At 41.8% G+C, this 288358-nt stretch overlaps 2 protein-coding genes and 1 non-coding gene across 6 annotated transcripts; 2 read left to right on the plus strand and 1 right to left on the minus strand.

Annotated features, from left to right (window-relative positions):
• Positions 1–13228: 13228 nt before the first annotated feature.
• USP6NL (USP6 N-terminal like) lies at positions 13229–194564 on the minus strand. Of its 4 annotated transcripts, XM_032593820.1 has the most exons (16): positions 194398–194564; positions 176189–176275; positions 92425–92492; positions 90356–90438; positions 79920–79959; positions 66809–66889; positions 59313–59420; positions 53834–53943; positions 51378–51426; positions 49733–49853; positions 46497–46591; positions 45540–45605; positions 45346–45445; positions 42254–42406; positions 14491–15868; positions 13229–13894 (listed from the first exon to the last, which is right to left on the minus strand). In XM_032593820.1, exons 2-16 carry the CDS (start codon positions 176190–176192, stop codon positions 13888–13890), a joined length of 2463 nt encoding a protein of 820 aa, XP_032449711.1. In that variant the 5' UTR covers positions 176193–176275; positions 194398–194564; the 3' UTR covers positions 13229–13887. The 4 variants fall into 4 exon arrangements, with proteins under 4 accessions (XP_032449711.1, XP_032449712.1, XP_032449713.1 ...); XM_030321082.1 differs by lacking the exon at positions 13229–13894 and having other exon boundaries at positions 14433–15868; XM_032593821.1 differs by lacking the exons at positions 79920–79959; positions 90356–90438; positions 92425–92492; positions 176189–176275; positions 194398–194564 and adding an exon at positions 67916–67995.
• LOC115519570 lies at positions 103425–103531 on the plus strand. Its single transcript, XR_003970572.1, has one exon. It is a non-coding gene; the product is annotated as a U6 spliceosomal RNA (small nuclear RNA).
• On the plus strand, positions 188612–194944 carry LOC115518613 (basic proline-rich protein-like). Its single transcript, XM_030322202.1, has 3 exons — positions 188612–188740; positions 191445–191572; positions 194065–194944. Exons 1-3 carry the CDS (start codon positions 188612–188614, stop codon positions 194942–194944), a joined length of 1137 nt encoding a protein of 378 aa, XP_030178062.1.
• Positions 194945–288358: the final 93414 nt, after the last annotated feature.

Consider the following 288358-nt stretch of genomic DNA (forward strand, 5'->3'; position numbering starts at 1 on the left):
AGGAGTTCTGGGTTCTGTAGGGATGGGTCTGTCGGAGTTGGCATCCACCACATGGCACGAGGCCCAGGCATAGCAGGTGGCATAGACACAGATTTAATTGATAGCTTAATTAAGGAATTAGGTAGGTTAGAACTTGCAACCATAGCTCAGTTTAGCTAAATTTTATCATCTTCCTTTTCCATAGAAACACAAGTATAGAAGTGAGGGGTGGCTGCCACATACCCAAGAACTTGTGCTCAAATGGTCTGGCCTATCTGTATGTATGAAAGGAAGAAAATGTATGTGGGAGGGAGGAAATGTCAACAGGCACTTCCTCCACTTGCTGGAAGCTCCCCCAGGAAACCCCAAGAGGCAACGGTTTCCCCCTTCTCCTCAAGACCTTGCCGAGTTGCCTTCTATTGATGAGAAGCAACATCTCCAACAGCCAGACCAGAACCTCCAAGGGGGTTGCTCTGTAAAATGAATGAAGTTTGCAAAGACGTGCACAGAGAAGACATAAAGTCATCTTGTTTACGTCCATTAGCTCTTCAGAGGCAAACGACTACGTACTTTAAGAGCCACACTGGCCAGCTGCCTCTGGTCCCGGGAAAATGCTGGGCCCTCCAGGGTGGGTGTGTTGGGGCTCAGGAACTTGAACGTCTTCCTGACTGCTTTTCAAGCCTTGATCCTTACAGTGTGGTCCCCAGTCTAGCTGCATCAACATCCGGGAGTTCATTGGGGACAGAGAACCTCGGAGCAAATTGCAGAAGTGTAGAACCAAGTCTGCATTTGGCAAGATTCCTACGTGATTTCTACGCACGTGAAAATTAAAAATTTAAGAAGCAGTGGCTTGGGCAATAGATGGTGCGGTCCGACTTCCAGTCAAAACTAATTCTTTCCTAAAAAGTTTCTAACTTGAAACTGTAAGAAAAGCAAGGTCTATGAAAAATCTAAGCCACCGGATAGATACCCATGACTGAGAGATGTGACACGCTTATTTGAACATAAATACGATAAAGTTTGCAGGAGAAGTGATACCAGGTGGTGAGAGTCTTTGACGTGGGAAGGGGGTACAAAGCACTAGAAAATAGACAGGAAGTGTGCGGAGGACATGAAAGGCAGACCATGCTTTGTAATTTCGCCAATAGCCTGGTGGGTGATGGGCACCGTGGAAGGTGGCCTTCCCACTACAGGGTGCTGTGGAGTTTGGGGCATTGACCAACCAGCAATCCACGAAGCTAAGAGCCCGGCTGTGCACCTCCTCGCTGATCTTATGCCAACCAGGCCCCTTGCTTCTTCTCACACAAACATCCAACTTTGCTTTCCCCAAACCCACCACTGTGTGAGTCCTGTCCAGGAAGGTCTGGGGCTCCAGAAGGCACAGACAGGAAAACCCTGCTGAAAGGAAGCTGACAGCACGTCATGGACCACCGTGAAGGCCAGGCTGAGGGATGCATATTCAGGGCGATGGTCACGGGGAGCCTCTTAAAGCAGGAGGACATAATCCAAGTGGGCTTGAAAGATACCATTTGAGATCGTGCGGCTGAGTAGACAGTTATTACAATAATCCAGGCAAATGTACTGAAGACTTCAAATAGGGTGTTACTGTTTTTGTTTTTTTTAATTGGAAGTGCAGTAAACAAAATGTAACTTTATTCTAATGGACACTCATTTATTCCAAGGGACACACAGCAGCATCCAATAACATTGTATTGAATGAATGTAGAGTGACTTAGGACATGATTACACAGACCAATCTACATAGTAATGCAGTTAAGCTTTAAATGTTGTTAAGATCTTTTCACCCAGATTCAATGGGCCAAAATACCGTCCCTTGAATATTTGTGCCCGGACTTGTTGGTTGGTTTTACACACGACTGGGGTTCCTTCCTCTTCGTGGTCGGCCTGAGGCCTCTCTGGCAGCAGGCAAGGCACGCACAGCCCACCTTTGAGTGGTGCCGGCTTCCCTCTGCTGTGGGATGGAGCTGGAGTGGGGAAAGGCGAGTTCCGGTCTTTTGCCCAAGGTCAAACCACTGGACGATTCTGGGCTCATTTCTTCAGCTGTAAACTGCCCAACGCAAAATAGGAAGAGCTTTAGGGGTTGCCTGGCTTGAGCCTGCTGGGGATAAACAGGCCTCCCGGGCACTGGGGTGGCCCGTCATCCTGAGAGGTGCCCTGACAGGCACAGGGGTTCAGCCTTGTCACTCAAAATGGGGGACATCTGCTTGCTGAGGCCAGGTTCCTGTTGGCCTCTTGTGCTCAGGTGAAGCTGCCAGGTGACCAGATTCTAGGTACCTTGTCCCCGCTTGTCACCAACATACTTCATTGTAAAAGAACACCTGCTTTTCTTTGCATGAGTTATAATTTCAGGTATCAGCTTCAATTAAGTTCTACTTTTCTATGCTTCTCTCAGCATATCTCAGACTTAACTCCTAGATCACAGTGGATTTTTAAAACATACTGCGCAGACCCCTTTTCAGGACTCTGATTAGACTTGCATACTCCATCTGGTGTTCCCAACGCTGTTTCAAGCCTGGATTCCTTCTCTGAGGTTATTTGCCAACAACCTATCCATAAATTAATAGTTATGGTATGTTTATTAGTTTCCGGGACTTCTAATAGCATATTGATTCTGGGCAGAAGCTTAGCATCTGGTTTGGCTAAAGAATTTAATTTTCTACCAACCACACAATCTAATCATATCATCTGGGACTGAAACAAACACTAATTCAGTGGCCTTTAAATGCTGATGTGTGCACCAGAGCTGAGCCACTGAGTTTTCACCCGCCTGCAATGAGGTGTTAAAAAAAAAAAAAAAAAAAAAAAAAAAGTCAATATATTAAAAGGGTAAGTATATTCAACGTGAAGAACTGTCGTTTTTTTCTGAGTTTACACTTTCTTATCATGTGCGTTACGATATTAACATGTTTTTAATAAACGCATTTGAAAAATACAATGGACAACTCTATGGCAGTGCCTCAAATCATGGGGAAGATTTGACTGATCCCCTGGAAGCCAAAGGAATAGGCTACCCTGGACTAATGCAGCATCCAGTGATATTTTAAAATATGGGACACATCCAGGCTGAAAACCCTCTCCACATCCTCCTGAGACACCTGCCATGGTTTCCATCAGGGATGAAAAGACGGGCTTTTAAATAGAAGCCTTTACATCCAACATTGGCTTATGCAGCAGGAAGAGGAGAGGAGACATCTGACTCTCTCCCTATTTCCAGGTCTTCTTACTTCTAAGATTTCTGCCTCTTGCTCACTGGGCATCACTTCAGCTTTGAAGGTAGAAACAAGAGGGCGCCCTTTCATCCCCAGGCCATACCAGCCTCAGCCAGTCAGGGTGCGGCTTCTACTTAGTGTTCTGGTTGCAGGCTTCCTGGCCTGGGACCACCTGTGCCTTTCAGGGCTACCCCCAGGGACCTGTTTTCTCCCCCCTCCTTCTCCCCTTCCTCACCCCTCCCCCAGTGAAAGACCAGTACGGAAGCGAACAGTGTTCAAAGGGAAGGATCGGCAGTCTGAGAGCCTCTCTGTTGAGGACAGGCACTTAGTATATTCCACCCAAAGCCCTGTCATGTTCATTTTTGGTAAAGGCCGAAACGGTGACCCCAGCTGGGAGCGTACGTTCTGCTTTGCTCCCACCTCCTGTTCCCACCTACCTGGGATGAACCCCTCCCCCTCTCAGGGGTGTCTGCCCTCCTCACCTCCCTGTCTTGCTTCCACGTGGCTGATTTCTTACACCCGAGTTCTTCCCTCTTTGTCCTAAAAGTCCCCGGAGGCTTCATGCAAACCAAACCTCCGTGGCCTTCCCAGAGAGCCCACCGCCCTAGACTGACAGGGAGCAGCCCCCACTGCCAACGCACCCACGACCTTCAACACTGCCAGGCTGATGTGAGGCGAAGCCAGAAGCTGGAAAGCCAACCAAAGTACGTGAACACTGTCTGTAGCTTTTTTCAATGAGCAATAAACACGTGTCCATGTCGGTGCATGTAAAGCTGCAGCAGAGATGTCTGTCTACGTCCGTAGATGGGTGAACAGCATTCTTTCATATGGTTACACCACAATTTAACCTCTCCCTTATTAATGGACATTCAAGTTATTTCCAATTTTTCTCTATTGCAAATACTGTGAAATCCTTTCACATAATATGTTTTCCACTTGTATTTCTGCTCATAGAAGTAGTATTGCTGGACCAAAGAATACAACATAGAAATGCAGGTACTGGAAAGCGGCCTATTTGGGGGCTGCAATTTTCCTGTCACTAGCAGGGCACGGGCATTCTTCCTGCTGTCCTTGCCAATCACTCTTTCAGGTTCGATTTCCCTAATTAATGGGGATACAGAACACGTTTAAAAGCTCTGGACTTCTTTACCTGTACATGTTCTTTTAATACTCTTTGCCCATATTCCATTTGGGGCTACTTTACAAGCCTAAAAGGAAAGAAAAGCTCGTTATAAATAAGAGTATCAGCCCTTTCCCTATACTAACGCTTACAGTCATCACAGAGTGTTATAAAGCATCTACGTTCCAGGCACTGTGTGACGTGTGCCTTATCGGAATGACTCCTCGGAACAACCTTGTAGGGAACGCCTCATTTTTCCTATTTTGCTCATGAGACGGGTCCAGCAAGGCTGGTGGAAACACTGAAACGGCTCCACGTGTGTTGTTGAGCCATCACACCATTCAAAGCCTCTAAATAAAAATGCCTCAATGTAATTTTCAGGGGGGTTTTCTGGTGGTAGTAGTAGTAGTAGTAGTAGTAGAATGACATGCGAGCTAGAAGAATGAAGAAGCACGGGGCGAGGGAGTGGGCTCTCCTTTCTCTGTGGTCAAACTTCACACGTCTTGTTGTGTATCCTCGGCAGTCGTGTTGTGGAGCTGGAGGCGTTCAACCCTGAGCCCTGGGCCCCGCCCGGAAACTGCTCTGGGGCTGGGACGCAATGGCTCTGGGCCGGAGGGCCTGGGCACCATTTTCTTGCAGCTTCCCTGTCATTCTTACGTGCGGCCATGGCTGGGCTCCACCGTCTCGGGCCACCTCCACTCACCTTTCTAGCGTTCCTGCCCCCATTTTCTAGCTGAGGGAAGCGAGGCCCAGAAAGGGAACAGGACCCACCTAAGATCACGCTGCTGATGAGCAGCAAGCTCAGACTGCGGTGCAGACTTGGTGGCCTCCGGTCGTTTCTGCCACACTGCGAACGTACAGGGTCCCCGTCGTCCCTCCTTCTCAAAGGTAACTCCACAGAGGGTGTTATTCGTGGGTGCAGACATGGCTGATAAAACTGTCCTCACGTTAGTGGCTGTTTCAGTATGTGCTGCTCCACTTTCCCTACTCCCAGGCTGCACCGCGAGAACAGGGGCACGGTCCACGGCAGTATGCCGGCGTTCCTCCACGTGTCCAACTCAAGCCACGGTTCCTTGTGGCCATCATCTTTATGCCTTCGTGATCACAGGCCCTCAGTGCACTGGGGTCTCCTTCCTGGTCGTTGCCACACAGGGGGTCGTCACCACATAATGAACGTGGGTCCTCCCCCCAAGACCATGGGCTCCGTGAGTAGTGGTCTCTGGGCCTTGATCACTGTCACTGTGCCCAGCATGAAGCAGGAAGGTGGGCCTTGGGTCGGGCACTCTCCCCTTAGAGTTCGGGGCAGAACCTTTTTCAAACTCCCCTTCCCTACCTCCAGGGTCTACAGATCAGAAAACCGAGTCCCAGAGAGGACACGTGACCTTCCCAAATTTCCCACACCGTGAATTTACGGCAGAGCTTATGAGCCCGTTCAACAGTGACGTGGTTTTGAAGAAGCCACGTTCACTGCTGACTCACACTGAGCTTACAAGGAGGCGAACCTCTCCATCTTCGGCAGGCGCCCACCCCTGCATCACGTCTCCTATTACGACACAGCGCAACATACACATGAGCTCTACCAAGTCACCGATCTTCATGGGCAGTGCTCGAGCTTTCTCGATACAGCCTGCCTCATATCGAGTATGCTGATTTTCCTCCAAATTCAAGTGACAACTCCGAGTTACAGGAAGTTTAAGGGCTGGGATTCTAATACGCATGAACACATTACGTAGCAAGCTGGAATAAAACCAAGGGCCACCTTGGAGAAGTACTGGAGTGAGTCTGAGTGGTCAGAACTGATTTCCAATTAGCTTATTTTTTCCCTGTAAAGACATTTCCCCCTGCCCCCCAGCCCCTACCTTTCCCACCAGTCCCTCTGGCTCCGACTCAGCAACCACCCTTCCCTTACGTGAGCTCCGCCGAGAGCCGCATCGCCTCTCATTCCCGCTCCAGGAGTGACAGCAGGGGGACAGCAAGGAACTCCTCGGTGTCAGATCCAAGTTCTCTTCACTCCCGATATCACGGGGCCGTCCTGCAGATGGTTTCCTTCTGGGAACCCCGCTCCCAGCTGTGGCCGTTCCTCACACCTCCCTTTGTGCGTTCCCCCTTCTATGTCACCTGTAACCTCTGAGCTCCTCACCGAACTCTCAACTCCGGGACCTCAAAGCCCACGCTCTCCTGTCACTAAACCTTGCACAGTGGTGGCACGTGAGTCCAGGGGACATTTGAAATTATTACTGTGTGACGAGGCCGTGCTGATCGATCACTTTACACAAAGCAACCCATTCAACTCACAGCTCCATGAAATAAATACCAGTCTTCATTTACAGAGGAGGGACTGGATCGGAACAGCGGCTCCACGACATCAAGGACTCGGTTGCTTCATTACGTCAGAATTTCTGATGCAAAGTCCAAACTCGAGCCAGTCCGGCTCCAAAGCTCCACAGCCAGTCCCTGGGCATTCAGCTCCCGCAGAGCCAGACCACGGCTGCTCGGAGTCCTTCGCGCACTCCTGTCTTGCTGGCAACCCTTAAATGTCAGCGACCCCCCGGGTCTCCCCATCCTTTGCTTGCTCATCTTCTCCCTAGACAAGTACTCTCTCACAGCTTTACCTCCTACGTGCTGGCAAGCAAGCCCCAAGTCTCTCTGGAACGGTCAGCTGTCTGTCAGACAACACCATCTGTCAACCCCCTATTCCTCCCATTCTACATGTCAAAACATGTCATTTTCTCACTCAGCCTAAGCCTGCTCCAGCTTCTGAATTCTATCAGATGGCGGCCCCACTAGCCACCCTACCACCCATTTCTGCACTGCAGAATCAACCTTCTCACTTGCTCTCCCCTCAACAGTACAGAATGAGGTGAAAACACACAGGGTCTGAAGAAACCCATTCACAAGGGCAAGAAAAATAAAACATGTAGGAAAAATTTTAACAAAAATAGTGCAAAATGTCACCAAAGAGAAATTAAAGAAGATCAAAATAAATGTAGAGACGATCTAGGTTTATGGACTGGTGACTCAACATTGTTAAGAGGGCATTTCTTCCCAAACTGATCTGTAGATTCAAAGTAACACCTATCAAAAATCCTAGGTCTTGTTTTTTTTTTTTTCTTCTGCAGACACTGACAAGCTGATCTTAAAATATATATAGAAATGCAAAGGACCCAGGATAGCCAAAACCATTTGAAAAAGAACAAAGTTGAAGGATGTATACTTTCTGATTTCAAAACTTACACACACACACACACACACACACACACACACACACACACACACATATAGTCAGTTGAGTTCTAACAGAGGTGCCAAGGTCCCCTATTCAGCTGGAGAAAGCAGTCTTTTTAACACGTGGTGCTAAGACCACTGGATAGCCACGTGAATTTAGCTCCTTACCTCACACCATACTCAAAACTTAATTCAAAATGGCTCATACACTCATATGCAAAAGCTGAAACTATAAAACTTCTAGAATAAAACAAAGGAGAAAATCCTTTGTGACCTTGGGTTAGGCAGACAGATAAAATTCTAAAAGCATGATTCATAAAGAAAAAAAAAACAGAAAAAATGGAACTTCATTCAAATTAAAATCATTTGTAACACAATAGACACCATAAGACAGACTGGGAAAAAATACTGCAAATCATGTCTTATAAAGGACTTGTATCCAGAATATATTAAGAATTCCTACTATTCAATAATATGAAAATAACCCAATCAAAAAGTGAGCAAAAGATCTGGACAGACATTCCACCCAGGAAGATATTATGAATGGCCCAGAAGCACAAGAAAAGGTGTTCACCATCATTGGCTATTATAGAAATGCAAATCAAGGCCACAATGAGATATCACTAGAATGGCTACAATAAAAAAAAAAAAAAATACAAAACAACAAGTGTTGGTGAGGATGTGGAGAAATTTGAACCCTCACACAATGCTGATGCTAATCTAAAATGGTGTAAACACTTTGGAAAAGAGTCTGGCACTTTCTTAAAAAGTTAAACATAAATTTGCCACAAAGGTCAGCAATAGCACTCCCAAGGGAAATGGAAACTTATTCACACAAAGATTTGCACACAAATGCTCATAGCAGCATATGAAAACAATGCAAACGTCTACACCTGGTGAGTAAACAAAATGTGATAGAGTCACACAATGGGCTACTGTTCAGCAATAAAAAGGAATCACTAATACATGCTATGACGTGGGTGAAACTCCACATCATTATGCAAAAAGCCACATATTGTCTGATCCCATTTATATGACAAACCGGAAAGTGGATTAGTGGTTGCCTGAGGCGGGGGGAGGGGGGGTGGGCAGGAATGGAGACTGACTGCAAATGGGTACAAGAGATCTTTTTGAGGTAATGGAAATGTTCTAAAATTGTGTTTGTTTCAGTGGTTATATAACTGTGTAAATTTACTGAAAAAAACCCCTTTGATGTGTACATATATGGGTGAATTCTATGGCAGGTAAATTACACCTTCTTGGGGTACCTGGGTGGCTCGGTCAGTTGAGTGGCCAACTCTTGATTTCTGCTCACGTCATGATGCCAACACTTCTTGAGTTTGAACCCCACATTTGGGATTCTTTCTCTCTGCTCCTCCCCCATTCATGTGCGCACATGCTTGCGCTCTCTCTCTCTCTCTCTCAAAATAAATACACTTAAAAAAAAAAGTTACACCTTCTTAAAACTGTTCAGTTGGGGTACGCACAGGCTCTAGATTCAGTCTGCGTGGATTCATGTCCTGGCTCTGTGACTTGAACCGGCTGTCACTTGGAGCAAAGTTATGTCAACTCCCTGTGCCTTCATTTTCCCATCTGTAAACAGGGACTTAGAGGGAACACACTTCAGAGTTATTTTGAGAAGTATATAGGTTAATACAGGTTAAATGCGTAAGCACAGGGCCAGACACACAGCAAGCGTTCAGGAAAGTGCGCTAGTTTTCTTACGATTATTATTACATTCAGACAATTACTAAGTCTGGCCAACTTTACTGGGTAATTAGCTCTCAATCACCTTTTCTTTGAAAGTGCTTCCCTGGTCTTACACTGTACTACTTTTAGACTGACCATTTGGGGCAGTCTTCCTAACCTTCTCCAGGCTCGCTTGCTCACTGCCACGTAGCCTCTAGAGACCACACAGGAAATATGAATATGCCCAAGGATCCAGTTCAATGGCATAGAAGGCCCCCATCATCTGGTCTCTCTGTGGAACACTCCACCCCACCCCCCACATCATCAAGGTGTCAGACGTCCCCCATGTAACCCTCATGTCATATCCCCTCTGCAAAGTCTACTCTACTAATCCTCAGGTTCAGCAGTGGAGGCAACCCCGCCCCCACTGGCCTCCCCGACCCTCCTGAGCCATGCGTGGCCTTTCTACGTCTGTATTAATCACCTGTGCACATCTCCCACACTGAATGGAGGCACACAGATTAAAAACCATGTCTCCTACCTTGCAGCGTGAGCCTAGCATGGTCCCGAGGACAATAGTACACTGTAGGCGCTCAATAAAACATTGACTGGCCAAGCGAATGACCAGACTGTGCACGTTTTCTCAGCTCCTCGCATAGGGAAAATGCACTTAGGTTTGCAAATGCAGCTTAGGCCTATTTTTAGCAAGTCCGCTTAAGGAAAATGACAGAGGTTGTCCAGGAAAATGGAAACCTTACTATGACTCTACCTATTTTGAAGAACTACTGTAAAGTATAATGAGAGAAGGTCCAGGGTCATGCCGCCTTCCATTTGAAGCCATTTATACTTTCCACAACTGCCAGTAGTTCATCAAAATTTACAGAGATGGCTGGAAAGTTAATCCTTCCAGTAGAATTTTTCCTAACTTACCTGAAATCAGAGTTTCTAAACCCTAAAACCGATCTGTTGAGAACTTTTGAGACAGTTCATGGTGAGAATATAAGACAATCAAACTTAGAGAGATTTTTATTTATTTTTAGTATTAGTGTTTATTTATTTATTTATTTATTTATTTATTTAGAGCTTAGATGAGGAGTGCCTGGGTTGCTCAGTCGGTTAAGCATCCGACTTCGGCTCAGGTCACGATCTCAAGGTTCACGGGTTCGAGCCCCACATTGGGCTCTGTGCTGACAGCTCAGAGCCTGGAGCCTGTTTCCGATTCTGTGTCTCCCTCTCTCTCGGCCCCTCCCCCATTCGTGCTCTGTCTCTCTCTGTCCCAAAAAATAATAAATAAACGTTGAAAAAAAAAAAAATTAAAAAAAAAAAAAAAACCGCCTGATCAATAAGCATTAATATCCATATTACAGAGGGACATATAAAATCCATTAAAGGACAATCAAAGATCCCCAAACTGCAATTATAATTAATCCACAATCAAATGCATACTAAAAGGTGTGAATCAAAAGACAACTGAGAATGATAACATTCCCAGAAGACGGAGCTGTAGGTCCTCTGTGAATAAATCCCTATTTGTGGGCAGAGCATGTGTTTCTCCAGAAAGCAATCCCAGCAAAGTACTGAAAAGACACTGTTTCTGTGCTCGCACCTCAATGGGCCCTGAGGGAGAGACCCGAAATGACACAACGGAAACCTCGCTGTTAAGATTACACTGAGTATGACATAAACTTTAGTATTAGAATCTCCTTAAAGTGAAAAAGGCGAAAGCAATCACACCACCATCTATTTTTCTTCTCCAGAAACGTCCCGTTCTATCTCTTTTCGTTCTTTCAGGAGACACTCTATCACTGCCACTGAGGGGGATCAGGACACGTCACCCCAAAAGACACCACTCTCGCAAAAGAACGACTCTGAGCCAGAGGCATCTCAGTTCCTGCAGTCGCTTATCTGCCCGAGAGTCTCCCCAAAAGTCTCAGCTGTCACAACTCCCATCTCCAGGCCACTCTGCTCTCTCCAGCACCACACCCCGACACCACCACGCACTTCCCATTGCCCATCACTTCTCTCAGGGCCACTTGTCTTCCCGGGAGTATCTTTCTTCCCTCCCTCTCCCTGCTAGGTTAGCTGCACACACCCCAAGTCCAGCCCTCCGTTGAGTTACTCAGGACTGGGCACCGTGTGAATGCACGATGCACCTGTGAGAACGCTTCTGTTTTTCTCCTGTTGATCTGCTTCTGTCAGACCAAGGTACAGGCTGTGGCTGGAGAACCCAGCAGGGTGGAAGGAAAAATAATTTTTCTTCCCCTTTAGTACTTTGAAATCTGACTTTACATTTACGTATACACATCTCTCTCAGCTTTAAAAAGCTGTCCATTTTTTAAAAATCCAATAAAAAGTGTAAGTAACTGAAAGCGTCAAAGTTTTAAAACCCTTTGAGACTCCGGGTCCAGTCTCTTTAACTTTTCAAACTAGATACTGAAACAATATACCAAAGTGCTTATTGTGTGAGGCAAGACATAAGGAAAAGAGTGGATAATGGCAAGATATTTACAGCGTGTGCAGCTGTAAGGATCAGCCTCTGCTCTGTGAGGACCCTCACCAAATACAGTTTCACGATTATATTTAACCCACTTTACTAATATTACTTCATCTTTTATCATTATTCCATTATTTATCTTTTATTACAAGATAAATGTGAAAGACTAAAATGCTACGGTAGCAAAATAACTTCAAATTAAAGTTTCCTACTTGAAAAACTAATGGACAGAGAGCTGCATTTTATAGTGGGGAAGACTGGAAATACCTTATTGCTACTAATAATGGCAGATAAAATAAAGCAAAGGTGATGTAGTTCTAAACACAGCACTCCTGGAAATTAATAAAGTATTTAACATACGACTGTGATATACATATATATATATAGTCATGTAGGCAAACACTGAGTAGTATATCTCCTCAATGAGAAGAAAATTAGCTTCAGAAGCATCAGAGACGCAGCACTTTTACCATATGAAAAAAGCACGTGAAAGACACAAAACAAAATATACTTATTACTTTTAGCATGTTAAAAACAATCACATCAAAAAAAGTATACAGATAAAAATGTCATAGATGACATAAGAAAATAGTGTATATATATATTCTGCATATATATATATGTATATATATATATATATATAAATCTACAGTATTTACCACTGTTGACATATATATTTTGGAACAGCTCAGATGCTGCCATCATACCCTAAATTGTACAGCTTGGTTTATTACAAGTCACAGAATCATGGTTTAAAAATTCGAACTAATATCCTTAGCTGCATTTCGTTATATACGTGTCTTTCTAAGCCTCCACATGATCCGAATCAAGAGCCCAGGGACAGCAGGGTTTTGTCTGTGCTCCAGCGTCGTGCTTAGCTGCTAACACACTGCATTTGTTTTGCCATTTAATAACATCATTACTGAGTTGATTAAAATTACATTAGACTCATTATATACATAAAAAATATTGTCACATTCACTAGCTAAACACATGTTACTCTCGTCTGAAAAGATATACTTCGGTACCTTGAAAGTTTAAAGCTCCAACTTGTGACAAGAAGAGCCATGGACGTTAGGTTTATCCTACTCTCTTCATTATTCAAACACCAGGCAAGTATGCTGAAAACGAGCCCTCCCGTTAAACACAAAGTCATACTTTCTGGGAGTGCCCAAAACTTTGCCAGCGTTCTGGTAATTGTAGTGTAATAGAGTGTTTTAAAAGACATTGCTCATGGGGCGCCTGGGTGGCGCAGTCGGCTAAGCGTCCGACTTCAGCCAGGTCACGATCTCGCGGTCCGGGAGTTCGAGCCCCGCGTCGGGCTCCGGGCGCTGACGGCTCGGAGCCTGGAGCCTGTTTCCGATGCTGTGTCTCCCTCTCTCTCTGCCCCTCGCCCGTTCATGCTCTGTCCCTCTCTGTCCCCAAAATAAATAAACGTTGAAAAAAAAAAATCTTAAAAAGACATTGCTCATTTTTAAACCATGAACCTGAATTTTTTTCACTGAGAAAGAAAAAAAGGGGATTTTTGAAAGCATGAAAGTCACGCTCGTTTTTACAAAAGACTAAAATCTTAAGACTCCTATCAATAATTAGGATCATTGTTTACAATTTTACACAGTGCTAATTTAGCGGCCCAAGGGCAGCGATACCCACTAGGGCCTTCAAAGAAAGAGTGCCAGGGAAAGACCGTGTAAATGAACGCCCTGGGCCTGCGGGAATCGAAAGGGCAGGAGTGAGAAGTCACCATACTGCTGATCCAGCTCTCGAATGAACTTCACAGGAGCCGCTCTGCCGCCCCGCGTGAGCGCGCACTCATCGGTAACTCCTCCTGCTGGCATCCACTGGAGAGCAGGACCTCGGCGCTTCCTTTGCATCTGGCAAGGAGCGTTCTGCTCTGAGCTCTGCAAGAGTCAGACCAGAACAAAGGGCGCCGAACGCACTAAAGCTGCTCTGACACTGATCTCAGGGTGCGTGGATGCAACGGGCAGCGCGGCCGCGCCTTTGGCCATAAACTTACTTTGAGTGCCCCGATGTTTAAGCACCATTAAGTGGTGAGCCTTGCTCTCCAGTGTCTTTAATTTTCAGATGGAAAGAAAATGGCTGCAAAGGCAGAGAAGCTGAATCAAGTCGGGGCAGACCCTTACATCACTTTAGGACCTGGGTGAAAAACAGATTGGGGGGGGAGGGGGGAGGAACTTGAGTGAAAGATAAGTTAAGGAAAGGAAGAACAGTAAATCATCCCACGGATATATATTAAACTTAGTTTTTTTAACGTCTCTTTAGTTTTGTGTTCAAATGTGTGTGCACGGAGGCCTTTTGGTATCTATTAAAAGATACGTACACTACATCTAGCCTTAAAAATGTCTATTCTATGCAGTTTTTCAGTGCTTTATAACGTTTCTCAAAATAGCATAGGCTAATGGAGTAAAAATGCTCAGGTTTTGGAGAAAGATATAAATGAAACTGAGTGATGAATTATCATCATGTGGGCATCCCTCAACACCACTGCTATGTTTCCATGTTAAATTCTTTTGAGCAGATTCAGTGATGATGCAATTTAAAAACTGCTCATCTTAAGCAGCATCTACGTGGGGATGAAACGCTTCTACATATTCTTATTACTAGCATACACTGGAATTGTGCAAGATGTTTACAGTAGTAGGAAATACTGCTTTGGCAATTATAAACATAGCAATGTAGGTTTCAAATGGTTTCTATTCTCTTGTCTTTACCAAGTATAGATAAATTCTCACAGCAATACTGATTCTTGAATAGAAAGTCCATCCCGATTTCTGTAGTGATATCCTGGAGGCGAGGGCCCTGAATATTGATACCCAGAGGAACCGGCATCTTCTAAACCTGGTGAAGTTCTGTATCGCACTGGACTATCTACTGAGACTGCTGGGAGGCTATGGTCCTGAAAGGGAACATGCTGAAAGGCGGAATATTTTGGTAACTTGCTCAAGTGGCTACGGTTAGCATCTTGAGTCCACAGCTGTCCGTGAGTCTCAGGTCTGTATGTGTAACTAACTTCTGACCATTTTCTGTTATCCGGCAGATAATCCACTGGAGGAATGAGGAATTTCCCGTTCTTTGGTGACTCCGAATTGCCTGAATACCCCCCGGCACCGGTCTCCACAGGAAGAACTTCTATTCGGCTGGATGGCAGGACAAGAGGAAGAGGGCGGCTGTAAGATTTCTCTGGAGAAGTATCGACTGAAAGAGTAGAGCCATAAGGTCTCCTGGAAGGATTCCCTGGAGTCCCATGGGTCAACTGCGGAGATGCAAAGCTGCTGTCGGCAGCAGGGATGTGTTTGGGAGAATTTCCGTGGTACACAGGGGGGTTACTGTAGGAGGGTGGGTGCACTGTCCTGCGATCTTCCCCGTCCAACGGAGACGGGTATTTTGTGAAACCTGCAGGCTGCACTTTAAAAGTAAACTTGTTTGAGGCTCTTGACGGACTAGACCCTGGCTCCACGTGCTTCCTGGGACTGTGACAGTAAGCTCTTTCTAGCGCCTCTTCAATAGACGCGCTGTTATCATTCTCGGGCACGTTATCGTACTGGGATGCATTGGAGCCCCGTTTCCCTTCATCGACATCCCAAACCTTCATCTTTTGCCTCACATTCGACATCCGAGTATCAGCAGAACTCGGGACGGTGGCTGTGAGCGAGGGGTGTGCTGACCTACTTTTGCCTTCGATGGCATATTTGGCAGTTTTTTCAACAGCTGAAGTATCTGACGGTTTATTCCACTTGGGCACAAATTCCTTCCTGACAGTTGAAGTGGCATTGCTGTTCTGGTTAGCAGCTGCGTGATTATATTGCCTCGAACTGTCTTGTGGGCCCGATGGAAGTTTTCTTTGCAAATCTGCTTCGTCTTTAAGCTTTTTACTGTCTTCGTCCACGGATTTCCTTCTCAGCGCCCTTACTCTTTCTGGTGTGCCAACTCGACCTTGATGGTGAGGGGAATGCTCATGCTTTTTGTGGGGTGAAGAGTTGCTCTCTCTTCTGCTGTTCAGAGGGGGACTTGACCTGCCCATGCTTCTTTGTCCGTTGCTCAGGTGACTGATGCCAGCAGATTCGGGTGGAAGCTGTCCCAAAGGTTTCCGTGGGTATTCATCCTCTTTACCTAAAGGGAAAGACAGATCCATAAATAACATAAATACAGCAGTAAATAATATCAAATATAAAACCACATGATGAACAACGGTATACTTTTCATCTGAGCACTCATACACATAAACCACAGAATCTGGGGGGTTTAGGAGAAGCAGTTTTTAGGGAGACTGATACTACAACATACCCCAAGTCAAAATCTTATTAGACAATGTGCAGGTGGGAATATCTTATGAACTTATGAGGAAGGTTGATACAATTATGTAATAGGTGATTCTTATGTTTTCTTAAGCTATACTGTTATGTGTCTTCAAGGACACACAGCTGATACTCTCATTCTCATTATTACAACCTTTATGCAGGTCAGCAGTTCAAGGTCCTACTGGTACTTTCGCTTTAGTTGGCCTCAACTAAACTGGTTTCAAAATCTCAGTCAAACTTCTATCAACTTTCAGCAGGTCTACCAAATTGAGAAGGCAGGTGACGACCAAGCGTGGTCTCAAAGTTGTTCCCAAACAGCTTACTATTATTATCTTAAGTACTTGCCATAGTATAACTTCATGATAGAAAGAAATAGTATTCTATCTCAAAGTTAACACCTCTAAAAGGATCCTACTTCAAATGCAAAAGAGAAAAAAAAATTTAAAAAGAAAGAAAATTATATTGGATACTTTCAGTTTTTTATTTTACATAATTAACACCAAAAAATTAATCAAGAATTAAAAGAAGGTGCAATAAATTGGGCATTCAGTAAACAGTTTAGTACATCCACTCTCACCACCGTTATTCACCAGTTATTCAACATAGTGCTGGAAGTCCCAGCCACAGCAGCCAGACAACAAAAGGAAATAAAAGGCGGAAGAAGTAAAACCTTCACTATTTGCAGATGACATGATACTATAAAGAGAAAATCAGAAAGACCCCACCCGTAAGCTACTAGGACTGATACATGAGTTAAGTCACAGGATATAAAACCAATGTACAGATATCTGTTGCATTCCCATATACTACTGATGAAGCAGCAGAAAGAGAAATTATGAAAACAATCTCATTTACAATTGTACCCAAAATAATAAAATACTTACAAGTAAACTTAACCAAGGGAGTGAAACACCTGGAACTCTGAAAACTCTAAAACACTAATGAAAGAAATTGACAATGACAGAAAGAATTGGAGAGACATTCCATGCTCATGGAAGAACAAATATTGTTAAAATGTCTATACTGCCCAATCTACACATTTCATGCAATCCCTATTAAGATACCAACAGCATTTTTCACAGAACTAGAATAATCCTAAAATTTGTAATGGAACCACGAAAGACGCCGAGTAGCCAAAGCAATCTAGAAAGAGAAAAACAAAACTGGAGGCACCACAATTCCAGACTTCAAGCTACACCACAAAGGTGCAGTGATCAAAACAGTCTTGGTACTGGCACAAAAATGGACACAGAGCCCAGAAATAAACCCATGATTAATTAGTCTCTGACAAAGCAGGAAAGTACATGCAATGGGAAAAAGACAGCCTCTTCAGCCAACGGTGCTGGGGAAAACTGGACAGCAACATGCAAAAGAATCAAACTGGGCCATGTTCTCACACTATACACGAAAATAATCTCAAAATGGATAAAATACCTAAATGTGAGATCTGAAGCCATAAAAATCCTAGATGAGAGCATAGGAAGTTATGTCTCTGATACTGGCTGTAGCAACATTTTTCTAGATGTCTGTTCAGGCATGGGAAACAAAAGCAAAAATAACTGTTGGGACTACATCAAAACAAAAAGCTTCTGCACAGTGAAGGAAAAAAATCAACAGAACTAAAAGGCAATGTACTGAATGACAAAAAATATTTGCAAATAACATATCAGATAAAGGGTTAGTACCCAAAAATATATAAAGAACTTCTACAACTCAACACTCAAAAAAAAACAAATAATCTCATTAAAAATGGACAGAAGACATGAACAGACATTTCTCCAAAGAAGATATACAGATGGCCAACAGACACATGAAAAAATGCTCAACATCACTCATCGTCAGGGAAATGCAAATCACAACACAATGAGATATCACCTCACGCCTGTCAGAATGGTGAAAATGAAACACAACAAGCAATAAGTGTTGGCTAGAATTTGGGGAAAAAAGGAACCCTCATAGACCATTGGTGGGAATGCAAACTGGTGCAGCCACTGTGGAAAACAGTATGGAGGTTCCTCAAAAAGTTAAAGTGGAACTACCCTAAGATCCAGTAACTGCACTACTGGGTATTTACCCAAACAATATAAAAATACTAATTCAAAGGGATACATGGACTCATATGTTTGTTTATAGCAGCATTATTTAAAATAGCCAAACTATGGAAGCAGCCCAAGTGTCCACTGATATATAGAGAAGATGTGCTGTACATATACAATGGGATATCATTCAGCCATAAAAGAGGATGATATCTTGCCATTTGCTACAACACGGATGGGGCCAAATAGTACAATGGTAAGTGAAATAAGTCAGAGAAAGACAAATACTACATGATTTCACTCCTATGTGGAATTTAAGAAAACAAAAGACCACAGGAAAAAAAAAAAAAAAAAGGAGAGACAAACCAAAACAAACTGTTGGTAACCAGAGGGGATGTGGGTTGGGGGCTGCGTGAAGGGGATCAACTGTACACTTATCCTGATGAGCACGGAGTAATGTATATACTCGACACCTGAAACCAATCTAACACTATGTTAACTCTACTGGAATTAAAATACAAAACTTAAATATAAAACATTAAAAAAAATGAAAAACCGAAAATGATTATAATGTAGATATCCAATAAATATCATCTTGAAAAAAAGACAACAGACTTCTCTTGTACAAATTCCATGGTTTAAAATGTGACTTTCATGGGGCGCCTGTTTGGCTCAGTTGGCGGAACATGGGGTTCCTGATCTGGGGGTTGTAACTTTGAGCCCCTATGTTGGGTGTAGAGATTACTTAAAAAAAAATCTTTAAAATAAAATGTTCACAGATTGGAAAATAATACTCTCACTTACAAATATGTGGTTGCTGTTCAGGTATCTTCCTGCCCATCCATCTACGAGAGTTACTGAGTGAGCTCTGCTCTGGACCAAGCAATGTGTCACCAGAGGCGAGCGCACAGACCCTGTTTTCACGTAGCTCACACTCCGGGTGATGATAACTTTGTTCTTCACCCACATATGGGACTTTTGAGATATTAAAAAAATATATTCAGTGAGCTTTTCTTTGGAGGGGGAGGTAGCAGAGAGTGACAGAGAAACAAGATCCTTTAAAGAGTTAAGCTATGCCGCAATCGGAATTAAGCCAAAAATAACCTTTGTGATCTTGGAATCCAGGAGTTTTTAAACTTTTTAAGACCAGGCTCTTTTTCTTCAAACCAAATTTCATATGAGGCCCCAATATATAAGGAAAATATAAACACAGCTGCTCTGATAAAAGTGGAAAGTCACCCCTTTTCCTCTTCCCTCAACTGGGCAGCTGCTCAGAGCCCGAGGGTTCAAGGTCTAGTTCTGCCTGCACTGGAAAGATGGGAACAGAGCTTCAGAGAAGCCATGTGATCAATCTCTCAAGGCAGACACGGAATGGGATCCAGGACCCCGTGTTTTCACGCCCAGCTCACTGCTTTCTGCCACTGTGGCACATTCATTAAACTCCAGAGACACTGCGGATGGTTTTAGCGGACTCTACTGTGACAATCCTTTTTTTTTTTTTCCAACGTTTATTTATTTTTGGGACAGAGAGAGATAGAGCACGAACGGGGGAGGGTCAGAGAGAGAGGGAGACACAGAATCGGAAACAGGCTCCAGGCTCTGAGCCATCAGCCCAGAGCCCGACGCGGGGCTCGAACTCACGGACCGTGAGATCGTGACCTGGCTGAAGTCGGACGCTTAACCGACTGCGCCACCCAGGCGCCCCTACTGTGACAATCCTTGTGCAAGCTCTTCACTTTGCACATTTGAAAGCACACAAATCACTAGAATTGGCAATCAGGGTTTGTTCCATTCATTTATCCATTCAACAAATACATACGTATCAAGCAAATACTATGGCCCAGGCACTGCCCAGGGAGCTGGCAATCCAGGAAGGACACCAAGGAAGAAGTTCCCACCCTCACGGAGCACACACGCTAGTTGTGCAGAGCCAGGAAGACAGCACCAGAGAAGGCAGTGGAAGCGAGTGGGGGTGGGGCAGGACCGCGCAGGGCAGAGCTCTGGCGAGGACAGAGGCGCTCTGTGCCTGGAGCAGGAGACAAGCAGAGACCAGCTGGGGACGAGGCCTGAGGAAGAGCAGTCACATCACGCAGGGCCTTGAAGATTATAGTAATGGCTCTGAACTTCTTTCTGCGTTAACTGCCAACTCCTGGGGCCTTTTCAGTAGGAGGATAACATCACCTGATACTATCTTACCAAGTTCACGTTGGTGGGTTAGACAGTATGTAATACTTCATGATGGTAACAGTAATAGCTAACATTCATTAAGCACTTAACGTGCACCAGATACTACTCAAAAAATACATACGGCATTTAGGAACAGGCGTATAACTAAGGTCACTACTCTGACCTCTCACTGTAGAGGAGGAAACCCAGGCAGAAATGACATTGTTCTCATATCTTTTTACCATAATAATGACATTTTACGGTACATGGACACAGTATTTTAAGTGATAACCCAAACGGTGAAATGCTTGTCGATGACAAAAGTTGTCCTTGTCTTTGAATGCTGTATGTAAAAGCATCCGAGGCAATTCCAGTGCAGCATCTGACTAGTCTCACAGGAAAGAGCTGGAATCAAGGTAAGAGAGGGGACTCACATGCAGCCCGAGTCAAGAATATTCACAAGTAGTTAGTTACTTAGCCTACTGAGTTAAAAACTAACCATACAAATAAAACTAAAATCAATCCGAGTCGCCCAAAAGCTTTCACCCACTCTACAAATAGTTATCCATTTAGTCCCAGATAAATGTAGGAATTCCTTCTTCCCTGTAGACAGATAACACCAACAAGCAAATTATTAAGAAGATATATAGACCTATGTAATTGAAAAACTGAACTTAAGACTCTTCTTTGACAATTTTCTGAGGGCACAGCATAGGAACCTGAATGGCTAATTCGGTGGCTGGCTGATATGCCATCAGAAAAAAATATCGGCCAATCATCACAACACCCTTTGCAGGCTGGTGAGTAGGAACCTGATGAAAAACATAACCACTAAAAGGAACAGGAAAACGCACACCCAGAGAATGGTGAATTCATGCCTGCAAAATGTGCTGTCACAGGGACAAAAGCAGATTAGTTGTAGAGACTCTTACACTGAGCCCTTTAAGCTGCCCCCTTCTCCACCACTTGAGTGGCTTCCGGCAGCCTGCAGAGAGAGAGCCACCAACATTTCAGTTCATATGAAATCATGTAAAATGTTTAAAAAATTCTCCATGGCAGTGTTAAACACCACCACCACCACCACATTTCAAAATGAACCGTGGCTGCAACGTGCACGTAGGTGGATGCCCTAGAACATCAATCTAGGGGTGAAAGCTTCAAACGCTTCTCTTTGCCTGGACTGGGAATGCTCACATCCTGCTTTCTGCGTTTCAATCTGTATCAATTCACAACCTAGGAAAACTTAATTCACTTGTAATTAGGTCTTTCCAAGGTTAGGGTTAGGACTGAATGCTTGTGTCCCCCCAGAATTCATATGCTGGAATCCCCTAGTGTAACGGTACTTGGAGATGGGGTTTGGGAGGAAATTAGGTCATGAGGGTGACCTGATGGGATTAGTGCCCCCACTGTCTTCAGAGCAGAGCAGTGGACGGGGCCACAAAGGGAGGTGTGATCTGCCCTGTTTTTAGCCCCACCTCCCTCTGTAAAGGCTTCTAAAAGGAAAGGAACCACATCGCACCACAAAGAGTGCAGCTCATGGGTTCCTCCCAGTTGTGGTCAACAGTGAAGAGTGGCCCCTGGCAGAGCGGGGAGGTACACCCTATTAGAGGAGCAGCGGTCAGGCGGGGAGCTCTGGACCAGGTAGGGGACAGCACTTCTCCCTCTGTCATCACACCCTCCCAACACAACCAGACTGGTGCCCCTTAGAGGGAGGGAAAGGCCGACCCTGGTTCCCGTGTGAAGCGCTGGGCAGTGCCTGGCACACGGCAGCCCCGGTGAGGAGTTGCACACTCCACGTCCCCTGAGGTGGACCGGGTACTCGAGCCAGGTTTCACTGACCACAGGACAGGCCTGTGCTTGTTCTTGCCTTCAGCAAAGTCTGTGCCTAGAAGCTACCTCACTGCTATGGGCTGAATTGTGTCCCCTCAAGATTCATGCGTTGAACTAACCCCTAAATCCCTCAGAATGTGACATTTGGATAGAAGGACTTTATAGAGGTAATTAAGGTTAAATGAGGTCACTGGAGTGGGCCTCTCAAACAATATGACTGACCTCCTTATAAGAAGAGACGTATGGACACAGACAGGGAGACTGTGTAGGGAAGACCATGCAGGAAGACGCCCAGCGAAAGCCAAGGAGAGAAGAAACCAACTTTGCCAACGCTTTAACCTTGGACTTCCCAGCCTCCAGAATTATGAGAAAACATTTCTCTGTTGTTAAAGCCACTTTGTCTGTGGTATTTCTATTTTAGCGGCCTGAGCTAAGATACTACCCTTAAGTCTACATCCTCAATCTCCAAACTGACTTGCTGTACTAAACACAAATTGTATGGATTGCCTTTTTCTGCTAGTTAAAAATCACATATTTCATGATAATGAAATTATAATTTATAATTATGCTTTTATGGTCCCAGCATATTTTCAATGTCGACAAAATGTAATGAAACCAATGATAGTAATTAAAATTTATTTTACATAACCACGTCAAAAAGACAACTGAACAAATGTGGAAGGCAGACACCGGCAATAACAGACCCATTAAGGGTAATGAGAGTTCCATTACTTTGCAGACTCTCATATGCCATTCTCTATGTCTTGTGGTCACCAATGTATTGACCAGGGATGGTCAATGTAGGGGTGGCTTCCATAGCATTTTCCATAGACGTTTAGCTATATTGACTTATGGACAATCATGGACACGAAAGGGCATCTTTGTAAATGTGCTAACCAGAATTTAAGCAAGATTCCAGATTTGGACTAACTGAACCGGAGTAGAAAGGCGTTAATAAGGGACCAGTTCAGTGGAAAGATTTAAAAACAAACAAAAAACCAAAACAAGACAAAACAAAACAAAACAAACAAACAAACAAAACTTGGGGAGGTGGAAGGAAGAAAGTGGGGAGAAAAGACTATGAGAGAAAATGGAACACCTGTGGGGAAATAAGGCAGTGTCACACAGCGGTCCGCTATTCTACTATCTACAGACTTTCATTCTGAAATCCTTTAGATACATAAAAGGCACATATTGGTAAAGACTAACAGGACACACAGTAAAAATGTAGGATCATGGATATAAGGCATGTTTTTCTCAGGAGAAGGAATAAGAAGATTGAGACAAAAGTAAGGGGGAGACCAAGGTGGTAATTCCTGCATGAAACAAAATGGAAAGGTATGTGTCTTACATACATACATCGGAGATTTAACTTTTCAATATAAAGGGTAAGAAAAGTATTCACCTTACATTTAACACTACTTTATATTCAAGTCAGTACAGAAAGTTTTCTAAGGAAGGGACATTAATATTCTGCATATCTACACATCATAGTAGAAGTAAAAGAAAACTTTAACATGTTCCATTTCCTGAATGGGCAAGAGACCCAGTGGAGAAAAAATTCTGCAACTGTTCTAAAATGTCAAAAAACTAGCATCTCTAAGTTCTTTCATGGTAGCCCATGACACATTTCCCTTTCCCCTAGTAGGCAACAACCTAATTAAAGTAACTTCTCCTTTTGTATTCATACCTCTAGTATCTAAGATAGTAAGGGAATCACAAGTAAGGTGCTGACAAAATGTCCATTCATTCATATGTAAGAAATATGAATTAGAGTAATAACATACTGTTCATATAAACAGTACAGACACATAATGGTTAATTCATTCATACATTCATTCATTCATTCATTCATGGCTTAAAACATCAGAACCTTATTCTCTCACAGTTCTGGAGGCCAGAAGAGCTTAGCCAGTATCACTGGGCCAAAATCCAAGTGTTGACAGAGCCACATTCCCTTCAGAGGCTCTAGAGTAGAACCAGTTCTTCGACTCTCCCAACTTCTGGTGGTTACTGGCATTCATTGCCTTGTGGCCACATCAATCTTCAAGGCCAGCATCTTCCCCCAGCTCTCTGCCATCTCTTCACATCATCTTCTCCTCTATGTGTGTCAGACCTTCTAATGCCTCCTTCTCACAAGGATACATGTAATTGCATTTAAGGTACACTTGGATAATTCAGAATGTCCCCATCTCAAGGTCAAAATTTAACCTCTTATAGACATTGACTTCCAGGCTTTAGTTTACCCACTTGTACTTTCAAGTTAAGGCTTCTTTAGAGACACTTTTTTTTTTTGTCTTCCAATAAAACTTTATTTAAAAGATAGGTGATGGGGGGTGGGAGGGAGGGGAAAGTGGATGATGGGCATTGAGGAGGGTACCTGTTAGGATGAACACTGGGTGTTGTATGGAAACCATTATGACAATAAATTTCATGTAAAAAAAAAAAAACAGGGTATGGACCAACTATGTCAATAAAAAGTAAAAATTAAATAAATAAATAAATAAATAAATAAATAAATAAATAAATAAATAAATAAAAAGACAGGTGGCCGGCCAGATTTGTCCTTTGGGCTAGAGTTATTCAACCTCCAATCTAAAGAGTAGGACTCATTCTAAATTTATCAGTTGAGCTTGGTAAGTTCTTTGTAGACTTTGGGTGCTCTGTATCAGCTATGTCATTTGCAAATATCTTCTCCGAGTCCATCAGTTGCCTTCTAGTTTTGCTGATTATTTCCTTTGCCGTGCAGAAGACTTTTTATCTTGACGAGGTCCCAATACTTCATTTTTGCTTTTGTTTCCCTTGCCTCTGGAGACGTGTTGAGTAAGAAGTTGCTACAGCCGAGGTCAAAGAAGTCTTTGCCTGCTTTCTCCTCTAGGATTTTCATGGTTTCGTGTCTTATGTTTAGGTCTTTCATCCACTTTGAGTTTATTTTTGTGTATGGTGTAAGAAAGTGGTCCATGTTCATTTTTCTGCATGTCATTGTCCAGTTTTCCCAGCATCACTTGCTGAAGAGACTCTTTATTCCATTGGATATTCTTTCCTGCTTTGTTCAAGATTAGTTGGCCGTATGTTTGTGGGTCCATTTCTGGGCTTTCTATTCTGTTCCACTGATCTGAGTGTCTGTTTTTGTGCCGGTACCATACTGTCTTGATGATTACAGCTTTGTAATACATCTTGAAGTCCGGGATTGTGATACCTCCAGCTTTGGTTTTCTTTCTCAGGATTGCTTTGGCTATTCAGGGTCTCTTCTGGTTCCATACAAATGTTAGGATTGTTTGTTCTAGCTCTGTGAAGAATGGTAGTGTTATTTTGATAGGGATTGCACTGAATATGTAGATTGCTTTGGGTAGTATCGACATTTTAGCAATATTTGTTCTTCCTATCCAGGAGCATGGAGCATTCTTCCATTTTTTTGTGTCTTCTTCAATTTCTTTCATGAGCTTTCTATAGTTTTCAGAGTATAGATTTTTCACCTCTTTGGTTAGGTTTATTCCTAGGTATTTTACGGTTTTTGGTGCACATAATGGTTATTAATACCCAAGATCTACCAGCTAAGAAATTAGACGTAGCAGGGTTTAGAGAGAAAAAAAATCTGGTGCAGACAAAATGACACTGTATCTAATTAATTCCTAAGTGGTAATTTCTCAATAGGTACTAGGGCCTTGTAGCAGGTAGAGGGTGAATGCTTCAAATGTACAAAGACATTTATTTTTTTTTTTAATTTTTTTTTTCAACGTTTATTTATTTTTGGGACAGAGAGAGACAGAGCATGAACGGGGGAGGGGCAGAGAGAGAGGGAGACACAGAATCGGAAACAGGCTCCAGGCTCCGAGCCATCAGCCCGGAGCCCGACGCGGGGCTCGAACTCACGGACCGCGAGATCGTGACCTGGCTGAAGTCGGACGCTTAACCGACTGCGCCACCCAGGCGCCCCTCTGTACAAAGACATTTAGAGGACAGAGCCTCTTTGCCCCCTGCAGAGATTTCCAGTAAGCATGGAAGAAGGTACAACATTGCAAAGAGGCAGTAGACGATATAAGAAGGAGCCTTCCAAAGTGTAGGCACTTGAAAAACCCAATTCCTTCCAATTTTAACACATGCAAGACTAGGGAAGATAAGGATATTCACAGGTGCCGGGCTCAACAGCAGGCTAGGATATGTTTAATTGAAAACAGTGTCCGGTCACACCTCCTTTCTGTAGTGATCTGTGACCTGGGGCAGGAAAGACTAACAGGTGGAGGTAATACACGGCTCCTGATCCTGGCATCAACATCTACCTTCCATAATAAATACCTGCTGACTGACCACACTGTGGGACTGGGCCACGTTCAAGCTGTTCCCATAACTGACCAAACACTCTGACCAGTGTATAATTCTCAGTAACCCAATGATGCTCAAATGTACACACGCCGTCTGCATTTCAGGGCAGGTCCTTGGCCCTCAGGGCGACACTGGCTGTGGAGGAGGGCTGTGTCTCAAGAGAGGAGAGGGAATGAGAAGGGGCAGGAAGAAGTGACTGAAAAGAAAAGAGGGAAAGAAAGCAGGAGAGAGGGGGGAGGTGGGGTGCCGCGAGGCAGAATAACGGAGAGGGCCACAAAGAGAAGGAAGCGGAGCAGAGGGGCAGAAGGTGGAGACGGTTCCACAGGGAACCGAGGCGCCGAGCAGCGGCTCCCTTCCTGGGGCTGCTCAAGTCTGGGCGGGGATTCGCTCGTGTGTCACAAAAAGTGGGCAGGGCAGAGGCCTCTCCATTCCAACGGCAATGCCAAAACTCAAGGACTTTGTGCCAGGGCGACCCGACCTCGGTAATTATGGAGTCTGGAAGAAAACTCTACTGAACACTGCTGTAAAGGCAATTCTTTTCTGAAGATGAACTGTTCCACTTTCACTGAGCTGAAGATATCTCTGTAGACCCGTCAAGAAGGACAAATGCCATCACCCAGAATATTTTCATATCCTAATAAATACGCTTTGCCCTTTTCCCACAAAAGTCGATTCAAATAAGCATTAAACATTCTTGCACAATCTCTCCTTAGATCCATCTGAACCGACTTGAACCCTGCCACACACACACACACTAACACTGCTGTACTTGGCTTTGCTTGGTTTACCTGTCTCCTTTCACCCCTACCCAATGGAGTGTAACTACAAGATTCAAGCATAACTGATGTCAACGCAGATGGCTATACACAGGCAATATGTATTAATATTTATTATCCGTACTTTCGTTCTGAACTTCTTTTCAGTAGCCACAATACTGTGTGTGCTCATCCCACTATAGCTGCCTGCCTAGAATTTAAATTCTTCTCTTCTTAAAAACATAGGTGTTTAAAAGATTTACTGCCCTATTCTTAAAGGGTAGGAAAGCACCACAGTTCCTATCATATATAACAGTGAGACAGCTTTATGAAAATACCACATTAATAACATTTTTCACCAGCATTTCATCAAAAATGGTATTTTCATGCCAGTACCAACTTGATATATTTCAGAGTAAAGGCAAAAAATTTTATTAGTTGCTTTTTTTTTTAATTTTTCTTTAAAAAAAAAAGTAAGTAAAAAGAATACTCTAGCCATCCCTAAAAAAAAAAAAAAAAAAAAAATACAGAAGAGTCCCTCAAATACCCTCAAGTTTGTTCACTGTTGATTTTACTCAGGTCTGTGCCGCCACCCAGTGGACACCACACTCAACTACAAGCCTTACAGATTAATTGTCTAAGAGGCATTACAGGCTCCTATGCACCCAAGTGCTCTCTCTCTTGTAAACAATATCCTACTTACAAATTTCAACAACAGAATATATGTACTCTGATTGTTCTAACAGTTTTCAGTAAGAAATGGTAGGGGCTGTTGTCAGGAAAATTGTTCTGGGGAAGAGTCATCTTACTCCTCTCCAGATCAAATATTAAGTCCAACCGAGTTTGAAAATATGGTCACAAAATCAGTGATTTCAAAATATACCGGAAAATTCAAATGGCTTTATATCTGTCTAATGTACCCTTAGCAAGAAAAATATGCAATTCAAGCGTTATTTATTACAGCCTTCAACCCTTCTATACCCCCTTCTATAAGTGACCAAAGAAATACAGGAAAACCTTGGATTGCGAGTAATTTGTTCTGTGAGTGTTTTGCAAGACAAGCAAACATTTCTAATAAATTTTAACTTGATAAGTAAGCTATGTCTTACAATACAAGTAGTACATGACCCTGAATGTCACATGATCACAGCTGAGCCAATAGTTCCCTCTCTCTCTCTCTCTCTCTCTCTCTCTCTCTCTCTCTCTGGGATTGTAGGTGATTGTCTCCTATGCTTGGATGATTGGCCTCAGGCTGCAGCATTTGGCAGAAATCAGTGATTTTTCAGAATGTTGGAAGGTGCCCACAATTGGCACTAGCATATTTTTTGTCACTTCCAAGTACCTATGGACAGTCTTTTGCTTTTCCAGACAAGAGTGAGCTCAGGAATGCTTTGCTCCATTCCAGGTTAGGCTGCCTGCCTCTGCTGCCTTATTACCGGTTCCACTCATTACAGTGTATGACAAGTTTGTTACTACTGTGCAGTGGGGAGCATCTGTGCAAGTGCACACAATGGCTCCCGTGCAGAAGAAGGTTCCACTGAGGCAACGAGAGCAGGGACTCCATTGGTGACAGTGGAAGTCATCCCCCTCCTCTCTTGCCCCCCTCACACTGGCCACGAAGGTTTTCCAAGTGCAGGTTCATTTATTTTTCTTTAGAGTTTGTATTTTCTATATTATTTTGTATTATATGACAGTATTGTAATCATTTTCATATGAGGATTTTGGGGTGGTGGAACGAATCCTCTGAGTTTCCATTATTTCTTATGGGGAAATTTGCTTTGATACCCAAGTGCTTTGGATTACAAACATGTTTCCCAAATTATGCTTGCAAACCAAGGTTTTACTGTATTTTGCTTTCTAATTTATAGCTGAGAATTTTTTTAAAAATATTTTTTTAATTATAGTAATTAGGTTCATAGGCTTGACTTTTTTTCTCATCAGACAAAATTTGAAAGAGAGGTGAGGCAGAGAATTACTTAAACACATTTGTCATTATAAATGTATTTAATGCCACACACATTCAATAGATCTTTGTGAAATAATTTTTGTTTCCTAGTGTTTCAATTCATATATACACAGTAAAAAATGGCGTAATATCAGTTTCTATCATATAAACAAAAGTGAAAACCCATCTAAACACTCAAAAAAGCGGGAGTTTCTTACTTTTTTCATTGACAAACGATACAGTTGGACCTGTTTGTGTATGTCTATGTAATGAGAATACGAAATAGTTCCAGGACGTCAAAAAACTGCCTCATGCTAGCCTTTTGTAGATGACAGGCTTTTATTATCTAAAAAAAAAGATTGAAGCTTCATTTGTTCATTAAAAATTATTGGCCAAATGCCTATTATATATATGCCGGGCACTGAAATGTGTGCCGGTGACACAAAGACGTGGTCACTGTCCTTAGAACTCACTGTCCAACACACGTCAGAGGAACAGGAGAAGCACAGCTCTGCAAGCATACGCAGGGGGGTGGAGTGCGGGGCGGGGAGGTGCTACTGGCACAAAATCCCGCTGATCCGGCTGTGCGGTTTGGGAGGCTGGGGGTGGCTGGGAAGGCCTCTGGAGGAGACGATGCTTAAGCCAAGTCGTGAAAACTGAACGGAATGGATGTGGGCACAGAGACCTGGGGAAGCGTGCCGGGCGTTCTTGGGGAGTAGCACGTCCTAAGGCACAGAACTGTGGGCACACAACACAGCGGCATGACTATCAGCCGCAGCGTCTGCTGTGATGTCTGGTGCTGGCTTTGGAGTCAGGCTGGTCACCAGCTATATGACCCTGGGCAATACTTCGCCCCGTAGCCCATTTCCTCATCTCTAGGTTACTACTACTGACACTGATGGCAGAATGACCATGAAAGCTTTTCAAAATTAAAACAAGTGCCACTTAATGTAAGACTTATGGCCCTTCCAGATAAAAACCAAAAGAACACAGGGGGGGTTCTCTCACATTCAGAGACCCTTTAAAGGTACAAGGTGAAAGTAAAAGACCAAAAAAACGCAAAGTCCAATCCTCCTGGGTGGAAAGGCAGACTTCCTCAGGGAGAAGAAAGAACGAGGTTGTGCGCAAGGGGCACCCACGGTGTCTGGACTACGTGGCCAAGGACCTGATGGGTGTGGACCCAGCAATAAGAAAAAGTGGTTCGGCCTGCGAGTTCGGTCACTGACCAGAATTCAGTTGGAGTCCTGGCTTACATTCCAACTAACAAAGTACCTTCCAAATTTATCTGACATACATTTTTTAATTCCCAAATATCTAGAACTAACTATAGAAAAACTGAAGAGAATTAAACACAGGATTAATTCTGTATTTTTGCATTAAGGAATCTGTTCATATTTAATATTGCCTTTTCATGCCAATTGAAAGTCACTGATTCGAACTTACGATTTGAAATGTATAAACAGGAGTGTAACAAATTTTTAAGGGACTCAAGGTTCAGCAAATTCTTAAATTTATCAGATGTAGAAGTTATTTAACAACTAGGGAAGATTTTGTTTTTAATTTAAAAGTTGACATGTTTAAGGGATTGTATATATTAAATTTATAAATGCAATTTTTTTTTTTTTTTCATTTTTGGGACAGAGAGAGACAGAGCATGAACGGGGGAGGGGCAGAGAGAGAGGGAGACACAGAATTGGAAACAGGCTCCAGGCTCTGAGCCATCAGCCCAGAGCCTGACGCGGGGCTCGAACTCACGGACCGCGAGATCGTGACCTGGCTGAAGTCGGACGCTTAACCGACTGCGCCACCCAGGCGCCCTATAAATGCAATTTAAAACGTTTGTAGAAGTTTATTTGTACCAAACATTAACATTAACCAAACATTAACATTCCCTTTAAAAGAGAATGGTAATTTGGGGTGCCTGGGTGGCTCAGTCAGTTAAGCGTCCGACATCGGCTCAGGTCACAATCTCACAGTTCGTGGGTTCAAGCTCCGTGTCGGGCTCTGTGCTGACAGTCCTGGAGCCTGCTTCAGATTCTGTATCCCCCTCTCTCTCTTCCCCTCCCCTGCTCACACTGTCTCTCTCTCTCTCAAAAATAAATAAACATAAAAAAATTAAAAAAAAAAAAAAAAAGAGAGCATGGTAATTTTTCCCACGTCTACTAACTTTTGTAAGCTGAATTAACAAACTAAAGAAGAACTAGGTTTCTGGATTTGTAACTGTAAGAAATTAAATACTAATTTTAGGAACCTAAATAATTCTGTGCACCAACAGTTATCCTGAAGGATACTGATAAATTTGCATCAGTAAGTACCTTATCGCAACGGGCTGTTGAAAAAAAATTGACATGTGTACGTAGAAAAAGCATACTGCAAGGCGTCTATCATGTGGGACTCCAAAGTCTGCTCTTGTTGTTACTATGTCAGAAGTGTCTGGGGGTATGAGGGGGGAACAAGGATAGAAGTAGGAAAAACAAGCAGACTGGGAGAGTATCTTGGGTCAAACTAAGGAGTCTGGATCTTCTTCCTTCAGCACGGAAGTGTCCCCTGAACAGCTGGCCATTTCACAAAGTCACTCTGGCAAGACAAGGAGGTGAGCAACACGGGAGTCAGGGCTTCCAGGGCGGGCGACACAGCCCTGCTAGTGAGGCTGGAGAGGAGGGGGATGCTAGAGAGAGACGAGGAATCAAAAGAAACACAGAACTTGGGTGTCTGAACGGACAGTGAATGGACTGCTAGTAAGCTGGGGTAATGCGGAGAAGATTTTGGAAGAGGGGTAAAGGGCACCCAGGTGGCTCAGTCAGTTAAGCGTCAGACTTCGGCTCAGGCCATGATCTCACAGCTCGTGGGTTCAAGTCTCATGCTGGGCTCTGTGCTGACAGCTCAGAGCCTGGAGCCTGCTTCAGATTCAGTGTCTCCCTCTCTCTCTGCCCTCCCCCCGCTCGCACTCTGTCTCTCTCTCTCTCTCTCTCTCTCTCTCTCTCTCAAAAATAAATAAACATTAAAATAAATAAGTTAAAAAAAAAAAAAGAAGATGGGGTAAAGTTGAATGTTTTACCATGGTCATAAATACACAGGAGAAATGAGAAAAATAAACATCTCCTTCCTACATTCCAGCCCAAAATTTTGATTACCATTACAAAATAACATACAAAAGAGAAATGGCAATTCTGAAACTGGCAAAGTTTTGCTATAAACAAAATAAAGAATCCGAATTGCCCTAGGACAGAAAAGGACATGTACCACAGCTAAAAGCAACAAAATGCTTTCCTTTCTTAAAAAGGTTCCTTAAGTTTCACGTTTTCTGATACCTAAAATAGAAGTGGTTCTCTCAATTATTCTAAGAAAAATGTGCTCTTGATTCTTCTAGATCGTATGGTCATAAGCTATAGCCGGGCCACACGGGCAGTCACAGTGGATCAACACAGGCTTTACACCCAGAGCAACCTCCCTAAATGAGAGAATCCTAGCCAATGCGAACAGAAGACAGGTAGCTGAGGAGATCCAAGGGATAATTCCACCTCAAGATGGCAAGCCAATGAGGTATGCCAGAAGCGATGCATGTCATTTCAGTACTGTGTCAACTAAATGTACTTTTATTTAAATTGGGTCTTCAGAGTTGATTCACATGAAGAGATGGAGAGCTGCAACTTTCCAACTACTTTATACACGTTTACTACTAGCAGTGGTCAACAAGAAAGGCATGATAGAATTAACAACATAAGATAGGACACAAATGGCCGGAAAGCAGATGAGCGACGTAAAAAGCTTGAAATACTCATAACAAATGAAGACTAACAGCACCAACAAGGACACACGATAAACGGTGTCCGCAAATTAGGAAGAGAAAGAAATGTCTGACGATAAAAGACAGCTACAAAAAAGCTGTGCACGTTTATGTAAATATATGCGCTTTAAACACAAGTTTTATATGTAAAAGCAAAGGAAAAGGACTTGAATATTCCCCAAACTGAAGTAATGGAAAGTCTTCATACTTCACTCAATATACCGCAAAGATTACCTAGAGTTCTTATGAGGATACATTTGTAAATCGGGTAATAAAACTGAGGAATAAGGGATTTTTTAGGGTAAGATAGAAATATCTTGTTGCACATAAAAGCAAAGAAGTATTCAAAGACTAAAAGTGTTGAGTCAGAAGAACACAGGATCAGTTTAAGGGAGATCCCGCTGGCCAAACTGAGAACAATGTGAACATTAAAACAATAATAATTATATCTCATTGAAACATTAAGAATATATCAAATTCCATGGATTCACAATGAGAAAACCAAAACAAAAGCTCATTTTCTGCCACTGGAGATAATCAAGAACATCAACTCCTAACTGAAAACTGGTAAAAGAAAACAGCTAAGCATTTATTCTGTTTTTTCAGTAGAAAATGTATCTTAAGGTAACTAAAGAGCCCCAGCTGATAAAGGAGAAAAAATGCTTTGTTACAGAAGAAAATCTGCTGATACGTATAAAAGAAAGAATGGAATTTGAAAATTCCTACTTTACGACGTGTAATAAAATATTTGTTTTCGGCAAGGATTATTAATGGAAGCTGAAACCACCGGGGAAAGATCAAAAGGAACGTGGATATCTGTATAATTGCAAAACATTATGCCACAGATCACTTGCTAATTAAAAAGTTTTTGCAATTAAAAAAAATTCTTTTTTTTTAAGTTTATTTATTTATTTTGAGAGGGAGCAGCATGAGCAGAGGAGACAGAGAAAGAGAGGGAGAGAGAATCCCAAAGAGACTCCGTGTTCTCAGCACAAGGACACTTAACTGACTGAGCCACCCATGTACCCTACAACTAAAAACTTTTTTTTAATGTTTTTATTTATTTTTGAGAGAGAGAAAGAGAGAGACAGAGAGAGCAGGGGAGGAGCAGAGAGAGAGGGAGACACAGAATCCGAAGCAGGCTCCAGGCTCCGAGCTGACAGCACAGAGCTCAACGTGGGGCTCAAACTCATGAACCATGAGATCATGACCTGAGCCAAAGTCTGACACTTAACTGACTAAGCCCCCAACTGGAAACTTTTAATATGGAATTGATATTAGATGATATTTGAGAATTATATTGTTAATTTAATTAGATTTGATAATGGCACTATGCTTAGACAGGAGAAAGTCCTTGTTTCTGAGACACGGAGACTAAACTATTTAGGGTGAAATACCATGAGGTCTTTATTTTCACTAAAAAATTATTCAGAGGTGACTGAGTGGCTCAGTTGGTTTAAGCGTCCCAACTCTTGACTTTAGCTCAGGTCATGATCTCATGGTTCGGAAGTTTGAGACCCGTGTCAGCCTCTGCACTGACAATGCGGAGCCTGTCCGGGATTCTCTCTCTGCCCTTCTCCTGCTCATGCTCTCTCTCAAAATAAATAATAAACTTTAAAATAAAATTATTCAATAAGCTTGTGTGATAGATACACGGGGGTGGGAAGGGTCTTCAGCTCTTTTTCTTTTGTACATGTTTGAAAAGCTTTTGTGAAACTTTACACAAATACATTTAGAAACTGAAGTGAACGATTTTCTAAGAAAATATAAAGGATGCACACTGGCCTGAGAAGACAAAATGAGTAACAAAACAATAACCAATAACCAGGCAAACATAAAGTTATCAAAGAGTGATTCCCACAAAACAAGCATATCAGACTAAAATGGTTCCATAAGTATATTTTGAGCTCTTAAGGAACAATTTTAATACTACATAAAATTTTCCAAAACACAGAGGAAGAAGGAAACTTTCCATACTATGATACTAGCATAACCTGGTAACGCAACAAAGTTTCAGTTCATTGCTATGCAATCCCACATAGGAATAACAACAAAAAAGTTAAGTAAAATATTAGCAAGTATAAAACATCAGAGCTTTAACAGGTAATTTATTACAACCAAGTGAAATTTATCCAAGGAGTGTAATGATGGTTCACAATTAGAAAATACATTAATAAAATTCACCATATAAGAAGGTCTTAAAAAGAGAAAAACACAGAGATTTGTTCATTTGTGCCTAAAAAGCATTAAGAAAAAAAAAAAAAAAACCCTCAACATCTACTTTTTTTCTTAATTTGGAAAAACAGTAATAGTTTGATACCCTCTGGGGTGAAAAATAAATAAAAAGCATTTAAGAGGAAGAAAAATACTATTATCGGATGATAACTGTGTATCTAGAATCTTGGAAAATGTGAGGGAATCAATTTTGCTCTACAACATTAGAAATACAGAGACAGGGAAAAGCTGCTGCGAGGGTGACAGAATAAGCACCAGGAATCTGTCCCCCCACCTGGACGACAACCGCACCAGCAGAACGTGTCTGACAGAACTGCCTCGGAACTCTGGTGCCCACTGCAGGCCTGCAACTGCCAGGAGAAGGCTGGGAAGGTAACGGCAGTGAATGTGGTTCACTTTCAGTTCTGGGCACTGCAGAAATACCCCATACTCTACCCCGCCCCGGCCACAGGGCAGGCAGCTTTACCTTGTTCCTAGAGCAGTTTGCACCAGGCTCAGGGAGCCAGGGTGGGCAAGAAAACGTGTCCTCCAGATACTGGAGGTCTGGCTCTGACTGCTGATAGCTGCCTCCATCAGAGAGGTGCAGAAAAGAGGGAGAGGCCACTTTCCTTGCACCTCCCCCTCGCCCCCGCTATTGCAAGCACCCTGAGGTGATTTTCAGGGGCTTTAAAGGGCCAGTCCCTTTTTTCTCCCCTTATTTATATATTTTTTCCTTTCTACGAGGCCAGACATTGAAGACTAGGATATTCAAAAACTGCAACATATTAAGGGCAAAATTAGAAAGTCCAGAGAAAGGCTCAGAAAAGACCTGAAAAGACCTGAAGTTTACTCTTCTGGCTGACCCTCAGCAGAGAGATAGCTTACACAATAAAACAAACAACCAACCAAAACAACAACAACAGCAAACCCTGGGGGAAGGGAAGAAAGCTCCAGAGTTACCACATTATTAGATTCAAATGCCCAGTTTTCAACAAAAAAATCACAAGAGACACAAAGAAACAGGAAAATATGGCTCATTCAAAGGAAACAACTAAACCAACAGAAAATGTCCCTGAAAAAGACCAACGGCAAATAAACTGGACAAAGACTTTGTCTTAAAGAAACTCGAAGAACTAAAGGAAGATGTGAAGAAAGTCAAGAAAATCATGTATGAACAAAATGGAAATATAAATAAAGAGAACACATAAAAAGAAATCAGAAAGAAATTCTGAAGCTGAAAAGTACAATAAATGAAATGATCACCAGAGATATTTAAAGGCAGATTTAAGCAGGTAGAAGAAAGTATCAGCAAACTTGAAGACAGGATGATGATGATGATGATGATGGTAATAATAATAATAATAATATAAAAAGGGGAGCCTGGGTAATAATAATAATAATAATAATAATAATAATAATAATATAAAAAGGGGAGCCTGGGTGGCTCAGTCGGTTGAGCATCTGACTTTGGTTCAGGTCATGATCTCACGGTTTGTGAGTTCGAGCCCCATGTCGGGCTCTGTGCTGACAGCTCAGAGCCTGGAGCCTGCTTCGGATTCTGTGTCTCCCTCTCTCTCTGCCCCTCCCCCACTTGCACTCTGTCTCTCTCTTGCTCTCTCTCAACAATAAATAAATATTTAAAAAAAACAAACTTGAAGACAGGGCAATGGAAATTATGAAGTCTAAGGAACAGAAGTCCAAGCGACTGTGGAGACCATCAAGCAGACAAACATGCACTGTGGGAGAAAGAGAGGGAGACAAGGGTAAAGACATGAAAATAAACAAGCAAGAAGCTTAAAGGACTCCAAATAAAATGAACTCTAAGAAACCCACACCGAGACACGTTACAATCAAACTTTCAAAAGACAAAGAGAGAATCTTGAAGGAGTAACAGAGAAGCAACTTGTCACATACAAGTTATCCCCATAAGGTTATAAGCAGGTGTTTTATCAGAAACTTTGGAGGCCAGAAGGCAGGAGGCCGATATATTCAAAGCATTAAAGGAAAACAAAAAACAAACAAAAAACTATCAACCAGGAGTCCTGTATCTGGCAAAACTGTCCTTCAAAAGTGAGGGAAAAATTAAGACATTCCCAGATAAGCAAAAGTGGAGAGAACGCTTTCTGGGACTTGCCCAGAAAGAAATGCTCAAGGGCACGTGGTGAAACGAAAGGGCACTACACAGAAATTCCAAGCCATGAAAGAAAATCAAGATCTCAATACAGGCAAATACAGGGGCAAGTGTAAAAACTACTATCATTGTAAAAATCATTTGTAACTCCACATTCTGTTTTTCTACATAATTTAAGAGCATAATACTTAAAAAAAACACATTTGTTTGTCTAAAAGCTAGTATTGTTTAACTTCGGTTTATAACTCCACATTTTGTTTTCTCCATGACTGAAGAGACTAATGCACTTAAAAGAATTACTACTTTACGTTTTGCGGCACAGAGCGTACACAGATGCAATGTGGAAAAGGTCAACTGGAAGGGCTGGGGATGGACCGGAAGGGCTGGGGGTGGACCGAATGGGCTAGGGATGGACCAGAGGGCTGGGGGTGGGGCTGCAAAGGAGCAGAGCTTTTGTAGGTTATTAAAGTTGCCCCAAGTCCAAATTAAGGCATTATAACTTCAGGATGGTAAATGTAATCCCTTTGCCCCCCCCCCCCCCCAAAACACACACGCACGCACACACGAGCTATAGAACATACACAAAAGAAAGTAAGTAATTTAAACATTTCACAATTTAAAAAATCCATCAAATGGGCAGTAAGACAGTAATCCAAGAAATGAGGTACAAAATTCTATAAGGTATACAGAAAACAAATGGCAAAATGGCAGAAGTCCTTCCTTATCAGTAATTAAATGGTTTAAACTCCTAAATCAAAAGACAGAGACTTCAGAATGGATAAAGACACAGGATCCAGGTATATGTTACCCTCAGGAGACTTCACTTTAGATCAAAAGACACCAACAGATTGAACGTGAAAGGATGCAAAAAGATACTCCATGCAAACAGTAACGAAAGGGAGTAGGGGTAGATATACTCAATCGGACAAAATAGACTATAAATCTAAAAAAGGTTACAACAGACAAAAAAGGACACTGCATGTGAATAACAGGTTCAATACAGCAAGCAGATCCAATAATTGCAAATACGTATGCACCTAATAATGGACCATCAAAATATATGATACACAAACGGACAGAACAGAAGGGAGGAAGAGTTGCACAGTAACAGCTGGAGATTTCAATACGTGGCCCACAATAATAGACAGAACAACCAGAGAGAAGGTAAGCACACAGGGGACGAAAACAACACAGTAAACCAACTAGATCTAACAGATATTTACGGAACACTCCACCCAACAACTACAGCATCCACATTCTTCTCAAGTGTGTGAGTCCTTCTCTAGGACACAGGGTATGCTACATCACAAATTAAGTCTCAACGGATTTTAAAAGACAGATTCTGTACAGAGTATCTTATCTGACCACAACAGCATGAAGAAAGAATTCAATTAACAGAAGCAAAACTGGAAAATTCATAAATCTGTGGAAATTAAAAACACACCTTAAAACTCTTCCCTTAAACCACAAGTAATTCTAGATGGGCTAAAGATTTAATCATAAAAAAAATAAAGCATAAAAGTCATAGGAGAAAATACAGGTAACAAAAACCTTTTCATTCAGCATGTGGAACACAGAAGTGGGATGCCATAAAGAAAAGGGCTGATGGGGCACCTGGTGGCTCCGCTGGTGAAGCATCCGGGCTTCATCCATGACCTGGGCCCAGGTTGTGATCTCGCGGTTTGTGGGTTCGAGCCCCACATCAGGCTCTGTGCTGACAGCTCAGAACCTGGAACCCACTTCGGATTCTGCCTCTCTTTCTCTCTTGGCCCCTTCCCTGCTCTCTCTCTCTCTCTCAAAAATAAATAAACATTAAAAAAATTGTTAAAAGAAAAAGACTGATTAAATTTTTAAAAATTGTATATGAAAAGTATCCACAATAACAATAAACTGGCCCATTTCCTTTACTTACGAAGAATTTGCACAAACACACCAATAGAAAAGGGAGCAGAAGATAAGCAGGAAGTTTACAGAAAAAGAAATTAAAATGTCCAATAAAAATAAAAGACACTCAATCAAAATTAAAGAAATGCAAGTCAAAACAATGGAAAACTCTATTCAGCTAGAAAGATAAACTAACAATTTAAAATGCCGCATGTTGTGTGGGTCTGGGAAAACAACTTACAAATGGAGGCAGCACAAAAGGAGCCACAAAGAAATAACACGCTCATGTGTCCTTTTAAGATGACAGAGAGGAGATTAAAATTTCCTGCCAGAGTGATCACTGAACCATCTTCATGCTCCATATAGAGCTTGAAGTAATTTCAAGAGGGTAACACTGGGCAGGCTGCAGGGCACAAATTCCAGGAAGTCGATGCTGCAGCAGTAGAAATACAGGTGAAAACCAGATTCTTGATGGAGAAAGTGGGGAGCCACCTCACCACGTTCTACTTCAAGTGCCAGTAGGATCAGAGCGAACGTTAGCTAGTGTTTCTGGGATTATTTCTCTCTCCCTTTCCCTTTCTCTGCATCTCCCCCTCCATCCACATTCTACCATTTCCCAGTAAAAAGATCTTACAAACTACAGCTACTAATTTTATTCCTGTGTACAATGCAGACGAGTACTTTTTCAGAGTTATTTTTAGGGATTAAATGACATAATGAGTGTAGTATGTGGCACATACTAAACACTCAGTAAATGATACCCGCTAGTTAGATGCTTAGTCATCCTCTTCTATAATATTTTATTCTCATGGTTAAATAGTTCTACTATGTATTTTTTCTTTCTGTATGTCTTTTACTAAAACTTGTCTTAACTCTTTTTAAAAGAATGCAAGATATTTTATTGTAAAAAATTTTTTGATGTTTATTTTTGAGAGAGAGAGAGAGAGAGAGAGAGAGCGCGGGCGGGCATGAGCAGGGGCGGGGCAGAGACAGAGAAGGAGACATAGAATCTGAAGCAGGCTCCAGGCTCCAAGCTGTCAGCTCAGGGCCCGACAAGGGCTCATACCCATGAACCGCAAGATCATGACCTGGGCCCAAGTTGGACGCTTAACCGACTGAACCACCCAGGCACCCCTAATGCAAGATATTTTAAAATCAATGTTAGGGGCTCCTGGGTGGCTCAGTCGGTTAAGCGTCTGACTCTTGGACCTGGTTCAGGTCATGATCTCACAATTAACGAGTTGTGAGCTGATCTCTGTGCTGATAGCGCAGAGCCTGCTTGGGATTCTCTCTCTTCCTCTCCCTCCCTCTCTCTCTCTCTCTCTCTCTCTCTCTCTGCCCCTCTCCTGCTCACTCTCTCACTCTCAAAATAAATAAACATTAAAAAACTAACAAAATAAAATAAATGTTAAAGTGGCAAGAATACAGTTAGTCATTGCCGTTCCAGGTAAAGAATTAGTGGGGAATGGACATTATTGCACTGAACACAAGGTAACCTCACTTAGCAAAGGTGATCGTTTCACAAGGCTGCTGACCACAATCAATCATTGCTGTGACGTTTTGTTTTCTAGAGAATCTGGATGACCCAGAACGAACCTTGGAGAAATGCTGACAGGACCCCTCAAAATTAAGTAACTAAAAGCAGAGCATCTTGGTTTTCACCAAATGGAGAAAGATGCGCCTTCCATGAATGTACGTCTGCCTGATCCGCACAGACATATCCAGAAGACGCCAAAATATGTGCCCCAGAGACTGGGAAATGTTCCATCGGACTCTACCTGAGGGCATAACCCCTGACCCCAATTAACTCCTCAACCTCTCACACAGGCTCTTCGGCTTCCCTCCTCCCTTACCACACCCTCCAGTGCAACAAAGGCAAGAAAGGAAACGGGCGAAAAATGCCTTTTTCTCAGCAAATCATTCGCTGTAAGTAATAACTCTGAGTTACTCTTGCTGCCATCCTATTTCCACATTCTCTTTTCTCTTGCCTCCCATCCTATCCTTCCTTTGATCTCTCCCCAATTATCCTATTTATTTACACTCCATTTGTTATCAGTTATATAAATTCTGTCTCTCCTGTGTGCACCTTGACACAAGGACCACGTCTTTCTCTTCAGTTGTTGGGTCTCTGCCCCAGCACCGGGCAGATAATCTAATAGGAGGTGCTGAAAGCTGTACTGAAATAAGCAAATAAGGGGAGCCTGGGTGGCTCGGTCGGTTGTGCATCTGACTTTGGCTCAGGTCATAATCTCATGGCATGGGTTTGAGCCCTGCATTGGGCTCTGTGCCGACAGCTTGGAGCCTGGAGCCTGCTTCGGATTCTGTGTCTACCTCTCCCTCCCCCTCTGCCCCTCCCCCACTTGTGCTCAGTCTCTCTCACTCTCAAAAATAAATAAATAAAGGGGCATTTCAGTCGGCGAAGCGTCTGACTCTTGATTTCGGCTCAGGTCATGATCTCACTGTTCCTGAGTCTGAGCCCCGCATGGGACTCTGCACTGACAGGGCCGAGTCTGCTTGGGATTCTGCCTCCCCCTCTCTCTGTCCCTCCCCTGCTTGCTGTCTCTCTCTCTGTCAAAATAAATAAAAATAAACTTTTAAAAAAATTAAAAAAGAAAGAAGCAAATAAAATATATTATCCACACAGCGATGCACTGCAAGGAATCCTGGGATCAGCAGTCAGAAAACGTGGACTCCAGAGTCAACGATGCCATCTGCTGGTTCTGTAGCTCTGTACAGAAGCATTTCAGTTCCAATTTCCTCTTCTACAACATGGATCTTTTACTTTCTCTGCTATTACTTATGGTTTTACAACATGACGTGATGAAAGTAAAGGTCATTGTTTATGTTCAGTTAAAGCACCACGATTACTACTCTTGATCAGTATTATTTGCCACCCAAACCTTCTGAATTTGACTAGGGACAGCACAGTTATTTTATTAGGAGGGGCGGATTTCATTAATGCGTTTATTTGCTTTTTCTTAAAATAAGCATAATGCCATAAGCAGCTTGCCATCCACAAGTACGCATAATGCTTATGTTCGGAAACAGAAACGGCTTGTGTTCATTGCGCCGTGTTTCCCAACTTTAATTATGATTTAGATATAAAGTGTTTTGAGTATTTCTTACCAGGTTCTGGGAGGTCTAATTTTGCGCGCTTCAGTTCTACCATAGAAATCTGAAGTTGCTCTATTACAAAGTCATCTTCAAAGAAAAAATCCTTTGCCAGGGTCTCCTGAAGAAATTCTACAAGTTCTTCCATGGACAGTTTCATTAGGTGTTCTAAGAAAGAATGAGAGAAACACGAATGCTGCATCAACAGCTGTTTCAGGTTGAGAAGATAATGCATTCTATTCTGGGGTTGTAGTTTTCAAAAAGGGCACAGCATACAGCTTATACATAGCGTTGTAAGAATCACTGAAACTCTGTAAGATAAAAATATTTTCTGGGGCACCTGGGTGGCTCAGTAAGTTAAGCATTTGGCTCCTGATTTTGGCTCAGGTAATGATCTCATGGTTCATGAGATCAAGCCCTGCATCTGGCTCTGTGCTGACAGTGCAGTACCTGTTTGGGATTCTCTCTCTCCCTCCCTCTGTCCCTCCCCTTACTCACAGGCTCCCACACATGCTCTCTTTCTCTATAAACAAACAAACAAACAAACAAACAAACAAACAAACATTTTTCTTTTTCTGACATTAAAGCAGTCACAGAGAAAAAAGCAGGTACTCTGGGGAGACAGCAGAAGGTAAATTCTGCCAAATAGCTTTTCGTTGGTTTATTTAAGGCTACCCATACCTTAGACGTTAATATTAACCCAGAGCAAGTACTTGTTAGAGACACAGGCCAACTAGGATGCCACGAGGGCTTTCTGTTTTATTGTTATGGAGCTCTACCTACCATACACAAACCCATTTCAAGTCTCTATTTTTACTATATCAGAATTTCCAAAAAATCTAGATGATTACTCTTATTTGTATTTCTACGGTAAGAAACCAGTTTTGTTAAAAAAAATTCAAATTTCAGATACAAAGTAGAAAGCAAAAATCAGCTAGGATCCCAAGAGCCACTGCCCTACAAGCAGATGTGTATACACATGTATCAATTTAAAAAACTGATTATACTTTTGAGTCCATTGGATATAAGTACTATATAATTAGTGTTCTAACACTGGACAGTTAGGTTATTACATTTTTTTTTTACTATTTAAAACCACTGTGTGATAAACCTCCCATAATCCCATAACAATGTCTCTAAATATTATTAAGGAAATCAAGAAAAAAACAAGAACAAAATCTCAGGGGAGCTGTCACTGAATTCAGGTGCCCAGACACAGTTTTTGAAGTTTTCTGGTGAAGCAACTTCACATGAATCCTGGAGCTTCTGTCTTCCTAACTAATAAAAAACTATAAAGCAGCAGACACGTTTTTTCCAATAGCTTATTTAGCCCAATGATAGGATAGGATATAAAGTAATTATTATGCTTCCAGTTTACTTGCCAAGGGTGAAGACACTTCTCACTTGCCAAAATGAAGCAAGAGTCAAATAAATAAGAGGCGCCTGGGTGGCTCAGTCGGTTAAGTGTCTGACATCGGCTCAGGTCATGATTTCACAGTTCGTGAATTCAAGCCCCGCGTCGGGCTCTACACTGACAGCGTGGAGCCTGGAGCCTGGAGCCTGCTTCGGATTCTCTATCTCCTTTTCTCTTTCTACCCCTCACCTGCTTGTGCTCTCTCTCTCTCTCTCTCTCTCAAAAACACACACACATTTTTAAAAAAAAAAAGTCATACAAATAAAACATAATTTAAGGTGTGAACAGAGCTATGGAGAAATATAACATCATGTTTCTATTTTCTTGCTGTTTAATGAACATTAAACTAATACATATAAATTTTAATAAAAAGTATACTTTTGTTCCACATCTTAGTTCATGATCCAGAGAGAGAGAAAGGACACAGAGAGGAGAGGAGGGGAGGGAATGAGATGGGGAGGGGGTGGATGGGGTAGGAGAGACTGATTTCCTGTGGCTTTCTGACAGACCCTGAGTCTCGGGACACAGTTATCTCAGTGCAGCAGTGTGTGAGCTGGAGGAGTGAGGACTGGGTTTAAGGGAAAGGAACCACAGCACTTCTGAATCCCTATCTTTCAGAGTAAACAATACAAACTTGATTTCATTGGGACTTCTCATTTGTATCTAAACTTTGGATAATCCGAAGTCATGTTTTTCAAGTAAGCAATCAAACAATTTTATATTAAAATACTAACATGTACTTAGAACAATGCCAAGCACAACAGGGGGAAAAAAACTTACAAAACGTGACCCCAAGTACTCAATTAGCTTATAGTTTAGGTGGGAGGCTGAACAGATGAATCTTTCAAAAATAACCTAAGAGGGTAGAAGGACCAAAACAGGTGAAACCATGTATGTTTAGGACCTAGGCTTGAGGCACTCTAGGAAGTTCTAAAGCTTCCAGTGACTCTCTTCTCTGCAGTTACAAGAGAAGTTACTACGAGGAGTTATAACTATAAAGGTTGAACAGAGGCTTAAAGATGAATAAGGTTCTTTATATCCATGAAGAAAACTCTCATTTCTCGATTTCTAAAGTAAGGCATAGCATGCCAAATTTATACAGCCCTTGAAATACTGCAACTGAAGACTTTTTAAAGCCTTGTTGCATGTGTGCAACTAGAGACAGTGACTGTACTTGCCCCAGAGACAATGCGGTCAAGCAGAGAGATAAGCAGAAGGTTCCCCATCTTTGGTCTACAGCTTAGAGTTGGAGGCTTTTTTCCTGGATGAAAGAAACAATGATGGAAAATGTCCTCTCTCTAGACCTTTGAACTAAGGGCCTGGTTTCTTTGGTCTCTCTCGTCTCTGATTACAAACCTGAGATTCAGACTGATGAAAGGAATAAGGAAACAAAACTTGGTGGGAATAATATTAATAGTGAAATCGGGACACTGTGTTCCACTGCTTCAGTGTGAAAATGAAACTGAAACAGAAAAACAAATCAAAGACCTTTGTAATGTAATCAGCTTCTAGTCATGTGACAGAACCAAGGAAAGCCAATTACCAACCAAACATGACTTCTTCATGAACTTTCAAGAAATGTTTTAATCCACCACAAAAAGAAAAGGAATTTGAAACTGGGTGGGGAATGAGAAATCAGAGTTAAATCAAGCCTTGATTTTCGTGAAATCCTTATACTTAAACATTTTCTTACTTTTGTGTAATTTTAAGATTGTATAAGACATAGCGGTAAGAACTCGTTCTCCTTCAAAGATGTAGATATCCCATATTCTGAGGTTTAGTGTAAAGGGAGTCTATAATTAAAAACAAAACAGAGATAAGATTAACAGCTCACCCCTCATCTGGTATTTATAATTTTACGACTGGGTTTTGTAAACAAATACTCACACGATCAAGGAAACATTGAAAAAACCATTTCATTGTGTAAAAACTTGTGTAGATTTCTTGAGAATCCTGAAAAAAACAAAGACTTCAAATTTCTGGATTGCAGCAAATGAAATATGACAATCTAATACTAAAAGTCAGGAAGGTTGTTGGGAGGTAGCTGTCAAAACTAAACATAAAACCGTTTCATTCCAAATCTTTTTCATGCTAGAGTATTTCTAGTTTTTTTCTCTTCGTGCTTCCTCTCTTTCTCCCTCAATTTCACTTTTGGAAATCACCTTAAGAATAAATCCTTCGCATACAGGATTGTAATACATTTTGATTCTCTAGAACACATTTTACCGTGAACTATCTCTGCTTCACTAACTCATCGTGTTTTATAGTAGAGTATATATATGGTTCACTAAGGATGTCTGTATGAGCCTTAAAGTACTTTTGCTGCCATAAAAAAGCCTCCAAAGTTACAGAGAAATCATATATCTTTAAAAACTATATTATTTGTATATATCATCTGCAAAGAAGTGGTTTGATTCTATGAGTTAGGGCTGTGATGGTTCATCAGTACTCGATTTCACAAATATTGGGCGTTTGGGTGGCTCAAGTCAGTTGAGTGTCTGACTTTGGCTCAGGTCATGATCTCGCAGCTCGTGAGTTCAAGGCCCGTGTCGGGCTCTGTGCTGAAAGCTTGGAGCCTGGAGCCTGCTTCAGATTCTGGGTCTCCCTCTCTTTCTGCCCCTCCCCTACTCACACTCTGTCTCTCTCTCCTTCAAAAATAAACATAAACAACAATTAAATTTCACAAATCTCGTGCTCTTCAAACACCTGGCAATGACAAGTGCATAGGAAAGGAACTGGACAACACTGCAAATCAATCAAGTAATTGGGACCAAAGGCTGCACTCAATTCCTCTAGCTTCATTCCTGGTATAAGTGGGTGTAAGTCAAACTCATATCTACCTACCAAGTGTTGCTTAAGCTTGGACAGAAATTTATTCAGTATTTTTTCATGATGTTCTTGAAATCTCAAGAGTTTAGGAAAACCTTGAACAAAAAAGCCTAGAATACAAACATAAAAACAGTTTTTCATAAACAGTAACAACAAAAACCCCTCTTTTAAAATACAACACATTGTTTTCATTTTTAACTGTCAGCAACAACAAAAACCCAGGAGTTAGTGAGATATTTGTCCTCCCCACCAAGGAAATAATCGTGTATGAGCTCTGGGTAATGAAACTTGTGGTCTAGTAGTTGTTTGCCAGAGATCTCTTATAACCTTGTAAAAATATAAAAGAGGACAATATTTCTGAATTAAAAGGGAAACTTAGAAATTAAGAAAAGATGAAAAATGAACTGAAGCCATTTATCAGGATTATCTGTTCTCTTGAAGTATCTTAAAGCATATCTTAAATGTGCAAATTTTTTAAAATTTCTTTTTTTTAAATTTTACGTAAAATCAAGTTAGTTAACATATGGTGTAACAACGGTTTCAGGAGTAGAATTTAGTGATTCATCACTTACATACAACACCCAGTGCTCATCCCAACAAGGGCCCTCATTACAGCCCCTCACCCACATAGCCCATCAACCACCCGATACCCCTCGAGGAACCCTTAGTTTGCTCTCTGGATTTAAGAGTCCCTTGTGGTTTAAATGTACAAATTTTTTATAGGTTATTCTAGTCTTAAGGACTTACCATTTTATTTTACTGTCAATATCCTACATAACAAACATTACTTTTTTCAGTCTTACTCTAACAACTTCATTAATATTGTGCTTCCAAAGTTTTTATCACTTTTAATCCTTTCTGTAAGCGATATTTGACATCATCTAAGACATTCTGGCACTATATGATCAACATTCTATCTAACGTTGTAGTTTATCCCATCTGATTACACAATATAATCTGTAAGATTTCTAGGAAGTAACAAATCGTAAATGGTGAATTAGTACTGATTTTGTGTATTTATCTCATGGAACCCTACATGTATGTTTATTTATAAGTTTCCTTTCAGATATTCTACACAATGCATTAGAAAGGAAGTATCCTTAACAGATGCATCATTTCTCCCATTAGTTATTTCCAGTCTGGGCTTTCTGTAACTTTGAAGGATGTTAATAGCTGTGCTCTGTTTTTAAAAAAGAATCCAGAGGAAGGACCTTGTGTTATAGGAACCCTTGTTGCATATTCATGATACATAAGAGCTTCCTAATGCTACTAACATGTTTTATAAACTAAAGAAACTTTGTTTAGCTCTCTCTGCCAGACTTAGTTGATCGTAGAGTCCACCTTTTTTTTTCCCCCACAGAACATCTGTTTCCAAAAATTAAAACTGTGTTTCTCCAAGAACGCAAGAGACATGCTTTTGGGAAACACTGCTTTATAATCTTTGGGGAAGGCCTATTTGTTAACTAATTTTCAGTTTTCTAAGGTATTTGTAAAAATTTCCAGAGATAGAGATTCTATGCCTCCCATAGTAACATTTTCCAGGGAAATTAGGTCATAAAAAAAAAAAAAATCTATATCTGTGCCACTTTCCTGGTCAATTTGATAAGAATGGGAATTGGAAGAATTTCAAGAAAAGGTCTCATTTTGAAAAAGGCAATGCCCCTCAGTAATAAACACTAGCTCAAGGATGCTAAGATAGCTAACATTTCTTCACTTGTTAGTGATATCCCGGACTTGGTGTTTTAAAATCTCATTTTCTTCAGCCCTCACTTTATTCTATACATTTCTAAGTGACATCACTATCATACAGGATTTGCAAAGAACCGAGGCAACCTTTAGTTATAAAATTCCATCTGCAGACCTAGAAGCAAATATCTCTAAGTATAAACTTACCCACGATAATGACCTAAGCTGCACAATAAATGCAAACGTTAGGATAGTAAGAATGTTACTTTACAGATTAGACTGGTGACAACTGCTGAAAGTAAGCTATCGGGTATGTTTGAAAGAAAGGACTTCCCTGAACTTGGGCAATCTTCCACGTGATTACATACTCCTGAGTATGCCTCTGCACATGCCTCTGCACTTCAGCACAGAGGAGCAACGCCAGTCAAAATAAAGATGGATAAGGGACAGTCGTTTTTCTTCAAGATGCCTTTTCAAATGACTGTGTGTTGGATGGCAGTTCAAAATGCTGTATCTTACCTCTTACTTTTGGAGTCTACTGATGGGATACAAAGGGTCCAGAAACAGTTATCAGCGGTAGAAGTAGTAATAGTAGTAGTCATTAAAAAAAAAAAAAAAAAAGATTCCCTAGGAAAACTGAGGGAGATGACCACATGCACATGCACACGGGCGCGCGCGCACACACACACACACACACACACACACACCACAAAATACCTCCATAGAAACCACATGGTAAGAACGTGAGATTTAATAAGCTATAGTCATAATTCTGAAAATGTTAAAATATCACTTTCAACATGTGGCAGGTTCCTCACCACATCAAGCTTACTCACAAATGGAACTTAGATGATCCATTTCTTAGAGGGATTCATGTCAAAAATGTTTTTAATTTGGTATTATCATGGATGGCACTGGGAACATAATTTTGCATTATATGGGCAAATGGCACTTTTACTTCCAAGAGAAGTTGCAATACAAACTCTCCAAAATCTCTTGTATATGCTTGGCAGATTTAGGAAAAAGGTTATTAAAAACAATCTTCTAACCTGAGAACCAAAAACTCATGCAAGTTTTGAGATATTAAATAACAAAGTACCCGCAGCATGTCATCAGCAGCCTTTTATTGTAAAATGGAATCAATTTTATGGCTACAAGAAGCAAAGCACACATCTCACTGAAATGAGAACTGCATGACAGTCTGAAAGTTCTGGTCAAAAGGCATCTTTTATTTCTCCCGGTAACACAGCTCTTCCTAAATTCCTCCAAACCTAAATTAGCTTCTTCTGACTGGGGGCAAGTGAGGAGAGAATTTCAGAATGCCAACAGTATACCTTGAGGCAAACACAACAGAGATAAACGTGAACAGAAATGTTTAGCAAAGTTCAATAAAGAAGGAGGAAATAAGAAATGACTCACAAACACTAATTAACTGAACAAACTCCCAGACATTAATTTTTTGTCCTTAACCCTAACAAGCATCTCCCAAAGTTTGACTTTGTTTTAATTTACCTTTTTCTCCCTTCCCTGTTTATTGTTTTGTGTAAACTCTGGGGTTTTCTTACCATGCATGGCATGTTTGGGGCCTGAGAATAGTTTGACCAGGGCCCAGAAGGCATCTTCTTCATTCATATACATAAGGAGCAAAGCTGTGATCTGGCTCATCCCCTGACAGTATCCAACTTCCTGAAGACAAATGAGAACAAAGAAACTGGGGGTTTTAAGATCAAATCACATGGATATACACATATAAAAAACTGCCCTACAAAATAATCAGAAAATGCTTAAACACATTAAAGAATGGGCAATTCTACAGATAAAGACTACAATTTTTACAACACTGAACTATATGCTATAAAAGAATAAATTTGTATTCAAGAATGAATGTAGAAGTGTGGACAAAGTCTAAAGCTGCATGTATTTTTATTATCTCCTATTCAATACCATTATACCTTCTGTAAAGAGTGCTAGGTTTATTTTTCCTTTGTATGTATGATTCTCAGTTCAATACTCCCCCTCTTTGTTCAAATGCTGGCAAATTTCTCTCCTCCTACAGTTTCCACGTTGCTGTCTCTTTTCCTCTGGATTTCCAGGCCTTTATATAGACACATTTTGGGATACCCAACCAGTCTCTGTCCCTTCTCTGAGAATTGCCTACTCTCCCCATACTCCCTGCTTACGATGGGGCCTTAGGGCTTCATGTTTGTGCCACATGAACCAAAGCTGCTGGAGTAGAAGAGGTCACCTGACCCCAGGGGAACAGTTAATCGGCTGCACTGACTAATCCCATACTCTCTCCAGGAGATCTGTAATCAGATGGTGGAATGCAATTTCAAAGAATGGTCATGTCGACCATTCTGTGGGTGCTATTTTAGCCATGGGAAAAGTGAAAAGTAGGCAAAGAAAGGAATCTGGACAGAGATAGTGGGACAAACAGTTTACAGAGATAATCAGAGTTACCACATGGCCTCAGAGTGGAAAAGACAGAGTATAGCTCTCTTTCTCAGTGAAGTCTTCTCACTCTCACTGTCCAGCTCCAAATTCCATGAGGCCCAACCATTGCTTCATTTCTATGAAATGGCCTTTAATAAACTCTTTAACTTGTCCTAGCTTGAACTTTCTCATAACTGAAATGCTTTACTATAATAGAAATCACACACCCAAGGTTCAAGGTTGTCCTCCTTAGAACCCAGTCAACAAGCATTTATTTAACATCCACATTAGGTTCAACACTAATTTATCTTTCCCCAAATTATTATGTTCCCCTGAGTTATAAGTACGTTAAGAACAACATGTTCCATTACCAACAAGTTTACTTTTAGCCTGCTCCTGGGCTTGGCAAGTAGGTCCATACCCTGAAAGGCAACCTCGGTCCCAGTGGTGGTGAGGAATGTTCAAGGGTCAAGCAAAAATTAATCTGCCCACTGACTCCCTAAACTTCTAGCCCTGCTCATTCTCAGCGCTACTGTGTAAAATAAAAACAAGACAAACAACATCACAAAACAACAAAACAATCCAGAGAAAGAGGGGAAAACGAGAGATTCACTGGCATGCGGTGGTTTTTCCCACTTCAAAGTGGCTCTGTTCTAAGACCCCAGGGTCACCAGAGGAGCCTTGAAAAGACCCACAGAGGCAGGGAGAGCCCCAAGAGTTCTTCCAGTTCCTCAGAATACAACCCAAAGAGCTGTGGGTGGGTGTGCTCCAACTCACCGTGTTATAAATAGAATATGCAGCAAGAACATGGAATAGGGATTGTTGCCTAGAGAAAAGAGAATTTATATTAAACACAATTTACTTGTTTCACCTATTTTTAAAAACACAAACTTAAATAAACAGTTTGCCTCAAAACAGATAATCCAGACAAAATCACTGTTGTAATAAAGAAATGACCCCCAGCTCAAACGTGAACGATAATCTATACGGTCTAAATTCAAGGTTAGATGACATTCGTTCTGATAAAATTTACACCAAAAAACACAAAGGGCTTCACAACCTCTCAAACTCGCTGCCATCCTTCACTGAACTATTCTCACTACAAAATCAACCACATGGGGGGCGCCTGGGTGGCGCAGTCGGTTAAGCGTCCGACTTCAGCCAGGTCACGATCTCGCGGTCCGTGAGTTCGAGCCCCGCGTCGGGCTCTGGGCTGATAGCTCGGAGCCTGGAGCCTGTTTCCGATTCTGTGTCTCCCTCTCTCTCTGCCCCTCCCCCATTCATGCTCTGTCTCTCTCTGTCCCAAAAATAAATAAACGTTGAAAAAAAAAAAAAAATTCAAAATCGACCACATGGGAGCAGCCAGCTTCACAGAACTATGGAGGCCTGGCGAAGCCTATTACAGTGCCAGCTCAGTACGATACCGTGCAGGGCTGGGGCCACGTGCCGTGGGAAGCTGCATGTGCTCTCGATAAGCCCCCACGACATGGCGCTATCTGTCCCACAGCCAGGAACTGGGTTCCAAGATTCAAGCGGCAGAAATGGGGACGGCTCAACCCACTATGATCCCTAGGAGTCCACTAGCAAAACGTTTGCTTCCCATCCCATCAGCCTTAAGCGCTGCTGGTCTAGGAGCAATCCCACTGAACTGGTAGTTGAGATTGCCACCCAGCCACTTTGGGCTCCTCAAGCCTCTGAATCACCAGGCGAAGGAGGCTGACTGTACTGGTTGGAGGGGTTGATCCTGGCTACTAAGGAGAAACTGAGTTGCTACTACATAATGGATGCGAGGAAGACTATGTCCAGAACACAGGAGAATACTTAGGGGGTCTCTTAGTATAACCAAACCTTGCGACTGAAGTCAATGGAAAAATACAGCAATCTAATTCAGGCAGGACTGCTAATGGTCCCGAATTAAAATTTAGGTCATCCCACCAGGTAGAGAACCACTACCAGCTGAGGTACTTGCAGAGGACAAAGGGAATATGAAATGTGTAGTGGAACCCAGCCACCACCACGTGCCCAGCCACAGAAATGACCGTTATCACTGTTCTGAGCATTTCTTATTTTGGCGTGTGTGTGTGTGTGTGTGTGTGTGTGTGTGTATACATAAATATATATATTTTAAAAATATTTTTGTCTTCCTCCTTCCTTTTCCCTTTTCATCTAATGTATTAGCTATATTAGATATATTAATAATAATTAACTTTATATCGCAGTATTTAGGTTTCAGAATATCAAAGCAAAAGAGTAACCATCACCAAAGACTTTGCATCCTCTTGCGGGGTAAGGACTAGCATAGTTTCAGTCCTAGGCAAAATCGCGTTAGGCAAAAGTATGGCCTTGTATTTATCTGTATTCGGAAACTGAGTCGACAAGGATACACGGTCACAGTCAGGTTTATGTGTCACCTTGGTTAGGCTACAACTCCCAGTTATTCAAAAGCTAACCTAGGTGTTACTGAAAGAAGGTATATTTGGTAGATGCGATTACAATCTATAATCTGCTGACTTTAAGTAGGGGCAATTGTCCTAGATAGTCTGGCTGGGCCTGATTCAATCGGTTGAAAGGTTTTAAGAGAGATGTGAGGCTTCCCTGGAGCAGCTCTTTCTGTGGAAAGCAGCCCGGCTTGTGCTCACGAGTGCCAGCCTGTCCTTTCTGATGGCCTGCCTCCCCATCAGGGGACGTGCCTCGCCAGCCCCCGCTAGTGTATAAACCAACTCCTCTCAATAAATCTCTGAATACACACCTCTCACCGGGTTTCTGTTTCTTTTGTTGAACTCTACCTGATCCTGAGGTCATCAAAACTATCCCTCTCATTCGTAAACGGTAGTACTCATTCATTCATCCATTCCTCTTTTTTTGTTTCAGCTATGCTTTGGGGTCAAATTTATAGGGATCTATTTGTCACTGACATGGTTCTCAAAAAGTAACACAATCTCAAATTTCTTTACTAAGATTGTAATAAAAGTAGCTACTGTATTTTTAACCATTCTTGGATCATAAAATGATTCCTTACCAACTGTATGGCATCTACTATGTCAAAGGTTAAAAAATTTCAGTTAACCTAGATCCTAAGTTTCATACAACACAGACCAAATGAGCTTAAACTTTTAGGACATACATCAAAATTATAGTTCATATAAGACATTCTACTTACTCATGTTTTAAGTTAATGAAGACTTTAATAAACACTACTTATAAATGCCATTTATATTTCAAACTTTACTTACTTAACACCATATCGGTCTCTAAACATAATATGGTCCCTAAATGTGCGGTTGACGTCAAGGTCTATTTGTCTGATGTCAGGTGAACAGCCCCGTGCTCTGTGCTTTAATTTCTGAAGAGAAAAAAGAGGGGAAGAAAGCATGTTTTTATGGAAATCAGTCGTTGAAAATAATTCTCATTAAAATAATAAATCAAAACATAATTCTCATTTAAAAGCTGTTTTCATTTAGGAAGACCACGCCCATGGCTCACCAACGAATATGACAAGGCACACCATGAAGAGCGTCCCTCCCACCCATCCCCCCCACCCTCTCCCGACTCGGGTCTCCCTCACACCCATCCTCTCCTCTTCCCACCACCTTCTCTCATTCATCTTAACCATACAGATTTTAATTTTGAAGGAAGAACTTCTCCGAGTTTGCACTGCTCAGACTACGTAAAAGCACTTCACAGCTGGGCCACGCAGTCCATTATGAGTTCTTGTTGCTTTCCGGCACAGTGTTTTTGTTTTCCTTCAAGCTAATCATTGCCTTCTTTCTTGATTTGCTTCATTTTCTGTTTGCTTGCTGCTAATCCAATCCCAAACTCACTTGAAGCCGCACTGATCTCCTCCGGTGCTGTTGCAGGGGAAAAGGTACTCTCCCATTTCCACTTCTTGCGGGTGTTCTGCCACAGCCTCCTGTCCAGCTCCAGCCTTGGGCTCCCGGACCTCAGGATGTGCTGCACAGCTGGGGTGTGGGGGTGTCCCTTTCACCCTCAGCTGGGCCATCCTTCGCTTGGGTCCCCTGTTTCCTGGGTCTCACATCTTCTTCTTTCTTGGTTTATTCCCTTGTCCTGGAGGGGCACATCTTCTAGTAACTCCTGTGGAGGGTGTACGGAAGGTAAATTTTTTTGAAACTCTGAATGTCTGGTAATTCTACCTCCTTACTTAACTGTCTGGCTGTTTTAGAATTCTAAGCTGGAAACTACTTCTGCTCAAAAGGCACTGCCTTTACTGTCTTCTAGAGCTTCCGGTGTTGCAACTCTAATTCTGGTTTCTTTGTATGAAATCTTTTTCTCTCTAGAAGCTTGTAAGCAGTTTTCTCTCCACATTCTGAAACTTTACATTTCTGTGCTTGATTTGTATCTATTTTTATCCACAGGGTTGGGCACTTGACAGATCTTTTCAATCTTAACAACTCGGACTCCCATCTCTCAGTTCTGAGTAATTTCTTCAGTAACTCCTGTGTCGATTTCCTCAAACCTTCCTGCCGCATTCCCATTTTCTCTTTCTGGAACTCTTGCTATCACAGTGTGGGATCTCCTGGGCTGTCATTTAATTTTCTTATATTTTCTCTATTACTTTCCATCTCTTTGACTTTATCATCTTTCTGGAAAACTCCTTCAATTGTTATTCTCAAACTTCTCTAAAATCTTTCAGTTCTATTTTGATTTTTTGTAATTAATAACTCTCTGTTGTTCTCAAAGGTTCCTTTTAATAGCATCCTGTACTTGCTTTATGGATGTAACATCTATTTCAATCCCTCTGAAGATATCTGTGATGGGTTTTTTTTTTTTAAAGTTTTCTTCTTGCTGTATAGTCTGTTTCTTACAAGTTTTTTTTTTCCATTTGTTCTCGTTTGTCTTTCATGTTAGCTCCTTTCCTCAAATGAACAGAGGTATTTCGTTGTCTGCTTCTATTTAAAAGTACAACACTAGAAGCTGATGGAAAGCTCTGTGTGCGGAGGTGGGGCTTCACCACCGTGTCCTCACTGTAGAGTGACGTGGCTGGGCAGCTCCACTGGGGGGTCCCCCTGAAGCCAGTACGTCTGGGTGTATTTTCTGGGGCTGGGCAGGTCCCCCAGAGAAGTGTCTTCTGGGCTCCTGTCGGGAAGCCAAGCACGTGGCTGCCAACGTTCAGGGAGTACAGGGGGAGAGGCTGGGACGCTCCCAGTGCAGGACATGTACTCTTCCGTGCCCTCGTCACAGTGGCCCCACCCTCTGCAACGTGTGTGTCCTCTCCAGTCCAGAGGCCTCTGGTTCACTCTCTCCAAACAGTAGACCTCAGCCTCGAGCCAGGGCTGCAGAGGGACCTCGGGGGTCTCACTGCTTCTGCCACCGGACTCTGAACCGCTTCCACTGTTTTCAGCTTCCCTTCCACTCCCAGAGGTACCTGGAGTTGGCAACTACCAAGCCTTCTGGAGACTCAGATATAAATCAGGTTGCGTCTCCCATCTCCCACAGCCAGCCTAGGATTTCATTTTCCCGGGTCTGCTAAGTTTATTAAATGTTTGTCTGAATTCTGGTTTCCAAAAATTGGCAGCATTCTCTCTTCCATTTTCATATTCCTTGCGGGCTTGCTTTTTCAAAAACTGCTGTCAATTTAGTGGCATTTCAGGGAGGAAGGGAGCTAAGTGAATATATTTAATCTCCCAAGTTTAACTAGATAAGAGATTAAAATTTATACTAATCTATACTTAACCATGCTTAAGTATAATTAAGCATCTACATACGCTATTATAACTGACTCATTTACCATGTACTGGTGTATATATCTCTATCTATCTATATCTGTCTTAACTCCAACGAACACATATAAAAACACAACTGCTAATTCTCGACTTCAGCTAAAAGTAGAAAGAAGTAGGCTATCCGGAATATGAGTGTATGTGTTAAGTGTTTCATGACTATGTGTACTCTTGGGTTCTGAGGCAGGAGCTCGGAGAACGGCAGTTTCTGTAGCTTTTAAAATCATGATGAGTAACCATGGTCTACTTCAAAGTCCTAAATACAGAGGAAGATATTTACAGTACTGTATTAGAATCACATGACCACTAAAATGTTATTGTATACTATCAGTGATAAAAGTTGATACCAAAATTTAGTTCAAAAATGATAATCTGTTCATATTTGTTCTTTAATTTTTTTTAAGGTAATGGGCAAGTAAAGAGGTTTCAATTATCATTCTACAGGCCTCCTGGCAAAAACTGAGAAGTCTAAAGACAGAAAGAAATGTTTGATAGGACATGATAAAATAGTTCAAAGGCAGAAAAAAACGCAAATATGTCTATAGTATTACTTTCTCTATAGGACAAGGAAATCCAACATAAAAAGGCCTCAAGACAGAAGCAAATCCCAGTTAAGTAGTAAAAAAAAGTAACGGGTCAGAAAGATGATGTCATTGCCTGTTTACACACAAGAGTACAGAATACAGGGAATCAAGCATATTTCTTACCTCAGTGCAAGGAGGGAAAGCAGCTTCTTGGTTATCTCTGGAACTGGGTGGCTGAGACCCAGGAGTGTCAACAATAATACAAAACACACATTTCATTTCAAAGAAATCGGATCTAATGACCCTATAAACCTGAAGGTGGAAGAACGGCGGAAAGCATTTACGTGCAAACTCGGGATATCCCTGTGTGTTGGGCCAACAAGATTATGACGCCTGTAGGTGAGGCTGAGAAGGCCGTAGGTGAGGCAGTTAACCGCGACGGACTGAACCGCCGGCCGTGAGAACGATCAGGGACACAAGAGAGGCAGATGACACTGAGGTGCAACTAAAAGAATAGGAGGAGGTGGTAGACAAGAGCGCCAGCTCAGGAGCCAGGGACCATCTCACCCACCTGAGAAAAATCTCAGCAGTTCGACTCCTAGTGAAGTTCCAACCTGAAGAGGGCAGTTCATACCATCTTTGGAGAAGGGAGAGTAGGAAGGAATGGGAAAGGAAGAAGATCAAATAATGATGCCGGGAAAACTCAGAGAGTCAAAAGAGGAACTGATGGCAGTGTTCGAAAGGGATGGAAGTACTGACGGGCCAGTCATTTCCTTTGTGGTTGCTATCGTACAACTGGCACTTACTGAATGGATCTCTCGTGTGAACCAGTGCCCGGATCATTTTATGCCACAGAGAAAAGGTCTAAAAGGAACTGAAAGCACAGTGCTGCTACCAGTACCTGTGCTGGGTCGAACAAGGCCCCCTCCCCAAATTCACATCTATCCAGAACCTGGAAATGTGACCTGATTTGGGGATTAGGGTCTTTGCAAATGTCATCAAGTTAAGATGAGACCATCCTGGATTGGGATGGACCCCAATTCCAGTACCTGGCGTCCTTATCAGGTGGGACACACAGATGCGCACAGGGAGAAGGCCACGTGAAGACAAGGCGGAGACGAGGGATGTGGCTGTGGGCCCAGGCGTGCCCGGGGGGCACCGGCAATCCCCGCAGCGAGGAGGGGGCAGGAAGGAGTGTCCCCGAGCCTGAAGAGAAACCCTGGGCCCACCAACACCCTGACGCCAGACTTCTCTCCTCCAGAAGTGAGACAGAAGACACTGCCGCTGTGCTGAGCCACTCAGTTTGTGGCACTCTGCGGCAGCCCAAGGAAACGAATGGAGCAGGCGAAGGAAGAGGAACTGTGTTCTCTCATTAACTCAACCAAAATTTAATGAGCACTACTACGTAGCCAGGCACACTGTTCTAGGGGCTGGGGTTACATTCTGTATGTTTTCTCAGACATCACTTTCAATACTGGCTCTAAAACTACGGTACTAAAAGCAAATTATCTTATCAACAGGCTAAAATAATGTGAAACTCTAAAATCCTAAGACATAAACCCATAGTCTGGGTAGGGCCCAAATAGCGAATTTAAAAAATGTTTCAGACACACAAAATAAGTAACTCTTTAAAATTAACCATTTTTTTATCTTTCATCTTGGTAAAATTTTACACATACACACACACACACACACACACACACACACACACACACACATTATATGAAAAAGAAAAGAAAGTATCAAGAGTATTCCAAAGCTCCCTTTATGATTGGTACTGGGTTTAAATTATAAATAATTTTTCTGTTAGCCATTGTATTCTACTTTAATTTATTCCATTTATTTACATTTTCTGAGGAATATATTTCAGAATGATTTTTAGATATGTTTCCTATTCCTTTCAAACACTGATATAAAAGGTAGGTTTAGAAAGGGTATTGGAGGAATGACTAGACAAATTTAACACATTAGCTAGTTTAAGGAAAGTGTTACTCATCACGGAGTCAAAAGTTGGACTTTTTATTAATAAATAACAAAACTGGGAAATACCTACTAATCTTGGAGGCAAACTTTTTTTCTCATGCCCAGAAGCAAACAATCAAGCACACACAGGCAGCTGTTGAGTAACGGTAGTTCCGCAGCCGTCTTCCCACAATGTCCATGAGGGGGAACCATAGATCTCTTTAGTGACACCACACTGCCAAAGGGCAGCTACGATGAGGGGTTAGTCCATTTTCCTCACGAATATGCCCCAACACCGATCATTTCAAGTACACGAAAAGCACTTGATACTGACCGACTGATATAGAAAATAACATTTTCTTAGAAAACTCAATGTACTGTAATTTTAATATAACTTCAAATGACATGAATATCTTACATCACCTTGAAAGCGAAAGGAAATGGGTTTTACTTTTCAATTTCAAAACAAGTTAGCTGTACATACTCACACTATAAAGGTCTCTTGTTTCTTCTTTCATTTTAGGGATCTCCAGAAGTAGAGCCCAGACTTCACCTCTGAGCTGGAGTGGGATTCCTTTGTAAATTCTCCTATGAAACTTATTAAAAGAAACATAAATTGAAGGTTACAAATGACCAAATCTTAGACTGATCCCTCAAATCAAACTAATTAATATCTGTCAGTCCTTTGTTTTCAAAGTATCCATGACAAATGATACATTTTGACATGGCACACTTGGATCCTATCATCTCTCCTCTTTTGATAGTGATGGAGACATACACAGAAAGAAGTCACAAGTAAGAAGGTGGTAATATGACTAGTACATTTCAGTATTTTCATACCATTACAAAGGCACCCCTCATACAAAATGAAAGCATAATCAGTGCTCTTTTTTAAGGTGTGAACATGATTTACACATTCCCTGTTGATATAATTAACTAGTTATGTACTTTCTTCCTTTTCCCCCATTCGTCTAAAAGGCTCCAAATAACAAAAAGGTCGCCTTGTCCCAGAAGTGTTTTCATGGCGTGTAAATACTGGAACCCCTAATGTCTTTTCCTGCAGCAACCCCTCTCTGGGGCTCTCCAGAATGTGTCAACACAACATATCCTGTTATCCTCGGCTAACTCCACCCTCAATCTTCAGTTCTCTCCCTGACTCCTGGCCTCCCTGTCTCTCCCCTCCAACCCACCCCACCCCCCCCCCCGTCTCTCCCTTTTCCCTCTCCTCTTTTCAATTTTGGTAGTTCTTCAGGAATACCTTGCCATCACCTTTGAACGAAATGAAGAATAAATCATCAGCTTCATCAACTCTTTGGGTCCTTGTACACTTCTATCACCCTACGAATCTTAAGACTGTATACACTTCTCCATCTTCTTGAGATTGTCTCTTTTTTTTCCTCAAGGCTAATTATTCAAAATAACATACAAATCTATTGTGGTCATTACAAAGTTGTGCATAATAAAACCTGAAACTTTAAAGTAAATGTCCAAGCAAGGAAATGATTAAACAAATTGTGGCAGAAATCTTAAGGAGTAAGGTAAGAATAGGTACATAATTACCTTTACGATCAAAATAATCTATGTTAATAGTATGGCTAAGAAAATAAGATGTAAGTTGTAATTGAAATGCTGACAAGTTATGAACTAATAATAAGCAGAGTTTCAACTCCTACTACATACTACCTAGTTTTGGGAAACTAATGCTTTAGTAACAAAGTCATGATGTAGCTTTATGAAACCGATTGCATGGTTTAAAATGAGTAACACTGTAGAACTTCTATTGTGAAACAGAGAATGTTATGAAGTTGATTCATTAGGCAAATTCCGTATGTAATTTCAGCTTTGTTCTCCTGGTATGAACACACTACGCCTCAAATGTGAAATTTCAGCAGATAGTGACTAGAATCATCCATGTGTTAACTCACACAGTCACTCTAACTGCAAGAATATATATAGGGAAAGATTTTGTGAAAACTAGACTCTGCTACTTGGAGCTTTCCCAGGTACTGAACACTAACCACCATTAATTGTAAACTGGGTGTGGTTTAAAAAAAACAGTGAATTTAAGATTTACTTTCCTAAAGAAAGTGTGCCATCTACATTCATTCCAAAGCTGTAATACGTATTATTACACTTTTTAAAGGAGTACCACCCACTAAAAGTATTTTCAAATTATCTGCTACATTTGTAAAGATGCTGTACTGTAAGCATCAGGTATGAATATCAGAAGGTGTGGAAATTACTGCAAATGTGAAAAGGAAAATTTCAATAGTCAAGTGGAAGATGATGGCAGGTAAACAGTAACTTCGGTGGACTCGAATCTCCATTAGGCTGATGTTTTCAATGAATAAAAAAATAAGAGTTCCGACATGTATTTCTCAAACTATATGACCTGAAAAGACTTTAGACATTATTTTACTGTTTTCATTCAATTCTGTATTCAACAACTATATATAAATGTCCATTTTTCATCTTACAGTAAATCTAAAATTAAAACAAAAAAGACAGCTTTATTTCTTCAAGACAGATGGCTTTTCTCTCTTACTGTACTGATCACATTCTCCAGTATAATGCTAAACAGCAAGGGATGAGAGTAAATATCATGTCTTGTTACTGATCTTGGGGAAAAAAAATTTACTCTTTCACCATGACAGTCCGATGCCAGCAACAGTTTTGTAGACGCCCTTGATCGTGTCAGAGAAGTTTCCTTGCATTCTGACTTAACTGAGAGTTTTTATCAGGAATGGATGTTTGATTTGTTAAATGCCTTTTCTACACCTATTCAGATGAAGTGTTTTTTCTTTTTTTTTAGTTTTTTAATATATGTTGAATTACTTGAACTGATGTTCAGATGCTAAACTAACTTTGTATTCCTCAGATAAACCCCATTTGGTCATGATTTGATGTGCTAAAAAAAAAAAAATCTAGGGATGATTATATCAAGAAGAAATAAGAGAGAAACTTCAGGTTAGGAAGAAAAAATTAATGATCCCAATGCTACTCCAGAATTAAAATGAAAAATGAGGCATAACTTTTACTGAGCATTTACTATGTCCAGGAAACTATTTTAAGTTATTTATAGATGTGTCTCCCATTTAATCACATCAACAACTGTTATTATCCCAATTTTCTAGGTGGTGATAGTGAATCACAAAGAAGATAAATAATATGCCTAAGACACACACAAGATATCACCATCTTTTAGCAAAAGATAATGATTTTACATTTTATAAAAAACAAAGACCATCCTTCCAAGACCACAATGCATGTAGCTAGTAGCCACCGTTCCGCTCAAGTGAATTTACTAAGATACATGGATCAGAAAATATTAAAGAAATCCAAGAGCAGAAAGCATTAAAATGATGATAGTGAAACTGTACTTAAAAGGTAAGCACAGCATACAGAGTTCTGACCTCACCATGTCATACACCTGAAACTAACCTAACATTGTAGGTCAACTACACTTCAATTAAAAGGCTCAAAAGAAATATAAAAAGGGATGCATCTGGAATTCAAGCTCTAGGAGGTAATGAAATAAAGCATGTAAACAAAGTCACATATATCAGGAAAAATTACATTATGAGACCCTAAAATAAATAAACTGTGCTTATGGTTTTTCAAATACTTGCAGTGTTACATCACAGACTGACATTATGGCAACATATTTTTCTCATCACAAATTTTCAACTATCATAGAAATTTTGGAAATTTTGTAAAACAAAGTAGGAATTATATCAAGTACAATAGTTGCTAATAAAATTTGCTTCTTCTCCAGAACGGTAGCCCAGTTTACATTTGTTGAGAATCTTTTAACTGGCAAAGTAGTATCTCGTACTGGCTCTAACAGTCTGTAAAGGAGGCAAAGCAAGTGCATCTCCCCTTTAAATGCTGGGAGACCAGGGCCCAGAGAAATGGGTGCTGAGGTCAAAGAACTTCATCTTCTTACTCCTACTTCAGGCCACTTCCGCCAAATCACACTGCCTCGTAAGAGATCACAGCTTTCAGTTAAGTAGTAGACTTCAGCACAGGATGATAGCTGTGTGTTCCAATTCATAAATGAGTATCATTCATTCTAAAAAGAAACTTTGTAGTGACTGCCTGCTTTGTGGCCAACACTCACTAGGTACTATGGCTATGAACATGAAAAAGTTCCTCGGAACTCAGTGTGTAGCAGTGAAAATAATTATGTAAACAGATAATTATAGCATCAGCTGGCACTCCTTTATTATCAAATAAAGTCACATCTAGTACTTGCTACAGAGCTGTCACACCCTGATGGGAGATGTTGTGACAGACACAGACTCAGAGGGGGCCAGGGTGGGAAAAGGAGAATGGTAGGCATGCAGGGGTGGTTAGTCCTCATGTCAAAGGGAAAAACAGAAAAAGTTTAGGAATAAAGGTGTTGAGGTGAGGGCAGTGAATCTGCTGTGGTGGTCACTTCTTATCGGTCCCGCAACAGTGGCTCTCATCTTGAGACTGTATCAGAGATACTGTAATGGAGGAAGGGAGGCATGAACTGTACATGACAGAGTTAGGGAAGATCAATACTGAAGGACACACAGAGATGTGCCAGGAAGGGGAAATGTGGGTGGAGATGACGGGGAGGAATATAATCAATCAAATAACAATAACAACTTTAATAATAAAAGTTACGCTACCATTTTCAGATTATTTATTAGGAGGCAGCATATGTGTTTCTATATCAATTTATTTCTTGCAATATTATCACGTTCTTAAAGAGGGAGATACTATTATCATCCCCGTTTCATGGATGAGAAAATTAAGGTGCAGAAAAGTAAGTAAGTAAGTAAGTCCTAAAACTAATAAACTAATCAACTAAAGAACTGAAATTCAGTTAGTCCAACTTCAGAAACCACAGTTTTAACAACCACGATTTAGAGTGTCTATATGTTGGATTTAAACAACATTTTAATATTCCAATTTGAAAAGTACTACCTTTAAAATTCTGTTAGAAATTTATTTAATGGATATGATACATCAAACCTTAAAGAAAAAAATAAAGTAAGGTTCCCTGAAATCTACTTTTGCTTCCAGTATCTTTGTTTCCTTGCCAACACAATCAAGTAGGCTATTTCAGTCACACAAATCCTTTTAAAAATCCATCAACTGAAAAACAACCCATCAACTGACTTAACATGTTCAATACTTCTTTCTAACCTTAGTGGTTTGAAAATAGTGATGAATGTGCCAATCCACATCATCATGGCGGCCAGTGAGTCAACTTTTCAGCCCACCAAATATGGCCCAGTTTGGGGGACGTGCAAAACCGCAAGTGTATACCATGAAACCGAAGCTCACTCTGCTTGTCTCTTTACTGCCTCTCCATTTTCTCTCAGCTTCCCTGCTCCATTAGCTCCTTCATCTCTGCCTCCAGAGAGGCAGGAGTCCCTCAAGTCCGGATCTAAAAAAGTTATTTTTTTTTTTTTAAGTTTATTCATTGATTTTGAGAGGGACAGAGGGAGGGGTAGATAGAGGGAGAGAGAGAATCCGAAGCAGGCTCTACGCTATCAGTGCAGCGCGATCCGTGGTATCACGACCTGAGCTGAAATCAAGAGTCAAGCGCTTACACGACTGAGTCACCCAGGAGCCCCTGGATCTAAAACAGCTTTAAACCATACACAAGGCCCTACTGCATCTTATAACTGTGTTCTACTTCCTCTGACCTTTTGCTGACAAACACCAATAGGGAAAGCCAAATAGAAGATGATACAACGAATGAACCATTGAGTCTGGACGTGGGATCTCCTGCTTGCGACTAACAAGCTGTGTGACCTTGAGGAATTGATTTATAAACTTTGTGCCTCCATTTTCCCATTGTAAAATAAAATGCTAATGTAAGGTCCATTCAGTTATTTGACTTTAAAAAAATAACAAGTGTATCTTTCGTAGGTACTCAGCTGTGACACAACTTAGACACAATTACATCACAACTGATTACATCGTAATGTCTCCACTTAACAGAGATAACTTTGGGGCACCTGGGTAGCTCAGTCGGCGTCCGACTCTTGATACGGGCTCAGGTCTGATCTTGCGGTTGTGGGATTGAGCCCCACGTCAGACTCCCTGCTCAGCTTGGGATTCTCTCTCTCTCTCTCTCTCACTCTGTCCCTCCCCTGCTCATGCTCACTTGCTCTCTCTCAAAATAAATAAACTTAAAAAAAAAACAAACCAGAGATAACTGCATTTAGTAGACTATATTTTTAAAACCCGACACTACTTAACACTGGCGCAGTGAAAACGGAGAGACAGTGTTCACGGTGAGAACACACAAGCAACACAAACAACCTGAATGGAAAGTCTTCCATTAAAGCTTGGATTCTTAACAACTCCATCCAATATTCTCTATCACAGCTGTATTTTTACTTCAAGATATTTTTAGAAATTTCTTCGTGTTACCATTACATAAGCAAGGAATCTGTGGAGAGAAAACGTATACCTCCTCTTGGAAGAGAAGAAAAATACGTGTTTTTTTGTTTTGTTTTGTTTTTGCCTCAGTACAATTTAAAACTAGGTATGAACTGAAAGCAGCGATTCTTTTAGAAGGTACATTTTGTTTCACATCAAATTGGACCATATATATCATCAAATAATTCCAGCATTATAGCTGTGGGAAAGGGCTTTAAAATTACACATCAAAGAAAACAGTTCTGTTAAAATCTCTCTTCCTGGGAACTACATTAGCCAGAGTTGCTGTCAGAATAATAGCCTAGTAGAATTGCTTATTTTTACACAGGCTTACATACTTTCATAGATATATGTATACTAAAGAAGAACATTAAGCCGTATAATTCTACAAATACTTTGCTGGACTGAATGGGGGATGAAAGGTAGGTGCCGTGCGTCAACATTTACCCTGTCATCACCACTTGAGCAATCTTTCCACAAGGACATGAGGTAAAGTAGGTGCCAACTTTGGGCCAGTATGGGCGACAGCATGATAAGGAACAAGGGCACAGATGTTATACCTCACATTCTACTCTAAACCGATTCCTCTCAGAAAACATCTTTGAGTTCCAACCTAATACTAAAGCAACAGTTAATAAAATCGACAATCCCAAAATGAACTTACACCTGATGAAAATAAAATAATAAAAGAGTCTAAGAGACTTTAAATAAGGGTATTTAGGATGCTCAAAAAGAAAAGGGACATTAGTCCTGTGAGATGCCCTATGACAAAAAGATTTCCACCATCTAATAAGTTTCACTCAATTTAAGATCCCTCAAGGTGTGGTCCCCCTACCACAAGTTATAATAAAGACTCTGAGGAGTCCTGTAATAAAGGACTTAACTTTGCTTAACTTTGGCTCGTTCTGATATTCCCAACTTTATTTAACCAGAGAGCCCTTTTCTCATTAAAAAACCAGAAAGCCCTTTTCTCTACCACCATGAATTTCACAGCTTCCCAATGTATAAAGACTTTTGTGAGGAGACTGGGGGTGATACTAAATAGATGTGTGTGTTGTTTTAATTGGTTTAAAACTTAGCACCAACCGTACAGGGCAAAAAGATTTAAGGGGAGATTTGCTAGAAGCTTTTGAAAAGGAGATTGCTCCTGCTTCAGGGAAAGCTTTGAGAGGCCAGCCCTCTTCCTGACCAGTGTGACATGTGGATATGAAGCCTGGAACTACTGCAATGATTTTGATCACACAGGGGAGCCAACCTCAAGATAAAGATGACAGTGCAGAAGTCAGAGAAGAGAGAGGGAAAGAAACTAAGTCATAGGCAACACAGTGGAGAGTCTGAAGCAAATCACTCCTGAAACCATCCTACCTCTACACTGTCCAGTACATTCTCTTAACTAGACATTCTGTTACAACAGAAATACTCCTAATTTACTAAATTAAGTTATAGTGAAATTTTTAACAAGAATATGAATACTCCTATCATTTAAGAAAAGCTTTTATTAGGAAAATCCACATTCAATTTGTACAGTATCAGATAGAAATAACATTATTTTAATTACCTTTTCAGTGTTCTTATATTTTTCCCATCCTTTTAGCATTTTCAACCACTTAGTCGTTCTTTCAATTTCCAGTTGTTTTTGCTAAAACGAAATTGAAATTCAATGTCACTGTTTAAGGCTTCTGTACTTAGAAATTACCAAAAAAATTACAAAATAAAAAAAAATGCTGCTTCACAACGACAAAAACTACTAAAAAAGTTAAACTCTTAGATAGCAAATATACTTTCTAACTCTAAGAAGTTAGATAATTGATTATAGTTGTAGCAATAGTATTCCATAGCTAAAGACAGGTAAAGAGAAAGGAATCGTTTAAATTTTTCAATGCTTTTAAATTAATTGATGAAAATACTATGTATTCTACAAAACTAAACCAAAAGGACATTTTTAGTTACTTTGCAATATGTTTTATGCAGCCACAACAACAACTCCAACAAAAAGACCTTCAAAATTCAATTCTCCTCTGTTACGTTTTACTGAATTCTAACTAAAGTTTTCAGTGACCAAGATGATTCTTTAAAGGAGAACCGGGTATTTATGTGTGGAGAGATTAACATACAACTAGCAATATGCTAGTGAAAAATTTATCCAAAAGTAAGTAAAGTTGCTCCCCTGAAGGTCAACGTCTGCTCGGGGCAACTGTCATGGACATGGTAGAATGCTGTGACTTGTGTGACAACATAAGGTCAGAAAAGGTGACAGCAAGGTCACAATGGAAGGGGCAGTCAAATCCACCTAGGGATGTTAAAGAAGATAAGCCCTAAATGAAGAACTGAAACATTATTAGGATTTTTATCAAGCACAACGTGGGAATGAATATGCTAAGAAGCATGGATAGATGTAGCTCTAGGTAATTCAGCCCGTGGTGCCTGACAGTAGTTCTAAAGAGCTAAAGAAAGAAGCATCAGGGGATGAGGCCGAAAACGTAGACAGGGGTCTTAGACGTCACACCAAATTGAGATTTGGAGCAAAGCTGGAGGATGGGGAGGGTGGTACAGAAAATGCTTCTTCCTTCCTTCTCTGGTCTCCAGGAGAAGGGACGTTTCTTCCTAATTATTTGGGCCTGTGGTCCAACCTCTTATCAACTCCTAAGGTGGTAAAGTGACTTACCTGATTAGTAAATTTAGACAAAGAACTATGCATGTACAGCTCATCCGTCCCTTTTCTTCAGAAGCCCGACACAAATGTGGAAGGCGCTTTTGTACCCCATCCTTTCAGACAGAGGAAAATACCCTCCTCAGCCAAAAAGTCTGTGGGGACCTCTTTGTGTAACCGGGTCAGACCGTCTCCTGCCGGGCTTCAGAGTCAGGGAGCCCACTGCTGCTGCGCACCTAACGTGCATTCTCCCCTAACGACTCCGCACCCCATGAAGGCAGATGTGTTTGCAGTCTCCCCAGTCCCCAGAACAGTGCCGGACACAGAGTAGGTCCCAAACTATTTCATTCTCACGGAAGGAATCCAAAGTAATCCTTTCTGGTGAGTGAGCTGAGATTCCGCCATTTTGTCAATTCTCCTCAATCCCCACATTTTCTTTTCTGGAGGCCTCTGTCAGTGTCATAGGTGGATGAAGCAAAAGCAAAGGCAAGGAAAGCCCATACGGGAAAGAAAACGGTTCCGAAGACATACTTTATGCTCTAAACGGTAAGCTTATGACAACCCTGTGAGGTAAGTATAATCGTCCCTGTTTTACAAATAAGGTACGGGGGTTAAAGGACTTTCAAATCCCCCCATCTGGTAAAGTCAGGTTTGAAGAGAGGTCCAAAGCCGGGCAGCTTGGCTTCAGGACCTACACGCTTAGCCACCACATCTATGTCTCTTGCTTCCCACGTGTCCTCGGTTCAGGTAATTATAGTTTAGATGAAAGCAATGGCTCTTACTGACGGTCTTCACTGCAGTCTCACAGGCAGATGGCATATGCCCACCATCAATATTTTTAGATTTAAAAGAAGCATAAAATCCCAAAGAAAATCCTGATTTTGGGAAAAGATTCTCAATTTCTAAAAACGCAAATATTTTTAGAGAATTTTATTTTTAGGCATATTTTTAAAACCCTTTAATTACTTAACTCTTACTAGAAATTGTGATGGGTTGTTCATAATAAAAGATGATCACTCGTGAGCAAAACGTACTGTTATAATTCCCATTTTTCAAAAGACTGAGCATATTCTTCATTATATTATTAGTGATAAAATGTTACAGATGGTTCCAGAAATATGTTTAATTTTAAAGCTCAGTGGGGCACTGAAATCTAATTAATGTTTCTGCTAAATGTGACTTTAGAGAAGGCCAAGCTGTGAAAAATTAAGATTGATCGAAGTTTAGTATTTTTTTGTTCTTCGGCACTTCGTCCCCTGACTTCTTCAAACACAACCCCTTTCTCCACCAACAGGAAAACACCAAATAATTCAAGCCAACCCTAGAGTATAATAACATACACTCTGCCAGGAACAACCCTGCTGAGACCTAGCAGGTCTCTTGCTATGTTTCATTTTTATGACTATGAATTATCAATGAATCACTTTAAGAAGTAGTTATTCTTTTTTTAAGGCATACCTTGTATTCTCATATTTATCATATATGTAATTTTAAATGCTACACACTAACACAGAAGGACAAAACACACAAACACAATTTTAAAAACCATTAAGTATGCTTTTCTTTCCCCTACAGGGGGGAAAAAAGACACACTTGGGAAAAGCTCCCATGCTGCAGGATTTAAAAAGTATGTATTAGTAGTTCCATCTCGTTTAAATGTTAACTCCGTGATGCCATCAATTCAGCTACACCTGAGCTGAACGCAGTGAATGTCTTCCCCCCACTCATGAATCTACAACTCGTGGATAAAATATACTCTATCGCCAAACATGCTACAACTAACTATTCCAGAACTTATTCTGAAATAAGAAGTAACTGAAACCACAGGTGACAGATGTGAACCTGAATGCTCCAGAAAAACAGGCTAACGAACACCATCTTGTCGTGGACTCAGTAACACCAAGACAAACTAGACAGAATATAACATCAAGTGAGAATCTTGACCTATAAGCTCAGCAGATACTCACTCTCAACATATCCCAAACTATTCCCTGACCATGCTATTCCCCTTCTCTTCTCCAACATGAATCCACAGCATCACTACCTACTAAGCCTATCAAACTAAAACCGTTCCCTTCCTTCCCACTCCCCAATCCACATTCTGCTGGTCCATCCATGTCTCTTGCTTCCATCATGTCTCCTGTCCTGGTTCAGCAATCCTAACTCCTAGATGAAGGCACTAACTCCTCACTGGTAGCTGGGGTGGTCTTCAACTCCACCTCCACCGCTACCACATCTTTTTAAATGCATCACAGTTAAGGGGCGCCTGGGTGGCGCAGTCGGTTAAGCGTCCGACTTCAGCCAGGTCACGATCTCACGGTCCGTGAGTTCGAGCCCCGCATCAGGCTCTGGGCTGATGGCCTGGAGCCTGGAGCCTGTTTCCGATTCTGTGTCTCCCTCTCTCTCTGCCCCTCCCCCGTTCATGCTCTGTCTCTCTCTGTCCCAAAAATAAATAAAAAAACGTTGAAAAAAAAAACCTTAAATGCATCACAGTTAAAAACCCCTCAATGGCTACCCACTATCTACAAATAAAGTTCAAACTTCTACATGGCTGGCTCTTCACCACATGGCCCCATTCACCTTCCAGTTTCACTCCCTGCTACTTGTGTGATCTGGCCACTCTGAACTATTCGTCATTCCCAGCACATAAGAGATTTTCATGACTCTTTAAGCAAAGTTTGCTATTTGTCTGCCTATGATGCTCTTCCCCAACATCATCTGGTAAAATATATCCGTTCCGTTAAATGTCAAAGGTCTGGAACCTTTCTCAAATGCCTTCACGGTCCAAGCAAAATTAACTGTTTCCTCAGCATTTTATGCCACGGACTGAGGACCCAGCTGGCCTGGGTTTAAATTTGAATTTTGCCCCTTCCTACCTGTTTCATTTGGGGCAAGTTTCTTAATCTCTCTGTATCTTAGTTGCTCTGTCTACAAAGTAAGAATTATTAGGATTATTATAATACCAAACAGCTGTGTTTTAGTTGCCCTAAATGGCCAAGTCATATCATTATTATTATTATTACCATAGAAACTCCTTGACAATAGGAACCGTATCATATATTCCTGTTCTAATTTCAACACCTAAAAGAGGGGTTGTTATATTTAAAGAGTTAAAATTTTTTTTTTTTAATTTTTTTTTTTCAACGTTTACTTATTTTTGGGACAGAGAGAGACAGAGCATGAACGGGCGAGGGGCAGAGAGAGAGGGAGACACAGAATCGGAAACAGGCTCCAGGCTCTGAGCCATCAGCTCAGAGCCCGACGCGGGGCTCGAACTCACGGACCGTGAGATCGTGACCTGGCTGAAGTCGGACGCTTAACCGACTGCGCCACCCAGGCGCCCCTAAGAGTTAAATATTTTTAAGTTAAACACAATTTATATACAGAAAAATGAGTGAACAGCACTGTGAAACAATTAATAGCATTCTACCAGAGGTAGAGGAGTATGAAAGAGAAAAAATATGAATGGATGAACCAAGATCATAAATACTTTTGGAAGTAATTCAATCATTGTAATACAGAAATAACCAGAAATAAATTATAATAGTATCTCTTACATAATGGTAAAAATGGTTATCATTCCATCATGTTGGCAACACCTTTCAAAGTATCGCCAAAAGGCAGAACTACTGATATTAGAAGTCTACACAAAATTGCTACCAGAAGCTCTGTTGACTTCATACACAGACATCTGACTTCTCCCAACTTTTGTTCTGAAATATTTTGAGCACGCAAAAAGTTAGAACACTGCACCATGTATTTATACAGCTCACCCTTAAATGATATATGGGTTTGAACTGTGCGAGTCCACTTATATGTGGATTTTTTTCTGATATAGCATAGTACTCTAAATGTATTTTCTCTTTCTTACAATTTTCTTAACATCATTTTCTTTTCTCCAGCTTACTTCATTGTAAGAATACAGTTATCTAATACATATAGCATTCAAAATATGTTAATTGACTGTTCACGTTATCTGTAAGGCTTTTAGTCAATAGCAGGCTATTAGTAATTAAGATTAGGGGAACTCAAAAGTTCTATGTGGATTTTCGACTGCACGAGGGGTCAGCACCCCTGCCCCCACTGTATGGTCAATGGTCAACTATAGTCTGTGTGGTAGGCTTTGAGGGAGTGTGGACATCCTGTTCCTTCACAATTCTATCCAGTGGTCTTATTACCCTCAAATAACCCCTGTCTGAACAGATTCTGATTCTGGTGGTTCTACAATGATGTGGTGGGTTTTTTTCTAGGACTCCTTCTATATTATTGACACTTTTCTATTTAAAAATCTTTCTCTTCTAGCCCCTCTTCCCTTTGAAGTAACACTATGGTATAAAAAACTATTTTTTTTTCAAATGTTTATATATTTGAGAGAGAGAATAAGAGTGTGGGGGAGGCAGAGAGAGAGAGAGAGAGAGAGAGAGAGAGAGAGAGAGAGAGAATCCCAAGCAGGCTCTACACTGTCAGGGTAGAACCTGATATGGGGCTCAAACTCATGAACTGTGAGGTCATGACCTGAGCCGAATATGGAGTCGGAGGTTTAACTGACTAAGACACTCAGGCACCCCAAAGAAATATTTTATTCTATGTGTTATAATCCACTCTCATCATTATTCTTTTGAAGCTCAAACTGTCCCAAATTTGGCAGGACTGCCTCTTAAGTGGTTGGAGATCTGCCCCTTCAAATGGATCCTTGAGACATGCCCTATCTGGCACAAGATAATCAGGTTCACTTTACTGTATACTTTTTCTACCCCAAACCTAGATCAGCCACTTTTTTAAGAAACAGTGGTTCGGGGCACCTGGGTGGCGCAGTCGGTTGAGCGTCCGACTTCAGCCAGGTCACGATCTCGCGGTCCGGGAGTTCGAGCCCCGCATCAGGCTCTGGGCTGATGGCTCAGAGCCTGGAGCCTGTTTCCGATTCTGTGTCTCCCTCTCTCTCTGCCCCTCCCCCGTTCATGCTCTGTCTCTCTCTGTCTTAAAAATAAATAAACGTTGGAAAAAAAAAATTAAAAAAAAAAAAAAAAAAGAAACAGTGATTCTTTTTAATGGGGAATGGTTTTCAAAAGCTAAAAATCGGGTACTAGGTGAGCTCAACGTTGTAACTGCTAAAATCATATAGGAGACCCTAGTATAAGAAAATTATATTCCCCTGGGAACTTCAAAACAACATCTATCCAAAGGAAAATAACGCCGAGATCTTTAAGTCTACTACTAGCTCTCTATTACCTCACTGACTATGAAAACCAACCATGTTGTGCACTTTTCTTCCCATGAGCTGTTTTCAGAAAAGGACTAAACCTTTCATTTGAAGTTTGCAATCTGATGCCCAGTTGTCTTAAGGTGATTAACATGATTAATAATCCTGACAGTAATGGCCCTACATATACATAATGCATGGACAGATATTAAATGGACTTCTCTCCTAGAATAAGAAATCTTGGAACTCTACTGAAGTTCAAATCTTCAGATGCTTTTCTGTCTCTCCTATTTGAGTATTGGAATGGGTGACTGAGGATAGTGGACTGGAGTCCCACACACCTAGACCTCACCAGCAGAGGTCAGGAGAGGACAAGAAGTACAGGGAGGAAAGAGCCCTGTTTAGACAGAATAATGACACTGAAAAGTCTATTGGTCATGTATTTTGAGTAAGATTTCACACCACATAAAATTAAGATACAGTTTTTAAAGATACGAATAGATTCCAATATTCCATAAGCTATTCAAAATGTTGCATTACATAAAGAAACAGCTGAATTCGTGAAAATTCATAGCTTTACATATCCTTTCCTCCTTATTAAAAACATCAATAAGCTCGAAGAAACAATATAATCCATTATTAAGATTGTTCTCTGCCAAATAAATATAATAAGTGTGATTGTTTATTTGTTTAAATGCCTGTTCAGGGAAATCCAAAGCACTCTGCAAATATCAACACTAATTCTCTTAAGAGAGACTGCCTACTACTACCCCTGTTTTAAGCAGAGAACTGCTTTCTGTACAATAACACATGGGCAAAGCTGGAACTAAAACCATGATTACACGACTATGCATTAGTGTACGAGTCTCCCAAAGGGCAGTAAGTGCACACTTTGAGTGTGTGCTTTGTAAAGATTAACACACACATGCAGAATTCAGCATGGTACTGTTTCCACTGAGGTTGTTCGATGAAGCCATATGTGCACTATTGTTTACTAGTTTCCTGGAAACTGCAGGGCTTGGCCATTAGGACTAGGTAGTCACTAAGAATACCTGAACTGAACTGAAACCAGAAAAACTGCGGGAAATTCTGATAAACTGAAAAGGTTACAGTCCCCGACTGCTCATCTGCATGTGTCTGAAGTTCTCATTCCACGATAAAGAAACCAAAAGTATAAAGGGCAGGTCATACAATACACTTGCCGTTTTATAGAAAACTCATACAAAAGGCAGAAGTGGAATCTCAATGAGCAGCCTCAGTATCCTGCCTCTCGCTTCATAAAAGATTGGCAGATGAATATAAAATTATGTCTTACGTTAAATTATTAAGGTATGCATAGATTTTTTGAGTGACTTCCTATTAAACACTTTAAAGTAAATAACCAATTAATTATAAGTATAATTGCACTGGGTAGGTCTTTTATTGCATAGGCAAGACTCTGAAAAAATAAAAATGTAAAAACAACCTCCCTCAAGCATGCATCTTCCACTAGTTTCTGTCTTGTATTTCTTCTTTCGTTCGCTGCCACCTTTCTTGAATCATCTATATCACCAGTTCCCAGACTTGTGGACTTTCTGGACCAGAAAATTATAACAAAGAAAAAGAGAGGTGGGGGCACTGAAGGCAGAAGTCTATACCGAGTTACCGGATTTTATTCTGCCAATTATGGGTATCTTTTGTTAAACGATACCTTCCAATTCTTCTCTCCCTAATTTCTTAAATAAAGGCCACTGTAACATTCAAGTGTTTAAGTCACCGTATTTAGTGTTATAAAGCAGCCATTACATTCATTTGATTATCCATTCAGCCACCATTTGCTCAGCCTAGACTATGTGCAATGCTCTGTGTTCTGGGGATACAGGACAAAGTAGATCCCCCCCCCACCCCCGCCAAATTACATCCTGGAGAGCAAACACACACACACACACACACACACACACACACACACACACACACAGAAGTGAGTAACATATTTATAGAATGTGTAATAGTGTTAAGTGTTAAGGAAAAAAATAAAGGAAGGAGGGGGATAATTAGGATGTGGTGGGGGGAGGGAGTTTGCAATTTTAGGTATCATGCCAGGGAAGGTCTTATTCTGAAGGTGAAGGTGACATTTGAGTAAATAGGAAAGGAAATGGAATGGGTCCTATAGCTACAGGGACGAAGGGGGGAAAGCACCCCAGGAGAGGAAGCAGCCAAAGAAGGAATATGGCAGGTGCGCTCTGGAACCACGAAGGAGCACAGTGAGTAAAGAAGAGAAGGCACTGAAAATGAAACAAGAAACTTAACGGAAACAAGGTCATAAAGGGCAATGAAGGTCACTCTGAGGACTTATCCTTTTACTGTGGATACAACTGAAAGCCAAAACGATGTTCCAATCAGAGTGTCACAATCTTACGTGACAGGCTCAATCTATCTCTTTCGGTGAACAGAAAGACTGTGGGGAGAGAGGGGTACAACAGCAGAAGCAGGAAGACAGAAAGCTCCAGAAGAGACATTAACAGTGGACGGGGGGCAAAAGTGGTGATGATAAGTCATCAGATTCTGAATCCATTCTGAAGGCAGAGCTCATAGGATTGCTGACAGACGAAACGTGGGGTATGAACGAAAGTCAAAGATAACTTACAAGTTTAGACTGAACAACTAGAAGAGTAGAGTTCCCATTTACTGACAAGGGGAAGTCTGTTGACAGAATGGATTTAAAGAGAATAACAGAAGCTCCAGTTTGGACATTCATTAGACACCTAAGTGTAGACATTTAAATGAATGTACCAGGGTACACAAGCCTGGGATTTGGGGAGCCAAGTCATCAACACACAGTTGGCATTTAGAGCCAGAGACAAGATGAGATGACCAAGGAAAAAATACGGATAGGAAAGAGAAGTTCAAGGCCTCGCTCTGGGGCGCATCAAAGTACAGAGATCAAGGAGATGAGAAGGTACAAGCAGAGAAACTGAGAAAGAGCAGCCAGTGAGGAAAGAACACGCGGAACGCACGAGGGTTTGAGGGCCAGGAAGAGAGAACGTGTGGGAAGGAGACAGCAGCCTACCGCTTCAAACACACACTGCAGGCAGACCAAGAGTCAGACTGGGAGCTGACGGCTGCATCACAGCATAAAGGGAATTAGGGAACTTAATACAGGCCAGAAGGAGGTGGGGATAAGGGGGAAAGCGAAAAATCTGATTGGAATGGAAATGCAGGAAAGAAATGGAGAAGAAAGAGTAGAGACACCTCTTTCAAGAAGCGTTGCTCTAAGAGCAAAAGAGAATCAGGGCAGTTCTGGAGGTTCTGAGGAGGAAATGGGGCAAAAGAAGATTGGTGGTCTTCAAATGTATGGCCAACTAATCTTTGACAAAGCAGGAAAGAATATCCAGTGGAAAAAAGTCAGTCTCTTTAACAAATGGTGCTGAGAGAACAGGACAGCAACATGCAGAAGGATGAAACTAGACCACTTTCTTACTCCCAGTCACAAAGATAAACTCAAAATGGATGAAGGACCTGAATGTGAGACAGGAAACCATCAAAACCCTAGAGGAGAAAGCAGGAAAAAACCTCTCTGACCTCAGCCACAGCAATTTCTTACTTGACACATCTCCAAAGGCAAGGGAATTAAAAGCAAAAATGAACTATTGAACCCTCATCAAGATAAAAAGCTTCTGCACTGCAAAGGAAACAATCAACAAAACTAAAAGGCAACCAACAGAATTGGAAAAGATATTTGCAAATGACATATCGGACAAAGGGCTAGTATCCAAAATCTATAAAGAGCTCACCAAACTCCACACCCAAAAAACAAATAACCCAGTGAAGAAATGGGCAGAAAACATGAATAGACACTTCTCTAAAGAAGACATCCAGATGGCCAACACGCACATGAAAAGATGCTCAATGTCGCTCCTCATCAGGGAAACACAAATCAAAACCACACTCAGATACCACCTCACGTCAGTCAGAGTGGCCATAATGAACAAATCAGGAGACTATAGATGCTGGAGAGGATGTGGAGAAACAGGAATCCTCTTGCACTGTTGGTGGGAATGCAAACTGGTGCGGCTGCTCTGGAAAACAGTGTGGAGGTTCCTCAAAAAATTAAAAATAGACCTACCCTATGACCCAGCAATAGCACTGCTAGGAATTTACCCAAGGGATACAGGAGTGCTGATGCATAGGAGCACTTGTACCCCAATGTTGATAGCAGCACTTTCAACAATAGCCAAATTATGGAAAGAGCCTAAATGTCCATCAACTGATGAATGGATAAAGAAATTGTGGTTTATATATACAACGGAATACTACTTGGCAATGAGAAAGAATGAAATCTGGCCATTTGTAGCAACGTGGATGGAAATGGAGAGTATTATGCTAAGTGAAATAAGTCAGGCAGAGAAAGACAGATACCATGTTTTCACTCATATGTGGATCCTGAGAAACTCAAACAGAAGACCATGGGGGGGGGGGGGAAGTTACAGAGAGGGAAGGAGGCAAACCATAAAAGACTCTTAAATACTGAGAATAAACTGAGGGTTGCTGAGGGTTGGGGGGAGGGGAAAGTGGGTGATGGGTACTGAGGAGGGCACCTGTTGGGATGAGCACTGGGTGTTGTATGGAAACCAATTTGACAATAAATTTCATATAAAAAAAAAAAGAAAGAAAAAGAAGATTGGTGGGCTTGTTGTTGTTTTCTGAGAGAGATAATACATTTTACATTGATGGGAAACATCAAGCAGAAAGAGAATGAATTCAGGTGGGAGAGGGAAGAAGAGACTGAGTGATGTCCCTGAACAAGCAACAGTGATCAGAGCCCATAAGCACAGATGAAAACAGGTATGGTTATGGGCGTTTGTGGAAGTTCTCCTCTGATTGCTTCTATTTCCTTGTAAGAAGTAAGAACATGAACTGAGAGCATGGACGAGGTACTGGAAATCTAAGCAGGAAAGAATGTTCCAGTGGCTGAAATGGAGCAAAAATTCACTAGGAACAGCATGATCGCTAGGCAGCATTAACGTTCGACTGAAGTTTGTGATCATGACTTTAAAGTGAAACCAGTCAGCATGGTTGTGAGTCTTTTCCCAGTTACACTGAGCCAGACAGGAGCAGGCACTGCAGAGGCAGAAAGCTGGCCTCAACGTGGCCTGGAGTTTACTCCAGAGGAAGCAAGAGAGGCAAGGAGGAGAAAGGTATGTGCGAGCAACTGTAGTGACCTAGAGTAGGATTTCAGCTGGGAAGAGAGGGGAATGAAGACAAGAGTATGGTGAGAGATAATGTCACAGTGGTTCTAGCAGTGGAGTCCAAGGATCTGTGAAGTCAGGACACTAGACAAGAGAGTGGGAACAAGCCCTCAGGTTCCCTTTTCAAGGTGGACTGATAGAAGTCATCAATAATCTCCTATCTATTGTCTCACTTGACCTTCTTCTAGTCATTGGATGGACAGTGAGTGTCTCAAAGCAGAAACTATGTCTTATCTGACCCTAGTATTCTAGGCAGTACCTACCCCAGGGCTTGATACACAGTTGCTACTCAATAACGTATCTACTAAGAAACTCATTTGCTAAAACATCAAGGTTATGGTACTGGGAGAGAATGAGGCAGTCACATGACAATTCAACTGCAGGAAGTACCTCTAATGATCTTCATATATATCAATGGCAATTTTGTCTACATCTTAAAGGTATGCTTCATTTTTTTTCAGAAATTTTTGATTTTAGGGAGATTTTCTAAAGTATTTTTCAAATTCTCATTACAATATTTTTACCTCTATTATCTGAAACCCAGCCTCCTTCCCACATCAAACATACACAAACTGAAGATAATCCCAATAAATAGCCTGCCTTTCATTCTGCAATTCACTTTTTGGTACAGAAAAAAAACAGAGATGGGGAGGGAACATCTGATGAACCTTAAAACACTGAATCTTGGGGCACCTGGATGGCTCAGTCGGTTAAGCGACCGACTTTGGCTCAGGTCATGATCTCGAGGTTCGTGAGTTCGAGACCTGCATCGGGCTCCGTGCTGACAGCTCAGAGCCTGGAGCCTGCTTTGGATTCTGTGCCTCCCCCCCCCCACCCCTCCCCCTGCTCGCACTCTTTCTCTCTCTCTCTCTCTCAAAAATAAATAGTAAAAAAATTAAAAAGAAAAAAACCACTCAATCTCTAGTTCTCATGCACATGCACCTATGGAACCAACTCCCTAGCCAACCAAGTATAATGAAGAAAGGTGGAAACACTAAGCTTAAAAACAGTGACAGGTTTACTATACGTAAGATTTCCCTAAGTCCTTAAAAGCTAAAAGACTTACTTGAATAAGGCAAAGTTTTGTTGTTGTTTGTAGGAAATTTGATACAGCCTCATGGAACAGTTCTGAAACAAAAAACTATGGGTCTAGAATGGTGCTTTATTAGCCAAAGAGTGCCTGAGAATCGCTTCAGAAGCTTTCCGCAGATGTCCTGAGTTCCTGCCCAGAGAGTCTGACCTAACAGACGGAAGAAGGTCCCAGCAACCGTGCTCTGAAAGGGCTCTGCATTCAAAGCATGAATGAGAAGTGGACTGGGTCCTAGACTGAGAGCTAACTGTCTAGCATACAAGTCTCTGATGACTGCTACCTTTCTTTTTTTCTCAACTATCTATCAGAAGTTCCAAAAACCTCCTAAAATTATTTCACCATTAATTACTTCCTTACTGTGGTATACTCTGGGTCAAACTCGAACAATGCCTGTACCATTTACATATAAGCCGGCACTCAAAATCACAGAGGTGGTGGATTTTATCCCTCTGATAAACATAACTCACTAGAAACGAAAAATAAATGTGGAGCTGGACTCACCCGTTCCACAGCCGCATTATGATATGGGAGCTCCTCCTCGCTGCAAAGGAAGAACAGTATATGTGAAATAGTGGAGATCACAGTAGCTTTTTATTTTTATTTATTTTTTAAGCTTATTTGAGAGAGAGAGAGAGCGAGCAAGAGAGAGAGTGCTTGCACGGGTGAGCAGGGACGGGGCAGAGAGAGAGGCAAAGAGAGAATTCCAAGCAGTTTCCATGCTGTTAGTGCAGAGCCTGATGTGGGGCTTGAACCCATGAACTGTGAGATCGTGACCTAAGGTGAAATCAAATTGGACACTTACCCAACTGAGCCACCCAGGACCCTCCACAGTGAACTTTTTAAAAATTATATACCTACAGGTACCTATGATATACGACCATTTATCTGTCATCACAAGAATGGATCAAACTACATAAGCTTCCACTCTACCAAATTCGATATAAAACAACTGGCTATTTTGTAACCACAATGGCCCCTCTCTTTAAATCTCTAGACATACACTGTCCAAGACAGTCATTTCTAGCCACATGTAGCTATTTAATCTTAAATGTTAAATTCAGCCACAGTACAAGTGCAAGACAGTCATGTTGACAGAGGCTACTGTTTTCAATAGTGTGTATATAGGAAGAATGGTCTTAAAATTGCCAAAAAGTCCTACTGGACAACACTGCTGTAGACAGGAGGGCAGGAACCTTCTTCTGTGAAGGTAACCATTTAAACAGTAAATATATTAGGCTTTGCAGACCATACAGTCTTTTTCATGACTATTAAACTCTGATGCTGTAATGTGCGAGCAGACATAGACAATATGAAGACGGCATGCAGTTTTAGTCCCGCAAAATGTTTACAGAAACAGGTAGTGAGCTGAAGGTGACCCCCTACTCTACACCATCTCCTCAACTCTCTGGTTCAAACCATGGCCTATAACAAATGATTGGCTAAAAAAAAATGTATAAGGAAACAAAATTACCTCCAATAGATTGATGAATTAAAAAGAAAAATCTAGGGGCACCTGGGCGGCTCAGTCGGTGAAGTGTCCGACTTCAGCTCAGGTCACGATCTCACAGTTTGAGGGTTCCAGCCCTGCGTTGGGCTCTGTGCTGATAGCTCAGAGCCTGGAGCCTGCTTCGGATTCTGTGTCTCCCTTTCTCTGACTCGCACTTTGTCTGACTCCCCCACTCGCACTTTGTCTCCCTCTACCAAAATAAAGACGCATTAAAAAAAAAAAAAAATTAAATGAAAAGAAAAATCTAACTCTATAAATCAGGAAAGCTTCATTTGCCAAAACTTCAATGGGGATGAGATTTTTAAATGTACAACAAAAGATCAAATTCATTTTTCTGATACTGTAATTCTGTGATACCACCCCTAACCTAAAACATGCTAAGACTCTTGTATTAACTGCCCAAAGTATAAAGACAATGCACTGTCTATAACAAAGTTATGTGCTTTCAATTGCTACCTCAGCAGTATTGATGTCTTGGCAATGATACATAGATTCTTGTCTTCATTTCTCTTGAACCACAAAATCCCATTTTTAAGAGTGCAACACATTAGTATTCAAGAGTCTAGTATTTCCAAAGGCATGCTTGCTACTCTGAAGAGTCCTTAGGTGAACCACAAACCAATATATAGCAATGGAACTGACAAAAAGTGTAATAGCTGAAGCAGGTGGTAGAGAGAGAGTCCAAACCCCTCATTTTGAGATAAGAAAACCAGCATTTTCACTAAGTCACAGTCACTCAGCCTAATACAGAGATGCTCAAAACTATCGAACCCTGTGGTTCAAACGAAGATGGACAAGACCTTCAGATTATGCAGGAGAAGATGAGGAAGAGGCTGAGAAACCAACTCTCGAGAAAAGAAAAAACACCTCTGAGGATTTAATAGAAAAGTCTTTTTTTAAAAAAATGTCAAGTGTCCACACCTTGGGTTTTTTATGTCTTCCATTGTGCTCACAGTCTACATGTCCCTGATCCCTGCAGCCATTGAGGTATGAATGGCACAGCACGTAACTTCTGGTTTAAAAGCGAATCCATCCATTCCTCAACTGTTGGCAGAAAAGGGCTTATCAACGCCGCTGGAATCTATTTCTTAGGTGAAGGGGTCAGCAGAGATGTCCCGAAAGCACAGGAACGTCTGGCACCCTTTCTGCACACCACGACAGGTGTTTCTGGAGCGAGCGGGCTGCCCTGGGCAACAGCAGTTTCTCGTGCAGCTGATGTGAGCAGATCCTGGTAACTGCCTATTTGAACCTTCCTGACTGCAAATGAAGCGCCAACTCCGGCTGCCTACCAAAGGACGAGTTCTCTGAAGGTGCCGGGTACATTTCTGTGGCGTTCTTCTATCTACTAAACAAGACCCACACATTTTGCTGTGCCTATTCTAAACGCTGAATCAGAACCAAGTTTTGTATTTGTCTGTAGAATGGTGTGGACCATGTATCGGCTCAGGCTACGTGGCCTATGTTGGGCAGGTCCTACAGGATGCACTGGTGAAATTCAAGATGAGACAGGACTGCCCTCAGCATCCCACTCCATCTTAACATCAAACCATACTACTGAAACCCCTGGGACAGAGACATGCAGGAATGTGTGTGTGTGTGTGTGTAAGTATATGTATATATACACATGTATATACACACACATATATATAATCCAAATATACACACACACACATATATATATGCAGATATATACACATATATATATTTGGATATATACATATATATATTTGGATTATATATATATGTGGATATAAATACATATATATATATATATATATATATATATATATATATATATATATATATATATGGATATATGTATATGTGTATATATATACATTTGGATATATATACATATATCCAAAGTAAGTCTTAGGCAAACTCCAAAAGTAGACACACTTGGTCTAGGATCTCCCTCCACCTCAATGTTTTACATTGTTTCCTTTTGCCCTGTCACAACCCCACCAGGATCTGATTGTCTATGCAGCACCTCCATCATATCCCCAAATAGTTATTGAACTCCTACTAACCAAGCCTTTATTTATATGCATTTTTAAAATTTATTCCTTAAATTTTTTGTTTGAGATATAACTGACCATAACATTACACTAGTTTTAGGTGTACAACATAGTGATTTTTTTTTTAATTTTCTTTTTTTAATGTTTATTTTTGAGAACGAGAGAGACAGACATAAGTAGGAAAAGGGCAGAAGAGAGCGGGAGACACAGAATCTGAAGCCAGCTCCAGGGTCTGAGTTGTAAGCACAGAGCCCGATGCGGGGCTCGAACTCATGCACAACAATTTGACATATGTATATATTACAAAATGATTACTATATTAAGTTAACATCCATCACCACACACGGTTACAAGTTTTTGGCTTTTTTCCTTGTGATGAAAACTTTTAAGATCTACTCCCTTAGCAACTCTAAAATATACAAATAATTAACTATCATCACCATGCTGTGCACTACATTCCCAGGACTTACCTACCTTATAACTGGAAATTTGTACCTTTTGATCACATTCACTCATTTGCCTACCTCCCACAGCCACCATCCCCCATCTGGCCTCTGGCAACCACCAACCTGTTCTCTGTATTTGTAAGTTCGTTTGTTTGTTGCTTGTTTGTTTCAAATTCCACATATAAATGATAACATACAGTATTTGTCTTTCTCTATCTGATTTATTTCACTTAATGTCCTCAAGGTCCATCCATGTCATCATAAATGGTAAAATTCCATTCTTTTTTGTGGCTGAATAATATGCCTCTGTGTGTGTGTGTGTGTGTGTGTGTGTGTGTGTGTACACATTTTCTTTATCCATTCATCTATCAATGAACACTAATGTTGTTTCCATGTTTTGGCTATTGCAAATAATGTTGCAGTGAACACAGGAAACAAAAATCCTTTTGAGACTGTGATTTCCCTTTGGATAAATACCCAGAAGTAGAATTGGTGGATCACACTGTAGTTCTATTTTTAATTTTTTGAGGAACCTCCCTACTGTTTTCCACAGTAGCCGCACCAATTTACGTTCCTACCAGCAGTACACAAGGGTCCCTTTTTTTCCACATCCTTGCCAACACTTGTTACTTCTTGTCTTTTTGATAATAGCTATTCTAACTGGTGTGAGGTGATATCTCATTATCTCATTGTGATTTTAATTTGCATTTCCTTGATGACTGGTGATGTTAACCATCTTTTCATGCACCTGTTAGCCATCTGTATGTCTTCTTTGGGAAGATGTCTATTCAGGGTCTTTGACCATTATTTAATTTGACTGTGTTTTGCTACTTAGTTGTAGGAGTTCTTTACATATTTTGGATATTAACCCCTTATCAGATACCTAATTTGAAAATACTTTCTCCCATTTGGTGCATTGCCTTTTTTTAAATTTTTTTTTAATGTTTATTTATTTTTGACAGAGAGAGAGAGACAGACCATGAGCGGTGGAGGGGCAGACAGAGAGGGAGACACAGAATCCGAAGCAGGCGCCAGGCTCCGAGCTGTCAGCACAGAGCCCAACGCGGGGCTTGAACTCACCAACCGCGAGATCATGACCTGAGCCAAAGTCGGACGCTCAACCGACTGAGCTTCCCAGGCGTCCCAGGTGCGCTGCCTTTTTATAGGCTGTACAAAAGCTTTTTGGTGTGATGTAGTCCCATTTGTTTATTTTTGCTTTTGTTGCCTCTGCTATTTGTATCAGATCCACAAAATCACAGCCAAAACCAATGTCAAGGAGCTTTGTGCCTATGTTTTCTTCTAGAAGTTTTATGGTTTCAGGTCTTACATTCAAGCCTTTAATCCACTCATTCTGCTGCCTGTGCCTGCCCAGTGCCCCCACTGCCACTTATTAAAGAAATTGTCCTTTCCCTACTGTAGTAAATTAAATGACCATACATGCGTAGGTTTCTTTCTGGACTCTCATGTCTGTTCCAATGCTCTATGTCTCTATTTTTGTGGCTATACCATAATGTTTTGACTACTAGAGCTTTGTAATATACTTTGAAATCATGAAGTGTGATGCCTCCAGCTTTGCTCTTCTTTCTCAAGACTGCTTTAGCTATTTCGGTCTTTTGTGGCTCCATACACGTTTTAGGATTGTCCATGTACTATTTCTGTGAAACATGCCACTGGAATTTTGATAGACAGTATACTGAATCTGTAGATAGCTTTGATTAGTATGGATATTTCAACAAAATTAATTCTTCCAATCCATGAGTACGGAATTTCTTTCCATTTAGTTGTGTCATCTTCCATTTCTTTCATCAACATCTTAGAGTTTTCAGAGCGTAATCTTTTTCTCCTTGGCTAAACTGATTCCTAGATCTTCTATCTTATTTTTTTATGCAGTTATAAACAGGATTATTTTCTTCTCTTTTTGATAGTTTTTACTAGCATATAAAAACTAGTTGCATTTGCATTCATCTGGCACTCATATATAAAAATGCAACTAGGGGTGCCTGGGTGGCTCAGTCGGTTAAGCGGCCGACTTCGACTTCAGGTCATGATCTCTCGGTCCGTGAGTTCGAGCCCCGCATCGGGCTCTGTGCTGACAGCTCAGAGCCTGGAGCCTGTTTCAGATTCTGTGTCTCCCTCTCTCTGACCCTCCCCTGTTCATGCTCTGTCTCTCCCTGTCTCAAAAATAAGTAAAACGTTAAAAAAATTTTTTTAAATAAAAATAAAAATGCAACTAATTTATATATTGATTTTGTATCCTGCAACTTTGCTGAATTCACTTATCAGTTTCAACAATTCTTTGGTGGAGTCTCAGGTTTTCTATATATAAGATCCTATCATCTGCAAAAAGAGATAGCTTTACTTCTTCTGTTCCAGTTTGGATGCCTTTTATTTCTTTTTCTTGTCTAACTGTGCTGACTAGAACTTCCAGTACTATGTGAATAAAAGTGGCAAAAGTGGGCATCTCTGTCTTGTTTCTGCAGGAAAAGCCTCAGCTTCTAACCACCGGGTATGATGTTAGCTGTGGGTTTGTCATATGTGGCTTTATTTATGATGAGGTCCATTCCCCCCATACCTGCTGTATGTTGAATTGTGAAAACAGTCTTGAAACTCCTTAGATGGACGAAAGAGCAAGAATGTGGTCAAGTTTTCCTACAATGGATTTTCTTGCACTATTACTCCACACCTGACACTTTTTATACGAAATCTGCTGTGTGCACAGCACTGATCTCCACAGAACTTTTCCTCTTCAAATCTCTGTGACGGCAAGCATTAATTTTCACAGCCTTCCAAGGAGGGGATTGCTGCCGAACCGAAAGCTACACACAATGTCTAGGATACAGATGTGAGTCACAGCACCAGCCTCAGGCACAGCAGCTGGCAGGTGTGAGGAAGGAGTACACTACACGTTGCCGAGTCAGTGTACGAAAAAACGGTGACCCCATGCTGCATGCATCTGTGCATCTTTATCTGGCACCTAAATATCCATCAAGTAGAAGAAAGACCAAAATCTGCATGAGTGCAGAGTATTCCTTCAGTCAGCAAACTACAGCCCCAGGATCAAATCTGGTCCACGGCCTGCTCTTGTGAGTAAAGAAAGGTTCAACGGAACACCGCCACGCTCATTCATGTATTGTCTGTGGTTGTTTTCATGCCACGACAGTAGAGTTGAATAGTTATGACAAAGATCATGCGGTCCACAAAGCCAAAAATATTTACTATCTGGCTCCTCACAGAAAATGTTTGCCTACCCCTACTTTAAAAAACAAAGGTTTGGGGGCACCTAGTTGGCTCAGTCAGTTGAGCGTCTGACTCTTGATATCAGCTCAGGTCATGATCTCACAGCTGTGGGACTGAACTCCGCATCTCGGTGGGCGCAGAGGGTGTAACCTGCTTGGAATTCTCTCCCTTTCCGTCTGCCCCTCCCCTGCTCGCCTGTGCTCTCTCTCCCCCTCTCTCAAAATAAGTAGACAAACTTAAAAACAAAGCAAAACAAAGGTTTGTCCCCTATGAATGAGACACACAGAAGTTGCTTAAAGAAAACACCAAGCTGACAGCAAGAAGCTATGCCTCATAGAAACACAGCAAATAAAAACAACACAGTCATCCCTGGAAAGAGAGGGGCCTTAACTGCATCTATTTTCATCTGTTTTAAACTTAAAAGAATTATTAACTAGAGTGTATGTGACTGTAATTTTTGGCATATTTCTGTGAGATAAACTTTCATTTGGCAACTTAACACTTGTTAAAATCTGTAAGTTAAATATATTGACTAAATTTTGTTTTGAAGTAAATTTTGTCTAAATTTAGATTTAACTCTAATCAAAAGGATCGGTTGGGTAGAAAAGTTCTCAAGCTCTTGTCATCAAAACAGATGTCCTATGAAAACAAAAACACCTTTATTTTGGTTTCCAAATATTTATGTAGTCATAGTAAACTACAGACAATCTGCTAAACTTTATATACACATTTTGATTAGTTAAAAATCTAAAGCTTCACATTAATTTTATCTTTATTTTTGATACGATTTCCTTCTAATTCTATTAATAACTTATGACCTAAAAGCTCGATCTATCATGTCCAAATTCCAAGCATTCTTCACTAAACAGACGAGTGGTGACTACTTTGGATACAAATGTTGCAAGTTCTCTAACTCTTCACTAAGCTTGATTTCTCCATTCTCCGGACGTAACCCTGTCGCAGGGACGCGGACCGGGGCTAACCCCCATCTCTGAATACTAAACAAAGACCTTCCTGTTGCAGCATCGAGCCAGGCTGGTTTGGCAACAGTTTTTATATTTATTGTGAAATCTATTATAAAACCACGTTAGTCCTATACTGTATTTGTGAATACAAATACATGCCTTCTTCACATATCATAGCAAGTAATTTAAGTCACTAAAACTGTAATTAGATATGAAGTCAGCAGCCTTCAAAGAAGATTACAAAGTGACTTCTGGCTATTGTACTGTATTGACACTGACACTTACAACCTGAATTCACCGCAGAACCAATCAAAATTGCAAAGAACTAAAACAGCAGAAAGAAATGCTCTTTGATCAAGGTGTGACAGAACGCAGTGTCTCAATGCCTAGACCAAGGGACTTTATTCAATAGTGCAAAAACACTTCTTCAGGCTACAGTGATAAGCAATGAAAGGCACCAGCAGCAACCTCTAGAGAAAGCGTCTTACTTAAATTAGGCGTTGTAACAAAAAATCTATGACTTTGGTGAAATTTAATAAAGCCTAACATTACACTAAAATCCATTTCTATGCTTCATTATTTTCATCTGCGCTGGATGCTTCAAAACTGCATCACAGTATAAATTTAAAAAGTGAGCGTGATCGTATGAGAACCGGTACCAGTTGGCTTCATTTTCCGAGGAGCGGTGAACTGAGCTATCCAACTATACCTTCACACAAGCGGTCGCTTTCAACGGTGTCCTCTTTAGGCCCTCCTTTTCCCCTTTCGATTTTCTTTCTAGGCATCTCAAGGCACTTCTGAGTTTCTCTTACTGAACACACAGGAGGGTGGTGATGCACAATCCGGAAGACAGGCCCTGCTGCAAAACTACATCCCTCATCGGACACCTACTGTCAACACAACGTGGGCCAGTTGGCCGACTTCTTTCTGCTTCAGTTTCATCTAAAAAAAGGATAAATAAGAGCGCCTATCCCAAGGAGTTTTTGAGAGGAATCAAAGAGTTATCCATGTAAAAGGCTTAGAACAGTGCCTGGCACACAGTAAGTGCTCGATGAATACTGGCTAATATTATTAAGATAAATTATTGATTGACTAAACATGTTGTTTCAAGCAATGAGAAATGAGGTTTTAGGTAATTATTAGATCCTTTTGGAATGCAGTTTCTTTCATATGTAGTTAGTATTACATTAGACCATTTTATGACACAAACATCTCTTCTAGTGGTTCACTTCCAATATATTGTATATACAATATACCAAATATACAAAGGAGGTCAAAATCAGCTGAGTTATATTTCACCTTCTGAATCAAAATCTGGGATAGAGCCCAGAAATTTATTTATTTTTAATTCCCAGCTGATTCTAACGTGCAGGCAATTTTGGGACCTACTGATCCTGACAGGGCTAAATGTGCAAATTACCCTTCAGTCACATACCTCGGTTCTGCACACTAACCCACACAAACATGCAATCATTTCCTGACACATTTGTGGCTAAGTTTGATTTATTAAAAAAAAAAAAAAAAAGTGGAAGCGGGGGTTTAATTTGAGAACAGTATTTCATCATAGTTAAACATTGCTCTGTCGGTCTGTTGAAGTTCAGAGTCTTCTAATTATAACTACTCAGGAGAACACTCTGGTTATGCTAATGTCATTAGGTATAATAATAACACCTTAAATTTGTCCACACCTTTATATAGTACTCTATCATTTCACTTCTTCAAAGCTTCAACTATACTCTAGGTACGCAGAGTAGTTACTGATTCTGCTTTATAGATGAGGCACTAAAGTGTTATCTGAGAGCAGCAAAGCCACAAGAAAGGGCACATTCTCCAACTCCCAGAACTGTTTCTGTTAATTTGTTTGCTTGTTCAACCCAAAGAAAAACATGATACAAAAAAATACTTCCTAAATGCAAGAAAACTCAACAGAAGGAGAAAACAAAGTCTGAGTACTACAAGTTGCTGCTATGAACTATCAAGAAATTACATTTTTTCTCCAAAATGTAATCATGTATCATAAATTGAAAAACCCTGGCTTCTTCCTCTTTATAATAAATCAAGAGTGGGAAAAAAATAAATTTGAACGAGAAATTAATCACTAAATTGGATGGAACCAAACAAACTGTAGAGATGATGAGGAGTCTCCAGCCTGTAGGAATCTGCCTAAACAATGCCAGAACCAGAACGGGCAGATTCTCATCATGAGCGAGATGTTTCCAAGAGTCAAAACCACTTCAGCCACTTTACTTTATAGTAGTCTAGACCTCCCTCAACTCTTTACATAACATACTCAGGATAAATGGAATTAATTTTGAGAAGCAATAACATGGAGACATTTATAACTATAGGAAAGATCAACAGCATTTCTTTTCATTGCTCATATTTAGGCTGCATAACACTAAAGTTCTAATTGCTAATTATTTTTAAAACGCATTTACATAAAATGAAATGTTTTGTAATTATTTCTGAAATACAAAGTGTTATTCATTTCCATTTAATTCTGCTAAATTATTGATACAACTCATTTATTGCACTTTATGTCCCTACTAAAATACAACAAATATTAAAAATTGTATTCTTAACTGTAGTTCAATTTTAATCATAGAGGTTAAAAATGCTAGGAATTTAATAACAAAAAGCACACTGCAGGACCAGTCCGGGCATCTCCTTCATAGCAGGGCTATTAAAAATAAAGAAAATCAATATAATGGGTCACCATAGAAACATCATAGTAAAAAGTTAACTTTCAATCGATACAACTTACTGTAAAAAGCCAAATCTGTCCGTGACTTTGTAAACAAGGTAATCAGCATCCTCCCAAGGTTCAATCTCTGCACCTTCTCGTCCCTGTAATAGGGAACAAAGAAGGGTATAACTGGGAATTTATAAAACTGAATAATTATTCAGAATAAAAAGGCCACAAGAGTTATTTTTTATAAAGAGCTAGAAATCAGGCATTATCACCCTAAATTAACTTTAAAAAAAAAACGACTTTTGGTAATAGAATCACCATTTCCTAGGTACAGGTTTCAGAAGGTCCCATATGTCAGCAAGAACGGACATGCAGCTAAGCCCTGACTTATCAGACCTGGGTTCCTGTGAGAAGCCAACTGGGGACGTGGGAGCAACGAAGGGCAAGAAAGCCACTCGGGAAGGAACTGCCAAACTTCAATGTTTTTGAATCAACCTATCTTGGAAAAAAACTCTTTCATGCCTTCTCATCCAAACTTCTCAGAACAGTAAGCTATCCACCTTGTCTCTCTACTTCTTTACTTCATAGCTACATCAGCCTGGACATGATTCTTGCCAAGGTCAAAAATGATTTCCTTTGTCCAATCCAGTGGACACTGCTCGGTTCTTATCTAGAGGACTCTGCTCGGTGTGCCCGTCAGTGTTGCACATTCCCCATGCCTCAACCTCCATGACACCAGCCTCTCTTGGCTCTCCCCATACCATCCAACTCTTCTTTTGATGGGTCTTCACAGATCCCTCTCAGTGTGCCCAGAGCCCTGCCCTCAGACCACTGCTCTTCTCATTGTACTTCTGAGGCCGTGAACTAGCACTGATTAGTAGGAACCCCAAATGTCTACACCAAGCCATCACATTTCAGACTCAATACCCAACTGTCTTGTGGACCCCTCCATCTGCATATATTTTATCAATGACTGTACAACGGCTAGCCCAGTCACTAAGTGTTAGCTGCATGGAAAAAAAATTCATACAAACATGAATGAATGACAGTTCTACTGATTTTAAGTTAGTTAAGCAGTTAAATAAATTAATTAGGTTTTTCATAGATCACACTAAAATCTATTCACAATAATGGGAATTTGTGTCAGGTTGTTCCAAACAACCAATTTGAAAACGAACTCCGGGAACATAGCTGTTAAGTTGAGCACCGCCTGTATGCCTCCCTGGGGGCAGGGCACAGTCCAGATGACTTTCTATAATTTGATGCTCCTGTTATTCTCACAAATAATCAAAAGCAACAGATATGAAACTACATGCAAGTGATATAAATATAAAACATGACATTTATAAATCACTGCCTACAACCCATTACAGACCTCAAGAGGTAAAGTAATAATGAGAAGACATGTGAACTGTCAACAACTGTAATTTTCTAAAGCATCAAAAACCAGATTTCATAACTAACAAAGAGATAAAATGCTAATGGAGATTATATATAATGTATAAGTTCAAATTTTCAGATCCGTGTTAAAATTTTAATACCACATATAAATTATAAATAAAATGGGTATTTAATTTTATATACTAACATATTCAAATATTTATTGAATACCTAGCATGAGTCTGAAACTATTCTAGATATTTAGAATATAAGAGTAAATCAAACAAAAGGTATTCTTACCCTCCATTTACATTCTAGGAGTGAGAGTAGACGAAAAACAAAGTAAGCGTAATATAAAGTATGCTGACATAAGTGCTGTGGTGAAAGAGAAAGGAGAGAACAGGGACCCAGATAGCTGGGGAAGGGGGGGGGGGGCGGTATTTGCTATTACACAGTGTGGTCAGAGAAGATCTCACTAAGAAGGTAGCATCTGGGTAAAGATCGGAAAAAGGTGAGACAATGAGGTCTGAGACTATCTAGGATACAACGTTCTGGGCAGCGCAAAGCTCAGTGTGTAGAGAGAACAGCAAGAGACCAGGGTGGTTGGAGCAGAGGGAAGAAGAGAGAAGAAAGATGACTTCAAAGGTCACATGAAATAAATAAACTGCTTGTGTAATTCAAGCTCTCCAAAAAACAAATCCATTTCTATTTATATGTTTTTTCTGATAAAACAGACTCAAAGAGTAAATCTGAATACTTACTCTGTCATATTTAGCAACTATTTCGGCTCGCTCCTGGGCAAGTTTGAGGGCTACATCCTGGTCCGAATCTGCGGAGAGAACGAGTTTAGATGAACTGTTATTTAAAAAACCATAAAGTTAATTAATTATAAACCTAAGGTAAAACAAAAAATAAACAATCAATATTGCCTAAAAGGACAAACTAGCAAAATCAAATAAACTTAAAAGGCTGAGTTAATTATCTATAACTACGGCTTTGAAATATCAACATATCTACCATTTCAGTAGTATATATGATATTCAAAAGAAAGTAAATTTATTAACATGGCATTAACTTAGAGGAGATGATAAGTCTTATCCCTCAAGAATCAATTTTGGATCTAATTTCGGAGAAACAAGTGTTGAAGTTGAAACAAACCGAAAGCTCAAAGTTTTCAGATGAAACCCATCTGGGTATATGATGAGAAGAACATTCAAGAATGCTTTTACAAATTGAGGTAATCTGTCCACAAAATAAACAGTGTTAAGATACACTTCAGGAGTTAGAAAAATTATTTCTCCTACATGATGAAAATAATCACTCTTCATTTGGCCCCTGAGGTCCTCCCTCACCAAATGCCCCAATTACTATGCTAATCTCCAATTCTGCTGCACACATACCCTTCTTTCTTACCACCACCAGGTATCCCTGAAAAATACAAATCTGATGAGTGGTAGAGATCACGACATGAAATAGCATGCATATGATGACACATCCCAAGTACCATAAAGAAAAACAAAAGACTAGGGACAGGCTATATCAAAGGTACCTCTTATCACGAAGAAAAAGACAAGCACTCCACTGGAAATGTGGGCAATGGCCATGAGCAAGAAATTCCCAAGAGTAACAATAACAGCCACAACCACATCTGTGTTCTCACTAACTCCCTGGCAGACAGGACGATATTGCCTGGCAGCAGGTACTGTGAAAAGCTCTTTACATCCCTCATCCCGTTTATGTCTCACCACGACACCCTACCACAGGTAGCATATGAGGCCTGGAGATTTAGCCCACTGTCTAAGGTCACAAAACTACTAAAGAGCAAAACTGGGACTCAAATCCAGACAGTCATGACTCCATAGCCCGTAATTTTAAGGATAATTTTATAAAAATGACCGCTAAAGACACAAGAAAGAAAAATAATAATAAAGACACAGGAAAGGACTTGCAGTGAAAGATGGCAGACACAACACACTTTCATATTCATTCCTCTGGAAACACTAAAGTGACTCTACAGGGATTCTTCAAACCCCCTCCCTCAAAGGCCCAGCAAATGGTGGCTCCTGAGGAGAGGGAAGGATGGGGTTAGACCCAAGAAAGGTGATGAAAGGAGTCAACTCCCCGAGACCGAGACCGAAGGGGATGTGCATGCGTACAGAAGAGGTTAGGGGTGGGGAAGAAAAGCACATCTTCGCCCTCCACAGCAGGAAACCAACAAATACTGCCTGCGACTGTGGAAGCGGGAAGTGGCAATCCAGGCTTGCTCTCTAGCACTATGGAAGAAAACAGAAAACGAATCAGCCTGGGAGAGAAAGGTGGTTACTTCTGTGAGGTGGGCTGTGGGGAGAGAGGAGTATGGAAGTCAGCTATTTTTCAAAATAAGTCATACAGACTGCTGAATCTTTAAACCAAGTATAGCTCTGATAAAAATAAAATCTAAATTTAAAAGCCAAGGAATGGAAAAAAAATCAAACTTATTAGAAACTCAAGAAATACAAGTTTTAAAATATCTTTGTACTTAGACTGACAAAAAATGCACTGATGTTACTCAATGTTGACAAAGAGTGTGGGGAAATCTGCAGTAGCTTACTCTGGGGGAGACTTATCTTTCTGGAAAGCAATTTGATAATATGTCCCCAGAATCTTAAAAACAGGCATGTCCCTTACCTAACAATTTCACCTCTGGGGATTTAGGCCAATGAGATCATCAATATAATAGGAAAAATTGGAAAAAAATGGGAATTTGTCAATTTTTAAAAGTTTATTTGGGAAAAAATGTTTATGTCACTGCTTTTCTCAGACTGTCAATACGCTCTCCTCTGGGGGAAATGTGAATAAATAATAGAATGGTTCAATAAAATAACAAAAATGCAGACTAGATCTTCACAGTGAACTAATGCAGTCAAAAGTCTGTGATAATCAATTCAATTATATATTCATTACCCTAGTCTAGACTTAGGGACCTCTGTCAATTCCTTTTCCCTCTTCTGTTGCCCAGTTTTACAACATTACACTCACATTTCTCCAAAAGGGTAGGGAAAGCAAATTTAAAAAAATTAAACTCAAACTAGGAAAGTTGACCACTTATTAAATTCCACTTCCATTATCAGAACAACGAAGCATGAATATCTATGGTGATCAGGCCAAATTCAATGGACGAGTGCTTTCTTTGAATGTATTCTATATCAGACCTTCATTGCTGCTACAGTCATAGGAGTCTCAACCATCTCTCCTACTTAACAATGAAAGGCTTAAAAGTATAAAGGCAAGAACTGAAAACAGTACAGAGTTGAGAAGATGCAAAGTATCCCAAGAAAGCATCATTGTGGCAAATTATAAAATATTAAGCTTTCCAGGGATCATCTCCAGTCTAGAGATTTCCAAAAAGGAAAAAACCTAACCACGTAATAGAGGTCATATTGAAATTGGATGAAATTGTATCCTAATTTCAGGAGAGAAAAATCATGTACTTTAAACATGGTTAGAGTAGTTGGCTTGGCTCTAAATCAAATAAAGTAAGTTCTAAATCTTTAAATTCCTTTAGAACTTTCTTGTCCTTGTATTTCCTTGTGGAGAGAAAATTCTGTAATGCTGACAAATGTGTTCTAAAAAAAGCGTGAATTTAAAGGCATACTAATTTTATAAAATATAGCCAAACCTGCTTCCTAGAAGAGACTAAATGTAAATGCCAATTGTTCCCAACATGGACATTATTTAATAATCCACATTGTGAGGTAACCATCTTTAGAGTAGGAAGTTAATATCCCTCTGCAGAATTCACTGTAGTTAAATTATGTACCATAGTGTCTGATCAATAGTTGAGAAGTTTATGAAGAACTGCACTAGAATCCTCCCTTGATTTCATTCTGAAAGCTTATTTAGAAATTCCATTGCAAGAACAAAGAATTTGCCCTAAAACACTGAAGACAAAGGGTTATCAACAGCTGCCTTGTGTCTGTGTGCAAGTATACACAAAGTTCCAGGCACCTATCAAACAATGACAGTTGTGTTATTCGGCACCTACATCACATGTCATTACTTAATTTAAAAAACCTCTATTACATTATTCAAGCCAGATGAAATAAAATTATTTTTATTGACTTCACATCTAAGGCAACAATGTTTCAAAGAAAAAAGGCATGTTTTAAGCAGTAAAAATAGAGAGCCACTGGGATCAAACACGCAAGTATACAGTAAAACCTATTTGGGCACAAATTTATGGAAGATAGTGACAGCTATCGCCTCTTATGAAGCATTTCAAAAAGTGACAACTCTAACATTTCCAGAAGCCTTCTAATTCCCTTCAAACACAAGAACTTTTAAGAATCAAGCATCCTCCTGAAAGACATTTTTAAAAAGCAGGCAATGTAGCTGAGTATCTCTCACTCAATTAACCCCACACTGTAATGAACAAGTCACTCACAGTCATTAAATTTCAAATTCAGTCCAATAGAACAAACCTCAAAGCGGACATTCTTCCTAGTGTACATTCTGACAGGACTACTATATACAAATCACCTATTCCAACTTAAGAAGTACTTTACCATTTGTTAGACAGTTAGTCCGGCCCTGGGAATTAACGGCGGCTTCAGTCCTCATAGATTAAACTTATCTACTCCAAGATTTCATTATTATTTTACAGTTCTCAAGCACACCAGGCGAGTTAGGTGGTGCCTCATACATTCTTGCAACAAACTGAAACAGAAAAGTGGAAGGCAGCTCTGCTTTAAACTATTTGTGAAACAAGCACAAGAAAGAAAACGTTTCTAAGGGAGAAGAAAAGACCTTTCTGTGGCTACACGGACTCCAGATATTCTAACAAAGATGATGTTTGTTGAGGGTAAAAACATGTCTTTCAGGCCAGATCCCAAGTATGAGCCACAGCAGCCTACACCCGGCATTTCCATCTGACAACAAACAGGGGCTTGAGACAAGCCGCTTTAGAACACGCCTTCACCTCCTGCTGCAAAGTTAACCACATGCTTACTACTTGCCCTAAATTTTGTCATAAAGCAACAAAGAAAATTGTTATTGAAAACATTAAACTAAAACTAGGTAGGAATGTTCCCCTCAAACACATTTCATTCTTAACATAATTTTTAATGTGAGAACGTCAGCCTCTATTTCAGACACTAAATGAATACAAGCTAAATTTTGGAAGGTTTTGGAAAGTTTTAACACACCACACATATACAAGTGAAACACGTTTTGGGGAACAATGTGTATAACTACTGTAGGACGGCTCTGTGAAATTTTCTGTTCTATTCTATTTATTCCTTCTTACTCCTCTTCAGGGACCTACAATTTGGAAACCACTTTGCAAACGTTAACAGTCATGTTGGAGGCATGCTTGCGGACACTAATCACACTTAACTGGACACTTCACACATTAAGTTTACACTCACTTTAAGCCATTTGTAGTATTTAATATAAGCGAAAGATCTCAGAAGCTTAGAGAGAGGGAAAATTTCAAGTCATACACTGAGGAATAAGAACCAGACTGGTATCAAACTTCTTTCCAGCTAAAAGATAATGAAACTCTATTTCCAAAGTTCTGAGAAAAAAAAATGATCATGAACTTAGAATTTGATACCAAGCCCGACTATCAATGAAGCATGGAGAAAAAAATAAAAACATGTTTAGCTATTATCAGGTCTGCTAAAGCTCAAGAAATGACACTCACCCCTAAAAGATGCCCACATCCTCATCTCTGGAGCCTGGGAGTGTACCTTATATGGCAAAGGTATCTGCAGATGTAGTAAGTTAGGATCCTGAGATGGGGAGATTATCCTGCATCGTGCAGATGGGCCCAACGGAATCATAAAGCACCTTATAAAATTGTTTAATGTTTATTTATTTTTGAGACAAATGGAGTGGGAGTTGGGAAGGGGCAGAGAGAGAAAGAGAGAGACAGACAGACAGAATCTGAAGCAGTCCCTAAGCTCTGAGCTGTCAGCACAGAGCCCAATGTGGGGCTAGAACTCACGAATCGTGAGTTCATGACCTGAGCTGAAGTCTGACGCTTATTAACCAACTGAGCCACCCAGGCGCCCCATAAGAGACCTTATAGAAGGGAAACAAGAAAGTATGACGATGGAAGAGGTTGGAGCGCTTGTGAGGAAGGAAGGGGTTGGCAGGCAAAGAACAAAGGTGGTCTCCAGAAGTCAGAACTGGCTAAGAAACGGCTCCAGAAGGAACCAACTAAGCTGACACGTTGACTATGGTCCAGTGAAACTGAGCTCAGACTCTGGCCTCCAGAAATATAAAAGAATAAATCTATGTTGTTTTAAGCCACTAAGTTTGTGGAATTCGTTACAGCAGGGACAGAAAACCAATACATGATTCAAAGTTCACTGCCTACCCAATGTTTCTTTTAAAAAGAATATGAGAATACACTACAGAAAAACGAAACAACAATAAAAAGAACTGACAAAGACTCTCTCCTTTTCCAAACTTCAGTCAGGCTCCTCCTAGCCTTGTCCTATCTTCGGCCTGCCTAGCCTGGCCTGGCCCAGCCGCAGCAAGAATCCTGCTAAGTCAGTTTAGCAAGAGTGCCCCCACACCCTGCTAGCTAGTCACCCTGGCGTGCCTTTATCCAGAATCCTGTTCAGTCAGCGTAGCAAGGACCACCCCCTCCCCGCCATGCACTGAAACCTTCAGTCTGCCTGGTGGCTATGAACTCCACCTGTCCTTCCTGTGTTTGGAGTGGAGCCTGATCTCTCTCCCCTACTGCCGACAGTCTTGACCCCAACTGCAATTCTCGTGTACAACGTCTTTGCTGTTTTAACAAGAGCCAGAATGATTTTTCTGTAACAGAATAAAAAAGAAGGCAGACACGGGATCCATGAAATCTCAGAAGGCTAAAATTAGACATTTCCAGATGCCAAATGTGTAGTTGCCTAGAGAGCAGCCAGCCTACGTTAGAATAGGGAATACAAGGTGTCTTCAGGAAGAAAATAGATTTTATCAGTGACACAGTAAAAGCTTACACATAAAAGACTCAAAAAGAGGCCGAGAGGACTGTTTGAAATCTCAGAACTAGCAAAGCAGAAAGTGATAAAGCCACAGGCAAACGTGAAGAAATGTACAAAGGCCATTGTACACATATGGCATGTAGGAGAAATGAATCCATGTGATCTTGACACTTTCAACATTAGGATTATTATACTTATTTTTACATACCTCATAATATTCGAGATTTAGATAAATGACACTGACACTATTTTGATTATATGATACTGACATTATTCTGATTATATGAGAATTTTATTGGCTTTTGGTGTTCAAAATCAACTACAAAGTGTCCAAAACTGAACTCTGATCTGCACACACACACACACCACACTCCAAACCTAAATGCCCTTCCTAAAAGCAGCCACCAATACCTGCAAAAAACATTCTCCACACTATACGAGAATCTACATGCATGCATGCACACACAGATTTCAGTCTCCCTTTTCTAGTGAGAAACTAGAATTGTTCTATAAATAGCTCTACACCTCACCCTTTTTCATTTAACAGTGCATCTTGGAGCTTGTGCATATCCACATCTGCAGACCTACCCAGTGGTGTGCCAATAAAGGCTTAGCGACCCATTCTTATAGGGAGGAAGCAGGGGCTCCAAGCCCCGGTTGTGGCACCTCCGAACCTCCATGCCACTTCTTCTCCCACCACGGCGGCTAATCGCCAAACTACAACATGCCGCCATGGAACAGACAGTTCAGTCTGGCTCCAATACATCAACAGATCTACCTTAACCTTTTCCGTAGCTGGAAAGCTTCCTACCTAATACATTAATATCATTTATTCAACCAGTCTTCTCTAAGGAATGTGAACTAGGATAAAAACGAGAGTCCATTTTTAATGGGAGTTAAAGAGAAAACATCCTAAGGTAAAGAGCTTACTAGGCAGTGGTGACCAAAGGCAACAGAACAACAGAGGAAGCAGAAACGACCAGTAAGCTGAGAAAAAGCAGCTGTTGCAAAGAGGAACGCAGGACCTGAGAGAGCAGAGTGAGTCACCATCGTAGAGACCTTTCAGCCTAAAAGAACAGACAGAAACTGCTTCATGCTTCAGCTCCTGGTGGCTTACACTTCCTGCTCAATACAAATAATGCTCTTTTTTTTTCCTTGAAATAATTTGAATAAGTTATTCTGGTCTATAATCAGAGTTCCTTCATTCAACCTCATCTTTCAACCAAAAGAGGCCCCAAGTACCAGTGGTGCCTAAGCAATGGTTTCAGCTACTTGTGATCACTTTCTTAGTGCACTATGGGCTAAGATATATCAAAAATAAGAGTTCTTTTAATGGTAAAATCTTAATTAGGCACCACTGCTGAAAACTTCAGCATTTATTTTCTCATGTTCTAGATTCAAGGCTGGAAGAAATGCTCAGAGGAGAAATACACAGAGTTAAGCAGATCAACATTAAAACACAACTAAAAACAAACGAATAAAATAAAGGCAGGTGCACCAGTCACAAAAGAGCCTGAAATACCATGGATTTTAACTGGGTGTTTCGTATGAGATGATGTTAAATGCAGGCACCTACAAGGTACATATCCCTGCCTGCCTCCCCCTACTGGCCCCTATAAAGCTGATTCTGAAACAGCATGCCAGGATCCCGGGGGAGTCTAGGCCAAAAGCACCACCTGGTGGTCCTGGGAGAAGACTAACCCAGGGTCTCTTCCCTCCACAGGGAGGTCATCTATCATCCTATATTCCCTCGCACCCCAGCCCGGTCCTATTTCCCCCTCTCCTAACTCACTCAATTCCATGTTAAACAATGTCCTCAAAAACTGCACAACCCCCAACACCTACTAATCTCCTTCTTCCTCCCCCAACTGAGTAATAATCTTAGAAAAATCATTGGTTTCCTTCTCTCTTTCCCATGTTCACTGGGAAAACTATGACACATAATGGTGATCAAGGAAGCCAAAGGCTAAAAGCAAACTACATGAAAGAACCCAAAAGTCCCCAGAAACGCCCAGATTTCCTCTCAAAACAGTCACACGAGTATCCACATAATAGCTTCATATTTCTCTGGCTTAATCCACATGGTCTGATACCATAAAAACATTCAAAATAAGTAAGCTTAAATGCTCTTCAGGATTTACAAACAGGATTTGTATCTTTTCATTCAAAATATTTATATTCTATCACGATCAGCATGACATTGATATTTCCTATTATATATCATACTTTAAATGAATAGTTTTTAAATTTGCCATTCAAGGTGCAGAACACATTTCTTCCCACAAATCCTTATACAGAAGCCCAACTGCCAAGCCAGGCAGGCAGGTCGGGTAGAGGAGAGAGGGAGCAAAGTTCCCCTGGCCTGCTCTCCCTCTTTCCTCCAAGTGACCCACATGACCCACGCAGACCTGCAAGGCTATCCCGGCCAAGCAAGCAAGAACAGGGCACATCTCTAATATTTTAAACACGGAGCACCCAGTATCAGCTAGGTATTTAATGTTTCCATAACTAAGAAAATGCTTAAAATTATAGTCATAGCAATAATTCCTGGGCAGCCTTCTATTACTTGCTTCCTATTTTCTAGAAAGAGGAGAAACAAAATAATATTTAAAGTCCTAAAGCCAATGACTGGCAAAGATTTATTGTAATTGAGAAGGTAAGTTTTTCTCAAATGCAATCAGGAATGAGAGTCTGCTTCCAGATGAACCACCCATACCTGCTGGCATAAAGGGAGAACCAGCCACTGCTTCTTTTGTTTGAGTTCTCTTCGAAACAGGAACCCATAACATTTTATTGACATATGATTTACTGACGTGTTATTTAATTGTAAGCTCCATGAACGAAACACAGTTCTCTCATTCACCCTGCGGTCACTGTATCTAATCGTAGGGTCTAGCACACGGTCGCTGCTCACCAAGTATTTCTTAACAGGATGAAACTAATTCCTCAGAATTATTACTATTGTGAACTATTCAACCAGCTCAACACTTAACATATCAGTTTATTTTTAACAATTAGATTTTAAGCTATTTTTCAGAAATACTTTCCCTGCAAAAAGTACACCTTTACAAAAGATTCTAAGTTTTTTTTAATTCTATTTCAAGGTAGCATTTAAAAATTTATTAAGATTCTAAAATTCAGAAATGAGAAGTCGCCATCTATTTCTGATTAGCACTTCTGCATATTTACAAGTACTTCATATCCAGGAAGGAAGGGAGGGAGGGAGGGAGGAAAGGAGGGAAGGAGAGGAGGGAAGGAATTAAAAAAAAAAAAAAAGGCAGGAGCCTCCTGAAAGACGAAGAAAACCAGAGACATGTCTGTGATGTCTGTGCCCAGCCCACTCCTCTCCCCACGTCTTCCTGATTTAGCTACCTGTCTACTCCCAGAAACTACTCCCAAAATCGTAGTCTCACATTCTTGACAGGAAGGTCCTGCCCACTTGGCTGAATGTACTACCATCATGCTTTTAAATCCATGTATGAACACTCCAGAACTCTCCCCATACTCTTCCCCTCTTATAGGGGCAGAAGGACTTTTGAGGTTGGCTTGGCTCATCTCCTTGCGTGCTCGCACGCTCTCTCTCTCTCTCTCTCTCTCTCTCTCTCTCTCTCTCTCTCAGCCACCCTGGGGGGCAAGCCATCTGGTCTGTTCTCCATGCATGAAGGCACCTGTCCTGAGGGGAGGTCTGTGGTTGCTCAGCTATGCTAGTCACCCAGTGGGGAAGTCTAAGTCAAGATGGGCTAATAAGGCCCATTGGACCTAATGGATCTAATGTCACATCCTTAGACCAACCAATACAGAAGCCATTTTGATCTCCATCTGTCAGTCTCTTGTGTCTTACTTCTCAAGGAGAAGAAACAGTATCACTATTGGTTCCCTAGAACTCCCCAAATCACACTAGTAACTCCTACGTTTATGTGTAAGGTGATTCATAGAGAAAAAGGATATGGAGTGATGTAACAGTATTTAAATACCATTACTACTGATGAGAAGCATAATTACTAGTTGTTGAGTATGAGTGTAACTCCCACATTTGGGGGCAGGGTTGAGTGACAAAATTGCCAACAACACATACTTAGAACCAAGACAAGCCTATGAGTCACTTCACTCATTTAAATCCGCCTACAGTGGCTGGCAAATTCAGGATTATACCTTAGCTGCTTTACCAGCAATATGATTGTTTGAACAGATGACACAGACTCATTGGTAATGACTCCCTGTTTGTGGATACTTTATAACCTGTCTAGTGAGCGTTTACTATGTGCCAGACCTGTGTTGAGCATTCACTATGTGTAATCTCATATAATCCTCACGACAACCTACTCTGATAGTTGTGTGTCTATTCTCAGTTTACATAAGGAGAGCCTGATGTGTGGAGAGGTTAAGTCATTCTGGTCCTATGGGAAGTAAGTGGCAGAGCAGGACTTCAAAGTCAGGGCTGTCTGACTTCAAAGCCTTGTTTCTAATACCAAGCTATTTTGCTAAAGCACAATGGATCATCTTTATATTTCTTCTCATTTCTGCTAGTCCTTATATTTATTTTCTTAGAAACAAATCTATTTGTGATTCCTGTGGATTCTTAACAGTTGCTTTCTGCTTTCTAGTAGCCTTCTAAACTTACGAAACTGACTTTGTCTACTATTTGTGCAAAATGGAGTCCAATGACATAGAGAATCCAAGAACCACTTATACAAACAGTCTTTGTGACCCCTCTAAGCAACTGTACTCCTCTATTATATTTTAAGCTGTATGTTCTAGGATAATAGGAAACGATCAAGAAACATGCAGTGTTCGCTTTGGCAGCATGTAGACTAAAAGTTGGAACAATACAGAGAAGATTTAGCATGGCCCCTGCACAAGGATGCATGAAACTCATGAAGCGTTCCAAAAGAGACAAGAAAAAACCTGCAAAAATATTTGACAGACAAATCACCAAATGGATACTAAAGTTAACTCTGCTAAAATACTTCAGGTGTTTTGTAGATACTAACTCAAAGGCCCTCACAATTAATTTCCATGTTTATGGGAAGAATTCTGTTGAATCTAATGCATTTACTTGACCTTCACAACTCTTCCGGCTCATTCAGAACTGTAAGCATGCAGTTATGTTCACTGCAAGTTCATGCTGAATTCAGCCCAATGGGAGCTAACAAGAAATGATGCAATTACAGCAGATTCTCGTAGATCACATACCCAACAAAGGGGACGGAAGAGGGTTCAGAGAATGCCCACCCTAATAGTACATAACTAATTCCACAGATAATTTGGCAAACTCTCTTCTCGACCCAATGGTAACTTTTCTACTATTTAAATCAAAAATGACGTGCAAAAAACAAACTGAACCCAGCATGGCATACAAAAACAAGAACTCAGTATCACCTAGAACAACAGAGTAACACACAGAAAGAATTACCTTAATACATGTTTTAAAAGTATTAACAATGCAAGTATTATTTGGTCCCTGAATGGCCCTTAGGTCCAAATCAGAATATAAGGCCACTGAAAGCCAGCAACTTGGAAAATAATAAATATAAGTGTTCATATCATGCTGAAGCTGTCATTCATTCAATTATTTAACAAAAAAAAAAAAAAAAAAAAAAAAAAGAGTGCCATAATCTCCAAGCCCAGCACCATGGAATTCTCATCATATAGCTGCACTCACCACATCTCACCTGACAACTCCTGAGAACATCATGTAAGAGTATCTCACATGTGCACGTATGTTTAATGAAGCACACATTCTTCACGTGGTTACCATTATTGTGCCAATAATTTTGTGTTGGGGAGCCTTGTGTAAGACTTATTTTACATAACAAATATCAAAAGTGCTATCTATACACATATGAAAGTCACTGATGATGAGGAGACTAAATAACCTAAGTACCAACGGAGAGCCTGGCTCATAACAACAGCTAGCATTTATTCTGTACAATCTAAACACCTCCTGTATGTTATTTTGTCGAATGACCTCACATCAAAACTATAAGGTAGGTATCATTATTGTTCGTTTAGCAGAAAGAAAATTGTTAGGTTAATTAACTTGAAAAGATCACACAGCACTGAAGTTACAGAAGTGGCATTCAGACCAAGGCAAGAAGGCTCCAGGGCACTCTTAATCACTCCACATAATCTTTGGATACGTCAAATGGCAAGTGAATGAACAAAGGTTTGTCAAGTGACTCTGTTAACAGGGATCCTCAAAGTAGCATTAAATCAGGGCAAGAGACCAAGGAAGTGCCCTTCAGTCAACAGGAAGCCACGGAGGTGTTTTTGAAGAGAAAACTGGCCAGAAGCTGTGGAGAAAACCAAGGCTGCTGGGGAAGGAAGAAGAATTTGCTTATTAAGACCTCACACTGTTGAGCTCTCATTACCCATCGGGCACTGTGCTAGGCACACACAATATCTCACTGAATGTTCAAATAGCCCTATTACCGTTCAGTTTATAGGTGAGAAAAATGAAACTTGTCCAAGGCTACGTTAAGTGTCAAAGCCACATCTGGAAGGCTCCAAAGCCTGTCCTCTTGCCCATTATGTTACAAAAGAGAAGAGAGAGAGAGAATATATCTGTGTATCTGTAAATTAATAAGGTATAAGCTACCAAGAAACTAACGCACCATAACGAGGAAGTGGGTTACCGGAGTCAGTGTGATCAGCCCGCCGTGTGTTGGCTGTGTTTCCACAAGTGAATCTCCTCCTCCAATAAAGACAAAACTCTTCCAAGATCCGAAAATGATGACTTCCCAAAATTACTTATTTCCGTGCACTTTCACATACCCAAGTTTCCAAAGTTTCAATCCACTGATACTACAAAGCTGCCAAAATGTAATTACCTAGGAACTGATTTATACTTATAAGCAAGCAAATAAAAATTTCCAAATGTTACATTGGAGCAGCTAAAATACTGATGAAATTAAACCTATTTTTTTAATGCTTTACTAGGTAACAATCACCAGACCCGAGCAGGGAACAGGGAAACATGGGCTCCCCACCAATGTTTGTTAGTTGCCTTTGATCCATACCCTCTATTCAACATAACCCGGTCCTACATTTATTATTTTTCAAACCCTTTTGACCATATCTTTTTTTCTCCTACATATAACTCATAAGTTCTTCAGAGTGAAGATTCATTAATTCTAAAGTAATCAAACTTTAAAAAACAGTATTTTCAACACATCTACTACAGGCAACTTGTAGTATATAATGTTGTACAAACACTCCAGCTCTCACCCTTGGCATCTGAAAAATTTTAATGTTTCATCAGTTTCAACATGCCCAAGGGCCATCACATGTAACAATTGGCAGTTTTCCTCAGGCATGAATCTGAGTCATGGACTATGTGCACGAAAGTGAGTTACCTGGTCAATGAGGGCACCTAGATGCCTCCCTAGTGCCTTTCAAAGTAGCTTTGTTTTTCTCTAGTCATTTCACAAACACCAAATCCCTATGTGGGAGTGAAATAAAACCAAAGCAGAACACAAAATTTAATGGCCTCAAAAAGAAAGCGAGTAGTATTTTGGAAGCATTTCTGATTTGCTAAGGTAACACAATATCAACCCCTTAGATGTGATCTACAGAGGTCTTAAATGATACGTTTCACCAGAAGTGTGTCACGTGAAGACTAAAGTTACTTCAATGCCAAACAAGAAAACAATAAATCATCAACTGCCGTGAAAAACTAAACAAACAAAAAAATCCATGAACAGAAAAAATTTTGACAACAATGAGGGGCACCTGGCTGGCTCGGTTGATGGAGCATGCAATTACTGACCTTGGGGTTGTGTCTACATTGGGTGTGGAGATCAGCTGAAACTAAAATCTTAAAAAAAAAGAAAAGATAAGAACGAAATGCACCAAATGTTAACAAATGTTTTAATTTCTGAGAGTGACAGGAGGAACTGCATATAATTATATTTTCTTCTTACACTTTTACATTTTTTTCTGAATGGTCATTAACTAAAGCTTAAGTCACTTTTATTACAAAATATATATGTATTTTTTAAATGTTCATTTATTCTGAGAGAGTGCATGCATGTGTATGTGCATGAGAGTGGGAGAGGGGCAGAAAGAGAGGGAGGGAGAGAGCAGGCTCCATGCTCAGCACAGAGCCCAATGCAGGGCTCGATCCCACAACCATGAGACCATGACTGTGAGAACATGACCCAAGCTGAAATCAAGAGTCAGACGCTCAAACAACTGAGCCACCCAAGCAACCCTAAAATATTTTTTTAACATAAGAACTCTTTTTTAATGTAAAGAGGACATTAATAAGTTAGAAAGTTAAAAAAAAACATTTTTCCCAAACACATCTTAAGCTTTTTAATAAAATAGTACAATGCCTGGAAAACAAACTTGCTCCCCAGTTCTCTTATGAGGTTTTAGATGGAAAGCTATAAAACAATTTTTGAAGAAAGTTATCTAGCCATCAAAATAATCCTCCCCTATCTCTATGAACACCTAAAACTTCCACTTGGAATACCAAATAGTAAGTCATGTAAGTGAGTAAAGGTCAGAGTAAGAATATAAAGACCAGCTTTCCCTCAGAAAAAATGAGATGGATTAAGTTTTCTTATATTCATTAATTCAAAAATTAGTGAACGCCATTTACTGCCACTGTGAATATAAATAGGGACAAAATGTAATTCTTCATACAGATCACAGTCCCCTAAGGGGATCAGACACATAAAGAATCCACTGTAAATATGTAATAAACTCCCCTTAATAGATGTCTTTTTAAAATCCACAGAGACGTTAATGGGAAAAAAGCAAAGTCAGAAAAAGACTTCACCTACAAAGCAACATTTTAGCCAGGCCTCAAAAGAACGGTAGAAACTTACCATTTGGACAAGGACAGAAAGCCACGGAATGTTAATAAAAAGCCATAGTCCACAGCACCAGGTACACCTATTTCAAGAGCACATACCTCAACAGTCACATTCACTGTTGGGGTAAAAAAGACAGGTCTTCCAACTTGTATCATTTCTCCTCCTCCTTCTTCTTTTTCATAATATCCCACCCACACAACTGGAGCAGAAGGCAATCTCCGTGGGCAAAAGTCAGGTGTGTGCAGGAAAATAACAAAAGGAGACATTAGTTTGAGGCCATAAGAAAGCGAAATAAACATAGTACAAATTAGTATCTTCCGTTCTGATACTACTAACATAACATCATTACTTGGGTATTCATTCATCAAGACCTGAGTCATTCAGAATTAAGTGACTAAGATAACGGCGACTGTAAACCTTTTTTTAATGATGCAAATTCTGCTCAAAAAGCCAATTTTAAAAACAAATCTAAGCACATCCGAATACACATCCCTTCAATATGTATATATTCCACCATCTACGTTATTTTCCCAGAACGGAATATATTTAAGAAAAATAGCCGTGGAATGTAGATCTCCAAAGAAAACAGCACCATTATAGTCAGAATTTAAAAAAAAAAAAAAACAAAAAACAAAAAACCAATAACTTAGATGCAACTGACCCAAGAAAGAAAGGGATGGGCTGCCACTGAGCTGCAGATAATACCTTGTCTGGATATCTTGAAAATTCCTACCCAGGTTTTTACTGTAACCTAAACATCCCACCCCCATCCCAACGTCACTCGATTGCCTGGCCCAAAACTTATAGACAGGTTCAATCAGACTCTATATGAATTTTTGTTTTTAATTTTTTTTTCAACGTTTTTTATTTATTTTTGGGACAGAGAGAGACAGAGCATGAACGGGGGAGGGGCAGAGAGAGAGGGAGACACAGACTCGGAAACAGGCTCCAGGCTCCGAGCCATCGGCCCAGAGCCCGACGCGGGGCTCGAACTCACGGACCGCGAGATCGTGACCTGGCTGATGTCGGACGCTTAACCGACTGCGCCACCCAGGCGCCCCTATGAATTTTTTATATACAGCAGTTAAAGAGTAAAACTCAAAGACACGAGTAAGGGGGCGGGGGGAGCCTCTTCGAGAATACTGTACTTGATGAGTTATACCAATCTCCACATGAAATATCACCATTCTCCAAGGAGACTGATTATAAAGGACCTGCCACCCTTCTCATTGAGGAAAACATTTCTTAGAGAGCACTGTCTCCTTCATACTCATTGAGTATACCATCTGAAGTTACAGAATACATTTATAACAGCAACCCAAATTCCTCTTTTACAAGTAAATAAGCATGACCAACTTCATAATCTACCGAAAAACACTGGAAACAATATAAATGTCCATCAATTTGGCTATTAAAAATCACATGGCAAGGGGCGCCTGGGTGGCGCAGTCGGTGGAGCGTCCGACTTCAGCCAGGTCACGATCTCGCGGTCCGTGGGTTCGAGCCCCGCGTCAGGCTCTGGGCTGATGGCTCGGAGCCTGGAGCCTGTTTCCGATTCTGTGTCTCTCTCTCTCTCTCGGCCCCTCCCCCATTCATGCTCTGTCTCTCTCTGTCCCAAAAATAAATAAAAAACGTTGAAAAAAAAAATTAAAAAAAAAAAATCACATGGCAAAATTACACACTGATTTGGATTCATTTCCAAGATACATTGTAAGTAGGGGAAAAAAAAGCAAGGTTCAGAATAGTGAATATAACACCCTGTCGGGGGTTAGGGATACATAGAAATACACAAAATTAACAGTGGCTGCCCTGGGAACTTAAAACTAGGTAGGTGAATGGAAAGGACACTTATTTTTCAATGCATAACCTTTAGTGCATCTTGAATTGTTTACTATGTACATGTACCACCTTATCAAAACATAAAAGTAAAAATCTGGGGGGTACCTGGGTGGCTTAGTCAATTAAGTGCACAACTCTTGATTTCAGCTAGGGTCTTGATCTCAGGGTCGTGAGTTCAAGCCCCATATTGGGCTCCATACCCAACTTTAAATACATACATGCATACAGACAGACAGACAGGCATAAAATTCTTAACAACTGTAAAGATAATTAATGTTAGGAGAAAAACCCCTCCTCAGGAGATTGAAGATTAAATTCTACTCCAGCACAGCTCCCTTGACAGCAAAAGTTCCCTTCTCTACCACACCCTCATTCTAGCCTGCAGGGACCTGAAACAGGAAGAGAGTCAAGTACAAGGTCACCTCAGCTTTTACGATGAAATGAATGCCTTCATCTCTTCCAGTTTTCTTTACTGCTCTAAAGGAAGGAAAGGAAGAATGTAAATTCAAAGAGATGAAAACTGTGCCAAGTGCATAACTATTTCTTTCCCATCATCACAAGAAAACCAATTAGCACTTTCTCCTCTAGCAGGCCATCCAGGCAGAGGGGCTGTGATGGTGCAGAAAGGGGAAATTAAGAATATATATCCCACCTTCTCAATATATGAATAGAAAACCAGGTCCAGAGAAACATGTCTTTAACCATCACAATGATTTGGAAAGGAGTCAGTATTTTACTGAGAAATGTAAAAATTAAAGGATAATATAAATGCTAAAGGCATTAAATTTTAGGCTGTTATAGACTAGTTCAAACACTTTAAAATAAATACAAGAGGGGGTGGGCTGCCCAAGTTGGTCGAGTGTGCAACTCTTGATTTCAGGATCGTGAGTTCAAGCCCCATGTTGGGCAGAAAGCTTACTTTAAAAAAAAAAAAAAAAAAAAAAAAAACAACAGGAAGAAAGAAAGAAAAGAAAAGCATACAAGCCAAATAAAATTTACAGGAAAATCTGCCTCAGCAGATCACACTACAACTTTTCTAATCAATTGACTTACTTACTCAATGTGATTTTTACTGCTGACAAATCTAGGTTGTTTTTGAAATAGATGTCTCATAGAACTCTCATTTACAGTGTTCTTGAAATGCCTTTAAAGCCTTTTAGAGAGTATTTTTTCCCTTTAAACTCTTATTTTCCATATGACACTGATTTGTCAAATGCAGTTTTGCCTACAGCAGTTCTTTTCAAGAACATAACTTTAATAAACTTGCTGACAAATGGCTTATATTACTTTAACTGACTATTTGTAATACAGCCAATCTAATGAGTTCTTAGGTTTCCAATAAAACCATCAATGCTTTGACAATTTCACAAACTCACTATAGACAAAGGCTCTTCGCAAGTACTGAGAAACATAGATTATTAAGACACAATATCTGCCCTCAAGATGTTTACAACCTTGTAAATGAATAAAAGAATCATTACCATAAGAGATGTGTTCCCCACAGGACCTTGCCAGCCAAGGAGAGAAAGGCAAAAGTGATAATCTTTCTTAAAGCACATCACACAATCTGCAGAGGACAACTATGTTACTATACCATGTAAACTGTCTCTCACATGACTAGAAAACTACAGAGCATTTAATAAATTAATTATTATAAGAGGTGATTAAAGGTAGAACAGAGTTTTAGTGAGATCATTTTTGTTTATTTCAACCCTATAAATAAGAGCCAATTTGGACTTTTCTTCTAGGAGATGCCTTCAGTTTGATTTATATCCTTCTAGAAATCTTAACAGCACATCTAGAAATAAGAAGCTCAAATTGCTTAGCAAGTATACTGGAATGCCAACACAAACCAAAGCTAACTATTTCCTTTTAAATGCTATCAAGCACCATAAATCTTTTGGAAAGTGTAGTTTTCTTTATTTACGATATGCTTTAGAAAGCATTTTCTTACTGAATCATGTCTGGAATGTGTGTATGTATGTAAACATATGCAAACCAGAGCTTTCCCCAAAATCTATAGTAATAGATTCACAACAGCCTGATGATTCATTTAACAAATTAAAATGAAATCAATACTGTTATACAAATTAGTACAAAATTAGTCCATATATCGGTAATTTCACTCCATTTCTGATTTTGTTTTTGTTCAGTTCAACAGAATTATTTCCTTTAAATGTTTATTTATTTTTGAGAGAAAGGGAAAGAGTGCAAGTGGAGGAGGGGCAGAGAGAGAGAGAGGGAGACACAGAATCCAGAGCAGGTTCCAGGCTCCGAGCTATCAGCACAGAGCCTGATGTGGGGCTCAAACCCACAAACCGTATAAGATCATGACCTGGGCCGAAGTCAAACGCTTCAGTCAGTTAAGCACCTAGGTGCCCCCCAACAGAATTCTTAATAATTCTACCACTTATTATTGACGTAAACTTGGGCAAGTTACAACCTGCGTGAGCGTCAGTTTCCTCACCTGTAAAATAGAAAAAATGACAAGAGGACTAGCTAACATTTACTAAATGTCTTCTGCATGTCAGATACTGTTCCAAGCATATCATAATGTTCTAAGCATATATTCTCAAGCATATGATCATATGATCATAAACTCAAACAACCCTATGGTGTAGGCACCATATATATAGAATAATGCATCACCAAACCCCAGATGAGGAAAGAGGGGCACATATTTCCAAAGGTCTTACGGCAGGTGGCAGAGCCCAGATGCTCGGGGATCCAGAAGCCACACACTCAATCACTAAGATATAGCTGCTTAAAAACTGTAAGACATCTCCTGCCCAACTCATAGAATTCTTGTGAACCTCACATTTAACTGGGTTCATAAAAGCATTACTTTAAGGGCCATGTAAAATACGGTATTTATTATTAATAACGTTTTAAGGACAAGATTGATAAAAACTGACTGTGGAGGTATCAAAGCAAAATTTTATGTAAAAAAAACACACACACACATTAAAGGAATTGTAAAGGATCTTCAAGGGTATCTAGCTCAGCTTCCCACAAATGTTAACATCCCCTTGATAACGTTCTTAATAAGTTGTCACAGAATTTCTCCTTTAATGCCTCCAGAGACGAAAATCTTCCAAGCTCACAAGTCAGCCCATTCCATCTTGAAATGTTCTAATTATTATTAGAAATGTCTTCCTTTCAGCTCTAAAAAAAATTAGACTTTTCCACATGATAAGCCTATAAATACAAACCACTGAGATATTCACACTGTTCAACACATGACATTTTATTAAAGTCCCCCTTGAAATGTGACACCCAAATATCCAAGACAGGTCTGATGTGAGGAAAATAACAGCTCTGTTACCCTTCTTGATCTGCAACTAAATCATTCACTTTTCTTTCCTGGCTGGGAGTCCATTTAATGGACTCGTATTTAGCACACACTTCATTGAAATCCCTCAGTCCTCTCTTAGGGGCTATCTTGATCGCAGTGTAGAACATGACATTTTATCATTTTTAATCTAGTCTTCACTTTGGTCTATCATTCTAGCCTCAAAAGATCTTGACAAAACTTAATTTCATAACCTTACTTTTGCTATCTCTATCAACATTGTACCCTCTTTCTTCCTTCACAAACCCAATGATTACAATGAAATTTCACCCTGGCCACTGAAAAACTGCTGAATAAGTTAAGATCCTAGGACATATTAGCAAAGACCTTGACTCTGACATAAATGAATTAATTAAATATGATCCATCAATCAAATATAAATCCTTACAAAACCTATTTTTTTCTTGTAGTCTGTGGGGACATCAAGTAAGACTTTATCAAATACATTTCTAACACCCAAATAAAAGCTATCTTCTGGTAGGCTGGCTCACGACAGCAGCATATTAAGATCCTGAACTCCCTCCCTTCCATGGATACAGCAAATATATAACTACTTATGGAATAATTTCCTCTGAGAAAGACCAGAAAACTAGACGAAAAGAGCCTTCACAACAAAGAACAAAAATGACAGCATCAAGAACTGGAAAGGCAGGAGAGGAGAAGAGGGGGGGGGAGGGGGGAGGAGGGAGGGGGGAGGGGAGGGGGCAAAGCAAAGAAAAACCACACTCAGAAGGGATTTCAAGAATACAGAACTTTTCCCTGACAAGTGAGGGATTTGTACTCCACATCAGGCACTCAACCCTTAGATCCTGAATGAAAGAAGATACACTAATCACTGGGCTTTGAAAACCAACAGGGATTATATCCAGGAAAGCAATAAAACTATAGGGAATGGAGAACCCACTCTTAAGGAGCTCTTATAGAGACTCATTCACCGCAGGACCCAGTGCAAACACACCAGTTTGAAAAGTGCCTAAATCATATGTGGAGACCCACTTCTCAATTTTAAAGCACCTGCCAGACAGGCAGGAAACCACTGCGATTTTCTCCAGGGATGGAGACACTAGTGGGTGCCATATTTGCAACCCCATCCTACCTTGCTAATGTCAGCACCAGCAGGCTCCATCTTGGAGCTATCTCTCTAACCTGTTAGAGCCGGTGAGGCACCCAATTGAAAACCCATCCACCCGTACAGCACATCCAGCAAATCACAGCTGGGCCAGGTGCCAGCCCTGCCCACCCCTATGCCACATGAGATGAGTGCATGCAGCCCACACAGGGAACACCCCTTGGGTGTCCAGCTCGGCTGGTGAGACAGGGTTGCGCTTCTGGGTTCCACCATCAAATCTCCTACACAAGGTCATTCCTTCAAGACTGGGAAAAGCAGTTGATTTGTCTAATACATAAAAACAAGCACAAAGAAGCAAAATGAAAAGACAGAGGAATATATCCCAAAGAAAGAACAAGAAAAAAACATCAGGCAAAGACATTAATGAAATGGAGATAAGCAATCTACCCAAAAGGAGTTCAAAGTAATGGTCATAAAGATGCTTACCGTACTCAGGAGAAGAATGGATGAACACAGTGAGATCCTCAACAAAGAGATAAAAAATATAATAAAGTTCCAAACAGAAGTTACAGAGCTGAAGAATACAATAACTGAACTGAAAAAAACTAGAGGAATTCAAGAGCAGACTGGATGGAGCAAAGATCAAGTCAGTGAGCCAGAAAACAAAGCAACAGAACTCATCCAGAAAGAACAGCAAGAAAAAAAAGAATTTCTATAAAACAAAGATAACTTATGGGACTTTTGTGACAAGATCAAGTAGACTAACAATCACATTATAGAGATCCCAGAAGGAGAGGAGCAAGAAAAAGGGCCAGAAAACGTATTTCAAGAAATAGCTGAAAACTTTCCTAATCTGAAGAATGAAACAGACATACAGACATACAGGTCCAGGAAGCCCAGAGAGTTCCAAAAAAGATGAACACAAAGTGATCTACATTAAGACACATTATAATTAAAATGGTAAAAATTAGGGACGCCTGGGTGGCTCAGTAGGTTAAGTGTCCAACTTCAGCTCAGGTCATGATCTCACAGTTTGTGGGTTTCAAGCCGGTGTTGGGCTCTGTGCTGACAGCATTGGATTCTGTATCTCCCTCTCTCTCTACTCCTCCCCTGTTCACACTCTGTCTCTCTCTCTCAATAATAATAATAATAATAATAATAATTTAAAAAAATAATAAAGGGGCACCTTGGTGGCTCAGTCAGTTGAGCATCCGACTTTGGCTCAGGTCATGATCTCATAGTCTGTGGGTTCGAGCCCCATGTCGGGCTCTGTGCTGACAGCTCGGAGCCTGCTTGGGATTCTGTGTCTCCCTCTCTCTCTGCCCCTCCCCCACTCGTACTCTGTCTCTCTGTCAAAAATAAATAAACATTAAAAAAAAATTTTAAATAAAAAATAATAAATAAATAAAATGGTAAAAGTTAAAAGATAAAGAGAGAATCTTAATTACACACAAAGGAAATCCCATGAGGCTAAAGGAGATTTTTCAGCAGAAATTCAGAAGGCCAGAAGAGAGTGGCATGACATATTCAAAGGCTAAAATGAAAAAACTTCCAACTTCCAAGAATTCTCTACCTGGCAAGACTTATCCTTCAGAATTGAAGGAGAGATCACGCATTTTCCACATAAACAAAAACTAAAGGAGTATTACCACTAAACTGGTCTTACAAGAAATATTAAAGAGGGTTCCCTAAACCAAAAAGAAATGGCACTAATAACAAGAAAACATCCAAAAGTAAAAACCTTACTAGAATAGAATAGGTAAATATATAGTAAAGGTAGTAGACCAGTAACTTATAGAGGAAATATGGAGGTTAAAAGACAAAAATAGCAAAAGTAACTAAAACTACAGTAATTAGTTAAGAGATACATAAAAAGATGTAAAATAGGACAAAAAATAGAAGATGTGCAGGGCATGGAGAAAACCATGTAAAGTTTTGGAATGTACTCAAATTTAACTAAAATCAGATCATATATACAGAAGAAGATATATGTGAACCTCACAGTAACCACAAAGCAAAAACTTACGGTAAATACACAAGAGAAAGTAACAAAAGAATCTAAACATAACACTAAAGAAAGCCATCAAACCACAGGTCAAGAGAGAAAGAGAAAAAGAAAGGAACAGACAAGAGGTATGAAAACAGCCAAAACACAGTGAACAAAATGGCAAGAAGTATATCTCTATCAATAATTACTTTAAATTATCAATAATTACTTTGAATATAAATAGATTAAATTCTCCAATAAAAAGACATGGAATGGCTGAGTGAATTAAAAAAATATCTATATGCTATCTACAAGAGACTCACATCAGAAGAACACACACAGACTGAAAAAGAAGGATATTCCATGCGAATAGAAATGAAAAGAAAGCTGGAGTAGCTATATTCATAGCAGAAAAAATAGACTTTAAAACAAAGACTGTAATAGTAAAGAAGGCCATTACAAAATGATAAAGGAATCAACCCAACAAGAAGGCATACCATATATAAGTATGTAGGCATGCAACACATATACATGCAACCAAGATATATAAAGCAAATTTAACAGACCTAAAAGGAGAAATTGACATCAATCTGATAAAGTAGCAAACTTTAACACCTCACTCACATTAATAGATAAATCAAAACAAAAAATTAAGAGAGAAACATCAGTCTTAAGTGACACATTAGACCAGATGGACTTTATAGACATATACAGAACATTCCTTCCCAAAGCAACAGAATACACATTCTTCTCAAGTGCCATGGGACATTCTCCAAAACAGATCAATATGTAGGGCTACAAAACAAGTCTCCAAAAATTCAAGGAGACTCAAATCATATCAAGCATCTTCTTCAACCACAGTGGTATAAAATTAGAAATCAATTGCAAAAATAAAACTGGAAAAAACACAAAAATGTAGAAATTAAACATGTTATGAACAACCAATGGGTCATCAAAGAAATAAAAAATACACCTAGAGACAAATTAAAACAGAAATATGACACACTAAAATATATGGAATGCAACAAAAGTTATTCTAAGAAGGAAGATTGTAGTGATACAGACCTACCTCAAGAAACAAGAAAAATCTCAAATAAACAACCTAACTTAACACGTAAAGGAGCTAGTAGGGGGGAAAAGCCCAAAGTCAGTAAAAGGAAGAAAATGATAAGGATTAAAGCAGAAATAAATACAAGAGAAACTTAAAAAAAAAAAATCAATGAATCAATGAAACTAATTAATTAATTAGAGCCCTCTCTAACAAATGTTTGTTTGAAAGAGAACTTACAAGTGACTCCACAAAAACTCAAAGGATCAATAAGAGATTATTGGAACAATTATACAGACAAACTGGGCACTATAGAAGAAATGGATAAATTCCTAGAAACATAATCTTTCAAGACTGAATCCTGAAGAAAGAGAAAACCTAAACAGACCAATTACTAGTAAGGAGATTGCATCAGTAATCAAAAACCTCCCACCAAACAAAAGTCCAAGACCAGATGGCCTCACTGGTAAATTCTACCAAACATTCAAAGAAGATTTAATACTTATCCTTCTCAAACTCTTCCAAAAAAAAAAACCGAAGAAAAGGGAATACTTTCTCATTGTATGAGGCAACCATTACCCTGATACCCAAACTAGATAAGGACACAACAAAACAAAATTACAGGCCAAGAGCATTGATGAACATTGATGCAAAAATCCACAACAAAAAGAGCAAATCAAATTCAACAATACATTAAAAGGATCATACACCATGATCAAGCAGAATTTATTCCAAGGGTGCAAGGATGGTTTAACATCTACAAATCAATCAGCAGAATACACACCACCTTCACAAAATGAAGTATAACAACCATATAATCACTTCAGTGATTTCACAGGGGCGCCTGGGTGGTTCAGTCACTTGAACATCTGATTCTTGATTTTGCCTCAGGTCATGAGTCAGGGTTGTGGGGTAGAGCTCTGCTTCAGGCTCCACCCGGTGGAGCCTGCTTGGGATTCTCTCCCTCTCCCTCTGCCTCTGCCTCTGCCCCTCCCCTGCTCATGCACTCTCTCCTACAAAACAAATGAATAAAGCTAAACAAAAACAAAAACAAAAACACCTCTCAACAAAATGGATGTAGAGGGAATGGACCTCAATAAAATAAAGGATATATGACAAACCCACAGCTAACATCATACTCAATGGTGAAAAGCTAAAAGCTTTTCCCCTACAGTCAAAAACAAGACAAGGAGGTCCACTCTCACCACTTTTACTCAAAAGAGTACTGGAAGTCCTACCCACAACAATCAGGCAAGAAAAAGAAATAAAATGCATCCAAGTAGGAACAGAAGAAGCACAACTATCACTATGTTCAGATGACCTAAGACTATATACAGAAAACCCTAAAGATGACATCAAAAAACTCACGGAATTAATAAATAAATTCAGTAAAGTAACAGGATACAAAATAAACATACAGAAATCTATGGCATTCCTATACACTAATAATAAATTATCAGAAAGTGATATTAAGAAAACAATCCCATTTATAACTGCATCAAAAAGAATAAAATACCTAGGAATAAATTTAACCAAGGTGGTGAAAATTTTTTTAATGTTTATTTACTTTACACACACACACACACACACACACACAGTCAAGCAGGGGAGGGGCAGAGAGATGGAGACACAGAATCCGAAGCAGGCTCCTGGCAGGCTCGAGGCTCTGAGCTGTCAGCACAGAGCTCGACGCGGGGCTCAAACCCACAAACTGTGAGATCATGACCTGAAGTCAGGCGCTTAACCGACTGAGGTAAAATCAGTCCCAGGAGGTAAAATCTAGCCTGTACATTGAAAACAATGAGCACTGATGAAAGTAACTGAAGAAGACACAAATAATTGAAAAGATATTCTTGCTCATGGATTAGAAGAGTTAATATTGTTTAAATATCCACACTACCCAATGCAATCTACAGGTTCAATGCAACACCTCTCAAAATTCCAATGTCATCTTTCATGGAATTAGATCAAATAATTCTAAAATTTGTGTGCAGCCACCTGAAGCCAAACAATCTTGACGTAGAAGAACAAAGCTAGAGGTATGCTCCCTGATTTCAAACTACACTACAAAGTTACAGTTATCAAAACAGTATGGTATTTGTATAAAAGCAGATACACAGATCAATGGAACATAATCGAGAGCCCAAAATTAAACCTGCATATACATGGACAATTAATTTACGACAAAGGACCCAAGAACATACAGTGAATAAAGGACAGTCTCTTCGAGAAATGGTGTTGAGAATACTGGACAACCACATGCAAAAGAATGATAAACTAGACCACTATCTTATACTACACACAAAAATTCTGTCAAAATGAATTAAAAACTTGAATGCAAGACCTGTAACCATAAAATTCCTAGAAGAAAACTAACAGTAAGCTCCTTGGCACTGGTCTTAGCAATATTTTTGTGGAGGTGACTCCAAAGGCAAGGGAAACAAAAGCAATAATAAACAAATGGAATTACCTCAAACTAAAAAGCTTCTGCACAGTAAAAGAAAACAATCATCAAAATGAAAAGGAACCTACTGAATGGGAGAAAATTTTTGCAAATCAGATATCCAATAAGGGATTAATATCCAAAATATATTAAGAACTCATATAACAGGGGCGCCTGGGTGGCGCAGTCGGTTAAGCGTCCGACTTCAGCCAGGTCACGATCTCACGGTCCGTGAGTTCGAGCCCCGCGTCAGGCTCTGGGCTGATGGCTCGGAGCCTGGAGCCTGTTTCCGATTCTGTGTCTCCCTCTCTCTGCCCCTCCCCCGTTCATGCTCTGTCTCTCTCTGTCCCAAAAAAAAAAAAAAAAAAAAAAAAAAAAAAAACGTTGAAGAAAAAAAAAGAACTCATATAACTGAATAGCTTAAACACAAATAATCCAATTTAAAAATGGGAAGAAGGTCTGAACAGACATTTTTCCAAAGAAGACATACAAATGGCCAATACATTCATGTGATGATGATCAACATCACTAATTATTAGGAAAATACAAACCAAAACCTCAATGAGATATTAGATCACACTGGATAGAATGCTATTATCAAAAAGACAAGAAATAACAAGTGACAGAGAAGATGTGTAGAAAAGGGAACCCTTATCCACTGTTGATGGCAATGTAAACTGGTGCAGCCACTATGGAAAACAGTAGGGAGTTTGCTCAAAAAATTAAGAAAAGAACTACCATACGATCCAGCTATTCATCCAGCTATTCCACTTCTGGGAGATTATCTGAAGAATACAAAAACAGTGATTCAGACAGATATATGCACCACTGATTTCAATGCATTATTTACAATAGCTGAGAAATGAGAACAGGCTAAGCATCCTTCAATGGACAAACAGATAAAGAAGATGTGGCATACAGACACAATGCACTACTACTCAGCCCTCAAAAAGAATAAAATCCTGCCATTTGCAACAACATAGGGATGACTCTTGAAGGTATTATGCTAAGTGAAATAAGTCAGATAAAGAAAAATACATATATTTGCACTCATATGTGAAATCTATTAACAAACAAAACAAAACACAAATTCATAGAGAACAGATTGACAGATTGATAGCCACCAGAGAAGGAGGAGGGTGGAGGGGTGGTGAGTGAAATGGGGGAGAGGGGTCATATGTATGGTGAGAGATGGTAACTAGAGTTTTAGTGCTGATCACTGTGCAGGGCATAAAGATGTCAAATTACAATGTTGTACACCTGAAATTTACATAACGTTACATATCAATTTTTCCCCCAAAATAATTTTAAAAAAGAAGAAATGTAAAACCAAAAACAAAAACCTATTTGCAACATTTCCTTGGGATGTCTATTCAGTGACAGCAAGGAATTTACATTAATTTGCTCTTCTTACACCCAGAAAAGCTCCTAGAGATCATCATTTCCTTTTAAATCTATTCATGAGCCATTATTAATAAAACCATGCTAGCATTCTGATTACAATTATCATGAAATTCAATAGTTTCTAGTTACCAGAATATACCATTGCTCCTTTGAGTCCAGTCTTCAGATATCTTCTCTGTATTTTACTACTCTTACTATTCACAATTATTCCAAAAAAGTCTGAGTCTGTAACTCATTTAATCCCAAAGACCTGAATTTAAAGGGTGTTATCCCCTAACCTACGCTGGGCTTCAAATACCTCTCATTTCTGACTAATTCTCTTTTCTGTTTGAAGATAACTCTGATTTGACAAAAACAAAACAAAAAACCAAAAAACCAACCAAGCAAAAAGCAGGTAGAAGTGAAAGTCTGGAACGCAGTCTTTCTCTTTCATGTTTGCATTACATGATCTGCTCTGAATGGCAGGCCTATGGTCATTACTGATTTCCAGGAATCAAGCTATGCCTTTTAAAGTGTTTTTACTATACTGTTCACAGATGTCAATTCATTTACACTTGATTCTTCCTGACACTATTTTTAAAAGTACTTACTACTCTTTTTCATTCATTATAGGTTACAAGTCTTTTCTTCCACCTCTCATTCAAACCCTCAAACTCAAAAGACATCTTAAACAGCTTTTATGTGAATATGTATATGTACATGTGTATACATATAAATGTTCATTTATTTATTTTGAGAGAGTGACAGAGGTCCCATGCAGGGGAGGGGCAGATGGAGAAGGAGAGAATCTGTGCTCCGTCAGCACAGAGCCCAATGTAGGACTGGAACCCATGAACAACGAGATCACAGCCTGAGCCAAAAACAAGACTGAGCCACCCAGGCGCTAATTTTATATATTTTTTTATTTATTTAATTTAAATTCCTTTATCTTTTCTTTCTTCTTAGAATCAGTGGCCACTGTAGAATTCTTTTTCTCCCCCTTGTTTTTTTAATTGATCCAGGTCTCCTTTAAATGTCTCCAAATGTAAGGAAGTCCCCCTTTAATATTCTTCTAATTCACTTTCTTAAAGAAATCTCATAATCATGTATCACTAACTAGGCACAGAATTTCATCCCTTAGAATTTTACAAATTCTCAGAAGTTACCAGCACTTGAAACTTACCAACAAGCACTTTCTTATTAGCTTGAATTAGCCCTAAAAAGCAGTTCCTTTCATCATTCCCACAGCCTCCTAAAATATATACTTACATATACAAGATGGATTTCTTTATATTTGAATAAGCTCTATTGTCAGGCTTAAGTTCTTATTGAAAGAAAATGGTTACAAATGACAGCAAGATCTCAGAGTTTCAAGGTTTCAAAATAATTCATGGAAAAAACGTCTTTTCAATAAATGATGCTGGAATAACTAGATAGCTAGCTACACGGGGGGGGGGGGGGGGGGAGGACTTTGACCCTTACCTAACACAGTACACAAAACTTAGCTTGAGGGGCTCCTGGATGGCTTAGTCAGTTAAGTGTCTGACTCTTGATTTCGGCCCAGGTCTGATCTCACAGCAGTGAGATGGGGCCCTCCATCAAGCTGTGCACTGACAGCACAGAGTCTGCTTGGGATTCTCTGTCTCTCCCTGCCCCTTCCCAGCTCATGCTCACTTGCATGGGCTCCCTCCCCCCCCCCTCTCTCTCTCTCTCTCTCTCTCAAAGTAAATAAATAAACTTAAAAAAATTAATTTGAAATAAGTCATAGTGTTGGCAGGTGAACTGGGCGAGACCCTGGGCCCTAGGGTCTTGACTGGGTTCATCCTGAAGGCGTCACTAAAGGCACTTGGTCTTGTCATGAGAAAGAATTCAAGGATAGACAAGCAACGCAAAAGACAAGGGACACAAGCAGGAAGGTTTATTAAAGTGAAAAGTATACCCTTGTGATGTGAGAATGGGCAAGGGATGGGGGAGGATGGATGGGAGGAGAAAGAGAAAGAGAGCTGCACACGCTGGGGGCTGGGTTTCTATCTTTTATTGACAGTTGTTAACTAGGGAGTAGAATATGCATTACAGGGGAGGGGGGGCAGGATGGGTTTCCAATCATTTTCTTCCTTATTTGGCCAGGGGTTTCTGGTCATGGCACCCGCCATCTTGGGCCTGTCTGGTGCAAGCAGGCTTCTTTTGGAGTGCTACCAGGACAGGCCTCTGACTTTCCCTATAGCTGGCCAAGACTTCCTCTATGTGGCCTCCAGGTAGCCTGTTAGAAACTAAGTGCCTACTCTAACAAAAGATTTGTATGTATGAGCAAAAACTATAGAACTTTTCTAAAAGAAAATACAGGAGAAAATCTTTATTACATTGGGTGCCCAAAATGAAAACATGTTCATAAAGATTTTTATGTGAATGTTAATGTAAGTATTGTTCATAATAGATAAGACAAAACCTAAATGGCCATAAACTGGCAAATAAACAAGTATTTAATCTCTACATTGAATGCCATTCAATAACACAAACAAACAAATTTACTAATACATGAAGCAACATAAATAAAACACAAAAAGCCTCACAATGCCTAACTCCATTTATATCAAATTGTAGAAAACACAAAATTATAGTGACAGAAAACAGGTTAGGGGCTGCCTGAGGCCAGTGACCAGGGTAAAGAGATACAAGAAAACAAGAATTTTTAGGATTCTTGATGGAACTTTTCTACATCAAGATGTGGTAGTGATGATGTGACTTTATAAAACTATCAAAATTCATCAAGCTCAGTGCTTCAAATGTATGAATTTCACTGTGTGCAAATTATACCTCAATAAATGTTTTTGGTTTTTTGGATTTTTGTTTTGTTTTTTTGTTTTTTTTTGAGAAAGAGAGAGGGAGGGAGGAAGAGGCAGACAGAGAGGGAGAGCATCCCAAGCAGGCTTCATGCTGTCAGTGTAGATAGAGTCCAATGCGGTGCTTGAAATCACAAACCGTGAGATCATGACCTGAGCCAACTCCAAGAGTTGGACGCTTAGCCAAGTGAACCACACAGGCACCCCTTCAATAAATCTTTTTTAAAAAATATTTCATAATCTCGTGTTTTTAACAATCACTAACCACTTTAAGTTTTATTTTTATTATTGAAATGTTTCGCTGTTTTTGGAGAATCTCAATTTGCCACTTCTAGGCTGTTATAAAAATCAAATAACCAAATTTACGTGAACAATATGAAAAATAATCACCAATGGGCTCTGAGTGCGGGCCTAATGGTCTCTCTAAACAGCAAACACAAGTTTCAATGCACTGACTTTGTTGCATCTACTTTGGAAACGATTTGCTTCAAGTTTTTAAATGACCTCTAAATAAAGAAAGAAATCATTCAGCGTAAGAATGGTCACAACTAACATCAAGTACCAGGTCTAGGCACCACACAGATCACAAATAACTATTCATTCTACTCTTCCCCATTTGCAAATAATACTTGAACCACACAAGCCTTATTTATATTTCTAAACAGCACTGCATCCCGTTTTCCTTTTCTTTCAGGCCATCCCACATTCTATTCCTTCTGTCTGGAATTCTCTCCACTCTTTATATGGCTGACTCCCACCACTCTTCTCATCTCGACCTGAGAGCTACCTCTTCAGGGAGGTCTTCTCCAGTTGTTCTCTTCAGGGTACCTTGATATCTTCTTCACAGAAAATACCACAATTTGTAATATTTTCTTTGTTTACTTGTTTGCCTTCTGCCTTCTCTACTGGACCCACAAATCAGTCTGGATCATATTGTTTACCACTCTACACCAGGGTCTGGCACAGTGCCTGACCCGTAACAGTGGTTCAGTAAACTTACTGTATGATTACATGAACGGATAAGAATTTTCTAATTTAATCCCAATCACAACTCTAGTGACACAAGTACCTTTGTAGAGATGAGAAAACTAAGACTTGGAGAGGTTAATATCAGAGGATAACTGTATAGCCATTAAGCAGTGGTACCGCAACAGGCATCTATGTCTCCAAATCTCATGCATGTAACCAAGTGGTAATGTGTATATGCAGTGTAGCAGAATTCACTGAATTTCTACAGTGGACTATTTAGGTCTGTCCACCTAGCATCAAGTTATTGGTTGGATCCTATCATAAACTCTAAGGACTATTCAAATTATTTGCCTGGAATTTTGTTTGATCACATCTTCTTTGAAACAATTGGGCCAGCTCAATTATGAAACAGAAATATTTACTGAGCTTGATGATACTTTCTGGACTAGGCTTTAATTGGGTACAACTGAATTTATAAACATTCCTAAACGAGAGATGCATACTTTCAGTAAATTATGTAGTATTTATACATTTGTTCTATTAACGAGTGAGCTTGCTGTCTCCCTATTCTTACACACTACTAGCTCTCATTATTTACACTTCCTGCCAAGACCCAACAGCAAAATGCCAGCTGTCATAAGTAAAAGCTTTGAATATGCCTAGAGGCGCGGCACATACGCACCAATTAAGAAAAAACAAAGGTTATATTCAGCAATGTGAGACTTACTACAATAATTCTATTCACTGGGAGAGAAAGAAAAGCCAGAAAAAGAAAAGCAGAATGAAAGAGCTTTTGAATGACAGTGAACTTCAACAAGTGAGTCAGGGTAGTGAGTCATTCTTAAGCGTATACCTCAAAAATGCAAACAGATACTACCATAAGTCCTAAGATGCTAATTATAATCTCTGTCATAAGAGGGAAATAATGCTGCTCTATGCTGAATTCCTGTTTTCAAGGGAGTCATAGTTCTTCCCCTTACATTAGTTAGACGGTAAATGGTTGGAAGACTAGTTCCTGAAATACTGTCTGTGGATAGAAGCAGCTTTGGAATATATGAGGGTAAAGCTGCAACTTGAGGTTTAGGTAAAGTCCTGCAATGTCCTTTAGGGTGGGAATAAGATAAAGAAAATTCTTTTATGTTGGTGTAATACAATCCACATCATGCAAAGAATTCACATATACCAAGAGGAAGAACTGTTTCTTAAATTAAACATATTCTTAACTTTAAGTAATGAAACATTTATTTCCTTCCAAGGAACCCTCCCTTAATTTGCTTATTTCTACCAATGGCATTACTATGCCAGACTTTAAGTTCAAAAGCTTAGCATCATTTTTAACATATTTTTCTTTGACCCTCTACATGTAATTTCTTGCTAATTTCTGAGTATTTTTTCAATCACCCCTTGCTTCATTTCCCCCACTGTCACACTAGTCTACAACCATATTGTAGAAAACAGTTTTATGATAGTATACTGTACTGTAATCCCTGTGTGTGGTCTACTGGGATAATGTGGTAGGTGTGTCATAAGTAACCTGCCAATAACAATAACTAACAAAACTTGAATTTGTCAAGTCTTTCTCTATAGTAACATTCCTCGCACGAACTTGAATTTTCATGTTTCCAGCTATGGGAATTAAAGTGACAGACAGCATTTGGGCAAGTACGCCAGACATATTGAAGAATGTGTCCGTAAGAGTATTCACTCAGGTACATGTCACTTGTTATATATGTCACAACTAAATAAAAGGCTGAAAATTGGTGACCCTTAGTACGTTATGTGAATATATACTTATAGTGATTCAAGAAACCCTCGCTCTGTTAATTGGTATTAGATTTGCCCGGATATAACACAAAACTTAAAATCACAAGGCTAAGACAAGAGATGTTGATTTCTCTCCTGATGTCTAGGAACTTTAGAACTAAGTCATTAGGTCTGATACGAGGATGCTACATAGAGTCAACAGGAATTCAGGCTCCTCAATCTTTCTTCTCCATATCCTCTTTAAGGCTTATATCCTCAAAGTCACCTCATAATGCAAAGATAGTTGCCAGATCTCCAGACATCATATTTGTCTTACAGAGAGCAAGAATGAAGGAAGACAGGGGACTGGGTGTGTAGCAGGAGGAGGGTGCACCAGAGGAAGGGAGTAAAAATACTGCCTGCCCCAAATAAAAACTAATAATAGACAGAAAATCACCATTTCTCAGTCTCACACTGGAGTTCAGGGTACCTAGGACAGTCAGGGCCTGAGGGCCAAGATCCTACAAAAAAAACATAGGGAAGTCAACCTAAAATTTCAGCTGCTTAATTCCTCAATGCATTTGTCCATTCATAAGCAGCACAGACTGTGAGAAGCCAAGCAGAGAGTAGCAACAGCAGTTAAAAAGCTAAACAGCTGTTGTCAGTCTCAAAATCTTAAGAAGACAAAGACTGGAGTTCAGGACTCATTGATGAGGCAGGAACCTGGTAGGCACCCCAGACTTCCAAACGAAGTCACTGAATGACCATACCCTAGGATTCATGAAGAACTAGAAACAGACAAGGCCTTCTAACTCCTAAAATTCAGACTTACAACACCTCAAATATGATGGACTAAGTTGCTCTGCCTCTTCTCTAATTGCCTGTCAGGAGCTACAAGTTTATCCAAAATCTCTACAGATTTTTCATATATAATAACTACCACTTAATAAAAACTTTGCAGGCATCTGAATGGTAGCCCCTCTAAAAAGGGGGGGGGGGCTAAAAGATAAGACAGATACTGCTGTATCAGACATATTTTTTTTTAATTCTATAACTAATATGTTCAGTAAGACTGGTAACAAGATGGAGAATTTCGCCAAAGATTTGGAATCTTTTCCTTTTTTTAAGAATCATGAGAATTCTAGGCCTGAAAAATACAATCACTGAAATTAAAAACTCAACAGACAGGCTTGACAGTAGATTAGACATAGCTAAAGAGAGGATTGATCATCTAGAAGACAAATCAGTAGAAAATATATCATCTGAAACAAAAAGAGAAAAAAAAATGGAAAATACATGAAAGAGCAGGGGAAACACTGGAGACGTAAGGAAATGTTCTAACATACATGTAATCGGAGTCCCAAAAGGGAAGATATAGATAATGGAGCAGAAACAGTTTTAAAGAGCTAATAAGCAAGAATGGTAACCCACATATTCAAAAGGCAACATGAACTCCAAGCAAAATGCATACAAAGGAAAAAACACCTGGACATACCAGAGTAAAACCTGTGAAATCTAAAGACAAAATGAAATCTTCAAAGAAGCAAGAGACAAAAAGAAACAGACAACCTTCAAAGAAAGGAGCAGCAATAATTTAAAATTTAGCAAATTTCTAAATTGAAACTCTGAAAGAAAATAACCAGCAACTTAGAATTTCAAGCAGTTTTTAAAACATCCTTCAAAACTGAATCCAAAAATAAAGACATTTACAAACAAACAACAGACATACTTAATGATCAGCATACATATACTAAAATAATAAAGGGAGTTTTTCAAGTGGAAGAATATGAGTCCTGGTGGAAGAACAGACATCAAGGAAAAAATAAAGAGCAACAGGAAAGGTAAATACATGGATATTAAGAATACAGGGCTTAAATATATAGAGAGAATTAAAATATACATGAATAATGCCTAAAGGCAGATGAGATATAAATGAAGCTAAAGTATTCTAAAGTTGTTAGATTTTTCTGGGAATTGGGGAACAGCTGTAACTTATTATATATTCTAGTAAGTCAAGGATGAATAATGCAATCTAGAATAACACCAAAGAGCAGCAAAAGAATTTATAACTAACAAATTAATAGGTGTCAGACTCGATAATAAAATTTATTTGAATAATGTAAAATATGGTAAGAAATGACAGAAAAATAATTTAAAATAGGTGGAAAAATAGAAAGTCAGATTTGGACCCAAACATGACAGTAATATATGTAAAGAGACTGAGCCATTCCAATTAAAAGATTTAAATAATCAGATATTTTTTTAAAAAACATATAGATATATACTACTTAGGAGAAACACATCTTAAATGTAGAGGCAGAAGTTTGAAAGTAAAAAGAGGGGCGCCTGGGTGGCGCAGTCGGTTAAGCGTCCGACTTCAGCCAGGTCACAATCTCGCGGTCCATGAGTTCGAGCCCCGCGTCAGGCTCTGGGCTGATGGCTCGGAGCCTGGAGCCTGTTTCCGATTCTGTGTCTCCCTCTCTCTCTGCCCCTCCCCCGTTCATGCTCTGTCTCTCTCTGTCCCAAAAATAAATAAATAAATAGAAAGAAAGAAAGAAAGAAAGAAAGAAAGAAAGAAAGAAAGAAAGAAAGAAAGAAAAAAGAATGGGGAGAGAAATATCATGCAAACACAAATCAAAAGAAAGTATCACTGTATGCATACTTGACGAAGCAGACTTAGGAAGAATCATTACTACAGATAAAAAGGAACATTTCACAGCAACAGAAGAACCGATCTATGAGGAAGACATAAGGATGAACCTAACAACAGAAGCTCAAAATATATACAGCAAAAATTGGCAGAATTAATAAGAAAAACAGACCAATTCACAGAGTGGGGAATTTTACTGTCCAGAAAGGTCAGGAAGAGTCTTAGACCTCTCTAGATCTCTCCTTAACAACAAATCAACTACACTCAATATTTTCGGTCAATTACTCTTGCTCTCAACTTCAGGGGTACCACCACCAACTGATAACCTGGATATTTTATATTCCTTTTGTGAAAGAAAAAAAGCCCATTGACTACTTCCTTTCAAGTCATAACCAGAGGATTTTAGAAGAATTCTAAACCAACTCCATATCCTCAAAAGAGTTTTAACAGATGACTAAGAGCCAAATAGGCAACTCATTATCAGTTATGGATATCATTAATTATACATCAGACTAACTTTGCTGAATATTTTGCTTTCTGTACTAAACCTCCTTCATGTTAATTATTTTCATGCTCACTCAGCTCAGTTATTCATTTAACTTCATTCAACATTATTAAAGAGAAACCTGAAACCATCTGCTTGGTCAAAGCTAGACAACTTCTCAGTAGTAGGAAGATTTAAAGAATAGTCACAAGAAGAGACATATGGATTCCAATATCACAAAGCCAACAGTATGATCCCAATACAATACAACAGCAATGAAAATTAGTTTCCACTTTCCCTCTTTATGATATAACCATAGCAACTATACATGGATGGTAAAGTCTACACATTCCCCTAAATTTATTCTCCTTAACACAGGAATTTAAACTGGTGTGAATACTCTAGTTCAAAGAAGACTTGTGATTTTAAAAGCAAATTTTAAATTGGATTATCACCAAGGTGAAATTGGAGTCATGGGGCTGAAAGTCTGGCTAAAGTGGATTAAAAGAAAATGGAAGTTGGGGCGCCTGGGTGGCTTAGTCGGTTGAACATCCAACTTCAGCTCAGGTCATGATCTCACGGTTCATGGGTTCGAGCCCCGCCTCAGGCTCTGTGCTCACAGCTTAGAGTCTGGAGCCTGCTTCGGATTCTGTCTGTCTGTCTGTCTGTCTGTCTCTCTCTCTCTCTGTCCCTCCCATGCTCATTCTCTGTCTCTGTCTCTCAAAAATAAATAAACATTTAAAAAATAAATAAATAAATAAAAAGAAAATGGAAGAGGAGAAACTGAGTACAAACAACTCCTTGGAGGAGCTTTACTGCAAAGGGAAACAAAGAAATGGAATAGCTGCTGGCAAGGGAGCAAAGTCAAATGAAGTCATTTTTCATTGGCCAAGAGAAGTAACACATGGCACAACGATGGCAAGGACCCGTCAGAGGAGGGACACTGATGACACAGAGAAAGAACAGACAGCTGAGTGAGCTTCGTTTCCGGGCGGATGACAGGGCAGAGAATTCAGCGCACTAGGAGAGGGGCCCCATTACAAAGGAGCTAGAGTTCACCTAGAGTAGGAACAGGCACAGTACAGGGGTCCAGCGGATGGGATGTGGGTAACTCTGACCATGTTAGTTAGTCCTCTGAAACAATAAGCTTCAACTTTCTCAGTAAAGAAGAACAATAACCAGCTGAGAACTGGGTACAGGGAAGAGATGTTGAAGGTCTGAGAAAAGGGAAAAGCCCACCTAAAGTTCATGATAATGAATTTAAATTACAACTAGTCAGAATGTTGTGATGTGTTCTCCAGCCACAACCAGCTGCACAGGTACAAAGTGGAGGCAAAGTTGACCAGAGCCTATTGTAAAGCACCCAGTCCGTTTCACTACCAAAAAGACTCCGAAGCCTTGCCCTCTTCTTCCCCACGTCCCCCTGCCCCCTGACTCAATCCCCTTGACTCAATCCTTCTACAAGAATACTCACTAAGGTCCCTGCACAGGAGAACATCGTCATGTCCAGGATCTGTCTCCTCAGGTTCTCTCACCTTGTTTCTTCCCCATGAGTGAGTCCCAAGATGATGAATCCTGTATCTGTGTCCCTCTACCCTATACCACCTGAGTGCTAGACGCATCCTGCTGCTTACAGGATGTCTACACCTGGATATCTATAGGATAAATCCCAGGGTGTCAAAAATAACCCCTGACAGTCTGCTTCCAGTTTGTGGTTGTGGAATTCCCAACACACATCACACACCCCCATCCACGGAACCCACCATCAAGACACACTACACCTCCCCAAACACACCCGTCCTTTTACAACCTCACAGCTCTACAGATTATTATATCTAACTCACTTCATTAACTTTATATAAACTATACCCACTTAATCCTAGTCATATTGAAAGTCACGTCAAACTGAAGTTCCTAAAGAACTCAAACAGATCCAGCCCTCCTCTGCTACACACATAAAACAAATAAATACAGCATTTTTTTCTGGAGTTTTCGTGACAGTATCTAAGTTCAAAGTATAATTTCTTTTTTTTTTTTTTCAACGTTTATTTATTTTTGGGACAGAGAGAGACAGAGCATGAACGGGGCAGGGGCAGAGAGAGAGGGACACACAGAATCGGAAACAGGCTCCAGGCTCTGAGCCATCAGCCCAGAGCCCGACGCGGGGCTCGAACTCACGGACCATGAGATCATGACCTGGCTGAAGTCGGACGCTTAACCGACTGCGCCACCCAGGCGCCCCTCAAAGTATAATTTCTACAACTAACCATAGCTTATTTTGTTTAATATTAGTTCATGTTTTGTAATTGCCTAGATGAACACATTCCAATCAACAACATTATTTAAAAACAAAACAAAACAAAAAAACCTACTTCTGAATTTAAAAAATCATAAAAAACCAATGCAAGCCATCAAGCCAAGCTTGGTTACATACTTCTATAATAATGACAGTACAATCTTCAAACTACTGGAAATAAGAGACTGCCAAATTCTCTAAGCTAAAGGTCCAAGCACAGCAATGAAGGGAAGTCCCCAGTGAAGGAAGCAGATTTGTGTGTGTATGAGTGTGTGCACCTCAAGCACCATGCAGGCAGTACATACAACATAGTATACTAACTAGCGGGGTTTCTGAATATTATAAATGTGTGCAAATGCTTTAGGCTGTTTAAATTAAAGGCAATATTTACTAGTCCAAATAATAATTTCTACTTCTTACCTTGAAGACACATGAACAGGAAAATCAGAAATTCAAAACAACATAAAAATAAGAATATGGCTTAGTCATTTTTTGAGTACAATAAAACATCAATTTTAAAATCATTTTTGAGGGGCACCTGGGTGGCTCAGTTGGTTAAGTGTCCAACTCTTGATTTCAGCTCAGGTCATGATCTCATGGTTCATGAGATTGAGCCCCGAATTGGGTTCCAATGTGACAGCATGGAGGATTCTTTCTCCTTCTCCCTCTCTCTCTCTCTCTCTCTCTGCTCCTCCTCCACGCTCACGTGCTCTCTCACAAAATAAACTTTAAAAAAATAAATCAGAAAAAGATCATTTTCCAAACCATTCAGTAATTCAACATCTAAAAGTGTATACATAGTGCATCCCAAGCACGTAGTATAAGACTTTCTACAGCCTAGAGAGTTATAATCACTTTGCGGTAGTACAAAGTCTCATTTTTATCTCCATTACTACAACTTAACATTTATGGAGCTCCAAATATGCATATCCTCTAAGCAACATTACAATAATATATGGAAAAATAATGCATTAAGCTCAAAGCTACTTTGATTTCTTGAGCAATCATAAAGTACATCCTAAACATCTTATAAACACAAACCTATGTAAACTGATTACAGAGAGAGACGATGGCTTTCAGTTAGGTGGGGAGGAGAGCCCCGCGTCGCTCCCGTAACAAATTCTTGATTGTGAACAGCAGCTCTACCACTTATCAGCAATTTGATCTTAACCTCCCTCAGCTTCATTTCCCTTATTTGTAAAACTGAGATACCACCATACCATGCAAGGTTGTTTTAAGGATTTCGGATCTAGTCTATAAAGCCAGTAGCAGTTGCACATGGGAAAAGACCGGAATTGGTAGACAATAAATTTTAACAGAGATCTTTCCTAAGGAAATTAGAGGATGTCCAAAAAAATCTTTCCGAGTGTTCTGTGTTGTCCAAGTTTTCTTGGACACGAAGGATAATAATTCTATAAAAATGAAATGAAAAAAATAAAAAGTCTTGTTTTGTTCCCCAAAAGCAAAATGTATTATGCAAATCTCAAATTTCCTATTATCCCACAGAAGAACAGTCACTATTTGAGTTCTCACTGTGTGCCAGATACATCCCATAAACTATCTCCACTTGATGTTCACAGCTACCTATGAGTATGTCATCTAGGCAACTGTAAAATATGTACTAATATTAAGCAAAATAGGCTTTTAAATGTAAGAAAACTGAGGATCAGAAAAGTCACTCAGCTAGTACATGACAGTGCCGGGATTCAAACCCCAGTCCCACTTATCCGCTCTAGACACATTACAATGGTTAATCATGAATTTGGCAACAAAGGCAAGAACTATCTTATCATCAAAGAACAAAAAGCAAAAATTTTTTTTTCTTCTTATACAACCCTGCCCTGAAACATCCTGTGTCCTTTCTTTACTACTGTAATAAATTTCTCTAAAAGAAAGAGGACACTATCGGCTTATCTAGATCTCTAGAGATTTAGCAAACTTCACACATCAAGCCCCAGCAAATAACTGAAATACAGCTAACCAAAGAAGAAGAAAAGACCTCTAAAAAAAATCAGTGTGCCAACAATAATAAAGTTCATGTACATTCTTAAAACATCTCTTACAACTTTCATTCAGAACTAATTTATCCCATCTTTATTCAGAACTACTTTTAGATGTAGTTTAAAAAGCAGGTTGATAGTTGCTTCACTCCCAAGTCAAAGAATATTAAAGCAAAAAATGAGACTAAGAGAGACTATTAGAGGCAGATGCACTGATAACGTACAAGTAACTGCCCGCCCAAAGAATCAGAAAGTTAAAAAATTTATAAGGAAGATTTAAATAGCATTTAATCTAAATCTACCTGGAGTATATTCAGCAGCGCTAAGTATCTCCCTAGGCCCTGAGTTACTCAGAAAAAAGTATCTAGTATAGTCTACGGCATAAAATGACAAAATAAAATTCTAAGTAGTTTCATCCAGAAAGTTGATATATCAAAGTCTGTGCTTCAAGCATTCAAAAAAATTACACTATAGAATACTTCATTTCCTAACTGAACAGTTATCACACACTTGTAAACTATTCAAACAATACAGATGTGTATAAAGGAAGTGAAATCTCTTTCCCCCATACTGCCTTCCCAAACCCATTTCCCAGTGTTAACTGTTCTTCAGGGTGTTTCCATCCAGTCTTTTTCATCTGCATATTCCAAAACAGATAAAATCACACCAAATACACACACACACGCACTCATCACACGTACATACGTACGTACGAGAGGGCAGCAAAGAGAACCGTACTATGCATACTGTTCTGCAATTTTCTCCTCACATATATTTCATGGCTGTTTTCCAGATCTGTTCGTATCAATCAAGCTTATTATCTTTAATGGCCGGCTGTACTGTGCTCCACTGAATGGACAGATCACTGTGTACTAATCTTTCTCCTACTGAGTTATCCAAGTAATTTCAGGTGGTTTCATATTATGTGAATAACGCTGCACACAGACCTTTATGCACATAAGCAGGAACAGTGTGTTCTACAAAACAGAATCACAGCTTTGAAATGATGGGCCAGATAAAACATGACTTTTAATTCTGATAAAGAATACGAAACTGCCCACCAAAAAACATACCAAACAACGTGTTAGTACCTCTTTCATTGCACTGAATATTATCCATATTTTTGAATTTTAGCTAGTCTTAGGCACACATGATATTTCATTACCATTTATATCTGCATTCTCCAACAAACACTGCTAGTTGTGTATCCCATATTCCGACATCTCCCGTACTGCTAGAACCCCAGTTTTTCAGCAAGAATGTTTCAAGTTAAAAAATACTTGCTTCTCAGGCCACCTTGCAGCCATGTGATACAGTTCTGGCTAGTGGTTTAAGGAAGTGTTTATGCTTTCTTTATCCAGGTGACACCCATTCAGGAGTTCCCCTTCTCCTTTTCCTCCTGGCTCTTGGACCTAAAGATGGAGACAAAGCAGCTCTCTTGCAAACGTCAGGACAAAGACTGAATGTGACTGAGAAGAATGCAAAGCACTGGCTTACTTAAGGCCCTTACTCCACCACTGTAACTGCCCTACAGAGTGTGCCCACCCTGGACTTCCAGGCACTCTGCCTGATTTTAAGCACAGTGGTTACACAAATCTATGCATGTGCTAACTGCATAAACTACACACACACACACACACACACACACACACACACACACACACACAGCATATAAAACTGGTGAAATTTGAATAAAGTCTGTAAGTTGCCATAATGTCAATATCCTGGTTTTCATATTTAACTACAGTTCTGTAACACGTTGCCATAGGGGGAACTGGTGAAGGGTACCTGGGACCTCCCAGTACTATGTTTTGCAACCCGCTGTGACTCTGAAATTATTTCAAAATTTTAAAAATACTTGGTCCTATTTGAAAACCCATAATCAATATACTCTTTCTCACTCTTCAAATTTCTCCCAGCAGAATCTGAATGAACTTTTCCTTTCCTTTCAACTCTACTCCAAACCCCACATCTCCAATCAAGGTTTCAGAGGATAATCAATGCATAAGAAAGTCACTGCTTCCCCCCACCCAATTCTGCACAGACAATTAATTCCTAGACACCAAGAAATCAGCCCACAGGATGCCAAGATTATCAAGTATAACCATTCCAAAGGTTTTCATTCACATGTGTGATTGTTTACAGCAAGATAAGGGCTTTCCCACAATTACTTAAAATTTAAAGGAATATTAAAATGTTCTTAAATAGCAATTTAGATGAGCCCAAGTCAGATTTCCAAAGTACCGCATCTATATTGTGTTGAATGTTTTTGGTAACCATAGTGATGTAACTAGCAGGTGTTCAGGTAACAGTCATTAAAAGCTCACATGACTAGGTAGCAAAATGACCTTTATTAACTACTCCATCTGTGTCTGCCAAATAGAAGAGAAACAATACTCAAGTAGCCTGTTTTTTAAAGGGCAGCAAGTTCTGTGACCACAGACACTGCAGTACTTTTAAATTGCGCTCCGATTATATCAAGATAGAGGGCACAAATAAACATTTAATTCCAAGTGGCATTCTAAGTAAAACAACTCACTGCAAACCTAATTGTTCTCTAGAGAATGTTTATAAAATCTACTGGGCAGTCTGTTTCAGTAATAAAATAATATAGAGTGAGAATCAAATCCTCTCAGTCATTAGGTAACTGATTAAATATACCAATTATCTATTATCCAGGTGCATTCATCTCTTTGCTGATAAAGAGATTTGTCTGGAGAAACAAATACCGGGCAAGCTCATGAACCACTGCATTCTTCAGAATTAACTTTTCTTCAAAATAAAAAATTAAAAAAAAGAATTAACTTTTCTTCAAAATAATGAATGAGCGAATGAGGTCCTTGCCCTCAAGAAGGTCACAGCTTAATAAAGGCACAACCCTTTTAAAAAGTAAGCATAAGGACATGTGTTATAGGAGAATAAGCAGAGATCGATGCAAAGCGTTACTCTAAATCACTGTCAGGTAGAACTCAGTACACCTCTGTCCTACCAGTTCCCAACTATCCCCCCACGCCATCTCTAAGAAAACTAAGAAAGCAAGAAAGGATGTTGGTCAATGTCTTAGAGAGGCTGTCTGAGGATCCCTACTTACACTGCAAGCCCATGTATAAATCTGACTCACATTACCGGTTTTATAATACCCACTCTTTTCTCCATCATATAACAAATACAAGGTAACTGGCACCACATATATTTGTGACAGGACACGTAACCCAAAATGCAGCTGTCCACAGATAATTATGGATCTGTCACTGCTATTCTTTTCCATTAAGCAAAATGTAGTAACAGAGATTCCGTAAGATCTTATACCACAGGCACACACCATCTACAGAAGTCTACACTCAAGTTTTTACAGGTTTTTCCTCATATTGAGACAGTAACTTGTTTAAAGTGAAAAATAACCTAAATTACACCCAGATGTCATTACTATAAAAAAATAAAAACTACATTTTGCTTGTTTTTTTTAATGTTTATTCATTTTTGAGAGGAGACAGAATGCGAGTGGGGGAGGGGCAGAGAGAGAGGGAGACACAGAATCTGAAGTAGGCTCCAGGCTCTGAGCTGTCAGCACAGAGCCCAATGTGGGGCTCGAACCCATGAACCACAAGATCATGACCCGAGCAGAAGTTGAACGGTTAACCAACTAAGCCACCCAGGTGCCCTACTTGTTCTGTTAGATGGTACTTTTTTTCCTTTTGACTTGACTTTTTTTCCCCTTTGTTATATCCATGTGATAAATCCTTGAGTATAATCAGGAAAAACACAGAAAGAAGCAACAAACGACAGACCAAAGAGTATGCAAGACAATTTAAAGAAGTGAGGAAACCAAGATAAAATCAGCATCCTTTAAGAATGTATCATCCAGGAGCCCCTGAGTGACTCAGTTAGTTAAGTGTCTGACTCTTGATTTTGGCTCAGGTCATGATCTCAGGGTCGTGAGACAGAGTCTCACTCTCAGGGTCAGGAAATGGAGCCTGCTTGGGATTCCCTCTTTCTTCTCTCTCTCTTTCCTCCTCCCCCACCACACACTCACTCAGTCTCAATCTCCTCACTCTCTCACGCTGTCTCGAAGGAAGGAAGGAAGGAAGGAAGGAAGGAAGGAAGGAAGGAAAGAAGGAAAGAAGGAAAGAAAAAAAAAAAAGAAAAGAAAAGAAAAGAAAAGAAAAGAAAAGAAAAGAAAAGAAAAGAAAAGAAGAGAAGAGAAAAGAAAAGAAAAAGAGAAGAATGCACCATTCAGAAAATCAACAAATGTGTCACCAAAGAGTGCTCCACATGTCACCATGTTGTAGGGTTGTGAGCTCCAGTGACAAGAACTATTACCCAGATCCTCCCCACTGAGACAAATATAGACAAGTAGAGTCTTGAGACATGGGGCACATTTCTGATACTGACATCACAGATGGCAGAATGGGTTTTGAATTCCCTTTACTTCAGAAATTACTTGAACAAATGTGTTTTGATATTAATAGAAATACTGATTGCATTTCAAACTCTGAAGATTTTTTTATTCATCGAGCATACTCTGAGCATTTATTAAATGCACACATCCTAACACTACACATTCTGGGAGAGCTCCTACACCATTTCAAGAGGGAAACCATCAGCATTAAATATTTTTAACAACTAAGTCAGTGATTTAAAAAAAATGGAACAAAGGGCTAGAAGTGACGGTAGTGGAAAGTGAGTTGGGATGGGTAGGACGGAACTCCAAAAATGCCCATCAGAGGAGACCATGCTTCACCCTGAGAGCAGTGAGGACTCACAATGAATTTTTAAGCTCAAATGTATGACCGAAACATTGTTCTAAATGGTGATCCAATATAAAAATGAAAAATGCATCCAAACAGGTTGGTATACATAAATTTTTTTCTCAAATGGGCAATGAAAAATACATTAAAGGCAAAAATATCATCATTACACATTACTAACTATAAAGTGTAATAAATCTGAACACACAACACACATTTGTTTACTTAACAAACACATAGATACTATGTGCCAGGTGCTGTTCTAAGCACTTTACAAATGTTGATTCATTTAATCCCCATTAACAACCTTGAGAATGTGTGCTGTTATTAATCCAAATGTACATAGGAGGAGAATGAGGCACAGAGAAATTAAATAACTTGCCCAAGTTCACATGACTAGATGGTTGTGGATTCAAGATATGAATCCAGGCAGTCTGGCTAGACAGTCTGCCCAGCAGGGTCCAACAGAACTTTCTGCAACGTGGCTACTGGGCACTTACCATGTGGCTAGTATGACTAAGAAACTGAATTTTTTATTTTTTATTTAATGGTTATTTATTTTTAAGAGAGAGAGAGAGAGCACGAGCGGGGCAGAGAGAAAGGGAGACACAATCTGGAGCAGGCTTCAGGCTCTGAGCTGTCAGCACAGAGCCCGATGCGGGGCTCGAACCCACAAACCATGAGATGGTGACCTGAGCCAAAGTCAGACGCTTAACCAACTGAGCCATCCAGGCGCTCTGGAACTGAATTGTTTCATTTTCCTTAATATTAATTATTTAAGTTATTAAGTTACTTAAGTTTATTTTCTTTAAGTTGTTTAAGTTTAAATAACCATGCATTAGTGGCTAGTGTACCATGAGGGACAGAGTTCAGACGATGCTCTTAATTACCATGGAGTACGACCTTACTGACAAGCAAGAAAGGAAGGTTACTCAGGATGTCCACTGCATTCAATTTTAGTTTATACAATCCAAAGAAAACTTTTCAAAGAATTTAGACTTTCAAGCAATAACTGATTGCAAAATTTACTGCCTTACTTCCATAATTCTTTATCATAGTTGAGACAATGACACACTGGACCAATGAGCTAAATAACATGGACCCATTTTTCTTTAAAATAATGTATTTTAAAACAGCTTGCTAATTAAAATCTATACACAGAAATATACTTCCCTAACACAATGTTCTGATAAAACTGTTATCAATTATCTGTGCCCATAACACATACACAATTTCAAATATCACATTTCTCAATTTAAAGAATAAATGCACTGCTTAAAGTTTTCCAAGTGTAAGTGAAATGAAACTGTTCAAAAGACTACCCATCACTATACTGAGTCTGACCACTGTGCACAGAGAGCACTGTCTTCTCTCCTGGACACAAACGCTTATCAGCAAGTTTAGTAGCCATCGAACCTATCAGGAGTGCAATATCAGTGGCAATAACAACAAAAATAACAGAACCAAGGAAAACATTAACAGCAGCTAACGCTGAGCTCTGACTACATGCCAGCCACCGTGCAGGCCCTTTATATGCCTGATCTCAATCCTCACGACACTCTTGCAAAGTACGTCCCATGATCATCCCTACTCCAGGAAAAGAATCTGATGCACAGGGACGTAAGTAACTCGCCAAAGGTCACACAGCTAATAAGTGAGAAACAGATACAGGGTTGAGACCCCAGTCTGCCTGAATATAGTCCATAATCTCAATTAGCCTCGTTTGTGCTGCCTTTCTCTTGATTAAGTCACATTACTGTATATCGACATAGCAGTAAACTGTAAAAACTCTCTGAAAGTTTTTAGACTTAAGCTTATACTTTCTAAGACTTCTGCAACCCAATTTACTATGTGTGTGTGTAGAAAACAGTGAAGACAGACAGGTGAGCATTATGAATCTGATATTTTAATCTAAGAGGTCATCACAAAAAAACAAAAATGGCTTTAAGAAAAATAACAGAATATGAATGTCAGTGCTGAGATCTTAGAGAACACCTCATCATAGAACAAATGGAAAACACCATGACACGCAGAGATTTACTGACTTGCCACATGATGGTAGAACTAGATCATAGGTCTTCTGATTCCCTAACCATCAATGTCCCTCCCATCCTATTGTAACAGCCACATCTGTGTTTTAACTCAGGATAAAGACTATTCCTCATTAAGACTACCCAACCCCAACAATAACAAAATATACTGTAATAGGGCTTGAGTTGCATGCTAAGAGATTCTGCTATTTAAAAGATATACTTTTGGATACACACTAGTGAGGATTGCTTTGACTATAAGTAATAAACCAAGAAGTGTAGAGGGAAGTGAGGTGGTGCAAATGCTCACTGGTCCCAGTGCTTTCACCAAAGACCAGACTTCTACATTTCTCTTCCACCATATCGCTTCTGTCCTCACGGTCACATCATGGCTGCTACAACTTCAGGAATTACATTCACGTTCCAGATAAGAAAAAAAGATGTAACAAGGAAGCAGAGATGACCAACTATCTCAGAAAGCAAAACTTTGCCAGAAATCTCTAGCTGACTTTTACTTCCATCGCAGAAAAATACCGTTTAATTGGTTTGTTTTTTAACAAACAGTATCACTCCAAACAAAATCAAAATCCTGTTATTAGTAAAGATTTGAAGGAGGTAGGATACTGGGTGGGCAATGAACAGTATACGCCACAAGTAGTCATTTCTCAACTTCTCATTAGTTCTTTTTTGGTCAAAAGCTTGAAACTTTTTGGGGCGCCTGGGTGGCTCAGTCAGCTGAGCGTCCGACTTCAGCTCAGGTCATGATCTCACACTCCATGAGTACGAGCCCCGCGTCAGGCTCTGTACTGACAGCTCAGAGTCTGGAGCCTGCTTCAGATTCTGCGTCTCCCTCTCTCTCTCTCTCTCTGCCCCTCCCCTGCTCATGCTCTGTCTCTCTCTGTCTCAAAAATAAACAGAAACATTAAAAAAAAAAAAAGCTCGAAACTTTTTGTAAATCATAAAAAAAACTTCAAACAACTAAATCAAGAATACTACCTGCTGTAACTTCAGTTTCTCAAACTTAGTCAATGTGTGCAGCAAAATACATCCACTTTAAATATAAGCTGAAAACCATGATCTTTCAGCTGCAAACCATGATCTATCAGACACTACAAAATACCTCAAAAGGAATCCCACCTTTCTCTGTCCACTGTTACGTTATTAGCTACAATATTTCATTTAACTTAAGATCAGTTTCTGACAATCTTAACTCTTTCCCAAAGCACAGCTAAAAAACAGAATGGAAGCAAAATTGTTCAGAGCCAAAACATTTACCGTTGACCCTTGAACGACATGGGTTTGAGCTGTACAGGTCCTACACAGATGTTTTTCAGTAAACACAGTGGAAAACTTTTTGGAGATTTGAGACAATCTGGAAAAACTCACAGACAAATCACATAGCCTAGAAATATCAAAAAAATTAAGTGAAAGGTCTGTCATGAATGTGTAAAATATATGTAGACATTAGTCTATTTTATCACCTGTTACCATAAAATATATACACATCTATTATAGAAAGTTAAAATGTATCAAAACTTATGTACACACTTACAGACCATGCATGCCACCACTCACAGTCAAACGTAAACAAATGTAGAGATTAAATCACAACTGTATAAAATTAACCAGAAGGGGAAAGGCAATCTGTGAAGCCATCGCCACAGCATGCCAGCAGATGTGAAAACCTTACACTTTTCATGAAATACCTTTTATCTCATGTTGAAAATGCTGTACTTATGTGGGTACAGGATTGCTGTGAGAAAGGAATACCTACAGAATCTAGTATGATTGGAGAAAAAGCGAAGTCATGATGTGACAACTTAAAGCAAAAAGAGGATGAAGGATCTAAAGCCAGAGAATTTAATGTCAGCACAGGATGGTTTGATAATTCTAGAAAGAGGTTTGGCTTAAAAAACATCAAGATAACAGGAGAAGCAGCCTCTGCCAGCCAAGAGGCAGCAGACGAGTTCCCAGATGCCATTAAGAAAATCACTAAGACAAGGTATCTGCCTGACCAGGTTTTTAATGCAGATGAAGTGCCCTATTCTGGAGGAAAAAAAAAAAAAAAAAAAAAAGAATGCCACAAAGGACATTAGTAAGGAAGAGAAATAAGCATGAGGATTTAAGGCAAGAAGGGACAGGCTAACTTTACCGTTTTGTGCAAATGCAGTCAGGTTTATGACCAGACTGTCCTTATCTAGAAAGCCTGGGCTTTGAAGGGAAAAGATAAACACCAGCTGTCAGCCTTTTGGTTGTACAACAAGAAGGCCTGGACAACCAGGACCCTTTTCTTGGATCAGCTCCATCAATGTTTTGTCCCTGAAGTCAAGAAGTATCTTGCCAGTATGAGACTACTTTTCAAAGTTGTTTTGATATTGGACAGTGTCCCTGGCCACCCAGAGCCCCAGGAGTTCAACACTGAAGGCGTCAAAGTGGCCCACATGCCCCAAAATACAACGTCTCTAATTCAGCCTTCGGATTGGGGACATAAAGACCTTTAAGGCTCATTACTTGGCACTCTACAGAAAGGACTGTTAACGTTATGGAAGAGAACTCTGACAGTGAGAACATTATGAAAGTCTGAAAATATTACACTACTAAAGATGCCATGTTGTTACGGAAAAAGTCATGAAAGCCATCAAGGCCAAAACAATAAACTCCTGCTGGGGAAAAGTGTGTCCAGATGTTATGCCTGACTTCATAGGATTTACAACACAGCCAACCAAGGAAACCAGGAAAGAGATTGTGGACATGGCAAAGAAAAGATCGGGGCGGGGGGGGGGGGGGGGGGGGGCTTGAAGGGTTTCAAGATATGGATCTTCGAGAAATTCAAGAGATAACAGATACCACACGAGAGGAGTTAACAGATGACCTGATGGAAATGAATGCTTCCGAACCAGTGCCGGACGATGAGGAAGACACAGAAGCAGCAGAGCCCGAAAACAAATTGAAATCAGATAATCTGGCGGAAAGGGTCCCATCATTCAAAACTGCTTTTGACTTCTTTAACAACATGGACCCTTCTACGGTACAGGCACTGAAACTGAAGCAAATGGTGGAAGAAGGATTGGTAAAGTATGGGAATATTTTTGGAAAAATGAAAAAGCAAAAGAGTCAGACAGAAATCATGATGTATTTCCATAGTTTCACCTACTGTGCCCTCCTCACCTGCCTCTCTCCTTCCTCCTCCACGTCCGCTGCCCCTGAGAAGGCGCCACCACCCCCACTTCCTCCTCCTCTGCAGCCTAGGCAACGTGAAGACAACAAGGATGAGGATCCTATTTCCACTTAATAAACAGTAAACAATCATCATGCCACACAGTTCATACATGTTGGTTGCGTACATGTGTGTCTTTGTGCAAACATCTAATAACTGTAGGCATGAACTGTAGGAGATGCTTTTGCATCATCAGTGTCACTTAAGTATTCGTCATGGGGAACGTCCTGTGCAAGACCTACATAAGCAGATAGCCTATCCTCAGATAAGCATAAGGTGAGTGGCATTTAATATAAAATCAATAATGTGTTAAGTTTTCTTACTGTTTATAACTTCGCTTTCAAAGAATTACACCACCGTACATTATGCTTGGAGGAGCTTTGTATCAGCCTATCATCAAAAGTAAGTGTCTTTTCTAAAACAAAACAAACAAAAAAAAGTGTAACAGTGTTTCCTATACGCTATCATGAATATGACTGTGACACTGTATAGCATAAAAATTTTATATGATTTATTCATTAGTATACAGGCTAGGCTCCCGTGAAGCAATCGAATTGATTACACTAGGCTACCGTAAGGCAATCTTACTGCTGCTTTCTCATTATCAATGCCTGAATCATGAGACCTGGTATGAATTTCTTTTTCACATTATCTTTTCATTTTTGATGTCTAGTGTTAGTAAGAAATTTGACAGCTACAATGTTTTGTATCATGTAAGACAATACTGATAATGGTACTGACAGACTATTCATCTTGTAAACTGATGACATACACTTACAGTGTCGATACAGTGCTATCCTGTAAATGTATTTTCTCTCCCTTATGATTTTCTTAACATTTTCTTTTCTCTAGCTTTAGTGTAAGAACACAGTGTATAATACACACGACACACAAAATAAAATATGTCTCTATCGACAGTTTATATTATCAGTAAGGCTTCCACTCAACAGTAGGTTGTTAGTAAAGTTTGGGGGAGTCAAGTTATACATGGATTTTAAACTGTGTGGGGATTGGCACCCTTAACCCCCACATTATTCAAGAGCCAACTATTACAGTTAACATTTATTGACCAATTTAACAAATATAACCATAATATACAGAATATTAAAGGCATAGTAACAGGCAAAAGTAAACTGCTAAGGACATACAAAGGAATGCCTAATTCTGCCCTCGAAGGCTGAGGGGAGAAAGTTAGGGAATGCTCCCTGGAGGGCTGGCACTGCTCCCTGGAGACTGACCTGATGAGAGGAAGGACCTGCCATCCTGATGGGGCAGCACGTCTGAGACACAGCAAGCACTCTGCTGAGCCTCCACAGACAGCACACAGAGAGATCTAGTAATGCCACTAGAAACACAGGTTAAATCCCAATCCAGGTTGCATGACAGACTGTTTCACAAAGTGATCTCAGAGAGCAACGGAAGGATGGAATACAGTTAAATGACAGAATGTCACATGACTAGTCTTCTCACCTTCTCCCACTATCATCTAAAGGTTTCTAAACTTCTTCTCATGGTATGTAGGTCTCTTCATGTTTGGCTACCTGGCTCCCGTCCACTGTTTATTTGGCTTAGGATGCTTTTACACACTCTCCCCCCACACCCCCAGCCAGCTAGGTTTTTATACATCCTCTGACACCTAGCTCAAATGAAAGCATCTGTCACTTCGCCAACGAGTCTAATTCCTTTGCTCTCCTAATTACCACACTGGGGCCAGTTCCCCATGGGGTTCCCATGACACCTTGTCTACTACAACACCTATCATACTATTGTAATTATTAGCTTTTGTCTCTTACCACCTGCATATGTGTTCCCTGAGAAACTCTGCATCTAAGAAGTCACAAATGTTCAGTGAGTGTTTATCAAATAAAATAAATGAGGAAGCTACTTTAATGATCTAGGGGAGAGATGTTAAGGCTTAAAAGTGGGAATAAAACGGTTAGGACAGATACCAAAGCTCATAGGCTTTATTAACAGGAGGGATTTTCAAGGTCTCACTCTAAATCTACTCTTACTTTAAGAATAATTTTAATAAACATGGTCATCAGGTTTTGCAACCTACAAAAAATATTTTGAATAAAGAACCTGAATCATATTTATATTTATCAGACTTCTGTTTAACAAGATAGGGAAACATGTACTATTTTTTAAATATTGTTATCCAAATAAACATGAAGCTTTTAAAGAAGAAAACCAGGCTGCTCAGTGACACACAGCCACAGTGGTTACACGTGTGCCTTCTGTACATGTGAACAGATTGTACAGTTTTACTTCCAGTCTGTTCGGCAGTGTGGAGCCTCCCCAACCTCCTCCATCGATTTGGCCCTAGAGACAGAGGCTTACCAGGATATTCAAGAGGAAAACTGTGACAGTTTGTGTTTCCATTTAGCATAAATCACTCATTCCATCCCTTTCCTTGGCCTACAAGATCACATTGCTCTAACTCTTAGACTAGTTTATCTTGACAAATGTATATTTTCTTTCTTTTCTTTCTTTCTTTCTTTCTTTCATTCATTCATTCATTCATTCAACAAATAGCTGATTGCCTACTATATTCATTCATTCATTCATTCATTCATTCATTCATTCATTCAACAAATAGCTGATTGCCTACTATATCCCAGACACTGGCAAGGATCTTATCTTTGTACCCTCAGTGACTAACACAGTGACTGGCATATAGTGGGCACTTGACAAGGGCTTTATGTATAAATAAATGGGAGAATGATGAATGGACAAATGAACATATACATGTGTATCTGACCCTCTTTCCCAGAAGACAAGGATACTTTTCCAAAGACCAATTATCCTTTGCTTAATCTTCCTTTATTTTGCCCAAGGGTGTATTACAAAACATCTATGCCTATTCATTTTGACCATCTTACAAATGTCAATCATTTCTATCAGCTCCCCACTGCATTATTAAAATATAAAATACAGATCCACTAAAATCATACTTCAAATAACACTAGTTCTCTCCCTTTCTTACAATGCTAACCGCTGCAAAATTCTAAGTTCCGCGAAAAGCATTAACATGAACTCTTAGTAATTTCACCAAGTGCTAGGTAGGTTGGGATACTTGATTAATACTTCAACTAAATGACAAAGCAGTGATTTGGCAGATATTTTGAAAATTTTAAAGAAAATATTTATGAATATTGCACAATTTCCCTCCTTCCTCAAAATAATCCTTCACCATACCCTTGAGTCCTACCTATAACAAGATATATTGTTTGCTTACTGCTTCATACCGAGGAAAACTAAGTTATGACAATTTCTCAAACCACTTATCATAATGGTTTCATCTCCAACTCTGATACTTCCCTTCACAAATCAATTATTCCATACAATTTACTAAAATTAATGTGAATATAATACTTTGGAATGTGGCTCTCTCTACATTCATCCAAATTCATGTTATATTTTAAAGAACGGAGTTTTAAAATTCTTTTTATAGGTCATTGTTTTATATTTATCTATAAAACTTTTTCTCAGTTTATCAATATTATAAATTGGTAAAATGTAATAATATTTTAAGAAAGGATAAAACTAATAATAAACATATTAGCTACATGATTAAAAACACTATTAGATTAGGTATGAAAAAAAGAAGTGTCTGTGAAAAACAATGTGCCTACAAGATGCCTCTGTTTTTCCTGGTCATAGAAAATTCTGCCTGAAAATCATAAGAATCGAAGAAGAAAAGCTGTTCTACTACTTTAGTATACAGAATCTCTTAGTACTATATTTTCTATATTCATATGGCATTTCCTGTCATATATGATTAGGCTGTGGACATGTATGCATTTTTAAAAACAAAAATATTACTACTCTTCTCCCTGGGTATATTCCAAGTAATTATGATTGTGACTGAAAACATATAAAGTAGCAGAAACATTCCAATAAAAAAATTCCATCTGTAAAGGTTAAACTGTATGAATCTGACATTTTCAAACAGATTGAGATTAAATTAACTAATTTATATTCTCCTGAAATAGTAAAAGCAGTAAGCTTTTTATTTTTTTCTTAGTGCCTAATTGTTAGAATCCTGCTATTCAGAGATAGGAATTCAGTCCTTCTCATTACAGAAGAAAAAGAAGAGGAAATAAAGTAGCAAAAAGGAGGTAAGTAAAGTGTCCTAAATACTATCACATATTCAAAGGTAAGTGACAATAGTTTCTCTGCTTTTTGACATGCATTTTTGCCCATTTAAATACCATGTTATTCCATAAAATGAGAACAGACAAGATAATCTAAGGTTTCTTTCAGCTGTACTATTTTATATGTGGCTGAATATACTATGTGTCACAATACTATTTCATATCACCACTCTAGATAATTTTGCACAGGACTTAAGGAATCTTATAAGCTTTACTTAAATAGAGATCAGAACAAGTTTTTTAAAAATCCATAATAATCTATATTTTATATCATCTGAAATATATTTATGCTATTCAAATCATACAAAAATGAATGCTGTATGATATCTTACATGTGAAAAGCTGATATACAAATTTTATCAACTGACTGATTTTAAACCACAGATTAAATTAATGACATTGCCAGCATTACAAACTAAGTTTATAAACTTACATGTTTTTAACCAATTCCTTAATGTCATTTTGGAGATTTGTGATTTCAAATGTTTAAAAAAGCAAAAAACACGAATATTTCTTCAAAGGTGTATCTGCATTAGTTCATTTTAAGATCTGCAAGTCAGGCATGCGATTTAGAAAAATTCTGAAAATGTATTTCAACATATTTGAAATTGACACAGACTATAAAGGACTATTTTAAATATAAACAGCATTAATTAAGCATATAATCACAAATAGAAACAAGTAATCGCTGAAAAAGGACAGAAAACTACCATTCAGTTGCTGAATTCACCTTTGTAACTATTAATTGATCAGCTGGCCATACAAATAGGAGCCATCCAGTTATTCTGCCCTGGTACAGGCAGAATCCTAGCTTGTTCCTTTCTGATTTCTGCCATGAGCATTTGTATTTTAAAACTAAAAGAGGATTATATAAAGTATTCTGCTATCTCCAAAATACATGATACAAGAGGATCTTTCCAGTGTGAAAAAAACTGTTGCAATAGCTATGTCATAACCTCTCCTTACTCTTCATACCTTTTCGTAAGATGATATGCTTCTAATTTGTCATTTAAAAACAGTAACAATAAGATGTGTTAACAATTATGCCATTACCTGATCCTTCTCAGTTACCACAATCTATCAGAAGAGCAAAAGCATACGTGATAACTCAAAACTCCTTTTTTATAGCTGTTCTTTTAGGTCGATATTTGTAAAAACCTCTACGTGCTCCGATTGTTCATTCTGACGATGTTCCTACCTTCCTTGACTTTGGCTGCTTTTTGCCTCGATGGTGTCACCAGATCCTTTACAATCTGCAAGACCTGAATCATTGCTAGTTAACAAGCCAGAGACTACGCTGCTTCCTCCAGAAATCCAACAGGTTTCATCACCGAGCTCACTGCTGTTTCTGCTTTCGGGAAGCTCGGCACGAACACCGTTCAACTACAGAGAGACACATGCTTTGCTTAGCTATCCAGGAAGGCTCTGAAGCAGTTAATAAGAAACAACGAAAGGATAGGCTGTATCTTCTTGATACAAAGTGACTTCAGCACTTGTGAAAACCACCATCCTCAAAGTCCAAATGTATCACTTTACAAAGCATTAACCAGTTATAAACAAAACAAAACAAAACAAAACAAAACGCAGTGTGGGCAATCTTCTGCAAATCACTAAGCACAGTGAAAACATTTTCTCACAAAAGTCATGACAGGAAAAATAAAGTGCTATGCTATAAATTCTCATATAGCGGATCACAGATGCTATGTGCAAGTTTTTAAAAACACTCAGAAGCAGTCAACCAAAATACCCTGCACTGCAAAGCCTTAATACTTTTTTTTCCCAATTTCTCAAAAATCTCATATTTGAAACACAGAAAATAAAGTGAAGCTAAAAATAATACTCTTGCAAACTCCAAGCTCCCAGGTCTGTATAACAGATAGGAACCTTCAAAAATGATCCTATAAATTCCTTGCCCTCCTCCTCATGCAGACACCTCTGACATCCTAGTACATGAAAAGAAGTCTAAATTCACACTTCCCGCTAGAAATCCCTGAAGGGTTGAAATTCGTTGGCCTCACCACTAAGAGGCATGAGCCAGACAGAGACTGTGCAAATCAGGTATAACCACCATTTTTGCCTCACAGTTTTCAACACCTAAGCTGCAACAACGCCCAATTAATATTGAATACCTTTGTTACATATTCTATTTACCATACACATCCCCTTTTCAAAGGGCTACAGAGTTAATGAAAAGAGAAAACTGACATTTGGTGCTAATGTGGTTAAACGTTGTATTTACTGAATGATTCTCCACCGGCAATGTGTTCTCCTTACTGTACCTCCCAACTGTCCCCTCAGTTTTTCTTCTTTCCCATTTGTTACTTCTGATATCCTTAATGTATCATTAAATAATGGATCTCAGGGCAAATCAAAGGCAGTTCCCTTGTCCTCACACTTAAAGGCTTATTTGTCATTTTCCCATTTTTCACTTGGACAACTAAGGTGCACGATCAACCAGGGTTGGAAGTAAAACACAGGATCCAAAACTCAAAGGCTTCTGGTTTCTCTGACATCACGCCTTTTCTGTAAAAATGTATAGTTTTAAAATTCAGGGTGAAGTTTTCAGCTCTTCAGAGAAGAGGTGCTATAACATGTGCATATATATCCACACATAATTTATTCTCCATATGGGTGGTAATTTAAGACATTAGTGTTACAAATCCATGACAGCGAGAAACTACTTGCAAATGGAGGACAAAACATGACAATTATCCTAACTACCTGTTCTCTTTAAAGAGAATATCTATACTTGCAAACTAAATCAAAAAGTTCAGATGAGTCAAAGACCAAGTTTTCAACCTCCCATCAAAACCGTGCCCTTTAACAATTCCCTCTGAAGACTTGATAGAGACACATCGATATCTAAATCAAACTCCTCAAATCAAGTTCCCCCACCCAGTTCTTTCAATCCCTGGCCCCATTTCCTAGGGCAGTTCGGAGCACAAAATAGGTATTAGGTATATACTGAGTTTATTTCCAATTCTTTGCATTTCCAGCTCCTGAGAAACCATTTCCACGCTTCTGGAAAAAAATTATGTTTTTGAAAGGTACTTGCTGTTACCTTTGCTCTCTCCCAGTATTCTTCTCTTTCCATACAAGGAAGGGGATCTACAGGGCATTATCTTCAGTCAGCTCTATCTTCCATATCTGATCAGTGAAGAGAAGACTTTCTATACTCATGTTTCCATAAAATTCAATCTTCATCGTCCCCCATCTCACTGATAACAGTATTGGTTTTGAAAATGAAAATCGGAGCAATCAGTTTGACTTACTACCGTCAGTCCTTAACTTCTGCAAAGCAACCAACAGCTTTTTCTTGTTTCTCTCATTCTCTTCTCATTTTTATCACATATTGCATCAGTAAACCTATCAGACCACATACTCCAATATAGTATATATAAGGGAGCTGTACTGTAAAATGTGAAGATCATGAAAGACAGAGGAACTATTATATTACAGATCAGAGGAGAGTCCAGAGTCAGGTTAACTAGAATGTAACGCATGATGTCAGGTTACATACTGGGCCAGAAAGAGATGAGGGGAAATACATGATATTTGGGAGCAACACCATCTATAGGTTATTAGTGTTAATTTCCTAACTATGACCACTATACTGCAGTTACATAATAGAACATCCTGGATTTTAGTAATATACCCTGAAGGATTTAGGGGTAAATACTTCACTGTACCCTTTACTGGTCCAGGGGAAAAAAAAATACGAATACGGAATGAGAAACTAAATGTGGTACAACGTTAGCATTTGGGAAATCCAGGTAGAAGAATATGAGAATTGTCTGCGTTATTCTTGCAACATTTTCCTAAGTCCGAAATTATTTCAAAATAAACTTAAATTCTGACTACACAGGGGTGCCCACATGGTTCAGTTGGTTAAGCGTCTGACTCTTGATTCGGGCTCAGGACATCTTCTCACAGTTCCTGAGATCAAGCCCCCCACTCCCCACCGCCGTTGGGCTCCACACTCAGCATGGAGCCTGCCTGGAATTCTCTCTTTCCCTCTGGCTCTGCCTCTCCCCTGCTCGCTCGCTCTCTCTCTCTCTCTCTCTCTCAAAATAAATAAACTTAAAAAAAATTCTGAGGGGCGCCTGGGTGGCGCAGTCGGTTAAGCGTCCGACTTCAGCCAGGTCACGATCTCGCGGTCCGTGAGTTCGAGCCCCGCGTCGGGCTCTGGGCTGATGGCTCAGAGCCTGGAGCCTGTTTCCGATTCTGTGTCTCCCTCTCTCTCTGCCCCTCCCCCGTTCATGCTCTGTCTCTCTCTGTCCCAAAAATAAATAAACGTTGAAAAAAAAAATTAAAAAAAAAAAAAAAAAAAATTCTGACTACATAGCCCAATACATGCGTATTTATTTGTTTATAAAGGATATATACGTATTGGTACTTATGTATGTTTAAATCACATAAAGCAAAGGATTTTAAAGGACCAGACTAACAATGTGAAAAAGAATTCCACATTTGTGAATATGCTGTGTGCCAGTTGTCTGTGTATGTGTACACATACATACACACATTTATATGCATTCTCACATTTGCTTCCTCTCCCCAAAGATCATTCTGAATCCTGGAACGCAAATCGTGAAAGTACACATACCTGTGGGGTTACTCTGGCACGGGCAGTCTTCAAAGAATTAATTTCCAGACCCTTAACTTCCATATGTACTTGTCACTAAAGCTGACCTGCTTGAGAAGATGCCTGCAGCAGGGGTTCTCCATTTCCGCGTCCCTTTACTCCATCACCTCTACCCCACTTTACGAAACAGAAAACAAAAAATAAAAACAAGGTCCACCCTGATCCATCTTACTACAGCACAGTGCTCAAGGGGTAAAAACATGAGAGATGGCAGAGAAATACAACCCAACAACTCCTTTAACCAGGGCAAAGTAACATCAGCCCATTCCACTTATTAAGATAGGAATTTCTAATAAAATACTCACTTAAAGTGAATAATTATGCATCAAAATTTATCATATGTCTGTTATTTTGACAAATGGCACAGGATAAGCCTCTGTGAGGAAAGCAGAGTGGATGTATGATTTCAGAAAAACAAGTAGATACAATCTCTGGCTACTCAGGAATAGCCTGTTCATTTTTTAAATAGATGACTTTGGGTATCAAACCACTGTGTTATTCAAACCTCACTAGATACACTTATAAGAGGGATATAATCGTTTTCTTTAATACTTGTCCTCATTGGGCCCCTGGCACAAAGAACTGCTTTAATCACAGACCTCAGTTCTTATCATTGGTCCATGCCACGGCCCACTTTTATTTATTCACTCAATATTTCTTTTTAATAATAAACACCACAAAGCACCACTCAAACAAAAACTAGGGCCTTAACAATAATCTACATTTAACTACAGTCCCCCCCAACCACCAACCCATCCCCCTGCTTCATCCCAAACTAACATCCTGAATCCAGTAGTTAACCATTCCCTTGATTTCCTTTATATCTCTCTATCCATCTATCATTACCTCCCTCCCTCTCTCTCTCTCTCTCTCTCTCTCTCTCTCTCTCTCTCTCTCACACACACACACACACACACACGCCACACATCTTTGTGTTGCTGTTTGGGGTATCACATATTTTGTGTTATCTTTGAGGAATTATATCTTTTCTTACATATTGACACCAGTGGTTCTCAATCTTCACTATACATTGAAATTAAAAGTTTTAAAGGGGTGCCTGGGTGGCTCAGTCAGTTGAGTGTCCGACTTCGGCTTAGGTCATGATCTTGCATTCATGGGTCCGAGCCCTGCCTCGGGCTCTGTGCTGACAACTCAGAGCCGTGAGCCTACTCTGGATCCTGTGCCTCCCTCTCTCTCTCTGCCTCTCCCCTGCTTGCACTCTGCCTCTTGAATCAATCAGTCGATCAATCAATAAATCAACAAAACGTTAAAAAGATTTAAAATAAATAAAAGTTTTAAAAAGTTTTAAAAATCTGGTTTCTGAGTCCATCTACAGGGATTTGGACTTCACTGTACAAGGGTGTAGCATAAGCATCACAAATTTTAAAGGTTCCCTCAAACAATCCTGACATTCAAGGACCACTTATAGAAGAATGACATAGGAAAAGTTAATATGTACAAGTACACATGAAACGTACAAAAATTATGATTCCACCATTTCAGTGTGTTTATCACATGCATACACACACACACGGAGAAAGATGTATGCACAAAGAAAAAAAACATCAAAATGTTACCAGCAATTTTTCCTCTGAAAAGTGACGCTACATATTAATTTTTATTATCTCCTTTTTGCTATACTTTTCTGAGAATACATTTAACTATTTAAAGAAAGGAATTGGGGCGCCTGGGTGGCTCAGTAGGTTGGGCATCTGACTTTTGATTTGGATTAGGTCATGATCCCAGGGTCATGGGATTGAGCCCCGCGTCAGGCTCCGTACTGAGCATGGAGGCTTCTTAGGATTCTCTGCCTCCCTCCCTCTGCCCCTTTCCAACGTGCATGTGTGTGCACATGCATGTGCACTCTCACTCATATATAAAAAAAAGAAAAGAAAAGAATTATATTTTGGTTTTTAAATATTCCATATCACCTCGCCAAAAAGGATACACAGATGGCACATTAGCACGTAAAAAGAGGTTCAACATCATATGTCATCAGGAAATTTCAAGTTAAGATAACAAGACACCCCTACACACCTATTAGAATGGCTAAAAGGCAGAACGCTGACAACACCAAATGCTGGCAAGGATGTGTGGACGGAGCAACAGGAACTCTCGTTAACTGCCAGTGGGAACACAAGGTGGGAATGCAAAATGGTACAGCCATCTTGGAAAACAATCTGGTGGTTTGTTACAAAACTAAACAAGCCCTTACCATTTTATGCTGCAATTGTATTATTCCTTGTTATTTACCCAAATGAGTTAAAAACTTACAAAAACCTATACATGAATGCTTACAGTTTTATTTGCAATTGCCAAAGCCTGGAAGCAATCCTTTGTTTTTCAGTGCATGAATGGATAGACAAATTGCTCCGATCCAGGTTACAGAATATTGTTCAGCAATAAAAGGAAATGAGCTATCAAGCCACAACAACAAAAAAAAAAAAAAAAAAAAAAAAAAAGGAGGCACCTTAAATGTTAAGTAAAGGAAGCCAATCTGAAAAGGCTACATAGTATAAGATTCTAATCATATGCCATTCTGGAAAAGGCAAACCTATGGAGACAGCAGAGTGATCCTTTGCTGTCTCAAATCCTTTGATTTGAGAAGAGAGGGGGAAGGATGAATAGGCAGTCGCACAGGGAACTTCTAAGGCAGTGAAACTACTCTATATGCTACTGTAACAGTAGATACATGTCATTATACATTTGTCAAAACCCATAATATGTACAACACAAAGAGTGATCCTTAATGTAAACTTTAGTTAACAATAATGCATTGATATTGGCTCATCAACTGCAGTAAGTGAACCACAAAAATGCAAGATGTTAATAACAGGAAACCAGGAAGGTGGGAGTATTCTAAGGGGGTTTAAGGGAACTCCCAGGACTTTCCACTCAACTTTTCTGTAAATCTAAAAGTGTTCTAAAAGAGTCTTTTAGGAAAGCCTGGGTGGTTCAGCTGGTTGAGCATCTGACTGTTGATTTTGGCTCAGGTCATGATCCTGGGGTCATGGGATTGAGGCCCCTGAGTGTGGAACCTGTTTAAGAGTCTATCTCCCCATCTGCCCCTCTCACCCACTCGTGCTCTCCCGCTCTCTCTAAAAAAATAAATAGAACATAGGCTTTTAAAATAAAGAAAATCTATATTTAATATATAGTTCATCTATATCCTACTCTTTAGACATCATCTGAAATAATACAAAAATAGGGGCGCCTGGGTGGCTCAGTCGGTTGAGCGTCCGACTTCGGCTCAGGTCACGATCTCGCGGACCGTGAGTTCGAGCCCCGCGTCGGGCTCTGTGCTGATGGCTCAGAGTCTGGAGCCTGCTTCCAATTCTGTGTCTCCCTCTCTCTCTGCCCCTTCCCTGCTCATGCTCTGTCTCTGTCTCAAAAATAAATAAAAACATTAAGAAAAAAAAATTAAAAAAAAAAAAGAAATAATACAAAAATAAACCCAAAAAGTACAGAGTTTAACTGGAGAGAGTGCTTAAAACAAAAACAGTAATTGTCTATATGTGGGAGATCCAATGTGGTTTGGTAGACCACAAATAGAACAGGTGCCCTTACAATGGACTGCCTGCATGAGGATGTGGAGAAAGAGGATCTCTTTTGCACTGCTGGAAGGAATGCAAACTGGTGCAGCCACTCTGGAAAACAGTATGGAGGTTCCTCAAAAAATTAAAAATAGAACTACCCTACGACCCAGCAACTACACTACTAGGTATTTATCCAAGGGATACAGGTATGCTGTTTCAAAGGGGCACATGCACCCCAATGTTTATAGCAGTACTATCAACAATAGCTAAAATATGGAAAGAGCCCAAATGTCCAGATGGATGAATGGATAAAAAAGATGTGGTATGTATGTATACACACACACACACACACACACACACACACACACACACACACAATGGAGTATTACTTGGCAATCAAAAAGAATGAAATCTTGCCATTTGCAACTACGTGGATGGAACTGGAGGGTATTATGCTAAGTGAAATTAGTCATTTAGAGAAAGACAAAAATCATATGACTTCACTCATAGGAGGACTTTAAGAGACAAAACAGATGAACATAAGGGAAGGGAAACAAAAATAATATAAAAATGGGGAGGGGGACAAAGCATAAAAGATTCTTAAATACAGAGAACAAACAGGGTTGCGGGAGGAGGCATGGGCTAAATGGGGTAGGGGCATTAAGGAATCTACTCCTGAAATCACTGCTGCACTATAGGCTAACTAGGATGATAGATAGATAGATAGATAGATAGATAGATAGATAGATAGACAGACAGACTGACTAACTTGGATGATAGATAGATAGATTATCAGATAGACAGATAGACAGACTAACTTGGATGATAGATAGATAGATAGATAGATAGACAGACTAACTTGGATGATAGATAGATAGATAGATAGACAGACTAACTTGGATGATAGATAGATAGATAGACAGACAGACTAACTTGGATGATAGATAGATAGATAGATAGACAGACTAACTTGGATGATAGATAGACAGACAGACTAACTTGGATGATAGATAGATAGATAGATAGACAGACTAACTTGGATGATAGATAGATAGATAGATAGATAGACAGACAAACTTGGATGATAGATAGATAGATAGATAGATAGACAGACTAACTTGGATGGTAGATAGATAGATAGATAGACACACAGACTAACTTGGATGATAGACAGATAGAGAGATAGATAAATACTTTAAAAAATAAACACTTAAAAAAAAAAAAACAAAACAAGGGACTGCCTGCACACAGCCGTGTGCTAGTTCTTTTCAAGAGAAAAATTCTTACTTTATTCTTGTTTTCTTTGTTTGTATTTTTGTTATCGATGGCCAAACTCACTAATCTCACTCTTCTTCCCCATTACTTCCCAATCAAGCATTCCCAGAGTACGGCACAGGGAGGAAGCCTGGGAGAAAACAGAGCAAGATAACACCAAAGTAGCGCGATAGGCTGTCGCACTCCACCGCACACCTACTGGGACACTCCAGTTTACGCCATTTTCCTTTCTCCACATGAAAATACAAAGTGAGGGGCGCCTGGGTGGCTCAGTCGGTTAAGCATTCAACTCTTGATTTAAACTCAGGTCATGATCTCACAGTTCATGAGTGTGAACCCCACATCAGGCTCTGCAATGACAGCGTGGAGCCTGCTTGGGATTCTTGCTCTCTGTCCCTCCCCTGCGCTCACGTCCGTGCACACGCTCTCTCTCTCAAAAATAAATTAACATTTAAAAAATAAAGAAAAATAAAAAAACTTTTTTAAGTCTCTATTTTCTTCCCTTTATCAATATACATCTTTAATAGTTTTCTTATTACAAAAATAATGCATGGTCACTGTAGAAAATAAGTATATGAAAATAAGCCAAGAGAAAATAAAATCTTAGGCCTACCACACAGAGATAAGCATTGCTAACAACCTTTTAGACCTACCCATGCACTTTTTTGATTTTACAAAAATGAGGTAACATACATACATTTTTGGAATGGAGATGTTTACACACTTTAAAATACTTCATCAACATCTTTTTTATAAAATAAATACAGACAAGGATATTTGTACTGTGCTTTGTCCAAAAATTTTTTTGATCATATGAATAACAGCCCAGCATCTTTTCATTCTTGGCAATGATTTAGATTTTTTTTCTATGCACTTTTCAGAAAACTGTTTTGGCTTTCCTGGAAATAAATTTTAGAATAAAGCTACTGTCAGTTTTTTCAGAACATGTAGATAAATGAGGAAAAAAAACATGTGAGAGGCCACGCTTGTTGTGACAAAAACAATCTGTAAATATTCAAGATGTCAACTGGCCACAAACAGAAAACAGCTTTTGAATATTAAACTATAAACCCATTTCTGACTGGTCTCCTCTTGGGTTAATCAACTTAAGACACTTCACTTCTCTGTTATTCTATTTAGATTTTATGGGCGGGGGGGGGGGATATAAACACTGTGTTTTACAATTTTGAAAAGCAAGCTCAACAAACTCATCAATATGGAATAAAATGTATGTCGATTATAAAAATAAAAGTTGTTGGCTTTTGTCCACATACCTTTTCCTGTACCAAATATTGATAATATTTTCTGTCCAAATAGTGCTCAGGTGTTTATAGTAATTCCTAATAATTCATACGGGGTATTTAAAAATGAACAATGTCGAGCTCATCACCGATCTTTGCAGATTTCTTTCACAGAAAAAAGTCAGACAAAATAAAAAAGACAGAAAGGTAAAGTGTCCTGAATTTGCAGAATGTGGAAAGAGCCAACAGAATATGTGTCCTTCTTCCACATAACGCAAAGCACAGTAGATGGTAGTAATTGTTTACAAACAGAAGTACCTGTGATGTAATTAAGTTAGCAGTTCTTTTAAACCCAGTTTTAAAGCTATTTTATCAAAAGGCAATTCACTTTGCTTGTAACAGGCAGCCAAGAAACTTCTGTAGCTTGCTGGAAGCTTCTGTACTTTCTGTGGCTCAGCAGAAACTGCCATAAATATGTGCAAAGTACAATTCACAAACATGGGGAATGAAAATACATTACCCCAGCTTATCTTCACAACACTAGAAATTCTTAACATACTGACTTATATCATAAGTTCACTTTAAAGGCAGTAAAATTTTGCTCATCCATACAGAAAGTATTAAACACCTCGTACATTCTACTAGGTACAATGCCAGGTGCTGGTATTATAAGTGATCATCTCCTTCAGTTCTACCAAATTAACATTAAACACATAATTACACAATTAATTACTGAATTACAACTGAAATAACCCCTGCAAGTAGTTACAGGATGACAGGAAAGTGTCCTTAAGTGGGAAAATGGTAGGAATTAAAGGCTATACACAACACATTATAACTGAACATTGTATTCCAATTTCTGAATTACATTTTGAATTTTTTTTTAATATTTTACTTATTTTTTTTTTTTTTTTTGACAGAAAGAGAGAGTATGAGCAGAGGAGGGGCAGAGAGAGGCGGGGGACAGAAGATCCAAAGCTGGCTCTGAGCCGACAGCAGGAAGCCGGAGGCAGGGCTTGAACCCACGAACCATGAGATCATGACCTGAGCCAAAGTCAGATACTCAACTGAGCCACCCAGTGCCCCAACATTGTGATTTTTAAAGAAAGCTTCCCTTTATGTAGAAATGACTCTTCTGGCTTTCCAAAGCCACATGCAGATGGACACACAAAAAGAGAAAGCAAAGAGACTTTCTAGTCATAATGAGGAAACTTAAATATGACTCTATTTCTAAAATCAAGGACTCAAAGAAAACACAGCATCCAAGCAATCTGACCCACTCCAGATTCTATCTAACAAAGCTGTCAAATAACATTAGTTTTTAAAATTTCATTACCATAAAAAATACATTAAAAAGCAGTTAAATCTTGGAGTAAGTCAATTCAATTTGGATGAATCACAATTCAATAGATATTCACATTTAAGATCAAATGTCCATATGCACACATACGTATATATACAAAATATAAAGACATAGACATTTCCATAAAATTCACAAAAGTGCTTATGTATATAAACATAGAAGTCCCTCTAACATTCAAAAAGATCTTTCTGGAGTTTCCATAATACAAAACCTGTAATTCACCATAACACATTAATTTTAACAGAAAGTAAGACCAACAGAGTCCCTGACAGACTAATATATGAGGCAAAATTGATCTTTGATACCTTTTATTCTCCATTCTTCCTCTTTCTGAAACTTTTTTCTCCTTCTGCCTTTTTTTTAAAAATTTTTTTAATGTTTATTTTTGAGACAGAGTGCAAGTGGGGGAGGGTCAGAGAGAGAGGGAGACAGAGAATCTGAAACAGGCTCCAGGCTCTGAGCTGTCAGCACAGAGCCCAACGCAGGGCTCGAACCCACAAACCGTGAGATCATGACCCGAGCCGAAGTCGGACGCTCAACCGACTAAGCCACCCAGGCGCCCTCTCCCTCTGCCTTTTATGTATACTATGTATTATATCTCTCTGCTACCCATAACAAAATGACCCATGTCCCAAAAGAAACATATAAAATTTCTGTATATACATTAAAAAACTACATCGCTTCATAATACATTTTTGGAGATGCAAAAGCATCATCCAAAGTTAAAATCTGTGGTTTTCCAATAAGCATTTTGGAAGAAAGGACTATTTTAAAAGGATATGATACAAGAAAAAATGTAAACAGTGAAAAAAGTTACCCTAATAACGAGATAGCACCTCAACACCCATTAGAATGGCTTGGCTGCTATCAAAAAAAAAAACAAAAAAAAACAAAAAAAACACCAAAACAGAAAATAACAAGTGTGGACCAGGACGTGGGGAGGCACTGGAGTCCTTGAGCGATGTAAAATGGTGCAGCCGCTGTGGAAAACCACAGGCAGTTCCTCAGAAGATTAAGCACAGAACAGAATAACCCTACGATCCAGCAATTCCACTTCTGGGCATCTACTCAAGAGAACCGAAAGGTGAGTCTCAGACAGATACTCCAACACCTGTGTTCGCAGCAGCACTGCTCACCACGGCCAAAAGGTGGCAGCAACCCAAGCTGGCCAGTACCGTCCAAACAACGAAACAGTCCTCAGTCTTGTAAAGGAAATTCTGGGACACGTGGGTGGCTCAGTTGGTTGAACATCCAATTTTGGCTCAGGTCGTGATCTCACAGTTCGTGAGTTTGAGCCCCAGTCAGGCCCATTGCTGTCAGCGCAGAGCCCGCTTCAGATCCTCTGTCCCCCTCTCTCTAGCTCTCCCCTGCTCACATTCGTTCTCTCACTTGCTGTCCCCTTTTCTCTCCCTCTCTCAAACCTAAACAAATGTTAAAAATATATAAATTATATATTGTTATATATTATCATATATTATATATCATCATATATATTATATATTATCATATATATTATATTTTATACATATTTATATATATATATATATATATTTTTTTTTTAAAGGAAGGAAATTCTGGCACTTGCTAGAGCATGGGTGAACTGTGACGACATTATGCTGAGTGAAATGGACCAGTCACAAATACACAAACACTGCATGAACCCAATTACATGAGGCACCCAGAGAAGTTAAATTCATAGAAGCAGAAAACAGAGTGGTGGGTGCCCAGGGCTAGAGGAAGAGAAATGGGAAGTTGCTTAACAAGTACAGAGTGTGAATTTTTCAACATAAAGGTTCTGGAGACTGGTTGCATGACAATGAACACATACTTAAAGCTACTGAACTGGACACTCAAAAATGGTTAGGATGGTAAATCTTATGTTATCTGTATTTTACCACAATCTGGGGGAAAAAGCTATCCTGTCTAAAAATTAAATATATGCAACTAAAAGCAACCTTTTTTTAATGTTTATTTTTGAGAGAGAGAGAGAGAGAGCATGAGTTGAGGAGGGGCAGAGAGAGAGGGTGACACAGAATCCGAAGCAGGCTCCAGGCTCTGTGCTGACAGCTCAGTGGGGGCTTGAACCCACAAACTGTGAGATCGTGACCTGAGCCAAAGTCGGATGCTTAACCAACTGAGCCACCCAGGCACCCCTAAAAGCAACTTATAATGCTATTTTGAGCCTACTAAACTGGTCAGAGTGAAATATATTCTTGTATACCAACTACCAGAGTAACTGTAAGTTAGTTAAGTACAGTCTTTTAAGAAAGACAGGCAGACAATGTGGATGGAACTGGAGAGTGTTCTGCTAAGTGAAATAAGCCCTACAGAGAAAGACAGATACCATATGTTTCCACTCTTATGTGGATCCCAAGAAACTTAACAGAAGACCATGCGGGGGGAGAAGGGGGGAAAAAAAAGGTTACAGAGAGGGAAGGAGGCAAACCATAAGAGACTCTTAAAAACTGAGAATAAACTGAAGGCTGATGGGCATTGAGGAGGGCACCTGTTGGGATGAGCACTGGGTGTTGTATGGAAACCAATTTGACAATAAATTTCATGTAAAAAAAAAAAAAGATAGGCAGACATAGGCAAAAAGATTTCAGTCTATGAATCTAGCCTAAGGAATTCATTCTACTTCCCTTTATTAAAGAAAAGGGTCAAATTCACCAGTGATATTCATTCTGCAAATGTTTTTAAAAAACTGAACCATCCTAAAAATAGGAAAATGGTTAAATAAGTTACTATGCATCATTACCTTTAAGGAATATGATAATTATAAATTTGAATTATGAAAAACAATTACAGAAATAGGATAACTGCCTAAACACAACTCAACGTTAGAAATCCAAATATAAAACTGCATATACATTATGAATCAAGTTATATAAAAACATACATTTTTAGAAGTTTATTTATTTTTAAAGTAATCTCTACACCCAACATGCGGCTTAAACCCACAACCCTGAGATCAGAGTCACACACTTCTGACTGAGCCAGCCAGGTGCCCCAAAAATGTATATTATCTGGACAAGAGTACAGGGTCATATGCAAAAACGCAAATGGCTGCTTTAACGTAATGGGGTTACCACGACTTTTTCTCCCCATTTCCAAAATGTATGCATTTTAACGTTATGATTATACTTTAAAAATAAGGAAAAAGGGACTGGAAAGATTAAAAAGACCAGTTTTGATGAAATTAGGTAAAATAAAAAATAAAACAGAGGCAACACTGGGGTGTTTATCTAAGCTAAAACTACAAATTTAACCTCCTCCCACCACTTATTTATACCAATACTGAATTTTCCTTCATTTCTCAATCTTAATCTCCACCTCTCAACTCCAGGCCTTCATCCATTTTGTTCCTTCTGTTTAGAAACCCCTCCCTCCCCCTCTTCACTTAGCCAGACCTCAGCTGGAACGTGATTTCCTAACAGCAGTCTTCCAGCCCTCCCGCCCTCGCAGCAGCTCGGTCCCCTTGCTCCTGCAGACTCCCACATTTCCCTTTTTGTATTAAGAACACTGCTACATCTGTCTTCCCCACTAGTTCTGTGCTCCGAGAGGCCAAGGGTCATGCTTGTCTTGTTCTGATCTATATGCCCAAAGACCAACCTAGCAGCAGTATACTTGGAGGTACTCATCAGTATGTTAATACTAAAGACATAATGATTATTCAAAATAATACATTCCCTTCCTTAAAATTTGTTTTACTATCAGATTCAAACACCCTAACTTTTAAAATACTTGAAGAAATCAACTTATAGCATCATGTGTCTAAAAGTTGCCTAAAAAGTGAGATTTGAGTCTCTTATACTTTGCAATATTCCAAATTAATTTTCTAGCTTTCACTACACCTTGCAATTATTAAACTTTTAAGAGACATTACTATAGATGGTAAGTATCCTGACATTTCACATTAAAATCTAATAAAACCCATAAATCTCTAAAACCTAATGAGAATCCGTCTTGGTATGTTCATTTATTCTATTTTTGGCTAAAAAAAGTTTATTAGGACAAAGACAAAGAGGCACCAGCTTTTAAGAAAAGCTAATCCTTAGTGAAGCAATCTCAACTGATACATAAGAGCTACAGCTGGTTGACTGCTAGGAAACAAATCCAATAGTGCTATACCTTATCCCTTAAAAACATTCGTTCAACAGCACCTTGAGATTTTGTCAACATAACTTAAAATGGGAATTGGGCAGAAAGAAATCTCTCCTGATAAAAGCTGAATGTTGTCTCCTTTCAAGGTCACCTCATTCTAGAAAATATCTCATGCCATTTTTTCCTCAAGCCTACGTAATAAAAGCCAAACAGAAACCAGTAAACCAGAGCAATAAATCCTGTTCTTATGCAAGAGATATGAATCCTATTTCAATTAAGGAAGAAACGGGAAATTTTCCTGTTGAAAAGCTAAATAGGAAAAAGTAAAGAGATCACCATGCAGTCTTCCTTTCTCTTCCAGACAAGCTTCCTGGAGGAATGTCCCCAAACCACCACACCGGTTAGGAGGGACTCCACTACTGGAACCCACCGACAACCCGAATCTGAGGGCTACTCTACAAAACAGTGGGGCTGCAGTTTTTCAAGACACCAATCTCATGAAAGATAAAGAACACCTGAGGCCTCCGGTTCAAGGAGACCTCGGAGACCTGACAACTGAACGCAGCTGGTGGGAAACACCTAGATGGACCCTGCAACTGGGGGCAAATCTGCACTCCGGGGCATTACTGGGAAACAGAACCGTGGAACAAGAACTTTAGACTAGATAAACATAATTTACCTACTTGGTAATTTCATTGTGGTTATGAAAGAAAATATTCTTATTCTTCGCAACTGCACACTGAAGACAAATGTGTGGAGGAGTGTGAGATACATGCAACTACTCTCAAATGGTTCCAAAACAAATAAGCAATATGTATTTTATAAAACATATTTTCAGAAATAAAAAAAAAATAAAGGATTGAACTTAATGAAAAAATAAAGTTGGGCTAGTCGGGAAGGAGAGGTAGAATTTCACCTGTTGAGAAGATATACACACTAATCAAAGGAAGAAATCAGAAGGAAAACTTTGCCGATCTCAACACTGTTATTTTCCACCAGAATCCAGCTCAGCACTGAGTCAGAAAAGCACATCTCTTCAGTAGACCAAAACTTCTGATGGCTAACAATTCTGACAACACATTTGTCAGGGGAAAAGAATAAAGACTTCACTTTTGTAATACAAATCAAACATTTTAAAGTAATTTAAGTACAGAGTTACTTCTACTAAGGAATCCTTTGAGATCTAAGTTCCTCTCAACAAAGTCAGTTTGGGTACTGAGAAAGTTGGAGTAGGGTCTTTCTCCTGTCCTGGACAGAATTCCCCACACACATCAGTAAACACACCTACAGGTACACGTAAGTACAAAGTTCCCATAAACCGTTTAAGGCTGATTTGGGCAAAAACAAACAAACAAACAAAAACAAAATCACAGTGGCCCTACTGACTCCATGTGGGGCAACCTGGACCAAGACCACGGCAATGGAAAAGCAGGTTTCCTTAGGAGAGTCTAAGTGACGAGATTTCCCCTTAGTTAGCAGTAAAGAAACCCTCTTTTAAATAGCTTCTAGGCTATTCTGATGGTTGCATCAAAAACAACATTTTTGATAATAAAGCATGCCAATGAAATGCATCTTAGTGATCATGATTTAACAGCCTGTATCAATCATTTAGCATATAAAGCCGTGTTGATGCAGTCAAAGCAACAAACTGAAGGTTTGAAAATCAAATTCAAAATCTGTGGTAACATAACTGTCACAAGTAAACAAGTCTGCAATGTTCTTCCAATGCTGTAAGACCTAGCCCCTCCTTTCCTAATCTAGAACACTTCACACTTCATCTACATAAAGAAAATAACAGGGGCACCTGGGTGGCTGGCTCAGTCGGTTAAGCATCCGACTTCGGGCTCAGGTCACATCTCCCAGTTTGCAAGTTCGAGCCCCGCATCGGGCTCTGTGCTGACATCTCAGAGCCTGGAGCCTGCTTTGGATTCTGTGTCTCCCTCTCTCTGCTCCTCCCCCGCTCATGCCCGTGCACTCACTCTCTCTCTCTCTCTCTCTCTCTCAGAAATAAAGAAACTTAAAAAAAAAACAAAAATAACAAAAAGTTATTACCTAAAGAAAATAAACAAGACCAATTACTGTGAATTTATATAAAAACTTAATGTGTACCTGTTTGTTTTCTCAAATTTCTTTTAAGTTACGATCAATCAAACCTATTCCACGTCACTCCACATGAGAACATAACAAGGTTGACCAGGGAGAACATAAAATACAGTGCTTTACTGGAGAGTGCTGAAATCTTTACTGACACAACCTTGTAACTTCCATTACTATTCCATTCTTCTAGAATCTGAGACAGGCAACTATTTTTTAAAAGACACTGTGACTGCCAATACTCCACAATTTAATACAAACGTGTAGGAGTGTAGATTAGTGTCTTACTGAAATCTTTTCACGTTCCATTGTTTAAAGCTTAATTAACACCTGAATATTCCAAATGTGTGAGTGGGAAAGAAAACGGGTCTGACTCCAGGGTACCTAGGTGATGCCAGCAGAAGTCAGCTTCTGAATTCAGGGTAAAAAACAGCACTCTACAATCAAGTGCCTGCACATGACCACTACCTCTGAACATGAATTTATCTTTTTTTTTTTTTTAATTTTTTTTAACGTTTATTTATTTTTGAGACAGAGAGAGACAGAGCATGAACAGGGGAGGGGCAGAGAGAGAGGGAGACACAGAATCTGAAACAGGCTCCAGGCTCTGAGCTGTCAGCACAGAGCCTGACGCAGGGCTCAAACTCATGGAGCGTGAGATCATGACCTGAGCCGAAGTCGGACGCTTAACCAACCAAGCCACCCAGGCGCCCCTGAACATGAATTTAATAACTAACCTATGACTCAGTGTGCTTGAAGTAGGAGAGGGGAGACTGGGGAAAGGGGAAGAACTGGGAAGATATTCTCACTCTGATCCTGACCATTTCTAACCAACAGCTTTAAAGAGAGGCTAGAATTACTTTCATAGTCACCTTGTCCATCTCGAAAAGAGAAAAAGGCATTGTAATATTAAGACACTATTTTAGATCAATTTTGAGGGAGAAAGATAGAGGCCTGGAAATTTTTAATATCAATTTCACACTTGTGGAAAATGAGGAGACAACTGTATAATGACATCCATCATACAAACTGACAGGCTCAAATTCCCTTAATAGAAAATGTCTATTTGTGTTTGAGCCAAAATGTGATAATACATAGCTGTCCAGACACTATCAAAAAAAAAAAAAAAAAAACAACCAAAAAACTGAATGTTAATATATGCAGATTTATTAGTCAGACTACATAACAAGTATCACTTGCTTGTGTTAATTACAGTCAAAGTAAGACACTTTGCCATCTTTCCTCCATATAGAATTCACCTGTATCTCCAAATTTTAAAATTCAGACTTCAGCCTTTACACTCAGGGGAGTTTTGCACCAGCATGAGCTCTTGTATTCTATACAGATCTAATTTATACAGCAAGTCAAGAAGAATAAATGATCCAACATAGCCTTTCTTTTCCTTTTTCCTCTCCTTTGAAGTGAGCTGAGTTCTCAGTAAAGGTTTACAACTAGCCATTTCCTAGCTGTAAAGTTATGCCTTCAGAAGTGCATTGTTGTAAGGTGTTGTTTTCCTAGACCTTCCCTGAGGCAGTTCTACCTTTGTTGAATTTGTATAAACAACTTTACAAAAAAAAAAAAAAATGAAAATCACTAAGATGTGCTTTCCACTGTGTGTCTTTTAACAAATGAGAAATACTAAGTCATACGTATAATATTTTCAGGTAGAAATTCATTTTTAGAGAAGTTAATGTAAAAAAGATATGGAACCAGTACATCACTTCGAATAACATGGATTCAAGGATAAACTGTATAAATCAATCTATTTTCTGAAATTAATGAGAGGTAACAAGATGAATATTTAAGGTATTAATTTTAAATATACATTCCCCTCTGTCTCTGCTTGCCTAGAGAAGCAGCAGAATGAACAGAGAACACGTGCCTACACTTGGAACAAAAGAACCCCTGAAATAACCAGGACACAAATGCCAACATGAAGCAACACGAGGAGCCCCAAACCCTGAAAACTGCATGTTTCCGTTGTCTTAATTTAGCTTCATAGACACAAATCTCATTTTATCCAATAGTTATGTTCCTACAGGCAAAAGTGGAAATGCACATTTTCTCACTAATAGAATCATACATTCCACAGCTAGAAGGCTTCCAGACAACGCAGTGCAGTCCCCACACTGACAAACAAGGAAAGCGCAGGGGCACAGGGGAGGCAGGGGTAGGGAGGATGGAGGCGCCGTGAGCGGCCAAGCCAACGGCTACGCATAGACGCGTAACACTAACACGGCGGGTCAACAGCAAAGCCAACCCAGGTCTCTGCGACTCTTAAAAGAAGACTGCCGCCGGAAAACTTACTCTCTCAGAATGGGATTTCAAAGAGTTTCTCTACAGAATAGAGTACCTTAAAACTATTATAAAGAGGTGGTTTGGAGCATCCTGCTTTGTGCTATACTGAAGAATTTTCATTCAAGTTGACCTATATACCAAGGTTATCTATATTATGCAGTATACTGTAGATCTAAAAGAAAAACATTAATGACATTCTTCACTAACCTAATGACACAGGTTACAAAACCCATGTAAATAATGTAGTGTTTAAACAGTAAGACTGTGACAGCAGTTGGTAAATGGTTTGCAATTTTAAGATTTAACTAGCCAAAGTAATTTAGAAGCTTTACTGAGATTATATTGTAACATTATAATAAGTGACATTTATGCTAAGAATTTAAATGACTTTTAATAAAAGGAAACGATTTTCACAGAAAATGTTTTAACTACAATTTCTTCTATATATGTATGTATAGATGTGTGTGTGTGTGTGTGTGTGTGTGACAGAGAGAGGGAGTGCAAGAAAGAGAATCAAATGGACAAAATGTAAACAATTAGTACATCAGATAAAGGTATATGAAGAATTTGGGTTCTATGTTTACAACGTTTCTTGTTACAAGTTTGAAAAAATATCAAAACAAGATACAAAATAATGTAAATCACCTCCTAACAAAAACCTAATACTATATTGTACTTCTACTACACTTCTTTTTCTTTTTGAGAGTGAGCAAGAGAGCGTGCGTACACATAAACGGGGGGAGAGGGGCAGAGGGAGAGAGAGAAAGAGAATCCCAAGCAGCCTCCACACTCGGCACAGAGCCTAGTGTGTGGCTCAAGCCCACGACCCCGGCATCATGACCTGAGCCAAAATCAAGATGCTCCAGTGACAGAGCCATTCAGGCGTCCCCTTCTACTGTATTTGAATACTGTAACTGAATATACTCTGTAAGAAATACTACATTAAACTCATGTTCAATGTCCCATAGTATCAAGCTAAGAATTACTCTTCTGTAGTGGTCAAAAAGATGACAAATTGCTAAAAGTAAAGTATATTCCATTTTTGATGGTTCGTCTTAACACAATGAAGCGCCTTAAACCAAGAAACTGAACTAACGAATTTCCTGAGAAGCAATTTTTGTTGGCATCCTCCATCACCTCACCTTCACTGTACAGCTGCCACACGTCAGACAGGTGACACACGGTATCTCTCAACAGGGTCCACTCTACTCCGTACATGGCCCCTGCCCACTCAACGCCAGTAGGTCTCCCCAGTAACTAGAACGACCAAAAGTCTCTATACACTCCCAAATTCAGCCCCCTCCCCCGAATTAAAAATCAATGATTACACAGTTGACCCTGGAACAAGGGGGGAGTTAAGAGACACCAAACCCCCACACAATTGAAAATCCGCCTGTAACTTCTGACTCCCCCAAAACTTAACTACTAATAATGTACTCTTGAATAGAAGCCTTACAGATAAAGACTTGATTAACACATATTTCATGTCATGTGCGACATACGTATGCTGTGTTCCTACGATAAAGTAACCAGAGAAACGAAGTATTAAAAAAATCATAAGGAAACTACATTTAGAGTACTGCACTGTATTCTTTTTAAGTATAGTTGACACACAATGTTACGTTAGTTTCAAGTGTACAATACAGGGATCCGACAACCCTATAGCTCTATACTGTGTGCTGTACTCACAAGTGTACCTACCATTTGTCACCACACAGCACTGTACTGTATTTACCAAAAAAATCCATGTTATTCAAGTGGGCTCGCACCATGCAAACCCATATTGTTCGAGGATCAACTTGTATTCATTTTAAGAATGGTTAACATTTAAAACTTTACTTCCAAAATCCAAACTTACCAAACATAAATGAGTCTTAGTAGAACAAATAGACACTCGTTATACTTTACAAAAGGATTTCTTTCAAGATTCCATTAAATGCAGATAACCCACTATTCAAAATACAATTCAACTTAAATTTTCTTTTCTTTAACCTCTACCCAGCTTCTCAGGTACATAGCTATTCCATAAAACAGGATATATTTGTATCTAGATAATTATCCTAGACAGAAACTTTAGCCAATACTTAGGGAAAGCCTTCTATTATCTGTTGCATGATTTTTCTATTCAATAAGACTTGGAAGAATCCTCATGCCAAGACTGAGGGACTCAGTAATCTACTCACTTATTTATAACATTACCTGTTCCAACAAATGTTAAAACAAATTGTTTTCACTTCAGCATGAACTCTTACGTCTACTGCTCCAGAGGAATAAAGATATATGCTCTATTACAAAGCCACAAATATACACTACATCTCAAATTACTGACATTACTTTTTCCTCAGTTAAATGAGAAATGTTTCAGATCCAGAAGTGATCTCAAAACCCCCACTCCTTTATTTAGGTCAAAGGGCAGGATCAAACACTCCAACAAAACAGAATCACTCCTGGATTGTCAAGTCAGAAGAGAATTAACACAGAAATCCTCTCTTAAAAACAAACAAACAAACAAAACATATAATTAGTTATAGAGCAAAAGTTTTCTGAAGAAAGTTAAATAAAATATGTAAGACTAGAATTTTAAAAACAGAGTAGATAAGCTTTATTTTTTCAAGTTAAAACATCGGCAAATAAAATTAAGTAGTATCCTAAATAATCACTTCTGGGATTTGATGTTTTTTGGCTTATTTTTTTTAACACATTCCTCCAAAATCATCATCTTTAGAAATTTTCAGCAATGCTTTTTACAAGAACTACTCCTATTGTTACAATCTCCTTTAAAGCTCTAAGAGGTTCATTTCAAACTACAGCTACAGTTTAAATATAATGACTTTCATATAAATATTTCATCTTTGGCACCATCTGATAAGACAGAATTTGGGGGAAAAAATCTTGATAAATGTTTAACATTGCAAAATATGCAAATACAGAAAAACAAAAACAATTTCAGTACTGAAAATCAAAAGGCTTTTGGTGGATTGTGATAAAGTTAACAATCCACAATGAAACGCACAGCGCAGAAGCATCACATTTTCCACAAGGTACGTATCTAACCTCAGAATTCGACAGAATATACAAAGATCTAGACTAAAAGCTAAAAAACACCTCAAACATGTAACAAATTCTCTAGGCTCTGGAGCTGGGACCCCCCAACGAGTGTGCCAGGCTGTGCGGCGAAAGCGGTCCGTCAGCAGCTGGGCACGAAGAACAGCCTGGTGAGAGCCAGTCACCTCCAAGCCCCCAATAGTTCACCCCACATGCTGTACAACTCCTACCACGTCCCACGTGGTCCATGACATGGCAAGGGTTAGCAAATGCTTCACAGATAAATCCGCCCAGATGTAACAAGTACCAACCTTCCTCTTAATCGCTAGAGCCATACTGAAAAAAACTTTAGTCACCCATCATTCTCACCCAAACACAGGTTTGGAAATTCTACCTAGACTTTAATGACACATCTTCCTATTTTGTAACCTATATCATGATTCTCCACTATTTTTTCAAAAACGGAACTCTGATATACTCAGTTCCCACCTCTTTGAAAACTTACAACTGACTTACAAACTTACAACTGACATTGTAACACTCCCTAACCTATGGTTACAGTGGTCTGCTCAAGAACGGCATCTATCAGGAGACAAGATCACCAAACTGGCAAGCATAAGAAATGTAATTCACAGTCTATTTCAAAGGAAGCCTAGTATGAGCTTAAAACTAAGAAAAAAGCCAGAAAAAGGCAAACACTGCCTGTAATCGATTCTTTTCAATTACATCTAACAAAAATGTCTATTTGTCAGAGTAATTTTTCCAGAATGAAATCTTCAGTTGCTCCCCTAACTGAACTTTTTTTTTTTTTTTAATGTTTACTTGTTTATATTTGAGAGAAAGCGTGCGTGGGGCAGAGAGGCAGGGAGAGAGGGAGACAGAGGATCCCAAGCAGACTCTGCACTGAGACCAAAGAGCCGATGTGGCAGTTCGAATTCTCGAACTGCAAGATCATGCCCTGAGCCGAAGTCAGACAAGACACCCGGGCGCCCCTCCCCTAACTGCACTTCTTTAACAGCTCCTCAAGCCCTACAGGGTGAAGCCCAAGCTTCCCGGGACCCAGACCCCATTAGCGTCTCCGCCAGCTTTCCCTCTCTCTCGGTCTCCATTCCCCATCTCCATGCTCCCAAATGCTCAACTACGTGGCAACACCTATGTGTAGTCACACCTCCATGCCTTTCTCACACTGCTCCACTGCCTTGGAATGCTCTATCCTATGCCACACTCCCCCCCACCCACACGTACACACTACCCCCCCCCCGCCCCACCCTCAATCTTTCTTCACGTAGGATCAGCTTAAATTTCACCTAAAAGTAGTAACTCACGGAACAGCTACTCCATACTAAAACAAGTTACTTAGGAACACCCCATCCACACAGTTCATCAAACACATATTAGGAGCCAGGAAAAGTGCTCAGCACGTAGTAAAAACCTTTGCCCTCAAGGATCTTACGGAGTACATGGTGTAAGAGTGAAGAGCTGAGTGGCAGGAACTAGAATGAGGCAAGCAGACCACTACAGGGAAGCAGCATATTGGGGCCACCTAGCAAGCAAAGCAAAGAGAGGAACACTAGGAACCAGGGAACTAAGCAGAAACTGGTTTTCTTTTCTTCAATGTGAAACAGTCAGTTTGGACTTTATGGTAATACCAGTGGCACGTTCATTCTTTGTGGCTGCTTGTCTTCACAAGAGAGAAATTACAGATAAAATATAAAAACAAATCACTAAAATGACATACCTATGCCCCAAAACATATTAAACATCTCCAGATTAAAAATCTAACAGGGGGGCACCGGGGTGGCTCAGTTGGTTAAGCTGGCGACTCCTGCCTTCCACTCAGGTCATGATCTCACGGTTTGCGAGATCCAGCCCCACACTGGGCTTTGCGCCGAGAACACATGGCCTGCTTGGGACTCTCTCTCCCTCTCTCTCTCTCTCTCTCTCTCTCTCTCTCTGTCTGAAAATAAACAAACATTAAAAATAAAACAAAATCTAACAGGAACACAAAGTATGAGCCAAACTAAAACCAGGAGGTCTGCTGGGCTGTGGGCCCCAAAGCAGGAAAAGGCAGCAGGAAGTAAATCCCAGGGGAGAACTGTATATAAGAGTTCATGTGAAGCAGGGTCAGTAGCCAGGCTCCTCACTTAAAACCAGGGACGGGGGAGGGGGGACACTCCTCCTTGATGATAAAATGGGACTGAGAAAGGCCTTTGCTAACTTGCTGAAGCTACAGCTTAGGAAGCTGCTGACCTAATGCCAGCTGACTCCGTGACAGAATCTGTGATATCACCAACATCACCATGCGGCTGGTGCTCTGATCCACTAACACAAGACCTGATTCTGATCTGGGAACTCCAAAGGCACGCAGAGACAACTGCAAATGTGCTACACCAGCAGGAAAATCACAAAAGGAGACAGCCATAGGAGAAAGAGAAAGAATTTTCATCAGAGTGTGCCTGCAAAACTACAGAATATGATGAAACAGCAACAACAGCAACAACTACAATATAAATTCACTGGAGACAAAATTAAAAAATAATCAAGTGATCTGAGAAACACTTCAAAATAAGCACATGAAAGATCCACAAAGAAATAAAAGAATAATAAATCAAATCTTTAAAATAAAAACAAGCAGAAACAAGAAAAGAATTAAAGGGCATAAAAAACAACCAATTTGGGGCACGTGGGTGGCTCAGTCGATTAAGTGTCCAACCTGGGCTCAGGTCATGATCTCGCAGTTCATAGTTTGAGCCCCATGTCAGGCTCTGTGTTCACAGCTCGGAGCCTGGCGCCTGCTTCGGATTCTGTGTCTCCCTCTCTCTTTGCCCCTGCCCCGCCTCAAAAATAAATAAATATTTTTAATAAATAAACATTTTTATAAAGTGTAATTTATAATTAAAAAAAGAACCAATTAAAAACCTTAGAAATGAAATATAGCCATTGTAATTCACAAATAAAAAGTTGTATGTCATTCAGATAATTTATTATTAGTTGCCTAACAAGGTACCCCCACCCTCTCTGCCTTTGTCCCCACAGGGCTCTGAATTTTTAGAGGCAGCAGGTATACAAGACCCTGTTAGACACTGCGATTCAAAAATGAAAGACCCTAAAAAAGAGGTTAGAGAGGGAGGGAGCCAAAACATAAGAGACTCTTAAAAATTGAGAACAAACTGAGGGTGGATGGGGGATGGGAGGGAGAGGAAAGTGGGTGATGGGCATTGAGGAGGGCACCTGTTGGGATGAGCACTGGGTGTTGCATGGAAACCAATTTGACAATAAATTTCATATTTAAAAAAAGAAAAAAAAAAATGAAAGACCCTGGGTACCTGTCCTCAAAGAACTCTGTAACAGGGACGCTAACAGAACACTAAGATTACAAAGTAGAACAGAATGTAAATTGCCCAAAATGTAAGCATTTTTAAGTTAAAATGCTGGACATTTCTTAGTTTTCATAAACTCATATGGTCATCTTTACTAGAGTTGGCACTTTACATTAGATAAATGTTCTCACAAAATTTCATCTGAATGGAGCCGAAATAATAAAAGCTGCCTCTTCTTAAATCTGTATTTGAACTCGTGTAGCAACTATCCTGGTTTACTCAAAGGACACTACTGAAAAAGTACCCCACTGAAAACTCTCGAAAATCAAAGCGTACTTCTTGCGATATTATTCTTAAGAGAAAGCACTCAAAGATTTCACAGCAACAACAGCCTTGTTTTCATTTAACAACTGCTTAATTATTTCAATCAATGGTAAGAAAAACTATCCAGGGTGACTGGGTGGCTCAGTCAATTAAGTATCTGACTTGATTGCGGCTCAAGTCACGATCTCAAGGTTCATGGATTCGAGCCCTGCGGAGGCTGCTTAAGATTGTCTCTCTCTCTCTCTCTCTCTCTCTCTCTCTCTCTCTGCTCCTCCCCTGCTCACGCACACACGCATGCTCTCTCTCTCTCTCTCAAAATAAATAAACTTAAAAAAAAATCTTTTAAAAAAGTAAATTAAATTAAAAAACACTCTATCCATATTAAGATAATCAATATGAATTACATGTGAAAATGTTTAAACTCTCTAACATTATACTCCAGCAGGAAATGCTCACTCTATTCAAAGTTCCCATAATCAAAAAATCTGTACTTTTTAAAAAATACATCAAAATTGTTATATGATCACAGTCAAGGCAAAACTCGTAATTCTTTCCTCACTCCCTAAAATAAACAGTTAATACAAAGTCGTAAAACCCAGCTCTCCTAGTCACAGCCGGAAGCAGACTGGAATGGCAGAAAATACTATGTACGAACCACTACGGGAGAAAATAAAACCTGTATCAAATTTGGAAAGTCTACAGGATAGATGTGGTTTTCATGCCATCAAAGACATTAATAGATTTTTTTTTTTTTTTTTTGCTTATATACTCACCCATGTTACCCAATGATCAAACCTCATACAATTAAACTTCTGCTAATTACAATCAATTTGAATTTTCCCTCTTAATATTTCTTTCTTTTTCCCCCACCCACTTCTCCTCTGGCAACCACTAGACTATCCTCTATATTTGAGTGTTTCCCTCTTCATATTTTTCACAAGTCACTTCCCAATGAGTAGTCAACAGAAAATTTTAGATAACAGAATTAAATCAGCCAAGAAACTAATGACACAGATTTCCTCACCATATCTAACTTTTCAGAATAAACCAAGCATCAAAAAGTATCTCCTTGTTTAAATACAGATAGGTACACAGTACTGGGCTGACCAGAGTATCCAGTCTCTGATGAAGTAACATAATTCCAGTTTGTCCAATAATAAACTTTTTCTATTTTTTCAGTACACTGCAAATGCTGCCCAGGCCTCTGAAATGAAACACAGGACACTTACTCATGACTGGAAATATCTCTGTAGGCTGTCCCAATCAGATAGTAAACCAAAATCTGCTGTCCAAGGTTTCTCAGAAGAATACATGTCCTAGTAAGAAAACAGAGAAAGAAATCATCTTTTTAAAGGTCAGCATTTAAAATAAAAATTTTTTTTAATTTTTATTTAACGTTTATTTATTTTTGAGAGACAGAGACAGAGTGCAAGTGGGGGAGGGGCAGAGAGAGAGGGAGACACAGAATCTGAATCAGGCTCCAGGCTCTGAGCTGTCAGCACAGGGCCCGACGCGGGGCTCAAACTCACAAACCGTGAGATCATGACCTGAGCCGAAGTCGGACACTTAACCGACTGAGCCACCCAGGCGCCCCTAAAATAAAATTTTCTAAAAAGAAATGAAAATAATTTGGTTTCAACAATTTTCTATTTCCAAAAGAACCTTCTGAATATAAAACCTTCATCTAAAAATATAAAAAATTGCCAATCTTTAAAACATCATGATTCCACTTGTATTTTCCTTTGTCTATAAGAAGTTACCCCCAAAGCAAATAGTACATACAAAGTAATTATCACACAGAAACTTATTATCACACAGAAACAGGTGTCCTTGGTTTTCACTTACTAAAAACTTATTCCCTCCCCCTTTCCCAAATAAATAAGTCCTAGAAAGAAAGTACCCCATCTAGGATAAAGACAGCATATCGCATCTGCTAAACTCATTTTTGATTACACATAAATAATTTATACACTATCAAATGAAGACCACTAAAGGTATTGCTATAGACTTTCTCTAATAATGGGCATTTTTCTCATTATAAAATATGGTTTCATTGTTTAAAAAAATTGGAAACAAAAGCAAAATAGAAAGAAAAATTCTCTTGCCACAAAATGCCACTACATCTACCCAATTACGTGGGGCACATTCCTTTCAAGGGATTTTTTTTGTAAGTATTTCTTCAAAATACACTTTATAGGGGTGCCTGGGCGGCTCAGTCGGTTAAGCATCCAACTTCGGCTCCGGTCATGATCTCGTGTTTCATGGGTGCAAGCCCCATGTCTGTGTTGACAGCTCAGAGCCTGGAACCTGCTTTGAATTCTGTGTCTCCTTCTCTCTGCCCCTCCCCCGCTCACATCTGTCTCTCAGTCTCACAAAAATAAATACACATTTAAAAAAATTAAAATATACTTTACAAATACTACATACAAAATTTTGTATTTGGTTCTTTTCACTTCAGTATAACATAAAGCATCACCCTGCATTAGTATAAATACAAACTAAATCTGCCTTAGTTGATTAATATATTAAAGAAAATGAGGCATAAAGTAATACTAATACTATATTTCAACATAATTACGGATGCACACTGCCTCCCCAAATCTAACACATAAAATCCCATAGGTAGATTAAGGTTTGATATAACATTTACACTGTGCTTCCTCATTTACAGCTTTGTTCATAAACTGATAAACTACTTTTTGCAATCACAGAAAGTGACGGTTACTTTATTTTCTAAATCAATTAAGAACATAGCATAGTACTAAGGAACACTGACTCTGCAACAGATTAAAGTTAGGGTAACATTTTTTGAAGAAATAATGTTGGTCTCATTTATATACTTTACTCATGTCATGTAAAATACGTGAGAAATACAAATTTACAAAATGAAAATCTGTATGCACAGCATGATTTGTAGACTGTAATTAGCAATGGCATATAATCATAGTACTGCCACGTAATCACCTGACCCCCATCCCACAGGCTTTCTTCTTTATCTATACAGTAAATGCTATGATTTTCATTTCCAGATAACCCAATTATCCCAAAGGAAATGAGAAGTTGTATGAAAAATCTAAAATAACACATAATCTACATGTTAGTTTCAGAATATGTGACAAGAAGTTTCTCGCTATAAATACAGTTTTTTGATGGTGTTTCACTCAGGCTATTAGATCTGTTTTCCCTCCCAGGGAACTAGGAGGTCAAACATGCTGAGCCCTGGAGCAGGGTGAATGACGACACAGGAAGGCAATCCCATGTTACAGATACACAGGGTAGATTAAACATTCACAGATGATCCAGGAGTTTACTTATAGTTCACTTACACTGGTAGAGTCTAGTCTCTTTGGTCAGGGACTTTTCTCTTTGTTGCTGTTTATAACAAAGCTTTTGATCTTAAATTTAAAATTCCTAAATGGTGGGGCACCTGGGTGGCTCAGTCGGTTGAGCATCTGAATTTCTGCCTAGGTCATGATCTCACAATTCGTGAGTTCAAGCCCCGCTTCAGGCTCTGTGCTGATAGCTCGGAGCCTGGAGCGTGCTACGGATTCTGGGTCTCCCTCTCTCTCTGCCCCTCCCCTGCTCATGCTGTCTCTCAAAAATAAATAAATGTTCTAAAAAAAATTTTTAATTCCTAAATGGTAACATGAAAGCATTTTATACTAAGTAGCGCCTCCTACCCATAATTGTAAAATGCTGAACAAATACTTATTCAAGAACTGAACTTCCTAACATATCAAGTTTTCTTATCGCTAAAAATAGTAACCTCAAAAATACCAGGATAATAAAACTTACCAACAGTGGATTTATGACCTTACCATCTAAGGTGATAAATATACTTGACAAATATGAAACAATGCATGAATTGGAATTACTGTAAAATGTCATGGAGTAGTTCTTAGAAAAACATACTTGGAAATTACTCGTAACTGAACTCACTGGTTCAAACTCTTTAGCATAATCGCAACTTTGAAATGTAGACCCTCCTGTCTACTTTCAAAGTAGGTCGCATGCAAATTCTTTTAAGCACCAACGCAGTTCAGAAGCATGTAAGATAAAATGGGCACAGGGGAGCCCAGGTGGCTCAGCTGGTTAAGTGTCTGACTCTTGATTTCAGCTCGTAATCTCAGGTCATAATCTCAAGGTTAGTGAGGTCGAGCCCCACATCAGGCTCTGTCCTGACAGCATAGAGCTTGCTAGGGATTCTCCCTCCCAATCTCTCTCTTTGCCGCTACCCCACTCACACTCGTGCTTTCTCTCTCAAAATAAATAATGTGCACACTCTCTTTCTCCTCCTCTAAATGCTATCCCCTCCCAATGGACATAGAAAAAAGAGAAGAAAAAAATCTAACTTTCTTTTTCACACCATCCAAGAGGGAAAAAAAATAATTTGTTTTAAATCCACAGTTTCACATAGTAGGTACACTGGGGTATTTCTGTAAAATCTGGCCTTTAAAGTCATTTTCTAGTAACTTGGGCTATGCTATTTATCCTCCACATGGGAATGTGTACTCACACTAACCTAATATAGATTCTTTCAAGTGACCCCTCCAACTTTTTGTGACAAAACTTGATCTGCATGTATGGTAAGCAGGGCTACCGATAACCCATCCTGACAGGGAACTCAGGGTAAACGCAGGGCGCGTGGGTGGCTTAAGCGTCCAACTCTTGATTTCAGCTCAGGTCATGATCTTATAGTTCACGAGATCAAGCCCTGCATCAGGCTCCATGCTGACAGCGCACAGCCTACTTGGGATTCTCTCCCTCCCTCTCTCTCTGCCCCTCCCCCACATGTGCACACAAAGTACATAAACATATAAAATAAATCAATAATAATTTTTTTTTAAAAAGTAAAACAAACTCCGCCATATCCTCTTCTTTACTGCAGGCACTAGGCAGCCTAAAATAATTTCTGATGCTTTTAGACAGTTTAAACCTCTAGAAGTATTGGAAAGGATTTCTGGGTTTTATAACACCAGATAATATATTTTAGAACAAGCTCAGCAGCCCCAATTTTAATGATTTTAAAACTTAAATTTAACAGAATTATAAACCACAACATATGGTATCACATTCTATTGTTTCTTATAATATTCTTTCAGGAGATCAAATTAACAGTAATTCACTTCACTGTATACGATCTTCTATGGAAAGAAATACATGAGAATGCCAATCTCCACTACCAGCCGATGGGATCTCCATTCTTTTACTCTTAGCACAAATTACAATTTCAGAAAATTAAATTTAATCTTGAGAACATTATGCTAAGTGAAATAAGCAAGTCATATATAAGACAAACACCCTATGATTCCACTTACATGAATGAAGTACGTAGAGAAGTCAAATTCAGGGACAGACAGTAGAATGGTGGGTACCAGAAGCTGGTGGGCAGGGCGGGGGAGGACAGGAAGTTAATGTTTAATGGGGACAGAGTTTCAGTTTGGGAGGATGAAAAAAGTTCTGGAGATGAATGGTGATGGTCCTACATTAATGTAAATGTAGTTAATGCCACTGAACTGGACACTTAAAAAAGGTTAAAATGGTAGTCTTATGTGTATTTAACCACAATACAAAAATACAAGTAACAAAAAAAGAATCCAATGTACCTACCGCTCCAAAAGAGCAAGCAAATCGTAAAGTAACAGAAATTTATTACAAAGTGTCTTAAGTGTTTTTATTAATGAATATCCAACACCAACCACACACTTCTAAAATATTTGGCTTTGAAGGAAAAAGAAGCGTATACCTGAGAAATAGCTAGGACTCATTATTTATATATTTTTAAATCCCTCCAGTTAAATAACACAGGCCCTGTTAAAGCCAGAAGCGAAACACATACTTTCAGCACTGAATGTCCAAGTCCTTTCCTGTCCCTCCACCACCACAGTTCCCTATGATCTCTCAAGTTCATTTTGTTTTTTCTGTCCATCTGCAAAATATTTCTCTCTAAATAAATATATATACCTTTTCATTCAAGTGCTCTTGTATTGGTAAAACACTCACACCAAGCAGCTGAAGACCATGTGTTAAGACTTTAAAAACTTTAGTTACAGCTCCATTTTTATCTTTTAGCATCCTTCAATGTTTTGTAGAGTAAGAACGATGGCAAAGAAAGTATTTAATTAATTCTTCCTCATAATTTCTAACTTCATGGTCAGTTTCCGAAAAACATCCACTACTTCACTGTGAACTTTCCAATTTTTACCATTCAAGGTAAGTATCTCTCCAACTAAAAATACAGCTGTCAGGTAATTCCGTTTCTGAGATTCTAGTGCCCAAAGAGCTTGCGAACCCTCTTGCTACATGACATCAAAAATACTTGATAAAATACAATAATTATCCTATTAAATGCACAGCAAAGCTCATAAGCAACTAAGAGAAATCCTCAGAGACCGAAAAAACGCACAGGAGCACAAAGAGAGGGTGATAAGTAAGCACTGACACCAGCAACGGGCCTTCCAGGCAATTGCCAATCTCCCATAACCACACTGCACCGTCCAATACTGCAGCCACCAGCCTGTAGCTATTTAAATTTAAATTAATTAAAACCATGTAAAATTTAAAATTCCATTGCTTTGTCATACCTCATACATTTTAAATGTGGCTAGGGGCTGCTGTATTAGCAGAGGTGTGTAACATTTCCATGATCCCCGAAAATCCTACCAGACAATGCTGAAGGGCTTTCAGTGCTGACAGTCATGCTTGGGACAAAACCAGAGCTTTACACAATACAACATGGAAAGTCAGACTACGGATAAGTACAGAGAGCCTGGGACCTGAAACACTATATCTTCAATAAAAATAATTAACTAAGTAAGGGGGAAAAAAAAATCTACCCCAAAGGAAGATTGAAGGAAAATTCTCTCCTGAGTCTAGGTTTATTTGTGTTTGGGGAGGGGGAGGGAAGTATTCACTGGAAATCTGTAACCAAAACCAACCTTCACCCAGGTTTCAAGTTCAAATCCATACACTTGTATATTATAAAAATCTCAAACCTAGAAATTAAGTTGCCCTGGTTTGACATTGTCCTCAATTGCAAATTCCCTCTGGGAGAAAGCACTCTTAAGCCAAGTCTCATAAGCATTTCCACAAAGTTACAGGAAAAATTAGCTCAAAATTTAAAACTATGCATAAGCAAGATTCGACAGAAATAAGCAGACTCATCACAAATATGTCAAAAAGGAAAGGACAATAATGTTTGAAAAACAACAGGAAATGAAAAATATGAGCAAAAAAGAAGGCAACAAATTTGGAAAAGAATCAAGTGAAAAACAGGATAACTAAAATTAAAGCTCAACAGACAAGTTCAGCAAAGTGGATGCTGCTAAAGAGAGAATTAATGAACCAGATGACAGATCTGAAATCATCCAGGATGCAACAAAGACAGATTAAAAAATATAAAGGAAGATTAAGAGATATGAAAAGTAGATTAAAACATCTATTTTACATATATAAATCTAATTGGGAGTTTTAGAAAGAGAACATCAAGAATGAGGGAGAGACAATCTGCAAAAAGACAATAGCCAAGAATTTTCCTGAACTGATGAAAGACACTAAAGTACAGACTCAGGTTCAGCAAATTCCACAAAGTATAAATAAAATGGAAACTGACACCTAGAGATACCATCGTGAAACTGTGAAACATCAATGACAGAGAGTTCTTAAAAGCAACCAGAAACCAAAGGCAGATTGCTCACAGAAGAAACAATTAGACTTGACATCTGACTTACCAACTGCAACAATGGGAGCCAAAAGACACTAGAATAATGTCTTCAAAGCTAAAATAAAGAAACTGTTAACCATAATTATATACTCAACACAGTTAAAACTAACTTTTCAAGAAAAATGACAAAATAATGAAAATTTCAGACACAAACTGCAAGAATATAAACAGACCCTCATTAAAGATGCTTCCAAAACTGTAGTTCACAAATATGGAAAATGATGCCAAAGAGAAGATCTGAAACACAGGAAAGAATGGTGAGATAAAAGTTGTAAACATGAGTAAACACAAACAAATATTAGAGGTATGATTTCTAAATCAGGAGTTACAAAAAAGAGAGAGAGAGAGAAAGTACTGAACAACAGCATGTAATCTAGAAGGGAAGTAATAAGAAAGGAAATATTCCAAGTTTCTTATGCTGTTATTCAAGAGGAAGATATGGCAGATACTATCTTTTGTTCACATGCCTTCCTTCACTCACTGCTCTCACTGTGACTTCCCTAAGGGTGGGACATACTCCCCACCTCATGGATGTGGGGGCCTGATCGCATGACATGTTGGACTCTGGGCACAACTGACACCATCCCATTTGTAAGTGGAGGGTTTAAGAGCCCTGAGCTTGGCATGTGTCTTGTACCCCAACAGCTGCTGGTCCCAGAATGAGTAGACACCCAGCACATAATTGAACCCAACCCAAGGCTTATAGACAAGCCCAGCCAAACCCAGCAGAGACTGCCAAACCTATGAGCTAGACATAAATGTCTGTCCTTTCACAGCCCTGAAATGTTGCAGTGGTTTGTTACACAGCATAATTACTGCAAAAGATGACTAATGCAGAGAGCAAGGACATTAACTTTAAATGCAAATGAAATGTGTGAGTTTTAGTTTTACTAAAAAGCTTTACTCACTAAATTTGTGAATACACACACACACACACACACACACACACACACACACACACACAATGATACTATTAACATAAAGTTCCAAAATATGTAAAATTCACAATAAGTTGTTCAGGGACATATACATATGCAATGTAACTATACAGAAAAGCAAGAGAATGCTAGAGCCTAAAGTTGAACCTGACGGTTTCCCCGGACAAGTAATGGATGGAGGAGGAGGAACAATGAGATGTGATCCAAGAGGATACTGATAATGTTCTATCTATTGCTTAAGTTGAGGGAGGGGACACTATAGACACCATTATATTAGACCCTATGTAACACATATTACACAGAGCTTTTTGTAGAATAAGTTTTATAATACTTTAATATGAAAGAGCAAAATTTTTCCCAAGCCATTCAGAAGTGAAATGATGATAAATGAGAATAACAGAATATGTGTACCCATCCGTATGAAGGAGTTAAATGCATTTAGAATGTTTAAACTATAATTAAGAGGCAGAAATATTTGTAGTGACTCATTCATTCTTTAAAAGTAAAAGACAAAGTCAAGTGATAGGCAGTTCCACTACAAATTGCAAGAGAGCTTTCACGTGCAAAGACTGAGGATTACACATTATCCACATGTGTAAGAGCAGCAGGCCTACTCAGAGCTGTATCATTGGTGCTACCTGATCTCAGACGTCTGATCACTAAAGCTTCTGATCTCACCCTCAGAGTTGCACAAGCCAAGTTCATTTTCTAGGAGAAATTCCTAGAGCCTGTTTTACAACATTGCTATGTGTTGAACTACCAGCCCAAGAAAGAGCTTAAGAAAATTTCCTTTGTTGAAGCTTGATTCATGACAGCAAAAAAATTTATAAACAACTCAAATGTCCAACAAGAATTATCAGAAATGATGCCTCAACCAATTTATTTCCCAAAGGATTATAAAGCAATATTTAAATGATTAATGTTGGGTTTTTAAATTTAAAACAAACAGATAATATACAAATTGACTATCCATTCAATAAATATTTACTGAGCAGATATTATGCGCCAGGGAGTGTTCTAGGCCCTGCAGACACAGCCAAGAACAAAACAAAGATCCTGGCCCCGTGGAACTTACATTAGAGGATTTCTAGTACCTTTCTTTCTTAATTCAGATTCATAGTTCATTGGTTCAAAGACATACGCTGGGCACACATATACGTACTGGGTAATGTCTTCTCATTCCAGATAAACAACTTCAGTTAATATTAGAGTCACTATTCATTGACACAGGAAGTCTCACCACTATACTTTCCTAACTCTTGGGCTTTCTATAAAGAATGCTCTTTCTGCAATTTATACCCCCTGAAATACAATGCTAAATTTGAACAACTTTCAATATTTTCCCAGCTCAAGAGAAGTGAAGCAAATCTTCCGTCAGCGCTAGAGTGAAAGGTCTATTTCTCCTACCCACTATTCACTACATCAACACAGCACTTCCTGCTAATAAGGTCAGAGAATGAGATGGGCAAAATGTGAAATCATTGAATTTCCTCGGTTTGTTTACACGTGTATGTTAATGAAGCATCAGATAAGAATGAGGTCTAATTTCCCCTTCTACAGGTAGAATCTGAGTTAGGTTTCCAGAAGGACTTATCGAATTCCAGCAGCTTTACACTGGTGAACATGCTAACTTTTATGTATTTAGAAAAACAAATGTCCTTTCCCAAGCTTCTTTACCTACAGCTATAGAGGCAGGGCCTTTCAAAAACAGCTTATATGGAAACCAATTTGACAATAAACTTCATATATTGAAAAAAAAAAAAAGAATAAATAAACATTTAAAACATTTAAAAAAAAAAGCAGCTTATAATTTGTTCAGGTTATATTTGCCTAACACACTTGATACATACTATCAGAGAAGTGCACCTGATGTGAGCTCTGCAGATCAAAGCTAAAACGAAGGATACAAGACATCTGACTTTAAGAGGCCTGGCATCATTTTAAAAGTCAGCTAAAAACTCCAGATTCTAAAGACAAGAATCCATCCATCCCTTCAGTAAATACTTATCCAGCTAGACAATATGCAAAAACTTCTCAAGGGGCTTGGTATAAAAAATCAAGACAAACCTGGTCCCAGCCATCCTGCCACTAACCAAACAAATTCAGGACAAAAGTACTATCAGCTCATGCAAAGGCCCTGCCGTGAATGAAAATGAGTAAACGTATTGGCCATAAGATGCAAATATATCAAGTTGAAGAGAGGAAAATTCATGTAGTCAATAAGATTGGAATTCAGCAAATCGATGGTAGGTTGTGGGCCCTGAAGGAAGATCACTCAACATACAAGGAGTCCTAGATGCAAGAGGCACAGCTGAGACTCACGTTCTTTACCTGTAAAATGAGAGTTAAACTTTTCAACGCACCTACCACTCAAGACTGTCAAGTGATTATGCCAGAAAAAATGCTTCGGTAATCTAAATATCTTCTATACTCTAGCACTGATTCAGTTTTGGTGGTTGTTGTTGTTGGTTTTTTTTTTTTTTTCCAGGTCTTATTTTTAAATAAGTTGAAATGATTTTTAAGTTCTCTTTCTAGCACCGTTAGATTTAGGACCTAAAAACTAATCTTAATTCAATGAGTAAGAGAATTCTAACTTCCCAAGCATTATTAGCAGGATCAATCAATAAATTATTGCAGAAAACCAGGTATGAGCTGAAACAAACTGGTCTAAAATGCTGGTTACAAAAAGGGGGTGTGGGAGGGGGCCAGATTCAAATGACACTTAGAAGAAAGTTAAAATGACTATCAGTAGTGAAGTAATCAAAAGAGTAACCCTGAGAGTTTAAGGGAAGAACCTGGAGCATTCTTCTGGCAATCCCTGGTGACGGCAAATTACCAGCTTTGTAGGAAAAAGATTTTGTAATAGAAAAATATTTCCCAAGCAAGTCTGGTGAATGAGCTTTAGAATTCAAACTCATGATAAGCATTGATGAGAAACAAAATGTGATATAAATTGAGGGATGGAGCTCAATATTTTCCAAAAAGCAAGTTCTAGGGGCGCCTGGGTGGCGTAGTCGGTTAAGCGTCCGACTTCAGCCAGGTCACGATCTCGCGGTCCGTGGGTTCGAGCCCCGCGTCAGGCTCTGGGCTGATGGCTCAGAGCCTGGAGCCTGTTTCCGATTCTGTGTCTCCCTCTCTCCCTGCCCCTCCCCCGTTCATGCTCTGTCTCTCTCTGTCCCAAAAATAAATAAACGTTGAAAAAAAAAAATTTAAAAAAACAAAAAAAAACAAAAAGCAAGTTCTAAAAAGAAATTTCAGAAATTTCTCTTCAGCAATTAATGCAGATAGTCTGCTAATGGTAACTATACTTAGCACTAATTTGAATACATGTTCAAATACAACTTACATTTCCAATAAAACTAGACCACAGGTTACACACCAAGCCTCTTGTTTTAAATACAATCAAAAAGCTAGACAAATATATGTATTTCTTTAATTCTTAAAAATATCAGAGGCTATAAATTGGTACAACCACACTGACAAAGTTGGTAGTAACTAGTAGGGCAAAATATATATCTGCCTATATTACTCAATAGTTCCGTGCCCAGGTGTATTTCCAAAAGAAAGGACTGCATAAACCCAACAAAGTACACACACAAAAATGTCCACAGCAGCTTTATTACAATAGCCCAAAACTGGAAATAATTCACATGTGTATTAAAAGAATGGATAAATAAATTGTGATAGGCTTGTGTATGAGGCTGCAACTATGGCACACTATATTTTCCAATAATGGCGACCACAACATTTCCGGTCTCACATGCTCTTCTAGAATCTGATCTCTCCCATTGCTTCTCGGCCTTTCGGCTAAGATCAAGGGCAGAATCTTCTCTCTCCCCATCAAGAGGCAGAGTCTGTTCCCCCGCTCTTCCAACCTAGGCAGGCTCATAACTGCCTCCAAGAATACAATGCAGTGGAAGTAAAACTGCATTAAGTTTCAAAGCCAAGTCATAAGAGGACATTCAGCGTGTGTCTGGCTCACAGGATCTCCACCGCTCTCCCCACTGCATGTGTGTGGAGGACGCTAGCACTTGGAACACTGCCACGAGGCTGTGAGCACACTCAGGCCACATTTAAGTGCTGGTCCGCCAACGGCAGACACGTGGGCAAAACTTGCAACACTATTAGGCCCAGCCTTCAAGCAGCCCTTCCTGACACCAAAGTGCAGCTATAACAAGCAAGGCCCAAATTACAGTTGTGTACAGAAATCAAGGTCATTGTTTAAGTCACTGAGTTTTGAGGCAATTTTTTAGGTGCTCCAGTAACTAGAACAAGTACAGGGCAATGAAAAAGAAACACTACCGCTACATGCAACAACATAGCTGAATCTCGTTGATGGACTACAATATTGAATGAAACAAGCCAGATCAGACACAGAGGAATGTACACTGTATGATACTATTTCGACAAAAACAAAAAAACAAGCAATGCAAAACTAGGGGCACCTGGGTGGCTCAAGTCGGTTGAGTGCAGGACTCTTGATTTCACCTCAGGTCATGATCTCACGGGAGATGGGATTGAGCCCCATGTCAGGCTCTGTGCTGACAGCACGGAATCTGCTTGGGATTCGTTCTCTTCCTCTGCCCCTCCCCATCCCCCCCCACCCCCCACCCCCGCTTGGTCACTCCCTCTCTCTCTCAAAATAAATGAGTTTTTTTAATGTAAAACTAGTCTATGGTGCTAGAAAACTGAGTAATTGTTACCCAAGGCAAGGAAGATAGGTAGTACGGATTGGGAAGGAGTGTGACACGGGCCTTCTGGGGTGGCAAAAATGTTCTGTATATTGATCTGAGTATGATTATACATTTACAAAAACTCCTCAGGATATACATTGAAGATTAGTGCACATTACTATATGTATATTATACCTTAATTTAAAACGTAGGGAAGGATGGTGATCAAAGAACTAACAAGGAATCAGGAGGACAGGGTGGAGCATGCGAGGCACATTGGGGTTTCTTCCCTCCTGGAAATATTTGCCTAATCAAGAGATGCCTGAGAGGCTAAGCTGCATGGAGGCGGCCTTGGAGACTCAGAAGCCAAAGTGTCAGAGTACAAGATCCTCCAAGGGAGCCATCCCCTACTTTGGAATAAGACCGCATAAGGCTGAATCCCAGAAGGTATAACACAGAAGTAAACTAAACCGGTCCTTGCATAGATTCAAAAAAACTTAATTTGAATAAAGGTAAGACCAAGTGCCTAGCAAAAGCAACAGAAAAAGCTTTACCTAAATCGGTAACTACTTCTAGACACATTTTTTCAAATAGAATGAACAGTACACAATCAAAGACAGGCAGGAACATTAGGAGATACGACCCCTCGAGAAATGAAAGACTACGGAAAAAATCTGCACGACCAGGGGATAGTTGCCATGCTCACCCTGTTCAAAGAGATATGTACAGAGCTTGAAATTTTTGATAGGGAATTAGAAACTATGAAAGTGACATGACCACTTAAAAGGAACCAAACTGAAATTCTAGAATGAAAAATACAATTAACCAAAATTAAGAACCCAGAGAATAACATTTAAGAGCATACTAGACAGTGGGGCGCCTGGATGGCTCAGTTAAGAGTCCAACTCTTGACTTCGCTTCAGGTCATCATCTCACGGGTCACGAGATTGAGCCCTAACACCGGGCTCTGCGCTGAAGGTGCAGAGCCTGCTTGGAATTGTCTCTCTCTGCCCCACCTTCCTCCTAAGGGCCTGCAGCCGCGCACTCTCTCTCTCAAAATAAATCAACTTAGAAAAAAGAGCATATTAGATGAAGACTAACTTAGTAAACTGGAAGACAGAACACACACACACACACAAAAATATCCAGCACAGAAAAGAAACAAAAGAATGGAAAATACAGAAGGCAAGTGAAATGCACAGAGGATTTGGTGAGTCTAACACCGTGGAACTGAAGTCGCAGAAAGATCAAGAAACAGAATGGGGAAGAAGCAATACTGGAAGAGATGATGGCTGAGAACTATCCAAAACGGATGAAAGACATCGGAAGGTGTACTCCCCAAGCAAGAAAGGGAGGATTCTTTGAAATCCAAAAAGAAAATCTTAAAAATGGCCTGAGAAAGAAACCAATTACCAAGACAGAAGCAATAAACCATGACTGACTTCTCAATAGAAACAAAGCCAAATAGGGGCACCTGGGTGGCTCAGTCAGCTAAGCGTGTGACTTCGGCTAGGTCATGATCTCACAGTTCACAAGTTTGAGCCCCGCGTCGGGCTCTGTGCTGACAGCTTGGAGCCTGGGGCCTGGTTTGGATTCTGTGTCTCCCTCTCTCTCTGCTCCTCCCCAGCTCGCACAATAGAAATATACCTTTGGGGTTTAAAATATATATGCATTTTAAAACATGGTGACAACGAAATGGGTTTAAAAAAGAAGAAAGAAAGAAAGAAAATCAACTTAAATGTTTTTAAAGGCCTTTCACAATCTCAGGAAAAAGAGTGGAAGTCTCAATATTATACTTTGGTAAGTTGGGAAAACATATCAGAATTTCGTAGGCCAACACTAAAGGAACAGCAAAAGAACACATGATCCCACGCTAATAAAAAAGAAGTAAATGGAATAATTATTTTTACAAAGAGAATCCAAAACAAAGGTAGAATGAGGGGAAAAAATATGGAAAACAAGGAATTCAAGTAGATTTTTTAAATTTTTAAATATTTATGTCAATGTAAAGTTATTAAGTGCCAATTCATTTTTGTAATAGTCATCAGCAAAATACACAAAAATATCTGGCACACATACCTTTTATAAATTTTGACCAATCTTTTCTATTGCGACTGACTTTTTGAAATCTTATTTCACTTTCTCTTTTCTTACCACAGATATGCTAACAAGCATTAAAATGTCCGAAAACCAAATAAGAAGAAACAGGAACAAAAAGCCCAGAGAGCTAACTAGCTTATAAATACTGCATTAGTTCCATAATAAAATATTAATTTGCCATTACTGATCTATGTAAAGTTACTGAAATTAATATATTAAGAAACTCAAAAACAATATTTTTTCACTTCTTTCATGAAAAACATTACTCTAATATTTTTAATTCAATTGTTAACTTAGTGAAAGGAAAATTCCAGCATAAAATTATAACTTTTTCTACACTGACATCAATGTCGGCAAGACACAGGTGCAACATGTACCTCTCTCAGAGAATAATCAAATATCTATTTCGAGCCAAAAACACTTAAGCAAACAAGATATGAAACTCCAGAGTCAACTCCTGACCTTCCTATAGGCAAATGAAACTACCCGCCCCTTAATAAATATTTTTTGATTTTAGGGTAGATTGCTACTACCATTTTGTGAGAGGTAGGTATCTTAAGTAAGGTAGCCTAAGCTCTCGCAAAGAAACAATGCTACCAAAATTATATCAAAATACTATATTCATATCGTATAGCCTATCTCTGTAAAGAAATCAAAGAATCTTTTGTATTTCATTCCAGCCTTTCAGATATAAAAACGAAGAGTGAACAGCGCCAGAATTAAAAAACGAGACCCCAAAGCGTACAGAGAGGCGTGTCCAGGTCTCCTGCGTTAGAGTCAACGAGACGGACTCCCTTTCCACGAGGGCTGAGGAGCAAGACTAAGCCCTTCGTTCAGGTGACTCGAGCGCGGTGCCGAGGGCCTTCTCCACGCACCAAACGCGGTTGCCGACGAGCCGTGTGGGGAGCGGACTCCCACCCAAGCGTTCTTCTCTAACCTTCACAGCAGTCTCTTCGGGCGCCGTGGCTGTGCGCATGCTCCGGTCTTATCCTCACAGTGTCCCACCCGCTCACCTCCCCTCTGCACCTACCATCTCCTCCTATTCCTTCAGGTCTTACGAGTCCCTGGCTCAGGGAAGCTTGCCCAACCACCCCCAAGTCAGGTTAGGCTCCTTGCTCCTGGGTTTTATAGCTCCCAGTACTTCAAAGAAACTATCTCCCTGTCATCGTTGAAAACAAGGTAGCTAACCTGAGGCACGGAAGGCACTGGAGAAGTACTTGCTGGATGAACAAACAAATCTGAATTCAAGATTCTCCCCAATTTTGCAAAGAAAACAGCCCTCAAAAATTAAGTTATTTGCATGAAATGATATAGCCTGGAAATGGCATAGATCGGTTGAGAATCCAAGTGTCTGCAATTCTAATTCCCATGCTGTGACCCCCAGGTACTATAATGAAATGTGCTAGAAGACAGATTTCTTTCAAATTGGTACTACTTTTGTTGACTTCCACTGTAAAAAGTGAGATACTTTTTAATGGGGGGCGGGGGGGGCGAGAGACTCTAAATACCAGCGAATCCCACCTAAATGCCAATATGCCTTTCAAAAATCACCCTGAAGGGACAAACTGAAACTTTCTGGGAATAAACGGTCAGAACACTGTTGATAACAATGTCATTGCACTAAAGCAAAACAAGCACGGTTAAAGTGAAATTGCAAACATAAACCAGAATGCAATCACCTGTCTCTTTCTCTCGAACTGAAGCACCAACTCCCAAAGTTTTAGTATTGTGGCTAAGTCTTCTGCCAGCTTCCAACATGCCTGGTGCATGTTAACCGAAGTTAACTGTGTTTTCAATCTGCCACTAGCTTTCATTTACTGGCCTCCTTCTCAGTCACGTTCACTGGCTGCAAAACGTAACAGGAACTTGAGATAGATGTACACACGGCGGCCACGGCTGACCAGTACAACCTCTGCCAGGCACTGGAGGCCCAGATTGAATCCGCCGTGCCAGGAAGTTGTCTTCGTTCCCAACAACTCCAAGGATGGCCAGCCAGTTGACAGATGGTGGCAAAGCTGACACTTCCACTTACTGGCTTGTATAACCAGTGGCAGTTGTCCTCACTAGGAGATATGCCACGTCGAAGCACTGTTATAACTGGAAATGGGCTACCCTCATCAGAAACAAGCGCACCAGGGGCGCCTGGGTGGCGCAGTCGGTTAAGCGTCCGACTTCAGCCAGGTCACGATCTCGCGGTCCGCGAGTTCGAGCCCGGCGTCAGGCTCTGGGCCGATGGCTCGGAGCCTGGAGCCTGTTTCCGATTCTGTGTCTCCCTCTCTCTCTGCCCCTCCCCCGTTCATGCTCTGTCTCTCTCTGTCCCAAAAATAAATAAACGTTGAAAAAAAAAAATTTAAAAAAAAAAAAAAAAGTGCACCAGGGAGTCTGACCGCTAGCTAAAAACAGTAAGTAGGCACAAACACCAAGACTCGGGCCCAAATTCTTAATGTTTGGCAAACGATGCTTCTTCAAATGCCTTTGAGACAACTCACTAATTCTTTAATCAGCAAAGGAATCTGTTAACTCGGGATACCTGTTTTCCTTTAAAAATTAATTTATACTTCTATTAGCATAATTTTTTTGTTATATTTTGACCTATGTACGTTTGACATATGTCAATTGCGTGTGTAGAATCCCACACAGGATCTACATCCACTCTAAGTAAAAACCTAAACTATGTTTACAAACTTTATTATCAGAAACAGCAAACTCATAAATATTTTTTGCTTAATTTGAGGGTCTGATAGAGAAATACAAGTAAATAAACCACTGTTCATGTGATGCTGGCTAACTGAATTCTTATTAAAATGACTTTACAAAAGGAAAAAGTACCCTGACTTCCCTCCATTAGAACTTCCCAGAGATTCAACACATAGAGGGAGTTGGCCACGGTGATCTCTAAAGTTCTGTCCAACTTTTCTGAGCTACAAAATGTTCAGTGTGTATCCCAGAGACTTGATTCCATTTATAAATGGATTAGTATAGGATTAAAGTCACTTTCTTCCAGCAAGCAAAATATTTAAGATCGTGTCCCCACTCTTTCCCCCCATTTGTGTCACATTATTTCCTGTGACCGGGTAGTGCCCCAATTCAAACATCCTCCCCAGTCCCGTAAGGGACCCATTTAACTCCTATTAAAGTCTACTGACGAAAAAGCAACTGTGGATTAAAATGCGGGGAAAGGGGAGGAGGCGGGGAGAGTGTAATTCTGAATTTATAGAAATGTCTTTCAATTTATAGAAATGTCTTCCAATTTACAGAAATGTGGATTCGCAGACTCCTCGCATTTCCTGCCATTAAAATACCTGCGAGCAACCATTCTCACGCATTAGATATGCCGCACCGTCACTCGGCTGTTAGCTGCAAACTACTTTGCAAACTTTGCAAAGGCGCACAGATTTCCAGGCTCTCCGGTTCCCTCATTCATCCCATCCTCCGCTTGCCGAGCCGAAAGAAAGTTCCGCGGCACGAAGGCAGTAATTTAAAAGAACGAAGTTCGCCTCAGTCCTGCCCACTTGGGCTCCGCAGGACGCAAGTGAAACTTGCAGGGGAGACAGACACGTCTCCCGGGGACCGAAGCTTGCTCCGGGGGGGAGGGGGAGGCGGCGGGGCTCCCCTCCCCCAGGATCTCAGGACCCGGGTCCTTTCCACCGGGCCCCTTCACCCGCCACCAGGTCCCCTCGCGCTGCGTCCGCCGCAGACCCTCCCCGCACGCCCCCTGCATCCCAGCGCCCCCCACCCGGCGCCCGCCAACCTGCCAATCACTCCCGCAGAGCCCCACGATCGAGGTTCCAGGGGGCACTCGGACGGCCCCGCACAGGTTCCCCGAGCCTGACCCCCAAGAGCAGAGGCGGGGAGCCGCAGCTCCGTCCACCTCCCCGGGGCCGGGAATGGCGGCGTCCGGCTCCCCGGGGCCAACCCGAGTCCCTGCCCGGAGGAAACCCCGGAGACCGGCACCGCCGCCGCCGGCCGGCCGCCTGCGGTGGGAGACGAAGAAATGAAGTTACCTCCGGACGGTCCCGTCGGCGGAGGCTGTGGCGGGGCGCAGCGCGGGGAGTCGGGGCAGCCGAGCAGGTCCCGGCGCGGCGGCGGCGGCTACCGCAGTGCCCTCCGCCCCATTGTTTCCCTTCCAAGAGGCTCCCGGCGAAGCCGAGCCCGGGAACCAGGAAGTTCCCCGGCGCGACACCTCCTGCCGCCGCTATGGAAACGGCCCCCGCCTCCCAGGGCGGCTCGCCCGGGACCCCGCCTCCGCGCCGCCGGCCCCGCCCGCCTCACGGGCCGCCGCCAACCGTCGCCGCTGCGGCCGCGGCCGCCGCCATCTTGGCGCGGCCGGGCGGCCCTTTCCCGGCGGCACGTGCGCGCCGCTCCCGCGTTCCCGCCGGCCGCGGGGGCGCGCTTCCAGGGCTGCGGGGTGCGGACGCAGCTCCCGGGGATCCCGGGCGGGAAGCGGCGCCTCTGACCCCGGGCCGGCAAGGGAGCGAGGACCCGCGCCGCACTGCAGACCCCGGACCTGGAGCGAGGCTTCGAGGCACGGCGCGGAAACGACCCACTTAAGCCGTCCAATTGGAAAGGTCAAGGGATGGGCGAGCCCAGGGCTGAAGTCAGTAGAGTAGTGGCCTAGAGCGTGTTCTCTGCTGCCACATTGCCGCGCGTTTCGTTTCGATCCCATCTTACCAGCTGTCAGAGCTAGGGCACTCTAATTTTCTCTGTGCCTCAGTTTCTTCATCTGTAAAGTGACAGAATCGTAGTACCTGCCTCGTAAGGTTATCACCTGGAACAAGCAAGTGCCTGGTAGTAAGTGCAAAATGATCGTTCAATAAAAAGGTATTGCGTCTAACAAAAATCACATTTCTGTCATTTTCCAGGAACTTTAGGTCTTCCAATCAGCACTGCTTTAAATAGACTACTGTCTCAGATCCCATTGCTGCTTAAAACTTCCCAAATGTTCATCTTTTGTCCCATCTTTCTCTAGGTCAGCTTTCCTTTTTTATATCATGGAAACTGTCAAGAGTTTTAATCTCCAGAGTCTTCCATTAAGAGGTGCCATAAAAAGGTGAATGATGTAAACTTTCCAACACTGTAATTAGCTGACAGTTAAATGATTTATTCAATAGAAGCTAGAAGAGTTAGGGTGTGCAAATAACAAAGGCTTCCTGTCCTTGATTCCAGGAACTAGAATTACTAAAGCTGGCAACTCTGCACCATTGTTATTATCTCTTTTCCAGCTGGTGAAAACAGACACCAAAAAACTGGGTGCTGTGTGCAATATGGAAACAGAGGGATGGACAGAGGAGGTGGGGTCACAGACTCTGCTGAAGGATGCAGACTTTAATAACTGTGCGTAAGACCAGGTCTTGGATAGTCTCCAAGGTTCCTTGTAGCTTACAAGTATTGTGATCTTATTCGTACACTCTTTAAGTTTATACTTCCCTTTGGCTGTTCACTTAAACCAGGTTTGTGAAGACAGGTGTTTAATAAGCCTGATCCAAAACTGGCATAAATAGTTTGATATATGAATTGCGGTAAAAACAGGTCAAGAGTTGGCAGGATGCAGGAAACTTTTTCAATACCCAAACACTTCTCCAAAAGTTCTGGAATGCTCTGATTAGCGATTACCCAAACTGAGATACCTGAATTTCTGAAAGGCAGGAGCCCTGCCGCTCATATAGCTTTGTAGCTCGTATTGGACCAGCAGTTTGCACATGGTAGGCCCTCAATAAATGTTTACTGAATTAAATTGCCATGTTTATGGCTGAGTGCTCATCATTTAAGGAGACCTTGGGAACCACAGAGATACACAAGAGATGTTACTCAAGGGACATCACTGCAAATCAACAGGAACCCCACGTCACTAGTAAATGTGATTTTGGAATGAACAACCCTGGCCTCAGGCTTATTTGGCAAAATAAAGTGGAAATTTCAGATAGGTTTTTCCACAACTTATATGGGTAAGTTTTTTTAACTTTATTTTGGACCTAATTATGAGCACCACTGATTGAATTTTATGCTTCAATAATAGCCCTCTGACTCTATAGTACAGTTCAAGTTCAGAAATCCCCACATTTTTCCCCAAGTCAGAGTGTCACCAGTGAGTTCTGTCACTTCAGTATAAAACTAGTATTTGTTCTTAGGTATAATTTCAGGGAACTGCTATAGTTTTTTGTATATTTAAGCATCTCAGAGGTATTGTTAAACGACAAACACAGATTTTTGTCTTTAGATCCCCTGTGTAGGGCTTCACACTGGGGTAGGCGTGCAGATTCACTTATCTGTGGCATGTGATAAATGTGGAATTTACATCAGTGATTGTCAAGGAAATAAAGATAGAATCATTTTCCTCTAAACCAGTGATGCGCAAACTTTTTCATACAGAGGGAACATAGTAAACGTGAGGGCAAAAGTAGACAATATACAACAGGATGAATGTGCCTGTGTTCCACTAAAAACTCACGGAAATAGGTGGATTTGACCCGCAAGGCCATATTTTGCTGACCCCTAAAGAATTCTGTCAGATGCACTCCATTTTTCTATTCACTCCAATGTGAAATGCCAGATATTAAAATACAAAGGGTAGGGGCGCCTGGGTGGCGCAGTCGGTTAAGCGTCCGACTTCAGCCAGGTCACGATCTCGCGGTCCGTGAGTTCGAGCCCCGCGTCAGGCTCTGGGCTGATGGCTCGGAGCCTGGAGCCTGTTTCCGATTCTGTGTCTCCCTCTCTCTCTGCCCCTCCCCCGTTCATGGTCTGTCTCTCTCTGTCCCAAAAATAAATAAAAAACGTTAAAAAAAAAAAAAATTAAAAAAAATAAAAAAATACCAAACTTAAAAAAAAAAAAAAAATACAAAGGGTAAAAGCTCGATATCAATAAAGCACCAAAAAGTCAAAAAAAAAGTATGGAATCAGTTCACGTTACCAATTAAAATATTTCACAAACACCAAAGGTTTAGAACTACATTTTGTGTACTATAATGAAATAAGATAGATGGATATTGGCCTTTCGTTTTTTCAAAAGCTAGGAGTTATGACAATGGGAATACGTAAAATGTTGACAAAGGTAAGAGTGCACCCACAGAATGCCATAATAAACTTCTGGAAAGCCAGAAGTACAATTGGAGGTGAGAACATAAGAACATAGAACATAGAAGAAAAAAAAATTCTCCAAAGCAAATCATCCTTCACTGCCATCTTTACAACGTGGATGAAAGTATAGGTCCTTTGAGTCTCCTGTAAATTGAGAATTCAAATGTGAATCCGTGGCTATTTGATCCATTCAATTTCTTTTTAATAGGGGTAACAGATAGGTCCCTAAGGAGGGACGGGAGGAAGAAGGGGACAAAAAAGCTGAGGCAAACTCTGCTGTGCACATTCTCATCCTCACTAGCAGCAGTACTTTCTGAAATTTCCTAAGGAAGCGATGCTCTTCTATTGATTAGGAAAGTCACCTCCAGTGAGACTGCATATAATTGTTCTTCACTATTGGGGAAAAAAACAGCCCAGTCAGTATCTCTGCACCCAGTCTAAGTACACAAGCAATGGGGGATCAACAACCACACCCACGCTGCTCATACGAAAAAGTTATCCTTTGGTTCAAAAGGTAACTTACCGATGCAGAACAAGGAAAAAGTTCACAGAAGGGTTGTGAACCCCATAAAACTGTATGCAAGGTGTTGTGTACACAATTTGTTACTTACAACTATCTGGGGTTGTCTTGTCCATTTATCGGTATACTTGGGGGTTGTTTCTGTCTGTCGTAAGAACGTCATGCCACAGATTGGGGAACTCATCTGTCTTCTTCCCTGTTCTATCTCTTGGTCCAGCTCAGTGTCTGGTACAAGACCAGCTCTCTATAAACACTTGTAGAAGGAATGAAGAAAGAGGAGGAGGGAAGGAGAGAGGAAGGAACAAAGGTACACAGATACCCATTTTCTCTGGGCAGAAGTCTTCTAACTTGCATCGTATGCTCAGAAGGGTCTGTGACACATACACACAAGTAAGTAAGAAAGACCAGTTTTCAACTACCAAGGCCACCTCTCATTATCTCCTCTGCCCTTTTGCTCACCAGTCACCCTGCTCACAGAACAAAATGGTTATCATGGTTTGCCAGAAGCCTACGATGATGTCATACCATTTGGAGAGTGTCTCATTATGTTTTTATAGCTTTAGAGGATTGCTTCTGCCTGCTCAACTTTAAGTTACCATACTTAAAGTCTCCATTTGACCACATCTTAGATGTCATGCCCTTTATTTTTTTAAATCTCGTCAAACAGAGTTGTATTAGAAAAAACTGTTAAGGGGGCGCCTGGGTGGCGCAGTCGGTTAAGCGTCCGACTTCAGCCAGGTCACGATCTCGCGGTCCGTGAGTTCAAGCCCCGCGTCGGGCTCTGGCTGATGGCTCGGAGCCTGGAGCCTGTTTCCAATTCTGTGTCTCCCTCTCTCTCTGCCCCTCTCCCGTTCATGCTCTGTCTCTCTCTGTCTCAAAAATAAATAAAACGTTAAAAAAATAAAATAAAAAAAAGAAAAAAAAAGAAAAAACTGTTAAGATATTGAAATAAATGAGGTATGATTTCAAGGCATTTTTGTCCCCAATTTAGGGTGATAAAACTTTTGCCTCTATATGTATGGGTTTCTAATTAACTTTTAAACCCTTGTGTACACAAATCTATATAAGTTGTGTGGTAGCTAATTTTCAAACATGGTCCCCCAGTGAAACATGACTCCAGTGTTCACATCTTTGTATATCGTCCTCCTCTTGAATCTGAGCTGGCCAAAAGAATAGGCCATAAGTGACACCGAATATTTTCTAAGACCAGATGATGAGAAGTCTTACAGCTTTTGTCTGGATCTCTGAAATACTTACCCTTAGCACACCCCCTCCCAGAACTCAGCTTCCAGGGTTTTGTTTTTTTTTAATATTTTTTTAATGTTTTTATTTATTTATTTGTGAGAGAGAGCAAGCAAGCGGGGAGGGGCAGAGAGAGAGGGAGATCCAGAGTCCGAAGCAGGCTCCAGGCTCTGAACTGTCGGCACAGAGCCCGACGTGGGGCTCGAACTCACAGATAGTGAGATCATGACCTGAGCCGAAGTCGGACGCTTCACCGACTGAGCCACCCAGCGGTCCCTCAGCTCCCATGTTGAGGCCACAATAGTGGCAACGTTCACTGAGCCCCAGCCAATAGCCAGCTTCCACTGCTAGGCACGCGGGTGAGACAATCCTGCACATCCAGCACAGATGAGCCCTCAGATGCCTCGACCCCCGACTCTGCGACCCCGTGAGAAACCCCAAGTGAGGATGTCTTAGGTGAGCGCAGTCAACCCGTGGAACCACAAGAGCAAACGTTAATTGTTGTTGTAAGTCACTGAAACAGGCTGCTTTGTTATCCGCATATTGACAACTGGGATACGTTGATTAAAAATAAAGTTGCTAAAAAAAAATAATAAAATAGAAAATAAAAAAATAAAAATAAAGTTGCTTAGAGGTACCTAGGTGGCTCAGTCGGTTAAGCGTCCGACTTCGGCTTAGGTCACGATCTCCCAGTTCATGATGTTCGAGCCCCACGTCTGGCCCTGTGCTGACAGCTCGGAGCCTGGAGCCTGTTTTGGATTCTGTGTCTCCCTCTCTCTCCGCAACACCCCCCCCAACCCCGCTCCTGCTGTCTCTCTCAAAAATAAACAAACATGTAAAATAAAAAATAAATAAATAAATATAAAGTTGATAAAGCTATATTTACCTATATGTACGCTAAGACCTTAATAAATAACTTCATCAAAATTACAGAAATGCTGCATAAGAAGGTCAAGTTCGAGAAGAACAAGGTGAGCTGTAAAGGATCCTGAGGTATCCCATGGCCTGTTCTTGGCTGATGTTGTCTGGCTTCTTCCCTTGAGTGGGGGGTGGCTCTCTGGACACCATGAAACAACATAACAACCTTAACCTTTCCGTGTCTGCAAAGTAATACACTTGCAATTACATGTGATTTACACAGACATGAAGTAAGTCCCCACCCACATGCTTTGGCTAAAAAAGGAAAGGAGTGGTCACAAGTAGCCAGACTAAAGGTTCAATTAAAATGAGACAATAGATGGGGAAAAAAAATTTTTTTTTTATCTACTCAGCTTCTCTTTTCTATTTGCTAATGCTTTATGAAGATTGCAGGCCCATAATTCCTAATCAGCACTTATGAAATCTAAAAAGCTCTGGAAACCAAAAGGGGTGGTTTTTTGTTTTTTTTTTTTCCACCTAAGTTTGGCACCTAGATTCATTTGGTAGCAACTGGACTTTCCTTTGGCTGTTTATGGTCTTTATTTTATTTGATATGAACACTCATCCTATTACAGAACCATCAACATGTTGATGACAAGGCCCTGGCCCAGCTCCCACCTATGCTGCCCTCAAGTAATATGCAGTGTATGTGCTATGTCACCCTTCTAGAAACCGAAACTTCTGAATTCCAAAACAGTTTTGGCTTCAGACCTGAAGGAGACTTTATTAGAGACCCGAAGTAACATTTTTTTTTCTTTTGTGCAGGGGTGGGGTGATATTAACGTGGGGTCATTGAACACTCGATTCAGACAGCCTGAGTTCAAATCCCCTCTCCACTGTTTGCCACCTCTGACACCTAGAGAAACCCTCGGCCTCAGTTTTCCCCTCTGCAAAATGAAGACAGTAATAAAAATTACCTCATAGGGTTCTTAGAGAACTAAATGGGGCCACACATGCAAAGGGCTTATCCCAATGACCAGCAGTTAGCAAACACTCAACAAATGTCAAGTCTTATTGTGTTATTATTACATATAAGCTTTTTTTCATGTTCAACAAAACTAATATCTCTCTTGGGGCTCAGTGAGAAAAAAAGAAACTACTCAAGGTATTACCAGCAGGAAGATATTTAACACAGGGAATCAGAGGTAAAAAATCTTGGGAAAGGGTGAGTAGGGGGGAAGGGGACCAGCACTGAGTCCTGAGTTATTCCACAGCAGTTGTGGACCCGATTGGTGTCAGGAAGCTGCTGAACCCAGAATTTGGAGTCACAGGAAATGACACGAAATCATTGCCAATGCCACAGCTGCCTTGCAGCTTAGATGCTGGTAACTGCCAGGGGTACTCTCTGGAGTCTAGCTTCACGGCACATATGCATGTCTGTCAAACCCTCATGTCAGCCACTGCTGTCAGAGGAACAATGTCAGGCTCCCTATGCCATTCAGATCCCAGGCGTGCCTCTCACCGGCAGAACAACACCTTATCAGAACAGTGCTAGCAAAGGACTCTGGGAAACGCAGCCCCTGTGATACAGATGATACCCAACACAAATAATTTAATAATAGTGATTTACATTTGTAAAGCATCTGCCGTAAGGTTCTGCGAGGCAAGCAGGAACTGAGCACAGAGAGCTCAGTGACGTGTCCAGAGTTGGCTGAGTAGTGAGACACTCGGATGCTCATATTCCAAATCTAGAGTGTGATGCTTTATTCCAATGCTCATCCGAGTCCTATTTTTCCCCCAAGTCCTCATACCATTTGTATTATTTACTTACTGTCTCTCTTTAAGGTGGCTCACATTTCTACTTAAGTCAATTTAAATAGGAAACTTTGCATCGCTATCTAAAGTATAATGCAAATCACTGAAGCGGAAAGCAGATGTCATGTACCATAAATGGAAGATAAAAGTAAAAATGAACACACAGGGGGCACCTGGGTGGCTCAGTAGGTTTAGCGACCACTTCGGCTCAGGTCAGGACCGTCGTGGCTCAGCTCGTGAGTTGGAACCCCTCACTGTCTCTGCTGTCAGTGCAGAACCCACTTCAGATCCTTTGTCTCCCTTTCTCTCTCTCTGCCCCTCCCTCACTTGAGTTTTCTCTCTCTCTCAAAAATAAACATTAAAAAAAAATGAACACACAGAAAACCACACAATAGTATTAAGACCACTTCAATAGCATTGGCCACAGAGGGCACTGAGCCTGAAGCCTGCTCTCTGTTGAAAATGGAGACTGGGGTGTGTTAGATGTCAGACATACGAACAGCAAACACCTAAGACCAAACCGAAACTCTCTCGTTGATATATTCACAAGGTCTAAAAGATGACTAAAATCCTTGAAAAGAAATTAAATTTCTCACTACGTGAGGCAATGTTATTTAAAGCTTTAGCCAACTCACCTTCTAAATACATCCTACACTTCAGGTAACAATGCTTTCTTCCTGCCGTATCAATTTTGAAAGTTGAGCTCAGAATCAGAGGATTTATTAGTCCAATTTTGGAAAGTACTTGGTAGCTCAGTGTTAAATATACATCAGTGTGTTTTGCTCCTCCTGACTCATTCATGTAAGATTTGTTTGTCTGATGCAGAGGTAAAATTCACATCATATACAATACACCATTTCAAAGTGAACAATTCAGTAGCATTTAATACATTCACAAGGTTGTTCAACTACCACCTCTATGTTATCCCAAAACATATGCATCTCCCCAAAAAGAAACTCTGTACCCAGTAACCAGTTAACTTTCTATTTCCTCTCTCCCCAGCCCCTGGCAGACACCATCCTGCTTTCTGCCTCTATAGATTCATCCTGGATGTTTCATGTAAATGGAATTATATAATATGTGACATTTTGTGTCCATCTTTCACTCAGCCTAAGGTTTTTGCAGTTCATACACATTGTAGCATGTCCCTGCACTTCATTCCATTTTAGGACTGAATAACATTGCATTGAATGGATATACCACATTTGGTTACTCATCCATCCATGCATGAACATTTGGGTTGCCTCCAACTTTAGGCTATCGGGAATAGTGCTATGAACATGCGTGTACACGTATCTGCCTCAGTGCCTGCTTTCCAGTTATTTTGGAAGTATGCTTAGGATTGGAATTGTGGGATTGTATGGTGATTACGTTTAACTTCTTGAGGAACTACCAAACCGTTTTCATCAGGGAGGAACCATTTTCCATTCCCGACCAGCAGTGCACAAGGGTTGCAATTTCTCCTTATCCTTGCCAACACTACTTATTTTCTGCTTGTTGTGATTACGGTCATCCTTGTGGGTGTGAAGTGGTGTCCTGAGGTTTTGATTTGCATTTCGTTAATGACTAATGATGCTCAGCATCTTGTCATGTGTTTATTGGCCATTCGTGTATCTTCTTTGGAGAAATGTTTATTCACGCTTTTTGCTCACTTTAAAAACTGGGTTGTTTGTCTTCTTATTGTGGAACTGTAAGAGTTCTTTATGTATTCTTGACCCTTCTCGGATAAGAGATTTGCAAATACTTTCTCCCATTCTGTAGGCTTCCTGTTTACTTTATTGGTAATGTTCTCTGATAAGCAGAAGTTTTCAACTTGATGAAGTCCAATTTACCTTTTTTTTTTTTTTTTTTTTAAATTTTGTTGTTCTGCTTTTAGTGTCGTATCTATGAATCCATTGCCAAACCCAAGGTCAGGGGTATTTACCCTTATGCTTTCTTCTAAGAGTTTTATGTTTTAGCTTTTATGTTTATACATGATTTTTAAATCACAGTATAAAATTTTCATAGAAATAAGGTAAATCCACTGACCTAGATTAATTCTATAACTGTTGAAATTTACTCACCCTTGAAAGACTCATTTGTTTCTTTAGTAAATGGGTTTATTTAGCCATGACTATGAACAAATCTCTACTAGATTGTATGTAACTGTAGACTATATATATACACACACACTTATTAGTATACGTATTGTTTATTAGTATAGTATATTATTCTTACATACTAATAGAAGGTTACAGAAGTGCTAAGAAGAAAGACTGGACTGCCAGTTTATGAGGAGTAATATGTTGCAAATCAAAAACAAACAAACAAACAAACAAGCATCCTACTTTGAGCATCCTACTTTGGCTCAGGTCATCATCTCATGATTCATGGGTTCGAGCCCCACGTCGGGCTCTGTGATGACAGCTCAGAGTCTGGAGCCTGCTTCAGATTCTGTGTCTTCCTCTCTCTCTGCCCCTCCCCTGCTCACGCTCTGTTTCTCTCTCTCTCTCTCTCAAAAATAAATAAACATTAAAAAAAATTTTTTTAACTCAAACTGGATTAAATAATACAGATGAGTTATTGGCTTATGTCACTGAAAGCCAACTAGAAGATGGGCTTTGTGGAATTCACTGATATCGTCAAGGACCAGCTTCTTTCTCTACCTCCCATCATGTCTGCTCCATCCAACTAAGATGGCTGCCAACAATCTCCAGGGCTCCATGCCTCCTCACCTCAGTCCGAGAAAATGAGCAACCCCTAGCTAACACCTGTCTCTGCCTCAGGCTCTGGTATGAACTGAATCACATACCCCTTCCTGAATCAACATTTACTGCCAGGACGTATGATTATGTTCATTGCTCCCACTGCTGTTTAGCACGTAATGGAGTTGGGCTTCTTCCCACATTGAAGATATGGCCCTCAAATGGAAATTGGGCAAGTGATAAAGAAAAGAGGAAGGGATATGGGGAGGTCATCACAATGTTCACCACAGGTAATCTCAGAGAAGTCTTAGCAGAAGAGATGGGATTTGACATGGTCAGGGGGAATCAAACACCAGGACAGTGTGAAGGCTCATTTTTTTAAAACAGGGAATAATCGTCCACTTTAGCTGGACCACTGGTGTCAGGTGAAAGCTCATAATCCTAGGAGGCTAACTTGAGAGCATATCATAATGGAGGACTTCAAATGCCTAAAGAGTTTAGACTTCATTCCCCAAGCAACAAAAAGAAAATGACCTTACTCACAGAAAAAAAAAAAAAAAAAAGAAAACATTCTCTAATTAGAACTGTAAGGGGGGAGATGCCTGGGTGGCTCAGTTGGTTGAGCCACTAACTTGATTTCAGCCCAGGTCATGATCCCAGGGTCATGGGACTGAGTCCCGCATCGGGCTCCATGCTGAGCATGGAGCCTGCTTAAGATTCTCTCTCTCTCTCTGTCTCTCTGTCTCTCTCTGCCCTGGATCTCCCTCTCTCCCTCCCTCCCTCCCTTACCCCTCCCTTCCCCTCTCTCGCTCTCTAAAAAATTAAAATAAAATAAAAAAACCTGTATAGATATGTAAGAACTTTAGAAGAATTCATTTTAATGCTAGACCTTGGTATTTGATAGGCTATATTCACTTTTGGAAATTCATTCATTCACTCATTCAATCAGCAAATACTGATTGAGTACCTAATGTGTGTCCAGCACTATACTGGTGATAGCTGGTGGTTCAATCGTGAAAAATAGTAATGTTGTTGCCCCTGTGAAGGTTGTAGGCCAATGGAAAGCCTATCATCTATGTCATCATGGCCTCAGATTCTAATGTCTCATCTGCCTTTGGAAAGTTGTGCATCCTGGGTTACAAACCAGACGGAAATCTCCGTGTGTCTTGCAATGTAATCCGTTCCTCTTCTGAACCTTCCAAGTCTAGTTCATACTTCACTTCAGAGAAGTCACTCTTTCACCTAAAGATTTTATTTGCCTCAAGCTCAACACACCCATCTTCAAAATGGATGACTTTTGCTTACCTCAATTGTAGACCTAAATATTGTCAAGTTAAAATCAAGGCAGAGACTAGATAATTAAGTTACCCTTAATGTACTGTACTTGAAGTTTCCTTCTTTCCTCTCCCCCCCCTTCCCCTCCCCCATCCTATTCTTTTAGTAAACCTCTACCTTGTACTTTTGAAGAGGCAAGGCTGGAGAAGAACAGCTATAAAACCTCTTACCTGCCCAAGTCCGTAACTTTTGTTCTGAGTCACTCCTTTCCTCCCTGTGTTACCTGAGCTCAGAAGGATGCATTTGAGATGAGAACAGTTCTTATCACCAACCCAGAAAATGTAGTTTCACATTGGTCTGAGAAGTGAAACAGCCTAACTTACACCTGGCAATAAGAAGGCAGGCTTATCCTTAAAGGAAAACTCCTTAAAACAAAACAAAACAAAACAAAACAAAACAAAACAAACAATAACAACAAAAAACAATGAAAAACCACACACCGTATGATTCCAGCTCTGTAACATCCTGGAAAAGGCAAAACAATGCAAACAGTAAAGGATCAGCGGTTGCCAGGGGTTGGGGAGTGGGAGGGATAAGTAGAGAATGCAGGAGTTAGAGGGTTTTTAAAGGATTTTTACCAAGTGTGGATACGTGCCATTCTACATTCAAACCCATGGAAGGTATGACCCGAAAGTGAGCCCTAATGTCAACTCTGGGCTTTGGGCGATGATGATAATGATGTGCCAGCCTAGGTTCATCAGTTGTGAACCTGATGGGGTTCTGGTGGGGATACTGATAATGAAGGCGGCTGCGCGTGTGCAGGGGCAGGGGTGGGGGGGATACAGGAAATATCTCTACCGTCCACTCAGTTTTGCTGTAGACTTAAACCTGCTCTAACATATAAAGTCCGTTTTAAAAGGCAATGAACAAAAGGGGGATTTATTAGTGCAAATAACACTTACTACGCCCCAGATATGCCACACTGCATGACGCCCTATTATAGTATCAACAAGGCACAAGACACATACGGTTCCTGCCCTCACAGAACTTACATTAATGCTTTCATCAGATGAAGTCATTGCGCTCAATGAGTTGCCCTTCCCAGATAGTACGATACAATTCTCTGTTCCAATCGAGAGCCCCAGGTCTCCTCCAGCAGGTTGCTGATGGGTAGGTAATTCCAACCAGTTTACAGGGGCCAGGCCTCGAAGCCCCTGGGAGAAAACATCCCCAAATCCAGTAATCGTCACCTGAAACTTTTGAAAAACGCTGTTTCTGGGTATCATCCCCAGAGCCTCCAATTCTGTGAGATTAAGGATTTGCCCAGATGCCACACTTTGTCAAGCACGTCAAGTGGTTCTGGTGCAGGAGATTTGAGAACCAGTCATTCAGCAGTTGATTTCACTCTAAATAATAACAGTAACCACCATTGTCCTGTTTTGATGTATTGAGTCTTAATATGAACACTCCGATAGAAAACTAGGAAACCGCCAAGGCCCGTGGCAAGGAAGTTTATGAGAAATAGAAACACAGATGATCAATACACACCTGTTCAACCCCATAAATAACCAAATAAATCTAAATTGAGGTCAATAGAATGTAGTTATTCATCTACCATATTGGTGGAAATTTTAAACCACCCAGAATATGTAAAAATTAGGGTGATGCGGGCACTCTCATACATTGCTGGAGGGCGTGTAAATTGGTAGAATTTAAGAAAAGGGAATTTTGGCAATATATATTAGATTTTATAGTATAAATAGTTTGATCTAGTGATTTACTTTCTAGGATTATTTCCTAAGGAAATAACTCACATACATATACACAAAGAAAACCCACAGAAATCTATGTATAAGGCCATTCAGCATAGCCTAGTTTATAATACAAAGAATTGGAAGCTAACTACCTGTCAGGAAGGGACTGGTTAAAATAGAGTAACTCCCCCCCCGCCCCAGCAAAGTGCAATTCCATTAAAAATCATTTCATCTTGGGGCGCCTGAGTGGCTCAGTCGGTTAAGCGTCCGACTTCAGCTCAGGTCACGATCTCGCGGTCCGTGAGTTCGAGCCCCGCGTCGGGCTCTGAGCTGATGGCTCAGAGCCTGGAGCCTGTTTCCGATTCTGTGTCTCCCTCTCTCTCTGCCCCTCCCCCGTTCATGCTCTGTCTCCCTCTGTCTCAAAAATAAATTGGGGCGCCTGGGTGGCGCAGTCGGTTAAGCGTCCGACTTCAGCCAGGTCACGATCTCGCGGTCCGGGAGTTCGAGCCCCGCATCAGGCTCTGGGCTGATGGCTCAGAGCCTGGAGCCTGTTTCCGATTCTGTGTCTCCCTCTCTCTCTGCCCCTCCCCCGTTCATGCTCTGTCTCTCTCTGTCCCAAAAATAAATAAAAACGTTGAAAAAAAATTAAAAATAAATAAATAAATAAATAAAACGTTAAAAAAATGTTTAAAAAAAATCATTTCATCTGTATTTGTTGATAACAGAAACACACCTTTAACTGATTTTTAATGTATTTACCACTATTTTTTTTTTAATGTTTACTTATTTTGAGAGAGAGAGAATGAATACACAAGCAGTGGAGGGGCAGAGAGAGAGGGAGAAGGAGAGAATCCCGAGCAGGCTCCACACTGATAACATGGGGCTCAAACTCACCAACCATGAGATCATGACCTGAGCTGAAATCAAGAGTCCAAAGCTTAACCAACTGAGCCACCCAGGTGCCCTTTAAATGACTTTTTTAAACTACATATATAAAAATACCTACAAATATAGTATAATCTTATTTTTAAATAAAATAAATGTGAGATACAGAGAGGGAAGGAAATTACTGAAAATGTTAACAGTGATTATTTCTGGAAAATTATATTAGAAACTTTTATTTATAATAAAAATTTTTATACCTTCTGAATGATTTCTACAGCAAGCATGTGTTACACCTTTAAAATCTCCTCCCCTCTAAAACCCTTTATATTTTGTGAAATACACATTCAGACGTGTTACAACTATTTGCAAGGGAATTTTCATTGAAGGCATAGCCTCTAAGGCAGTTTGTGTACCGCTCTGTCGTGGGGGGCAGATGAGCTCACGGAAGGGTCCGGAAAGAGGAGGAAGAGGACACCAGGGTCCAACCTACAGCTCAGGCCCCCAGACTAGGTCTGAACCTAATAGCAAGATAGGCTGCAAGCAAGGACTGAAGAAATGTTTTCCCAGGAGTCACTGTGAGACACAGAGCCTGGGCGGCTCAGTTGGTTGAGCATCCGACTTCGGCTCAGGTCATGATCTTGCGGTTTGTGAGTACAAACCCCTCATCGGGCTCTGTGCTAACAGCTCAGAGCCTGGAGCCTGCTTCAGATTCTGTGTTCCCCTTTCCCTCTGCCCCACCCCTGCTTGTGTTCTCTCTCTGTCTTTCAAAAATGAATAAACATTTAAAAAAAAAAAAAACCAGTGTCACTACAAGTAGGGCATGTGGCAGGTGACAGAGTAGGACAAAGAGTGACTCTCAATTCAGGGCAGCAGGAAGGAGCAATGAGGGTCTTTGGGAATGCTGCCCCATCCTGGCATTGCGGGCCCACAACACTTGCATTCTTCTCACATTGTGGCGGCCTAGAAAGAAATCCCTGCTGTCTTAGCAAAATCAGGCTCAGAGCAGGGGCCAAGCCAGATTGGAGAGGGCTGGATGGGGAAAAGTAATGGAGGAGATGACAGGTACAGGGAAGGTTTTTCAAGGTGGGAAATATGAGAGAGCATATTTCACTGCTGACAGAAGCATCCAATAGTGGGACAGAGGAGAGGGAGCTCTTCTCATTCCACCCATAGTCCTGATTGATTTCATCCACACTGTGGTTTTAACTACCACTTTCATGGACTCACCACGCTTACAGCCAGAGCCCAGGCACACAATAAAAATTTATTAAATAGATGAAGCTTTCCCCAGGCTTCTAGACCCAAATAATTAACTCATCATATCTCTCTCAGAAACTTCTCTGTTACTAACACACACACACACACACACACACACCATTCTTCCTTTGGTGTTCACTCTCACTGACTGGTACCACCATGCTCCTAGTTGCCAAGCTCAGTACCTGGGCACCCACCTTAGTGCTCCTTCTCATCTCTCCCCACATCCAGCAAGTCAACAAGTGTAGATTCTCTCTTTGGAGAGCTCCTGAATCCATTCTCTCCTCGTTATTCCCGCCACCACTGTTTTTTTTTTTTTTTTTCAACGTTTATTTATTTTTGGGACAGAGAGAGACAGAGCATGAACAGGGGAGGGGCAGAGAGAGAGGGAGACACAGAATATGAAACAGGCTCCAGGCTCTGAGCCATCAGCCCAGAGCCTGACGCGGGGCTCGAACCCACGGACCGCGAGATCGTGACCTGGCTGAAGTCGGACGCTTAACCGACTGCGCCACCCAGGCGCCCCCCGCCACCACTGTTTTAATTCAATCTCTCATCGCTTTGTGTTTGAGTAACTACAACTCTTATTTCTAATCTCCTCCTCACTCTGTTGTACACAGCTATGCTTCAAACTGTTAACAGCACAGTTTTCCTAAAGTTTAAATTCTGGCCATGGCATTCTCTCACCCATTCTGAGCTTCAAAATAAAATGCAAGGTAAATATTCAATAAATGACCAACTGACTTACCGCATAAAGGGAGGACTTATCTTGGAACAAGATTGCCAGCCCCCTTCCCAATCTGGGGTAACTTTGGGCTAATCATCCTTTGTTATAATAATCTAATACCATCTGGTCTCTGGACAGACTCAAAACAGGTGTTCCCAAGTTTTGTTACATGTTACTCATGCATATTTTCACTATGCCACAAGAAGTTCAAGGGGGAGCACTTTACACATTACAAGGTCACAACAATTTTTTGTGTATATAACAGAGTGCCTAAAATTGGAAAAAGGCACTTTTAACATGGAAAAATAAAAGATACCTTTGGTAATTACATATGTGCTTAGCCTTGCTACCAGGAAAATGCTAAGATAAACTATGAAATAATTCATTTCCAAATAAGAGGGGTGGGGGGGAGAAAGGGTTGAAGAACATCTAACAGAACGTGGAAGAATACAAGCCATGTAATAGCAATTTCATTTCTTTCCAGGATGAGGTGGCAGGCTATGCTGATAAGGAGGAAGCAATAGTTATAATCTATATAATCTACTCTCTGCAATAAAGATTCTGATGTGATTTTATCGTCAAGAAGCTGGGAAGATGCAGTTCCGCTAAAGAGAGCTGATTGCAGATTTGTATGTGATGCCAACATCAAGTCATTTCTCCAAGAATAATAAATATACTCTTTTTAACAAAGAAAATGTTAAGAGCCACCTTCTCCAATGTTGCACAATCTAGAACAAAGAATCAAATCAATCCAGGAATGCTTGCTCATTTTCATTTTATTAAGAGACACTGAAATATAACAAAATCTGCACTTAGTAGACAGGCTCAAAATGGCAGCTGATGTTATTGATAACGGCTGGTGATAACCCTTCTGCATCATGTACTTTTTTGGGTAATGTATGGCCCATGAGTGTCGTTGAGTAAATAGGGAATATACAAAGAAAACGATAAATAAGACATAACTATGCTGAGGTTAAAAGGAAAGTCATCGTTTATTTCAGCAGTATTGAAGCCTGTGGACCTTTGAAGTAATTGGTATCCTTCCTTGAAATATCAATAATAAAAAATATCTGAAAAGGCATTTTAAGCAAAACACTTGGAATACATTTTTTAATGCTTATTTTTGAGACAGAGAGAGAGAGAAAGAGAACACATGCTTGTGAGTGGGGGAGGGGCAAAGAGGGAGGGAGACAGGATTTGAAGCAGGTTCTGCCTAAGAACAGAGAGCCCAACATGGGGCTCAAACTCACGACTCATGAACTGTGAAATCACGACCCAAGCCAAAGTCGAACCCTTAACCGACTGAGCCACCTAGGTGCCCCAAAATACAGTTTTTTAAATAAGCAAGATATACTTTTTTTTTTTTTAAGTAAGCTCGACGCCCAATGTGGGGCTTGAACTCATACCTCAGAGATCAAGAGTCAAGGGCTCTACTGACAGAGCCAATCGGCCCCCCGCCCAGGATATACATTTTTTAAAACACAAATCTAAGGGACTGCTGTCTCTCTCATCTCAGAGAAAAGATGTTCTCTATGAGGACAAGATGATAACAATGGAGAACTTGCCTCTGTTGCCTGAGTTTCATTTCCCCCTGGGGTTTTCTCAATGAGTGTGATAGTCATTAACAGTGTTCAATGCTATTAATGCTGAACACACAGTAGGACTGCTTCCTGGCCCCATTGGTTTGGGTACAGTCATCCCAGCTAGTGAGCTGTGAACAGAATGTGGCATATGTAGCTTCCGTGTGGAACATTTAATTGCTGGTGTGAGACCCTCCAGCGTTCCTTCCCTCTGCTACAATAACCAGCAGTGCTCCAGATGGTGGTTGCTCCATGAGCCTACATTACAAAATGCAGAATAGAAACCCCCAGTTGCCCTGCCATAGAAATATGACATTAATAAAAATGAAATCTTATTTTTAGCCACTGAAATTTTGGAATAGTTTTTCAGTACAGCAAAGTCTAGCCTATCCTAACACAGTAGGATTACTGCTATCACTAACACCCTGATCCTCATTACAAACTTTCCCTTAACCCTGAGATCCCAACATCAACAAAAACTTTCTTAGGTTCCTGTTGACTTCATTGGTAAACACTGGAACTTTCAAAACAACGTGAATAAACACAGTGGGAGAAAAGAGGCGGCAGAATACAAAGGCTCAGAGAGTGAGCAGGAGACAGATTAAGTGGGTTCTACCATTTCTACACTGTGTGACCTTGGGCTAGCTACATCACCTCCCCAAGCCTCAGTTTCCTCAACAATGACATAAGAGATGATAGCAATAGAATCTCTATCACTGAGTTGTTTTAAATGTTCAAAAAATTCCCATTTAAGAAGGTATCTTATCAGTGGGCCCTTCCCTGCCTGTCTTAGCTTGGGTTCCCCCAAAAAAACAGAATCTGAGAAAGATGCTTTTGTGTACTTTATTGGGGATTGTGATTTCAGGGATCAGAGGAGAGAGAGAAGGAGGCAAAGCAGGGCAGATGGGAGAGCCAACACAAGGATGCAAAGTAGCATTACAAAGTTGGCAACTGGTCACTTGGTCCTATAGGACCAACTGAGAAGTCTTTCAACAGGTCCTTCAGGATCCTCCATTTATGTGAGGAGGGGAAAGGAGGAAGCATGTATCCATCAACTCCTGTTCCACATCGGTCAAATGTTAGCCCTAGGGGGTGTTGGAGAAAGTAATCTAGAGGATATGACCACTGGTTGAACCTCAAGCTAGACCTAGGCAATCAGAGGCTCCTTACCTCCACCCCTGTCCTTAAAAAATACACTCTGCCCACAGTTCCCACCATCAGAGCTATTCCAAAGACGTAGCCTTGAGAGAATAAGGTGTTGTGGAAAGCATCTGACGGTATATGTGACTGAGCCCAGTTAAGGCCTCTGTAGGCTTTTAAAATTTGGCAGGCAGGTGTGGCGATCTACTCATCTCGCCTCCATCCAAGACAGCCACATAGGTAAGTTCTCTTACTTATTAAACCTGCCACCTACCAATCTGGAGTGCCTTGCCTCTTCCTTTGGCCTCTTCTTGCCCTGCATGCATGAGGGCGAGTTTGCAAACCAACAAGGAGCATTAAGTAACCTGCACTTCTGCGTCATGCATGCACAGGTATGGGCACCGAAAGGTGTGTCCCCCACCTTGTCATTAACAGAGCGGCCCTAGAATGGGAGAGAAGAGGCAGGTGGTGCTACCAGGTTCTACCTGCATCAGGCTGAGCAGAGTGTGCATTGAAGAGATCTGAGGACAGAAGAGACGTCGAACTCACCACCTATTTAAAATTGCAAACACCTCACTCTGGGATTTCTTATCCTTCTATCCTGATTATTTGTCTTCATTTTACTTATCACCTCCCAATATACAATATCATTTACTTCTGTAGTTCGTTCTGTCTCCCCCATTAGGATGTAAACTACTTGATGGCAAGAGGTTTTCTTTGGTTATTATACCTTAATAATTAGAACAATGTCTGGCATAACACAGGTCCTCTATAAAAATTATTTTTTTAACTTTTTGTTTTGATAAAATTTCAAATGTGGTACAGAGAACTTCTACAATGATTTACTCAAATTTAAAATTATTAACATTTTACATTTGCACTCATGTGTGCTCTCTCTCTTTCCCTCCCTCCCTCTCTCTTTCTCTCTCACACACCCACCCACCCTCCCACACACACACACACACACACACACACACACACACTCTGAACCTTTTGAGAATAATATGTAAACATCATGCTCCTTTATTTTCAAATGTTTAACCATGTACTTTCCAAGAATAAGGACATGCTATAACATAACCACAGGACAACTACCAAAAACAAGAAACTTAACATGCTGATGAATATACATTTCATATTCAAATTTTGCCGATGATCCCAATAATGTTTTTCGTAACAAAATTTTTCCCTACCTGGAGATTCAGTCCATCATCACACACTGCATATAGTAGATGTGTCCCTTAATCTTTTCATTTTGTTTTCTTAAAAATTTTGTTAATTTGAGAGAGAGAGAGCACATGCACAAGCAGGGAGAGAGAGAGGGAGGGAGGGAGGGAGGGAGGGAGGGAGAGAGAGAGAGAGAGAGAGAGAGAGAGGAGGGGAGGGGGAGAGAGAGAGAGAGAGAGAGAGAGAGAGAGAGAGAGAATCCTAAGCAGGTTCCACGTGTAGTGGGGCTCCATCCCATGACCCTGGAATCATGACCTGAGCTGAAATCAAGAGTCGGATGCTCAGCCAGCTGACCCAGCCAAGCACCCCTCCTTACTCTTCTTAATCTGGAATAGTTGCTTTGCCTTCCTTTGCCTTTTGTGACAATGACATTTTGGGAGATTTTAGGCTTGTTATTCTATAGAAAGATCCCTCAATTTGGAATTGTGTGATGCTTTGTCATTAGATTTCCAATGATAAAAAATACATAAATAAATTACTATTATAAAATTAGATTATTTTCAAAGTATAGGCCTCTGATCCCTGTCCTAAGTAGCCCCCCCAGGACGCACAGATCATATTCCACCTCTTCTCTTATAATATCTAAACTTTAATCCCGAGATGCCAAAACATTTCCTGGGAGCACCTAAATTCCTTTTGGCTCTGGATCTAGCTCCATGTGCAAGGCCAGATCTCTCAACAGCTCTGCCTGTACAGTTTTGCACTTCCATGGCACTCTTACCCTTACATCCAGATTTGTCTCTTCCCGGCTTCACAACCCAAAAAGAGCACCTCCTTTTTCTATAGTTCCAGTTAAAAACAAAACTTCTCAGAAAGGACTCAGATTGGCTCACCTCATGTCTGTGGTCAGAATTTGGGTTCTGGGATTTGAAGCTTCACTAGAGCCATAAAGTTGAAGCGGGATGGGTAGAACAAATGCCCCTAAAGGGAGAGTGCTGTTACTTGAACAAGGGAGAGACAGTAGACACAAAAACCACAGTGAAATTCCCAGAAGATACTTCTGACTGCCCTAAGAAGACTGCTATAAAGACCCATTATGATCGGCCTCTGGTTACACCTCCAACATCTTATCTATTTCCACCCACTCAATATTGTAACCAGACTAAACTAGGAATTCAGTTGCTGTAATTTCTCACATTCTCACCTTACCTCTGTCTGAAACCTACTTCCTCCTCCTCCTCCTCACATGGCTAAGTTGAGCTCATTCTTGTGGTCTCACATTAGGTGTCATTTCTTCCATGAAGGCTTTCTTAACTTTCTCAGATTTCCCTGACAAGTTCAAGTTGGGTGCTTCTCCTATGAGACCCCACACAACCTAGTACATTCTGATAGCACTTATCACACTGTATTCTTATTTTCTATTACATGTTTCTCACTCTATCCTCATCCCCCTCACTGTCATCCAATTTTTGCCCCCACTGGAATGTAAGCACCATTGAGGCAGAATTATGTCTGCCTTGTTCACTGTTGCATCTCCAATACCTCACACAAAGTTTGGGTGAATATCAGGAACACAACACTTTTTCTTAAATGAATGAATGGGTGACTGAATGAGTATAGTGATATGGTAGGTGCAGTATGTAATAGCTCCAAATAACATTTGACTTTATTCCAAAGATCTTGAAACTAATAAGAATAAATACAGGGAGATGTCAGCAGAAGTGGTGGGGTAAGAGCTATGAAAATTCTCCCCTTCAAAAATCAATGAGAGAATTGGAAAAACTGACAGAGTCAGCCAGGACTCTGGAGATTAATCAAAGGCTTACAGCAATCTGGGAGTGTTTATTCAAGAAAAATCATTTAATCCGGATAAAAAGAGAGGACCTTGGGTGTTTTAACTTTTCCTATTCCAATCCCCCTCTCTACAGCTTTGTGGTAGCCTTAAAAAAAAAACACACAACAATCCCCAATCACAGTGAAAACCAGCAGTCAGAGAGCCACTGGAGCAGGCAGTCTAGCGTTGGAAGTCCTTCAAAGCCTGATTACCAGAGAACTCTCATTACTTGACCTGTCTGGAAGACTCTGCTTCCAAGGCTGTCTTCAATCTGACTGAGAGCTCACCTAGTAAGAAAAGCCCTTTCCCTGAGGCAATTTGTCAAAAACATTTAGAGGCCATTGTTTAACTTTGCAGTTTCCTGAAGTTGAAGATGAAGATATCAAAAGAAAACAATAGGCTAACGAGAATGCTTAAAAGGAAAACCTAGGAAATGAGATGTCCATAGGGGCTTTGAAAAGCTTCAACATATGGGAATCTAGAAGGTTACATGCAAGCATGGGCCTGCATGCACGCTCAAGAAAGACCTGAGAGGACCTAAACAATCACCTGTGGTTAATTTTGAGACTCAACACAAGAAAGAAATGAACACAAAAGCAGATTAGTCCATTGCCTCACTGAATGTTAAAGGCGTGCCCCAAAACACAGAGTCCTTTGGGAAAGACTGGGAGGCTTGTTGGTTCTAGAAGTTTAATGAGATCTCTGTCTAATCATTGGCTAACCACTAAGCTAAGTGAGCAGATACATTGGTGACCACACACGATAAAGAATATAGACTTTCTAGAATTCAGAAAGGCCACTAGACTAATCAACAACAAAAACAGTAAAAACAAACAGCACCAACAAACCCTGAGGAAGGGGGAGAATCTAATTTCTGGAATTGCCATATTATTTTAAAATATTAATATATTTATCCAATTATAAGCAAAAATTGCAAAATATGCAAATAATTAAGAAACTATGGCTCACACAGGGGAAAGGCAATAAATAGAAACTATCACTGAGGAAATCCATACACTGGACTTACTAGACAAAGACTTTACATCATCTATTTTAAATATGTTCAAAAATCATAGGAAATCATGTCTAAAGAACTAAAGGAAGGCATGAAAACAATGTCTTGCCAAGTATAGAATATCAATAAAAAGGAGATTACAAAGAAGAAGCAAATAGAAGTTCTAGAATTGAAAGTGCAATAACAGAAATAAAATAATTGACTATGGACAGGCTCAATAGAAGTTTTGATCAGTTGGAAGAAAGAATCAATAAACTTGAAGATAGATCAACTGAGAATATCAGGTCTGAGAAAAAGAAAAAAGAATGAAGAGAATTGAATCTATTCACAACTCCAGAGACCTGTATGACACCAGCAAGCATACTAACATACTATAATGATAGTCACAGAAAAAGAACAAAAAGAAGAATATTTGAAGAAATAATGACCCCAAACTTCCCAAATGTGAAGAAAACATTAGTCTATATATCCGAGAAATTATTAGCCAAGAAGTCCAAGTAGGATAAATTCAAAGAGATCCCCATCTAGACACCATATAATCAAACTGTTGAAAATACAAAGAGAGGATCTTGAAAGCAGCAAGAGAAAAGTAATTAATCACATACAAGTGATCCTCAATAATCTTAACAGCTAAATTTCATCAGAACCATGGAGGCCAGAAGGTAGTAGGATGATATAGTCAAAGTTGTTGAAAGAGAAAAATATCGACCAAGAATTCTATATCCAGAAAATTATTTTTCAAAAATGAAGGAGAATACATTACTAAATAAATAAAAACAGAGAATCTGTTACTAGCAGACCTGAAATACAAGAAATACTAAAGGAAGGCTGACACAGACACAAGATAGTAACTTAAATCCACATGAATAAAGAATATCAACCCCTAAAATCATTGTTGCACTATATGCTAACTAACTTGGATGTAAATTAAAAAAAAAAAAAAAAAAAGAACATCAATAAAAATCACTAAATGGACAGACAGCATAAATGTGTATTCTGTTTATACCTCTTTTTCTTCCTATGTAACCTAAAAGGCGACTACATAAACCAATAATTCTAAATCTGTGTTGATAGGAACAGAAAATATAAGGACATAATTTGTATGAAAATAATAGTACAAAAAAAGAAAATAATAAAGCACGAAGGAGAGGGGGAGGAATAGAAGAGATACATAAGAGTAAAGGTTTTATATACTATTGAAATTAATTTGCTAGTTATTTGAACTAGTTTGTTATAAATTAAAAATTTAATTAAAATCCACCAGTCAACCATTAAGAAAATAACTCAAAAAATACAGTAAAAGAAATGACAAGGGAATTTAAATTCTATACTAGAAAACATCCTAAAAAAGAAGGCAGTAATAGAGGCACCTGAGTGGTTCAGTTGGTTAAGCATCTAACTCTTGATTTGGGCTCAGGTCATGATCTCACAATTGTGAGATCGAGCCCCTTGTCGAGACCCTCCACTCAGTGTGGGGCCTGTTTAGGATTCTCTCTCCCTCTTTCTCTGCCACTCCCCTGCTTGTGCCCCCCCCCCAAATAAAGAAATGTTAAAAAAAAAAAAAAAAGAGGGCAGTAATAGAGGAATAGAGGAACACAAAAGGCAAAAGACATAGAGAAAGCAAATAGTAAAACGGCAGATATAAATCTTACCTTACCAATAATTACATTAAATGTAAATGGATTAAACATTCCAATTAAAAGGTGGCAAAGACTGGGAGAATGGACAAAAACACATGATCCAACTATATGCTATCTATGAGAGATACACCTGTTATTTATTTGTTTATTTATATATTAAAATTTTTTTAATGTTTATTTATTTTTGAGAGAGAGAGAAGACAGAGAGGCAAAGTGTGAGCAGGGGAGGTGCAGAGAATGAGGGAGACACAGAATTCAAAGCAGGCTCCAGGCTCTGAGCTGTCAGCACAGAGCTCGATGTGAGGCTTGGACTCACAGACCATGAGATCATGACCAAAGCCAAAGTAGGACGCTCAACCAACTGAGCCACCAGGCACTCCTATTTATTTTTAAATGTTTATTTATTTTGAGATAGAGAGAGCACAAGCAGGGAGAGGGGCAGAGCAAGAGGGAGAGAGAGAATCCTAAACAGACTCCATGCTCAGCATGGAGCTCAACACAGGTTTTGATCCCACAACCTGAGCTGAAATCAAGAGCTGGACGTGTAACTAACTGAGTCACCCAGGCACCCCAATACACACCTTTTAGATACAAAGATACAAATGGGTGTCAAGTAAAAGAATAGAAAAACAGGGGCACCAGTGTGGCTCAGTTTTTAATAAACATTAAAATTTTTTTTTTTTTAAAGAATGGAAAACATACCATGCAAATACCAAAAGAAAGCTACAGTGGCTATCCTGATATCCCACAAAATAGATTTTAGGTCATAAATTGTTATTCGTGGGGCACCTGGGTCCCTCAGTTAGTTTAGTGTCGATCATGATTTGATTTCAGCTCAGGTCATGATCTCACAGTTCTGAGATCAAGTCCTGCATCAGCTACACACTGGGCATGGAGCCTACTTAAGATTCTCTCTCTACTTGTCCCTCTGCCCCTTCCCCATTCACATGCACACTCTCTCTCGCTCTCCCTCTAAAAAAAGAAAAAATAGCTACTTGCAGTAAAGGACATTTTATAATGATAAAAGTGCCAAGACATCAAGAAAAGATAATAATTATGAGTATATATGCACCTAACAATGGAGCCCTAAAATACACGAAGCAAAAGCTGTCAGAAATCAGAGAGAAACAGACACTTCAACAATGATAGCTGGAGACTTCAATATGCCCTTTTTAAGTTGATTTATTTATTTTGAGAGAGAATGTATGTGAGCAGGGGAAGGGCAGATACAGAATCCCAAGTGGGCTCCATGCTACCAGCACAGAGCCTGACACAGGGCTCAAACCCACAAACCGTGAGATCATGACCTGAGCCAAAACCAAGAGTCAGGCACTTAACTGACTGAGCCACCCAGGTGTCCCTCAATACTCCATTTTTAATAATTATTAACTAGACATAAGATCCACAAGGAGATAGAAGACTTAATATTATAAATACATATATAAAGAACTCTTACAACTACAATGAGAAAATTTTTAAAGACAATTTAAAAATGGGCAAAAGACTTGGATAGACATTTGTCCTATGGTTAAAATGGCCAAAAAGCACATGAAAAGATGCTCAAAATCATCAGCCACTAGGGAAATACACATTAAAACCACAATCAAAACTACAAAAATAACAAATGTTGGCAAAGATATGGAGAAAATGGAACTTTTGTGCACTGCTGGTGGAAATGAGAAATCGTGCAGCCACTTTGGAAAACATTCTGATGGTTCCTCAAAAAGTTAAACACAGATTTATCATATGACCCAGAAGTTACACTCTTAGATATGTACTCAAGAGAGCTGAGAAATGTTCACACAAAAATTTATACATGAATGTTCATAGCAGCATAGTTCATAATACCCTAGAAGTCAAAACAACCCAAATGTCCATCAACTACTGAGCCAATAATCCAAATGTGGTATATCCATATAATGGAATATTATCCAGCCACCAAGAGGAATGAAGTAATAATGCATGCTACAACATACATAAACCTAAAACATTATGCTAATTGAAAGAAGCCAAGTGCAAAAGGCTACCTATTATAGGATTCCATTCCATATATGAAATATATACAAAATAGGCAAATCTGTAAGGACAGAAAGTAAGTGGCTGCCACAAGCTAGGGGCAGGAGAATGAAGAGTGACTGCTAATTGAATGTAGTTTCTCTCTCTCTCTCTCTCTCTTTTTAGCATTTATTTATTTTTGAGAGACAGAGCATGAGCAGGAGAGGGGCAGAGAGAAAGGAGGACAGAGAATCCGAAGCAGGCTCCAGGCTCTGAGGCATCAGCACAGATCCTGACACGGGACTTGAACACATGAACTGTGAGATCATGACCTGGGCCAAAGTCAGATGCTTAACTGGCTGAGCCACCCAGACACCCTGAATGTGGTCTCTCTTTGAAGTGATGAAAATGTTCTAGAATTAGACAGTAGTTGTGACTATACTAAAAAACCTCCAAGTTGTTTAGAAGAGAGGATTTTATGTTTTGTAGTTATGACTCAATAAAAAAATTAAAAAGAAAAAATTCATCTTATCCAAAGCATTATTATGAAATTTAGAGTATGTCCTACATCTCAATTGGACTAAATGTAACCAATAAAAAGTTAACTAAACTTAATACCATATAGAAAATAAGTGCTCAAAATATAAAGGTAGAAGTCTACATGAATCTTTGAAAAAAAAAATCAAATGACAAGAATTTGTAATTATTCAACCTTTCCCATCAAAGGGAAATACTACACCTCTGGGAACATTTCTGCAAGAAAACGGTATACCACATAGTCTTGTGGAAGTGATTTTCCAAATCATATCATAGCTTGAATGAATCATCATGAAAAGCCCTTAAACTCTCTTCACACAGGTTCTATGTTCTCCAAACAATTATTTCATTGCTGTTAGTCTCCTCAGGTAAATTCTTAACAAGCAAAAAATGTGTAATGAAATGGAAGACAGAAGAGTTTAAACTATTATAATTTTTATATTTTCATTTTAAATTAATACTAGGCATCAAAACTAACAAGGTGATTCATCAGTAAGCCAACCTGATCCAATATGTACAAGGGTCAAATATCAAAAAGTAGAGGCGGATCTGGAGTCAGGCCAAACCCAACAGTCCACATTGAGAAGTTATGCTGGTCAAGAGGGGCAGCACTTACAAAAGAGGGTGGGTAGTGAGTAATCCTGCCACTAGGTATGACCAGGGACCTCTGGTTTACACACAATACTTTTATTTATTTCCATTTGCCCTCCCTTCAAAATTAGGAAAGTCTTTTTGTTTGTTGTTTTGTTTTTGAAAGAGAGAGTGTGAGTGGAGGGAGAGGGGCAGAGGAGAGAAAGAGAATCCCAAGCAGGCTCCACACTCAGCATGGGGTTCGATCCCACGACCCTGGGATCATGACCTGAGCTGAAATCAAGAGTCAAGACGCTCAACCGACTGAGCCAGGCGTCCCTAGCAAAGTCGTTTTGAAAATGTCATCTTGTTCCAGCTGTAGGAAGATGGGTTTCATTTATATTGGGGGGTAGGATGTTCATGAAGACAGTCCCTATGGCCATGATGCTAACAATGGCATCACAGCAGAGAACCCCAAGGGAAAAGTGAAATGTCCATGTTTCATGGGAGATTGTTTCGTCCTGCTGCCTATCACACCTCAACTCCCTAATCTTTCCCCTCTGATACTTCCCAAGCCAAGAATTTAAGGGTTGTGTAATTTACAAGCAGGGATGACTCCCTTCCAGACTCTGTAAGAAACTCTGAGACTTGAATGTATCAGACTGGAAATAGGTTGGGACCGGAGTGTGAGCAGTGTCTTAGACAAGATACCAGTCTAAATTGAGGGTGAGGTTCTGAAAGGCTAAGATATAGGCTAAGGAGGTCATAGTAACGAATGGGCAGAATCACGTGGCAGAGACTAGTGCACATTCATCAGACCCACCTCCTAATGTCATGCGTAGCCACATTGCATTTTCCAGCCCCTTTGCAGTTAAATGTGGTCACGTGGCAGTTCTGCCCAAAGTGGGTAGAGATGACGTCCACCGTTTCCAGTCCTGGCCCACATAAGCCTCCCACTGGCAATTCCCTATGCTAATTTCCCTCTCCGGGGCAGCTCCGGAAGCCGAGTGTGCAAGATCACGTGGAAAGAATGAGCTTGGGCCCCTGCATCTCTGCCGGAGAACATGACCACCCAGTAGAAATACCCAACTGGGTTTTACCTTCATGAAAAATAAAACTTAATTACCATGTTAAGCAACTGCGATTTGGGAGTTCCTCTTATAGCAGCTCACTTTACCTTACAATCACGTCTATAAATGCCAGTGAAACAACAGAAAGTTGCTCAGAGAAAGCTGGACAAGAGCAATGGTCTGCAAGAGTATGTGTTAGAACAATGTTGTCCATGGCCTCACAGCTGAATCCTCTCCTTCAAATCCTCCTCAAGCTTCTACCCCTTCCCTCACCTTCTATTCAGAACCGACTTTCTTGGAATAGCAGTCTACATGTGTTTTCTCCATGTCCTCACCTCCCACTCATTCCTTGTTTTATAAACGTAGATCTTGCCCCCCACCCCCCACCCCTTGCTGAAACTGCACCTTTGACCTCCTAAGCTGCCAAATCCAACCCAACGCTATTCGGTCCTTATGGAGTGGCTTTTAATATGCAACAGCAGGCGGATTTCAAGAAGTGTGATATTTATGTTTCTGACTCTAAAAATTAATGTTTCTAAGCTCCGTTTCCCACTGGGCAGGGAGAAAACCCAATCGCGGCCATGATTAAGATTCCCAGGTCTTGGGTCATACAAGAGTCAAGAGGGTATTAGACAGCCCAGAACACTGGGGATGGGGTATTTAGTTCATAAGAGTCCTGAGCGACATACTTCTTGTCCCGCCCAGTCCACCTCCCCTGGGGACAAGTGGCTCCCTTCCTTCTGTTCGTGGCTGGACACAGCAGATGCTGTCTGGACTGGAAAATCTGGTTTCTTCTTAGGTAGACACTGTACCTGCATCTGCCTGGGAGTCCTAAGGGGAAAGGCCTTGGGCCCCACTGCTCTCCAAGTCCATGAGCCTGGGTTCATTCCCCTACCCTTTAGAACACTCTTGCTGACTGAGGCACCCCAGTTGCCCTCAATTTTGCAATTGAGGAGCCCCTGGGGGACCAATGGAATCCTTGATCTCCAAACTCAAGATCCCCGCTGGGGCAAAGGAAAGATGAAAACATCTCCCATCGACACACGAGTCAAAGCCTCATGAGTCAAAGCCTCAGTTGGTGATGCTTTGGTACCTACCTTGCTTGAGCCTCTGTAAAGGTGAGAACAATTTCCCCTCATTGAAAGTCTCTTCTCCTTTGAATTCTGTGCACATTCTCTCTGAGTTTCCCTTCTTTGTGATTTTCCTTCTAGTTCTCTTTGTTCCTGCTCATCCCTAAATCAATAGTTTTCCTTTCTTTTTCTTTCCTTGTTTGTTCCTAAAAGTACCTGAAAAGATTATGTACCCTAAGATTACATACCTGTACATTTTGAAGTTGACATGTTCTCCTAAATCTAAACGGTTGCAAAGAGTGAATTTTCCAGTATATTGTAAATCGTATTATTTTAAAATGAAACTGTTCTGGCATTCTTTTAAATAAATCTAATGGAATCTATAAAGCATGGTATGGTTATAACCCACTATCATCCATATTTTAAAATATTTGAGCAACCTCTTTTTTAACCTTTGGCATTTTATATGATTTCTTTTTCCCTTTGATATCATATTTCCCCTCCTGCAGAATTTAATCTTAATATTTTTTAAAGTTTTTTAAAAACTTTTTTAAAACATTTATTCATTTTTCAGAGACAGAGACAGAGTGTGAGTGGGGGAGGGGCAGAGAGAGAGGGAGATGCAGAATCTGAAGCAGGCTCCAGGCTCCGAGCTGTCAGCACAGAGCCTGACATGGGGCTCGAACTCATGAACTACAAGATCATGACCTGAGCTGAGTCGGAGGCTCAACCGACTGAGCCACCCACGTGATCCTAATCTTAATATATTTTATACTTTGCAGCCTTTTATTGATCCCTCTCTTCTCTGGGAAAAAAAGTACCAATTACAATTTGCTGTGTTTCCCATACCCATAAGCCTCTAAATGTTCAAAAATTTCTTCTGCGTTGAGTTGCCATTACAATGATCACTGGTATGTAATTCATCAAAACAGTGTAAATACTATAAAGTTGATAAATAATGATTAAGCAGAAAAGGAAAACTTTGCCCCGGTTTTAATGAGATATAATTTACATCCAAAAAACATTCACCCACTTTAGGTGTACACGCTGATAAATTTGGACAATCGTGTTGACTTATGCAACCAACACCACAGTCAAAATCAAGATATAAAACATTTCCTTGACTCCACAAGTTCCCTCTTGGAGCTTTGCAGAGGGTCCTCAACTCTTGTTCCTGACTCCAGGCTGCCACAGATCTGCCTTCTGTCACTATAGTTTTTGCCTTAAATATTTATTGGAAACTGCTGTGGTCTGAAGGTTTGTGTCTCCTCCAAATTCATATGCTGAAATCCTAATCCCCCATGTGACAGAATTAGGAGGTGGGGCCCGTAGGGTGATTAGGTCATGAGGGGATTAGTGGCCTCACAAAGAGAAGCCACCTGGCCCCTTCCACCAGGTGAAGATCCAGGGAAAAGACGCCATCAATGAACTAGGAAGCAAGCTCTTCCCAGACCAGAATCTGTCCACATCTTGATCTCAGACTTCCCAACACCCAGAACAGTGAGAAATAAATTTCTAGTGTTTATAAAACACCCAGTGTGGTATTTTGTTAAAACAGCCTGAATTGACTAAGAAATGCATCTCTTAATTTGTGACTCTGGAGATATAGATACAGATATAGATACAGATATAGATACATCAGTAGATATAGATATCTATCTACATATATTTCCCAGTTTAGTCACCAATTAGTAAATATTACTGGTCTCTAGAATGAGACAAGGTTCACCATCAATTCTATTCCTATTTTTCATTTTTATAGATGTAAGCCTTGAGAAACCTTACAAATAAATGGATGGAAAAGGAAGAAATTTTGTTTTGTTTTGGTTTGATTTGGTTTGGTTTTTGGAGCAATGGCTCTCAAATCTGAGCTCTTGTTGAGTTATGCCCCAAATCAGAGCAATCTATGATCACAGACCACTCGTGATGGCTTACAGGGGGACAGGTCAGCAAGGTCCAACTTCAATTCTGTCGCGTACAGAGCTGGAGACCGCCAGCAGGCAGGCCTGCCCCTTGGCCACCAGAGCTATGTGCTCTCTTAGAACCAGCACCGGTATTTCCAGCTGCCCCTTTGTTTGCTGCCCTGGAGGTTTTTCCCTCCAGCATAATGCAACTTGCGTGATGAAGGGTGTGTCTTCCTTTTGGAAAGTGGAAGAAAGGTAAGCATGAGAGGATTAGAGAGGAGACACAGTCCCCCATCCTCTGTCCCATCCCAGGTCAGCTCTGAAATAGAGCAAGTGAGGCAAGATTAGAAATCAAAGCTGAAAGGGGCACCTGGGTGGCTTGGTTGGTTAAGCATCTGATTTCAGCTCAGGTCATGATCTCCCAGTTCGTGGGTTCGAGCCCCGTGTCCGGCTCTGTGCTGACAGCTCAGAGCCTGGAGCCTGCTTTGGATTCTGTGTCTCCCTCTCTCTCTGCCCCTCCCCTGCTCATTCATTTTTTTTCTCTCTCTCTCAAAAATAAATAAACATTAAAATATATATAATGAGGAAATCGAAGCTGAGGATCTAGGGGCGCCTGTGTGGCTCAGTTGGTTTTGGCTCAGGTCGTGATCTCAGGATTCATGAGTTCAAGCCCTGCATTGGGCTTTGTGCTAACTGTGCAGAGCCTGCTTGGGATTTGTTCTCACTCCTCTCTGTGGCTCCCCTACTTGTGCTCTCTCTCAAAAATAAATAAACCTAAAAAAAAAAAAAAAGAAAGAAAGAAAGAAAAGAAATTGAAGCCAAAAATCTAGAAATGGACTCCCTTAAAACACCTCTACAGACAGAGGCGTCTGGGTGGCTCAGTTGGTTGAGCATCTGACTCTGGATTCCAGCTCGGGTCATGATCTCAGAGTTGGTGAGGTCAAGCCCCACGTCAGGCTCTGTGTTGACAGCATGGACCCTGCTTGGGATTCTCTGTCTCCCTCTTTCTCTGCCCCTCTTCTGCTCACGCTTTCTCTCTCAAAATAAACAAATAAACATTAAAAAAAAAAAACCAACTATGTACGCAAATGCCTTAGAAAGTCTTCACAAGGAGTGTTTTATCCCAGTTAAGGACCTCTGCCTTCAACAGCTGGTATTTGTTTGGGTTTAGTCACTGGTCATCTTCACCTCTTTTATTTTTTTTAATGTTTATTTATTTTTATTGGCGGGGGGGCGGGCAGAGAGAGAGGGAGAGCAAGAATCTGAGCAGGCAGGCTCTGCACTGTCAGCATAGAGCCTGAAGCAGGTTTCAAACCCATGAACAGTGAGATCACGACCTGAGCTGAAACCAAGGGTTGGACATTCAACCGACTGAGCCACCCAGGCGCCCTCATCCCCACCCTTTTCAGTTCCATACACTTCCCTTGTGGGACCTAACCCTCACCTTTGACTTCACCCACCCCAGACAAGCTGCTCATTCCCCCGTCTGTCATCTCCAGCTTAGACCTCTGACCTGAGCCTAAGAACCACACATTCAACTGTCTTCACTTCCCACTCTCCTGACTTGGGTTTGATATGCTCTCTTAAATGTACGAACTTCTCCTATCTTGGATTTAGGAAAAACTATTCAACTCCCATAAATTCAATTGGAAACAAAGTAATTAGCGTTTTTCTCTTTACTATTCCCAAAGTACTTTGATCTATATGCATATGTATATAGTATAAAGTATATAAAGTATACACGTGACCCTTTAAAGTAAATGCCTGTATTTTACAGACGAGGAAACTAAGACTCTGAGAGGCAGTGAAGTCAACTACATTCAGAAAAACACAAAAGAAATAAGCTTTATTCTCTGCCTTGACTAAGTTGGAGAGAAGTTACTTAAAGATTTGAAAAACCACCACCACCCTGTGCACACTAGGAACCGAGGTAGATGATACGAAGGATATTTTTCCACTACCTTTAATAAAGTAGATTTACAATTGGGGCACCTGGGTGGCTTAGTAAGTAAAGCGTCTGACTGTTGATTTCAGCTCAAGTCATGATCTCAGGGTCATGAGATCAAGCGGGGCATCAGGCTCCGTCCGTGCTGAGCGTGGAGCCTGCTTGGGATTCATTCTCTCTCCTCCCCTCCCCTCTTCTCTCTCTCTCTCTCTCCTTCCCTCCCTGCCCCACTTTGCCTCTCAAAATAAATAAAATTTAAATTTTTTAAAAAAAGAATAGATTTGCAATCTATGTAAAGGCACTGTATCTCATTTCCTTATGGAAATACAAAAAAATTAAAATTTGTTGGCTGGAAAATAAATTCAGTAACCCACAGTACCTAAGACCCCAAACAATTTGATGAACAACCACCAATGGTTTAAGGGTTGTTCCACCAGAAACAGGAGGTGAAATGTGTCACTTCCTTGGCTTCCTTCCAACAATTTAATTCCACACAAAAGAAAAAAAGTAAGTTTTACCCATTCTCTTATGGATTGTGTTTTAGACATAGTCATTTGCTGAATGTACATTTCCTGTCCTGAGTGAGGTGTTTGTGGACTGTGGGGGAGGGGGGGAAACAACGTCTCACTCTCTTGAAGAAGCGTTGTTTGTAACAAACCCCAGACTAAAGGGCATAGTGGGAGTTTGGGTTCTCATACAACCCAAAATATACAATTTTATATTCTCTTAAGATGACGGTCAAAAAGTGATCAGCCAAATCTTTAAAAACGTTCTTCCTTCACCCTTTTTTTCTTTGTTTCCACATCTCTCGACTTGGCTCTTATCCCTCACTGCTGTGATGTCTGTACTGTTTATCTTTGTTGCCTTATCTTGACACACAAGTCGAAACTTTCAGTTTCCCTTAGACATATTTACTACTCTCGTTTTCATCTTCATTGTACGTTTTTGGACTTGGGAGACATAACTCCAAGCTTTTCTTGGTTGATAATGAACAGGGCCTATTCTATTACCATATGTTTTATCCGGCAAAGACCTGCAAAGGTAAAAATGCAGCCAGCAGGAGCGCCTGGGTGGTTCAGTCGGTGGAGCATCCGCTCTTAATCTCACTGACCTCAGGTCTTGATCTCAGGGTTGTGAGTTCAAGCTCCACGTTGGGTGTGAGCATACTTAAAAACAAACAAACAAACAAACAAACAAAGGCAGCCAGCCAATGAACAAGGGGAGGTGTGCTTTGAGTACAGGAATGGATGCATTCCAGTCTAAGGAATTTCAAGTCCTGGTTCTTACTTGAAATCTCTGACTTCACTTTTGAGTTGAAAGCACAACCTCCTTTTTAAAGGAGTCAAGGGGAATCCAAGGGTCCGCAGAACCTACTAGGTTCAGGTGTCTCCAATTCCATTTCTGGATTTAGAGCTACTTGTAATGTTCCCAGGCCAGCTAATGATGGGTCCTTTAGGAGGGCAGAGCCCACAGAGCTGAAGGCCTGAGGCCCAGTCAGGAATTAGGTTCCACGCTGATTTCCCCATTTCTGGTACTCTACCCTCTACCGACCATCACTTCATTCCTGAACTCCATCTGATCCAAACCAGAAACATAAGCGACTTCCGCCCATCTTGGAGTATAAAATGAGATTGGAGCAACCTCGATGGCACCAAAAGTGAGCAGGACATTACCCCTATCACTGAATATAATAATCTAGAGTATTCTGTAACCACAAAAGTAATGCTAATTGTAAACAATTCAAATACAGAGAGGCACAGAGAATGAAAAGTCAAATTTGAGGTGAATCATTCCATACCTTCTCTATTTCTGTGCATTTGTACACATGCACACACACGCATGAAACATTTGTATTGTACTGTCATTTGTATTATTGGTATGCCATTTGTATTATTCTATGATTAGATTTTCATTTAACAATATCCTTTAGAGTCCACTTTATGTCATGACATAATATCCCAGATAAACTATAATTATTTGACTAGTCCTCTAATAATTTAGTTATTTGCAGCATTTGGTTATTGGTAACAAAAGGGCAAAGGTTATTTTTGTACATAATTTTATCCACATCCATACGAGTTTCTGTAAGATAGATTCAAAGAACAATTTGGGGGCCATTGGATACCTACATTAAAAGTTGGATAGAGTCACATAACAATTTATGGTTACCTTTTCTTTTTGATCTTTGCTTTTAACCCCCCAAATACAATCATACACATTTCAAACTGGGAGGGATCATACCAGTGTTAGGATAGGCCTGATTTCCACATCAAGGGTGTGTCTTAGTCCATTCAAGTGGCTATCATAAAAATACCACAGACTGTGTGAACTGAACAATGAACATCTCTTTCTCACAGTTCTGAGGCTAGGAACTCCAAGATCAAGGCAGTGGCAGATTCAGGGTCTGGTGAAAGCCCATTTCCTGGTCCACAGACAGCTGTCTTCTCACTGTGCCCTCATATGGCAAAAGGGACAAGGGAGTGTTCTAGGGTCCTTTTAAAAGGGCACTAATCCCATTCATGAGGGCTTTCCCACTCATGACCTCATCACTTCACAAAGCCCTCACCTCCAAATACCATCACCTTGGGGATTAGGTTTCAGCATATGAATTTTGTCAGTGACACAAACATTCAGTCTATAGCAAGGTAGAACAAGTCTTCATTTAGCAGGGCTGTTCCAGAGACGGCCAGACATCTAACATCTTTGACTCTGCTTATTAAAAGCCAGTAGCAACCTGGCTGTACAACAAATTACTTTAAACTTAGCATCTTAATGGGGCACTCAGTTGGCTAAATGTGCAACTCTTAGTTTTGGCTCAGGTCATGATGTCGTGGTTCGTGGTCTCAAGCTCTGCATCAGGCTCCATGCTGACAGTGCGGAGCCTACTTGGGATTCTCTCTACCTCTCTCTCTGCCCCTCCCCTACTTGCGCTGCCTCTGTCTCTCTCAAAATAAAGAAATAAACTTTAAAAATAGTATTAAACTTAGCATCTTAAAACAAGGACCATTTATTATCTCCATTTCTATAGGTCGGGAAGCTGGGAGCAGCTTAGCTGGGTCGTTCAGGCTTGGGGTCTTCACCAGCCTGCAGTCCGGGTGTCAGCTGGGGCTGCCGACATCTGAGACCTGACTGGGTATGGAGGGTCTGCTTCCAAGTTCGCTCACACAGCTGCTTTGCAGCAGGCTTCAGTTCCTCACCACATGGGCATCTCCGTAGGGGTGCTCATGATGAGGCTTTCCACCAAATAAGTAGAGAGAGGGGGAGTCCAAGAGGGAAGCTGCACTGCCTTTTCTAACCTTATCTTGGGAGTAGCAGACCTTCACTTCTGTGGGAATTCTGTCGATCACACAGACCAACTTTGCTGCCGTATGGGAGGTACGACGAACCGTGACCACCCAAAGCAGGATCGCTGGGGGCCATCTTAGAAGATGGCCACCATATAGGGTAACTGCTGTGACAGAAATGTCCTACATATATTCCCAACTGCCCTCCCCTCCCCAACTAAGGATAATCACCTCACCTATGGTGAGGAAACAGAAGAAAGGTAGAGGCAGTGATTGCTCAGATTGTATGGCTCATTAGCAACTCTCCGGCACTCTCTTGCTCTCACTGAATGCATTTCTGGGTAATCTGTGGGAATCATTTGTATTTTAGCTGTATTCTTTTTCCTCGGGAAAAAGGAAACTCTGATAATAATCACATATTTTGGTGAATGGCAGATATTTTTCCCTTGCCTGGGAATTTTAATATCTCTTCATCTTGGATAAAGTAAGCTTACAGTTAGAAACTCTAATTTTTCTCAAATGTGGTAAGACTCAGGCTGGTACTATAGTTTTTAATATTTTCCCAACATGAATTAAAGATTATGGGGAGGAGGGAAGGGTGCCTGGCTGGCTCAGTCAGTAGAGTGTGTGACTCTTGCTCTTGGGGCTGTGAGTTTGAACCCCACATTGGGTATAGAGATTATAAAATAAATAAAATAAAATAAACTATTTTTTAATATGCCAAAGCACTGCTAATCTTGCAAATATTCCACTTTAACTGGAGTGGGAGGAGTTGGGAGGATGTGGACAATGGTACTAAGGTTACTAGTGCTGCTGCTGAGCTCAGAGTTTTCTTTTTTTTTTTTTTTTTTCTTTTTAAGGTGCCAATGTTCCATCTGAGGTCATTCTTTAAATTTTTTTTTTCAACGTTTATTTATTTTTGGGACAGAGAGAGACAGAGCATGAGAGACAGAGCATGAACGGGGGAGGGACAGAGAGAGAGGGAGACACAGAATCGGAAACAGGCTCCAGGCTCTGAGCCATCAGCCCAGAGCCTGATGTGGGGCTCGAACTCCCAGACCGCGAGATCGTGGCCTGGCTGAAGTCGGACGCTTAACCGACTGCGCCACCCAGGCGCCCCGAGAGTTTTCAAGCCATCGTCTAATTTAATCCTAACAATCCAGAGGAAGTGGGTATTATTTTTCCTTATCTGCCAGGTTAGGAAGCTCGTGCTCAAGATCAAATAATATCTAAGTGACAGCCAGCATGGAAGCCAGGTCTGCTTGAACCGAACCTTTGCTACGACATGATCAGGACTGAAGTCTTTAACAAAAACAGAAAAGAATAGAAATTAGTTCTTGAAGAAAGACTAAAAAGAGAAGCTCCAAAGAAGACCAAAAGCATTGTAACCCTCAAAGACAAAAGAAATAATCATTTTTAATCTCCAGGAATGGACTGTGTACAAAAGATTTTCCCAAATTGATAATAAACTTACTAAAAAATGTGGTGAACGCCGGGATTTGTAAAATGTGGGACAGGTGCAACTATCTTGCCACAAGTACAGTGAGACATTAACTTCAGGTCAAACATCAGAACTGGCAATGATCTGGATGCATAAAATCTGTGTAGATCCAGGTGCCAACACCCGCCCTTTGCTCAGTTGGTCTGACTGGACACAGCCCTCTCCATGGTCAAGCCCATCATACCTCTGAGTCTTACTTACCTCATCAGACAGCATTGTGAGTTCCACATTTATTCTAGTCTTACTAAATGTCTAAACTCAAGATGCACCTGGGTGGCTCAGTTGGTTTAGCATCTGACTCTTGATTTTGGCTCAGGTCATGGTCTCACAGTTGTGAGTTCGAGCCCCGAGTCAGGCTCTGAGCTGACAGCGTGGAGCCTTCTTGGGATTCTCTCTTCCTCTCCCTTTACCCCTCCCCCAATTGCGTGTGTGCTCTCTCTCTCTCTCAAAACAAATAAATTTTAATAAATAAATAAATGTCTAAACTTGATAACTACTATCACTGAACAACAATTGTGTACCAGGCACAGCTTTAGGCATGTTAGCTACAAGATATCATTTGATCATTGTAACACGACTCTACAGATGAGGAAACCAAGTAATTAAATAGCTCACCTAAGCCTTTGACAAGGAAAAATTGGCATACGCATTCTTTTTTTTTTTTTTTAATATTTATTTATTTTTGAGAGAGTGAGCGAGAGGGGGAGGGGCAAAGAGAGAAGGGGACAGAGTATCCAAAGCGGGCTCTGCGTTGACAGTAGTGAGCCCAATGCTGGGCTCGAACTGAGGCTGGAACTCACAAACTGTGAGGTCATGATCTGAGCCAAAGTCAGACGCTCAACCAACTGAGCCAGCCAGGCGCCCTGCCAGATACAGTCTTTCCGCCATAGCGACACCGTACTTAGAGCAATGGTGAATTAGTAGATCCTTCCTCTCCCCCCTTCCTTGCTTCCCTCCACCACCCAGTTTTAGTTAACTATATATCTTTAGTTCTTTTATTTATATGGTTAAGTATTTGCAGGCCATTTGAAGCCAGATGATTGAGATGAAGGTATTATGGTAGCTTGAATGGAGAAAAACGGGGGGAGAATTGAATCCTCAAAATATGCATGATGGTAAAAGCACACAGAACCCAGAAGTGTGGGTCCCAGTATCCAGCTCCACGGCAAGCCATGTGGAGTAAGGATCCGGTGATGAGGACCCACACCAGCTTTACCACAGATCATTCATGTGCACAGTGAACAATCAATGAATAAACTTCGGTAAATGATACTATTGTCATCACGTTTGAGAGGCACTGTTAGACTGTCCCATCTTTATTGTATTATATTGCATTGTGTTATTTATTTATTTGAGAGAGGGAGAGACAGAGAACACACACAAACAGGGAAAGGGGCAGAATGAGAGAGAGAAAAAAAAGAGAGACTCCCAGGCAGACTCCAGGCTCAGCGCGGTCAGAGCCTAACGCAGGCTCAGTCCCACGAGCCTGGGATCATGACCTGAGCCAAAATCAAGACTCAGACACTCAAACAACCGAGACAGCCAGGCGCCCCTAGACTGTCCATTCTAAATAATAGGTAGGGGATGTAAAACCCACTTTGTTAAGGAGATAATAAAAAATAAATAAATTTTAAAAGGAGAAAAAATATCAACATAGATCATGACAGTCACTCCAATGATGGGCAGTGTGCTCAAAATCCAAATAACTAGGGGACACCTGGCTGGCTCGGTCAGTTAAGAGTCGGACTCTTGATCTCAGCTCAGGTCATGATCTCATGGTTTGTGAGTTTGAGTCCCACGTCCACCTCTTTGCTGACAGCACAGAGCCTGCTTGGGATTCTCGCTCTCTGCCCCTCCCCCACTGTGCTTGCTTGCTCTCTTTCAAAATAAATATTTTTTTTAAATCAAAATAACCAAACCAACAAGTGAAATTTCAACCAGATAAATAGATTTTTCTACTATTACCACCACTAGCAGCGACTTTATTTCAGCAAGACAATTCTATCTGTCGTACTGAACTTTAATTTTTACTTTATGAGTTTGTAGTTTTGCTAGTATGTTTTGATTTTATAATTGTATAAGACTATCAGCCTAGGTTTACATCTTCTTTTAAATATTTAAATGTGTATATTATCAAAAATCTTTTCATTTAAGGGGCGCCTGGGTGGCGCAGTCGGTTAAGCGTCCGACTTCAGCCAGGTCACGATCTCGCGGTCCGTGAGTTCGAGCCCCGCGTCAGGCTCTGGGCTGATGGCTCAGAGCCTGGAGCCTGTTTCCGATTCTGTGTCTCCCTCTCTCTCTGCCCCTCCCCCGTTCATGCTCTGTCTCTCTCTGTCCCAAAAATAAATAAACGTTGAAAAAAAAAATTAAAAAAAAAATCTTTTCATTTAAAAAAAAAAACAAAAAAAAAAAAACCCCTTTTCATTGTAAATGACAATAATCCAAACCGACCTGGTTGTGCTCATCTTTCACAGCCCTCTTATCCTGGCTGCAAACAGCATTTTGGCCCAAGACTTCATAGCGGTCTCCTCACCTACACCTGACAACAGAATATAGGCATCACCCAACATTCTGCCCTTGGTTCACTTCTCTTCTTCTACACACTTTCTTTTGTGGGAGAACTCATCCACTTACGCAGCCATATTGATTGTGAATGACTCCAGAGTCTCTACACTGCCATCCATCAGCTCTTTAAACCTGCATTTCTGACTGCCCCCTCAGACATCTCTACCTCCCATATAACGTAACAAACACTGGTGAACTTTCTCCCTGTCTCTGTCTCTTGCTCTCCTCTTTTTTTTTTTTAAAGATATTTTAACTATAATTGGTTAATACCATTGTCTCTTTCCTCTTGGGATTTTTCTCTCCATCACACCTCCCCTTGCACAGATACCACTGAAATGGCCACGACATTTTGGACTCTGGCTAAGGAGAAGTTGAGTCAGGGATGCCAGGGCTTGGTGGGGTAGATCTGCATGGCTCACAATCACTTGGGTGTATGGTGATTGCTAGCCATCTCGGGGTGGGTTGGCTTCCAGAAATATCCCTGCTGCCCATTAGGCTGATTCACCCAGAAGGCATGTCATGATATGAACATGTCCTATTATACCCAGCCCTGAAATGATACAGGTAGTGAAAGAAAAACAAGCTTGAAGTGTGCAGCTGGAAGCCCGCTCAGAACAGAAATCCTCTCCTGTCAGGAGTGCTCAGGAATGCAGCAGAGACGATTTTACCGTTTTAGATACGCTGCCTTTTTTTTTTCCCCCATTTTTTGATGGTAATCGTATGAAATAGAATGATCATGAATTCTGTATTTATAGGACACAAATGATTACAAGACTACAAACAGCAAGAACATCTGTAACAGCTCATAAACAATCTGTATTTCCAGAATAAAATCTATAAAACATGGGATCGTCTACAAAATAGATCTGGGAAATAAGAACGTTTTGTCTCATACATTATCTTCTTCAACCTCTGTTGTGTTAACAGAGCAGGCATATTGTTGCCAATGTTCAAATAAGACCCAAAACGGCTGTCTGAGCCTGTACTGTCATCTGAACGCAGAAGGAACCGTAGCCCCCAGCTCGCTGGTCTACCAACTCCAGTTTTGGCTCTTGCTAGTCCTCAGGAGACAGGTGCCCATCACTGCCGTCTGCCGTCAGCTCTGCCCTGTTCACCATGACTCATCGTGCGGGCACACAGATCTGGGACACACGTGAATTATGTTGATGGGCCTGGTGGCAGGTCTGCTGCTTCAGGGGAACTGCCAATCGAGCTAGAGAGCCTTTCTGCCCCTGATGTGCCAGGAACTGTGTTCCTCCTTGATATGTGACTTCAGCGAGGAAACCTTTCTTTCCTTAGCTTATTTTTTAAAATGTCTATCTTACTGCAAAGTGAAAAACCAGTACAATCGCTACATACTCTTCACCCATATTCAATCATTAACATTTTGCCACATTTGCCCTCTCTATCCCTCTCCCCATCCCTGTCTCTGAATCTCTCTCACTTCCTCTCTTCCTTTCCCCCTCCTTCCGTCCAGCCTCCCTTTCATTTAAAACTAAGTTGAAGATGCCAAGGCATTTCAGTCTAAAATCCTTTGCATGTATCATCAAAAAACAAAGACGTTCTTCTACATGACCATGACCAATACCACCATCACGTCCAAGAAACTTAACACTGAGGTAATGGTATTATTATCTGCAGTTCAAAATCCTGACGCCCAGAGTCGTCCCGGGAAGTTTTCCGTGGCTTCTTTTCCATCTAGGTCATCAAACGTCATACGATTCACTTGGTTCTCATGTTTCTTTATCCTCCTTTTATCCAGAACAGCTCTGGGTTTGTTGTTTTTGTTTTTGTTTTCTTTCTTTCTTTCATTTTTTAAGGGTTCAGGCCAGTTGCCTTGTTTGTTTCCTCATGGTCAGATTCAAATTAAACGTCTTGGGCAAAATACTACCTGGTGTACTTTTCACTGCTTCCTATCAGGAGGCACGTGATATATTGTCTCATTGTCAATCATGCAAAGTTGGTCATTTGGTTAAGGGTGCTTTCTTCCAGCTCTATTGTGAAAACATCTTTTCCAATTTGTAATTAATAAGTAATAAAGGCAGACATCAATTGTGTGCATAACCTTCTCCTCTACAATCTTACACACAATGGGTTTAGCATCATTATTGCATTGGTGACTGCAAAAAAATGGCAATTTTCCTAATTCTGTAATTCTGTCTACATTAGCTGACATTCTTCATAAAAATTTCCCTCCCTTGCAATACACACTGTTTTTGTATCACTATAAACTCATGGATTCTTTTCTAATTTCATGTTTTATAGCCCATTGCCATTTTTATTGGTTTTCAGTGGTCACATTGTCCCAAAATTAACCAGCAGGAGCCCCTTCAAGCTCCCCTGAACTTTTCACACATCTTCCACGATCAGGCTCAGGATCGCAGGCGGGTGACCTGGGCAGTTGCACAAGACCTTGTTCTTAGGAAAGCCACCTGTGTGATTCACTGCTCTGCAATTGTCTTTTGACATTCCCGGTAATTTTTCAACAAGGGGCCTGAATTTTCATTTTGCACTGGGCCCTGCAAATTACATAGCTGGTCCTGCCCATTGGTCTTGGAGCACCTTCTTGCTTTCGGGCACAAGAAGTTCCAAACACATTGCATTTTCCCTGTCCTTAATCTGGAATCAGCCAATTCATCCAAGGAGGCTTGTTCCTTGTAGAGGGAATGGTTATTTAGAAACCAAGATCTGAGGACGAATGTGTCCCTTGATCCTGGAGTGGCATTGCTTCAAATCATCTTCAGTGGGAAGAGCTGAACATAATGACCCCAGCCAAACCTCTACACTAAGAGACCCCAAACTCCAGCATGGCTTCAAGCAGCAGGAGGCTGTGTCCCTACAAGGACTCCAGCCCCTCCCCAAATGCCTGCCTGGAAAGCTCAAGCCTCCAGGCTAGGCTTCTGACCACCCTGTCTTAGAGCTTTTCACTAAAACAGGCATATAATTGTGAATCCTTCCTCCGACCCTTTGAGATGTAGATGTACCTCCTAAACTCAGGAATGCCTTCCCTGGGGCTCTGAAAGTCATGCCTTTGGAAGGCAGTCAGCGGGAAGGACAGGACCTCGGTCTCCCAGTCTCCCTGGGAGGAAGAATCCTGACTTCCTCCACTGCCAGCCCGCAGACGCAGCTGACCTAAGTGACACTGACCAATCTTTTGTAATTTATCGCTTGAGCACCGCTCTGTCCCCCTCCTAACTGCCTTATTCTCCCTTTAAAACACCAGTTACTCTGTGCAAATCAGAACGGAACTCAGTTCCTGTCCCTGCTGTCAGTAGCCCCTGAATAAAGTCTGCTTTCACCGCGTTAACTAACGCGTCGCTTTGTCTTTGGCGGTGACTAGAGGTGGGAAATGGTGAATTCATAGAGATCCTTCCAGTTCTCATCCAGAAGCAGAGCATTTCTCCATGCACGTTACCTCCTTCCTCGGATCCTGAGAGCCCGAGGCTTCCGCACACAGTCAGTGTGTTTACTCAGATGCTGTGCCTTACGACACACACAGAGGTAGCGTCAGTATGATGACGCTAATGTTGCTACTAGCTCTCACTGGGATGCATAAGCCTCCTGCAAGTCTTTTTTCCCTTCGAGTATGTCCCAGTAGTCAGAGCAGAGGGTTCAAAAGTTACTGACAATCCTCCTCTCTGGGGTGTTACGCCATCAGCTTGCTGCAAACCACTTAGCTTCCTTTGTGTTTATGTTCGACTTCCCCCCCCAATTCCCTTTAATTTTTTAAATACTTAAAACATTTCCGTGGCTCAAAATTCAAAGCTGCACAAAAAGATCCTCAGAGGAGTGTCACTGTCCCTCTCACTCCTCCTCTTTCCACGCTATTTCCCCTTGTTTCTGGTTTATCTTTCCAGTGATCCTTGTGAAAACGAGCAAACGCACACACAATTCTTACCCGACCTTTTTGTACAGAAATGGTAACATGCTTTATATATTCTTTTCCACTTTACTTTCTTCACTTAACGATATAGCTTGGATGGGCTGCCTGAGTGGCCCAGTCGGCTGAGTGTCCGGCTTTGGCTTAGGTCATGATCGCACAGTTCGTGAGTTCAAGCCCAGCATCGGGCTCTGTGCGGACAGCACAGAACCCACTTCAGATCCTCTGTCCCCCTCTCCCTCTATGCCCTTCCCCTGTTCTCTCTCTTTAAAAAATATATATAGCTTGGAAATCCTTTCCTATCCCTTCGGAGAGTCCCCCAGTCTTTTTTATGGCTGTGTGATACTCCATCCCTTGGCGGTTCCATGACTGATTCAACCAGTCTCTGATGGACAGGAGCTCTGGTTGTGTTTTCAATATTTGCTATTGTAACAGAATCCCACAGTCAGTAACCCGTTTTCGTATGTTGCTTTGCATTCTGCAGCATGTTTCTTCAGAATAAAATGATCTAAGCTGGATGGCCGGGCCAGAGGGAACGCAGCCCTGCCGACACGTTGATTTGAGCCCAGCAAGACCCATTCGATGTTGTTTTATTAAATATTGCTCCACTCTCATCTTTAATTGTTTATCTGCTCTGTACTCTTGCCACCAGTGTCCGAAAGAGCCTCTGTCAGCTGTGGAGGCACTGATGTCGAGAAGCATAGCTGTTTCGGGAACGGGAGATCGGAGGGTTTACTCTGCAGGTACTGTCTATTGCCAGAGAGCCAGTCTCTTAATCCTTTCCACCATGAGTTTGCTATATTTGTATGTCTAACAGATTGCAATGAGAGCTCGTGTGGGCAGAAAAAAGGGCTCCCCAAACCATCTGCATGATGGACTGGACAGGGAGAGCTCTAAAACTAAAGTGTGGGGCTCAGAAGGGGGCCACAGCCCTGGGCTCTCAAAGGAGACTGATGAAGGTGCAAAATGAATACCACAGACCCCGTGCTGATTAACGAATCAGGCTGAGAACAGCTACACGAGAACCCAGGTGACAAGAACAACACAAGTCCTGCAGCATTGGAAGCAGGAGTGATGCTTAGCCAGCTAAGTTTACAAGTTCAGCTTTAAGCTGAACTTTACTGGTTTAAACTTAAAGCTTTAAGTTTACTGGTAAAGTTTACAAGTTCAGCTATCAATACAGTACCTATGGTAATTATAAACAGCTCCATATGTAAAAAAAATTTTTTTTAATGTTTATTAATTTTTGAGAGAGAGAGAGAGAGAGAGAGTAGGGGAGGGGTAGAGAGAGAGGGAAACACAGAATCCGAAGCAGGCTCCAGGCTCCGAGCTGTCAGCAAAAGAGCCCAACATAGGGCTTGAACCCACGAACTGTGAGATCATGACCTGAGCCACAAACGCTTAATGAACTGAGCCACCCAGGAACCCCCAACAGCTCCGTATTTTTATCCCAAATTTAGCTAACTTTGCCCGAAACTCATAAAACCCAGCGTATCAGTCTCCTATTGCTGTTGTAACAAGTTACGACACGCTTCACGACTTAAACAGCACCACTATGTTGTCTTGCGGTTCTAGAGGGAGGAAGTCTGAAAGGGGTCATACTGGCTTAAATTTAGGGTTTTGCGAGGGCTTCTCCAGCTTCCAGAGGCTTGGAAACCCTGGCTGGTGGCCTGCTCGCATCTTGTAAGCCAGCAGCAGCTGGTTGAGTCATTCTGACCCCACTCAACTCAGAGTCGTGTGACACTGACTCTTGAGCCCACCCAGATCACCAGGATAATCTTGGTTCAAGCTCAGCTGACTAGCAACCTTAATTCCTCTGCAAACGCAACTCCCCATTTCCATGTAAGCTGATGTTCACAGGTTCCGGGATTGGGACGTGGACGTGTTTGGGGGCCAGTTACTCTGTCTACCGTCAAGTACCACTGGACTTCCTTGTTCCCAACATGGCGCTACATTCACAATTGTATAAACGCCTGGACAGTAAAGTGTATCTTTACTGGAGATCCCTTGAGGACACTGAGAAGGGAGTTTGAGGTCATCACCTAGTAAGTTCTCCTTAGATATCTCTTGTTCCTGAGGTTTCTACCCAGCATTCCTCTTGGGAACCGTTGACTCTACTTTCTCCTCATTCTCGCCCTTCCCCCACTCCTTCCAGACCTATTTTCCTTCTGAGTATACGCCACATCCTTTCTCTTCTTCAAGAAACCCAGCTCACTTCTGTTCTCAGATTCCCTGGCCTAGCATCCCTCTGCTCACCCCCCACTCAACCCCTTGCAGAAGGTGGGTGTGCGGGGGGTAAACCATTTGCTCCTCCAGATCCCATCTCCAGCCTTTGGCACCTGTGCCCAGAAAGGTCAGTCTTGCCCTCTGGCTCCTGGTTGGGCTGCATACTATAAAGCTTGAGGAATGGGGGGGGGGGGGTCGATTCTTCTCTCTTCCCAAGGCTTATCTCCAGCTATCTGGTGGCCTTATCTCCAGCTACAATTCTCCCTCCAGGTTCTGGCAATCATCGCCTCCCCAGGCCCCTCCAAGGCCTTGGAATGGTAACGGCCCCCCACTGTTGCTCGTTCTGAGGGGCTTCACCACCCAAGGTTGGCTTCCTTAAACCCACACTCTTATAAATGGTCCCTTTGTTAAATTCTGCTCAATATCCATGTCAATATCTAAAATCATTCCTGCAGGGACCCTGAAAATATAGTGGGGAAGGGGCCTTGTAAGTGCTTAGAATTTAACATACACGTGCAAATTTTTGACATCTGCTACGACATGGATGAACCATGAAGACATTACACTAAGTGCAATAAGCCAGACACAAAAGGACAAATTCTGTTACGATCCCACTTACACGAGGCACTAAGAATAGTCAAATAGACAGAAAGCAGAATGGTGTTGCCAGGGGCTGAGGGGAGGGGTACAGAGTTTCAGTTTGGAGAGATGGAAAAGGTCTGGAGATGGATGGTGGTGCACACTGCACCCTTGGAAATAGTTAAGATGGTGACTTTTATGTTATCTAGATTTTCTACCATGATAAAAAAAAAAAAAGGAAAAAGAGGTAACTTTTAAAATCCCTGTCACACACACAAAGGGATCTCAGCCTGACTTCTATGACCGTGTCCTATGATGGGATATACTTGGGCAGGTCTGGCAAAACAGTGTACTAGCCTGAGAGAAGTTTATCTGCAAGTTTATTGGCTGAGAATTTAGTTTAAATGCAGAAAGATCCAGGCACCAGGCACCTGACCCAGAAACACAGTCAGACTCATCGTGAGGGGCAAGAGCAGATTTCCAGTTCAGGTAGGATTCCCGGTAATACGTTCTCTCCTTTAGTCTTTACAGCATTTCCTGCAATTACCACGGATGCTGTGTTTTTGTTATTGTTTTTTTTTTTTAATGTTTATTTATTTTGAGAGAGAGACTGAGACAGAGCACAAGTGGGGTAGAGGCAGAGAGAGGGAGACAGAATCCGAAGCAGACTCCATGCTCTGAGCGGTCAGCCCAGTGCCCGACATGGGGCTCGAACTCACGGATAGTGAGATCATGACCTGAGCTGAAGTCGGATGCTTAACTAACTGAGCCACCCAGGTGCCCCACCATGGACCATGTTTTAATGCCTCTGCATGGACACCTCCACGAGCAGGCTGTCTCTGTTTGTCCAGGCTTCTGTAACAGAACCACAGACTGGGTGACTTATGGACAACGGGCATTTATTCCTCACAGCCCTGAGGGCTGGAAGTCCAAAATCAAGATGCCCATAGAACCAGTGTCTGGTGAAGACCTGCTTCATTCACAGCTGGTGTCTTCTCTCCACATCCTTACATGGGGAAGAGGTGAGGGAGCTCTCTGGAGTCTCTTTTGGAAGGGCACTAACCCCATTTACAGGACTTCCCTCTCATGACCTAGTGACCCCCAGAGTCCTGACCTCCAAATACCATTGCAGTAGGGGATAGGACTTCAACATATGAATTTGGGGTGCGTGTCTGTCTGTGTGTGTGTGTGTGTGTGTGTGTGTGTGTGTGGAGGGGATATATTCAGTGTGTAGCCAGGGCTATGAATATTTTATTCATCCCCAGCACCCTGTTTAATCACCCTGGCAGTATATATGTTTAAATAAATGAATGAATTCGGAATACAGAATAGTGTGGTTAGCATGATCGGTTACTTCCTAGCTCTGCGGATGCTTGCTGGAGTCACAGAAGATTGTAAATGAAGTTAACTGTGGCCTGAACTCTGTAATACCCCAGGATCATTAAGCAACACCACATAGCACCTTCAGGAACAGGACAGACAGATGACAGCTATCCAGAATGAGCCCGAGTGTCAGATTTTCAGAATTCACAGCAGCATATCACCTGACAGTGAGGCGGGGTAAACCATACTCTGACTTTTCTTCTTTCTTTCCAATCCAAACTCAAAATATCTTAGATTTCAGCCATCCCAGAGCTTTCACACGGCCTTTTTCTCTTCCTCTATTAACGTTTTGGAGCCACATCGGTCAAGTTAATTATACTTAACTTTAATGGATTTTGTAGCTATGACTATAATTTTTGAGATACTTTTGCAAGAGGAGAACTTTCCCATCCTGCTCATACATTCCTTTCTCAGCTTATGGTGTACATTAATGCCAACGGCTTGTAATTCTTGACTTTAAACGCGGCCAGCTGTTTTTGTTTCTGAGTGAGACACCGGAGGCTCTGGGAAGGTTTCTGATCTCTGCCAGGATAATGAAGGGAATCTAAGACACCCTTTCCTTGACTCCCTCACCACACGTACCTACCAAAGTTGACTCCCAGGTGCCGACCCAGCTGGTGGTCACTGCCGGAGTTGGGTTCAATGCCAGTTGGTCTCCAGCTCTCTCCTTCCAGGGTCTTGGGCCTTTTTTCATCTCCTCTTGACTTGACAGCATCTTTTTTATTTTTCAGTCTAGCTATGCTTCCTTATTTGGGCCCTTTCAAATTCTCAAGAAATTGCCTCCCTCCTTCTTGACCAAGACTAGAACGGAGACCCCCAGGCATGCCTACAACCTCATGGGCATATCGTTCCAAACAGGACACTGCTGCGCCTTTCCCCAGAAAGAGTAGAGGGAGGAAAGGAGAAAGGAACAAGCGGAGGGTGTTGGGTGCATTGAGATTTGCATGGAAAGAGTTTTCTGGACAGAGCCCCTCCTCCACTTCAGAGATGTTGTCATATCTTCTGCCAGGGCATACGTAACGGTCCTCACTATGATTTTGGCACAAGATGATTGCCAATGCGCTGGCAAATCCTCCACACTGGGTTTCAATAATCTATCACTTTGCATTCTTTTCCACGCGATGTATGTTCCTGTTCATCACATCTGATTCTTGGCCCCGCCCTAACCCGTGCCATACAGACACAAGGCACCTCTGAGGTCAGCAATAAAAACAAGGTACCGGTGCATGCCACAGCGTGGAGGAACCTTAAAAACAAGGGCTAAGTGAAAGAAGCCAGGCACAATAGACAAATGCTATATGATGGTTCCATTTATGTGAAACGTCTAGAGCAGGCAAGTCCATAGAGACAGAAAATAGAACAGCGGTTGCCAAGGGGCTGGGGGAGGGGAACGGGGAGTGACTGTCAATGGACACAGTATTTCTTTTCGAGGTGATGAAAACGATTTCAATCATGCGCTTATACAACTCTATGACTATACCAAAAACCGAATGAATTGTACCCTTTAAATGGATGAAGTCTACGATATGTGAATTCTATCTCAATAAAGCTGTTACCAGAAAAGCAACTCACGGTGAGGGTAAGGGGGTAAAGGAGGAAGTCGATGTAAGAGGAAATGAACAATGAGACTTTAGAAATCAGAGGGAGATAAAGAGAGGGTTTTTGTTTGTTTGTTTGTTTGTTTTAGAGAAAGGAAAAAATATGCTCTTATAAAAAATACGACTTTTCACCTAATGCCTGAGAGGAGTGTTGTCTCTCAAGCATGTTCTGGAAACTGCAGGAACCAGCAGGAGGGGAAGAAGAAAAAAAAAAAGCCTGGATCATTGCAGCAAAAGTGGAAAACAAAAGGCCGAGCTTACAACGGAATCAGGCGCACCAAAGCGAAGGGTCAGAACATCACGAGAGAGCAAAGGAGACAGCTGAGAACAAAGCGGCAGGAAAAGCATTTTGAATTTTGAAATAAAAATTAAGTTACATGAGACCAGAGAGCCCACTCTCTTTCTCGTGGCCTCTTCTATTTTCACACACACACATACACACCCCTCCCTCTGTCTCTGTCTCCCATGCAGAAGCTGACCCCCCCGTCCCCCAGACCTGTTCTGGCCAGGGAGCCTGCCTCGGTCTGATGAAGGAGCCCAGGATGTGCGGGCCTTGGGAACACACCGAGGGCAGCGGAGGCGAAGGCCTTGGTGACCTTCCCCCGGCACCCAGCTCCCTAGCGGCAGCGGCCGGGGTCCTCACCAGGTTACTGGCAGAGCCAGGAGGAACCATCTTCACAAAGTGCCCGGGGAAAGTCCCTTGGTGCCCAGCCAGTCGGCAGCCTAAAGACCTCACACGTGCTTGGAGCTGGTTCCCTCTGCTTCCTCTCCCTCCAAACTTCTGGCCCCGGCACCAGATCACGAGGCAGGAAGTCCTGGGCTCTTGTTTTTTTTTTTTTTTTTAAAGATCTGCCAAGCCATCTGGGGGCAAACCCTTTAAACATGGGCCACGGAAAACTTCCTTGAGGGAGTCTAGGAGGCACGGGATGGGCAAAGACGCCTTCTCCTGCCCGTTTTATTTGGTTTGGGACGACAGGTCTGCAAGGCAGAACAGCAGTAACTGAATGCCAAGAACGGACGGCCCTCACTCACGTTTGTTCAGATCTGTGCACGGCAGCTCCTTGTGGGACTAAATGTGACCTGGCTTTGTAAATATGATTTACATCTCCAGAGCTATGCGTGAAATCAGACCCTCTAAGGAATATATGAAAATAGACATTGAACGCCTGGAAAAAGTTTTCAAAAATAATTACCACCACTCTACCCCTCAGCCACCCACCTTCCACCCAATTCAAGAGAGAAGTCCAAGAAATACCTAATTAAAGAAATAACTTCCTGTTGTATTATACCACCAGGAAGCGTTTAGTAAGTACCTAATTGCTTATAGTTTTGGGCTAAGCACTGTATAAAAAGAACTGCGCTGAACTTGTCTGTCTGTCCCGTTTTCAAAGACCTTATCACATAAAGGTAGTTAGCACTCACCTGGACAAAGAGGTTCGGGACACGACAACAGCAGATGGTAAATTGGAAGCATGCCATGGACTGGACACTTAGGCATCCTCCCGGTCAATGTCAGAGCATTTGTGGGCTGGGGGCCAGGAAAGAGCGTCCAGGGGTGAGCAGCTGTCGGGTTTCCAGGGACGCACAGGTGCAATTGCAGACACTGCCCACGCGTTGTAGAAGATACCAGGTCAGTCTCCCGGAGCGCAGCGAAGGCTGTGGGATTGGCTCGTCGGCAGGCGGGAGGAAGTTGGGGTGCAGCTGGGCCGGAGCAGGAGGCGCAGATGGCAGGCAGCAAGGGTGTGGCTCGCAGAGAGCCGAGAGGCTGAGATGGCTATGGAGAGGCCACCGGCAAAGGCAACAAAACGCAGAGCAGCTGCTGCTGACGACCCCACCCACGCCTCCAGGCCCACGGGTTGCTCAAGACCCAAGGTAGACTCTGGAATGCTTCCTGGTGGAAATGGAGAAGAGGAGGGTCTAGGTAAAGCTTAAAACACATGATTGGAAGTCATGGAGGGAAGGCTATGAAAACACGTCCTGCCCGGAGGAAATGCTGGTAAATGACGAGGTCAACGTCCCCGGAGAGCAACACCCTTAGATCCGCTCCTGTCGACGAGAAGACCCCGGCAAGGGGCCGGGTGTTTCTGCGGGGGAATGAAAACCACACACAAGGGCATGAACCGGAGCCATACGGTTACAGCTGACCAGCTGACCAGAGTTAGAATCAGACCCTGTAAAAGGGATATGGATAAGTAGTAAAACCTGACTCGACATCAACAGCCTCAAAAGTACGAGAGAATTCTGTCATTAAAAGCTACCACGTCAGGGCGCCTGGGTGGCTCAGTGGTTAAGCGTCCGACTTCAGCCAGGTCACGATCTCGCGGTCCGTGAGTTCGAGCCCCGCGTCAGGCTCTGGGCTGATGGCTCAGAGCCTGGAGCCTGCTTCCGATTCTGTGTCTCCCTCTCTCTCTGCCCCTCCCCCGTTCATGCTCTGTCTCTCTCTGTCCCAAAAATGAATAAACGTTGAAAAAAAAAAAAAAAGCTACCATGTCAGGGCGCCTGGGTGGCTCAGTGGTTAAGCGACCGACTTCAGCTCAGGTCATGATCTCACGGTTCGTGGGTTCCAGCCCAGTGTCGGCCTCTGTGCTGATGGTGTGGTGCCTGCCTGTGATTCTCTCTCTGCCCCTCTCCTATTCTCTCTCTCCAAAAATAAATAAGCTTTAAAAAAAAAAAAAGCCATCATGTTTACTAAGTAATAACGGTAGGCTTTCAAAACTATTTCAGGTCAATGGCAGGACCCCTGGTCCCACCACAGCCCAGACCCCAAACCCAAACTCCAAAAACAGTGAGAGGGGCCAGGTCCAAGATGAACAGAATCCCCATTCCACCCCTTTCAAATAACACACTTCTTTCTGTAATTATACGTGCATGTATTGGTTGAAAGAAATATCTAAGGCCTCTTAATGAGAAAAAAATAAAAGATGAAAGGTATGTGGGTAATAAGTTTGCTCAACTCCCCCCCTGCCCCCACGGAGTCTCATGGAAATACGAATTATAATAGACAGTGAGAGAGTACATTTTTGCAAAACGGAGTGATACAAATTCAAGGTTATCCATTGCCGAGGTGGAGAAAAATAGATTCTCTTATATGCTGCTTTTTGGGGATGGCAAGTTGGCAGTGTCTATCTTAATGAAATTTCCAGGTCCTTCAACCAACAGTTCACTTCTGGGTGTCTCCTAGAGACGTCTACCCTAGAGAATTAGTCAAGTGTATGCATGAAAAAGCAAAGCATGTTTATTACAGCAGTGTTTACACATTGTTTAAAACAGAAACTAATTTGAATGGCCATCATTAGGATTATTGGATACGTTGTGGCACATCCATGGAGTATAATGTAGCAATAAAAAGAGAATGAAGTAAATTTATATGGAAAAGACCACATAAATGATCTTATGGAAAGGCCTCAAAGACATAATGTTCACTGAAAGCTACAAGTTGCAGAACACGACAGGAATCGTGACATTATTCATGTAAATGCATACATAAAACTACACATTTCTCTATGTAAATACAGTCATGCAAATGCAAACAAGAAAATCTGGACAGATTTATACCAAACTGATAACAGTGATTACTTCTGAGGAAGGAAGATGGTTGGGAATTGGGGGAATTAAGAGGGTTTTTTATCTATCTGTATAGGAGTTTCCTTTACAATGAGAATGTACTTGTGTGTCGTACAAATAAAAATAAACTTTAAAAGAATGAGTGAAAAGAAACATGAAGACAGAGCACCTGTCTTCATGAGGCAGACATATAAATAGAGTTGACCACTCAGAAGGATGGAGCTTTTTCCTGAGGAGCTAAACAAGTGTCTCCATTTTCTCCCTCATGCTGATTGGATGTTTGACATGTGGAGTCCGTCAACCACGAATTGCTGGACAGCCCAGCAATCTATTCTGAAGCAGTAGAGCACCCCAGATTGCTACTCGACCCCCTCAGAATGAGGGATTCACAGGCCTGAAGATGATCGTCAAAGGAACTCAACAGCTAGGAACCTCACCTCAGTGAAATGTGATAGTCTATAGCTCCCAAGTGAACATCAGATCGTGTCTCTTGGCTCTCCCCCAGCAGAGTTTCATCACATAAGGAATTCAAAGGACCTCATCATCGCACTAGTCAGCCTTAGGGACTCCAAGTCATCTATGGTTTGAAAACAGAGAGGCTGGGGCACCTGGGTGGCTCAGTCGCTTAAGCATCCAACTCTTGCTTTCGGCTTAGGTCGTGATCTCACAGTTCATGAGTTCAAGCCCCACGTCAGGCTCTGTGCTGGCAGCAAGGAGCCTGCTGAGATCCTCTCTCTCTCTCTCTGCTCCTTCCTTGTTCGTGCTCTCTCTCTCTCGCTCTTTCTCTCAAAATAAATACATAAACTTTAGAAACTAAAATAAAACAGAGACGCTGGAACAGTTTGCATTTACGGAATCGGCATTTTAACAGGTGGCACACATCTCTGTGGCCTAAGAACTGATACACCTAGAAAGTAACACCTGGTCAGACTGAAAAAAAAAAAAAAAAAAAAGCAGCAATCTAAACAACCTGAACCAGGGGACTGGGGAAAGGAAGGCACCCGGAAATTAAAAAAAAAAATACTACGGACAGTCCCTGACTTACGATGGTCTAACTTACGGTTTTTCTACTTCGTGATGGTGCAAAACAGAGGCATTCAATAGAAACCATACTTGGGATTTGGAACTTGGATCTTGTCCCCGGCTAGCGACACGCAGTCGATCCTCTCTCGGATGCTGAGGTAAGTGGCAGCTCCCAGACAGCCAGTGTCGGAGGGCTCGTGCTGTTTTTCCCTTTCAGGCCAGCCCTCAACACATTACACGGGACCGTCAGCACCTTCCCATCCAATAGGCTTTGTGCGAGATGCCTTTGCGTGGGCACGTTGAAGGCCGGCCAGGCCACGTAAGCTACGTCGTGTGGTGGGTCAGATGCGTTACATACATGCTTCTCCCTTAGAACATTTGCAACTTCTGTTCAGTCTCTTGGGACTTAACCCCCTCGTAAGTCGCGGAAGGTCTGCACGCGGCAGGCCGATAAGCCTCATTTTTCCTCCACGTTTTCACCTTCACATTTCAGTCTTTTACTTTTTTTTTTTCCACATGAGAAAAAAAAAAAATGGTGAAGCTTGAATGAGTGCTTCATCCTCGGAGAATGTTTCGCATAAAATCTTAACCACACAAGCTAGAGAGGGACAAAACACTATTTTCCATCGTGACCCAGCTAACGTGAACATTTCAAAACTATTTTGCTGGCAGAGATAACAATCACAGTGGCATCACGGTGCCTTCCTCGATAACTTAGGGAGGTGCGGCTTCGTGTAGAAGTTCGTGTTCAAGGACTACGTACGCTAAAAACAGCGTTCTCGCCTTGACTGTTGAAAGTGCGCTGAGAAGATATGATCAGGTGCTGCATCTGAATCTGTTACACTGTTTCCTAGTGTAACAACTGGAAAAGTGTCCTCCTGTCTACGGAATGTATTACTTACTGTAAACCAGTTTTAGGTTCTTGGTGAGATAAGATCCGATTAAAATTCTGTTGTTTCAGTTGTTGAACCGAGGCTGTGTGTGTGTGTGTGTGTGTGTGCCCGTCTGTATGTGTAACGATTAATTATATCTTCCCTCTTTCTGTATGTTTGAAATTTTTCATAATAAAAATGAGAAAAGCTTCTGTTGTTTCTTTCAAAATCTCTTTCACATCAGCCTGTCCTAGTACCTTGTTCAGACCTTCCTTTGCTTGGGGGTGACGATGGCACAGCTGGTTTCTCTGACTTTCTCTGACCCCACTTTGCCGGCTGGCCCGTGTAGCACAGCCACATGACTCTGTTTACCACAAAATGCCCCAGGTCCTCTGCCCGGCTTCTCCAGTTCTCGGCATCTCCTCCTTGCCCCCTCCTGCTTCAGGTTAGCTCTCTGTGATCCTTGGGCTGGTTTTCTCTGCACCTCGGCTGGCGGGGCACGCTGCCTGGAGTGGAAACATCCAGAAAGAGCACACGCCTGCCACGGTGATGCAAATTTCACATTTCCATTAGCAAGAAGATTACCACCTCAGTGATTGCCTCTCAGCCACTTAAAAACCAGGAAACAGGGGCGCCTGGGTGGCGCAGTCGGTTGGGCGTCCGACTTCAGCCAGGTCACGATCTCGCGGTCTGTGAGTTCGAGCCCCGCGTCAGGCTCTGGGCTGATGGCTCAGAGCCTGGAGCCTGTTTCCGATTCTGTGTCTCCCTCTCTCTCTGCCCCTCCCCCGTTCATGCTCTGTCTCTCTCTGTCCCAAAAATAAATAAACGTTGAAAAAAAAAATTAAAAAAAAAAAAAACAAACAAAAACCAGGAAACAAAGGGAACAGATGTTGGTGGGTAAATTATTTATCGTTTTCAATGTAATGATGCCTCTAAAGGTAAACACAAGTAAATTCATTAAAACTATGGGATCACGCGTGGGGCGCCTGGGTGGCTCAGTCGGTTGAGCCACCGACTTCGGCTCAGGTAACGATCTCACGGTCTGTGGGTTCGCGCCCCTCATCGGGCTCTGTGCTGACAGCTCAGAGCCTGGAGCCTGCTTTGGATTCTGTGTCTCCCTCTCTCTCTGCCCCTCCCCCCACTGGCGCTCTGTCTCTCTCAAAAATAAACATTAAAAAAAACTTAAAAAGAAACTATGTGACTATGCATGTATTCAACACATACTCAGTGAGCATCTACAGACACTTTTGTAGGCACTTAAGATACGCCAATGAATAAAAACAGAGAGCTCTCATAGAACATACGTTCTGGGGTAGAACATACATTCTGGGAGCAAACATAACTAATGTACAAAATAAACAAGTGTGTTACATAGTGTATTGGGAGATGATAAATGCTATTAAAAGGAAGAAAACGCTGGAAAAGTTAAAGGGAATTTGAGAGTGCAAGGCAGGGAATGTTCTAGAGGAGATGAGATGTTGCAGTTGTAAACAGCATTAATAGCACGGAGAGTGTCTCAGTCTGTTTGAGCTGCTATAACAGAATATCACAGACTGGGTGGCTTATAAATAACAGAAATTTATTTCTCGCAGATCTGGAAGCCGGGAAGTCCAGGATCAAGTCACGGGCAGATCCAGTGCCCGGTGAGAACACAGTTTCATGTTCCCAGATGGCCATCTTCTCTCTATGTCCTCACATGGTACAAGGGGTAAGGGAGCTTTCTGGGGCCTGTATCATAAGGGCACTAATCCCATTCCTGAGGGCTTCCCCCCTCGTGACCTAATTGCCTCCCAAAGGCTTCACCTCCACATACTGTTACACTGGGGTACGGGCTCCAACACAGGGAGCCTGGGGGAGACACAAAATCCAGAATGTAGCGGACAAAGAGGCTTTGTTGACAAAATGACACTTGCAGAGAGACTTGAAGAAGGCGAGGGCTACCATGAAGGTGTTTGGGGGAACAACATTCCAGGCAGGTTACAGAGGGAACCTATACAGGAAGAAGCCCAGTGGGTGTGATCTCTCAGCATGGACCCCATACCAGAGAACACCAAGCTCCCTAAACTTAAAAAAAATTTTTTTAACACTTATTTTTGAGAGAGAGAGAGCATGCGCGCTCGAGCATGAGTGGGGGAGGGGCAGAGAGAGGGAGACACAGAATCGGAAGCAGGCTCCAGGCTCTGAACTGTCGGCACAGAGCCCGACGTGGGGCTCGAACCCACGAACTGTGAGATCGTGACCTGACGTGAAGTCGGATGCTCGACCGACTGAGCCACCCAGGCACCTCTCCTTTTCTTTCTTTTCTCTTTAGTGCTGGCTGTCCAACTTCAACACCGTCTTCTGCACTGCATGTGACAATTATCCAATGCATATTGATTAAGTAGGGAGCAAATAGATAATGCTACATTCTCGTAACTCCCAATCATTTACTAGAGCACAATCTCAAAGTAGGTTCTCAAAACACATACATGCGTTAACCGATCACGAGTTGGTGGCTTCCTATATCACCAACGTCTTCACTACTATTTTGAAACCCTTTTCTTCAGTTGATTTCATGTTGTTCCCTTTGGGGAATTGTAAAGAGAACGTAGTACATGATAAAGGAACAAATCACTCCAAACCCCCAATGGAAACCAGCCAAGTCCGTGTTGTGAGAGGAAGGAGGGAGGCAAGAGGCAGAAGAGGTGGGAGACGGAGGGACAGTGTGTGACCGTTTAGAGCAGTGGTGTGACCCACCTGTGGGAACCCCAGAGTCAGTGAGCTCGGCCTCCCTTTGCCCGGCATCCAGGGAGACCTTGGTGCTCCAGGACAACGTGACTTAACAGGAAGTCTCTGCTAAGAGAAGGAAGGTAGTGAGGCATACCAGAGAGCTGCAATGTACGCATTTTCACTTAAAAGCATGAGTTATGAATCATGTTTATCCCCATATGGAAGTCATTATGGAAAGTAGAAGATGGATACAGTGAAGACATGAAAATTGGGATTTCATCTGTCCTGACTCCTAGTCATTTCTTATCATCCAGCTAAAGAACCACAAGAAGAAAAATCACCCGACTGGAAAACACCTTGTTGCCTTAATTCGACTGAGTTTTGTCTCAGCCATGACAGAGAAATAGTGATTTTTCTAACTAGCAGAAAAAACAAACACCTTCCTCTTCAGGACTGACAATTCTTGGCACAGATTAAGGCAGGCAGGCTATTTATGTCTTCACCTTGCCCCGACACTTTGTTGTCCTTCCACGGAACTTAATCACTTCCGGTACAACACCAGCCACAGGCCCAGGGGTCCACGTGATCGCTCGACCACCCGTGCATGGTCCTGTGCCGCAAGCTGGGACCACAGTGTTGGAAAGACAGCTGTGGCTCCCTGCCTTCAGTCAGCATATTATCCTGGAAGGGGCATGGACATTAAGTCAGATTCACAGATAAACATTTAAATTACAGTTACGGTAGGTGTTCGGAAAGAAGTTTAGAGGGACTTAGTCCAGTAGTGGGGGTGAGGTGCAGTGGTGGGGTCAGCTTTTCTTAAGGAAGCAACACTTGAGCTGAGACTTGAGGTGGGGCAGGCTTTAGCCAGGACATAAAGTCAGGGCCGTAGAGGGTTGCTACAGATGACTGGAAGGAGAAAGGATTGCATTAGTCATGGTTCTCTAGAAAAACAGAACCAATAGGATGTATACAGAGAGAAAGAGATTCCTTTTTCTTTTAATTTTTTAAAAATTTATTTATTTTGAGAGATAGGTAGCCAGCGAGTAGGGGAGGGGCAAAGAGAGGCAGAGAGAGAATCCCAAGCAGGCTCTGCCCTGTCAGCACAGAGCCTGACGCAGGGCTCGAGCCTACAAACCTAGGCCAAGGTCAAGAGCTGGATGCTTAACTGAAAGAGCCACCCAGGTGTCCGAGAGAGATTTTTTATAAGAAACAGATTCATAGGTTTATGAAGGCAGGCAAGGCTCAGGATTTGCAGGTGAGTCAGCAAGTTGGAGACCCAGGAGAGCAGAGGGTATATTCCAGTCTCTCCTCCAGCAGACTCAAGACCCAGGGAAGAGCCAATGTTGTAGTTTGAGTCTGAAGGCAGGAGAAAAGCTAGTGTCCCTCTACAGGCTGTCAGGCAGCAGGAAGTGTCCCTGCTCTGGGGAGGTCAGTCTGTTGTTCTATTTAGGCCTCGGACTGATTAGATGAGGCCCACCACACTAGGAAGGGCAGGCCATCTGCCTTACTCAGTCTATCAATTCAAGTGCTAATCTCATCCAAAATCACCCTCATAGAAACACCCAGAATAATGTTTGGCCAAATATCTGGGTACGCCATGGCCCAGTCAGGTTGACACATAAAATTAACCATCCCAGGGATGGTGAGAAATGAGGTTGGAATGTTAGATGTAGAGCAGATGTGGGACAGATGTACAGAGGCCTCGTCAACAACACCGAGAGTTTGATCTGTGTTAAATACTCTCATCTGCTGTCAGCAGCACTTCACAAAAGGCCAGACATTGTAATTGCACAAAATACAACAGCCATCATCTCAGAATAAAGGAGGCTCCTTTAAATGGAATAGGTTTAGGCTTACGAAAACCTCCCTCGATCATCCTTTTTCTCATTTGGCCGCAAACCCAAGAAACTTGTGTCCTAGTCCTTCTGGTCTGCATTGGCCCAGCCTAGGGCATGAGGGTAGCCCAAACCGTGAGATTTGATAGAATTTAGATGAGGATTTAGAACGCACACACAAGAAGGTGAAACAGGAGAGAATGAAACCTCCGTGGAGGAGGTGGACAGAGAGGCAGAGCAATGAGGGGGGGAAGACAACAGTAGAAAATGAGAATAAAAAAATAGAAAGAAGAATGATCCTTCCCCCTTTCCTCCTACTCTAATCCCTGCATCTGTGAACATGGGATTTTCATCAGGGTGGAAGGAGGAAGTCATGTGCCCCTTGTGGCCAGGAGGAAGATTAGTAAGGAAGCCACAAACCAGAACAGGGTTGGCAACCTCCAGCCCGTGGGCCAGCTCTGTCCCGCCTACCACCTGTGTTTGTACAACACCTGTTTTCATACCGCACATGGGCCATTGTACTTTTTTTTTTACATTTTTTTTTAATTAAAAAAATTTTTTTTTAATGTTTATTGATTTTTGAGGCAGAGAGAGACAGAGCATGAACAGGGGTGGGTCAGAGAGAGAGAGGGAGACACAGAATATGAAACAGGCTCCAGGCTCTGAGCTGTCAGCACAGAGCCTGACACGGGGCTTGAACTCACGAACTGCGAGATCATGACCTGAGCCGAAGTCGGACGCTTAACCGACTGAGCCACCCAGGCGCCCCTTTTTATATTTTTTTTTTTAATTTTTTTTTTCAACGTTTATTTATTTTTGGGACAGAGAGAGACAGAGCATGAACGGGGGAGGGGCAGAGAGAGAGGGAGACACAGAATCGGAAACAGGCTCCAGGCTCTGAGCCATCAGCCCAGAGCCCGACGTGGGGCTCGAACTCACGGACCGCGAGATCGTGACCTGGCTGAAGTCGGACGCTTAACCGGCTGCGCCACCCAGGCGCCCCTTTTTACATTTTTAAATGTTTTTTAAATGTTTTTATTTATTTTTGCAACAGAGAGAGACAGAGCATGAGCAGGGGAGGGGCAGAGAGAGAGAGGGAGACACAGAACCAGAAGCAGGCTCCAGGCTCTGAGCTGTCAGCACAGAGCCCGATGCGGGGCTCGAACCCACAGACTGTGAGGTCATGACCTGAGCCAAAGCCGGATGCTTAACCGACTGAGCCACCCAGGCGCCCCTTAAATGTTTAAAAAAAAAATTTTTTTTTAAGTTTATTTATTTTTGAGACAGAGAGAGACAGAGCATGAATGGGGGAGGGTCAGAGAGAGAGGGAGACACAGAATCGGAAGCAGGCTCCAGGCTCTGAGCCATCAGCCCAGAGCCCAACGCAGGGCTCGAACTCACGGACCGCGAGATCGTGACCTGAGCCGAAGTCAGACGCTCAACCGACTGAGCCACCCAGGCGCCCCCCCTTAAATGTTTTTTTAAAAGATCAAAAGAAGTCTACTGTTTCATGACGTGTGAAAATTAGTTGAAATTCAAATTTCAATGTCCAGAAATAGGTGTTTTGGGGATCACAGCCACCCCTCAGAGATTTGCATGTTGCCTGTGGCTGCTTTCATGGCACGTGATGGAGTGGAACAGTCGTAAACGAGATGGTGTGCTCCACAGGGACTAACGTATTTACCATCCAGCCTGTAATGGTCTGAATGCTAGTGTTCGCCCAGAATTCCTATGTTGAGAGCGAATGCTCAATGAGATGGTAGGAGGATGTGGGGTCTCTGGGAGGTGATGAGGTCATGAGGGTAGAGCCTTCATGAATGGGGTTTGTGTCCTTATAAAAGAGGCCCCACTGAGCTCCCTCCCGCCCTTCTGCCTAGTGAGGTTATATCTAGGAGGCACTGTCTGGGAATGGAGTCCCCACCAAACACTGAATCTGCCATACCTTGGTCTTGAACTTCCCAGTCACCGGTAAGAAATAAATGTCTTTTGTGTACAAGCCACATAGTCCGTGGTATTTTGTTATAGCAGCCTGAACAGGCAAGACATAGCACTTTACAGAAAAAATCGCCGGCCCTTGAGGAAAGGGGATGGGCAAACAGGAACTCTGGAAAGGATCCGGCAGAGCCGCAGGATCCCATCCCTTCCCACCTTCATCTAGGAGGGAGATCCTATCAGGGACTTCTCGGTGCAAAGTGTGCTGTTCAGAGGAGGGGAGAGAGGCTAACCAATATACCGTGGAGCATGTCAGCACATCACATACAGATTCACGCTTAGCCTGTGGCTGTTCTATTTTAAACCTGGGTGTTTTTATGTTAACTTTGAAAAGTGTTCCTTTAAGTGAAAACGGACTCTGCTTTTAGACGTTTGGACTTCCCTCCCCAACCCTAGGTACTGATTGTTGGGGCAGAGTGACATTTTCCTACAATGCTGGCTCATTATTTTGCTTCTGGAATTGCAAATGCAAGGATCGAATGGCATGGTCTGAATACATCAAGGAGCGGAGGGGATCTCACCAGAGGTGCCCCGAAACAAAGGAAACAAATCACTTCAAAACCACATCATGCAATCTGGACCCGTTACAGGACAGATGGAACTCTGAATTGTTTGATTCTATCAGCAGAACAGAGGAAGGAAATGTTTTAAAATGAGATTATGTTATTTTCCCCAGTTCTTATTATGAAACCTTCCTGCAATGAACTTTAAATACCAGCAGCCCCTTTCATGGGGATGAATGGGATCCAGCCGGCAGGAGGATTGCAGGGAAGTGGTTCCATTATGAAAAATGTGGAGAGGTAGAGGTTGAGATGAATAGTGGATCCCTGTGGGGTCCTTAGGCTCAGTGAAAAATCAGGCTCTAAAACACAGCTGCGCGTCTTAGGAAGGGATGGGTGTCTTTGAAAAAGCTATGTGCCCCATGTAAACATCAATTAAGGGGTCCTTTTCAAAAGACCTCAATTGTAATGAATAAAAAGTCTTCCGCATTCTTTGCCCTCAAGAGGAAAATGATTGACAACCAGCTATTGTATAAAGAAGAACAAATATCCTGGAAGTTAGGAAAATCTCCCCCAAACAAAATCATGCAATAATTCTTTATGATGCAAGGCTTTCTACATAGAATTTTCCAAAGGAGGTTGTCTGTATCATTCAGCCCCAAACCCTGCTGAATAATAAAAAAAAGGTGTTTTGCTCGGTGCTCTCCAGTCCGTGACTGTCCAGGCAGGATACTATAGACGAGCCAGGGATTTGTTCACTCGTCCCCTTTGCACCTCTACATGTTGGGGTTCCACCAGACCCTCTGAGCACCAGTGCCCACATCTAACAGCTTACATTGCCCCCGAGAAGCCTGGGAACACCTGAAATGTAATTATCTTCCCCTCATCCTGCCAGCCTTCACCAACTCTGTGAATGGCACCCACATCCACCATTCATCCAGACAGAATTGAGGTTTCATCCCCAATTCTTCTATTTTCATTGTCCAGCCCCCACACCATTCTTTACAGAGTTAAAAAGAATGACGTTGTGAAGGATAAGGAAGACCATTTCAGTGCCCTGCTTAAATCCTTCACTGACTTCCAACTGCACTTAGAATAAAATTCAAACTCTGTTCCTTAGCCTACAAAGCCTGCCTCATCTGATCTGGTGATTTCTCGAGCCTTGTCTCCATCACTCCTTCCTCAGTCACAATGTTCCAGCAACATCGGTATTTTTCAGTCTTCTTCCCACCCTGAGTTTCTGTATTTTCTCTTGCCTGTGCCCGAGCACTTCACCCCACACACTTCAGAGACTGCCACCTTGGATACAGAGCACACTCCCAATCTCTCTCTTCCTTTTAATTATCGGGGCTTGGGGCTGAGCTGTCACTATTGGAGTTCAACATGGCCCCAAAATAGCACCCTTCCTTTCTGTCCAAGTTCTGAGCCCTTGAGAAATCCGACAAAGAAGCCAGGCAGATGGAGAGTAAAATACCACATTTATGACTGGCATAATTGGTTTTGGAGAATGTGGCTTATAAATATCTGCAAACAAATGTCTTCCGAACACCAACCCAGGGTTCACAGGCTGTGCTGTGTCATCGCGGACCTCCCACGTGGGGGGGTCCTGCCCAGGAATACTTACTGCGCTGTCTGAAGGCAGGCTGGCTCTCTGCGACCAGAAGAGGACATCTGGACTCTGCAAATCCAGTCTCTCTTTCCAAATGTAAGTCATGCCTCTTCCTCTAGGAACAGATATGGCAGAAGGAGACCAGAAGTGTGATGCTGGCCAAGCTCCCTCTACATGGAAGGAAACACCCGGAGTTTAAAAATGTTCCCTACTGTGCCTCCCATCCCCCGAATTCTCCTCCTCTGAAATGCCCTAACTCCCCTCCTGTGGGCCAAGGGCCTTCACCTGGCTCTCCCAGTGCCCTCAGCTTCCCTGGTTTCACCTGCCCTTCTGCCCTGTGATGATCTATTTCCCCGCCAGCCGTCCCTGCCAGCCCGTGGCCTTCCCTCTAGGGCAGAGACCAGGGAGAATAAAGAACAGAGGGAAGAAACGTGGCTGTGTATGACTTGGAGGTGTTTGCCCTGCCATATTCCTGGTGAAGGCAGGACGCATGTTGGGAACGGAATACCAGTTGGGAAGGAACTTTCAACGAGACGGGACCACAGCAGGCTGGCCCGTGCACAGAAGCCCATGTCCAGAGAGCTCTGTCCGCCTCTCTCCGGCCTCAGCGGGCAGGGATAAAAGGAAGGGAAGTTCTGTGCTCCTCGCACAGTCTGCGGGAGACTATTTTCCTTTAACATTCTGAGGACAGAAAAATTATCCGTCAGACGCAGGCTGCCCGCGACCCCGAGGTTAAATGGTTCAATCCATGTCGTGGTGGCTTTGGCCTCTTGCTGACAGAACGGACCTCCAGATGTCAAACTGATCTTGTCTTAGAACCGAGGCAGCTGCATTTGAAGCATCTCTTCCGAGGGCATGAAAACAGCCCCCAGAAATGGGGTCCGATATACACGCGGTGCTAATCCCTGAGCTGGCATCTCCGAGAAAGTGAAGTCACCGCTTTTAATCAACAACCTGTTTAGCTCTGCGCTGTCTCACCCTAGCAATTACATTCCTTGTGTAGGGTAGTATTTAAGCCTGGAATACTGCAGAGGACGAGGAAGAATGCACTTACATGTAGGGCAAGCAGCCCACAGGGGAAGTCTAACCTACCAGATTGAGGGCAGCGAGGAGTGGAGGTATTAGAGTATGTAAGTCACAACCTAGATGGAGCACGCACGGCCAGGACAGAGCGAGGCGTAGCCCTGCTCTGGCCCCCACGCCAGGGGACCCCGGGCACTCATCAGGGACGCGGGTGCTATTCATTTCTCCTGAGACAGCCCCAAGACTCCTATGGAGCGAGGTCCACCCATACAGACATGCACCGAGATCTATGCATGTAGATTTGTACAACAAATCCTTAAAGAGCCACGCGCCCCCCCCCCCCCCATATTCCAATCCAACTTCTAATCATGCGGTGCTCTTGAGTGGCTTCTTCAAAAGGAAGAAGGTGCCTAGGTGGCTCAGTCGGTTGAGCGTCTGACTCTTGATTTTGGCTCAGGTCATATTCCCAGGGTTGTGGGATCGAGCCCCACCATTCTCTCCCTCTCTCCTTCTCTCAAATAAAATAAAAAGTAAAAAAAAAAAAAAAAGCCTCGGTGTTTCTGTTAACCCTCTCCAACACTACATAACTGTCCAACCGAGGAGGGGACGGATGCCCGGTGGGGCTCACCTGAGCCCGGACCTTCATGGGCACGAGCGCCTCTGAAACAGTATGAAAATAGTGTGTTCATTTCCCCTGGAGAGAGACCACTGGCCATGACCTTCTCCTGCTTCTTCATCAGACATTGCTGAGTCCTACTTTGCCAGGCCACACAACAAAGGTTTTCTGGAGGAACAGATCCCTGAGCTGAGTCTTCTAGGATAAATCAGATCAGGTAAACATTAGAGGCATGGGTTTGGGGGCGGCAGGTGGACGGCACTCAGAGGGGACAGCAGAGAAGCCAGAGAAAGAGCGAAACTATGAGTAACGATGCTGTCAATTGTAAGAGGTGGGGAGGCATGGCCAGGCCCCGCTCCAGAGCTCAGCTTGTACCCCAAAGGCAGTGGGAAGTGACAGGGTCACATCTGTATCACATCTAGATGAGTCTGGGGCCAATGAGAAAGATGGATTTGCAGGAATTGGGACAGATGGCATAGACACAGGTTAGAAGATGGTCACTACAGCCCGTGCCACAGGGAAGCCTTGTAAGGTGAGGGGGGTAGGCTGATCCATAAATGTCCCAGGGGCCTAGGGAAATTAAAAGTCGCTTTGGGGGAGAGTGAGGACCCCCCCCTGCCCCGCAGGAACAGGAACCAGGTGGGCTGATGGCCTCATCTGTGGGCCTTGAGATGGGCAAAGTGAGAGTGTTACAGACAACAGCTGGCAGACTGTCCCTTCCATTATGTCTATTAATGTTCTTGAAAGACAGATTTGCTACAGGTGTTTCAAAAGAGAAAGGACCCACTTCTGGGTATAGACATAAAACATTGAAAGCAGGGATTATAACAGATAGTTGTTTGTGCTCCCACATTCACTGCAATGCTGTCCACAACAGCCAAGAGGTGGAAACAACCCAAGTGTCCGTCGATGGATGAACGGATAAACAAAGTATGATATACACGCACAAGGGAATATTACGCAGCCTTGAAGAGGAAGGAAATTCCAGGGACACCCGGGTGGCTCGCTCGGGTAAGCAATACACTTCGGCTCAGGTCGTAACCTCACAATCGGTGACTTCAAGCCCCGCGATGGACTTGGTGCTGACAGCTCGGAGCCTGGAACCTGCTTCAGGTTCTGTGTCTCCCTCTCCCTCTGCCCCTCCTCCACTCACGCTCTGTCTCTCAAAAATGAATAAACATTATAAAATAATGTTTAAAAAAGGAAGGAAATTCTGACACGTGCTACAACATGGATGAGCCTTGAGTATGTCGTATGAGGTGAAATATGCCAGTCACAAAAGGTCAAATGCTGTGTGATCCCACTTACGTGAACTACCTAGAGTAGCCAAAAGCATGGAGAACAGAAAGTAGAATGAAGACTGCCAGGACCTGGGGGATGGGGAATGGGGAGTTATTCCTTAATGAGTACAGAGTCTCAGTTCAAGAAGTTTCCGGAGAAGGATGGTGGTGATGGTTGCACATTAGTGTGAATGTACTTAGGCTGCTGAACTATATTGTTAAAAATGGTTAATAGGGTAAGTTTCATGTTGTATATATTTGATCACATTTTTTTTGAAAAGAGAAAGCGAAAGTGATGTAACATTCATTGAGTACCTAATATGTACCAGCACTGCCCTAAGTGCTGTAAAGGCTTCAGTTTGTTTAATCCCAAACAAAATCTCCAGGGTTCTGTGCAAGGTGGCCAGCAGCCACACCTGGCCACGTGTCCAGAGGAGCCCCCCCTGACCCCCCCCCCCCATTCTGGACTTCAGGCCTGGCTCTCTCTGGAAGGGAATGAACACAGCATTCTCTAAGCTCCTGTCCCCAGGCAATGATCAAGTCAACTGCCCCAACCTGCCAGAGATTCACCAGAGGAGGCCCCCCGTCTGGCTGCTGGCTCAGCTTTCCAGGTTCTGCCCCTCCCTGCCTCGCAGCCCGGACGTGGCTGTGTTCATAGAGAAAGGGGTCCCGAGCACCCTGGAATCAGAGCTCCGGGTGACTGGGATCACATGTGCGGCAGGGGTGAGGAAAGATGAACACAGCCTCCTCATGAGCTCAGCAGCCCGCTGCGCATGAACCTCTTGGGCCTCCTGACAGCCTCGGAGAAACCTGAAAGTTCGTGAACATGGAGACTCAGAATTCTTCTTAACCCAGCCCCCTGGGGGCCATGATCAGTCAGAGATAGGGCGCGTGGTGATGGCCATCCCTTGTTCTGTGGCTGGCCTGGCCTTGGCTTTTGCTTTAGCTTCTCCCAAAAAGGCTGCCTGGGCCCCATGCCCCACTGCATACCCAATCCAGGCATTTGAGACACCACACCCAGCCTGCTTCCCAGGGAGGGCACTGAGCAAATACATCTGTACGTCCTAAGAAGGCACAAAACTGTGAGGTTAGCTCTGCCCTCATCCCATCTCCACTGCTCCCAGGTGCACATCTCCGCTTCTTCTCTGCCCAGGAACACTCAGCCAAGTGAAACAGAATGGCTTTTATGTGCTGTTCCTTCTAGAATCTCTGCCTCCTGTCACAGAGGCCTGCACGAATCTGCTTCAGGGTCTGGTCTAAGCTTCTTTCTTTGCTGGTGGGATAACATCAACCTCAGCCTCTCGCACTGCCCTGCTCGACAGGAGTGAAACAGAGAGGGCTGGGGGATGGGAACGGTGGATTATTACTTAAAGGGTGCAGAGTTTCAGTTCTGGAAGATTCTGGAGAAGGCCTGGGTTGGGAGACCTGTTCTGTCCCCTGCAGACGCCTCCCCCTTCTTGTTCTTGTGCGTGTGTGTGTGTGTGTGTGCGCGCACACACACACGACTGGAACCACGAGAAAAAGAATCCACCTCTGAGATTCCAGGCCTACTTGATCATGAAGATAAGCACACCCTTGCTGGCCACCAGCCTCACCCCCGAGCGCAGGCCACCTCGGACCGCCTGGCTTCGGGAGGGCTGGGCCGAGAGGTGCGGGGGCGGCCTGCCCGGCTACTTGCACAAGCAGCCTCCAAACCAGATTGGCAGGCCGAGTGTCCTTTGTTCTTTCTGGCACCCGAGGCCCCTGTTAAACCAGGGCTATGGCTACTCCTTCTCGGAGGGGAGAGGAGATGACTCCGTGTCATTTAAAGGAGCCACTGTCTCACACCTTAACATCATAACTAATCCTGTGAGTCACCTCTTCTTCCCCATCAAGTCGTTTGGGACTCTGGCTCCTGCTGCCCTCGGGGCCTGATGGGATCTAGAATCCCGAGAACTCTAGGCTTGGGAAGAACCAGGAGCCACGGGTGAAGACCCCACTCTGTGCACCTGCCTCCGGACAGCGGGCGCTGGTTTTCAAGGCCAAGTTTTAAAGCTGCGTAGGGAAGTAATTTCCACAGCGCTGTGGGCTGGGGCTGGGGACGGTTGTTGTGTCATTTCTTGTGGGCTGGAAACAAAGGGGCAGTTCAACCTGTTCTCGCTGAGCCAGTGGCTTTAACAAGCATCTCAGACTGTAATTACCTTTTGCCAGTTGGACCGGTTGAGGAAATGGACGGCTTCCCCCAGAGTTGGGGGCACTGCCAGCCCGGGGTTCTTGGGACTGGCCCTGGGTGTCTTGGTCTGGCTTCTAATGCACTTGATTCATTATGTGAGTCATAGTCCGAATAAAATAAAAGTGGCCGAGGAAAAAGGAAAAAGCCAGAACTACACAGAGAGCACAAGGCAAGAAGCGTTTATGTTAGTGGCCCGACTGCGGAAAACACCAACCCAAACCTCAATTTACGGTACTTCCATTGTGTAGTATACAGCCAATTACATTCATTACAGAATGTGATTATTTCATTTTGCCAACAACAAAAAATGCCTTCAAGTTTCCCTTTGGTCGCCTCTCTAGTGAATTTAAAACACTATTAAATTGTTAGAAATCCGATTGATGTACAAAACTTTTTCAGACCCCTCTATGGTGTAAAGCAAGACATTCTTGGATTCTGAAGCTAGCTGCCTACGCTTGGAAAACACCAAATGCTTTTGTAATTCTAGATAATAATAAGTACTCACTTGGCATGAAAGAACATGAAGTATAAACACCAGCTCATCAAAGGACTTCAAACGTCTTAAAAATACAATCCAGGAGCCAAACGCGATAACAAACCCAGCTCATAGGACTGGTCTTCAGAGGTTAGGCAGGGTCCGTGGGGCAGGAAATGGAAGCCATGTTCCTGTTCTTCCTCCCCTGGTAACTGGACGGGTTGGAGAGGTGGGGTTGGCTTCCAGACAGTCCCCTGGAACTCACCACGGCTGACTGTTGCATCGATTCTTTGATTTTTTTATTTTTATTTTATTATTATTATTTTTAATGTTTCTTTGTTTTTGAGAGAGAGAGAGAGAGAGAGAGACAGAGTGCAAGAGACAGAGGGAGACACAGAATCCAAAGCAGACTCCAGGCTCCAAGCTGTCAGCACAGAGCCCTATGTGGGGCTCAAACTCAGGGACTGTAAGATCACGACCCGAGCCAAAGTCGGACACGTAACCGACTGAGCCACCAGAGTGCCCCACATCAATCTTTTTTTTAAATAAATGTTTTATTTATTTACTGTGAGAGAGAGAGAGAGAGAGAGAGAGAGAGAGAGAGAGAGTCCAAGCAGGGGAGGGGCAGAGAGAGAAGGATAGAGAATCCCAAGCAGGCTCCATGCCACCAGTGCAGAGCCCGATGTGGGGCTCAAATCCACAATCTGTGAGATCGTGAACTGAGCCAAAATCAAGAGTCAGACGCTTAACAGACTGAGCCACCCAGGCACCACTGCATTGATCTTATTTGCAAAGCAAGGTTTAGGTTTGGTGTGGGAGCAGTGAGGTAGGGTCCTCATGGGTCCCTCCTCCTGGTGACCCTCTTTCTCACATCGGGCCCAAAGCTAGACCTGCCCAGAGTCAAACCGCTAGAAGGTAAAATAAATCTTTAGCTTCCTCAGCCTGACCACTCAAGTATCTGTAGCTCCCTTCCTTCTCCTGGCTGCCCCAGCCCCGTCTTGTGTTCTCCTGAAACTAAAGCTCTGAGGAAACTCCCATGGCCGTTCTTTGAGACACAAGTAGCTGATCTTTGGCAGATGCGCCTCCCTGAGCAGCAAAGGTTTTCTTGACAAAACCTGAAGGAAAAGTGTGGTGGTTAATTGTATGCGTCAACTTGACTGGGCCACGAGATGCCCAGGTAGCTGGTAAAACCTTATTTCTGGGTCGTCTGGGAGGGTGCTTCTGGAAGAGATTAGCATTGGAATCAATAAACTGAGTAAAGCAAGACCAGCCTCCCCAGTGTAGGTGGGTGTCATCCACTCTGCTGAGGGCCTGAGTGGGACAAAAAGGCAGAGGAAAGGTGAATTTGCTCAATGCTTGCTTGAGCGAGGATGTCCAGCTTCTTCTACCCCTGGACATCGACACTCCTTAGCCTTGGTTCTCACTTCCTTAGCCTTGGACTGCGACATACAGCCTCAACCCCAGTTCTGGTTCTTGGGCCTCTTGACTTGAACTAAGACATTCACCATTGGCCCTCCTGGCTCTCAGGCCTTTGGGATTGTTCTAGAAATACATCACCCACTTTCCTGGGCCTCCAGCTCACAGACAACAGCTTGTGAGGCTTCTTAGCTTCCATAATTGCATGCGCCAACCCCTTAAACAAATCTCCTTGTGTCTATCTATCTATCTATGATCTATCTCCTGTTGAACTGTTTCTCCAGGGAAGACTAATACAAAAAGGAATATGGTCTAACTGGAATTTCGGATGTCAGGAGGAAAGGGAGGTACAGGCAAGTGTGAGGCTTAGGGAGGAACGCAGCAGAGAAGCCCTTAAAGTTCACTGAGGAGGTGTCACCAATGTGAGCCACACACAAGAGCAGGCCAGGTACTGTGGGGTAGACCAGTTGTTCAAGAGAAACCACTGCACAGTGTTGCAGACCTTTCTCTTTAATCACCTTTGATTATTCCCTTAGCCAGAGAACAAGGGTGACCCAACTGCTGCTGGCTGTGTCTGACGTGGCCTCAGTAGATCTCTCTGATGGGGGATGGGAACTCTGAGTCCCAGAAGACAAGACCTTCCCTACAAAGGGGCTTCACACACAGGACTGAGGGAAGTATCTGGAAACAGAAAATGGCGTTGCCAAGAGTCAAACCGGCCCCAGGAGTGTCCCCTGCTCGTCACCCCAGGAGAAATGCAGGTATTCTGGGCTTGTGCCATTTAAACACACAGGAAGGGGAGCGCCTGGGTGGCTCAGTCGGTTAAACGTCCGACTTCAGCTCAGGTCATGATCTCACAGTTCGTGGGTTCGAGCCCCGCGTCGGGCTCTGTGCTGACAGCTCAGAGCCTGGAGCCTGCTTTGGATTCTGTGTCTCCCTCTCTCTCTGCCCCTCCCCTGCTCACACTGTCTCTCTCTGTCTCTCAAGAATAAATGTAAAAAAAAAAAAGTGAAACACACACACACACACACACACACACACACACACACACAGGAAGGATGGCTCCCTGGTGACCTCATTACTGTCGTTGTCCAGAGAACCAGTCACACCCGCTCACCACCCACAGCCTGCTGATGCTGGGCTCAGATGGCAGGCCCAGGAAGGCTTAATGAGACTCAGTTCCTAGGCAGAAATGCCTCTCTTCGCAGCCACATCAAGGGCTTAGAAATACTTCTCCTCGGGTGGAGAAGTAAGCAGGAAAGAATAAGACTTTGTGTGTTCATCAAAACACGGACGACCCGTGACTCCCAGGTATGAACAGCGTCTTTCACACGCTCTTCTAGCACTGCCCAACAAAGCTGTTGGTAGAGTTGTGGGCCCCACACGTTCGCGCTGTGGAGCCCGAGCCACATCACAGGGGCAGTCCCACCTTCAGGCGAGGCGGCCAGCCTTTTGCCAGTCGGCGGTCGCCGGCTTGTAGTTGTCCTGTCCATGGGGCAGGCTGCACACCATCCTGGGCAAAGGGGCAGCGAGGCAGTGATGGCAGCCCACAGGGCCAGTGAGAGGCGGTGGGGGGGGGGGGAGACCACCCGCGTCTATCCCAGCATGAAACACGTAGGGGGTCTGCAGTTACTTCTGTTCCTTTGATTGGTTTTTTTTTTCCAGCCAGGTTTCTTCATCCGTCATTGGTATGTGTGTTTCTGCGTTCGTTTGCTTCCTTTCTTATTTTTGCGTGGTTGCTGTTCCAGCCTTCTGTTTCTCTCACGGAGAGTGAGGTGGAATGCTCCATGTCATTTGTCACTCCTTCTCTGACCGCTTTTACGTCCCCTCTTCTGAGGTGCAATTTGGCATGTAGCTGGGGGGGGGCGTGGTTTGCAGCCACAGCCACATTTCAGTGCCTGGTGACTTGGCAGGGACGACACAGGAGAGTTTCTGGGGCTTCTGCACAGACTTTGTTCGCAAAGCTGCCTTCTCGTCTGAGATTATGTGAAACGTCCTGCTCCAGGTTTCATCCCACTTCATTAAGAGTGTTTCTAACTACCGTATGGATCCCCCAGGCTGTTTTGGTCATTCTTTCCAATTTTGTGGAGCTCTGGAAAAGGACTAACATCCCGAGAGCCTGGAGGTGGGGAAGGGGGTGAGTAAGAGCTTTTACCTTCATGAGATTTCCCTATCAGTGTTGTCTAGACTCCTTCATTTACTAGAGCGTGTTCCTGAGAACTCTAGGGGTTTTACTGATCAGCCTTCCCTTTTATATCCTGTTTTGGGGTTCAGGGGGAGAAGGCAGGGCGGCGGGGAGGTGAAGGTAAAGTTAAGAGCTACTTCAGGTATCGTGCTTCCTTCCCCAGTGTCCACTTTTCAGAGTTTACAATGTGGAATTGTATTCTCTTCTGTATTTGATTGCCAACGGTGTTTGTGGGTTGTTTTGTTTTGTTTTGTTTTGTTTTGTTTTGTTGGCATGACCACGTTCTCTGATTTCATTAGGCTTTGGGGAGAGAAAGAGAGCTGTGATCTAACTTTTACTTATTCTTCAGAAAATGCAAGTCCACGGAATTAGAAACCAGCGTCCGCCAAGCAGGCTGCGGGCAGCAAAGAAAACAACAGGATACCAGGCTGTGGGGTTGCCTCGTCGTTCCGAAACGGTGGCCCAGCATCACCCACACAACACCTCTGCGAGCCTTTAGTCCCGGAGACAACTTCCTCTTGGCCTCACCCAGAGCCAAGGAAACAGAGACCTGCTTTCAACTCAACTGACATCTGAGAAAAAGAAATCCTTTCATTTCTGTTAGAAGCCTCCACCCTCAAAACTAATCTGTCTGCTCACACTCAAGTCACAAAGGTGACTTCCCTGGCTGTCACCTCAGCAAGACCTTGCAAAGGTCCCACATCCTCTGATTTCTCTGCCTATTCCTTCGACAGGTGCACAGCAGTCTATCTTTCCCTGCAAAAGAAACTTTTCCCAGCGCAGTAACCAGCAATTTTGGCATTTGGGGCTAGGAATATGAAAAGTGTCCTTTGCAAAGTGAAAAGTGGGAGGAGAGTGGCCCCCACGCAGGCAAAGCCCCCTCCGTGCACCCTGACATCGGTGGTAGCTGACACAGCCAGAGGGTCACCTTGCCACCCCAGCCAGAGAGCTGCCTTGGGGAGGGATGACGCATGGTAAAGCATTTCCTCGGGAATTAACAGCTTACAACCTGTACAGTCTTTTATTTATTTATTTCTAAGTTTTATTTTATTTATTTTGGGAGAGCAAAACAGAGTGGGAGAGGAGCAGACGGGGAGAGAGAAAGAGAGTCCTAAACAGGCTCCTGCTGTCAGTGCAGAGCCCGATGCGGGGCCCAATCCCATAACCAAGATCGTGACCTGAGCTGAAATCAAGAGTCAGACGCTTAACCAACCGAGCCACCCAGACACCCCTTGTACAGTCTTTTAAAAGCATTATTTCAAACATCCGTATCCTCTGAAATTCGGTGTCCTGTAGCAAAGCACAGCCTCCCTGTCCTGATTTGGGCTTCACAGTGTCCAAGAAGGGTTCCCAATGGACTATGTGGCCTTGGGTCGGTTCCAGCCTCTCCGGGCACCAGGTTTCCCGTCTTGGGTATTGATCACACATCCCCTCAACTTACACTCACGCGGTATGACGTGGGCATGGGCGCAGGGAAAACCAAGGAAAACTTTGTCAAACGGAGCAAGAAATCAGGGTGCCCAGAGCCAGCTGCTTTTCTGTAAGCTTGGAGCAGGAGAAGGAATATGGCAAGAAACACAGCCATTAGCTGCCAAACCCACACCCGAGTCTGCCAGGGATGTTAGGGATCCCTCACCTGATCCCCGGCCGCAGACGCTCCCGTAACGACAGGACCACCTCCACCTGGCAGCACCAGGAGGCACCTGGCTCTGCACGCATGGTGGGCACGAATGCAGGTGAGAGCAGGGGGTGGGTGTCAGTGTGGGTGAGGGGCAGGGCCCGTCACCGTACTCCTCGGCCCCGCCTCTAGCTTGAATAAGAGTAAGTTTTATGGGAAGCATCAGATGCTGCGTTGTAATAATGTTTGTTTTGAGAAGTGGTCGCAGACACTGAGACGTGCAGAGTCTCCACTTTCAAAAATTTTTTTTTAAATGTTTATTTTTGAGAGAGAGAGAGACAGAGACAGAGCACGAGCCTGATGCAGAGTCTGACACTTAACTGACTGAGCCACCCAGACGCCCCCAGAGTCTCCACTTTGCAAGGCAGCCCCCGGGACAGGCTACCCGGGCAGGTCCAGCCCCGTATGACCAGTCAGTGTGTACGGATGGTCCCATCCCCCCACCCGCAACCTTTCCTGAACCATGAATACTCCGACCCTGTCTAATTCACAAGAAATCCATTCATCTTCATGGGGCCCCCTTCCCCTCCTCACCCCAAGAAGTCCACACCGTCTGAGCAGAGAAAACCCTGAGGTCTAAAGAGTCTCCGCTCCTGGGGCGCCTGGGTGGCTCCGTCGGTTAAGACCAACTCTCGATCTCGGCTCAGGTCATGATCTCGCCCTTGATGATCTCGAGCCCCGCATCGGGCTCTGCGCGAACAGTGCGGAGCTTGCTGGGGATTCTCTCTCCTTCTCTCTCTCTCCCTCTGCCCTCCCCCACTCACGTGTTCTCTCTGTCTCTCAAATTAAATAGATAAGCTTTTTTAAAAACCTTAAAAAAATAAATTCATTTAATAAAAATAAAAAGGCTTTGCCCCTGGCTGCCGTGCAGCATTACCGCAGGAGGTGGGCCCTACTCGGTGTCCACACCCAGCTGCAATTGTGCGCCACTTGCTTGGGCTCCCGGAGGTGGGGTGAGCCACCTCCCCCCACCAGGGACTCGGTCCAGCCCAGAGGGCCCGAAATGTGATCTCGGGCGAGCTGTTTCCTAGGGCCACCATTACAAGTGACCGTAAACCGGGTGGCTGAAAACAGTAAGAATTTATTCTGTCACAGTTTCGGGGGCGGAAGTGCGCCGGCAGGGTGTTGGGGGAGCTGGTCTTCCCGGGTGCTATGTGGGAGAAGCGTTCAGGCGTCCCTCCCAGCTCGTGCACCCTCACGACTCCTGGGCTCGCAGCTCTATCATTCCAGTCTCCCCCTCCTTCACACGGTTTCTCCTCTTCGCTTCTCTGTCTCAGGAGGACATGTGTCGTTGGATTTCGGGCCCACCTGGTCAATCCAGAATGTTCTCATCTTAAGATCCTTAAGTTAATTACGTCTGCAGAGATACTTTTTCCAAATAAGGCAACCTTCCCAGGTCTGGCGGGCAGATCTTAGGGGAGTGCCATTCAGCCCGGGTACCTTAGCTCCAGCGGCCACAGACGGGGGTGCTGAAACAGCACACATTTATTTCTCACCGTTCTGGGGGCTGGAAGTCCAAGATCAACGCACTGGCAGGTGTGGTTTCTTCCGAGACCAAGATCTTCGGTTTGCACATGGCAGCCTTCTCACCTGGTCTTTCCCCTGTCTGTGCACCCCTGGTGTCTCTGTGTGTGTCCAAATTTCCTCTTCTTAGAAGGACCCCAGTCAGGTTGGATTAGCCACCCCCCCAGTTCCTCAAAGGCCTCATTTTAACTTAATCACCTCGTTAAAGATCCCATCTCCCAATTCACTCACATTCCGAGATACCAGGGGTAAAGTTCCAACATACGACCTTTGGGAGGACACAAATCAGGCCTTAACACCAGGTAAGCATCTTTCAGACCCTACTCCGGCCTCAGCCAGCTCAGGAGGCCAGAGCTATTTGGGTCGGTTTCCTGGCCACTCCAGAGCCTGGAGCTGAGCCCAGGAGTGAGACAGCCTTTCCTTTCTTTTTTTTTTTTTTTTTTTTAAATGTTTATTTACTTTTGAGAAGGAGGAAGGGAGAGAGGGAGGGGGAAAGAGAGAGAGAGAGAGAGAAAACGAGTAGGGGAGGGGCAGAGAGAGAAGGAGACAACAGCAGAGAATCCAAAGCAGGCTCTGTGCTGTCAGCACAGAGTCCAATATGGCGCTTGAACTCACGAACTGTGAGATCATGACCTGAGCTGAGGTCAGACTGAGCCACCCAGGCACCCTAATAGCTTTTTCTTTCAAATCCTCTGAAACAAAACATCTAATCACTTTTCCTTTTCCTGTACAAACCCAGCTGAGAAATGCTACCTGGTCTTCTCCACAGGGAGCCACCTTTAGGGACTCAAAGCTGCCCACATTTGCCCTTCTTCATTGATGTCAACATGCCTCCCTTCCAAGGGGCTGTCATCACTGAGACCTGCTCGGACGGCCTCACAGTGCGCTCAGTCCCAAGGAGCTCCCCAAACCTCCCAAGACATTGTCCTGTCTTATCATCATAGGGCTTAGCATGCGCCAACATCTCCCTCACTCATGTTCTAAATTCACTTCATCAACTCCCTCTTTCCAAATGAGAGGGTGAATTGTACTTGATATGGAGAAAGCACTTGATAAATATTTGCTGCAAGATTAAATAAGTGTATTTGTTTGGAGGGCTGCCATTAAAAAAAAAAAATACACACAGACTGAATAGTTTAAACAACAGAAATTTATCTTCTCACAATTCTGGAGGCAAAGGTCCAAGACCAAGATGTTGGCCAGTTGGTTTCTTCTGCAGGTGTGTGTCCTTGGCTTTAGATGCTGACTTCTGGGGCACCTGTGTGGCTCAGTCGGGTAAGCGTCCAACTCTTGGTTTTGTCTCCGGTCATCATCTTACGGCTTTGTGAGTTCAAGCCCCATGTCGGGCTCTGCGCTGGCAGCACGGATCCTGCTGGGGATTCTCTCTCTCTCCCTTTCTCTCTCTGCCCCTCCCCAACTTATGCTGTATCTTTTCTCTCTCAAAATAAATAAATAAGCTAAAAAAAAAATTTATATGTGACTTCTCCCGGAGTCTGCACATGGCCTACCCTCTGTGTATCTGTGTCCTACGGCCTCTTCTTATAAGGACACAAGACAGACTGGACTGAGACCCACCCCATTTCATTTATCCTCACTTCAGTCAACCTTAACTTCATGTAACCTTAATTACCTCTGAGAAGAAGCTATCTCTAAATGCAGTCACGTTCTTGAGGTATTGGGAGTTAGGGCTTCAACACATGAATCTTGAGGGGACACAATTCAGCCCATAGCAGTGAGGTAGCTTCTAGGCACAGACTTTGCTGAAGGCAAGAACAAGCACAGGCCTGTCCTGTGGTCAGTGAAACCTGGCTCGAGTACCCGGTCCACCTCAGGGGACGTGGAGTGTGCAACTCCTCACCGGGGCTGCCGCGTGCCAGGCACTGCCCACCCAGTGCTTCACACGGGAATCAGGGTCGGCCTTTCCCTCCCTCTAAGGGACACCAGTCTGGTTGTGTTGGGAGGGTGTGATGACAGAGGGAGAAGCACTGTCCCCTACCTGGTCCAGAGTTCCCCGCCTGATCATCACTCCTCCAGCAGGGTGTTCCTCCCTGCCCTGGGTGACACATTTACAAAGACGCCCTCTCGTGTCCATCGTTGTCAACAAGTCAGTATAGCTGAAAGTCTATGGAAGATGCTCCCAGGGGCCACTCCTCACGCCACTGTTGACATGGGCTGATTCCTCTTGGTGCAATATGGCGACCTTTTAAGAAGCCTTTGCAGGGGTGGGGCAGGGGTGAGAACCAGGCAGATCACACCTCTCTTTGTGGCCCCATCCATTGTTCCGCTCTGGAAAATCGCCACGTTGTTCAACAAGCTGTGTCTGTTGGGATGCTTTCGCTGGCAAGGAAGAGCAAACCTAACTCAAAGTGGCTTCGACATGAAGGGGAACTTACTGGTTTCCATAAATGAAAAGCCCCGGGGGGGATTAGGCTTTAGACGAGGACTGACCCAGCAGTTCACAAGTCACCAAAAACCCCATCTTTCTATCTCTTGTCCCTGTTTGTTTTCCTGGGGTTGGTTTTATCCAAGGGCCCTCTCTTTGGTTATAAGAAGATCACCACCAGCTCCCGGGATAAGTTGCCTCAGCCCCGTAGAGTAGGAAGAAAATATCCTTCCCCCAACTGGAATCGAAGTCCTGAACATCCTTCCGGTATAGACCGACTTTAATCACGTGCTCATCTCTGAATCCATCATGTGCCTGGGGTTCAGGTGGGACTACCCTATAACGCTTAGAAAAACAAGGATGCATTCCTGGAGCTGGATAGAGGGTGGTGGCAGAATACCCACCCCACCCAAACCAGGGAAGCTCGGGGGCTTGAGAAGAGACACACAATGGAAAGGCAGCTCTGAGCAAGAAAGAAACACGGCAACGCAAATGGAAGTTACCTAAAATAACTTGCACCTATTTTGAAATGGTATTACATTATATCATATAAAAATAACAGCTGCTAACCATTTACTGAGTGTCCCGAGCTCACATCACGTATACGTGTACCTACATACATTGCATATGTATCATTGAACATAAAAATAGCAAACATTTATATAGAGCTTGTCCTGAGCCAGGCTGAGCGTTTCACAATTATCCACTCTTCAGACAAAGACACTGAGACAAAGCATTGCTTAAATGCTCCAGTTCACACCGCAGGTCGGTGCAGAAGCTGTTGGTGTAACCCTAGGGTGAGTGGGTCTCAACACTACCCGAACCCCGGGTCAGGGGTTCTTCAACACTGGTTCCTAGGTCTCCCTCTAGAACAGCAAGAACAAACAGAACATCCAGGGGGGAAGTCTGGGCACCAGTATTTGCTCTTTGAGCTTCTTGGGTGATTCTGATGTGCAGCTGGAGTTGTAAACCAGCGTTTTACACAAACACATCCCTAAAGGACAAGTATTAATTCTCAGAAAGAGTATATTATAAACACACAGTGAGGGAAAGTTGTAGAGGCTGCTTTTAGACAATAGGCTTGAGCAATGAAGACCTGATCAAGGCAAAAGGGCCCAAAGCGACCCCCTGGATGAATACAGACAGGCTCATCGGGAGACTCACCTCAAAATATCCATAGGCCCTAACTAACCAATGGGCTACTGGCAACCAGGCCCAGTTACCAAAAAAGGGAAAACTCCGTCAGTCTCCATACCTCCTGAGCTCCCCTCTTTAAATACAGCCCCCACCCACCACTTTGTTGCAGACAGCCTCCCCCCTGCTGTCCTGCCCACTGCTCCCTTGCTCCCTTGTAGTCAATAAGCTCCTATCTCCTTTGTTCTGCCTCAGGTGAATTCTTCCACCCCCTGAGCCACCTGCCCCCCCCACCGGATTGTGTCCCCCCACATTTGAGGGCCTCCCATCTGATTGGAGAGACACCATAAAAGTGACATTTCTCCTTTACCCTCACAATTGGCAACATTGCCTCTTTCACAATGGAGTGAGACTTCCCGTGTTATCTTCCAGAGCCGAAAAATTCCCCTCCTCCCCTCTCCATTTCAGTCAGGCTCCTTGTAGCCTGCTAAAAATAAAGAACAGGACTCATGGCTCCTGGATTAATTGTAGCAAGATCAGAATATTCTGCAAACACCTTAAAAGTACACTTGTTTGTAAGGCTCAGATTAACTTGTGGGTGAGTGACCATCTGCCACCCAGGCCTCTGTCCATAAGGAGAGTTGTGGGGAGGTAGTTTTGTTCTTCTTAAAACAACTCTACACGGTAGGTGTTATCATCCCAATTTGCCATGGGAGAGCAAGCTTGGAGAGGGAAATTTACCAGGGCCATATTGCTAGGAAGCCCTGGGAACAGAGGTGCTAACTCAGACCTTGGATTTCCTGAGCTTGCTATCTGCTCACTACCTCGCCCTAGACACTGGGCAGCAGATGACAGGGAATGAGTTGCCAGGAGCCAAAGCTGAGCAGGATAAATGCTCCCAGTGGCCAGAAGCAGGATGAACCGTATGGCTCAATCCACATTAAACAGAAAACCACCGGCCCAAAATGGCGCCACTTAGGTTGAGTCCCCAAAATGGGGCTTGATATCTCATCTAGTTGCAATTTCAACCTCCCCCAGAAACGTAGTCTTAACCGGTCAGTCAGGAATTTGCTGATCAGCACCAGTGAAGTCATGTGCCATATGAGCCTTCTCCCGGCCACCCCACCCCCGGGGAAGATGAGATTATCTGCAGGATAAGACCCCCAGCTCCGCCCACCAAGGGAAAGCAACCGGTCTGGAACAATCCTGCCTTTCCTTTTGCTGATAACTTTCTTGCCCCACCCTCCCTCCTATAAAAACCTTCCACTTCTGTACAATTCCTCTGAGCTCCCCTCTACTTGCTAGATGGATGCTTCCTGTTTCAGGAATCGCTTAATAAAGCCAATTCGATCTTCAAATATGTTTGATTGGATTTTGTTTTGTAGTATCTCTCACGTCCTAGAACTCTTTGTGTGTAGACAAGTGTAAGCCCTGTCCCAGGGGGCACAGAGAGCCAAGCGGGGGATACAGGTGTCCTTACAAGAAGAGGAAATTTGAACACACAAAGAGACACAGGGCACACACGCCCAGAGAGAAGGGATGTGAGGGCACACAGAGAAGCCTGCGTCTGCGAGCTCAGGAGAAACCAAACACGCTGACATCTTGATCTCGGATGTCCAGCCCCCAGAACTGTGAGGAAATGTGCCTTGTTTCAGACCCACAGTCTGTGGCATCTTGTTATGGCCGCCTGAGCTGACCAAGACAGGGAACGAGCTGGCGACATCGGATCCTGTTTCTTCAGACACGGCGGCGTGATGCATGGGCAGGCCCACCAGCTTTCAAGACCCAGGCTGGGTGGGTTCGTCTGCAGGAAAAGGAAATCTCAGGTGCTACTTCTTGAGAATAGTTTTCTGCTGCCGTTGGCCAACAGGGAACAAAAGACAAGGGTCCTCTTCCCAAGATTGACTCCTTTCATTTCGACCGCAGACGTAGGCCCGTGCTCCAGAGTGCACAGAGTGCTGTGTTAATGCCACCCCCCCCACACCCCTCCCCCCACCACCCCAGGGCACCAGCTGTGGCCAGCTATGGGGTCTTGCAGGCACAGGGTGCCCAGGGCCTCAGGTGACTGCGCACAGGTTGAACGCCGTAGACAAGGCCGAGGACTACCTTGAACCAGGGGCCCCCACCACCATTTTTATTCCCCTTTCATTTCTTGAGTAACTCCTCTTTCTTCGCAGTTCCAAGAGCTTGTATCGCCCAAGGTGAGACAGCTCTTTTCTTTTTGTTCCTCTTGGTCACTGGAAGAATAAGGCCCTCACCTCTTACAGCTTCCTGTTTCGACTATTCTCTTGTCCACACCTGACTCATCCCTCAACTTTTCCTCCGTGCTATTGGTAAATGACCCCCTGCCCAGCATTCCTGGTTTAAGTTTCCAACTTCAATTTGAAATTCTTTTCTTCCTTAGAGAACCCTACTCTCTCCTCCTAGACCACAGAAGTTCTAGAAAGCTCTCAAGTAAAGGTTCTGGTCACCAATTCCAATGTGTGCATGGGAAGGAGTTTCCTCACACCAAGCAATTCTCGGACACCAAACCAGGTGTCCTACAATTCAGCTCAATTCTGACACCATCTACCCAGAGATAGCACCAGATCCCACAGGTTGAGGGCTCAGTCTTACAAGACTGCTCCCCACATGTGTGCAAACACTTTAGATGTCATCACAAGTCCTTGTCACCTGAGATTCTGACCAGCCGGCTCTACATTGGGGGTTCCAATGACACCCTCCTTGGATTTGCTTCATTTGCTAGAGCAGCTCACACAACTCAGGGAAACATTTCACTTGCTAGATCACCAGTTTATAAAGGGATAGAGCAGAGTGGCACAGAGGGAGCGTGCTGGGCCCATAAAGGGATAGGACTCGGGAACAGCCAGATAGGAGAGATGCCTAAGACAGGGCGTGGGGAAAGGGCGTGGAGCTTCCACACTTTCTGAGCGTGCCACTCTCCCCGAACCCTGACCTGTGCACTGACCCAGAAGCAATCCGAACCCTGTCTTTTGGGTTTTTAATGGAGGCTTTATTACCTAAGCATGATTGGCAATGGAGTCAACTTCCAGGGGGGTAGGATTAGAAGTTCCCACTTTCTTATCACAAATTAGTTCCCAGGGCAACTGCCCCCATGCTTAGGTGTGGGCCAAAAGGTGTTATTAACATAACAAAAGACACCTTTGTCACTCTCAACTCTTGGGAAATTGCAAAGCTTTCAGAAGCTCTGTGCCAGAAATGACGAGGAAGACCAAAAATGTATTTGTTACTATACCATCAAGTAGGTAATTGTACTAGTCAAGGTTTCCCAAAGAAACAGAACCAAGAGGACATACAGTTGGTCCTTGAACAACAAGGGGTTGAACTGTACAGGTCCACGTAGTGAGGATTTTTTTTAAGCTTATTTATTTATTCTGAGAGAGAGAGAACTCGCACAAGCTGGAGAGTGGGGAAGGAGTAGACAAAGAGGGAGAGAGAGGATTCCAAGCAGCTGCACTGTCAGCGTGGACCCGATACGAGGCCCGAACCCATGAACCATGAGAATCACAAGCTGAGCCGGAACCAAGAGCCGGATGCTAAACTGACTGAGCCACCCAGGCACCCTCGATTTTTTTTATAGCACAGCACCATACATGTATTTTTCTTATGATTTTCTTTTTTATTAAAAAATGTTTTTAATGTTTATTTTTGACAGAGGGAGACAGCGTGACTGGGGGAGGGGAAGATAGAGAGGGAGACATAGAATCCGAAGCAGGCTCCAGGCTCTGAGCTGTCAGCACAGAGCTTGACCTGGGGCTTGAACTCACAGACTGCTGGATCATGACCTGAGCGGAAACCAAGAGTCAGACGCTTAACCAGTTGAGCCCCCCAGATGCCCCTGATACCTCTGTTCTTAAGCTCCCAGGTAAGCAGTAGGTACACTGAAGTTTAAGACTTTTTAGCCCTTATAGGTTGAGTTGCATCTCCTTAAAATTCATATGTTGGGGTCCTAACTCCCAGGACCTCTGGATGGGCTCTAATTTGGAGATGGATCTTGAAAGAGGTAATCAAGTTAAAATGAGGTCATTAGAGTGGGCTCTAATCCAATACGACTTGTGTCCTTTTAAGAAGGGGAGATTTGGACACAAAGATGTGCCCCGAGGGAAGAGCCCGTGAGGACGCAGGGAGAAAGCAGCCCTCTACAAACCAAGGGGAGAGGCTTGGAGCAGACTCTTCCCTCACAGCCTCAGAGCGAGCCGACCCTCCCCATGCCTTGATCACAGGCTCGCCGCCTCCAGAACCGGGCGACCATCAATGTCTGTTGTTGAAGCCACTGGGTTTATGGTACTTTGTTAGGGCAGCACTAACAACAACAACGAAATAATGATACGCTGGTTTCACGGAAAGAGGGACCTTTACAACAGTATCGTACATCCGCAGTGGGGTGGGGGTGGGGGCACCTAGAATGTTCCCAGCCACAACGCGAAGACCGGCTTAGCACTTCATTTCCTTCAAGCAGAGAGGAGCTTCTCACACGAAGTGAAGTAACCTGAGAGCAGCAGGAAAACCAGTGTTTGTTTTCTGGGGCAGGTGGGGAGACGTGGAACAGAAGGATCTGGATCAAGGAGCCAAAAAAAAAAAAAAAAAAAAAAAACGTGGGCAGGAGAGAGTAAGGTTAAAAGTTGAAAAAGTGAGAAATAGGGATCCTGAGAGAGAATAGTTTTCATTTGTTACTTGTTCTTAATTTCTAGGCCGATGCTGTGCGGGGCGGGGTGGGGGGGTCTTCTCTTCTCCACCTGCAGGAGCTTAAAAATAGGACTCTGTTGGCGTCCCGAGCAAGCATGTTACTTTATAAAATACATGCTCCTCTGAAAGTCTCCTGGGTGGCAGTGAGCATCCACTGGGTTCCTCAGGGTCCTAGCTGCCATCTGGCTTCCCCAGTGTCCCTCAGAGCCCCTTGTCCCCAGCTGAGTTTAGTCTTCATGCTCCTCTCGAAATCCCGTCTTTGAAAGAAGAGAGCACATAGGATCTTAGGAACTATGTTGTCTGCTCCTAACTTTATTTGTTTTTTTGAGAGAGAGAGAGACAGAGACAGAGACAGAGCATGAATGGGGGAGGGGCAGAGAAAGAGAGAGAGTCTAAAGCACAGATCTTGATGTGGGGCTCGAACTCACGGATCCCGAGATCATGACCTGAGCTGAACTCAGAAGCTCAACCGACTGAGCTATCCAGGTGCCCTACCCCTAACTTTATTGATAAGAAATACGAGGCTCAAAGAAATTAGGGACATTGACTCTGGGACTATTAACAGCAACCACAGCCTGAGTCTACCGGATCCCAGCCAGGGGTCTGTCTACACCAGAAAAGCTGAATTCTAATCCCACAATACACTGCAGGGTGGGAAGGGGTGTGGAGGAGTGCTCCCTGAAAACAAATCTTTGTTTTCAAAACCTTGTAGAGACACCCAGCCCTTTCCCACTTAGGACCTTTCCATAAACCATCTTCCTGCCTAAAATGCTCCTTGCCCACACCCCTTCCACCTGGTACATACCGTTCTCTTCTTCAGACCTTAACTTGAACATCATTTCCCCAGATGAGCCATTCCTGATTCCCCAGACTCTATTAGGTCCTAATGACAAATGCTCCCTCACCCCCCTGCTTTTCCCCCTCGGTGCGCTTATTAATATAATTGCATCCTTAGCCGGTAGTTGGTTATTTCCTGCTTGCTGGCTGCTACCATATAAACTTCACAAGGACACGTCTTCCTCATCCCTACCTTCCCTGCACCTCCATACAATCCCACATACACAGTGGGCAGTCTACAGACAGGTGCTGATGTGATGACTGAATTAGCAATAAGGGCTCTGGGAAATTCTGCAATAAAGTAGCCGATATAAACTTGCTTTCATTCAGCATTTCCCTGTTGGACCATGGAAACTTCTCTTGAGAAAGGAATCTGAGGAATTAGATTTACCCATATAACGGGGGCACACTTGGGGACATAATATGCTGTGTTACACACAAACCTCCCCAAATAACAAGGTTCTGATGCTCCCTGCACCCCTGTTCCAGAGAGAATGGAACATGGCTTCTTTATTAGGGATGGAAGCAAGTTTGAACCACAGTCCCCACTGCCATCAGAGAAAATAAGTGGATGGCCACCATGCCCAAATTTCATTCTCAGGTCATATGGATCTTCAACATCTAGGACTTTTTAAAGTCAGAAGTGCCATCATTTGGTTCCTCCAGTAGTAAAGAAAGAGATGTTAAATGCCTTTTGAGCTATAGCTCTTCCAAAGATGTTGGAATTCTTTCAGAAGCAAGTGAAATTAGCATCAACTGTGAGTTCTCAGCCAGAGCAGGGCCTGACTCTCAACCCACAGAGAGGAAAAGGCAGATATTCCAAGTGTGACGATTAATCTTATACGTCAACTTGACAGGGCCAAGGGATACCCAAATGGCTGATTAAACATTAATTCTAGGTATGTCTGTGAGGGTGTTTCTGGAAGAGGTTGGCATTTGGATTGGTAGACTGAGTAAAGAAGATGTGTCCTCACAGTGTGGATGGGCCTCACCCAATCTATGGAGAGACTCAACAGAACAAAAAGGCGGAAGAAAGGCAAATTCACACTCAGCCTGATTGTCTTCTCCTGCTCTTGGACATTGGCATTCCTGGTTCTCTAAATCTACAGACTTGAACGGGAATTAAACCACTGGCTTCCCTGGGGCCTCCAGCTTGCAGATAGCAGAACATTGGACTTTCTCAGCTTCCATAATTGTGTGAGCCAATTCTTCATAATAAGCCTCTTATGGATGGATGGATGGATGGATGGATAGGTAGGTAGGTAGATAGATAGATGATAGATACATCCTATTGGTTCTGTTTCTTTGGAGAACCTTGACTAATACACCAAGTGATAACTATTGCGTGAGGAATCCAAGTGCCCATTAAGGGGTACCAGCCCCTCTTGCTTGGGAACTGGGTCTGGAACAAAACAGAGGGGGCAGGGCTCAGTGGTGGGGCCAGCCCACAACAACATGAAACCAGGAGGAACAAGGGCAGAGACCAGGGGGAGGGAGAAGAGCCAGAACTAATGACTGTCTCCTGGGAATCTCCCAGGAGATCAGAGCTGGCTGGAGGGCCATGGGTGCACAAGGCAACACCAAGTGCTCTTGGCCCTTGGTGGCTTACATCTTGATCCAGGAGACAATGACTTCATGTATGGCGGCAGCAGCTAGAGAAGGAGCAGAGGATGAAGGAAACCAAAGGACTACAAGATACACAAGAGGAAGCTCATTGAGGAGAGCCATCTAAGCCAGAGTGATGAGTAGGTCAAGGGGAACCCAAAGCTCAGAGGGAGGGACATGGAGAAAGACGTTTGGCTCCTTAAAGATGTCATCAGTGACCTTTGGAAAGAGAAGCTTTGCTGCTGAGCGGAGACAGGAGGAACACTGGAGGCAATGTGAAGGCAGGACAGAGCAGACACGAGCGTGGCCGATATCAGCCATTCCGTCTGCAAGGAAAAGCTCACAGGACAAGGAAGTGTGGAAGCCAGAGAGGCAGAGGTTCAGGCTTAGTTTGTTTCAATGTAGGGAGAAGTTCATTGTTGTCCACCCAAATGACCGTGAACCAATCAGGTTTTTTTGTGGGTCCTGCTATCCTAACCAAATGGGATGGGGAGGGGGGCCTAAAAAATAACGTTAAGGTTTATTAATAATAATATTTACATAATATTTTATTGTTTCATAATATTTTAAATCTGAGGTTGCCTTATGGTGTTCTTTCTATAAAGGGGGAAATAGGGGCGACTGGGTGGCTCAGTCGGTTAATCATCCCACGTCAGCTCAGGTCATGATCTCGGGGTTCATGGGTTCGAGCCCCACGTCGGGCTCTGTGCTGACAGCTCAGAGCCTGGGGCCTGGTTCAGATTCTGTGTCTCCCTCTCTCTCTCTGCCCCTCCCCCACTTGTGCTCTGTCTCTCTCTCTCTCTCTCTCTCTCTCTCTCAAAAAATAAAGAAACATTAAAAAATTATAAAGGGGGAAATAATTCCTAGGATTTAATAATGCAGATAACCTTACAGCCCACGTGAGAGTTCCATATTCCGTTCATGCAAAAACCTTTCCTGTCCCAATATTTACCAGGAACTATTCTAGGCACCTGGGATACAGCACAAAAATAGGTGCCCCCGTGAAGCTCATGTTCTAGTGGTTGCTGTGACTAACTAGCAGTTAGTCTAGTGGTTAGCTGTTCTGAGAGGAAACAGCTGTCGTGTGACCCAGAAGGTGATTCAAGGTGGGTTTGTTCACTAGAGGACCAGCTGCAAAGGTCTGGGTGAGGGTCCAGAGAAGAGCCACCGTGGGGACCGAAAGGCAGAGGAGAGAGACCACGGCCCCCCATTCCAGGAGGAGATAATCAGAAGAGCATTGATCTCCGGCTGAGGGACCAGCCTCACCGCGGTGACCCAGCAGAGGCCCCCTGACCTCACCCTCCTTGCCCTCACCTGGAAGCCAAGGGCAGGAGAGCGCATGGATCCGTCCCTACAGGCCAGCATCCTAGGCAGACAGCAGGGTGGAGAAGGCAGAGAGTGATCCGGCGGGGCAGACAGAAGGCAAGTGGCGCGGGGCTATTTCAGTCCATCTACCCGCAGCTTGAATTCTGGGGCCTCTGCAAGTTTAGGAAGTAGGCGGAGGGGAGGAGGCTCGCTATGTATGGAAGGGAGTAAGGGACTAGGCAGGGCATTCCCACAAAATATCTCTTTTCTCTCCTGTACGAACTCCATCACACAGAAAGCCTCCTACCCTCATGGAGGACCTCTCTCCTGACCCACTCTCATGGAAAGAACATGGGGCTAGATGTCATGGCATCTGGGTCCTGCCTCTTGGAGCTTCTGAGCTGTATTCCTCTGCTAAGGCTGACATAACAGATCCCCGCATGCTGGGGGGCTCAAAGCAACAGAAATTTACTTCTCACAGTCATGGAGACCAGAAGTCTGAAATCAAGCTATGAGCAGGGCCACTTCCCTCCAAAGGCTCCAGGGAGGGGTCTTCCTTGCCTGTTCCAGCGACAGGTGGCTCACAGCGTCGTGTGGCTTTGGCAGCTTGCCTCTCCGTTCACATGGCCTTCCTCCCCGTGCTTCTCAGTATCTCAAATCTCCCTGTCCTTTGTCTTCTGGGGACATCCGTGGTTAGTTGTAGAGCTCACTTGAAAGACAGAATGATCTCGTCTCGAGACCCATAACTGGATCACATCTGCAAGGACCTTATTTCCAAATAAGGTCACAGGTACCAGGAGATAGAACTTGGTCGTATCTTTTGGGGGACACGATTCAACCCACTAGCTGCGTGGCCCTGAGAAATAGCTTAATCCTTCCGAGCCTCAATTTTCTCATATGCCAAACATAGAACCCCAACCAGAGGTTTACAAAAGATTAGGGTCACATGCTACGATGTGGATGAAACTGGAGGGCGTGGTACTAAGTGAAATAAAAGGTAAGTCACAAAAGGACAAATCCTGCATGATTCCACTTATACGCAGTCCCTAGGGGAGTCAGATTCACAGAAGTAGGATGGTGTTGCCCGGGGCTGGTGGAGGAGGTAAGGAGACTTACTGTTTAATGGGAATGAGTTTCAGTTTTGCAAGATGAAAAGGTTCTGGAGATCCATTTCACAACAACGTGAGGATACCTAACACCCCTGAATTGTACACTTAAAAATAACGCAGATGGTACATTTTATGCTATGTGTCTTTTAGCGCCATTAAAAAAAATGCACAAAGAAAACAGGAAGATGAGGTGAGTGAACCAAAGCTCCAAGTGGAGCTTTTGGTTCCACTAGGTACATGGAAGGTTTTTTTTTTATTTAAAGATTTTTTTTTCAACGTTTATTTATTTTTGGGACAGAGAATGAACAGGGGAGGGGCAGAGAGAGAGGGAGACACAGAACCGGAAACAGGCTCCAGGCTCTGAGCCATCAGCCCAGAGCCCGACGCGGGGCTCGAACTCACGGACCGCGAGATCGTGACCTGACTGAAGTCGGACGCTTAACCGACTGCGCCACCCAGGCGCCCCAATACATGGAAGGTTTTATGAGGCATATCCCCGGTCATAGAACACCGCCTAGTGTATAGTAGGTGCTCAGTAGATATTCACTGAGTGGATGATCTTTGCAATCACTTACTGTTCACAGTGGGAAAGAAAAGGACCTCAAGGAGGGGGATAGAAGCAGCAGAATCTCACTCTGGTGAACAGATAGAGGCTTTTCGGGAACGGAAGAGATGTTCACCGTGAGATGAGTTCCGGAAGCATGGCCCACTCCTAACAGAGACCCTTGGAGGTCTGCAGTCAATACCCTCCCCTTTTCTGCAGGGACGAGGGGTAGTAAGTAGGAGGGATCCTGAGACCCCAAGGAAGAAAGGCAAGGGCTGGGTGGGAGGGGCTGCCGTGCAAGCACGCACCTGTTCTGGATCACCAGGCTGCATTCTGCACCATGACTGGAGGGGCCCTCGAGAACGCCTTCGGGACATCTCTGAATATATAAAAACTAGAATCCAGAGTGCACTTTTTTTTTTTTAAATTTTTTTTTCAACATTTATTTATTTTTGGGACAGAGAGAGACAGAGCATGAACGGGGGAGGGGCAGAGAGAGAAGGAGACACAGAATCAGAAACAGGCTCCAGGCTCTGAGCCATCAGCCCAGAGCCCGACGCGGGGCTCGAACTCACGGACCGCGAGATCGTGACCTGGCGGAAGTCGGACGCTTAACCGACTGCGCCACCCAGGCGCTCCTAGAGTGCACTTTTAAAAAAATGTTGATTTATTTAGTTTGAGAGAGAGAGAGAGAGAGAGCATAAGCAGGTGAGGGGAAGAGAGAGGAGGAGAGAGAGAGAATCCCAAGCAGGCTCCACGCTGTCAGCACAGAGCCCTACGTGGGCTCGATCCCACAATCCCACAAACTGACATCATGACCTGAGCCCAAATCGAGAGTCAGAGGCTAAACCGACGGAGCTACCCCCGAGACCCTGAGTGCGCTGTCTTCTCGCATCCGGCAGCCAATGGAACCACAGACGCCTGTACAGCCCGAGCAGAATAACCAGCACGCTAAGCTTTCCTCTGGACGCCCGTTGGTGGTCTGTCGATTTCTCGTGCACTTGGTATCGCTCCAAGGATATACAGGACACAGTCACGCCTGGGTATTTTTTTTCAGTTCACCTCGAGGCATCTCTGGCCTTAAATCACTATAAACAGCTTATATTTTCTCTCCTGGTTAAAAGGCCCCTGAACAATCACAAAACCCTTGCTATATGTGTCCACTTTGAGAATTATCTGCTGTTTCAGGTGTCCCAAGGCGCCCAGCTGCCCTCAGAGAGGTTAATTGCTGTGAAGGTGTCTGTGGGCCCAGAACACGAAGTCTGGTAAAGAGCTGGTGCAGGACCAGGCATGGAATCTGCATGAAGCCTGAACCAGCATTGAGTTTGTTCCAACTGTTACCCCTCCGGGTGTGCAAACACTAGTGGAGGAAAGCACGGCAGACATGGTGATCCAGACGAAAGGCTGCCCACGCATTCACACACACTAGCAAATACACACACGCCCATGACAGATGTGCAGGGTGTTCTCAAAGGGGGTCGGCGTGGACTAAGGCTTGGGCACCTCCTACCTGCCCCTCACCCTTCCAGACCTTCTGTACCCTCAGCTGGAACTTGTTAAAAAAAATGTTTATTTATTTTGAGATAGAGGGTGTGGGTGGGGGAGGGGCAGAGAGAGGGAGAGAGAATCCCAAGTAGGCTCTGTGCCATCAGCACAGAGCCTGATGTGGGGCTTGAACCCACAAACCGTGAGATCATGACCTGAGCCGAAACCAAGAGTTGGACACTTAACCGAATGAGCCACCTAGGTGCCCCAACTGGAACGTTTTTTTATTCCTTCCCCCCCGCCCCCAGTAAGTTCTACACCCATTGTGGGCTTGAACTCACAACCCGCAGGTCAAGAGTTGCATGCTATATCAGCTGACCCAGCCAGGCACCCCTCCCTCATCTGGAACTTTTGTGAGAGTCACAGAATGGACCGTACATCTATCATTGGAGGTGGTGGAGAAACAATTTATGATCGCCTTTGAAAGACTTTCAGCTCTTGTTTGGAAAACATTCCCATTGAGGTTTAAGCGGGAGCAGCTTGGGAGGGGGAGTTTGAGAAGCAAAGAGACAGGAGTGTTGCCACAACTGTGGCCTGTGTCCCAGCATCCGACCAGTATGCACTGATGCTTTCCTCTGACGTTACAACGTGACAGCCTTCTCGGGTATCCCGGGGGGCGGCCCGTGTGCAACACGCAGCCGCAGGCCCCGAGGGGCAATGTCAGCCAAGCAGAAACCTGGGCTCTGTCCCTCGTCTCCCCGGCACATCTGCCTTAGGTTTCATCACCGACCACAGAGGTGATTACTTTGCACCACAGATGGGCCCCGGACCCAGAAGCACGGCTGAGGATGGGTGGAGTGGGAGCTGCATTTGGCCCCAAGGAAAGAACGGTGCTTTCACACGGAGCTGGCATGGCGGGATGTGAGAGAAGGAAGGCCCAGCTGGCGGCCGGGGAACAAGGAGGGAATGTCTGTGCTCCGGGCACCACCCACCAGAAGCCTGAAGCGCTGCCTTTGTGTTGCGCCTCCCCCCAGGGGCCCCCAACTCCAGTCAGAGTGGGACTGACCTCGTGCCAGATGGCATAGGAGCCAAAGGGAAAAGACTGTCCAGGACCTTGACCCAACCAACCTCACAACGGAAACGCCCTCTTTTCGCTCTGACACAAAGATGAATCAAGTCCTCTGCCTGACGCAGCGTGTCCAATCTCACAGAGAGAAAGGAGGCCGGAAAGAATGGACAGAGAAGGGAAATTACACGAAGAGTCACTTTTTTTCTCCAACTGGCGTAGAAAGAGGGTGTCTGGAAGCAATAAACGATGAGTGGAGGGGGAGGCAATGCTAACGGGTGACCGCTGAGCCAGGGAAGGACCCGCTGAGACCAAGGTGGGTCTCACTACAGAGGACACTGCAGAGGTCCCATGAGGGTGGAGAAGCCAGGCGGAGGGGTGAAGGGTCAGGTCCAGAACAGCCTGGGCGGCTGAGCTGACCGGAGCTGACCCAGGGGCCCAGCAGGGGCCTGGGGGACGAGGCCACCAGCTCAGAACAAACAGCAGGATCCAGGATGGGGCTGGGCTTCTCTCTCAGCAGCGTGCCCGTGACCCATCCCACAAAAACCAGGAAAGCGCCTCTGGAGGGGGGAGAGGGAGGGGAGCAGCCTGTATCAGACACTGGAATTCACCCACCGGGCAGATTTTCCTGTTTAGGGAAAGCCACCCCGGGCCCCTGGAGTGCGCACTGCCGATATGTGACTCCTTGCTCTCGCGAGGCTGC

The sequence above is a fragment of the Lynx canadensis genome, chromosome B4, assembly GCF_007474595.2.
Source record: "Lynx canadensis isolate LIC74 chromosome B4, mLynCan4.pri.v2, whole genome shotgun sequence".
Taxonomy (NCBI): domain Eukaryota; kingdom Metazoa; phylum Chordata; class Mammalia; order Carnivora; family Felidae; genus Lynx; species Lynx canadensis.

Bases quoted from the DNA above. Each gene is read 5' to 3' on its own strand.
- USP6NL (XM_032593820.1), bottom strand. The intron at 66,890-79,919 runs GTGAGTCCAGCT...ATTTCGTTTTAG, and splicing joins ATAATGCGGCTGTGGAACGG to CAAAAACAACTGGAAATTGA. The intron at 15,869-42,253 runs GTAAGAAATACT...CTTTCCCTTTAG, and splicing joins ATTAGACCTCCCAGAACCTG to GTAAAGAGGATGAATACCCA.
- LOC115518613 (XM_030322202.1), top strand. From the start codon at position 188,612: ATGCCTGAGAGGCTAAGCTGCATGGAGGCGGCCTTGGAGACTCAGAAG. The intron at 188,741-191,444 runs GTATAACACAGA...CTATTCCTTCAG, and splicing joins ATAAGGCTGAATCCCAGAAG to GTCTTACGAGTCCCTGGCTC. The intron at 191,573-194,064 runs GTAGCTAACCTG...ACCCGCCACCAG, and splicing joins CTGTCATCGTTGAAAACAAG to GTCCCCTCGCGCTGCGTCCG.